Source organism: Micropterus salmoides, unplaced genomic scaffold, assembly GCF_014851395.1.
Source record: "Micropterus salmoides isolate LMB-PRFRI ecotype aquatic unplaced genomic scaffold, ASM1485139v1 Ms_hic_scaffold_14, whole genome shotgun sequence".
Lineage (NCBI taxonomy): Eukaryota > Metazoa > Chordata > Actinopteri > Centrarchiformes > Centrarchidae > Micropterus > Micropterus salmoides.
Genome location: NW_024040485.1, coordinates 15,806,467 through 16,037,595, shown reverse-complemented (window position 1 = coordinate 16,037,595; position 231,129 = coordinate 15,806,467). Strand labels below are relative to the sequence as shown.

The 231,129-nt window shown below is 41.3% G+C and overlaps 8 protein-coding genes across 18 annotated transcripts in view; 3 read left to right on the top strand and 5 right to left on the bottom strand.

Moving 5' to 3' along the window:
• Positions 1-3,649: 3,649 nt before the first annotated feature.
• Positions 3,650-26,780, bottom strand: bcl2b (BCL2 apoptosis regulator b). Its single transcript, XM_038717982.1, has 2 exons — positions 25,677-26,780; positions 3,650-4,649 (listed from the first exon to the last, which is right to left on the bottom strand). Exons 1-2 carry the CDS (start codon positions 26,223-26,225, stop codon positions 4,512-4,514), a joined length of 687 nt encoding a protein of 228 aa, XP_038573910.1. The 5' UTR covers positions 26,226-26,780; the 3' UTR covers positions 3,650-4,511.
• Positions 26,781-27,437: 657 nt separating this feature from the next.
• On the bottom strand, positions 27,438-33,135 carry kdsr (3-ketodihydrosphingosine reductase). Its single transcript, XM_038717981.1, has 10 exons — positions 32,712-33,135; positions 32,107-32,196; positions 31,748-31,804; positions 31,549-31,614; positions 31,378-31,473; positions 30,705-30,896; positions 30,311-30,394; positions 30,132-30,215; positions 29,894-29,995; positions 27,438-29,810 (listed from the first exon to the last, which is right to left on the bottom strand). Exons 1-10 carry the CDS (start codon positions 32,898-32,900, stop codon positions 29,691-29,693), a joined length of 1,080 nt encoding a protein of 359 aa, XP_038573909.1. The 5' UTR covers positions 32,901-33,135; the 3' UTR covers positions 27,438-29,690.
• Positions 33,136-33,467: 332 nt separating this feature from the next.
• vps4b (vacuolar protein sorting 4 homolog B) lies at positions 33,468-42,586 on the bottom strand. Of its 2 annotated transcripts, XM_038717979.1 has the most exons (13): positions 42,431-42,586; positions 41,250-41,361; positions 40,887-40,987; positions 39,388-39,499; positions 38,947-39,097; positions 38,733-38,791; positions 38,465-38,584; positions 38,181-38,337; positions 37,920-38,068; positions 35,643-35,724; positions 35,341-35,560; positions 35,111-35,251; positions 33,468-35,018 (listed from the first exon to the last, which is right to left on the bottom strand). In XM_038717979.1, exons 1-13 carry the CDS (start codon positions 42,449-42,451, stop codon positions 34,917-34,919), a joined length of 1,527 nt encoding a protein of 508 aa, XP_038573907.1. In that variant the 5' UTR covers positions 42,452-42,586; the 3' UTR covers positions 33,468-34,916. The 2 variants fall into 2 exon arrangements, with proteins under 2 accessions (XP_038573907.1, XP_038573908.1); XM_038717980.1 differs by lacking the exons at positions 40,887-40,987; positions 41,250-41,361; positions 42,431-42,586 and adding an exon at positions 40,323-40,551.
• A 2-nt stretch (positions 42,587-42,588) lies between these two features.
• LOC119902074 (laminin subunit alpha-3-like) lies at positions 42,589-104,310 on the top strand. Its single transcript, XM_038717978.1, is given in 80 exon segments — positions 42,589-42,715; positions 44,011-44,108; positions 44,684-44,836; positions 53,997-54,114; positions 56,313-56,431; positions 56,538-56,708; positions 57,372-57,472; positions 58,463-58,578; positions 59,316-59,434; positions 59,901-59,991; positions 61,005-61,136; positions 64,953-65,003; positions 65,153-65,200; positions 66,350-66,484; positions 67,178-67,312; positions 67,716-67,850; positions 68,117-68,169; positions 68,644-68,743; positions 69,606-69,658; positions 69,804-69,909; positions 70,181-70,280; positions 70,422-70,578; positions 71,844-71,982; positions 72,179-72,321; positions 72,503-72,606; positions 73,130-73,286; positions 74,273-74,436; positions 74,595-74,703; positions 74,794-74,891; positions 76,063-76,261; positions 76,426-76,552; positions 76,843-76,991; positions 77,445-77,560; positions 77,777-77,988; positions 78,124-78,328; positions 81,219-81,363; positions 81,474-81,614; positions 82,304-82,465; positions 83,043-83,144; positions 83,229-83,312; positions 84,326-84,556; positions 87,385-87,498; positions 88,522-88,583; positions 88,585-88,638; positions 88,735-88,815; positions 88,958-89,058; positions 89,185-89,238; positions 89,338-89,489; positions 90,231-90,341; positions 90,444-90,555; positions 90,755-90,922; positions 91,090-91,286; positions 91,582-91,698; positions 92,016-92,170; positions 92,319-92,460; positions 92,579-92,678; positions 92,759-92,851; positions 92,854-92,874; positions 92,994-93,164; positions 93,302-93,453; positions 93,564-93,758; positions 93,847-93,995; positions 94,184-94,346; positions 94,450-94,577; positions 94,935-95,079; positions 95,189-95,284; positions 95,403-95,560; positions 95,658-95,775; positions 95,861-96,001; positions 96,101-96,231; positions 96,378-96,512; positions 96,703-96,823; positions 99,648-99,781; positions 99,971-100,151; positions 100,278-100,436; positions 100,562-100,727; positions 101,640-101,794; positions 102,100-102,193; positions 102,316-102,435; positions 102,928-104,310. Coding segments are annotated over 80 exon segments (10,158 nt in total). The 5' UTR covers positions 42,589-42,624; the 3' UTR covers positions 103,071-104,310.
• Positions 104,311-105,545: 1,235 nt separating this feature from the next.
• Positions 105,546-121,925, top strand: LOC119902073 (tetratricopeptide repeat protein 39C-like). 3 transcript variants are annotated; one of them, XM_038717975.1, is made up of 15 exons: positions 105,546-105,666; positions 105,826-105,999; positions 112,860-112,908; positions 114,631-114,759; positions 114,930-115,044; positions 115,210-115,615; positions 116,530-116,698; positions 116,822-116,915; positions 116,997-117,104; positions 117,200-117,309; positions 117,403-117,526; positions 118,757-118,854; positions 118,998-119,102; positions 119,194-119,232; positions 121,152-121,925. In XM_038717975.1, exons 2-15 carry the CDS (start codon positions 105,854-105,856, stop codon positions 121,239-121,241), a joined length of 1,782 nt encoding a protein of 593 aa, XP_038573903.1. In that variant the 5' UTR covers positions 105,546-105,666; positions 105,826-105,853; the 3' UTR covers positions 121,242-121,925. The 3 variants fall into 3 exon arrangements, 2 of the variants coding, with proteins under 2 accessions (XP_038573903.1, XP_038573904.1); XR_005444285.1 differs by lacking the exon at positions 121,152-121,925 and adding exons at positions 119,503-119,717; positions 119,817-120,108 and having other exon boundaries at positions 105,578-105,999; XM_038717976.1 differs by lacking the exon at positions 121,152-121,925 and adding an exon at positions 119,503-120,110 and having other exon boundaries at positions 105,578-105,999.
• Positions 121,926-122,635: 710 nt separating this feature from the next.
• Positions 122,636-143,498, bottom strand: LOC119902071 (oxysterol-binding protein-related protein 1-like). Of its 4 annotated transcripts, none has more exons than XR_005444283.1 (29): positions 143,377-143,498; positions 142,928-143,065; positions 142,754-142,839; positions 142,585-142,659; positions 142,288-142,399; positions 142,096-142,181; positions 141,488-141,632; positions 141,207-141,274; positions 140,331-140,375; positions 139,896-139,969; positions 139,459-139,522; positions 139,204-139,305; positions 138,980-139,105; positions 138,784-138,862; positions 137,919-138,025; positions 132,167-132,329; positions 130,715-130,907; positions 128,615-128,690; positions 127,644-127,778; positions 127,238-127,335; positions 126,920-127,102; positions 126,723-126,830; positions 126,361-126,450; positions 125,100-125,214; positions 124,877-124,993; positions 124,594-124,717; positions 124,410-124,500; positions 123,688-123,918; positions 122,636-123,399 (listed from the first exon to the last, which is right to left on the bottom strand). XR_005444283.1 is itself a non-coding variant. In XM_038717973.1 (28 exons), exons 2-28 carry the CDS (start codon positions 143,049-143,051, stop codon positions 123,816-123,818), a joined length of 2,889 nt encoding a protein of 962 aa, XP_038573901.1. In that variant the 5' UTR covers positions 143,052-143,065; positions 143,377-143,498; the 3' UTR covers positions 122,636-123,815. The 4 variants fall into 4 exon arrangements, 2 of the variants coding, with proteins under 2 accessions (XP_038573901.1, XP_038573902.1); XR_005444284.1 differs by having other exon boundaries at positions 122,636-123,144; XM_038717973.1 differs by having other exon boundaries at positions 122,636-123,918.
• Positions 143,499-152,698: 9,200 nt separating this feature from the next.
• On the top strand, positions 152,699-157,802 carry LOC119902070 (histamine H3 receptor-like). The gene is made up of 3 exons (XM_038717972.1): positions 152,699-153,266; positions 153,719-153,885; positions 155,824-157,802. The coding sequence occupies exons 1-3, from the start codon at positions 153,020-153,022 to the stop codon at positions 156,574-156,576; spliced, it is 1,167 nt and encodes a 388-aa protein (XP_038573900.1). The 5' UTR covers positions 152,699-153,019; the 3' UTR covers positions 156,577-157,802.
• A 7,329-nt stretch (positions 157,803-165,131) lies between these two features.
• The window catches only part of znf521 (zinc finger protein 521), an 88,920-nt gene continuing 22,922 nt past the window's right edge, over positions 165,132-231,129 (bottom strand). For 4 of the 5 annotated variants that reach the window (XM_038717970.1, XM_038717971.1, XM_038717967.1 and 1 more), the window contains exons 4-9: positions 211,589-215,100; positions 211,324-211,408; positions 210,927-210,959; positions 183,653-183,784; positions 177,243-177,358; positions 165,132-166,587 (exon numbers count right to left, since the gene is read on the bottom strand). In XM_038717970.1, coding sequence (XP_038573898.1) covers positions 166,558-166,587; positions 177,243-177,358; positions 183,653-183,784; positions 210,927-210,959; positions 211,324-211,408; positions 211,589-214,744 — 3,552 coding nt within the window. In that variant the 5' untranslated portion in view covers positions 214,745-215,100 and the 3' untranslated portion in view covers positions 165,132-166,557. The remainder of the gene's footprint in view (positions 166,588-177,242; positions 177,359-183,652; positions 183,785-210,926; positions 210,960-211,323; positions 211,409-211,588; positions 215,101-231,129) is intronic. The other variant, XM_038717969.1, reaches the window with a different exon arrangement.

Sequence of the window (231,129 nt, the reverse complement as noted above, 5' to 3'; positions counted from 1 at the left end):
ATATTTATACGGACACGTTCCCTGCTGCTGATGTACGCACACACTCGTTTGACCAAACAAATGTGTGTTCCAACAAAAGAATACTCCGAATTCTTACATTAATCTTTGGCTCTCTGTTTGTAAACCTCTCAAAGGCCCAGCCTCTTTAACAAATAGCCTAACTATTTTTATGATGGAATACTGTAAATAACAGTGTTGCAATAGTTTTCTAATTTTGCATTTAATTTCATACAATCAGCCCAAAATATAAAAGTAACTCCACATTAGAAAACAACGTTGTGGTATGTTTGCTAACCTTCAGGGCGATCACTTTCTATTAGACATTAAAGAGTTTTATCTTACTTTTTACAGCTTTTAACAACTAGCCTGTATGGGTTTGCTACTGATCACTTGATCACAGACATGATTTGTAGTTGGTAGTTACACCACATGCTTTCCATCTCTTCTTTTCTTGCTGATTACCATATTGGGGGAGAGTTAAGATGCTTGACGTGCACATTTCTTTCATCAGACATTTCTAAGACTATCACTAACCACACACGGCTGAACAGTCTTCACCAAAGCTGTAGGCTTTTGAGCTTTCAGGCCTGGAGCCGCTTTTCTTCATGGCATGCTGCCCCGAGGATATTTTAGTGCAGGGATAGGCAGCCATGTGCCAGAGAGTGCTGAGAAAAGGCTGGTTTTTATTTCAGCTGAACACCACAGCAGCTGATGGTTCATCCTCTCTATGTGAAGATCTGCTCAGAGAAATCAGCTGTCGCTTCCTGTAGATGAGGGGTGTGTGTGTGTGTGTGTGTGTGTGTGTGTGTGTGTTTTTCCTGGTATTTTAACCCCTTGCTGGAGTATCTGTGGAGCAGCCACAAGGTGACACTGTAGTACACAAATTAGGCAGTACAAGGCTTCATCCAAAATCTGTTTCTACAGTTGATCCCATCCTGGTGTAATAAGTAACGACCTCTTCTCTCATTGAATATTTACAGTCAAATAAGAGATGAATGAGTTCTGAGCGGCACGTTTTTAAAAAATCTCTTTCAAGGAAATTGCTAGATTACACCAGGAAGTTTTTAATGCGTCTGAGGTTGCCTCCTGAATGAGGCAAAGGTACTGTGAGTGGATCTGATGGACTTCCAAATGAGGGGCGAAACTGGACCAGACTTAATCCAGACAATCTGCTTTGATCTCCCAATCTCCCCTGTGATATCAAGCACTGGAAAAGCCTCCTCTACACCTTGTAGCCCTAAAGCAGAAGAGGCAGGAGGGCTTCACTACCCCTCTCTCTCTTTCACACTGCCCATCTTTCTCTCTTTTATTACACACACACACACACACACACACATTCACCATCCACACCCACACTGGACTCTCTTTTGAAAATCTAGGGCTTGATTTAAAATTCCTCTTCAGAGCGTGTCATGCATTTTATATGCATGGTGAGTGGGAGAGAGAGGAGGGGATTGCATGGGGCTCCAGCCCAAATGAACTTCCCTCTGCTGTTGATCTCCTGAGGGATGTATTCTACACACCACCACCACCACCACTTTCTTTCACCCTTCTCCCCTCATTTTCTTACACTCGCTCATCTCTTTCAATATTAGTTTTACTGCATCATGCTTTTCACAAATTCCACCGAGCAGCAAGAGTGCCATAGCCTTTGAAGACAAGTGTGATCAGAATAGAGGCAGGGGGGCGTGTAACTGGCTGCAGGGCATCTGGGCTTTTGCACGCGTGTTTAGCAGCGTATGGAGCAGAAGAGGGAGGCTGACAAGTGCAGTGTTTGGGGGCAGCTTTGATGTCTGATGGGGTGCGGCTGCTGCTCATGCACAGTCCTTCACAAGGATACTGTCACGTTGACACAGCCAGGCTTATATATACAACTCATAGCTGTAGATAGATAACAGATAATCAGAAGTGCACTGTTGATACACTGCTCTCCACCTAAACATCTCTTATTCCCTTTCTGTCTCGCTGACAAGCTCAGAGATGAAGCTGAGAATCAATTTTCTTTTTTAAAGCAGACGCAACATGAACTTGGACTGCAGCTGCTTGAGAAATCTGGTTTATTAGGAACAATATGATCCCGCTAGCTTATCATGGATATAGCAGTAAACAACAAAACAATTCACTTTTTTTAAGTGCTACAGGTTTGTGATTATAGACATAAAACAGTAGCCTACCGCAACCATAGTGCCTACATTCATATATGCACAGAGAATATAAAAATCACATATTGCTGTTAACCTATTCTTATTCCTGCTCATAAATCACCTCCTGTTTGTCTCTGACACATCACTAGGAGTATCACACACTGTGAGCTGTTGTTATGGGAATTGGGGGTTTATGGTGATAACTGAGACAAGTCTGGCAGGTCAACATTTTACAGATAAGCACTGAGTCTTTACCGGAGCACAAAGTTGACAAAAGTTAAGCTGATATAGTACAGTATAGTACAGAGGCGACATGTATTCTCCTTAAGCTACTTTTTTTTTCAAATTAAAAGATCAATACAAGTTAACTTTGGTTTCCAGCTCTCTAGAACTATACTGTTAATCTGTGGCAGTTTAAGCTGTAAGTGAAAGTTAAAATGACATTATAGCAGCCTTAAGCCAACATTAATACGACACAGAAATTCACTTTTTATACATTTTTTCTTGTTATAATAGCAGCTAAGGGAAAAAATGTAGTTACAGTGTGATTCCATAGATAGAAAAAAGTGAAAAAACATTTTTTCATCAAAGTACTGTTAAAAAATCTGTGATCTGGTACCTCTCAATAAATAGAAAATGCAACTCCTTTGCTGTTATTTGTTATCTTCTACCCTATTCTGTTATAAATATGGTTACACACGGTGAATATTTATGTGTGGAGACAGTATCTTTCGTCCATGCAACAACAAAGTTGATGACAGGAAAGTAAAATAAATCACTTTTTCATAACCAACTTGCTAAGTACTGTGTACAGCAAAATATTTTGGAGCATGTGGAGCTTTTCCATATTTTTATCAGACTGTAACACAAGACAAACATCAATAAAACAGGCTGGAAGGAACAAATCAATGACTGAATGCATTTGCAGACCGGAGAGAAGGGACATCTCAGGTTCCAGCTCACGGGACACGCTGGCCTTAGCCCTAAACTGAAACCCTGCTGCCGTGGTGTTCCACTCAGTCATCTGTGGCGAGGCGAAGTTTTTCCTCAGTCCACGTCAACAGGCGTCTTTGTAAGAGTGGATTCTTGCGTTACAGAATCTCAGTGGGGCCTCGTCAGCTGGAGGACACGTGTTGACAGGGTCAGCTCAGAAACCTGGGTGAGCCCAAACAGTCTGACCACAAATGGACTGAGTTAAGAGTAAGAAAGCTGCAACAGAGGTAGAAAATAGAAAAGAACTGATAGCTCTTGGAGTTGCTTGGTGCTAATCTGTGATGATGCTTTTAAAGGGGAGTTATTTTAGCCTTGGAGCGGTCTGTTCATGTCGCTTTGCTTGAGGAATGCACACTTAAAATCTGGTCCCTTTATGTTGCAGGGGCCTTCTCTCTTCTTAAGACGCAAAATGCAATGTTTCTTTTACTTCTACCTCGGTCTTGTGTGCTGTGCTCAACATTCTTCTCAGTATATTCACCAACGTATGACTTTTTTCTGCAACAACAGGCTTCCTGGCATGTCTTTCACTCCTTGAAAAAAAGAATTCCATTCTCCTCTTTTTCTGCGGTAAAATTTCACAATTTGGGGTTTGGCGTGCTGCAAAAATTAAATCGCTTTCAAAAATCTCTGCAAAAGAAAGATCGGCACAACTCAGTCTTCCACTGGCCCTTCCTCTACATACTAAAGGCCAGGGAGGGTATAATGGTGCACTGTGTTCAGAGTTCACTGGAGCTGTCTGAGGAGTGAAAGCAGTAGACACACAACTCGCTGGTTGTAGCAAGCTGTTTCCATTATACATTCTGAGCAGCTGTTCTGTGGAGGAAGTCCTTTGAAGGACGGCTTCAGGGGGGTAACTGGAGTCCACAGTTCAAACGGGGTTGTTCACCCTAACAAGCAGGGGCGGGGCTGCGGCCTCTCCAGTGTGGGGCATCATTGTCCCTGCACCCCTATCATCAAGGCCTCCAAATAGAGGTCCCGCATGAGCTCTGACACATGCAACGTCTACACTAACACTCAACATTCATGCTATAACTAGTACAGAAGCAGGCAGAACAAAATAAAATCCTCTTTTCTCCTCAGCTGCACTCAGCTTAGTGTGATTACATCTAAGCTGCCTCTTTTCAAGACGTCCTTTGCTCCGTATGGGCTGTGCATCGGGGTTGCTTTAGTTGTTTTGATGTGTGTCTGTTTTGACGTGGAGGGGTGAAGAAGAGGGAGTTTTCTGAGAGAGGGCTTTGAAGAGAGCCAGATTCGGAAGAGTCTGCAGGTTGTCTCTGAGGGGTCAGGGGCGCCTTTAAAAGGAAAAAGGAGAGGCACGAGGAAGAGGAGGAGGAGGATGAGAAAGAAAGTCACGCTGGTAGAAAGAGGGCTTGTTCACTTCTGTGTTAGGTATGCTCCGATGGTGAGGCTAGCTGCCCCGAGTGCAGCCAGACCGAAAACCGTCTTAATGGAGGGCCAGGAGCAACTGAAGATGGAGTCCCTCTGTCTGTCATACAGCTCCACAAAGGCATCCTGGGAGAGAGACAGGAAGAGAAAGACAGACTGTTAATTAGGCTGTCAAAGAATATGTTTACCTATGGGTGCGCTCTTGCATCAGTTGGTTATCTGATGGATGGAGTCTACAAGAAAACATCACACAGGATGAGGCTGTTTGTTCCTACTGAAATGTAAAGTCTTAAAAAAAAGGTCACAAATATATAACTTTATTTATTAAAAAAGGCTTAAGTAATTTGTAACAGTTGGGTACTGTATTATTTAACAAACATTAGTCAAACAGAAATAAATACTGCAGTTGTTGGGGACCATTTTCAGTGGTGGACTAATACACATTTGCTCTAGTGAGTAGGCCTCTGTTATTTAAAGAATTGGTTCACCAAAAAAACATTTTTTCTACCAGTGGAATTAGTAGCCATACAGAAAGTTGGAGATTTGACATGAAGGTGAACAGGATTTGTGGTGATCAGATCATTGAAAATGTGTGTTAAAAAATTCAATTATTATGATTGCTTATACATGATCCACAGATCACTGTGGGGCTACTTTTTGGCAAAAGTTGCTTCTGAATTATTTAAAAGTGATATTCAAATGCTGTGAGCACTACACACATAGATCTGTCACTATATCGTATTGGGGTGGCAGTCGAAATCTCAGGGGCAGATATTTCAAAATCTGATCCAATAAAACTAAAATGACATACACCCAGACACACACAAACTAGGCAAACACGAGAATCACCCATTCACAACTGCACATCAACAGATTTTGGTGAGCTTTTTAGCATGTGGACGAGCTCAGCAGCGTAAAGCATAAATATATTAATGTTACTCAGGGGGCCGTGCTTTCTGCTGCTAACAGGAGTTTTAAGAGATGTTTGTTACAAATTCATAATGTGCGTGTGTATGTAAAGTCTGTGGAGCAAATGCCATGGCTGTGTGTCGCAGACGAGGAAATACAGACATCTGCTCATAAGCAGCGACAGCAGGAACAGCTGGACAGGAAGTCATGGTGCTAAGCTCCTCGCTCTCCCAAACACACACACACACATAGATTATCTTGAACGAATAGAGTGCATTTTAGAGAGGTTAACAAGAGGATATATCAACAGTTTTCAACTGAATATAAACTCTTTTGTTCTGAAGCTAACCACATAAGTAGCAGTGTTGGAAGCTGTACATTTGAGCTCCTTTGATGCCTCTGTTTTTAGCTGTACCTTGACCTTGATCTGTGAACAATAGTGAATTGTTAAGTTTAATTCACTACAACATTACTATGTCAGTTCCCATGTGAATCTATTATAATTCTATTTGAATCTGTCTTGGTTTAACTCAATTTACCTACAGTAATTATGTTTTGTGTAATTCTAACTGGAATACATGCATTTTATTCAACCTTGATCTAGCAGAAGAAAAAACAGGTCATTGTACTCTTCTTTTTTTCCACAAGTGTCACATTAAAATATACAGTTTCCTTTTATCAAACAAAAGCCCACACAGGACTAAAAAAAGGAGACATCCATTCCGAAGTGCTGTGGGGAGACAAAAGTATTTCCTGTTTCCTTCTCCTCCCTTTCCGCCCTGTCGCATTCCTGAGGCTGGGGGCCAGTCGCTGTCACAGAGGAGGAAGGATCAGCAGTTTCTTCCCAGTTTAGACCCTCTGGTGTCAAAACACATTGCACTCTTAAATCAGCCGGCAAAATCTCTCAACTCCTTTCTCTCAACTCTTTAACTACATGGCATTTCCTTTGTTGCAGCTGAGCGTTTTTGATCATCTGGGGCTAAAACAAGACTAAGTTTCTACAGCCATGCTAGCAGCTCTGTGAGACTGAACTCTGACACAGCTGTGCTTGGGGCTAAATGCTAACATGGGCATACTAAGATGTTTGCAATGGCAACACAGGCATGCTAATTCTAGGCAAATGTTTACCATATTCACAACCCTAGTTTAGCATGTTAGCACGCTAACGTGCAAATTAACACTACGCACATGTATATATTTCACTCAAAACCACAAATGTCAACCTCACGGTGATTCATCCTCTGGAACCATGAATGTCTGTACCAAAGTTTGTGCTCATCCATCTGGTGCATGTTGAGATATTTTACAGCACAAGTGGACACCAGTCCTTAGGATTTATCCTGTGGGGACATGAATGTGTGGAACAAAACTTCATGGCTATGCATATCAATCAATGTTTGAGATATTTCCATCTGGAACAAAGTGGTGGGCCAACCGACATTGCCATCTCTACAGGCATGCTGCTAGAATGGCTAACAATGGAAAACAAAATGTCAGATAGCTTTGTTCTAGAGAACTCTGAACAAGTCCTGTCTTTCAGTGATGATACCACCCCTTCCTTCCTTCCTCCTCCTCTCCAGGATTCAGGTATTAATTAGAGAACAAGCTCTTCAGTCAGACATCCAGCTGAGGGGAATGTGACAGTTGGCAAAAACACTGCCTCCATGTTTTTTCCCCACCTAGTCCAGGAAAATAACAGTTTGCTGAGGTTACAACACAAACCAGCCACCGGGTCCAGCAGCAAGTGCATGTGACTGACCGCTTGCAAGGCTCGACAAAATGGCAAACTCATGATGCGTGTCCTCAATATGTCCCAGACAGTCGGCATAGATTATCATCTATTTAAGTCTGAAACAAAAGCGGGCCAATTACAGTAAGAGATTCATAAGTGCGGTGATGGATGTTTAAAAGAATCCCACAAGGACATGGACGGTAATAACTCCAGACTGACCCAAGGGAGAGCTGGGAAGCAGAGATAGAGAGGGGAGGGAGGGAGGGTGTCAGGTGGATATCATGAGACTGAGGCATGCTGCACTTCACTCTAGGAACTTTATCACCCACTTGTTAGCAAGCAGTGCAGCCACAACCATGTGAGTATTGTGAAAAACAAACCTTTCTATTTTTTCTATTCTTCTTACCTCTCTCTCCCTCTTTCTCCGCCTGTATTAACTATCATTATGAAAACCTGAGCCTTTGAAGACAGTAATAGTAAGCAGCTGGCAAAGGACACAGAAGGTTGACAGGAACAGGAAAGGACAAAACATCTGCATTCATCACATCAACAAAAGACTTTATAATCCCCCAAAACTCATCTTATTGCCCTGCAGCAAACCATCTGCCATCGACAGCAGGTGTGCATCTGGGAAATAAAGTCCGGGCTGCAGTTCTCTACAGTATTCTTTTTTTATTTGGATCAATGGCTTTTTAAAGGTCAAAGCCGCCCTACAGAAGCCAAGAATCCAATGGGACAATGCCTAGCCAGGTTTACACACTCCCTTTCCTTCATTTTTACTGCACACAATGAATCCCTCCGAGAGACACATACAGAGTAAACGAGTCAGACTGAACAGTGAGGACTTGAGAGGATCCCATACTCAGCCATGGGGTGGCAACTTGCTGCCTTCACTGTCATGGTTACCCAGGTTGGAAGCTTCACACATGATTTGTTTTTCCCACCAGCGGGAGAGAGACTGTCCTCAACCTCTGGCTTGTTTTTCACATGATTTAGACCTCTGGGTGTCTTTCTTGTGGACTCAAAAAGATTTTACATTCTCGTCTTCCTCGGATGGCCTTACGCTATCTTAAAGGCAACAGGAAATACCAAATATTTGCCAGTTCCTTTGGGTATCCCCCTGCTATTGGTAATGATCCCTCGACTTGTGTGGAGGATAATGAGTCATCTTGTGCGCTTGGCTAGCTCCGTTAAAACCCCAAGCAGCGCTTTGCCAAAACAGAAAAATGATTAGGCAGTCATCTCTGTTTTGGGACGGTTTTGTGGGTAATTGCGGGCAGACTCAGACTGAGAGAAAGGGATGTGGGTTAAAGTTCAGCTTGTAATTAAAGTGCCTGTTGTGGCTTTGATGCTATATTCACCTCTGAACTGAGCTTCTCCCCACGCTCTGTTTATTTCCTAGGCATTCACTTGGTAACATGCTTATAATATTGCATACGCTGCCGCTGCTGCCCCTCTTTGATTTTCTAATGAGCTTCTTGCAGACTTCCCCCGCAGCTAATTAAAGTCAAACAAAACTCTCATTTCAGGAGTCGAGCGGGAGTAATGGGAGATAAAAAAAATGCACGGAAGGCATGAATGTCCTTTGTAATTGATCTGTTTTGAATCCATACCCAGATGCAAAAAAACACCCCTCTCCAAGCACAATAGGTGACAGGACAGCAACCTCTTGTCTGGCAGCAGGTCAGGTTCAATCAAGTCTCCAGAGTGCCATCCATCGACTGGCTCTGCAAAAATGAGATGACGGAGGAGTTTGTTGCAATACTCATTATCCAGTGAAATCTCCCTGTGTCAGCACTGCCAGACAGCTTGGAGCTGAGGACACTGAGCCCTTCACCACACTGTGACAATACTGCAATACTTGGAAACAACAATCTCACAGCCAAGTGATGGCAAACTGGGTGGAAAGCTGTACAAATCTGGAAAATATGGCCAATCAATAGGCTACACAAACTTTTAGTGGATCAGACTAACAAAACAAAAATGCTTTTTGAAAAAACCTGTCTAGCATCCTTGATTTAAAACTGTATATGATTTAAATGAAGGATGCTGCTCAGATTTTTAACAAACAACTAGTCTATTTAAGGTGGGGTATGCAATTCTGTAACTAACGTTAGCTAGGTTGCGGGTCAGCAAACTTTCGTCACAGTTGCTGCTGCAAAGCTAACAGAGAGAGCGATACTGTGACAATACTGCAATACTAACAGAGAGCTAACAGAGGGGACGAGACTACAGACAGTGATACTGACAACCCTCCTGCTAGTATAGCTCACATCCCAACAACAGCATCTCCTGGCAAACTAGACAGTAAGCTGAATGTCCGTGGCAAGTCATTTAACATTACCTGACACACACATCATGGCTGGAATAGTGTTATGTGGCTTGGTCTGAGCCACTTTGTTTGCTTGCCATTTATATAGACAGGGCTGTGTACACACACCAGATTAGTTTTCGACACACACACAGAACGGACAGCTAGCAGACCGTGAGGGGATATTTGCTGAATTTGACAAAAAGACTGCATTGTATTAAAATCACATAACCCACCTTAAATTGATTAGTTGATCAACAGAAAATTATTTGGCTACAATTTTGCAAAAGCAATGGTTTGACATTTTGGAAAATCCGCTCATTCACTTTCTGGCAAAGGGTAAGATGTGAAATTTATTACCATTCTCATGTCTCATTCTCTGCCTGAAAACAGCACGTTTGTAGTCCAGCCACTGGACTACAGGCGCTAAATGCGCCTCATATAACGCTCGCCTGAAAGCCTCACAGGAGAGATGAATAATTGTTCAAACTAAACCATGAATTTCATCTTTACATCAGGTCTTTTTATATATATCCACCCAAGGAATTAACAGCCTTTTAAATGGCCAGACAATATGATAACTGTGGAGTACTATCAGTCAGTCTGATAACGAGAAAATAAAAAGTGAGTCTGGACTTGAATCTAAAGAAATGAGAAACCTTTTTAATTTGCTTTCGCTCTGGGTGCCATTGACGACTCTGGTTTCATACTTGGCAATGTACTTTCATTGGACTCAACAGTAAAGGGAGAAACAGATTCGACGTTCGATGCTACCCTAAAGGCTCATAAATATTCAAATCTGCGTCAGTGGCAGGAGCATTTGTGTGTTTACAAAACAGCCCGCTCTCCCGTGGGAGTGAGCCTGCTCTACTGGAACATGAAACGTGATCGCCAGTAAATCACCCACACTCCTCATGACACTCGTTTTTTTATTGTCTCCATTTTTCATTGTCTAAACCGTCAGATAAATGAGGACTGTGACTTTACACATGAGACTTTGGTTTCTTTGGAGACAAATAACGCTTCACTTGGTTTTGATCCCATCAAGGAAGCAGGAGGAGGAGGAGAACCACTAGAGTTAAATTGTCCAATTTGTGCAGCAGCATCTAGCTTTGTTGGAGTACAAACAGATTTTGAACTGACAAACATTGCTATTTGCTTAACCTTGAATGAGCAGTTATATGATCCTCACGGGCCCTTTATTCTTGTTGAGCCCATCGATTTTTATTGAACCGCTTTGATCCAACATGAAATGAAGGACTGGGTGACCTTGCAGGCTCAAGAGAGGTAAGAGCGAGTGGATGGATGCGGACTGTGTTTGCTCTCCTCCTGCGCTCCTGGTTTATCGGCATCTCTGCACACCTTACTGAAGCTGAGTATATCATTTACAATCAGTCGCCTCAGCATGAAGAGCAAGGAGACTTCAAAGCAAAGGGAGAGAGACGATCCTTTTCTCTCACAATAAATCAGACAACCTCTGCAGCCCATTTGATATGTTTCTTTCATTCTTTGAAATAAGCCAGTCCTGTGATTTTGACCTTGAAACCTATTTCAGCCTCAACAACTGATCCAAAATCCTTCACAGTTGCCAAAACTCGGCACAATGGCTTTCTCAAATTGATAGAATGTAGCTGAAAGGGGCTGTCTGCAGTGAGCCCGTCCGGCCCGCAGCGAAGGAGGAAGTGACAATAGTTGAACCGGACAGAGGCGGCAAGACTAGTGCTGCTATAAATATCATGAGGCTTCATGTGAGCTCCTGGTTCAGGGCTGCCTGATCTAATAAAACAACCCTCATCTCTGCTGCTCGCCCCATTTAAAAGGCCACCAATGACGCGCAAGAGCAGAGGAGAGAATGGAAAAGGGCTGCTGACTCATCATCCACACTTGTGCAGGCTGGTGTGTTTGGAGTGCATTAAACCTGGCTAGAGTGGCTTTCCAGTAAAGACAGGATGTCTGCCACTTGGGAGTCTAATAGCTCTGTGTCCTCTCCAAGGAAGCCTTGCATAGCACATCGACTGTTCCAGTGACGCGCTTGTGGCTTCAAAAAATCCATGTAAGCCCGTGAAAGCCAAATAACCGTGGTGCTTTTTTTAAGACCGCTTCTGGGTTGTTATGTCCAGATTTCGCAGTGAGGAATGCGTGGGCACTTGTACAAAAGGCCACTTGGTAAATTAGAGTACTACCTGTGACATTTAAAACACAGAAAACATGCATAAAGCACTCATGTGGACAAAAAGGCAATGCCGTGTTTCACATTCACTCCGCAGTTTGGGTTAATGATTAAACACAGAGGTAAAACTTTCACATTTCAAACTCTTCTATCAGCTTTAAATCAGCTTTGGATTGCTGTGTACAGGAACCAGAGCACCTCTTACTTTGGCAAAATAAACAAGTGTGGGAGCCCCCCCACCCCCCATTGCTGAACCGCTCTGCCTGATTGGTTTAGATAGAAACCTCAGATAGAGGCCGTGGGAACCAGAAGATTCCCAGGTGGCCAGTTGCTTCTCCTGTGACAAACAGAGCCCATGGGAGAGGCTCATTTCCTGTGACAGGGGCGGCACACTGCTTCAAGCCTTAAAAGTCATGTCCACTGACCCCTTAAGACCTTGAGACCACACAACCAACTTCTCAAATGCAGCCGAGCTGAAAATAGACTGAATGATCTGAACAACTAACTCAATAGAACAACTACTGTATACTGTCCTTTTATGGCGTATTTATTTATTTATAGAAGCTGCTAAGTTCAGTGGTTTGCTCTAAACTGCATCTCGTTGTATTTTATGTGCAATGTCTCTATCTATCTATGGTGTTATGAATGGGATGTGTGGGAATGTAATCTACAGCATATTTGATGTGCAGCGCCTGTGGTGGCTGATTGTTCTGAACATTACCCAAGATATGAAATCATTTGGTTTGGGATTTTTTTTGAAATGGCGCAATCAGCTTTTCCATTGTTGTGTTTCTTTTTCAAGCCCTGACGTAACAGAATTACACAATCCTGATGTTTTCAGGCAGCAGTGATTGTGTAAGTCTTTGTAAAAGAGCTTGACAGTTCAGTTAGTGTTAGGTCACATCCTGTGCCAGACGCTGCTGGGATGACATCACTGTCTGGTTTGAGACTATGGCGTCTCTGTGGCAGAGCCAAGTATGGTTAAATCACAGACTCTGTGCGGGTAACTAGGGAAAGACTAGAGGCAAGCCAAACATGTAGTCATACTAATACCGTGGAGAAAATGGTGGGGGTGGGGGTGCAGCAGTGGAGAGCTCCAGTTGGTTAGACACTGTAACTAAGAGATTTGTATTTGTTTTGAACCATTAACTGACTCCTAAATCTTAGCTCCAGGTCTAAGAAAAAGAAAACTGTAACACAAGGGCGAGTTTTATGTTCACAAAAAGTGGGAATGTTGTGATTTTTCCTTTGATGAAGCCCAAAGTTACCCCTGTAATTCAGGAAGCCATGCCAAACAAATCGGGTGTAATATCACCTAATAGAGAATTAAACATGCCAGGGAAGGAGAAAGCATTAGAACATCAAAGCTAGACACACAGTGCCTCTCATAGTCTCCTCTTTCATCCAGGAGACGTCTTGTAAAGTCGCTAAATGAAAGCTTGTCGGTTTTTGGCAACAAGATATTGGAGCAGTTTACGTGATTGGAGTAGATGCAGGCCAGGTTTCAGGTTCAGCAGTGTTCTCCGTGTACCCATGTAAATGAGAGAGGCCACAGTCTGGGACAGGGCACGAGCATAGATCTCAGATGTCCGATAATGTCACAGGAAACAATCATCTGTTTGAGGTGCAACTCCCTCTGGAACACCTTTGAAGTGGGGAGAAGGGGAGCCGAACCACAATGAAGATTTTCCACAAAGTCAAACTGAAGGCATCTACTGCCAGTAACAGAAAGTAACTATGTACATTCACTCAAGTACTGTGCTTAAGTACATTTAAATGGATTTGTACATTAAGTCATTTCTATTTTTTCCACTACATTTATCTGACACCTGTAGTAAGATTTTGCCTTAAAACAGATCATAAGCTTATAAAATACAATTAATTTTCACCAATTAAACAAATGGTTCTCAATCATTCTGGTTTGCGACCCCTTAGATAAAAGCAGTGTGTAGCTCGGGGCTATGAGTTGACACCAAAGAGACATTTCCCGCCCTAAACCTCTCATACGGTTACTGTTTAAGGCCTAAAGACATCAAATAATCCAATATTTCATAAAAAAAAACACCAAATATAAGAGGAAAATCCAAACAAGTTATACATATTTGTGTAGAAGAACTTTATTTTTATTTTTTTCTCTCCAATGAATCATCCGATTACTCCCACAATTTATCAGAAGGGCCCAATCCCTAGTTTGGGAACTGCTGGACTGAACTAGGAAACTGTCTATAAAGTAGCTCCACCCCGACCAGCTGCAAACAGTATAATGCTACGTATGCATTGATGGATCAGTATAACACAATCTAAATATACCAATATATCAGTCACACAATTTTTCTGCATAATGAGTACTTTTACTTTTCATACTTTAAGTACATATACCCGATATTCATTACATACTACTACTTAAAGCCCCTGAAAACGTACTGTGAATTCTTCAGTGTTTGTCTACTCTTTAGCAACAAAAACATTCATAATTAAATGAGCAAAATTCTAAGTTAAAGTTCACAAAAAAACATCTAAGGATTGATCAGAACTGATTGGCAGTTTCCTGGCACATAAACAAACAAACATAACTGTTCTAGCTTTGGGAGAAAATTGTGTGTTCATGTAGGATCACTTATAGTAAGAAGCTGATAAAAAACATGTTCTCATGGCCTTTAATTAAGGTTGTGAATGAAAGACCTTTATTTGTAATGGCATATTCCTGGTGTTATGCTGGTAATGTTAATGTCAGTCTATCCTGTGTGGAGCATGAGGGCATTTTGAAACGGTGAGAATGAAGATAAAGAACTCAGACATTCTCTTCCTGGCTGAGAAAACTTTTTTCCTCCCTCCCCTTTCTCTTCTCAGGCTGGGAATACTGGGAAAAAGTTCAATGACCTCTCTCAGGCAACCAGCTGATTTTCATCCAGGGGGAGAGGAATGAGAGGAATGCATTGATGTGTGGAAACAAACAACTGCACTGTGTGTGCCAGAGAGGCCTGATTTGAGAAAGAATGAACCTTGAGATAACCAAGTCCACTGCAAGGAACACAGCTACACCACACCCTTGCATTATGTAATTTAAAAACTACATTTAAATCCTTTTCAGAAATAGATGTATGTAATAAAAGTCCTAATCAAGTAGCTAAAAGCCGGGGTGGACACCACTTTAATTCCTGTTTCTTTATCCTGTTTCTTCAGTCTGAGCTCAATGTGACTCACAGAGACCTTGGAGAGAGCTGTTTTGTGCTGCACGCTTTTAAAAAACGTCCAATTGTTTGAACTATCTGTAGCAGGTTGGCTCACTCGGAGCTGTGTGACCTTCCCTGTCTGTATATAGAGACCAAAGGGAAACAAGCACAGCCTACCTGATGAATGATAATAAGTTGCCTATTGTGATACTGAAGGTCTTTGGTGAAAATGTGTAGAAAGCTAATAAGGCACATGTCAGTGTCATAATGGAGGAGTTTTTATTTTATTTTTGGCATTTTCCCCCTGGAATAATCCATGGAAAATGTCATTAGTGGTATTCAGTGACTGCTGTGATGCTGCAGTGCAGTGAATATTAGAATAAACGGCCTCAAACTGAACATTGCATCATACATGAACAAAAATGGATGCATATTGAACCCTGGCTGTTAAAAATGTTATTTTTTTTCTTTTTCTTTTGTGCTATGTAATGCCCATGTGGATGTTTCACGAGTAGATTTCTCTGCTTTCCCGGTCAGCAGATGGATCAGCTGAGAATCAGATGATTGTTGAGTCAGATGACTTTAACAGGCAACTTTATCCAAGATTGCTCTATAAATTTCTATGGCGTGAGCTAATCCTACTTCTCCGACTCTCTGCTAACTGCATAGACTCCAATGAAATCAAACCCTACTCTTTGCTCTACTAGCTTTGGTCTTTCAACCCTGGTGGTCTCATCATACTTTGCTAACCATCAATACTTTTTTCCCTGGCAATTACCGTGGCAGCCGTGACCTGGCTACAGCCCATGTGGCTAAGAAAGACTGGACTGCCTGTTTATAGCTTTATAAGCCTCCTCTACTTGCTTGCCCTTCCTCCTCCTCCTCCTCAACCCTGTTAGCCTCACCTCTTGATCAAAGACACCTTATGAAGTCCAGACATTTCATCCAGTACCTTACCCACTGTCCTACCTGGAGTGCAGGAATGTGGACTCACATTAATTCAAATCAGGAAACATTGAAGGTCGAGGGGTGTGAGTGCCTGTCATGATAGATTGGGTGGTATCAGAAAATGAGTTTGCAAAGCTAGCTGATAGTTAAAGATTTATTTTTACAATGGTATCTTTGGTATTCTGTTGACTAAATGAGAGAAAAAACATACTTTTTGGGCTCTTTCTTCTTCTTCTTTTTTTTATTACATTTTTTACCACCAAGTGCCACAAAATGTAAAAGATAAATGAAGCACTTTATATGTCAATTTGCAGAGTTAATTAAACTTCTGGTTAAATTTGCCGACATGAGACCGGTCTAGACCTGTTATAGTTAACGCTCCTCTATAAAGCAAAATGGTGCCTGACATAACTGCAGCCAGGCATCATAAAACATTTGCTCTCATAGGTCACAAGATGATCGCATCCTTAGAACATACACAGGCATAAAGCATTACTGTATTGTCAAAAAAGACCAGAAATCCTGAACAAAATAGCTAAGAAGAAAAGGAATCACTGTCAGTTCTGCTGCTTTCAATTCTCCCTGTTTTCTTTGAAGTATCTGTCATTATTTGAAGTTGTAATGACAGCCCAACAACCAATTAAAGGCAGCACACCTTCAGAGTAGACCCAGTGAAATTGATGTAATATAATGCCGTGGCAGTACTCGGTTTGCCCCTGCCGGCAAGATATCCCTGTCAGAAGTAGCATGCAGTAGTAGTCCTCTGAAAACAGCAGGGGTCATCTGTGACAGCGACAAAATGTCTGTTCACTGCAGCATGCGGAAAGAATCTGGTTGCATGTTTGGGTGGACATCAAGAGTTCAGGATGGCGAAGGAGTTTCATGAACACTGATCACCGCCGTGAAACACCACGTGGCAGCAGCCACGTTCCCTTGGCAAAGCTTTTATCTTCCAAACATCAGAATCGTTTTCTCTGCACTTCAAACCTAATCAGTCGCCATCAAAGGTGACTGCCAACAGGGTGGTGCCGTGTGAGCTTTACCTGGAGTGGGAGCACGCACGCACGCACGCACACACACACACACACACACACACACACACACACACACACACACACACACACACACACACACTCCAGTTGAAAGCCGTCAACATGACAGCAAGTGCTAAAACATCTCACCTTCATATGCAACATGGTATACTGGTATACTGCATTAATTGGGTCTTTGCTCTGAGATACCAACACAAACCATCGGAAATGCTCAATCAATACAACATAGTCAAAGTGATATCCGAGCAATGGCTGACCTCACTCAGTGTCCACTGAAACAGATCAGATTTCCGGAGGCTCTGCTGGCAAAAATCACATTGGGGAGAGGGTCTAGAGAATTATTTACCCCAGACCTCCATGGATGAGGCAGAGAAATCTATTTACCATTATCTGGCTGTTGTCATTTTTTGGGGAGGGCATGTACTCAGCATTTCAGAGAAGAGCCAATAATGGCTTGCTGTTTGTTAATGGCCAATGCTGTGGCTAGTTGCACCGGGAAATCCCGGCGGAGACGGTAGTGGTGTGTTTGTATGTGTGTGTGTGTGTTGAGGCTGAATGGCACAGCTAACAGGAAGCTAAGCACCCCGGGGCCATCTGCTCTCTGCCATGGCTCACATGTCACCCTGTGACAACACAGCATTATTGATTCACACTACCACATCCGCTTCTGTGTGTACACGACGATGTGCCACAGAATATGTGTGTATATAGATGCGAGTGAGTGTATACCCAGCTATTTTGTGGACAGCTAATAACTGATTTGCACCAGTACATCCGCTTCTGTGTTTGCCTGTCTGCGAGTGCATACAAACTATATAAACCTTAAAGGGTCAGTTCACTTATAAAAAAAAAAACACAGTTTCATTTCAGTTTCAGTTTAAAAGCTACAACAGCCCATTTTTTTTAATCAAATGATGATTTGGGATGCCGCTGATGAGAACTGACCAGGGAATTATTGCCTGCAGTTTTCCTCAGCTCTATGGGCATTTTAGCATCTTTCAGTTTGTTGTTTTTGTTTCTACAACTTTATTGTTTTGGTGCCCTCTCACCACTTGTGACGCTCTGGCATCATTTTCAGCTGCAGCAGACAGACATTATTTGTTTAACAAAAAAGCTCTAGCAACCCACTGGATGCTACCTGCTCAGTACCAAACAGCCGGCACAGTTAGCAACTTGAAGGTGACATAGTGTAGCAGCATGTGCAGCTAAAGAGATAGATATATCCTTTAGGTGTTAGTGGAGACCAAAGCGGAACCAAAAGCAGAGTGAATATTGAACTTAAAATTAATCAGGTTGCCAGATGGATGAGCCCAAATGAATGCTAGTGTTACTCTGTGTGTGCTAAATGTGTAAATAGTCAATGGGCAATAGGTGATAATATGTCAATTTCGCATTTACTGCTTGTTTTGTTGGCACCAAGAGCCAAAACATGGGTAATTACTGCTTCACAATCTTGCTGGTATTGAGTCTTCTGCCACAACCACAGGACAGTAGAAAGTTAACGGAAATATTTGAATCATCAGCATAAAAAACAATGAACTTGAAACAAGTTACCAGAAACAATGTCACAGGTACCCAGGCAACAGGCTCTCTCTTTGTGAACCAGAAAGTCATTTAGGAGACAATTTCAGCTGCATTTCAGAGCAGTGGCCATTGTTGCTCTAATTGAGAATATCAAATCTCTTTTAAAACCCTTTTGGGGGTTTGTCCCAAAAATATCTACAGTACCCAGACAATGGGAGGAACTGTTTAACCTTGCCCTATATTGATATGCTGCGCAGCTAGCAAGGGTGTGCCCACTGGCAAAGTCAATTTGCGTCTCAGAAGGCTCCTCATTATCCAGCTCCCACCATGACAGGAAAGGTGGAAAACTCTTTTATCTACTATCTGAAATGGTTCATTAGGACATTTCTTTCATGAAGATTGGTGGCGGTGCCTGTGATGGTGAACGCGATGATAGCACAGAAGCAAACAGGGCAGGGATTTATGTGCAACATGACAATTAAAGGACCACACGGGAGCAGTGATGGTAACACTTCTATATTTAGAGGCCTCTCACATGTCCCTGCATTTTTTAAGAATCTGGAACGTTACCTGACACTAAAAGCCAGAGCTCAGGGTATTAGTGTGTCATTTGTGATGGGCTTGGCACGTGTACATATGTAAATGAGTTTATGGTGGTGGAATAGGAGACAGGGGGAGAAAGAAGTGAGAAAAAAAGACGGGAATAAGAAGAGGTAATCTCTCAAACGGAGTTCAGACAGCATTTGGGGTTGTACTTGAGGGACATCCATTTAGTGTCCGAGTTTATCTACACCATATAAATTATTCATCAGTGTGTGTTCTGACTGGGATAGTGGTGCTTTTAAACAGCTCAGGCACGTGTCCCTCATGAAACAGGAAAACAGCAGGTTGAGGTGATTACTGATTTGAACTAAATAAGAAAAGGAAACACCAATCTGTAGGCCCACGTGGCCCCAGAGGCCTACATATAGAATTTGTGAGCGACATAATAAACTAACAGAAACCACACACACACGTCAGCACACAAACCGCCTAAAGTGGTTCCTGAATGAGCTCAGCTGACATGACCGTCCAACAACAAAATCAGCCGCACCCTTCATCGGCCACTCAGGAAAGAAACACCCAGGTCGTCCCCCATTATTTATTTACATTCGCTGTTACCCAGCAGACATTCCTCCAGCTCTCCTGAGGAGGCCCAGAAATAAGCACACTTCGACTGGGTGGAGGATCCTCTGGAGACAAGTGATGTCGTGGAAATTGGAACAGCACTCACAAAGCACCAGAATTATGTTGAAGAAACTGTAATAGAACCGTATTTCTGTGCTAATCGTGTTGTTAAAGTGACTTCCACTCAAGGTGCACATTTCTGCTGTGTTCATGAAATGCTTGGCATGCGTGAAATGGTAAAGAATGACATAAACATGACATAAGTGTCATGTCAGGTTGAAAAGAGAATAACAAAATGTGTGACCTTACGTTCAAGTTTTCAGTATAATAAAAATCCTTTTGTTTGGGTGAATTTAGCTTTAGAGAGACAGTGTGTTACTCTGTCTTCATGATAACAATATAATTAAGACTGACAGCATTGTCAGCAGTTTGAGGATCGACTTGATTTTATTGTTAAAAGAACTGCAGATCAAACTTTAAATAAATTATTCAAAGAACCGTATCTAGCTGCAACAAAACCTTACGTTATTCTATGTAGTGAAAGGCTGTCGGCTGATAAGGCAAAGTAGGCGTTGCTCTTTCTGTAACAAGATGCACTTGGTTTTTAGTGTAAATGGCCACAAAAGGTTGTTTGTGAATACTGTTGTGGCAGGCATTTGTGCAGGAAAGGACATGGATAGACAAATTATATCTCTTTTTGTAGCTAAGATGAAAAGTAATTTAGGTCATAATGTTAGATTATAAGTGATCTAAAAAACTGACCAAAGTAGTTTATTGACACTCAAACTGCTCTACATGAACTCTGCTTTTCTCACACAGGGCAATTCTGGAACAAAGGTCTTTGTGCTTTGAGCATCTCCGAGACCCAGATAGCAGAGAGGTTAGAGATCTCTCCAGGCCTGTTCCTGAAAGAAAGCATTCATGTCAGACTGATTCAAAGAGTTTGGGCCCAGAACTGCCTGCGTCTGTAGGAAATGTTTCTGAGATTACAGTTGCTCGGCTGATGGGTGTAAACACAGTGGCAGATGGCGAGCGACTGAGGCCTGCGCAGCAAAAGGGGTACAGTACAGGGGAAAATCTTGGCTGCTCCTTGCCACACTGAGCTCTTTTGTGGTGTACAGTCTCCATTACAGAGCCCAGAGCTCCACATCAAGAGATAACATTGTTGTCAAAATCTCCAAAACTCAGCCTTAGTTACAGACATTTTTTCACTTCTCCAGCAGTGAAATTTTGTAGTTATTTCTCTGTTTTGAAATGACTGGTGGGAGGGGAAAACCCCTAAATGCTATTTGCATGAGTAATTGTTTATTCCTCTGATTGTAGAAAAAAAAAACACACTCTAATTTTGTGCGGCCAGACTGATAAACAACTACTAATTAGCAAATGAAAAGGAAACAACTGACTGTGACAGCATGTGTTGTGAACAGAGAACATTTCTGGCTCAGAACGGATGGATCAATCACAACTTTTAGAGCTCATTACACTGTAAAAGCCTGTCTCCTCAAACGTAGCTTTCCTTTCACTGTCAATACAGCCTGTTTTTTGTTAGGAGAACAGTTGAAAGCCATGTGAAAAATACCCAAGAACACTTCCAGAACATTGCCCCAGTATTGACTTGACTTGAAATTGGATGTAAGTGAGATCTCACCGGATTTTTCTTTTGTTTGTTTTTTGCTTTCCCATGAGTGGCTGCATGTGCCTCCTTTGTGAGTGAGTTTGTTAGGGATTTTTTTCCTCCTCTGCTCTGCCGACATGTCACCTATATGGAGATTAATGACTTCCTTGCTGTCCCAGATCCATTCAGCCTCAACAACGGAAGAGAGGGACGCAGCCAGATGCCCGCCACACCGTAGCAACATGCAGATCCCACCCGTTGGCGAGCAGATTGTGCTCAGGGAATCCCCCACAGGACAGACCCAACCCAAGCCAATTTACATTGTCTTCTCCTCAAAGACACGCACCTGTAACACACAGAAACAGGCCACCTGGCTAGCAGCATTCCTCAGACACTCAATCCTGTTGTTTGAGACTGCAGAAAGGTCAGGTGTTTTAACTCCTTCTTCTTGTCCACCACATCAAAATAAGACAGTGGCTCTGTAAAGCTGTACAGAACTAAATGCCAACGTTAGCATGCTAACATGATCACAATGGCAATGCTAACATGCTGCTGTTTAGCAGGTAAGTTAATCACGTTTGTCGTCTTAGTGTAACATGTAATCATGCCAACATTTGCAGTAGCTGAGACTAATGGGAATATCATTAGTTTTAGTTATTTGATCATAAACCAAAATATTGGAAAATTTTAAATGTTGACCTAATAATGGTGCCAAATGAAAGACTTGAGACCAGACCAATCTCATGGTGGTACTACAGGTTAAGGGGATTACCAAATTCAGTAGGATTAATCCTCTGGGGACAATGAATGTCTGTACAAAATTTCATAGCAATTCATTCAATAGGTGTTGACAGTTTTCAGTTTGGACCAAAGAAATTCATTTCTCAACATTATATCTTTAGCTGTTCTCACTTAGCCTTCCAAAATTGTGAAACCACTGTGCTCCATGATGCCTCCGCAGCCAGTCAAACGTCTGAGGTCAAGCATGTAATTTCAGAAGTCGGACGCCGTCTGCCACTTTGTTCAATCACTAGGTATTTACTGTGAGTGCCTGTAAATAAACACAGGTGCACCGTGTGTGAGGTTGCAGCCTAAATACAATCGTCCCCTGATGAGAGCAATTTCTGCCACCACAAAAGGATGAATTTATACAGGTGGAAAAAACTGAGCGTTAAGGACAATGAAAGGACAGTGTTTTACATCTCGGAGTGTGGGAAGTAATCAGTGCAGAAGGGAGCTATTTTGAATCCAGCTGGGTTTTGAAAAATACAGTAACTGCTTTGTTATTTCTGAAGGGCAGATAGTTTTGTTGAACTAAAAGAATATTTGACTCACCGGTGATGCCTAGACTCAACAACGATTAGTGGGCACTCCTATTTTGGGCTCAAATGGTCTCAAAAACAACAGGAAACAGGGTGGCCGATAGAAAACTGTTTCCACACCACTCTCACATGTCAAAATGTCAGTAATAGGTTGATTAGCCCCCACCTTTGTTTGTAATGGTGGTGGAAAACACAAGACTCACCTCTTGCTCACAATAACACAATGGAGAGTGTAAGTGACCATAAACAAAAGCTGTCTAACCACATTATAACTATTTTTATTCAATGTCTTCATAGTAAGGTCAAAGCTGTGTAAACTCAATTAAGAAAAATAATGTATCATTATAGTCCTTGCCTTCACAGAGCCATTGTGATAGAAACATAAAATGTGTTTTATCCAGATTCCTCTAAGATCCACCTGGCAGATGGTGGATGAAATGAACAAAATATATATGACCCATATGTAACCTTGAAAATGTGTGGCCCCAAAATGGATCAAAACCCTCCAGAAAGTCCAAGATGAGTAGATTCGAGATCAAAATATAGCACATTTGGACCACAATCTAATCAAATCTTTCACACTAAAACAGATTGGTTGCCAGATTATATCCAAACAGTGGCAACCATTTTTGGTGCCGTCACTACCAAGACACTGTGGTCGAGGCCTTAGGTTTTCTGGGAATATGTTTTAGCAACAGGGGGTGTTCTCTATGAATGATGCTATTTCCAGAGGAGAATTTGATTCCTGGCAATATAGAGAAGGCTTTGAAACTGCATTTAGTGAATCAAATGTAGATAATTTAAGAGAATAATAAATAAAATGAAAAACATCTGAATGATTAAAGCATGTATATCATATCCACCTTCAACATGTACATAATGAGAATAGTTTACTCTTGCATCCTTTGCACTCTGATCACTGCACTATTTGTCAATATGTCTAAATTGTTTTGTTCATAGTGTGTATATTAGTGTTGTCTACTCTGTAGTTTGTGTCTGATTTTATTTTATTATTATTTTATTATTGTGTTATGGTATTATTGTATAAGTAAGCACATCGTGAGCAATGTACAATCCTGAGTCAAATTCCCTCATATGTGTACACATACCTGGCAATAAAACTGATTCTGATGTTTGTTTTTTGATGCATCTGCTCAGATTTGTTTGGGAGTGAGGGGACTCACAACCTCAGAATCTCTAAAATCCTGGCAACAGCCGTGAGACCCACTCAGGGGGAGATGTCTGATAAGAAATCTCAGCAACTTGCGGCCTGGATGGATATTTCAGGCAGAAATCAGAACAAAATCAACAACCTTCAGTTGCTATATACACCAAAGAAACCTTTAGATGCGAGAGCAACTGCAAACAACCTTTTTGGCACATGCTGAATGATACAGTGACATTTCTATATTTCACTAGCCAACAAGTCAATAAAAAGGAGAAGCTGAATTTTGCAAACCCCATCTAGAGCACAGACAAAGCTCTGTATCTGCAGTGTCAGTTATTAAATGTCAGGTAATAACTGAAACACACACACACACACACACACACACACACACACACACACACACACACACACACACCCCTCAGGAAATTCCCCACCTGAACAGCATTCAAATCATTATATAAATCACCAGTGTCTGTTATACTCCTATCTGTCTATGCTGAAGCTCAAAACATTCAACGTATTATCCCACATGAGCCAACACGAATATATTTTGCGTCAAATTGTTTAAGCGCCTAGTTTGAGCCTACATAAATTTGGATATGGTTTCAGTACTGCGAGCAGAAATCCTCCAAAACGACCCAAAGTGGAAACATACGCTTTCAAATAATCTCGAATAATCCTCTGGATTAAAAGACTGTACTCTCTCTCTAAAGTGGACGCAGAGTAGCAGAGATACAGTCATCTCCGCCCAGCTGGAAAACACAGACTATGATGACCTACATTATTGTGTGGTGGGCACAGGCTCCAGAGACCTCGAGCAAGCATCTCGGCAGCCCAAAAAGCAGACAAAAGAGTTCCAACCTAGATGCACAGAGAACTGTATGTTAAACACAGTGGCTGCAGATTAGCGTTCTGTGTTCCTGCAGGGCCCTCCCTCTGTTGCCTGCCTTTGATATGTGGCACAACCTGCCACCTCCGGGGGCAAGGCAAACTCAAGGGGAATGTTAAATGGTCCCTCCCTTTGAGATGAAATGTTCAATATGAATCATTGATGAACCCCCAACCCACCCACCCACAATTTCTGATACCTTCTGGCTAAAATAACCCAGCAGCACAAATGTTATGTTCTTATTAAGAGCACCCCTGCTAATTAGAGGCTAATTCAAGGCAGATTGGTTTAATAGTTGTTGAGGAGCACAAAAGAGGCGACTACTATGCTCTTCATTGGATAAGGAGAATAGTTGCAAAAATGGATATAATATTGCACTTTTTTTCAAATTCAACTCTCTTTTTCTGTGAATGAATATATGTGTATACACAGGTAAAGGCAGATTGTAGATGTCTCTCCACATTAGTACCTGAAGTTTATGTGTCATGTAGATGTGCAGAAAAAGGGCCCCATAGCACAGACCTGTTGTGCCATGCCCAGAGGCCCAAACACATTAATTCAATAGTTTTCTGTTTGCTGACATGTGTCTGACCTCCTCCCTCCTGCTACAACCAAGACCAAATGCATCACATCGCCGCAGTACTCCAGCAATTTACATAAAGCTTGAGGTACAGGTAAATGTTGAAATTTGACATTCAATTCTTCTTAGTGTGGTGCTTAAGATTTAATGAAGCTTTAATTCTCCCCGGATTATAGGCCTACTGGCCTGCCCCCTCCTCGCCATGACAGCAGCATGGCGGCCACTGGCTCTCCAGTTGACAAGGCGGGCTAGAGCGTAGGGAGGTGTGACAGAGCACGCTGTCTTATTGGTCAAGTAAGCTTGACAGCCACCATGAACAGCCAATAAGAGCTGCTCATAAGTGAGGCCGCCCATCAGGAACGTTCTTGCTGCCGTGCGTAATGGGCAGTGAGAAATTGAATTCTTATTAATGATCAGCCACAGCTGTGGTTTCGATATTAAGTCACATCGGAATGCACTTTTTGATCTCAGTTAAACATTTGAACTCTGACTGAATTTATTGATTAAAACCTCTTCAATCAGAGCAAAGGAGGACTTGTGCGCCCCCGTGGCACACAACTGCAAAGCGCTCAACTACACGGAATCAGACCTACCCATCCCCCGTTATCTTGTATCCAGCTGTTCAGAGGTCCGTTTAAGTACTCTGTCATCCACTCCGCGATGTTGTCCACCTGTGGGGTCATCCCCTCCTTCGCCACGCACTCCACGCACACCGTGCCCCCGAACTCGAAGAAAGCGATAATCCGGCCCCAGTTCACTCCGTCCCGGAACAGTTCGTCTATCACCTCAGCAAACCTTCTCTGCGCCGTGGTGGAGGTGAGATACAGCTGCCGCGACATCTCCGTGAAGTCCGGCTGGTATAGTCTTTCAAGTTCATCTCCAGCCTCGCGCAGGACTCTGTGGATGGCGGCGTGCGGGTCGGACTGGGGGAGCCGTTTGCAGAGGTGGGCGATGCTCTCGCTGTCAGGCCCGGTACTGTCTTCACGGCACCGGCGGACCAAAGTCGGTGGAGGGGCAGCTATTGACCCATTATTAGCAGCATCTTCATCCCGGACATCGTCAAATCCCCACACGTAGCCCTGTTTGGAGAGTTTATGGCAGATGTACTTTTCCACAATGTTGCGATTACACTCGTTGGCCATTTCGGCTGAATTTGGCACTTTATATAGACAGATTCTGTCCTAAATAACATGCATTATGATCGAATGTGCGCACTGCAAAACGCACAGCACAGGGTTCATCCAAAACTCGATTATATTCAAATATAAGCAATTCAACGAGCAGTCCCGCGCAGGGAGAAAATGCTTCGTGAGTTGAAGAAAAGCCCTTGATTAAAACTGCGCAGACAAACGTTTCAAAAGTCGAAAAATACCGAATCCGTGTCAGCAGCAGTCCTCATTTCCAGAATCCTTGGAGGGACATTGGCGACCTTCTCTTTGCACAGTAATCCAATATGCGGAAGAGGTTTGGAGTAGTGTTGATCTATTCCTGTGCACATCACCCAGACGTGGATGTGTTGCAAATAAAAACATGAATCAAGTCCAAAGTTGTACGCGCCTGAAGGGGCTTTGAACGCCGCCAACTATTTTAGCGGCGTTTACGCACAACAAGGCGCGGGACCGTGAGCCAGACAAGGTCGGACTGAGTACTCTTCCACGATTGCTCCTCATATCCTCCTTAGCAGCTCCCTGCCCACCGCTAGTGGGCCGCACTCGACTAGTGAGGTATTCCTGACGTCAACTACGCAAAGTCATTCCTTTGGCTGCGCTCGGTGCACACGAAGAACTGCACTAAAATCATTCATAGCTCATATTCTCATGATTGCATGTTTAAACCATCAATTTTAGGAGTGAAATCCTTACAATTTCACCCATGTTTACCCAGACATGTGCAAGGAACGCTCTTAGTCCTGGTTAATAAGCTCAGGACCATCCCATTCTGCTGAGGGGCTGCTTTGATGTGGTTCAGCCACCCCCTTGTGGATAGAGATCCAACCTTGCAGTACAAAATTGATGTACCTGAATACAGTTTCCCTGTGCTCTTTGATTCCTTGTCTTGTTTCCTCTATCTATCCTGCATGTTTTCTTATTCTCTGATGGGACAACCAACGGGTTTAAAATCCTGTATTGTGCTTATCCGGGAGAGTTGCTGCTCTGGAAAGTTCCCTCATGGAAAATTAAAATCTCATCTCCTCAAACAGATTTCCAACACCCCTGCTCAACCGCAATTCCACCAAAGAGGTCTGCAGCCACATAAAGACACATATGTGAGAAAGAAAGACATCAAAAGCAATTTAGAAATAGACAAGAGGACATTTTAAGACACTGAAACTAAAGGATTAAGACTAGGAATTATATTTAGTTTTTCTTCACAGGCATTTATTTAGTTTATCATGTAAGAAAATAAGACAAAGAAACGTTCCACTTCTCACATTTTCTTTCAATGGCACACAAGGTGAAGGTGTTAAAAGTTTTTTGGCAGAAAAAAAAAAGTAAGAAAGCAAGAAAGAAGAATTAAACGAAAAGAGTGCAACATGACTGTCATATTCAATGCTTATAAACTCTTAAGTATCTGACGGTGACACCACTGAAGAGGGGAAACTAGTGTTACAGAACTTAAATCGTGACCTCATGTTCAAACATACTGTAAGCATAGGCTTCATTTGCATAGCTTAAACGGTTAAAACAAAATGTTACAACAAAACTGCTTTTATATGGGCTACATATTCTATCAACTATGTGTTGCTACCTTAAGGTAAAAGAGAACTTGCCAATAAAATAAATGTACAATTATGAAAAGCTCGTGTGCAGAACAGTATGCGTTTAACCAATATCGAATGAGAACATCATCAAACACGTGTCATCCATTCTCACTTTCATATCTTGGATTTCAGTAAGACTTATTTTTTGTCATACAAAGACTAGAAACTGACAAAATACACTGAAACACCTGGCATTCACACTGGAAAGTTTTAAAGATTAAGTATTAAATGAACTGGTAAACAACGTGTGGGTTAAGCCACATTGTTTTGTGGACAGGTCCATTCCTATTAGCATCAGCTTCATCGGTAGTCACGTCTTAAGGCTTCGAATGGGTCCCCACAGCGTCAACAACCTAACTCTAAGATCAACAGAGTTGCAACATCGAAATCAATCTCAAATAAATGCAATGCATCTACAAAAAAAAATTACTACAATAAATTTTGGCATTCAAATATTGGTGTATTTAAAAAAAAAAAAAACAATGCTCCTATGTTCTGATTTGTACGCTTTGTAATAAAAGTACATTCTCCCCATTTGTGATAGACTAAAGGAAGACTTGCAAGAGTCACTGTACTTTTCCCTCCCTCTATATGCAAAACATACAGAAAAACATATGGCGAATACGAGATTTTCAAGGCATGGTGGAAATCAGGAGGGAATCGATATTGTCTCCTTCAGGGAGCGACAAAGTCCCAACTGTGCATGATAGCAGATCAAAATCAGAGGGACTAGGATCACACTTCCACGCTAGTCCCTCTATTTTGGCCCGTGTAAAACAAATCTCTAGCGCCCTCACTAGACCTGCAGGGGTATAACTCGAACCAGCAAGTCTCGCCCTGCCCTGACTTGCACCAACCCCTACAGATTATGGACTGCACTTGGACCTTGACTGGGGTGGCTGAATATGTGCACCGACACATAGAACTGCATGTAAAAATGATACGCTTCCTTTCCCACATTTAATTAACAAAAAAAATTAATGAACTTAATGAATTCACAGGTGAAAAGGGACATTACCTGTGCTGCACTCCCCCATCTTTTGACTTAATGGCTTTGACCGATAGAATTAGTACCTGCTTCCCCCCCCAATGAAATAAGATGGGATGATGTGTGTTTATTCCCGAGACAATAAAATCTAATGGCTTTTCTCTTCCCAGGCCAGGGGTTGGCTCAGTCACAGCAAACACATGTACATCCATACACATAGTTGACCCATAAATCTTTGCCCCAACGCAGCATCTGAAATGTCTGAATATTAATATTTTCTTGGAATTTTTTGCATTAGTAAAACTGAAAAATCAAAAACATCACACATACTCTCTTTCTCTCGCTTGCTCACTCTCTGATATCACTGAAAAGCGGTTTATCACATCTCGGCTTGGTTCACACACAGAGCACAAAAACAAAACATTCCACAGCATAAACAACGCTGAGGGTCACAACCTGTTTCAAACACAGAGGTTATTCAGTCAAACAGGAAGGTGCTTTGCCTGCAAAGGCTTGTGTTATGAAAAGGTAGAGAGGAGGGGCCTTATTACATGAAACCTAAAATTCTTAAAAGGTGGACCTAGTTTTAACATACATGAAAGAATATGACAAGTGAGAGTTACCATTCTGGTTTTCACTATAGCCCCTGGTGGGAAGGAACTTCAAGCCATATTTGGCACAACCGGTCAGACAGGCTATCTGTTGCCTTTTCTTTCTTTGAGAAAAAAAGAACAGCACTGTGCGAGTGGAGGCAAGGAGGCCTGATATTTGTAATATCAGTGGTTTACAAAGCCTACATACTTTAAAAACCAGAAGGTGGAGGAAGGGCACTGGGCTGTGATCAAGGGAAGGCTGCTGTTACTCCCTCTTGTCAGCTGCTTTCGACTGCTCCCTCTGAATCATGCAGCGGCGCACAATGCTGTCAAAACTGCCCAGGTAGAAGAGGGCGATGGTCCGAAATAATCCCATGGTAACAATCTGAGAAAGAGAAACTGACGTTAGAATTTGTAAATTGCACAATACATCCGGTCAATGTGACAACAACATGTACGCGGCTTTACCTGCTGGAGACCTTCAGTGATGGAGGTGACAGGTGACATTCCACAGGTGAGGGCTGACAGCATGTAACCATCGGGTCCCACAGAGCTGTTGAAATTCCCCTGCTGCAAGAGCAAAAAAAAAAAGAAGGCAGGTAGATCACAACAGATTATCAATCCTCCTCCAGAAGAAATTTACTTAAATGTTTAAAACTGGACAAGAAGCGTGGTGGGTAAGTGGATGGTGAAGCGGATTTCTTACAACTGCATCCCGAACAATGATTTTGGCCACTTGGTCTGGTTGGCAAACTCCAGAGGTTTCAGAGATTAATTTGGTCTCTAGAGGCTAGTAGAGGAAAGAACAAAGAAGGAAAATGCTTTCAATAAGGAAGTTAACTGGAAGTGAAATTGCAGGAGGTTATTATTTAAAGAGATGTTTACCTTTGTCTTATTTTCCTCAGCCAGTCCTGGAGTGTCAGTGTCAGGGGGGTAGGCCACCGTCACATAGATATTGTATGGCTTTATCTTGAGAAGAACAGCAACACTCATTGAGCATTATGTCCTACCCTTTGACCTCAATGACAACATTTGATACAAAAAGGTCTTAAAGCAATGCAATTAAGAATGAATGAATGAATGCACCCTATCAGGCCTATTGATAGATTGCCAATCCTGGTAACAATATTTACACCAGCACCTCAACAACCCTCAATAGCAAAGTGGTGTTTTTACTTGACGCATTGCAAAGTTGACTCGCAAATGCGGTGTGTTTCTTGGTGTGCAGTGCAAATCTGTGAAAAAGGGTATTCAAGAGAGAGGGCAAAAAAAACCTCACCTCCATCTGCAGCGACTCTGCTAAGCCACGCAGGGCAAACTTGGATGGGGAGTAGGCAGTGTATCCAAACAGGCCGATCTGCCCTGCTTGGGAGGACACAAACATGATGCGGCCCATTCTTCGCTCCTTCATTGTGGTTATGACGGCCCGTGTCGGGTAGACGCTGCCCAGGTAGTTCACTTCCATCAGTTTCTGTTGGAGTCCAGAGTTCACACATATTATCCCATGGTTATCCACAGGGTAGCGCTGCACAAATATAGCTACACATTCGACAACCTAAGTTTTAGTTTGTAATTTGACCCCTTTAATCTTTTCTGACAGTAACAAAATCTCACACAGAGTCAGCAATCAAACCTCCTTCTGGTTAATAATGAATGATTAAATATTTTAAATATAAAAAAAAACACTATTTTCCAGAATCTCCAGAAAATCTTGTGTGTCTTAGGTATTATTCAAATTATAACTTGGGAACATATGAACTCAAATTAACATGTTAAAAACAGAGTGTGAGAAATTCATAAGACATTATCCTTTTTTATTTTGACACTTTAATCACTCATATGAACAGGGAATATTTTTATCAACTGTTCTGAGTACAGTTCGCAGTAGCTTATTGACTTCTGAACATAAACAAGACAATGGCCGTGTCTTGGCTACACTCCCAGGTACCTACTTTAAAACGATCCACTTCCATATCCTCAAACTTTCCAGAAATGGATGATCCAGCACAGTTCACTAACATATCAACAGGCCCCAGCTTCTCCTGAGCCTGCATGAAAGGAAAAAGCCACTTCAATACTTCAGCACTGAGATGTTCCACTGTTGCTAAGGAGGGTAAGATTACCTGTTTTATCACACTTTCCACCTGGCTATAATCACTGGAAACATCCACTGATATGCAGAGCACCACCTGAGAAAGTAAATTGTACATGATCTTCAGCATCAGCCGTTATGGCCAATATGAACACCTATACAGTTATAACAGGTGCTTTAAAACAATACCTGAAAGTCATCTTTTATTGAAATAATTAATAAAAACATACCTGCTTGTCATTGATGGCACATTTCTCCACCTCTTTCTTTGCTTGAAGCAACTTAATCTGTGGGAAAAAGTGCATGTTTAATCTGTTTAAAACTTGTGTAGACTCCTTTTTCCCCTTAAAAACTAAATGAAAACGTGTTGAACCTTCAGAACATGGATGCTCACATGCAAGTGAACTGTTTAACACTAAAAGTAGATTTTGCATGTGAGAGGAGCACATTCTTCACCTGACATGGAGCCAATTCACATTTGCAAAATGTTTCCCTGTGTTTGACATCAAATGAGTTGGCTTTAACAACAAACAGGCTGGGACTAGGCTAGACACAAAGGAGTGATTGGTTGAATGTGGTTTGTGCTGACCTCATCCCGTGCCACCAAAGTGATGAATGCTCCTTGCCTGTAGCACTCAATTGCAATGCATTTCCCAATCCCACTTGAACCTCCGGTCACCTGAAAAAAAAGGTAAGAAGGGCATTAATTAAAGGTCAAATATTGGCGTATTGGGCTACATAAATAAAACTGACTTGACCTATAATTCACAAGCAAGATGTAATTATATTTCCAAAATGTTATGCAACTTAATAAAAGTTAGAGATGTATGTTACAAGTCAGGTTTGTCATGGTGTTACATCTGCATAATAAAAAGAGTCAAACTACATTGGTAGTTTACAACGTAAACCTAGCAAAAATTTACTTACAAAACTCATTATGTGGGCGTTTCCTCATAACGGACACCTGACTGCCATTATAAATTCAAAGTTTTCACTGGTTGTACTTGTAACGTCAGTAATAGGCATAACGTTACGTGTCGTAACTTTCAAATATAAACTCAGTGAACTGCTGCTAGCTTTGGACCTAACTTGAAGCTAGCCATAAAGCTAAACTTACAGTAATGATTGGACGTTGTCAAACTGTCAACGGTAACTTGGCTTAGTAAACGTTAGTTAGCACTCTGGTGCACTTACCACGACGTGGGCCCCGTTCAGTTTCAGAGGTTTGGGGCTAATAAGAGGCGATATCATGTACAACAGCAAAACAAAGGCAACAATGAAGGCAGCAACTACAAGAAGCATGATGAATGGCAGAAGGAGCCACCAGGAGTTGATGAAAAGCCAGTCCGTGATCGTTGAGCTCAACCCTTCTTCAGATGACATGGGTGAAATCTGGCAATCGTTAGCTTGTTTGCTAACAAGCAGGCCAGCTTCTGAGTCCGATAACGGAGCTACAAGGCAAGAGACGGCCCTGAAAGGGGGTGGTGAAACACAGAACTCGGAGGACGGGCTGTTCCGGGGTTATGCAATAAGTCACAAATGTGTACCGGTCAGTTGAAAGTACTACGGTGGACCTTGGCTCCCCGTGACAAAGCGCAGTCTACATAAACCAAAACAAATCTAACTGTGCTCTGTAAACGTACGCTTCACGGTCGTACTTGGTACTTGTAGTTCTCAAGGGAAAGCGTTTCTTTAACTCTCAACGCTGCTTAAATGCCTACCAACAACAACTCCCACAATGCAATGTGCTGCTTCCTCATTCGTCGTATCCGTTTCAATCTGCCTTTCAGTTAGCTTCGACTCACACCCACCCGAACAGCCACCAGGTATTGTTCACTGACAAGAGACGGTCAAACCTACCTAGTTTAAATTCTTTATCTATGAACCTACATCTCTATTGCAAATTCTTGTCAACGAGCAGTGATTTTGATACAAAAAAGGTAAACAGCGTTTCTTGATGAAGCTATAACTTTTATTTACATTATGGAAATGAAAAACAGAAAGCCTTATGCATGGGTGACCTCTTCAAAGCGAAAAGGCTCAAAAGTTGGCTATATGTATAGACATTTACAGTAAAATAAGAAGTGTTCACCATCATAACTCACACAAGAGTTTTCACACCTTAGGAGAAAAAGAATACAGTTGTATACAATCTCTAAAAGAGCTTACATGAAATGTGCAAGTATTATACATGTCTTAGTTGTAGTGACAAAGCACTGTATATATAAGCAATTTGACCAATTTAGAAATAAACCAATAAAAAAAAAAAAGAATCTTGCAGCTTTTCTGGAAGGCACATGGTGCACACTGCCACTTATGGCTACATATAGCTCATGCTTGGAGATGCATTCCTATGTTGTAAAGTATACAAGAAGATGATCTCTCCACCTGAGCCATCAGTGTCCAACTTCAACACCATCAAAATTAGCAATGTGACTTTATCTTAATATAAGGCCTAGTTTTGCAGTTTGTATTTAGGATACTCAGCAAAGCCTGTGGATAGTAGTGAAAAATATGAACAGTAGATGGCGAAAAAAAAAAGAAAAAGAAACCATGAGCTGAGTGACAAAGCAATTCAAAGCTATTGAGTCCTTGAAAACTTGTAAAATAATGCTGGTCTGGCACCATTGGTGATTCAATAGCCGTGTTTAATTCAAATGACAAATGAGTAAAGAAATGCAATTGTCATTTGTTAGGAAACTGGATAAACAATCCATCATTTCCACAGGGCCTAATGAAGCTCTCATCCTGAGTATCTCGGTCTCAAAACTCAAAACGCCCACCACCTTGAGACAACAATGACTTTTCATCACAACAAATCCTATGAACTCATGCCGCGCTTCACTCCCCCAGCCCAAGATTTGTACACTTCACAAAGTACAGTACACACTATAAAATGCATCTCTTTTCTTAATATAAAATAGACAATATATATACGGGGCATTTATTAGTCTATGAGATGTATTCTGACTGGAAAATAAGGACACAAGTCTGAAAATAAATTATCTTGATTACAATAGCGTTGTTTGCAATAATTCTTGTGTATGTCTGTCGTTAGCTTCCTTACGTTGCTTGGGCATTCTGCTCACTACAACATAAAGTCTTTAGTTCAAGTCAAACAATCTTCTAAATTCCCTATGTCATATTGACTCTTATCAGGTCAGCCGTGGATGGGAAGTCTTAAATCGTCTTTGGACAATAGTGAAAATTGGATCAAACGTGGTCTTCTACCCTTTGTGTGGTACTCAGATTGGCAATACAGAGCAGTATTCTTGCCCACTTGTCATAAACCACGAGGCAGGGTTAAGAATTATGAGATAGAGAGAGACAAAACGAGACAAGGACAGTAAAGAGAGACGATCAAAATTCCTTTGGTTTGGCTTGGCTCAATCATCCCACCTAGCCTTCCTGCCCAAAGTCCTCTGTGAATTTTTTAAGTTTGTCCAGATCTTGTTCATTGACTGTTGGCTTTGTGTTAGCCAGAGACCTCATCATGTCTGACTGAAAAGACAAAAAATAAATATATTATGTGATTTTAGAGTTAAGCCTCCAATATGCATTTATAATACCATCTAGTTTTTTTATATCCTTACCATGGATACTATAGGTTCCAATAGCTTCTCCCCAGGGACCTCCATCCATGTCATTTCAATCGCGTTGGGATCGCCAGGTGAGCAAGGAGTCAAGAGGTCATCTACAACATGGTTGGGGTCAGTTCTTGATGGACCTCGTACCTTATTTTTTTTTTAAAACCCAGAAGTGACAATTACAAAACTATAACACGTTACACTGAAGCATAAAACAGAGATTTTAAAATACATACCCGTTTGAAGTGGGTTGCTGACTGGACCTTTCGAACAGGCTGCATTAGAGCGTCCCTGACAATGACACTGATATCTGCGCCCGAGTACCCATCTGTCTTCTTGCCCAGAGTGACAAAGTCAGACTCGCTGAGGCTGTTGGGGGTCGAGCCCAGGTTGAGCTTGAACATGAAGCCGCGAGCGTGCTCTTCGGGCAGCGGGATGTAGATCCTCTTCTCAAATCTGCAAGTATTATTTGTGTACAGTGAGCACAGGTGAATGACAACATAGTTTCTGACATCTTTCATCAGGTAATAACAGTTACCTTCTCCTGATGGCTGAATCTAGGGTCCATGGGATATTTGTTGCCCCAAGTACCAGCACTCCCTCGTTGTCATTTCCCACACCTGCAATACAAAAAAAGTCAAGGCACTGTGTATTTACCGTAACATCTAAATGACAACACTTTGGTGCTTTCACTGACACATTACATTACAGAGCAGCAACCATAAAATATGGAAATGGGATGAGCAGATTTCTTGTGTTTGGCACTTTTGAACCATATTGTAACTCACACAGACAAGACAGTATTCAAAATTATACATTTTTGATTATTGCAAATGTGCATATTAGTCAAGTCAAGTTTATTTATAAAGTACATTTAAAAACAACCAGAGTTGATCAAAGTTCTGGTCAAGTTATACAGTAGAAGACATAAAAATTAAATACAGATAAATTAAAACAGGCCAAACAATTAATGACATACAGCAATAAGAGAGAAACAATATAGCTAAATACAAAATAGATAAATAACAACATGAGCCTCTAAACCGACTCAAACACCAACGAATAGAGATATGTTGATGTGTTGACAATGGTGGGGGATGATCTAATAATCAAGGATAAATTATTCCACAGTCTCTGGGCCACCACTGAAAAGGCACGGTCACCCTTTGTTTTCATATGAGACTGTGGGATGTCCAAGAGGGATATGGTTTGATGATCTGAGGGGTCTGGACGAGTGATGAAACATTAGGAGTTATGAAAAATAAGATGGAGCCAGTCCATGTAACGCCTTAAAAACAATTAACAGCACCTTAAAATCGACTATATTTGACTGGTAACCAGTGAAGAACAGCCAATATTGGGGAAATATGGTCCCTCTTCCTTGTACCAGTTAATCTAGCAGCTGCATTTGCTACAAGCTGCAAGCGTGATAAAGATGAATGACAGGTGCCAGAGCACAAGGAATTGCAGTAATGAATCCAAGAGGATATAAGAGCGTGCAAGACAGTTTCTAGGTCCTTTACAGAGAGAACAGGTTTAAGTTTAGCTATGGTCCTTAAATGAAAAATGCTACCTTTAACAACAGAGTTTATATGTTTGTCAAATTTTAATGCTGAATCAAAGAAAACCCCTAAATTCCTAGCAAAGGGTTTTACATTAATGGACAGGGGGCCCAGATTTTTTGATAATTCCTCAATTAAGTTAGGGGAACCAAATAATATTACTTCTGTCTTGTTTTCATTTAGTTGGAGAAAGTTTATTATTAGTGGTTTCCCACAGTGTTTTATTGCGGACGCTAAATCGATCACAAGATGAGATGTGTCAGATGCCCATACAAGGAGTAAGTCTTTAAAAGTTACTGAACATGTAATACATCAATAAAAATTGACAAATAAAAAAAAAAAAACAATATATACTGTTTGTTGATAAGCATCCTTCACCAATGTTATCATTTATTGCATGACTACTGGAAAGGACTGCATCATATATGACAATGTTTATGTTTCGTATCATGAATCCCATTATGATGGATAACATATGAAGTGTAGCTACTGAACTACAGGTGTGCAGTTAAATTCTTTATTTAAACTTTACTTATAAGGTCAATGTTCATCTAAAAACCATGTTGTACTTCCAGCCGCACCTTAATCAGTGATGTCACAACAGGTGTTTTTCCCTGACCTGTCAAAGAGCATATCTGCTCTGACATCTATTTATGGGTGTGACCAGCATCCGTGCGCTGTAAAGTTTGATTCTGTTTAGAGCGTCACAGCATCTATTTGCTTCCCCATGTGATTCAGTGCTCATTTAAAATTTAAGTGGTTCGTGCTTCAGTCAGTAATAACTGAAAAGGGAGAAATAAAGAGAGGATGAGTCTCTCCACTGCCCTACTCTGGAACAAATCCTTTGAAAACCAGAAAACATGAATCTGAGAGGGTCTGAGGGACCCAACCACACAAATATTTGAAAGGTTGCCCAGAAAGCACCTTTTAGACACCCACCCACTGCAGGTATGATTTTCTCCTGAGCACAGCTCTAGTTTCAATGGCGATACATTTGTCTATCCCATGCAATGCTATACGTAATAATATATAATAATTCCAATGAAAATTTATAATGCACAAAGAAACTAAATTGAAAGGGCTGCTTCACTTGGTGCGTAAACATCCATTTTCTTCTTTAACCGCCATTTTAGATCCCACAGGCTGTTTATGCATACTACAGAATAATTCTGAAAAAAATTCACTTACATCTCAGATTAAATCTGGGAAAAATCCTATAATTACAAACATTTGTTTTAGCTCATCAGGCTTACCCTGCATCTGAACCAGGAACTCTGTCTTAATACGGCGAGCAGCTTCACTCTCATTCTCACTTCTTGAGCCACACAGAGAGTCGATTTCGTCAATGAAGATGATGGAAGGCTTGTGCTCCCTTGCAAGGCTAAAAAGATTCTTCACCAACCTGGGAAGTAAAAGGGATGTGTTTTAAGAAATTAAATAGCAACATGCTGCTGGTTGCAGTACGTGTTTATGCTTAAACCATGCTTTTGTGGATTTCTGTTAATATGACTTACTTTTCACTCTCTCCCAGCCATTTGGAGACAAGGTCAGACGAGGAGATCGAGAAGAAGGTTGAGTTGTTTGCCTCTGTGGCAACAGCTTTAGCCAGATATGACTTTCCTGTACCTGGAGGTCCAAAGAGCAAGATCCCTCGCCATGGAGTTCTCTTTCCTGCCAGTCAAGCCAAAAGGTAATTTAGTCTATATACATGTCACCAAAAACTGCACTCTGACACAACTGTCCATGCAAATAGATGTTTGCTTCTATCAGCAATTTGAGTCCTTTTAAGATTTAATACCGGTGAAAAGGTGGGGGAATTTGATGGGAAGAATAACAGCTTCTTTCAGTGCCTCCTTGGCTCCCTCTAAACCGGCAACATCATTCCATTTGATGTTAGGTTTCTCCATAACAATTGCACCTGGAATAAATAACATAGTATATTACTGAGTCTAAATAATGCCTTAATTATTACAGAAACAAAGAAATCAACACATATTACGACAACTCAATTCAGATTAAAAAAACCTGCAGATGGCCTAATAGTCCCCAAAAGGAGTATTACAAACCTGAGAGTTGATTTTGGAACTTCTTTTTCTCTGGATCATCACCTTCATCGCTTTCATTCCTGGAAACACAAACATTTAATTATAAGATTTTTCTACACATCAAATAATAAGTAATTTACTATATTTTCCTGTATATCAAAAGGAACACTTCCATCCAGGTCTGAATGGCATCCCAAGAGCAGATACCACCCCACTGCCCCACCCATAAACACACCCCTTGTCATCAGACTGTGACTCTTTGACAGGCTTGGCGGGAGGAGCTTTGTCTTTCTTCTTTAGATACTCCTTCAGCTTCTCTGCTCTGTCCAAGTACTCTGCACATTTCGCCCGGATGCTCTGTCTAGCTTTGTCACCCTGGGTTTCATCTGTCAGGAATAAGCACAAAAAAAAAACAAAAGTACACAAAAATGAATGCAGGCTTAAGTATTTGTTCCCAAAAGATACATCATCCTTCTGTTAGCATGTTGCGAAAAAAACACATCTAACAATTAATTTATCTACTATCAAACACTTCTTTTCAATATTCTTGCATGGCGTTTTGAGAGATATGAAGCCATCATCAATCAGGCCTACAAACTACAACCATGTCAAGTGTTATTATCAGATTGTTATTATCAGACTATGGACACTGTGCACCTAATGTGTTTTGCCTTACATTTCACCACATGGAGGAAGTACTGAACAGCAGCTTGGTACAGACGCAGAGCCTCCTCGTAGTTCTGAGCTTTATCCTCCTGAGCCGCCTTGCTGGCAAGATCAATGGCTTTCTAAAATAACAGACACACATAACAATGTTGGTTATGATGACTTTAGGTACTATGATAAAGAAAACAGACAGGCTATGAAAGCACCATCAGCCAATCAAAATAAACAACACAAAGGGACAAATGTGACCACAAAAATATATGAAATTAACAGAATAAAAGGGATAAATACTGAAAAATTAATATACACTTACTGAAATCTACTATATGTAAAGATCAGATATAATGCGACACCTGTCCTGTGTGATGACACTAACGTTACGCACACAGAAGTAGGAGGGACTGAAGCCGAATTTGAAAACACTTTTTTCACTTCCCTTTGTTTAAAGTAGCTATAAAGTTGAACTAAAACACAACTTGTAACGGTAACGTTAACTTGTTCATTGAACTGGATGTCTTTTTTAAAAACCCAAATTACCAGTTCGCTAGCTAGCAATGTTAATCCCACTAGCTACCTTGTTTATCAACACAAGCTCACGCTATTTTATACGTTATATAGTTGCCACAGCTGCTGTACTGTGACAACAGATAAGACCAACCTTTATATTATATGTAGACAGCAATATCATATTTTGGTGGCCTTCTTGAAGACCAGAAGTGTACTGTCGAATGCATGCCTAAGTTAGCTAACCATGCTAATTAGCAGCTAACATCACGCTATTTTACAGCGTTGGGGCTTTTATACCGAACACCACTCAACAAAACTTGGCCAGACTCTTCTATTCTCAACAGCTAGTACACTTTTGCCGTTTAGCTCTACATGTGAACCACTTCAATCAGCTTATTTACCAGTTTTGTCCAGCTCTGGTGCTGGTCCCCAACTTACCTGTAAATTACTGTTGGTAGCCATAAGGGCTGGTCACTTGTCCAGTAATCGAAATTAATGGAACACCTTCGTGAGTAAACAACTTTCAAACACGCTGCTTTAGAATGTAACCTTACGAGTTGACTCTTAATTCGATAATCGAGGTTTTTATGAGGCTTGTTTTCGTTTCTTAGATCGCTCCCAAGTAAGATCGAGGAGGGAACTTCCGCATTGAGCAGTCGATACTCGCGTGCACGGAATGTGATGACGTCAAGACGTAGCACGCAGTTCAGTGCTGCGTTTTTACAATGAAAAACATATTGGTTGTATTTTTAAACTGTAAAGTAAAGGGTGGGGACCATTTTGGACCTGATTGTTACTTTCCCCCCGCTAGTCTTATTTTACTATTTTCTTTCTTTGTTTGCTGTTCACGTGGTTTCTTATGTCATGTCTTAGGTTAGTTACCTCTATGGGTTTACCAAAATGAAACACCACACTATGAATGAACTATTATCCCTGTCGTTGAAATATTATTCATATTTGTAAAAACAAATATTATATAGTGTATGTAATTTCTGTAGCAACCTCTTTATTCACTAGGTAGTCCTGTAGTTCTTCCACTCTGTCCAGGTACTGTTTACATTTTTCTCTGATCTTCTGGTTGCCATCTTTACCCTGGGGTTCACCTGATAGGGAGGAGACCATTCATTTAATACCATTCTGAACAGACATTTGATAGACTGTCTATACAAGGAAGAGCGGCATCACTTAATATTGAGATATAGACACACAAACAAAAACATTAAAATTTAAGTAATTTCACTTGTAGATGCTATTTTTCCATCAGGCAATGACAGGGATGGACACCCTTGACCTTAAAATGTCTCAGTTATTGTAGGTGTGGTGTCTTTGTGTGAGATTATTTTGTTTCCAGCCATGTTGACCCACGTTTTACAATGTGCAGAAAGTATTTGACAGCATGTTGGTAGGAGCGGATGGCCTCCTCATAGTTCTCAGCCTGGTCTTCCTCTGAGGCCTTCTGTGCTATGGCAATAGCTTTCTGAAAGAGCAGGAAATGTAGCCTATAAATATTTCAGATACTGTCATTCCTTATCTTTGTACTGAAATCACTATGTGAGTCTGTAGAAACCCTCAAACTCAGTGAGTGCATAAATCTACTTAAGCCAATCAAAAGTAATATACCATAGTGTTGTCGTTAATGTCGGTTTGTAGAAAAGATCATATTTTAAAAAATCAGAATGATTCCTTATAATGCTCTGAAATGATAAATCAACTGATATAGTAGCCGATCAACATACAATTTATTAACCCCACTTTTGATAATCCAGTCATTATAATAATTTATAGTGTACCTTGTTTACAATTTATAGTGTACATGCTTCCAGATGTCAAAATATCTACTGTGAAGAAGGTTTATCCCAAATATTCGCTCATGGGGATTATCAGTATTCACTTTTTATAGAGTATAATGGTCAGTCTACTAAGTAATAAGCAATTAATTATACTGTCAGTTCATATCTGTAAGTGACAAGCTTGATGTGATTTTAGTGTCTCATTTGCTGCTGAAATGTTGTCTGTGTCCAACTATCTTAGTCTATATGGTGATTTTGTGTAACAAAGTAAGAGTAAACTCTGACCCCCCACCCCCACTGCTATTTTCACCAATAAAAGAGAATTGCACTGCATATCTAGGATGTAAAAAAACATCAGACCTTATAACTGGCCACATTCCCTGGTTAAAACATTTAATTAACAGTCAACGAAACATTTAACAAACTGCCATTGAATGTGTGGACCTGATGTGATTCACTATTTTGGGTCAGTGATGGAGTTTAGTCAGCTCATAATATAAATATTGACACAAAATGTCCTGCATTGAAAGATAAGACCAAAGACCTGCCTATTCTCTTATAGTTTAATAAAACACGGGAAGTAGTTTGGATTAAGATAGTCTACCTTTAGAAAAACTAAAAATTAAGCTGTCAAAGTGAAACCCGTCAGATTGCATGCAACACTCGGTGAGTTTGTTCCTATCTTATTACTACACTTTATTCACTCCATAGCCTCCGCGTAGCTTCCAGTCTAATACAAAGTTAAGTTAATCCTACCTGTAGATTTGTTGGCTCCATGCGGAGTCCTGTGAGAATAAACAACACAACAGAGCCAGCCCGTGATCCTTGCTTGTCTTGTTTCGTTTAGGCTACTTAGTCGTGTGTCACTGCACAACAAGTTCCTGTTTGCTTATCACTCCCTTAGCACTGACACATGCGTTCAAGAAAACGCAGACTGCCCAGTCACAGGAATGGCAACGATGCCGGGGCGCGGAAACCCTACAGCCGTGAGTCACAACGTTGTTGTCGTGCCCACAAACAAATACAGCGCACTCCGCAAAGGTATTGTTTTCATAGCCTCACCCACATATAATTCATTCTTAATTACAAGCTTTGAGAATCATTTTTTTTTTGGTCTGTGTATGTGTGGGTGGGTGGTGGGGGGGCAATAGACATAGGCCTACATAATTGACAACACGACGCGTAAAATAAGACAGAAAAGAGTTGTTTTACTTGTAAACACAGTACGTAGCCCTGCGACTTCAGTTGTGTGCATGTACTCTCCCGTGTGAGGACTATCGGCGCCACTAGAGGTCGCCACAACATAATTTTAAAGGGTCAATAGTGTTAAGAACCCGTAAGCCCACAGGTGGGGTACTTAATGTGTGGGGCTCCAATATCAAAGCGTATGAAATTATATAAATAGGATATCATGTAGGCCTGTTCATTAAAAATCAAATTATACAGCATGTATAGAAGTTTTGGTTTTAGTTTTGCATTCATCTTATGAATCTTATGGGTAAGTGGCAACCAGTTCAAATAGCCTTAGACACTGCAGATTTTTTCTCACAGTGACTAACAACACTGTGGTTATTTTAAATGACACGCAGCAACATTATCAAAGCAGTTCTTTTAAATGATTAAATGATGATGATGATGATTTGTTGAATTATGTAGGCTAATGGGCCTACAAAAAAAGGTTTTCTGCAAATGATAACTGTGCGCATAAAAGACTCTTGGGGCCTATAGCATATCTTTTTAAAATTTGTAGGTAAGAAAGTTTTGTAGTGTTAAAAAAAAAAAGGAAACGGACGAAATGCGTGCTTCTGAGAAACGCAGTGTAGGCTAAACTGTGATAGGGGACCTTTGGCCCCACTGAGTGGATTAGAGTCGAGCTCAGACCATCGACAGCCTGACACCCGATCGCTCCACTGTGGCGCACAGTTTGGTCAGGAAGACGGAAAGCTGGCGTTGTTTAGTTTGGAAACATGCGGCGGAAAGGGAGCACACTGTCAGTAGTAGAATATCAACTTAAAGCGGTGTCGCTGACATTATCTGACGCGACTGAAAGAGCCTCGCGCGTAACTCGCGCGTAATGCAGTTTAGGCGCATTTTATGGAGATCTATAGCTGACAGGACCTGTACGCTGCGGGTTGCTCTCAGCATCTACTTGGGATCTCTAATGTGGAACATGGCGAGAGGGATGAGAGGAGCTCATCTCCTCGCTGTATTTTTCACATTTGCAGTAACACTTTTCAGGGACGCAGATGGACAAGAAACGTTTAATGACTTAACAGGTTTTAGTTTGAGTCCTCCGTATTTCAACCTCGCTGAGGGGGCTACTATCTCTGCTACAGCAACCTGCGGACAGGATGCGGCTGGGGCACCGAAATATGATTTATACTGTAAACTTGTCGGAGGACCTACCACCGGAGTTCTTACTCAAAACATACAGGTAAGAACAAGCTGGGTGCGATGTCCGTGTTTAACACATGAATAACAACAATATGTATGCACTGCAATATGAAATAACATTGTAATCGTATACATGTACTGAACAGTAAGTTTATTAAATACATAGGTCATACTATTGACAGAAAGTATAATTAGCTGTTTTTATGAACATGGCCCCTTAAAAACGTCTGCATCTTTGTAAAAACTCATACAATTAAAACCGCCCAGACCAATTTGTACAACTGCCAGTATAGTTTTACACCATTGTTGAGTTTTCTAAAGGAAATGCCCTTTCAAATGGTCTTGTCCCCTCAGGAGTTCTTCTGAAAGTCCCTACATTACTGTTAGAGCAGCAGTTTGGCATGGACATGCAAAAGCCTTTCCCTAAACTTATAAGATTTGCTTGTGGCAGCAATATTTTTCATATTTGCATTAGGTTAAATAAATAAAGCTGCTTTAGGTTACATATTTGGTTAGTCATATGCCAGTGCCTGTCTCCATTATAAAACTTGTACAGTTTGCTGCAATTATCTGGGTGTGTATGTTTCTGACTAACAACAATTTGACACCATTTAGGGTCAGTTTTGTGACTACTGCAATGCCATGGACCCAAAGAAAGCCCACCCGGCGACCTACGCCGTTGATGGGACAGAGCGGTGGTGGCAGAGCCCTCCTCTCTCCAGGGGACTGGGCTACAACGAGGTGAATGTTACCCTGGACCTTGGGCAGGTGAGATTATCATACCTTACTCCTCTATGAACATCTGTTTACTTGCTGCTACCTGCAGTGTGAATAATGATTGCTGTGTGGGAAAAATATAGCACCTGGATGTTACAGAGGGAAGAGAAGGAAAGTGTTTTCTGCTTTGGTCATTGCTCTGCTGCTGTGAAATGAATTAGGTCATTTGTGCAAGGTGGCAGAGCACCTTCGCTGGTGTGAAATTTGAAATTGCAGGATTTTTGGCACCACATTCCTCTTCAGTGCTGCGGTTTGCTGCTGGTTTGTTTTGGATATGCTCGGCAGAAAGTTGTTTGACTCATGCTGGTTCATTCACAAATATTCCAAAGGTGTCATACGATTATATTTTCAGTTTGAGCTCCATTACCTCAACCAGCAGTGATCATGTGAATAATGTGCTGCAATTGGAAGCTTGCCACAAATCAGATTCACGCCCCTTTGGCCAGCGAATATGCTTCCATCATGACCCGTGTCTCTGGCAGGAGTTTGGCTCACGGCCCATAAAATTGCACCTCACGCTCAGTTATCCACTGTGAGGAAAGAGAGGAATTCTTCCTTAGGATTAAGGATCAGTGAGTGCAGGTGGAGGCCTGGACCACTTGTGTGAGTTGGGTTCTGACTAGTTTTGGAGTAGACTTCAAAAAGAGAGCAACAAAAGAGCTCCTCTCCACACGTGTTCTATGTTTGGCTCCCAGTAGGCACCGTGTCAGACAATGGGTGTGGGCTTTTCTATCTCTGTTTTTAGACAGACTGAGCTGAGCAAAGACCCTACACGGCTAAATATAGTTCACACTTACAAGCGGATGGACACATGCAGGCCCTTTAGGGATGTCTGACTTTAATACGTGGTAATGCTCAGTTTATTTGGGAGCCGGGAAAGCAGCATTATTGCATTACGGCGTGCTAAAAAGAGCATGGCTAGATCTCTGATGGTGACTACCAACCACACAACACCGTGCCCTCAACCACACCCACACCCACCCACCCACAACCACACCCACACCCACCCACAACCGCACCCACACCCACCCACAACCACACACGCACACACACACACACACACACACACACACACACCCCACCCACACACACACATACACACCTGTCACACACACACATTTTTCTTTTCATGGCATCTGATGCAACCACCAAGGCTGTAAACTATGCTCACCTGCCACCATCCATTGCATTGTAAGCAGTATACATACAGTATATAGTTGTTTTAGCACTCAAATATTCTAATGTGTTAAATGAAGAAATATTGTGTGTGTGTGTGTGAGGAACAGAGAAACTGAGGTTTTCTTTAGGGGTCTTCCTGAGTTTAAATAACTGTTTTATTTGCCTTCTGGAGTGCTTTATTGCTCTGCCCCACCCTACAAATGCATTATGAGACACCACTAAAGCTGTCACATTGTTGACTGTTCCATGTGAAACTTTGATAGCTTTGTAGATATTTTTCAAATTTTTCATATACACAAGATAAATTATCCTGCTCAATGAAATGTGTGGGCTAGACCATGTCTTTGTGGTTTCTTTCAAGACCAACGCAGGTGGCTGTTCTGCTGTTATCTACATAGCTCTCTCTCTCTCTCAGTAGATACACCTAGATAATAGCACAGTTGATGTTTATGTTAAAATGATGAGGTTCAAAGAGAGAGACTCTTTTTGACGTAGCTGTTTCCATTTTTTCTGTGAAGAGGATTGTTTAAGCATGGTCTGCCAAGTTTAAAGCCAGACGAATATGATTTAAAGTGAACTCAATAGCTTGTCTGACAAATTACTCCAAAGCTGGGCATAAAATACAATTTTGAGCTTTATTACAAAGAAACCCTAAATGCACGCTCCAGGGATGGCAATGTTGGTCTGTCTGTCTGTCGGCCTACCACTTTGGTAAAAAATTTCATACCATTTGATATCAATAATTATCACGAGAAATCAGTCAGATCATTATTTCTTTCAAGTTTAAAGGCAGATTTTTGCTCCTGAGTGAAAGTTGAAGAAACCAGATGGTTAATTGTGGTTTTAGACTGTTCTTTATGGCCAGAACATGACAGACACTTTCCAAACAGTGGATCACTTAACATATCTGATCTAGAACATTCAAAACAGTTATGAAATTTGTTCGTAATTCAAATGAATTAAATCAAACATTTTTTGAACATTTTTATATTGCTATTGAGGAAAATTATATTGTGATAATTATCATTATTGTTTTATTGCCCAGCCCTCGGATGAATTGTTAAACTTTGCTGATCATCAGGTAAAGAGTTGAATTTGTCCATTACTTTGGTTTTTGACTAAAAACTGACATTCCCATCAGCCACTAGGCTGCTTTGTGTTTTGTGAACATGTTAGCCTGTATGGCGGCTTAACACCAGCATTTTTTTATTGTCATTGTGAGCACGTTAGCATGCTGATGATGTATGCTTATTCTTGTTTTAATTCAGGCGATCTATCTTCATATCTTGGTACTACTTAAATTAACAAGCCCAAAGGCTAAGTGCTTTTAGTGACAAGATTACTCTCTAAATTGCCTTCAGGTTAGAAATCTCCTCTGACTCAGTCGGGCCAATGCCCGACTTTTGACCCGTGACCCATTACAAATCATACTTTGAGTCAGCAAACCTCAGTAATCTTCAGTTGGCTCCTTTATAGATAAAGATGGTGTTTGGCATTAATGGCTTGTTTACTTAATTGGCTCAAAATGAGTGAAACTGGCATGTCAAGTAGATATTTATGTCCCCACCAAAAAATACTGGCTACTTTCTGGGAACTTTTTACCTTGTTAAACTATTTACAGGGCACAGTAGGTAAGGCAGTGTTCTGGTAAACATTTACACCACATATCATACTGCCAGTCACTCCTTTTTTCTGGGGAATGTATTTTAGGAGCCCTGACCACATGTGCTTATCTGCCTGAGTGAGCCCAGAGTAGACCATGTGAAGCAAACATACCAGGGCTTACTGCCTGTCTCCCATCTGATGAGACTGAGCTGCCTTTCATTGGTTGGTCAGGCAGTGTTTGAACATTGGATGTTTTTTTATTTAAATTAAGTTCTGATTAGTTGCTGGATTAAACTGTTATTTTAAAATTAAGGCTGTGGATTAATTTTGTGGTTTTGTGTGGTGTTTTTGTGGATTTAAATGGGCACATTGCAGAACATCTTGTTTGTTATCTATGAGTTATTTCCTCAGCCGGCCTTTGTGTTGGAATTTTCACTTTTTAGGGGATGTGAATAAGGACAAGATTTTGAAAGCTAAAGTTGGATGACTGGAATGATTTGGTTCAGGTTAGTGCAATGGCTGTGGGACTGCTCACAGTTCTGCAGTCGTCAAGAGACAAAGCTTCCAAGAACTCAATTTTAGAGATATTCTCCTGGAACCGAATCCCCTCTCTCAGGGATCTCCCTCCCACCGTAGTTGTCAGGTTTGAATGTTTTATTTGCAGCCATGGCATCCTTTTGTGTTAGAATTCTTCTAGACTGTATTGTATGACATCCTTTCTGCACGCTCAGACTCTAATAAAGGTTTGGTTCGTTTTCCTCTCTGAAAGTGACCTGGCTCTCTTTTTTCACTAGAGAAATGGATAGAAATGGAGTGGTGGTGTAATTTGGTGGTGAGAAAGTACTTGAACAGAAAACAAACACACACACAAACAAACAAATCTCAGACTGAAAACATTCAGTTTTCCCTTGACATCAGTCCTCCTGAGTAGATGTTCAGATACAACCAAGCATGATCTTATGTCTGAGTCTGTAGGACAAACTGTTTTAAAATGAAAGGGTGGCTGTGGCGGTTCCCCACTAATCAGAAGATCGGCGGCTCCTCTGGTCTGCATGCTGAAATGTCCTTGGGCAAGAAACTGAACCCCAAGTTGCTGTGTCATTGGTGTTTAAGTGTGTGTAAATAATGTGGAGTGTGTTAATACAGTATGTATAATCCTAATGGAGATGTCATGCGTTTTGAATTTGATACAAAAAATATAAATTAAATTGCTGTTAAAAATTTTATCTTGCTGTATATACTTGATAAAAAAATATTTGTTCATACAGTGCAGCTGGCACAGTCCGACCCTAGTGACAAGATTGGCTGTTGGCATGTCCCTATTGCTGTGGTGACGATGGAGATGATGTAAGTAGCTGACTTTAGCCAGGCTGCCTGAGGCGCCACGCCAACCCAGCAGATATTTACTACTCCACTAACAGCCACCTCGTGCTAGTTAGCAGTATAGGAGTCTGGCTTGAGGAGTGCATCATGTGTGACTGCTGGACAGCAGTTCCTCCTAAATCTGGAGCTTTGATGTGGAAAAGCTTGTGGAGGTTGACGTGGGATCTACTCACCTTTTCATCAGTTCAGACATGGAAATGCTAATCATTGGTCACAGGTTTACTGACGCAGTCACTGATGCAATGGGATGTGTTAGAGAGCAAGAGTTTTCCTAGACCCATTTGAGAGGGCTGTTCCATGAACAGTAGTGCACCCATATGCATGCCTTCAATTAAGGTCATCGATAGAGGTGGACATATTGCATTAGGATAATCTTGCGATATTACAATAGTCTGTATTGAAATATTGCACTCTAGAATCATTATATTTTGTGCTGAAATTTCAAGGTTTTTGAGTAAAGAAGATCTTTTTTGGGTCTCAAACCAAATGTAGTAAATATTCATAATTTATCTTATGATTATCTTATGTTAGAAATTACAGTATATTATTTAATAATTTGAAACAGAATTATTACTACCTAACTTGCTTGTCAAATCCTGACCACATTGATGCTATAAACTTTATGTTAAAGCCCATTTTGAACTCTGCCTGGCTTCTTAAGATTCTGTAAAGCTTTTAATAATGACATTTCTTTAATAAGCTAACGTGTAGCGTTCAATGCAGCAAAGCCAACAGACAATTCTTTAGCAGCTGTGCCTCAGAATTTTGTGAAGAATGGGAAGATTGCTAACAAGTAGAAACCTGAATATACTGAATTTTTTCTTTTACACCTACAGTTCTCTTGGGACTTTTGGACAGCTTTTTATTGTTACCATATAACTAATTCTGTCATGGAGACAGAGAAAATTACACCAGACTACCCCTCTCCCCTTCCCCCGCCCACCTGTTGCACACAGACAAACAGTTGTACATTGCATTGTTACAAACAGGACGGCAACTGCTCCGCTGGGCTGCAGTATGCTCGGTTTGGCAAGGCTGATCCACTCCAACAGACTGTGATGCCTCCTCTCCTTTGAATTGCATTCCTCTGCTCTCACATCAGACACTCAGGAGCTCGCTCAGATGGCTTCTATCTGTCAGGATTCTGATCTCAGTGTACATGTTTATTCTTGGCTATGCGGTGCCCTGTGGTTGGATTTTGGGATTAGGGTATTCAATATCTGCTTCTTGAATGCACTTGCTGAAAATGTATTTATTGATGTTACTTTGCTAGCTTACATCTCCTGCCAGTTTAACATTAGATAAGATTAGATACAAGATTTTAGACAAAAGTACTAGAACATTATACTCTCATAAAAGCACTGTTACTTTAAAGAAATAGGACTCAAGTAAAAGTACTTGTGTAAAATTGTGTTACATTTTAGTCTACAAAACAGCATTAAATGTCAACATACAAAGCCCTAATGTCCAAACCATCAATAAATTACATTTCAATAGACGGCATTATTGTGTTACAGAATAGAATCTACCCGTCAATTTTCATTCGTAACCTCACCTATGGTCGTGAAGGCTGGGTCATGACTGAAAGAACTTGATCGCGGAAACAAGCGGCCAAAATGGGTTCTGGCTGGCGTCTCCCTTAGAGATAGGGTTGGAAGCTCTGTCATCCATAATGAACTTGGAGTAGAGCCACTGCTCAAGAAGCCAGAGGTAGTTCAGGCGACTAGAAATGCATCGAAAAAAATAATAAATAGCTGAGTACAAGTACACAAAAAACACCACTGTTAATGTAACAAGAGTAAATGTACTTTGTTACTTCCACCACAATACACTTTATTTGATCAACAAAAACAGATTATAATTGAAGAGATCCGTGTGGCAGGCACAGCAACGAGAGTAACTGGCAAAGGGTTGCACAATCAGGGCTTTTTGTAAGTAGGAAAACACAGACATGTGTGAAGTTAGAGGGCAGGACTTCTGTGTGGAGGCAGCAGTGCTGTTGCAATTCACACTTAAGGGTGCACATTTATCACTCCTGAGCTGTCAGACACGCACACACACAACTGTCAGGGGTCAATAATCCAGAAATAATAACACACTCAAAAACACACAGTGGTGGAAGAATGTGACTCTGTTTTGTCAAAATGCATTTACACGTTGCTACAAGTATATTGAAAGAGTGTTGTTAAAATGGTGTTTGGTCATGAGGGACTTGGTTGACTGTTTTGTGCTGCCGTGTTAATTAGTAGGTTAGAGGAGTTCTGGATACTTTATACCTTGTATATGTGACAATATTATAGGGGGTCAAGGTCAGGAATTTGAGTTGGAGTAAGAAGGCAGAGAGGGATAGGTGTCAAACAGTCCATACCTGTCACCGCTCAACCCCTGACCTATTTGACACCCACCCACAGCCTCTTACACTAAACCCCCTGGTATGACACTCTTGTCTAAAGCCTGAGGCTGCAGATGCAGGGAGGGGCAGGGAGGATGGCTCTGCTCAAGTGTTATTCCAAGTGTTTTTGCCACAACCATGTCAGTCTGTTTCATGTCTTTGTACGACACTGGAATCTTGTTCTGATGTGCTTAGCATGCCATCACAATATTTCATGCTCCATGCAAACAATACGTAGGTGCTGGACATATTTCAAGAGTTTGTGTTTAGACTGGCAGGGCACAGTTGGAGAGACAGGGCTGAAGTTAAGGAAAGCCGTGCCAGGACAGGCCCTGTCTTCCAAGATCAAGCTGTGTGTGTACACACTTATTTTTGAATCTGTACAATGGACAAAATACTGAACAATATCATTTTTGGTTCCTTGAGTACCAAAAGGTTGGCATCAAATACTTTTGTCAGATTCGTAGTTATCATATTGGCACAGCTATTTTTAATGATACCAAGCTCTATTCACTAGACCACAAAGGAAAGCTTGAATTATCTTTCACATTGACGATACACTGATGCAAATCCTCAGAGAACCCACATGTTGACAGAACCATAACTGAATTTTTTTATCATTAAAAAAGTACATTGTTATTTTTGGGACATGGCAGAATCACTTGTATTTACCATCTTTATCTGTACCCATCGCAAACGGTGGAGAAGATTTTCACTGCTGTGCGTTGCTGCCAGTGACAGGTTCCTGAATGCAGTGGCATGCTCTGCTTTGGGGGCATTAGGAGAGAAGGGGAATGTGGCACTATGTTTGGAATCTGAGATGGGTCTGCATGCCAGCCAGCACGTCTCTAGCCATCCCTCTACCCTTTTTACCCCCCTCCTTCCCCTCCATCTCACTGTGCTGCCTCCGTTTCCCCAGTCTTCCCTTTACGTCATCCCAGCCCATGTGAACTAAACTTCCTGCTGGTCCTCAGCAGAACCAGCATATTGATAGAAGGCAGCTCCTCTGGAAAAGCTTTGCTTCTGTTTATAGCTGGGTGACGGCCCACATCTTGTTTGCATGTGCCCTTCATCTTTTTTTGCACATCCTGTTGCATGTAGGTGGAATTCTTCTCTGATTAATTTCAAGACACACCCCATTCAAAGTTTAGGTCAGAAAGAGGCGTTCAAAGCTATTTTATTTTTTCTTTCTGTTTTGCGCAATGGCAAGGGTGATTGAAGGACAGTCAAAAATGCTATTCTAGGTTATTAGCAACTTCATGATTTTGTTGTTTGTTATTAGGAATTTTTGATAGTTTCAGAGAAGTTAGCTTAGCTAACCTCCGAACTCTCTCACAATTCATCAACTCAAGAGCTACTTGAGGCCATTACTTTCAGGGTTCGGGCGAGAAGTCCATCAAGATACCTGTGCATCCTTTTTGACACAGTCCATGACTCCACAGCAGAGCCTTTGCCGCACTTTACTTGGCTTTGATATGATTGTTAACTTAGAATTGCCTGCCTCACGCAAGGAGAGCTAGCAATCTGACTTTTTCAAATGCCCACGGGGGTTTTAATCAAGTCACTGAGGGATGCTAGACGAGTGTAAGCCTGCCTTCATCCTTCTCAAATAGAAGTCTATAGAAATTTCTTGTATTGGCACACACAATATTTTGAGTACAGTTTTCATTCATCACTTCAGTCCTGAGGGCAGCTGTCATAAGTTTAGTTAATATGCCTGCGGTACCCTGTTTTTTGAAACAGGTTAAATGTTGCTTTAGGATCCACGCCAGCACTGAAATTGAGATAAACTGTGCCTCACAAAAACAAGATGGGTGTGGTGGTCAGGTGTAGGTGAGGCTTTTTGTTGACACTGCAGGTGTCACATGCATGTTGGTGTCACAGGGTTTAAATTCCAAGCCACACCAAGTCCATGACAGATTATAACAAAGACAGCTTTGACTACCGCAGATAAATTTCCATTGTACGATGTTCAGCCAAGCTGAAGTCACCCGCTTTTAGGGCTTGATGAGGATGTTGATGAACTGCAAAGGAAACATACAGCTCTGATCGTCATGAGCCTGACAGAAAGCTCAGTGTTGGCAGAAACAATCATTGACATAATTTTTCTGCCCTTGTATGGACGGTATATTCTGATGGGAGGTGGAGATGGAGAGTTCAGAGAACAGATGTGAATTAAGTGGGCTTAGCTGATTTCTTTTCACTAACCTGGCTGCACCTGCACCAATTTTATTGAGTCTGTGCTGACAAATGTTGGTGCATTGTTTGTACTTTGCTGTATGGCCACACAGAAGGCAAGCTGCACGAATAAAAACTCAGAGCAGGAAGCCTTGAGCTTGATACTGTGCAATGGCTAAATCCTCAATAAAGTCATTAGTTCTATAGCGATCATTTGCAGAAATACAACCAAGCTGCTGTTGTGCCCTAGCTTTCACAAGAAAGGAAATAAGAGTATTGTCAAGACTGGCTAAGACTGGAGGCTGACTTGATAGAACTCAAAGTACAGCACAGGAAACTACAACATTATGCCAAATTCCGTTCAGAGCAGTGACTGCTTTTTGTTTAGCCTGTTCATTGTGTTCTGGTTTTTAGCTCTTCCATGTGGCGTACGTCCTCATCAAGTTCGCTAATTCACCTCGTCCTGACCTCTGGGTGCTGGAGCGCTCGGTAGACAACGGAAGAACCTTCACCCCCTGGCAGTATTTTGCACGTAAGTTCCCATGTAATTGTGTTTTGTAATGTTTTAGTTTTTATTGGGTTCTTAAAAAAAGAAACAAAACACTTCCTGCACACTGCCTAATTACTTGTGCTATGACTCAAATGACTAAACAATATGATTGTATTTTCCTCTGGAGTTGTTGGTCAAATTATGGGCTGGACATCAGCCCATAATGCTTACACATATAACCTACCAGTTCCCAATCTTGAATGCATGTTTGTGTTTTTTAAGTAAATCATTCTCATAAATAAATGTCTGCTATTCTCTACTGTCGACTAAATAACACAATAGTGATTTAGCTCATCCCCAGTTGAGGGACACTTTTACACCTTTTGTTCATTGCACCTGGTGGCAGGTTTTCTGTTTGGAAAAAACAGAAAGAGAAGTGCGGTACAAACAGTAGCAACCACTCATTAACAAAATCCTGTCAAAAACACAGATATGGAGGATTATTGTGCCTTTGTAATAAACAGTTGTTAAATCATAATTAGCAGATTTTTTTTGAAAATAGGCCTTTTTTATAGCAGACATTTTGACTCATTATGTAAGGAAATGCACAGGTGGAACTAATCACGTTAACAATGGCCCGCTAAGCCATGCCAGAAATCTAGCATGTACAGTAACAGTTCCCCGGAACTGGCTGTTGTGAACAGAATGCAGCCTTTATTTGTAGTTATTAATTACACCTGCGTCTTGCCTGCTATGACAAGTCAAAATGTCTGCTCTGAAAAAGACCCATTGTAAAGATGGATTAAAATTTGTTTACTGTCACACATTTAATCCTGGCACACTGATCAGCTTGCTTAAGGATTTAAGACAGGAAGTGTGTGTGGAAAAAAAAAATCTAAACTATCAACAAAGTATTCTACGGAGCCGCTGAAGTCCCAAAAGGTGATTTTTCTTATTGTATAAGATTACCATTTCCTTCCATTACCTGAACAACATACTGGACTACATATTCATAATTGGCTGAGTTGGCAAATCTAAGTAATGATGTCTAATATCTGAGAGGCACCTGTGAACACAGATTGCCAGGAGACACGGCTGTGACTCATCAGATTTACAATCTCAGAGGTACTCTTTGACATTATGTTTGCTTGATCCAAGTTCATGTTCATTCAGGATCTTTTGAGACTCAACTTCTTTAACTCTTCACTCCGTTCTCTGCTTTAATGCTTTGTTTCCTTTTTTATTTAGTTATTTTTTTTTTTTTTTACAAACACTGTAACTGAATATTACTCTTCCAATGGTTCAAAAACAGGTATTAATGCAATAAAATATTATTTATATTCTCATATAAAAAATTCAGATGAATCATTTTCACATGATAAGTGCTGTTTGCCTTCTGTGTGCGATTGTCCAACAACAACAATTCTTTTGGCAGCTTACTCTAGAATTAGAATGACGACAAGAGCTTCATTATCCCAACTGATTCTACAATGTTCAAACCGTTCAATCAATCCAATCCATGATTTCATTCAAGTTAGCGGTTTCATTTGGAGGCCTGTTAGTGGCATCATATCACCCCTTTTCCCTCTAGTTGCTACAGAATACATCAAAGAGTGAGGAAGGAAGTTAGCAAACTTGACTAAACGCAATGTGAATAAAACTTTGATACACTACCTTGTCCGTGAACATTTCTGCCTGAATCATATCAGATTGATTTTCATTTGCAATAGTGGTTGTTAAACAATGAAGAGAGTAACTCAGTTAATCAGTGCAGTACTTCTCAAATGTTTTCTGTCACGCCCCCTTCAGAAGCCAAGAACACCACCCCACCCCAGCAAAAGTGGATTTTATTTTTATCAATCATTAACAATACAGGCAACTGAAATAAACAAGATTCAGGTCAGAAAAATAGCCTTTCTTGTATCAGAGCACTACATGAATCATAATCATGCACCTTTAGGTCTGCTCAAATGCACCATCCTGGCGCAACATCCCCCCAGGGGGCCCAGCCCCCCAGTTTGAGAACCACTGCCCTAGTGGCAGAAATTACTGCTGCATTTAAATATAGGATGTCTGCGCTTCACGAGAGCACCTGACTGGTGTTGTATTAATTGGTGATAGAGAGTAGCTTCACAGAAGTCATCTATGTGATAATATTATTGTCATTGCTTGAATATGGAAAATTAATGGAATACACTGTGAGAGATAAAAAGACTTTTAAATTATTATTATTTTGGCAGATTCAAAGCACGAGTGTATTGAAAAGTTCGGAAAGCAGCCCAATGCTCGTATATTTAAGGATGATGACCAGCTCTGCACCACAGAATACTCACGGATTGTCCCTTTGGAGAATGGAGAGGTAAAATATCATATGAAGTTTTGAAAATCCAAACCGAAATTGCCTCATAAACCGAGTTTATGAGTTATCAGAAACAATCTATGTGAAATAAAGTCGTGTTTTCCAGATTGTGGTGTCTTTGGTCAACGGTCGACCAGGGTCCAAAAACTTCACCTACTCACCAGTGCTGCGAGACTTCACAAAGGCCACCAACATTCGCCTGCACTTCCTCCGCACCAACACCCTGCTGGGCCACCTGATCTCCAAGGCCCAGAAAGATCCTACCGTCACACGCAGGGTGAGGCACATACTGTACAATCTCACACAAAGGTGTAATGCTGGCAGTTTCCCATTTGGGCAAGCCAAATTTACTAGTCTGCACTCCGCACCCTCTAGCCTCCTTTTTTGCGAACACAAGCACACTGACCTGCTCCCTCCTGCTCACACATTCATCCTTGTCAAGGCAAAATGCCAAACCTGTCTGTTCAATCATCGTGGTAATTCCTTTGGTAGAGACACAGGCTGCAGGTGCATAAGATGGCACTTCTCCTTCTCCGTTGAATAGTGAATGTTTGTTGAATGTTGAATGTTGAATGTTGAATAGTGGCTTAAGATACAACAAGATATAACATAGCTTTAATGCAACTATTAAAATTGTATAAAGTAAATTTCTTGTAGCTGTAATTCAAGAAATGTATGCTCACGATTCATGTCCGAAAAGCTCATTAATGCCAAGAATAAATCTGTGATGTCGGCTGTTGATTCTTATCTTTTTGAACTGCTTCACCTCATAAAACTAGCCTTACCACATGCATCATGGTTTTAGTTTGTACTTCTACACTTCTGCTGCCAAGCAAAGCCAGACATTTATTCTGGTGTGGGTGATGTTGCGTAGTTGCTGATAACACCGCTATTATTTTGAAATAGTGCTGGTGATAACATTTTCCTTATTTGATGACAGTATTACTATAGTATCAAAGACATCAGCATCGGTGGACGCTGCGTTTGTCACGGGCATGCACAGGTGTGTGGTGGGGGGCGGAACCAAGACAACCCAAACAGGTTTGTAACGCTCTTCATCTTAAGCAATGCTATACATGTTTGACACAGTACATTTGTGGGGTTGATGCATTTTTCATCACTCATTAATTAAACAAGACTAAACTGGAAAGGTTCACTTTGTAGGTAACTTTAATCAGGAAATCCATTTTTCATGTGTTTATTCAATAACATAGCTTAATAGCCATTTTGTACAATGGCCTCATGTCTATAACCAATGTACTGAGATGACATGATGCTAAAAATGAAGAGGACCACAGATATGCTGCCACATCTAGTGATCTGACAGTGAACTGTTTCTGAGGGAGGACAATTACCTCATATTTTTATACTCTGACATCACCATTGTAAAGGGCAGCAGATTATTCTAGTTTTTATACTAATAATCAAGCTACTATGTATAACGTGAAAAGTATGTCTTGGAGTGGCCGAGAATTATATCCGGACTCTACAGTTCCCCTGAGAGTTGGAGCAATTTAGCCTCTTTCAGCTTATTGTTTTGGTTTTTACAGCTCCCCGCCAGCTTTACTGTTCTGGTTCTGTCTCGCTATTCATCAGTGTTGTTTTCAAGTGCTGCAAGAATCAGGAAAAAAAAATCAGGAAAAAGCTCTGATACACTACTTACCCAGAACCAAACGACAGGCAGACAAAGTTAGCACTAGCTAGCTAGCAGCTAAAGAGCTAGAGATATTTCCCTCAGGAGTTGGTTGAGACCAAACAGAGCTAAAAGTGGACTGAATATTTGACTATTGGGTTGGCTTGCCTGAAACATGATTCCAAATGAATGCAGATGTCGATCTGTGTCTGCTGTATAAATAGGCAGTTGTTTGCTGACATGTTTACCATAACAACTAAATAAGGTAATAATGTGTTCAGAGCTTGTCTTGCTGCCCGAGTGGTATATAGTCTGTTAATGCAGGTTTAAAGAAAGTTCTGGGCTGCAAATGAAATTCTGAGCATCACTAAATCCATGTCCTCATCTCCTGTCTGTAGACTCCAGTGTGAGTGCCAGCACAACACCTGCGGTGAGTCATGTGACCACTGCTGCCCAGGCTTTAACCAAAAGCCATGGCGTGCTGCAACTGTTGACAGCCCCAATGAGTGTCATCGTAAGTGTTCATGTATAATGATTCATTCAATGTGTAAACAAAACCTCACTCTGAGCCTGCCCATGATGTTGGCTCCTTGAATTACGACCCCCAGAGTGGACTGAAGTGTCCTCTTGCCTCTGATAGTTAAGCTCTGTTGTGGATGCCCTGATATGGTATTGTAGAGAGCCTCAGTGAAGAGTTGAGAGGACATTCCTCTTATGGTATGTGTGATGAACAGCACAGTGCACAACTATCACCAGGATAACTGCTCTTTGTCAGCTAAGCTAGCTAGTCAGCTGGCTAGCCAGGCCTGCACCAGCCCATCGGATAGTCCCCCATGCCATCTTATTGGTGAGCCATCCAGTCTGCCAGCAGAGCCTATGTCAACTGGAATCTAATTGCTTTGGACTGTTGACAAATTTTTCCTTCATGAAACATGACCTTGTAGCAGCCACAAAAGCAGAGAGAGAAAGATGAAGGCTGGTAATCCAATCAGTGTTCTCATGCAACTGAGATGTACCCTAACCATTCATAAACATTAATAAGGCACAGGGGTGGTATACAGGAAGAAGATGCGCCATCTTGTTTAGTTTGGATTTTATAGTTTCTCTTTATTCTTAACAACCAGACTTTACTCGTAGGAAAATGAGTAGCTTAAAGGTGCTTAAATACAGAGAGCGGAGTCAGAGGTAATTTGCTGAGGCATACAAAATAATTCTGTGTGTGTGTGTGTGTCTTGGGGGTTTCCTCTTCAGCCTGCCAGTGTTTCTCCCATGCCTTTGACTGTTATTACGACCCAGAGGTAGAAAAGAGGGGAGCAAGTTTGGACACCTTCGGCAGGTACGATGGAGGAGGAGTGTGTATCAACTGCCAGGTAAGAAATGCAATGTCAAGTCTAAACTGATTCCTGTGTGTGAATGTGTAAAGTCACAGGGGAGGAGGAGGGTATAAAAAAAATGAAAAAAAAAATGAATTCCAAGTTATCTGTGCATATCTTTATGGAGTCGTCTATTAGCATTTGGGAACGGGTTTGTGAGGCCAACACAAACCTTTCACATTAACACACTTTTCTCTTACCACTCAGAATTTCATCGTCTTTTTGTCCAAAAAAAAATTGTATTAAGTTTTTTTGGTTTATATATCATCCCTCTGTAATATGATACTGATGCAGAGAGTACATGTAAGCGTTGTGTCCACTCACGTGCATCAGTATGCATTTGAAGATATTCAACTTTACAGAGAAAGAAAGAGGACACATATACGGACATCTTCTGTTGTATTCTTCCTGTTCAATTATGTAGCAGTTATGGCTCACACATTATTTCTGTGTTCTTCTGTAGCACAACACTGCTGGAGTGAACTGTGAGCGATGCCTTGAAGGTTTCTATAGACCATATGGAGTACCTCCTGAGTCTCCCACTGGATGCATACGTGAGTTGCCTTTTCTTTGTTTGTCCCTTGATTTACCGCAACACTGTCACATTGTCATTTGTCCCTTTTTAAACGACTTTGCTTAGTAAGGTATGCAGGAGTGTTTGTATCTCAGACTTGATAGCCGTGGCTGGCTTGAGTATGTTTTATTTTTTGTTTTGGTATTTTTCCGTGTTCTGTTTTATTTGGAGGTTGGCAGTCAATGGTTGTTCTGATTTGTGTGTCAATGGTTGTTCTGATTTGTGTGCAAGTGCTGCAGTCTGATTTCATGCTGTATCTCTAGACGTGAGGTAGTAGAAATTATATTAGACATATTACACAGTTGAAATGCCTATTAAGTAAAGTCGAGTGATGTGTGTAAGACATTATTGCAAACATTTAGATGTTGAATAGATCCAAGTGAGTTTCAGCAGCCACTTTAATTAATGCAATAAAAACATATTACAAAACTGTTACTTGTTTGGTTTGAACCATCTGTCAAATTACCAGGATGCACCACTAGATAAATAATAAAAACTGAATTTGACCTTCATTATGTATGACGGGACAAGTGAAGCCAAAACAGTGTTATATTCAAAGAGAGGCATCAGTGTCTTGTTTGAAACGGACACAAATGGCACCACCGCATGTATTATTGCTAAACTGGGCTCCGCTCTTGTTTACGTTACTTTAATGGTCCATGGCTGTCCCTCGCTGTATAAATAGCTGCCAGTTGTGTTTGGACATAAGAAAGTAGTGGAATTAAACTGGTTGCCCTCAGCGCTTTGAAAAGTAAATCATAAAATCCACAAACTAAATTATGTGAGCTTAGCAGAGGAGTCAGTAAAGGTTCAGTAATCATTATTTGCTTCTTAGATCTGTCATTTTGAGAGGATGGATGGCTGGAAGCTTTCTTTACTTGTTACTGATATCTTTTGTTATGTACAGTAAATGTCTTTTTCCTCACAATCAAAAATTCTGTGCTGTGTATGTGTATGCATGCCCATGTTAAAAAAACATGTGACCCCCACCAGCCTGCAGATGTGATGAAAGGACTACAGTTGGCTGTGAAATGGGCTCTGGAAGGTGTATCTGCAACCCACAATTTGCCGGAGAAAACTGTGATCGCTGTGCTGACGGATACTATTACTACCCTCAGTGCATTCGTAAGTTTAGTTTTTTCTTGTCACACACTGGATACCCAGTTTACCTAACGGGGGGGTGGATAAACATAAAGGTGAATGTGCTAAAGATGCAATTCTGGTGTGCAAATCCTATAAGTCATATGACATGAATCACATCTGTGATAGCTGCAAGTAAAGGCACAGTCAAAAAGGAAGGTGCAGTTAACCATACCCGTGCCTTTTTGAAACTTGGATAAGAGAGAAACCTTTATTATTTCATAAAGTTGTGTGTATGTTTTAGGAAGCTCACTGTGTCAATGTACAGTGGGTACGGAAAGTATTCAGACCCCTTTAAATTTTTCACTCTTTGTTTCATTGCAGCCATTTTCCAAAAATCAAAAAAGTTCATTTTATTTCTCAGTAATGTACACTCAGCACCCCATCTTGACAGAAAAAAACAGAAATGTAGAAATTTTTGCAAATTTATTAAAAAACTGAAATATCACATGGTCATAAGTATTCAGACCCTTTCCCGTGACACTCATATTTAACTCAGGTGCTGTCTATTTCTTCTGATCATCCTTGAGATGGTTCTGCACCTTCATTTGAGTCCAGCTGTGTTTGATTATACTGATTGGACTTGATTAGGAAAGCCACACACCTGTCTATATAAGACCTTACAGCTCACAGTGCATGTCAGAGCAAATGAGAATCATGAGGTCAAAGGAACTGCCTGAAGAGCTCAGAGACAGAATTGTGGCAAGGCACAGATCTGGCCAAGGTTACAAAAAAATTTCTGCTGCACTTAAGGTTCCTAAGAGCACAGTGGCCTCCATAATCCTCAAATGGAAGACGTTTGGGACGACCAGAACCCTTCCTAGAGCTGGCCGTCCGGCCAAACTGAGCTATCGGGGGAGAAGAGCCTTGGTGAGAGAGGTAAAGAAGAACCCAAAGGTCACTGTGGCTGAGCTCCAGAGATGCAGTCGGGAGATGGGAGAAAGTTGTAGTAAGTCAACCATCACTGCAGCAATCCACCAGTCGGGGCTTTATGGCAGAGTGGCCGACGAAGCCTCTCCTCAGTGCAAGACACATGAAAGCCCGCAGTTTGCTAAAAAACACCTGAAGGACTCCAAGATGGTGATAAATAAGATCCTCTGGTCTGATGAGACCAAGATGGAACTTTTTGGCCTTAATTCTAAGCGGTATGTGTGGAGAAAACCAGGCACTGCTCATCACCTGTCCAATACAGTCTCAACAGTGAAGCATGGTGGTGGCAGCATCATGCTGTGGGGGTGTTTTTCAGCTGCAGGGACAGGACGACTGGTTGCAATCGAGGGAAAGATGAATGCGGCCAAGTACAGGGATATCCTGGACGAAAACCTTTTCCAGAGTGCTCTGGACCTCAGACTGGGCCGAAGGTTTACCTTCCAACAAGACAATGACCCTAAGCACACCGCTAAAATAACGAAGGAGTGGCTTCACAACAACTCCGTGGCTGTTCTTGAATGGCCCAGCCAGAGCCCTGACTTAAACCCAATTGAGCATCTCTGGAGAGACCTGAAAATGGCTGTCCACCAACGTTTACCATCCAACCTGACAGAACTGGAGAGGATCTGCAAGGAGGAATGGCAGAGGATACCCAAATCCAGATGTGAAAAACTTGTTGCATCTTTCCCAAAACGACTCATGGCTGTATTAGATCAAAAGGGTGCTTCTACTAAATGCTGAGCAAAGGGTCTGAATACTTATGACCATGTGATATTTCAGTTTTTCTTTTAATAAATTTGCAAAAATTTCTACATTTCTGTTTTTTTCTGTCAAGATGGGGTGCTGAGTGTACATTACTGAGAAATAAAATGAACTTTTTTGATTTTTGGAAAATGGCTGCAATGAAACAAAGAGTGAAAAATTTAAAGGGGTCTGAATACTTTCCGTACCCACTGTATACACAGTCAGGTGAACCTGAACCCACCCTTTGATGGCTGGAATCTGTTTCATGTTCACCCTTTTCTTTTTAGCCTTTTGTGTTTATGTCTGTCAGTTTTCCCCTTGAGGAAAGAATCCTTCCTTTTTGGACGAGGCTTATCATTATTATATACTCAAAGAAGTATGCCTTTAATGCGGCAGGGCTACATGCATGAAGGTGTATGCATATAATATAGTATTGACTAAGGCACATTCCACATGTCATACCACCATCTTAACAAATAGATGCAGATATTAGACACACAAAGAGTTCTCCCCATGTTATCTCATACTGATCTGCCTTCAGACTCAGGAGTCTTCCAGGGCATGGAGATAAGCCACCCAGACTTTCATCTTTTTAAATATTTTTTTCTGTCTCTAACTATAGTCTTTTTTAAGGTCTCTGCATGAACTTGCTAGAGCATTCAGCTTATAATTTCCTGAATTTAAAAAATTGTCACTTTTTTAAATTATATTCGTGTTAATTTAACTGGAATTATTTCCATATAATGGGTCATAGAGAGGCACCTTGTCATGGTGGAATGGTCATGGTAAAATCATTGATTGACCTGTTAGTTTTAAACAGAATAAAAAAAAAACAAAAACAAATCTGTAATCTGCCCGAGGTGCTTTATTTCTTATGTCATATAAATGTGAATTGAATTGTAACTTGGAATTTTATGAGCAGTAGAGTGATTTATCACTAGACATTATCCCTAAAACTGGGTCTCTCACCTCCTGGCTGCTGGCGCTGACAAACTAGTCTGAACAGGTTGATACAGTCATTAGGAGGCTGTATGGGTTTCAAGAGATTCTTCTCTGCTGTTTTATGTAACTGTAGGGAATTTCTACAACCTGTGTTTGTGATACAGCAGATCAAAGTCGATCTAGTTTATTGCTAGTAGAAGGCTATGATTAATTACATAGAGGGATCACTGTCAAGGGGGTAGCTGAGTAAAGTGGCAGGGAACTGAGGGTTGTGGACCCAATTGCAGACAACAGCAAGGCGAGAGGAGGATGCAGTTCAAAATAAGGTTTATTAAAATAACTAAACAGGCTTATGTGGAAGCTTGGTACAAAAGTCCAAACAAAGGTAATCCAGAAGAGGGTAAATCCAACACAAAGACAGAGTAATCCAAACAGGGGAACAAACCAGAATCCAGGGAACAGAGCACTAGGCAGAACACACATAGACGCAAGGACATGACAAAGACTGAAGACAACTGAAGACAATATATACACTGGTAAATGAGCAGGGAGGGAGATATATCAGGTAATCAAACAAATCTAGACAAGGACACCAGGTACAGAATATTACCAAAATAAAACAGGAAGTAAAGTTCACAGGAACACACAAGGACAGATCTACCAAAGTAAAACACAAAACATGGAAAGACAGCAAAATCAGGACACGCACAGAGACGGGACCAAACAGGAGACAAGACTACACTATAACATGGAGATATAAGACTAAGACAGACCATAACAATAAATCACAGAAGTACACAGATCAGGAAAACACTAAACATGAACAAAAGCACAGGACTAAGGAAATTATGGCAAAAAACAGAAAACCACAGGGAAAAAGTACAGCTAATAACAACCACAATGTTAAAAGGATTCTTTGACAAGCCTGGTTCAGGCTGAAGGTACCAAAATCCACCAACCGGCCCCTCGAAAGCTCATTAACATGTTATATCTTGTTTGTTTAGTTTGTACAAAACAACAAGTTATGGTTTCACGGGGTGGGGGGGGGGCCTCGAACTGCATTGTAGTCTGTTGTTGCAAAAGCAATTCCCCACTGCGATAAACAAAGGTGACACTTGAGGTTTTACTTGGTCACAGTTTCCCTTCAGTGGAGATCTTAATTTCGTACCTTTCCTTCGCAATCAGGATATCCCGTATACGACACGACCACCAAATCCCCTGCAGGACCTATTGTGGGTAAGTCCATGAAAGAAGATTTTGCAGTGTCTCAAACCACTATTTAGCTTGACAGATGTTCTTAAACAATCATTTGAAATACTATTACCTTTGAACATCTTTCTTTGTGTATTTCTTAGCCATCACCTTTTTTCTGTTTCATTGCATAGTGCCCACTGCCTGCCCTCCGGGTTATTTTGGCTCCCCAAGCTGTCAACGTGAGTGTGATAAGACCTGATATGTTGCGCTACTATAGAGACGTTTCCACGGCTATGCTACGTTGACTGCTTTTATTGCTGCTCCACATTTGCATTTACTGTATCTAAAAACATACTACTGGTAGTGAATCCTCTCAAAGAGCTTTTTTACTGGGCAGCCCTTGACTTTTGCCCTTGACACTTGAGTAACATTTACTTAAAGGCAGACTGAGTTGTTAAAAAAGGGCTTTAGAGGACCATGTAAGGCACTACTCAGCCTGACTTGGTTTTCTGCAGAGTTAAATGTTAAGAACATGTGGCAGGGGTCAGTCAAGAAAAGAATTTTGTATATAGTCATGACTGAAGGTCAGGTCATGTTTGTAGGCTTCATGGAGAACTGGCAGTATATTATGGTTGGGTTAAATGGGATGGTGAAAATACTTGTTTAATATACAATCAGAGTGAGTAAATCTGCTTCTCAGTGACAGAAGATCTCATGCATTTGTTGAGCACTAGTCATAGATTCATCATGTGTGTCAGTGGGGATTTAAGCTCAAGGGGTCTCTGTCCTCTCTTGATAGCAATGGTCAGTTGGGACTGTTTAGTGAGAACTAACCAGTCTATTATTAGTCATGGCCCTTGTTCTAAATTTCCTTTTCTGGTTTCCTCTAAGCTGGGAAACCCATTATTAATAATATGGCATTTCTATTAAAACAAAGACCTTTAATCCTTGGCTTTTTCTGTCTTATCATTTGTCAGAGATTGTAGGCAAACAATAATTTTCCTTAACATGTTTTTTTATCTTGTGAGCTGACTGAGAAGGAATTTCATCAGCAGCCTTTGACAAGCTGATTTTAATGTTTGGGAGCTGCTTAGGGGAAAATAAAATTCCTGGCGACTGTCCTGTCTTAGTGCCAGGTCTATTCACATACCAGTGCCAGGTGAGGCTTGGCAAGACATGGGCACCAGTGTAACCTTACCGTACGTAATAGTTCAACTGATGGATGTATTTGACATTCCGTATTGTTTAGCCCGACCAAAGAAGGAGCTCAGGGTAATTTTTAAGTACACTTCAGGATTCTACAGGGCAACTCATTTGACTTTATATTAGTTAGGATTTAATTAGTTTACTGTTATTGATAAACCCATTTCTAATATGTTTGTGCACAGAGTGTATATGTGACTATAGAGGGACAGCGTACGGGGTGTGCGATGCGACAGGACGCTGCCAGTGCCGTCAGGGTGTGGAGGGGGAGCGATGCGATCGCTGTCAACCAGGATACCACTCCTTCCCAAACTGCCAGGGTGAGAAACAATCACCAGGCCAATCAGCATTCACCCCGCATGCACTGTAAAAACACAACCTCATCAGTGTAACGTGACTGAATTATTATGAAACATGACCTTTATTTTGGAAGAGATGGCCACGAGATGTTATAATGTAGATGTAAATAAATATAGCATACCAGCAAAGGAAATGGGGATATGTTTCCAAATGGCAGCCAGTAGTGATACTTTGGACTAATTACACAGTAAGGGTTGCTGTTCAAAGAATTTGAACAGTTTCTCCAGCAAGCTTGTGCTTTATTGTTACACAATAATTTTGTCTGCATGTACCTGGGTGCACTAGTTTCTGGAGCAGGAACACTTCGAGCAGGGCCATTTTTGGAGGGAGCTATTTTTAAGTCTATGACTTTTGACACTTGAACCTTGAACCTCTAAAGTGACCTTCCTGAGAAACACACACCATTATAATCAATTTAATCCTATCATCTAGCTTATTCCTTTTGAGTTGTTAAAGCTCCTTGCTAGTTCACAGTTTATATAATTAATGTTTTTATGTATTTTATGTTTTGTTTTGTTTTTTACCAATGTTATGTAGATTTAAAGGAATCCTACAGTGCTATACACCTACAATTAATTATGATTGATTATTTGGATTCTAATGCAGAATATGGAGTATAAAACTGTAACATCACCCTCTTTCTCTTCCTACAGAGTGTCTCTGTGATGGGGCTGGCGTGGCTGACAATGTGTGCAGTCCAAGTGGCCAGTGTGTTTGCTTTCCCAGCTATGGGGGACAGGAGTGTGACGCATGTGCACCGGGCTACTATGGATACCCGGACTGTGCTGGTAAGTGGGTTGGATCCCTTTATGTCCACCAGTGAAACTACGAGAGATAAACCAATTGGGTGCATGTGATCTGAGTGCTGGTGGAAAAAATGTTGCTGCTGGTTTTACTGGGCATACTGTGGTCTCTTCTCATGACTCTGTGGAGCAAACATCATCATTCTCCCACAGTATCCCCTGAAAACTCTTATGTTGTCATCCGCATTGATTCATGTCATGTATTCTGCATGACACAGCATTTCACAGAGGGCTGGAACATGAGATACAGTATGTATATATGGACTGAATCATATTTCCAAGAATGGACAACTGGGAATCACTGAAGAAAATAAGATTCTAGACCAAATGATGATACACCACAGGCTTACATTTTTAGTTCTTACTTCAGCTTGTTTCCTGTCCCCAGCTTGCCAATGTTCACATGAAGGCTCATATGGCAACATATGTAACCCACTGTCGGGTCAGTGCCTGTGTCTCCCAGGGGTGGTGGGCCAGCAGTGTGACCGCTGTGCATCAGGACTCAGATTCCCCCACTGCTCAGGTAACCACATCAAGAACCATCATATTTACTAGCAACCGTTAGAATATTTAATATGGCTGGGTCTTTTTGATGGGGTTCAGTAATGTCCTATTGTTAAAGGATGTAATTTGTTTAATACGTTGATAGTTCCCTCTTGTTCCCCTTAATAGAAGAGTTTTGACACCCTTTGGGCCAAATTTGATAGTGTCCTACAGAAAGTAACTACACAATTTACTGATTTTCTAATGTTTCTTTTATTTTGTTGTGTATTCATTTTGTGCTTCTAGCCTCCATCAGTGTGTGTAACATGGCAGGAACTGAGGTCACTGATCCTCAAACGGTATGACACTCTCAATAACCTTTAGTTTTTTACTGTGATCATGTCTTTATTAGCTTTGATAACAGAAGTGTTCACAGTCTAAATCCAGCATTGGCCCTTTAGGTGTGGACTCACGTTACCTCAAAGTTATATAACTGATAACACAGATGTGTTGCTAAAACATCGTCCAGTTGATTTTTCAAGGAAGTGTTTTCCCCTGAAATGTAAATGCAATTAAAGTAAAGGAAAAGAGACTTCCTTCCATCTTGAGGAGGAAGAAAAACAACAACGAGTTTCTTGAAGGTCATTTTCGCCTCTATTTTGGAACGTATCCTATGTTGGAAAAACTGCAAATTTCCAGTAATTCAGAAAACTGGCATTTTAGTACAATATGCAACCGTTACAACTGATTTTAGTTGGATTGTAAACAAATATAAACTTTCAACAGTAGCTACTAGTCTCAACAATCCTAAGATTCCATATCTATTGTTTCAGGGCTCCTGCCGCTGCCTACAAAACGTAGAGGGAACCCTGTGTGACAGGTGTAAACCTCTCTACTGGAATCTGGCTACAGACAACCCTCGTGGTTGTATGGGTAAGTGACTGGAAATATAAATAGTACAGAAAACTATCACTTTTTGTAAAAGTTGTAAGAAATAAGAATAAACAAATACTTCCTGTCAGCCAAAGGTTCCCAGTCTCTTTTTTTCCTCCAGAATTATTAGTTCTAATCACTCAACCCATTATTTTCCACTACATTAAATTACAGTAGCAATCTGACAAGGTACTGATATGGGTCTTGGCCCCTCTTACCCAGAGGATATGTCAACATACCCCTGTCAACAAGGCCAGATCTGCCTTCCTGTCCCTCTGAGGGGAGCTGAAAAATAACACGTAAATACAGGCAAATTCCTGTTAACCGCTTTGAGTGTGGAGCTGCAAGTGAACCTGCGAGATTTCATGCTGTGGCTTTGCAGTAATGAGTAACCTAGGGCCACATTAAAAACAATACATCCCACAAAAAATACTCCTAAAAAAGTCCTAATCCAATTAAAATACTTGACTCACATTATCTAGCCAGTGAGGGAACAGCTTCAGGCTTTGTCCGGAAGCCTGTTTAATGTTACAGTTCTGCTCCCTAGCAAGAATGTTGCCACTACCATGTTGCCTGAAGACACAAGTAGGGGGAAAAAGAGCTTTTAATATCCTAAGAATGCCTGACTGGTGGTGGCTGGACATTAAGGGGAAGTTTTTTTCACTGGGTTGAAAGCAAGATGCCACAATAAATCTCCTCTGGACCTTTGATGTGCAGATCTCTGAAGATAGTGTGGTTTTGTGCTCTTGTGTTTCACCCATGAAAGTGACAGAATCCGGTAATCAGAGTCTGTTCACCATAGATCCCCCTTAATATTTTCTTAACTTTTCCTCCCTCTCTCTCTGTCTACCTCTCATTACAGAGTGTCAGTGTGATGTGAAAGGGACCCTGAGTGGTGTTGGAGAGTGTGAACAGGTGAGTATTTTATAACTACCTCCAGTGACCAATACACATCTATTAATCAAACTGTGATTTAGATTAGACCGTTATCGTAAAGAGTTTTGACTTAGAATTTTGTCACATTTTTGTCTTCTTGTCTGCTGATGATCTTTTTGTCTAGAAAAGTGGACAGTGCCACTGTAAGCCTAACGTATGTGGACATGCATGTGACACCTGTAAGGATGGATACTTCCTGCTGCAGAAAAAGATGTATTTTGGTTGTCAAGGTAAGACTTCCTTCTTAATGAAAAATTTATTTTGCTGGCCTTCAGGGGTTTTAACCTCTCATCTTACTGCAGTGATATACAGACTAAGTGTTCTCAGGTTTGGCAAATACGCCGTGACATCACCATTGAGTGTGGTTCCAGATGCAACACCCATCAGTGATGCTGGGGGGGTTAGAGTTGCAACACACTTCAAACCTTTAACCAGAGAGGTCAGGGAAACACTGCTTTTCAGTATGACTCTATAATAAATAACTTTTACTCTCCCTGATAGGTTGTCAGTGTGATGTAGGTGGTGCCATTGACATGGCATGTGATGAGATGTCCGGACAATGTCGGTGTCGGAATAATGTAGTTGGCCGCAAATGCAATGAGTAAGAAATGTCTGTCTTAAATATCATCATGCATTAAGATCCAGACGAAACATTTACATGAAATATTTTTGTTTTTTTGCAAATTGAGACTCTTATGAGACATAGTTTTGATTTAAATTTTATTAATTAATTTCTTGTTAGACCAGAACCAAGCTACTATTTCCCGACTCTCCACCAACTGAAGTTTGAGGTTGAGGATGGCACCACACCAAATGCCAGACCAGTGCGCTTTGGTTATAACCCCCAAGAGTTCCCAGATTTCAGCTGGAGAGGTTATGCTGTAATGTCTCCTGCACAGGTCTGTACATATTCACATCACAGTACCTTGGTATATTGTATACACTGATGTGACTATTCTAATAAATTACAGTATGTCTGGGAGAATTACAATTTCAATAACCTTATAGCTTCCTTTTTACAGTCTATTATGGTACAACCATGATTGTTTGGCTTTTTTCCTCTGCACTGATATTCCTGCTTAAAGGACACAACCTTTTATTACATCAGGGCTGATGAGGGAATGTTGACAATCAGCTCTCTTAGAACTAATGCTATCTCTCTTTAGCCGGAGGTGATCCTAAATCTTACCCTTGGCTTTCCTGGCCCTTTCCATATTGTAATGCGCTACTCCACCCTCCTACAAAAGGGGAGAGCACAAGTGAGAGCAAAGATCTTGGTGGTAGATGAAGCTGGCTTTCAGTCTTGCTGTGACTGTAAGTGAAGGGCACGCCTTCTTTTGACTGTACTTTCCTGTCTTCGCCTTTGATTGCTATACGTTGATTAACCCGCACTGTTTGCTTAAAGTTTCAGTGTGTACGTTGTAGTGGCATCTAGTGGTGAGGGCTGCGAATTGCAACCAATGGCTGACTCACCACTCCCCTCTCTCTTTGCACGCACGGATGAGAAGCTACTCAGCTCCTCTATCGGCTCTTTTGCTAAATAATACGTGTGATCCTCCATTTGTCCAAGGTCTCTTCTTACTCTTATGAACCAGACAACGACTACTACTACTACTTCTTCTTCTTCTTCTTCTCTTTTTCTTTGTACATATTCAACGTAGTGACGAAAAATGCTCTGTAAAGCGGTTTGTTCATTTGGGATACTGTAGAAACATGGCGGTGCAACATGGTGACTTCCATGTAAGGGGACCCGTGGTGGATGTAGACAGAAATGTCTCATTCTAAGGCCCCATCCAGTCTATTGCGTTTTCGTTTTAAAACGGAGACCTTTTGCTACGTTTGCACCTTCCGTCAGACCACAATGGCGAAAACGAAGACCTAAAAGAGAAGTTTAAAAACGCTGCCGACCCCGTTTTTTGTTTTAAAACTGTTTTCCGCCTCAGCCGCTTTTAACTCCCGTGTTACATTCAGTAACAGTCCCAGCAGTGCGTTTTCAGTCGTTTTAATATAGACGGAGATAAATCCTCCTAAATATTACACACTGAACTTTTAAATTCTCTGCCCACCTGACATGATTTTTAACCTCTCTCTTAACATTATACTACCATCGTCTACTCAAACCTGTGCCATTGCAGTCAGCTGTGTGTCACTCTCATCCCTGCAGAGTGAGGTCAGAGTAACAGTGCATGTTGACCCAAAAGATCGGAGGCAGCACTTTTTCCGTGTGGTTCTGCGGTTCACTAACCCGAGCAGCGCCAGTGTGACAGGTAGCATCAAGGCTACCAATAACAGAGGCGCTGCAGGTAAGACTGCCTCTGACACTGAATTAGCTACATAATACATACATATCATATAATCAAATCTAACTCATCATTAAAGAAATAAAAATAAACAACCAATTTCCTTTGTGACATTTATATGCAAGCTGGTACATGTGTTTCTGTGCTCTTAACTATGAATATGTGACATTATAGACATTTCTGCTTTGCTGTTTGGTAGGGTCAGATCAGAGTAAGGACATCATATTCCCTGAGAGTCCCTCCCCATCCTTCCTCACTGTCCCAGGAGAGGGGTTCGCTGAGCCCTTTGCATTGACACCTGGGAAATGGGTCATTCACATAAGGGTAGAGGGGGTTCTGCTGGTGAGTTTGTAGGGACGAGAACGATGTAGAAATCGTCATGTAAAAAGTTAAAAGAAAACAAATCTTCCTGTGTATTATTGCTCTATGTTAATTCTGTTGTTCATTTGTTCATCAGAGAAAAAAAAACCTTATGTGTAATAGGCTGAATGGTGAAGTACACATTGTCACTCTCACTCTCCAGGACTATTTAGTGCTGCTGCCCCGGTATTACTATGAGGCACCTTTGCTGCAGGAAAGGATCACCCAGCCCTGCACATACTTACCCAGTGCAAACAGGGATACAAAGTAATTCTTTCAAATTTCTGTCTCTATTTCATACTCACCACTCATGCATGACAATGGTAGGTTTTGTTTTCATAGCCATCCATCCTTTTCTTTATACTGCACTCACAGCTTATCATCTCCATATGCAGTTCCATACAGTTATTGGCTTGGTTCAGCTAAACCTAACATGATCATTCATCTCTCATAATAAATATGAGGGTTTATTTTTGTGTTTAAAACTGTACAGGTGTTTTTATAGCTATAATAAATCATAATATACAGATATACAGAGATGTGATATGTGCCAAAGGCTAAGGAGAGAAATCACCTAATTTTTCAGTAGATTTGTAATAAGCAGTACATTTGGAGAAAGGATAGCCATCAAAATGGCAAATATTCCTTGCATTAAACAGTATGCTAAGCAATGTTTTATAAATATTTTAGACTTGTTGTTTCCAGGTGAACTAAAACAGGATGATCATAACTTCCATCGTAACTATCTCTCACCATTCTTCCTGATTATTGCTATGCCTGTGTGTCTCAGCTGCCTGTTGTATAAGCATGTGGCCATGGATGGCTTTAGCTCTGCACTGGGCTCACAAGGAACACTCTCCAGCCGCAGCGGGCGCAAGAGGAGGCAGGCTCGTGTTCGGCGTCCCACCCCAGATCACCCTGAGATGGCCGCCCTCAATGGTAGACAGGTAGAAAGCCTGTATTTACACACAGACCAACATACAGTATAGATTTTTGACCAATTACTTTTGGGTTCAGTGTTTTGTTTCAATATTGTTTTGATCACCTTTAAAGCATGAATAGGCTGAAGACAAAGCTAACTAACAGACTGAGGTCCTAGGTAGTGTTGTAGTACTCGAGACTGGTCTTGGTCTTGAGACCGGTCTTAAGACCACTTTCTGATGGTCTTGGTCTTGTCTCAGTCTCGGACATTGAGGACTCAGGATTTTATTTCAAGACCAGTCAAGACCATAACTTTGGGAATATCAATAAATTGCTTTTGCATTGTCTGATTTGGTTAACATCCTAACTTTGATTGGATGTAAAACGTAGCTTGCTTGAAATGCAACCAATAACCCTAAATAAAAATGTTTTGTAACCATTAACGACTGTTACCCCTCCCCGCGATGGTAAGCATGGAAAAGGAGTGAATAAAGATTACGTTGATTTCAGCTCTTAGTGTTTGTATCTGGGTGTTTTAATGGGAATGTGGATCTTTCAGATCAGTTTGAGAAGTATCTACAATATGATCTCGTTCCACATTTTATTGTGTGTCATGTAATGTGGGGAACTAGTCTCGATCTCGCCCTCCTTTGGTCTTGGTCTCAACTGCTCTCAGCCCCTAAAAGTCTTGGTCTTGTCTCTGTCTCGATAAACTCTGGTCTTGGTGTTGACTTGGTCTCGGTCTGGGCGGTCTTGACTACAACACTAGTCCTAGGTATTTTCTTATCAGCTGTTCAAAGTCCAGAATAAAAGCAGGTTAATGGGCTTTTGGCAACTGGGGACTTTGGGACTTACTGCCCAATTAACTAAGGCTAAATCTTTCAATTCAATACTTGGACATGCTTTTATAATCTTCTACTGATTGCATTTTACCTACCATAATTTGTTTTGTCCTTTCATTGGAGTTCATTAAAATCAAATCAAATGACTTTGTGTGATCTGTGTCCTGTAGTCACAGCTCCAACTCAGTTTACGCGTGCCTCGTCCTGGCCCATACACCCTTGTCCTGGAGTATGCCAGCGAGGTGGACACTGTCCAGAATGCCAACATACTCATCAAAGTCCAGTCAGGTAGCCAGATCCTGGCCAGGGCTAACATATACAGTTGTGCCTACAGGTCAGTCTTGTATTTGTTTTCGTCAGCTTTTCAAACATTTCTTGTACTAGTATTTTGTTGATGTTATGTCTCTACAGTTTGTACAAATAATAACATCCTAGATCTAGAAAGTTGTAGGATATGTCTTATATTTCAGCTGCGTGTATTAATACTTGCAGCTTTTTGTGCCGGAGTGTCGCAGTGACCAGCAGCAATCAGGTGACAGTGTTGGAGCTTACTCACAAGACGGAGGTCCTTCTGCAAACTTCCACTGCATCATTCCTGTTGGTGGGAGAAAATGTTTCCACAAAATATTTATAATAGCTCAATATCTAGACATCGGCACAAAGTTTAAAATACATTTGTTTCTCCCTGTAGTATAAAGTGTATGCAGTCCCTGCAGAAGAGTTCTCCATTGAGTATGTAGATCCCAAGGTGCTGTGTGTCTCCACTAATGGCCGCTTCACTGAAGACAGGTGAGTCACCTTAAATAAACTTGCATGCTTTTGACATATAGTCACACAGAGAATTGTTCAGCACCCATGGATGTAAGCTGCAATTTAGGAGATGATGATACAAGACTAGACCTCTGTGTTGTGTTGTTGTTGTTGGAGTATGGAGACACACTGTTTTCCAGGTTCCACATTCCTCCAGCTGGGCAAGGTCATTTACCTGAGGCTGAACTGAGGGGCCAAACTCTTTCTTTCTTTCTCTGTCACACTAAAATTTCCTCTCATTCTCTGAAACTAATGACCGGGTTAGATGTTACAGTTACACATGTGTGTACAGCTGTCAGTGTGCAGTCCTGTCCTTGTACTGTGTAATTCACCCTGGACAGTTTAGAAAAAGCCTCCCCAAAAGGGGAAAAATGTGTCAACTCAGAAATAGTTGGAAAGGTACATTTTAACTAAGCTTAACATAACACACAAATACACATGCTTAAAAAAACTGAATTCAATGATTAATATAAAATCATGTTACTCTTTGTGTTTGCTGATTGCATTGATTGATTGTTCACATTCCCTATTTTACACACACTGCTGCCATAGTTACAGAATATTAAAGCTATTGTAAGTAATGTATTCCAGAAGCATTTTTGTTCTATTTGATGAAATTCTCTTTACATCCCAACATCAACCAATAAATCAAATGCTCTGAAACAAAATGAAAAAAATCGGTATCTGTGGTTATCGCAGGACTGTTATAAGCATTACCAAACATTTCATTCAGTCTGAATTTTGAAACATTTTGACAATTTGTACCAATTCAGTTTCTAAAGGCCAATTTGTAACAAGAGGGATATTCAGGGAAGTAAGTTTGACCAAATATTGGAGTGGAATGGGGAGGTAGATGTAGGAAGGAGGACACACAACATGAAGGCAGAATGTTAGCCTGTAATGCTAAAGCTTTCCTTAGTGTGTATATTTAGTGTGTGATGTCAGGCTTGTCTGCACATTGATGATTGTGAGTGTGATAAACAGAGGCTTTAAAGATTTAAAAAAGGATTGTTGGAGATTAATGTTGTTTCATCAGTCACAACCTCTGATTGGCCACTGACCCCTCTACTAACAGGTCACGTTGTTCTGCCCGCAAACACTATCAACAGGCCTTAAGTAACAACATCTTGTTGCTGTTTAATGTTTCCAGTCGGCACTGCTCTCTGAGGCAATTCGACAAGCCAACCTCAGCCTGGATTTTGTATGCTGCCCGTGATGGACAGCTATCTTCAACACCAGCTGTTTCTCCCCAAGGACGAGAGAATGAGGATTGGAGACAGAGACGACAGACCGGGGTGTTCCCTGTCCGTGAGCCTCAGAGTGATGGGATACTGCTTAAATTCCCTCAGGTAAAAACCATGTATTGCCTTTCCTAACCTTGTTGAATAATTTGAGCTTTTCTGGACTTCACCCTGCTGCTGGGAGTTGGAGACATTCAATGAGTGCCGTCTGCCCTGACTTTAATTGATCACGACTGTTTGACGCTTAACATTCCTCCTCATTTTTTTTCCAGACAGAGATCAATTTCACTCCCAGGGTGCCCCTCCCGGGCAGGTACGTGGTTGTTGTCCATTATCACCAGCCTGAGCATACCTCCTTCCCGGTGGAGGTCCGTGTGGATGCTGGGCGTGAGTGGAAGGGTGAGTGATTTGAAGGAAGTGGTTGGCTTTCTCCTGTCTAATGAAATGAAATTAAGGGATCTATTGGCTCCCATTGGATATTAGCTCTATATATGTTGGTTACTCGGGCAGTGACTGGGAAAGTTATTCCTCCTTAAGAGCAGATTAAGTCCCTGGGCTCATGACAGGATGATCAAAGGCCTTGGACACACTTCCTTAAATGGCTTTAAAGGAGAGATGGATTATTGTGCAGCATGCTAGGGTTTCTTCCTCTTTCTCTACTTAACTTTGGCTCTCCTCTTCTCTTGCAGATTCAATAAATGCATCCTTCTGCCCTGCGGTCTCAGGCTGCCGGGAAGTTGTGATCGCTGATGGCCGCATTGCCCTTGACTTTGACCAGAATTCTTGGCAGCTGCCCACCATCTCTGTGGTCGTGCCACCTAGGAAGACACTTATTCTGGTCAGTGGTTTATGTGATAAGTTCACCCACTAGATTAAAAGAAAAGTAAATGATAGAAATATGGTTGGGAAAATCCAAGAAATTAATAAGATATACCTGTGCAAAGTCTTCAGGTTTGAGGAGTCTGCTTTTTTGCACTTGAGTTGTTCATGTTGAGTACTTGGCATGCTGAGTTCCTCTCTCCTTGTGTTAGCCCTATCCCCAACAACAACAATGAGGGGACTGTATTCTACCTGGCAGCCCCACACAGCTTTATAAAAGCTGAGCTTCCAACCAATGTAAGGCAGGGGCTTTTCTTGCCTGTTGTTCACCTGCTTCACTGTTCCTTCTTTAGATATAACTACACAGAAAAATGGCTAAAACACTTCAAATCCTCAGCTTATCTGTTTATCACGATATGCATCACACTGACAAATCTGTTTAATCGTGTTATACTTTGTATCCTTTGTATAGGATTATATTTTGCTGGTTCCAGATAGCAGTTATACCCCAGATCTCCTGAAAGAGAAGCTGCTGGATAAATCTGCAGATTTCATTCACCAATGTAGAGGAGAAGGTTTCTTTATTGAGTAGGTATCCACCATGTCTGTGAAATGCGCTGGACTCAAATCTATTTGAAATGGTACTTTAAACATTTAATCAGTTGTTTCAGCTCTTCTCTCTTGTAATCTGTGATATTATGTTTGAGTTTTGTTTTTATTTGGAAATGGTGCCCTCTAGCTGTGTTAATGGAGTACTGTACCACATCCATATTAAAAAAAACATAAATGTTTCTGCCCCCTCAGCCCGAGAACTTCTTCCCAGTTCTGCCGAGACTCTGCACGCTCACTTGTAGCAGCCTATAATGATGGAGCTCTGCCTTGCAACTGTGACAAGTCCGGCTCTACAGGGACCACTTGCGATCCGACTGGAGGACAGTGTCCCTGTAGGCAGCATGTCATCGGTCGACAATGCACAAAGTGTGCCACTGGATACTACGGTTTCCCCTACTGCAGGCGTGAGTAAATGGTTACTTCTGACTTCAACAGCCGGTTAAAGGTGTGAGAGCTTTCTGCTCTCTAACCTCTAGTTCATTTGAAATGCATTTGAAATCAATAGTCAACAAATGAAATCCCCTCTCTCCTCTGTGCAGCGTGTGAGTGTGGCCGACGACTCTGTGACGAGGTGACAGGACGATGTATCTGCCCTCCTCAGACCGTCAAACCAACCTGTGATGTGTGTCAGAGTCAGACTTTCAGCTATCACCCTTTGCTGGGCTGCGAGGGCTGTGAATGCTCTCCAAATGGCATCAGAGCAAACGCAGGGCTGGACTGTGACCGCACTACCGGACAGTGCAGGTAGGTGGAAACCTACTCCTTACAAGGCTGTGCGTGTATTAAGGCTGGAGGTATCTAAATGTTTGTAATTTTTTGTTTCCTGTGTATTATACAAACAGGAATGTAAAAACATGTATTGCCAGACTGAAAGCTAAATGTTATTAAAATGAAAATAAAAGTAACTCATTCAAACATAAAATACAGATTAAACAAGAGAGGACATTATTAAAAAAAAAATTCTAAAGGGTATAAAGATCAGCTAGTAAGAATATTTTGCACCTTGGAAGAACAATACTTAAAAAAAGAAAATCTGGTTGCTTAATCCATATCCATATCTATAAAACTCAGTAATACAGTTATTTACAGTTATTTAATAATATTTGTTAATTAACTATAAATGTACAGTTGTGTGTCACTTTATGATTAAAGTCACTCAGATCAGATGTATTATTGTATATTATTCTTAATTCTTATATGATTGTATGATGGTGTATGAGATTAAACAGTAGCCCATATAATGGTTGTCCCTCTCCAATACATCTTCTTTTTCATGCACACATTTTTGAGTGATGAAAAAGGGGTGGAATGTGAGGCCTACGGCCCCTAACAGTGAAAGTGAAACATGACACCAAACCACTTAAAGTGATTAATGAAGGGACTAGTTCGCAGTCCAGTCATGTTGATATATACAGTGGGTACGGAAAGTATTCAGACCCCTTTAAATTTTTCACTCTTTGTTTCATTGCAGCCATTTTCCAAAAATCAAAAAAGTTCATTTTATTTCTCAGTAATGTACACTCAGCACCCCATCTTGACAGAAAAAAACTGAAATGTAGAAATTTTTGCAAATTTATTAAAAAAGAAAACTGAAATATCACATGGTCATAAGTATTCAGACCCTTTGCTCAGTATTTAGTAGAAGCACCCTTTTGATCTAATACAGCCATGAGTCGTTTTTGGAAAGATGCAACAAGTTTTTCACATCTGGATTTGGGTATCCTCTGCCATTCCTCCTTGCAGATCCTCTCCAGTTCTGTCAGGTTGGATGGTAAACGTTGGTGGACAGCCATTTTCAGGTCTCTCCAGAGATGCTCAATTGGGTTTAAGTCAGGGCTCTGGCTGGGCCATTCAAGAACAGCCACGGAGTTGTTGTGAAGCCACTCCTTCGTTATTTTAGCGGTGTGCTTAGGGTCATTGTCTTGTTGGAAGGTAAACCTTCGGCCCAGTCTGAGGTCCAGAGCACTCTGGAAAAGGTTTTCGTCCAGGATATCCCTGTACTTGGCCGCATTCATCTTTCCCTCGATTGCAACCAGTCGTCCTGTCCCTGCAGCTGAAAAACACCCCCACAGCATGATGCTGCCACCACCATGCTTCACTGTAGAGACTGTATTGGACAGGTGATGAGCAGTGCCTGGTTTTCTCCACACATACCGCTTAGAATTAAGGCCAAAAAGTTCTATCTTGGTCTCATCAGACCAGAGGATCTTATTTATCACCATCTTGGAGTCCTTCAGGTGTTTTTTAGCAAACTCCATGCGGGCTTTCATGTGTCTTGCACTGAGGAGAGTCTTCCGTCGGGCCACTCTGCCATAAAGCCCGACTGGTGGATTGCTGCAGTGATGGTTGACTTACTACAACTTTCTCCCATCTCCCGACTGCATCTCTGGAGCTCAGCCACAGTGACCTTTGGGTTCTTCTTTAGCTCTCTCACCAAGGCTCTTCTCCCCCGATAGCTCAGTTTGGCCGGACGGCCAGCTCTAGGAAGGGTTCTGGTCGTCCCAAACGTCTTCCATATGAGGATTATGGAGGCCACTGTGCTCTTAGGAACCTTAAGTGCAGCAGAAATTTTTTTGTAATCTTGGCCAGATCTGTGCCTTGCCACAATTCTGTCTCTGAGCTCTTCAGGCAGTTCCTTTGACCTCATGATTCTCATTTGCTCTGACATGCACTGTGAGCTGTAAGGTCTTATATAGACAGGTGTGTGGCTTTCCTAATCAAGTCCAATCAGTATAATCAAACACAGCTGGACTCAAATGAAGGCGTAGAACCATCTCAAGGATGATCAGAAGAAATAGACAGCACCTGAGTTAAATATGAGTGTCACGGCAAAGGGTCTGAATACTTATGACCATGTGATATTTCAGTTTTCTTTTTAATAAATTTGCAAAAATTTCTACATTTCTGTTTTTTTCTGTCAAGATGGGGTGCTGAGTGTACATTACTGAGAAATAAAATGAACTTTTTTGATTTTTGGAAAATGGCTGCAATGAAACAAAGAGTGAAAAATTTAAAGGGGTCTGAATACTTTCCGTACCCACTGTAGGTTGTCTTTTCTGTCGTGCAATTTTACAGTCTCAAAATCAGCTTCCCCACTCAGTTGTTATCTCTGTTAAAACGATGCATGTACGAACAGCAGCATAAAGCTTCATACTGTACAGCAGTGGTTCTCAAAGTGGGGTCTGGGGATCCCCAGGGGTCCTTGAGAAGGTTCCAGAAGTCCCCAGCAAAAAGAGGAATAATTTATTTTCAATATCATTCCATCCATAACTAACGCAATGACCGGATGTATGACTGCTTTGGTCATTGGTTTCATAAACTTTCTTTAATAAAATAAATAAAAGCAAAAACCCTATCAGATGAAAAAATCTTATCATATAGGTGTCCGTGGTCTAATTTGTGTCAGTTTAGGGGTTCTTGATGCGAAAAAGTTTGAGAACCACTGCTGTACAGTAATGCATAAAATATGATTATACTGTATTTCCTTATTTACAAAAATATATTAATTTCAGTTGTATGCATGAATGTAGTTTGTTCCTTCCTTTTTCTAATATCTGACTTTATAAATGTATGAACCACATATGACGCATCAATACTATTACTAAAGATAATGTGTCTGTTAATTTTTATGTAGTTGTAAGCCTAGGATTGGGGGCCGGCAGTGTGACCGCTGTGCTGCAGGTTATTATCGCTTCCCTGACTGTATACCTTGTGACTGTAACCAAGGTGGTGTCACACCTGGCGTGTGCCACCCAGACACAGGGAGGTGTCTCTGCAAGGTGAGATAATTTCATCAAATTGCAGATTTTAAAAACTTTCTCTTATTCATTTTTTTTTTTTGTATTTCCTTGCTCTGACTTTCTCTCTGTTGTTGCTTGCGTGTTTGTAGAGAAATGTTGCTGGCATCAAGTGTGATACCTGTCGGGAAGGTTCCTTCTATTTTGACCCATCCAGCCCTCACGGCTGTACCAGCTGCTTCTGCTTCGGAGCGACTGACCAGTGTCAGAGCTCCAGCAAACGCAGGGGGAAGGTGTGTTTGTTTTTTGTGCCCCTGCATGTCTATGAATGCCTTTTGAAAAAGTTATGCCTGCAAAGCTTTCTGGCTGATAGCAGTTATGTGGTCTAGTCAAGTCAAGTCAAGTTTATTTATAAAGCACATTTAAAAACAGCCAGAGTTGACCAAAGTGCTGGACAAGTTATGCAGAAAAAGACGTAATAATTAAAAAAAAACAGAGAAAATAAAACAGGCCAGACAATTAATGGCATACAGCAAAACAACGCAGTTAGATACAAAATAGATAAATAAAGACACAAGCACAGGTGCCCCTAAACAGACTCAAACGCCAAAGAATAAAAATGTGTTTTAAGTCGAGACTTAAAAGTGTGGATGGTGGGGGATGATCTAATAATCAGGGGTAGATTATTCTCGGGGCCACCACTGAAAAGGCACGGTCACTCTTTGTTTTCATATGAGACTGTGGGATGGCTGAACAACGTCCTCTGTTTGATTAAAGCTGAACATGATGTTCAGGAAAACAAAGGATCTGGGTATATCCTTTGATTCAGTAACCTCTGTTTTCAAGTAAAACTAATTTGTTTGTAATATTATGTGTGTATATATGTACATTATAAGCCCATAGAGTCAGTCACTTCAAATGTGAATACAGTACAGTTTTAGGATGGATTTTTTCTTTAACCTCCAAATACTTCTGTTATTAGTTTGTTGAGATGCGGGTCTGGCGTTTGGAAAGCCCCGACCAGGAGCATGTTCCCTCTGTGCTGAACACTGCCAGTAACACGGTGGTGGCAGACATCCAGGAGCTTCCTCCTACAGTTCAAACTCTACACTGGGTGGCACCATGGTCGTACCTGGGAGACAGGGTGAGTCTTGGACATAAAAACAGATACAATATTTCAATTTTATAGTTATTTTATTGAATCAAGCCAAAATAAAAGGCAATATTGAAAGAATATTCTAATTTTAATAGCTTTAATAGCTCACTCATCTGGAAACGTAAAAATAATATTAAAGTTAAAATTCTAGCAACTTTCTCTCAGTTTTGACTTCCTACTTCACTTACCATTGTGGCATGTGGGCCCAGTTTTTCAGTGCAGTTGTAGATTGTAATGGACATTTCACTTCAACTTCCTGTCACACCTTTCAGGTGTGTTTTCACTTTCAAATTCCGATAATTCAGTTGAACTGTTTTATACTTTTTTTGCTCTATCTTCTTTCACTTTCACTTAACTTATAACTCAATTTTAGAAATGTCACAGTATCCCTAAAATCTCAGTAATTAGATTGCTAGCTGAATTGCTATCATAACTGATAGAAATCATGACCTCATCTATTACTTCCTAGACCCACATTCTTCTTTAAGATAATTTCTGTATTCCAGTGGTCTCTGCAGTCCTTTAAGAGAAGCTGACAGATATTTGGGATATCTCTTTCTCTTAGGTTTCATCTTATGGTGGTTTCCTCACCTACCAGTCCAAATCCTTTGGTATTCCCAGTGAGGGGATGACTCTCATGGACAGAACACCTGATGTTGTGCTGAATGTGCGTAGTACAACTTCTTTCTTCGCTCTTAGACCTTTCACTTTTTTAAACAGCTTATTTATCCATCTCATTATTTCCTCCTAGGGTCGGAATATGACCCTGATCCACATGGCTTCACAAGTCCCATTTCCAGACAGGCTGTATCAGGGCAGAGTCCAGCTCTTGGAGGTAAAGTACACACCAGTTCTTCTAACTGACCAGATTCGATAGCACCACCAGGTTGTGATTTCAAAGTAAACCCATGATGTGAAAGTGTTGGAAGTTATGATGTCATCCAAAATTCTTTGAATTTCTAAAAGCAGTTAATCTTCTGGGGTGTGTAAATGTGTTTTTAAAGGTGCCATAGAATACTAATTTTCAGGTTCATACTTGCACACTGCTTCAGCACCTGTTTTCACCCTCTGTCGGAACACTGCGTTTTAGCTTCTGTCTCTGAAGCCCCTCCCTGAAAGCACACTTCCTTCTGATTGGCCAACTTCCCAGAGCACAGCAGAGGGGTGGGGTCTAGCTGCACAGTGCATAATCAAGGCCTGCTATGAGAGACTAGGCCTCACTGATTACTGCTACACAACTTTACAACTTTATTCAGTGGTTTTGATGAAAAGGGTGTGAAACACTGGATCAGATTTGATTGAGAAAATAATGTCTGGTTTTGCCTCTGATGTACTCCGGCTGCTAAGCCCCCACTTTGGTGATTTACCACTTAATTTAGCTGCTAACTGCTGCTATCAGCAGCTGCTGCTAGATACTCAGTTAGTCGTGCAGCTAGCCATCCTATTGCTGATTCTGCCCCAAGCACTTTGAATTACCTTGTTGTTGAAATGTGCTATACAAATAAACTTGCCTTGCCCAATGAATGTTGGTGCTCCGGCAGTGTGTTGGTGTTTACACCTCTAATATTCGTACTGAAGCTCTGAGCTGCTGGTTCAGAACCAGCTGATAACAGCAGCTATAAGTGAATTGTTATCCTGATTATGATGCTAGAGGAGAGGTCAGGTCACCATGACCATTAGGATTCAGCCTCAGAGAACCATAAATATTCCTACCAAGTCTTGTCCTGCATCTAAGTGTTATGTACATCTCTTGTTTTAGATCATATCAAATCTAATGAAATATGACTTTTGAATATGGCCTGTAAAGATTTCTTATTAGTCACAAAATAACCGATATGTTGTCTGCAGGGAAACTGGCGCCATGCTGTCACAAACAGGCCTGTCTCCAGAGAGGAACTAATGATGGTCCTAGCCAGTTTGGTTGGCTTGAGGATCCGAGCCTTGTATTTTACTCAGACCCAGCGACTCAGCTTAGGGGAGGTGGGCCTGGAGGGGACGACTAGCACAGGGACTGGTGGTCCTGGAAACACTGTGGAAGATTGTTCCTGCCCCCCTCAGTACACCGGAGAATCCTGTGAGGTGAGTTTAAAGGCCATCAGATATCTCTCAATACTGCTAGTCTTTATTTTTACTTGAATGAAAAGAAGGTGTAAAGGCGTGTTGATAAATGTTACAAGATTCTATGATTATTCACTATAACCAGTGTGCATTTTTATCATCAAATAATAGTCTGTATCAAACTTGGTTAAGAACACAACACACATGAAAAAATAAGCTCATATTTAAAACAAATAAGTGTAGCTTCATTAAAAGCTTTGCATGTAAATTTATCCTGTCTTGGGTGTGGACAAAAACTTGGAAGGAATCCGGCCTCATTGACATACTGAAAAAAGTACATCCACATAGGTGTATAGACAAACTAGAAAAATATGGCGACAGGTTGGACTAATCAGGATCATTTTGTCAGATCTGAGAAGCAGTGGAGATAACAAGTAACAGGGCATCTTGTCATTTTTGAGGACCCGGACCTCGGACTCATATTTTTAGCGTGTCCTGACATGCCACGACCAAGTACCTCACCCTTGTTCCTAGAGGAAAAAATCGTCATCTGAGGAGCCTTGGGTGGAATGTACTGGAAAATACCAGTCGGAGAGCTGCGCAGACAAATTGTGTAGCCCCAGGCTGGGATATGATGCACAATCACGCAGACATAATATTAGTGATTGTACAGCTATAATCACTGGCATGGCTACAGCTTACAGAAACATAGTACAAACAACCATGATGTGGTTGCTAAGGGTTTTTCAAAGCTTGAATTCCTTTTATCTTGGGAATGGTGCTGACTTGACTGAGTGTGTTTGTGCTTCTCAAATCTGATTTGTATACACGTAGTTGCAACAGTTAAAGTTAAATTTAAATTAAAAATGAGAATAGAGCAACCACTAACTAAAAAGGAGTTTTTTACGTAACCAGGAGCATTTATTAGTGGAGAGAAACAGTAAGAAAACTTCCGTCTTTGTGGGAGTGCCACAGACGTGGTTCCCTACCTGTGTGTGCGTGAGCCATCGTCTGATTATACGTGCCCAGAGGCGGTATGACAAGGTGCCTCGCCTTGACACGTGGGGTGTGGTACTTGGCAACACACTGTTACTCATAAACCTGAGTATGTTCTCCTGAGTGCACCTACAGTTTGTGTATGTGTCTCTAAATACACCCGGCACACCTAGTTTTGTCTGCTTGTGTGTTTGAGGAGTGTGATTCAGGTGTGAGTTTGTTGTCTGAGGATGTCTCACTTTCCTCTCAGTCACATACCCTTGCACAAACGTTATAAACACACACACACACACACACACACACACAATATTACAGAATATTAAGACACTGTTGAGTGTTTTATTTGCTTTATCACCACAACCCTGCAGCTTAAATTAAACACAGCTGCATTTACAATAGTGTGTGTGCATGCTCGTGCACGCACCCACATTTTACTGTCTGAATATGTCTCAAGCAATTCTGTGTATGTGTGTGTGTGTGTGTGTGTGTGTGTGTGTGTGTGTGTGTGCGAGAGAGGCAGAAAAGGTGAGAGAGAATGCATGTACACACTTGCAATGTGTGTGCTTGTTCGCCTGCACATACTCATGCTCATCTGCAAGACTGACTCAGGTAGGAGATGGGGCGTGTCCTCTTTGTATTTGTGTTTAAGAGGCTGAGGCAGGGGAGAGTGGAGTGTTATTTCACACAGACTAAACGCTAGGAATGTCCGATACGCGTATGGATAGACGGCGGTGTACGGGGGGTTTGTTTCAGACCCTGCTATGCTGGACTTTGATTGGACTTTGCTGCGCTGGCCACAGGCCCTACGAAAGAGGGGAGCGACCCCGCTACACCAGGCATCATGACAGATGGACTCAGGGAACTCAGCGGATAGAGTATCCATCAGTGAATGACGAAGGTACCCAGGTGGTACGCTACCCCTCGGTATATGACAGAGGACAGGCAGTTCACTATCCCTCTGTTAATGACAGTGCCAGTTCTCAGATTCAGGTAAAAATCTGTGAAGACGTGATGTATCTTGTTGTTGAAGGGATGTTGTTTTACCCTAGCTGTAGGTTACACTTCTCAACGTCTCAGGTGTGGATTGCTGGAGACTGTTATCTCTGAAAGCAAAGGGCATGTTTTGGCTCATTGCTGTTAATTGTTAATGGCGCTTAATCCAGGTCAAGTTCACTGTTGTGTGCTCTGCAAATTCTCTTGCTCTATGACACAACAAGCAGTGCTATCTGGGAGAGTAGCTCTGTCTGAATCTCTGCTATGTAAAACAGATTAAACATAAAATAAAAGGAATGTCATGTTTACAGTTTTAGTGTCTGCTAAACTGCAGCAATATTGTGATTTTTCTTTTTACATGATATCATTCAAGGTTGGGCAATATTATGATGTATTATAGATATAATGTGTCAGCAGTTAGAGACTTACGATATTAACATTCTTATTAATTGTAGTTACAGTTAATGTTGCAAATCATTGAACAGGACTGCTTTTTACCAATTGTTTACTGAGTTTTTACATCATTGTGATGAGCGACCTTTGTTCATTTTGGTATTTAACCCACTGGATTTTCCAACAGACACTCCTGTCTGGTTATTTAATCTATGAAATGTTTTTCAATAAAATTTCCAGATAATATACTAATTTCATACTGATAATTTCATTTCATATCATGATATATATTAATATTGTGATATAAAAATAACATGATAGCAGATTTTAGTAGATTGCCTACTCCTAGTGTCATAATTGTTCTAATAACATAAAGTTTCTTTTGAAACAGTGGTATGCCTGGTTATATGAGTTATACTTGTAAGCAGTAATTTCATGTCTTTATTTATTTTTTATTTTTTTTACAGAAATGTGCTCCTGGTTACTACAGAGATGGCAGTGGGCCTTACCTGGGCCGCTGTGTGCCCTGTGAGTGCAACGGTCTGTCTGATGAGTGTGAAGAAAGGACAGGGAGGTGCCTGGTAAGGAACACACTCAACCCTTAACCTTTATAATGGCTTCATGACTACAGGTACACAGTAGACATCCACCCACACATAAAAACAAAAAGTGGTTACTTCAGCCCAGCTGACTCCAGTGTGAGCCACAGTTTAGTCAGTCTAGACCTCTGACCATCATCTGAGGACCAATAGCTTTGTGTTCATCACCACTCCAGAATCATTATTTGATATGGCTTCCTGATTTCCTGTTACGGAGCCCCTCTAGTTCATTACTCTCCGTGATGGGAGGATGAGCCTTTACGCAAGACTGGGCCTGTGTGTGCAACGTAAACATGGATCCACACCCTAGCGGCTCAAAGCCAAATGGACACAAATTTCAGCGTAAATTGTAACTCAGCGCTGAGTGCATCAAACAAACTTTTTGACTGATTGGCAGGGAAATGTCTTTTCTCTTGGCCCCCAGATGTCCTGCTTCAGTGTAATAAAAGAGACATGATGTCTGGTTGAGTTGGTACGGCATGTCCGTAGAAGGCTTGCTGCAGGCCACACTAGTACTTGAGTGTTGATTTTTTCACATTGTCTGGTTTTATGCTTCTTCACAACTTTCATTCCTCACATTTAGTTTGCAAGTGGTTTAAAGCAGCGGTTTTCCAAGTCTGAGACAGTGGGCTTCCCTTAAGACAAAGCTTGGAAATAGGTGCCTCCTCACACCCCGTTAGTTTACTTGCTTAGTTTTGCTCAGTTTGTGGATGCCTATGGGATCATGATTGAGTGATTTGATAACATAGACACTGAACAATTGAGCCAAAAGAGCCTAAAATTGGTGTTTAACGCAACTTCAGACTACACCAAATAGATAACAAAGGTCTGTCCTAAGTAGGGACAGGAAAGTAGGAAAAGCAGTAAAATTCTACACACTGAGGCTGTTCTATATGATGTCCTTTTGATTAATGTAATAACTAATGTTATACCCCCCCCCCCACACACACACACACACACACTTTCAAAACCTCCGGTTTAATGAATAGATTATGTCATTTTCAGAACTGTCAGTACAACACAGCTGGGGACAGATGTGAACGCTGCAAAGAAGGTTACTATGGGAACGGCTCAGAGGACATGCAAAGTTTGCCCGTGCCCATTCAGCGTGCTCACAAACAGGTGGGTGAAGAAAAAAAAACTAAACAGCTGTACTATAATTAAATTGAAATGTGTATTGAGTGAGAATGAAATCATGATCTCTCTGTCGATCTGCAGTTTTGCAATAGGTTGCCGAGAGGTGTTTGGAGACTTCCAGTGTATATGCAGAGCAGGCTACACTGGAGACAGGTGTGAGAGGTGAGTGACTGTATGGACAAATAAGATTAACAGGCCAATTAATGATGTTGAAATACTGTGCAGAAACTGTGCAATTTGTAATACCGTAGGCTTATTTCTATTTTGCCACTTATTCTGTCTTACTTATTTCTCTTTCCATTAGGTGTGCTCCTGGTTACTATGGTCATCCACTAATATCAGGAGGAAGTTGTCGGCCCTGTAATTGCAATGGCAATGGTAACAACTGTGATCCCACGACTGGAGGTTAGATTGCATTTTGAGATAGTGCATGAATTCTGCTAAATTGTAGTTCAATTTACATACTGTTTATAAATTCCTATACCTCGTGAACTATTTTATTTTAATGTTCTTTTTTTACTCTTCCTCCAGTTTGCAAGAACACACTGGAGCCGGGCGACACAAACACAGATGAGCACTGCCAAGGTGAATTAACAAAACCAACTGAGGTCTGATGCTGTGACATGCAGTTTAGACTAAATTGAGTGTGCTCCTTTGCTAATCCAGTCCTCTTGTGTATTCCAGAGTGCGACAGTTGTGCCCAGACTTTGCTAAACGATCTGGAGAAGCTGGATAATGAGCTGGCAAGGATCAAAGCTCAGCTAGACAACGCCAGTGCCAGTGCATCCTCCCGGGACAGGCTGAAGAAGCTGGAGAAGGCCGTGTCAGACACCAAGGTAACATGCCAGTGTACTGTAAAGCTGATGATACACGGGGCAAATTTTTGAGCAATGTTGCTGGGCAATCTTGCTAGCGGCAAGTCCGACTATGTTTTGAACGGATAGCGGCGGTGAAGAGCGGGTGGTGGAGTGGTGGGGGAAGGGGATTACGGTAGTAATCTTTACTCATTACCAATGACGACAATGTTGCCCTGCACGATTGCTCTAAAAGTTGCTCTGTGTATCATCAGCTTTACTCTGAAGGCTACAGATAGGGTTGAAGACAAGGTGAAGGGCACAGATATTTGAAAAAATAATAGATTCATTGTAGACACAAAAGTCAAGAAATGATGCCAAGTCCGGATGAATGCTGACCGCTTCCTGTGCATACACACTCACACATACACACAAACAGCATGGTCCAGGATGGGTGTGCTTGTTCAAACATTTGAGATTCCTGCTGATAAGCAATCTCAGTGAATTTTATCCCATAGCCGGTGTGTCGACTCGAGTTAGGGACCACACCACTGGATGCCAATGTTTGTCCGACTGACTTGTCATTTCTCATTCTCTCATAATCTCAGTGTTACATCCACTTTGTATGAGTGTGCATCCTTTGTGCATTCATGAGACACACGTGAATAATTCCCACAGTACAATCTTAACAGGCCCCATCAGCCTCAAGCTTCAGTTCACCCTTTACAACATCTGCCTTTATGCATCTTAATTTACATTTCTGCTGCTGTGCTTTTTTTGCAGATTCTTGTCAACAAATTCAACTCCGCCATCAACACCCAAAGGTCCAGAGTCACCCAGCTGGAAGAGGACACAATCACTCTCTCAGATGACATCAGCTCCCTCAAAGACAAGGTAGTATGCTGGAGACCTTGCATTTCTTAAAATATCAGCATGCAATAATAATTGTGCAAATTGTGTGTAAATGTCATTTGTTGGTATGCGTTTTTTATTTAGGCAGATAAGAGGGCTGCTGATGCTTACAAAGCAGTGGCAGATGTTGGGAAAACCCACAAGAGGGCTAAAGATCTGCACTCAGAGATTCAAAACCTTCTCAAGAAAATCCAAGGTAAAGCCAAAATTTTGTCAGCTCTGTCTTTTCTGTCTTAATGTCTTGTTTTTAAATTTCTTTTAAACTCCTTTTTTCTTTCTGAATTTATATTTGGTTCATCTGCATATATAGATTATATATAGGTAATTTAATAGTCTCCAATAAAATATATTTAATGGCACTGAGTGTGTGTGTTTTTGTTTGTGTGTGTGTAAAGCTCTGCTGGAACAACTGAAGGAGTCAGGCACCAGAGGTGATACGGTGCCCAATAAAAACCTGGCTAAAATGCTAGAAGATGCTCAGCGCATGGTGAAGGAGATGGAGAATAGGAACTTCACCCCTCAGAAGACAGCTGCTGAGAAAGAAAGAGACAATGCAGAGAAACGTACGATACCTAGTCTACACTTCAGTCAGTCATTAGAATCTTGCGTGTGGGGAGCAAACCCCTCCAGAATTGCTTGATTAAAGAATTGGTCTGGTTGTATAATGTTGATTGGAGACTGCAGATTGGTCAATAACATTTCCATTCACTTATTCTATTCAATTTTCTAGTGCTAGACTACATCAAGGCTAATGTAAGTATGCAGTGTGACCAGAATGAGGCTGCAGCAGAGAAGATTCGGGGCCTTCTGAAGGATTACGAGGCCAAGCTGAAGGAACTGGACGAGGCTTTGAAGGAGGCGGTGGACTTTGTGAAAAAAGCCAACGCCCAGAACGGACTGAATGCACAGGCACTGGCAGATCTGCAGGTATTAACTCACACACAGGCTTGTTGGTTAATGGTTAGTAAGGAAAAGAAATTCTAGTGAGGATCATATGTATACAAAAGGTTATGCATTTATTTTATTAAAAAAACAGCACATAAATGATGATTGGGGATGTAGAATACAATGCTTTACAAGATAAAAGTGTTAATTACATTTTTGTATGAAAGTTATAGTAAGGTATTATGTAAATGAAAGTAAAGAATGCCATGCATGTTAGTATTGCTATTCATAGTTGTTAGACAGTTGTACTCTAAATTGACACATGTGCTCCCTACAGAAACGTATTGAAGACTTAAAAAATGAGCGGGAAACTGTTGAGGACCAAATGGCCATGGCAGAAGATGAGCTGCAGAAAACAGAGGATTTAGTGAAAATGCTATCCGACAGTAAAACGGTATGCTTGACAAAATGTAGCCTGCATGTTCCTCAAATGTTCCCTGCGCTCCTCAAATGTTCCCTGCACTCAAAACTACACGCTTACATATCTTATATTTTGCCACTTCTTAGTATAAGCAAACACATTTAGACAGACTTTAGCTGAAAAAACTGCCTCATCTCTGATACCACCCAAGCAAGCTGCCAGGTCCTAACATGCCGTCTGCTCAGATAATGATCTGTGTTTTTTGCTCGCTGTGCTCTGAGGTGAGGTAAATGGCATTTCCTGCTGTTATGAATAGCTTGTACCCAATCGCCTGTCATTCACCTCTGTAGGATTATGAACAGCTGGCAGCACAACTGGATGGTGCCAAGACTGACTTGACCACGAAGGTGAATGAGATTACCAAGGCAGCAGCCAAGAAGGACATTGTGGAGGCTGCAGAGGAACATGCTAAGAACCTTGACAAGCTGGCAAGGGAACTTGAGGAGTAGGTCTTTTGTACATAAAATATTGACACACAATCTCATTGTACCTGAAGTCTAACAAGTGGAACATTGTCTGTTGTTTCCAATAAAGGATAGTCCGCTTTGTTTTCAAGATGTGTGTTTTGTGTCCCTTGTTATCCTGAATTGCAGTGCTGTAAAGAATGCAAGTGGACTGTCTGAGGTGCGTGGTGCCAAAGACGCTATTGATGCCTACAAGAACATCACAGATGCAATTAATGCTGCCGAGGCTGCAGCTAATGAGGCCAAAGATGCAGCGGACAACGCCTTGAACGTAAGCCACAGGCTTGATGCCTTAAGCGTGAAGTAACTGCACACTGTTCTTGGAATGATGTCAAAACTTTTGGAATAATGTTTCACTTTAACCAAATGTTGTTTTTTTCTTCCTGTAGAATGTAAAAAAACAGAAGCTGACACAAAGAGCAAAAGACCTGAAAGAGACTGGAGATGACCTAATGCAGAATGCAATGCAGGCACAGAAAGACCTCCAAGGTATTCAGCCCTACTATTAAACTGTTGTTTTAAAAAATGACCCAAAAGCTCAGTCACTAATCCATGCTTTTCTTTAACAGGCGCCACAGACAGCATTACTGATGTGAAGAAGCGCTTGGAGGACGCTGAAAAGAAGAAGAAAGCTCTTCAGAAAGACTTGCTTGATGCAAGAACAAATTAAATGGCATCAAGAGAGGTAGAACAAGTCATGACATTATATGATCAGCATGACTCTTTAACTGATTGTGCCTTAGTCTGTTGCCAGGGTTCATACTTCCTCTTCATCTCTCCTTATTGTTAATTTCTCCAAATTAGATGATATAAGTAATATGATTGATGAGGCCAAGAGGAAGGCAGCTGCAGCCAATGGCTCAGCAAGCGACACTATGGACAAACTGAATGCCATGAGAAAGGAAATTGACCAGATCAGTGTCACTCCTGGGAACTCCAACCTGAGCGGCGTGTTGGATGATTTGGACCAGTCAGGTGAGATTTTGAAAATTCTACTTTTGTACCTTATGGTACAGAATAACCAGTTCTTATATATTAAACATTTAGGATTAAAGATGCTGCATTTTTTACGACTTACAGTTAGTTTTCTCCCTCTTACCTTATGCTTCCAGTGAAGAACTTGTTGAAAACCATCCCATCTCTGAATGATAAGATCTCAGAGGTAGAGAACCTGACCTCGGAGTTGTCCCCCATTAGCAACATATCTGAGAACATTAAGAAGATCAAAGAGCTCATTGAACAAGCCCGGGACGCAGCTAACAGGGTGAGGTCCCACTCTGTAAATCCATCCATAACCAAGCCCAAATCAGACCGACTTGTCTCCTATTTTTCCTCGATGGGTCTAATTTCCCTTTTTGTATGTCTTTTCTCCAGATTGTGATCCCGATGAAGTTCACAGGTAATGGCCATGTGGCGCTGCGTCCACCAAAGAATCTGGAGGATCTGAAGGCCTACACATCCCTGTCTCTTTCGCTGCAGAGACCTGCAGGTAGGGGAGATGGAAGACGCAGACGCAGACAGACCATAGATGATGGAGACATGTTTGTGTTGTACCTTGGCAGCAGAGATGTAAGTTGCTCCAAATGCATATGAATATTTTGATATAAAGATTTAGCTTGTGACTGTACACAAGGCATTAACAAACGGTGTCTTGTAGTCTTCTAAGAACTACATAGGTATGTTTCTGAGGGAGAATGTGCTGTACGGCGTGTACAAGCTCAATGGAGTCGAATACCAGATGAAAACGGGTTACATCACCACGTCTGCGTCTGAGCCGGCCAAGTTCGATAGAGTGGACCTGCGCAGGTAAACTGACAGCTTAATTATGTTGTCATTAACTTGTTTTCTGTTTTGTACAGAAAGTATAAATGCACATTTATGGCATTTTACTATACATGTCTGTATTTTAAAGTGAAAAGAGCAAGATGTGTAAAGAATGTGAATGATGTAAATGTGATGAAAAGATGGATATTTTTTTTCCTCTCACAAATTAGAATTTACCAAGATGCAACGATGATTCTCACCAAAGATATCACCTCAACCACACCCGAGGACCCAATTGAGAGCAGCAAGCAAGGAGAGGAGAGCAAGAACCTATTGGAACTCAATCCCAGTGATGTAGTCTTCTATGTTGGAGGTTACCCTGCCAACTTCACTGTAAGCGGCAAGGAAATAAGAATAGCAATACAGTTATTTTTTACAATAATTTTGAACTAGAATGAGTTTTAGTAATACTTTTCTCTGTTTTGCTTCTCCTCAGCCACCAGCTTCTCTCAAATACCCCATGTACAAGGGCTGCATTGAGTTCTCCTCTTTTAACGACAAAGTCGTCAGTCTATATAATTTCCAAAAGGCAGAGAAGATCAATTTGGAGACACCATGCAAGAGGTAGGTCCAAGTATGATTAGTGTTGAAAGTAACCAAACTCCTATTATTTTTTTAAACTATCAACATGCTTCTATGATTTTCTGTAATGACATTATTTCGGCAGCAAAAATCCCCAAAACAAAACAGGTAGTGTGTTGTATTGTATTACCATCTAGTATGACATTTTCTGACTCTACTGCTACTCCACCCCACCCCAGTTTTTCATGTTATCCCCATGAATGGCCAAAAATTTCCATCCCATCGCTCTTTGGGAGCTGCACAAAGATGTGACATAAAGATGAGCAAGATGAGATTCTGTAACCAGAATCTGAATTTTTATTTAATATTTTTTTCTGACTTTTCCTCTCCTCAATCCAGATATGTACCTCCAATGGATTCTGACTACTATGAAGGCACTGGATATGGCAAAGTGGTTATAGATAAACCATCTTCAAACCTCATCGTCACTATTACCGTCTTTACTCGTTCAGAAAACGGTTTGCTCTTTTACATCGGAAGCGAGGTAAATGTTTGTTCATATGGTTACTTTATAAATCTTACATTTGAATGCCATTTAGCAGAATTATATGTACAATTTACAATCATTTTATTTATCTATTTCCTCTTCATAGAACGATTACTTTACTGTGACGATGGAGAAGGGTGTAATTTTTCTACGTAGTAATTTGCTCGAAGCACCAGCTACAAATAACGGCAAAATATTCCCGGTGAGAGTCTTTTTTTTTTCTACAATCACTCTGGTTCTTCCTTGACAAGTACCATTACTCAACCAGATAACATTTGTAAATAAGTCATTCAACCACATCTTGCTACTCCTTTCTTTAGAAGGACGACTGGGCGGAAATCCTTATCATTAGTACGAGCAAGGGAGATATAAAAGTCCGGATGTCCCAAGTAGACGTGGCCTCAGCAAAAGCTACATACAGCAACAGTGACTTTAAAGAATTCTATATTGGTGGTGCCCCACAAGACTTGAGGGAAAGGTACATTTAATCAATTATCAATTTTGTGTTGTGAGTTTGGTGGTCAACCTTTTCCCACTTTATCGAGAATAACTTGATTTTCTGTTCTTCCTCGTAGAGATAACATCACTATACAACCATTCAAAGGATGTTTGAAGAATGTGAAGCTGAATCAAGCCTTTAAACCTGTTACTGAGCAAGTGGGCATCAGCAAAGGTTGTCCAAAGGAATCCTTGGTAGGACGTTAACCTCTCTGCATCCCAAAGCCACGTTTATGTGTTAGCTAATTAACTCATGTATAATATCAATGTTGTTGTCCAGGTTACTCGTAAAGCAGAGTTCAGCTTGGGGAGCTCCCTGTCCGCTGACCTCAAAGGCTTTAGTCTGGCTGCTGACGTTACTGTCTCCGTCGGATTCAAGAGCACAGAGAATGAGGGTCTCATTCTGCAGGACAAACAGCTGGTCAGTCCTTGCATTCGCTTTGAAATCTGATGCTTTAATTGTGACTTTTGAGATTGGATTTGTGTGAGGTAGAATTAAAATTTTTATTTTGTTTTCCAGGCTAATGGGATTGATGTTCAATTAGAAAATGGCTATGTGATTCTCAATTTCAACAACAAGATCTGGAAATCAAACAAACAATATCATGATGGCCAGTGGCATTATTTGACTGTAACCAAAAGAGCTGGAAGGTAAGAAACTAGTCTGTGGTTTGGTGCGATTATTATCATAATTTTTTTTAAATAATTCAAATATTAACTAACTCTGGCAAATACTTAATTACTGCTTGAATCTAAAGCTATTGTGAAAAAAATAACATGATGATTTTTCTGAACAGTGTTAAGCTGCTTATTGATGACGAAGACGTGGGTCAGGAGCAGAGTGGCAGCTCTTCCACACCTGACACGGGTGGCTCCCTTTACCTGGGAAGAGAGAAGTTCAAAGGCTGTGTTTCCAACCTCTACACAAGACGGTAATATTTCCTCACTCTCTCCTCCCTCCCTCTTTGCATGTCATAGCTACATACTTTTAAAATACCTCAGGATTTATGCAACTTACAGCTTTTATTATTATATTATTAATGTCACACAGTAATTGTTTGTGCACCAAATATCTATTTATTTTAATTTATAGTGCTAATATTGTATTTCTTCTGTTTGCAGGCCAGACAATCTGTATAAAGCTGAGGACTTCAGCAACTTCCAGGCTTCTGGAGATGTCTTGCTGGATATGTGTACTGCTAACAGTCCTCCTGAACTGATGTTGGACCGCTTCTCTAGGAAGGTGAGTGTTTGTCTTACATGCTGCCAGATGCTATAATTCACTTAAGTTACTTATTTTAGCAATCCTCCTAATATCGTTTTTGTAAAGAAGTGTAAAAGCCTGACATTTGGATTAAATAATTGAATTTTTTCCCCCAAAGCAAATCAACTTGGTTCTCTTTTCCTTGAATTAAGTGGCATTATTGTTTAACCAGTAGAGCAATCCATTTTATTTGAAGGTATAACTGTCAAAACTAGCATGTAAATCATGGTGAGTTAATGATTCATTTCACTCACTAGCAATAATTCATACCCACCTTTCTCTTTGGTAACTTTATTAAATTTGGACTGTGAACCTACTGTTTAATACTACTGGTGAATTAATAATCACACAGTGTTTATCCTCTGTTGACATTGTTTACATTATATTTTGCTGCCTTATTTCCAGAGATGAAGAAGGAGGAGCCCTAAGACCTGCTGATGCTGACAAGAATATAATGACATGAAAAACTGGCAGTGTTCACCACAATGTTCTGCTGCTCATGCACACGCCCATTTATCTGCAGTGTACTTAAATAAAAAAGTTGCATGAACATTCCAAATAATCAAAATAAGTATTAAATGTATTGTATCTCTGTCTATTCTATTTTTTGAAAAAGTCCAGTAATTACAAACAAAAACTTGTGAATAACAAGCTTGAAATCAAGTCATGTCTCTTTTCTTTCTTTCATGTAACTCAGTCATTTCTAAGAGTCATTCACAAGCACGTGCCCTCTAACTCACTTTTGTCACACTAAATGGAAGCACTCAAACACAAACATGCCTGATTATAAAATGATAGTAACTTCACTATAAGTTGATATCCAACATACACAGCAGGATCTGCATCTGAGTTTCTCAACATTATTTGGCCCATGACCCTGTTTTACCTGACAGAATTCAGGTGAATGTAATTATGGCATATTATTTTACTTACATACTTACTTGTATTCTACTTTTAATAACATTGGGAGATACAAATTATACATTTCAAATATATAATTATTTGAAATTAAAATGCATGTCAAATGGAAACTCTTTCTGTTGTGGGCCAGTAAAGCTCTTTGAGAGTGTGTATATTATACAGGGCTACACAAATAAACTTGACTTAACAACCAAATTTAAATTGATCAGTCTTCCATCTCTTGAAACTCCGAAAGGGATTCCAGCATTAAGGCTGAGAAACACTGATCTACATAACTATACATTAAGTAGCTAATGAGAAGTGTGGAAGCATGAAATGTTGGTATTGCACAGCTAAAATAGGCCTCACAATGAAATTACGTTGAGGCCTAGTATGTTCAGACACACTATCTTTTTACATTCTCAAAAGCATGATTATATAATTTCTTCAGCTCACTATACCTTGCATGCTCATTATAATTTACTAAGCTCTATGTTTTTTGATTTGGAGTTACCACTACCACAATCTATTCTCCAACAACCTCTGACCCACAATAAATTGCCTGAATAATGAACTCTCAGCTACTGCATGAGTTCATACAAGTGCAACAATCAGAAAGGAAAAATATAACCAAAGGAGTAACAAAAAGCCAAAATATAGTAGGTGCTGTGAAATTGATTAATGGGGTTCTCATACTGCATTATGCAATATCTTGTGTAAGCCGGCCCTCATCCATTATTTCTATAATATCAGGATTACAGGAGCCATTTTAATAAGGTCTTTAAATCCATTTACAGTTTTATAATCTCTGTGACTCTACTACAAGTTCATCCCTCTTAATGTCAGTCTGAGTGTATGCCAAACTGAAATCATTCTAAATAAAATTAAGTAATTTCCTGCATGCTTTACTGAACAGCACAACAAGCACAGTTCAAAATTCCCAAAATTCCTGTGTCAAAACACACCTCTGAGTCAATACAAAGTTTTTGGGGGTTGTTCTACTATGACACTCTCAATGTAACCAAAACCATCTAACGCATTTATTATTTAGTACCTGTAATTACAAGATCCATACCGAGCTTCCAGTTATCATCAATACTAACTACATGAGTGATGAAATCATAACTACCAAATTAAACATGGCTATCAAAACGGTTACATGCTGATAGTTAACTCTCTTTGGGAGACATCTACTGTATTTCTGCTCTGCATAAGAACATTATTTGAACAACTGAGTGGTTGAGCAGCAGAAAATGTATCTTAATTTTTTTTTATTGTTTAAGGCATTTTAAAAGCTAAACTTCAAAAAAAAATATTCACAGTTTCCAGCTTTGCAATTGAGAATGTTTACTGGTTTTCTATGTCCTCTATGATAGTAAACTGAATATATTTGGGGTTTGGACTGTTGGACGGACAAAACAAGCACTTTAAATTAATAACTTAGATGGGCATTTGTCTCTGTTTTTCAATGTTTTATTGACTAAACGATTACTCGATTAATATTAATCAATTAATTAATTAATAAATTAAATTAAATAATCGGCAGATGAATGGAACAATTATTGTTAGTTGAAGCCTTGCATTCATTTATTTAATGTAACAACACATATCAGTGTTCTCACCTGTGGGTGGAAAAACCTAGACACTTCGCTTAGCTAAAACTTAGCTTAGGTCTTTTGTTTCACTGTCAGTTTGTGAAACATTTATGTAAGTAGTATTTTACATACATTAACTATGATTGTTGTCTTACCACGATACCTTGTTTTACCCTTCCTACTTTATTTATTGACAGAGTGGAACCGCTTTGGAGACTTTTCAAAGATGTGTGAGCAAGCAATGATTTGAGGGCCAACGTGATACCTCATGCTGAGTGTCTCTTTTGTTCTTGTTTGTGCTGTTTTAGAATGGTGTGATGCAGGCTATAAATGAGAGTCTATCAGCATGTACATTACCAGCCCTGGTTCAACATGCTTATCGCGTGGGCAGCCCTACTAGCAGTCTGAGCTACAGCCTTCCACTACAGGTCTTACAGCCCAGGTAAGTAACCTGTTTTCCCTCGCTGAACCATTTCACAATGCAAATGCACAAACATGAAACTTTCAGTGGATTATTTCTAAATGAAAAGTGTGCTTGGCTGAGTCTATCAATTAAAGAACAAGGCAACACTTACTTCAGAGCCAACACACCCAAACACTAAAAATGATGTCTTTCCTTATCCCCCTTAAGGCCCCACTTTTCTCTAGATGTCAGGACTCGAGCTCCTGAGGGCCTGTTGTTCTTTGCTGCTACAAGAGGAGGGCGCTCTCATCTAGCTTTATACATATCCAAAGGCAGGATCAGACTGTCTGTAGGCAAACAGAAGGAGATCTTCAACAGGGAAAAGTACAATGATGGAAAATGGCACTCGGTCAGTGGACTGATATCCTAATCGCATGCATTTTGAGACGATAGCATGAATCGCTTAATTCACATGAGAGAGCAAATCTAAATACATTTTTATTCCTAACGTGTTTAGTGAATATGTTGGCTGCAGGTCATATTCAGTTTGGAGAAGAAGAAATTTCGACTGGTCGTTGATGGTATCAGAGCCCAGGATGGTCAGCTGACAAATGCTGAGTTGACATCTATGCAGCAGTTTGTGTCACCTGTGTACCTGGGCAGTGCCCCAGAGTCACTCCACAAAGAGCTGAAGGTAATGTGAAACGTACTCAGGGGTCGGTCCACAAATCCATGTAAGCACACACAAACAATTCATTAACAAATTGTAATGTAAATATATATGCATATTTTACATTTTGTTTTGTTTTTAACTTTTAGACAAAGGCCCTTCCAAAACAAAGTGTGTCTGGGTGTATCCGCAATTTTAAAATGAACGGAGCGTCAATGTCAAATCCAACAATGAACCATGGCGCTGGCCCCTGCTTCGAGGGACAGACACAAAGAGGGGCTTATTTCTCAGGGAATGGAGCACATGTCCTTATCAGTGAGTATATCTCTCTGATAGCAATCTGGTAATACAACAGAAGCATTTCTAATGACCATAATGATCTCTATAAGCTTCTGCCGGTAGGAATTGCAGCCGCAACCACAGAATTCTCCTCCTCATAAACATGTCAATGGCACAAAATGCTTAGAAATAAAAAGATGTAGCTGTATAGACATATCAGAAAAGGTGCTAGTTATCAAAGAAGAGGGATGTAGGTGATTGAATGTGAATTTTAAATTGATTTCTCACAGGAATATTGTTGTGATTTCAGTAATGGCTTATTTTACAGGTTTAGCGCTTTCTTAATATTTTCCCCTCAATCCTGAAAAGGACTATCTCTTTATGTACAATTAAAATGTGATACTAATTATAATGATTTGAGAGAGTGAGAAAAAAAGGAGAGCACAATTGGGGATGTTATGAGCAGTTATGAATATCCCCAACATGTTCTTGAAAACTCCATTTAGGAGATTCATTTGACTCAGGTAAATATGAATGTAATTTTGAAATATTTATTGTGCATTTTTGTTGAATGTTCCGTGTGCTGGTAAGGTACAACCACACAGGAAGTCCTATTCTATATTTTTGCATGTTCAACTTACCTGCCCTGAATAAACAGTGCCTAAGTTACACACTACATATTAATTGGAATTGATTAATTAAGGAACAATGTCTCGCATTTTCTCTATATTTAGTACCAAATTAGACAGTCCTTTCAAAGACGCTTCCTAGAAATCAGTTGCACGTCAGTTTCTTTAAAGAAACTATGAGATCCGTAAGAAAGAGTCTTATTGATATATTCATTTCATGGCTGTCTCCTCATTTTTTCATACTTCACAGTCTAAATTATGATATCCAAGATAAAGCCAGTGATGACAACCATGATAGTATCTGCTGTCTGTATTTCAGACAACTCCTTTGTTGTGGGCTCCAGCTTTGAGCTGCTGTTTAATATTCGTCCACGGAGTCTGACCGGACTCCTGCTACATGTCAGTGATTCCAGTAGGAGCCAATATAGGCCTGCGACCGGCCACCATCTCAGTGTCTACTTGCTCAGAGGAGAGGTGAGATCTGATCACACATTAGTTATTTTTAGTCTGGCTAGATACCCCTAAAACTAAAATGTTTAGTTTGGGGAAAAACAAAGCCTTAGCTGAACTGAGTCTGGATTAAAAAAACCTCATCTCTTACTTACTATACATAAAATGCTGTGTGCTACTGTTGGACTCCATTTGATTGTTCTGGGGACTTAAACATAACAGGACATATCCCAAATTTAATCTAGACAGAAAAAGTTCTGTACATAAAGTGTGTTCCCCGTACACGTGATGATTAAAAGCATTGTGTTTGGACATGCTCCCATTTACAGGTAGTGGCGCACGTGAAAAATGGAAAAGGGGAATTCATGGTGTCGGTGAAGCCAAAAGCTTCTTTATGTGATGGAATGTTTCATAAAATTTCAGGTACAATGCACACAATCACTTCATTAAAGACGACATCATTCAAGACAAACTAAAACTGCTTTTAGAACCCATTAGAACACTAATTGTCTTTTGCATTAAGTCACTGTCCATGTGTCTCTTAGTAATCAAGAGGAAAAATGTTGTGCAACTGCACGTGGACACAATAGACAATTACAAGATTGGACCATCGTCTGCCACTACAACTTTGACCAAAGACTCCTTGTACGTGGGTGGCATTCCTGGTGAGTATTAATTTGTTATTCTGAAAGTTAATCTACTAAATTTGGTTTAAATTAATTTTATTCACACATATCAATATAAATATGAAAATATCAGAGCAATATAACATATTAATAAGGTATGATAATGCAAAGAAAAGGTCATAACGCAGGTTTATTGTGTGGGTCCCCTTGATAAGTACCAAACAACTATCATGTAGTCTTTAGGCAAGCCCCAAACTATTAAGTATAACTACAAATAAATATAAATGACTCTTAAAACATAAAATACTGTAAAGTGCAAAATGAAATGATTTTATAAATGAGCAAATCAGGATTTCTTTACATTTTTTCATGATCACTTTGCAAGAGTTTACAAAATGAGAAGGATTTGAATCCCCATCCGCCTGTGTTGGTTAAGATACAGTTAGCTAATAATATCAAATACATTTGTAAAAACTAACCTGGAACAATGTAATCTCTTACCAGTTCACCACATTTACCTTTCTGCTGCAGAGATATCAACGCAAAAGCTGCTCCCTGTCACATCGTCCTTCGTGGGATGCATCCAGGACATGAGGATCAACAGCGACGCGGTCTCTTTTGACAGGCTGCCTGGTGTGTTTGGTCCAGTCAACCTCAGAGAGTGTCCAGACTGAGCGGCCGCGTCTCCCTGCATCATCTTTCAACAAATCCTTGGGACCATGTCCACCATCAACCATGTGCAATCTGTTACCAAGACAGAGAATGTGTCTGTGTGTAGGAATGTATATAGATTATGAGGAGTGTGTTTCAGTGTGTGTGCGCCTGTGAGTCTATGTATTTGAGTGTGTGTGTGTGTATGTGTGTGTAAAAATAGATTAAGAGATGGGCAGCAGCTTACCGTTTCATAATATTTGCTGCTCGGTTAAACATTTCTGTATTTATTTTGTGATAAAATCATGTATCATGGCACCAATTCACAAATGCATATTCTAACAGTTGTTTTACAGTCTGATGTGTTGGTCCATTCATTTTCTGTCGACAATCAAATGCTTCTGAATATGCTTGTGATTGGTCAGGGCTGCAGTATGAGCAACCCAGCACTTTAAGAAACCAAATGATGCCTTTTGTGATGGTGCTGTAATGGAGATCAACATTATTGGTTGATTGTTTTTCCTTGTGTGTTTGTTGGACTCTAAAGTGTATACTACAATAATTACGTTTACACCCATGGTGCTCAATTCAGTGACAGTTCAGGGGCTGCCTAGCTATTTTATAATCATATCCACATACCAGCTTGTAGATTTCTGCATTTTAACTGGTTCAAGAGACATGGAGTATCACACAGCCCACGAAATCGCATGTATTTTTCCCATATTGTATTACTGTTCTGAATTTATTTTTCATTTTGCATTCCTTTGTCATGCATGAGGACGTTCTGTGTGTCTGTTAATGTCAGTCACACCAGAATACAGCATGTACTGAAGTTTGTTGAGCATTGTCTATGAGTTGAAAAACCAATATAGATACCATAAGCATAAGGTCACGTTTGGGACCATTTAACCCATATTACTATAAAGTTGAGTAGTAGTAACATAACAAAAAACAAAATGGATTTTATGTATTCAACTTCCCAGCAAGAGTTTACTGACCTGCTTTGTAAATTTGTGGAAAAAAATATGCATGATGATTGGACAATATTTTACATGCATTCCTGTCTAGTGACCACTAATTTTTAAACCCTTTTGTAATCTGTATTGAAAAACAACTTCTGACTTGTGATCATGGTTAAACACATAATTATATGTATTGAGACATGCATTTTTTCATCTGGGATTAATTGTTGAATTATACTCAGCAAAATGTGTATACTTTTGATTGTTAGATTAGACAAATATAATTAGATTTCTTTTTGAATAGATCTCATGTTTAATATTGGCAAGAGGAAATTGTGATTAACATCTACTGTGTTGGAATACACTACATAATGTAGAGATCTCCATATGCCTATATTTTGGGAGTAGGGTGATTCACTTTGAACTAGATAAGATAAGATAAAGTGTAGTTCAGTAATTACACATCTAAGAAGGTTTTTCATCTTTGCTATCACACCTTTTATGGCCCTTAGGGAATTATGATATTCTTAGAATTTGACTAAGAGCAAAGCAGCTATCAATAACGTCACTGAAGTCATAGTATTGTTTCTGGAAATATGGGGATTTTTAATGGTCTGAGGAGAAATGTAGCTGAATATTGTATTTTTTAAGCATAATCTTTAAATTTGACAATTTTAGATTTAATATCTAAAATAATTTTTAAATAAAAGTTAAGATAAAACATAAGAATTTAGCATTTCTCCACCAGAATTGTACACTTGTGTGGAGAAGGCTTTGACCCAGCATTTAGACATGCTGCATCCATGTGTCATTTGGAAGCTAGTATTTTCCAAAAATATAATTGAACCAGTTTATTATATGTGACAAATTTACTATTTTTAAACTATTAAAAATTTATTTTTAAACTACTATTTCTACTTTTTTAATTTAATGAAGGGAATAGATTTAGACTCGTGACCTCATTATTAATAAAATTACACCTGTGGAGTAACATTACACACCTGCTGGATCCTGCTGGACCATAGCTAGAGCCTCCTTGATCAGATATATCTTTCCAACTTGGTCTTGAGGCGCTTTAGCGGTGGAGCAGAAAATACCACGCCCACTTTAATGCTGCCTTTACGGGCTTTGTGAAGTAATGAGTGAAGGTTGCACAGTCGTTTAAACAGGTGCTGCACCAAATCCTGTAACCCCTTAAGTTACACTCTGCAACCTAATTAGGTACTTTGTCACATTTTCAAAAACAGTGACGCCTCTATAGTATAAGACAGTGTCAAACATTTTTGATATAAAGTTATAGACCACAAAATTTAGTGTAAATCCGATATGCCACTTTATCCTATGAAATATCTTTTTATTTAGTAGGACAGAATATGACAAAATATAAACCATAACAAAATATACTCCTTAAAGACAATATCAAACTACATCATAAAACATATTAACAGCTCTGCCACTGATTGATTCCCGCTTTTCTAATTTTAAAAGCCTCAACTCGATGATTATTGCTTTGTTTGGACTGTCGTATTAATATATCCGATAGCACGGAAAGGCAGCACATTTCCTGTCTGCACGGGGACACAAACCACCGGTCAGGCGGCAGAATACGGAACAGAGATACGACTGCTGGGTAGCATACACACTAATGTGTTTTGTGGTTAGTTGTTTGACCTTATTCGCTTATTTCTCTCCTCGTGTGACAATATAAATATGACTGCGTTTGCCCAAAACTGCGCCACTGGCTGAGACTGTTCTGCTTGGAAGTAAACTAACGAGACGTGCCTACGTCCCCTCCCTCCTTCTCGTCCGCGTTCAGCTCCTCACCTCCGGTATCGGGTATCTCAATGGCGGACCCGCCAGAACCAGCACCGGGAAGCGTGGAGGAGGAAAAGACAGCCCGTATTAACGACGCAGAACTGGCACTGAAAGGAATCAATATGCTTCTCAACAATGGATTCAGGGAGAGCGACGAGCTCTTCAGAGCATACAGGTCTGTCTATCTCAGAGACAATAAGCAATATTTCTGTTTCTATTCTGACGCCTGGGGAATATTTCATTTGGTAAATGTTATGACAGGTGTGGCAGATGTTTTTTAAACTACTGAGGTCAACCAGCATGATAAGACGCCACTATGGCATTCATTTCCCTCAGGACTTGTGCTCTGTGCTTAGCTTGTAAAACAAAACCCAACATCCTTGTGTAGTGTCACCCAAGATGTGACTTGTGACCTGACACTGAAACAGTTTAATGCCTTTGTTAATAATACAATAATATTGCTCTTAATGTGTGGTTATGTCTGTTAAACATAACGTTGCAAAACGTTACAATTCACAGAAGACATGTTTAACAGGTTAGCATTCCTGTCTTCGCAGTAACTGGCTCTCAGTTACTGCGAACAGGTTTGAGTTTGATCTGTCATCTTGGCCAACTAGTTTTATTCACATCACAACCACATAGGCGTGTTTTGCAAAGCCAAGTGGCATTTATTGGATGTAATTCAGTGTCCAATTGTAAAAGTTAGAATAAATTTAGAAATGATCCTCTAACCCATTGGTTCGCATCCTGACTGGATACAGACAATTAACAGGATAGGAAATAGCTACACATTCTATGCTATGCTAAATATTTATTTTTCACACATAACCCTGATTTCCCCACTTTTTGTGTCAATTACTAGGTAAGTAAAAAAAAAACCCCCACACTTATTAAGTCCTATTCAAATAACGTGAGGTTTGGTTGGCCTTGTTATAAGCAAGCTGTGATGGGTCACAACAACTAGACATTGCTTTGTTTAAAGGGGTCACAAGCTAAAAAGGCTGATGTAAGAGCAACAACAATTTTAGACTAACAAACTAACACTATGAACGTTGTCCACTCGCTGCTCGGTTGCAGGATTTGGTAATATCCTTCAGTTGTGCTGTGCTGTTATTGTAAAGGACAGATAATTTCAAGGATCGGTTTCTCTTTCAACTTGAGTGTTGATGCCACAGAAGGGCACCCCCTATGTGTCCTGACCCCTGGTGAAAGCTTAAATGTCACCTTCCACTAATTGCGTTTAGCACTAGGTGTCATCCTGTTTTGATTGCATTACGGCCTGCAGGGCATTTGCCTTGGTTTTAAACTGACAAAATTAAAAAAATTAGACAGGCTGTCAGTGCCTCCATACCAGATACAGGGTATGTGGTATCTTTGTGTCTGCTTAAATTAAATTCAAATAGCACAACACAATTTGACCCTATCAACCATAAACACCTAGAGGACATTATGCAACATCTGAAATCCTCTTCCTGCTGCCTTGATATTACATGGCCTCAGATGTTCTACAAACTGTCAACATATTTCTTCTGTAAGGTTTCTTTCTACTGGCCCTGAAAACTGTAGTCATCAAGTCAGTCTAAAAAAAGAACAATCTTGACGCATCATGAGCAATAATAGGCCCATAGAAAACCTCCCGTTTTTAAGTAAAATCATTGAAACACCTATTTTTCAACAGATTAACAACTTCTTGGCACTAAACAACTCTGATGTCAGGATTTCAACCACACCACAGCACTGAGACGGCTCTTGTTAAGGTCTTCAATGACATCCGTTTAAACACCGACAGTGGCAACAAAGAGTCCACGGCGTAGTCGTAAGCACTAGTGTGTTTGTTCCAAACTGCCAAAAGCCAGTTGGCAGTGGGCTTTCTGTGTTCCACTTTGTTGAGTTTCATCACCACTGTTTTGAGTTTAGCCACTGCTGTTGGTGTAGGCTACTATAAACAACGGTGACTGAAACTGAATGGATCATGTTTGAGTTGGAGCTGATTACTGACTTTTATTGAAATTACTAAAATGCGGAAATGAGAGAAGCCGGAAATGCGTAGGAAGAAATGCAGTGGTGCAATCCGACCAATACAGTTCTTGCGGTCTGCGTCGCTGCAATGTATATATCACATTTTGGGGAGGTGCGCGTGAGGCTATGCATAGGCTGCAGCACAGACTTCTGCGTACCTACGGCGTAGATTTGAGGCAGAAATATATATTGGCCATTATTATTATTTCACATGGTTGACTACAACATAATAGACCAACTGTAAAACTGGGTTGGACTTTCTGGCCAAGTATCACACAGGTTTGAATCCTACTTAAAGGGCAGGGACCACATTGTTTCTATAGGTAATCACACATCAGAGCTGACATAAATGACCTGTGGAGTTCCCCAAGGCTTCATTCTGGGGCCTCTTGTGTTTTAACATCTACATGCTCCCACTGGCTCAAATTAAGAAAAACAAAATAATATGTTACCATATTATTATTGTAACATTATGCAGATGACACACACATTTACATAACCATTTTACCATGGGACTATAATCCCATACAAGTGCTGAAGTACATTAAATAAATCGACAATTTGATGTGCTAGAATTTTCTTCAATTAAGCAAAGATAAAACTGAAGTAATTGTTTTTGGAGCCAAGGAAGAAAGATTAAAAGTCATTTCTCAGATTCAAATGGCAATGTTCAAAACCACAAACCAAGCAAGAAATCTTTGTGTAGTCATGGACACAGACCTGACTTTCTACCGCCACCTGGAGATGATTACAAAGTCATGCTACTATCACACTGTAATGTTGTCTTTACAGGACTCCCAGACTTTCTGGAGTCCTCACTAAGACCAAAAAGGTGGATCACATAACTCAGTTTCTGAGGTCTTTCGAATGGCTTTCTGTTTGTCAGATTTTAAAATATTGCTGTTGGTTTATAAAGCACTGAATGGTTTAGGGCTAATATAAATTTGGAATCTTCTGCTACACTATGAACCATCCAGACCTCTCAGGTCATCTGGGTCAAGTCTAGGGCTGCAGCTAACGATGATTTTAGTATTTGAAGCTTCTGTAGATTATTTCAATGATTCATCGATGCGCCGTTTAAGAAGTACTTTTGCTTGTGCACATTTTAGCTGAGAACTGCAGCTTACTTTGGCTAGCCTTCAACTCAACAATCAGTCATGATTTCAGTTAAATGCTATAGTTGCTGTTACTGTTACCTTGTCTGTGGTCCGCTGGCAGAACACCGGGGCTTTTTGTTCAGCTGCCGTTGGGCTGTTGCTGAGGCGACATAAGTTTCGTTTTACGTTGGAGGGACGGTAACATTACAGAGTTGATTTCTTTAGCTTGAAATAATCCCATACTTTGGACACTTTCTTTTTTGTCCCTCGCTGTTTTCGCTCTCTTCCCCCACTTTGCAAACAGCTCCATCATATTCATGTCGTGTTTACGCTGTGAACACGATGTGTGAAACACTGTGCTGTACAGTTACAGGTGCTGGTCATATAATTAGAATATCATCAAAAAGTTGATTTATTTCAGTAATTCCATTCAAAAAGTGAAACTTGTATAATGTATACAGTCATTCCACACAGACTGATATATTTCAAGTGTTCATTCCTTTTAATTTTGATGATTATAACTGACAACTAATGAAAACCCCAAAATCAATATCTCAGAAAATTTGAATATTGTGAAAAGGTTCAATATTTAAGACACTTGGTGCCACACTCTAATCACCTAATTAACTCAAAACGCCTGCAAAAGGACTTTAAATTGTCTCTCAGTCTAGTTCTGTAGGCTACACAATCATGGGGAACACTGCTGACTTGACAGCTTTCCAAAAGACGACCACTGACACCTTGCACAAGGAGGGCAAGACACAAAAGGTCATTGCTAAAGAGGTTGGCTGTTCACAGAGCTCTGTGTCAAAGCACATTAATAGAGAGGCGAAGGGAAGGATGTGGTAGAAAAAAGTGTACAAGCAATAGGGAGAACCGCACCCTGGAGAGGATTGTGAAACAAAACCCATTCAAAAATGTCAGGGAGATTGACAAAGAGTGGACTGCAGCTGGAGTCAGTGCTTCAAGAACCACCACGCACAGACGTATGCAAGATATGGGTTTCAGCTGTTGCATTCCTTGTGTCAAGCCACTCTTGAACAAGACACAGCTTCACAAGCGTCTCGTCTGGGCTAAAGACAAAAAGGACTGGACTGCTGCTGAGTGGTCCAAAGTTATGTTCTCTGATGAAAGTAAATTTTGCATTTCCTTTGGAAATCAAGGTCCCAGAGTCTGGAGGAAAAGAGGAGAGGCACAGAATCCATGTTGCTTGAAGTCCAGTGTAAAGTTTCCACAGTCAGTGATGGTTTGGGGTGCCATGTCATCTGCTGGTGTCCACTCAGGGTCCGAAATTAACTTTTTGGCTCACCTGCCACGGGGACTGGTAGATAAAAAATCCACCAGCCAAGCATATTTTTTACCGGCCAAATCACATATACATTAATTTCAGTACATTTAATTGATATGGTATTTTTAATGAATAAGTGTACATAGAAGTCAAAACAGAGCAACAAATAGTAAGACATGGAAGAGGTGGAACTAGCGCTCATAACAGTACATTTGAAGGTTTTGTGAAACTATCAGAACTTAAACCTCATAGTCATCCGACAACTCACAAACTTACAAAAACGAACTAACAAAATATATTTATATCTTTAGTTTTCTTCCTCTTTATCCTGTTTTTCTTCCTCATCCTCCATTTTGCCCATATATTTTTCTGTAGAGCTGATCTTTCCCAGCAGTTTTTTGAAAATTTATTCATTTATAAAAATAAAAAAAAACACCAGCCAGGGCGGCCAGGACAGGACGTGAAAACAGGACATGTCCTGGGAAAACAGGACTGATGGTCACCCTACCATAGCTTCATATAAAATGTTAGTCTAGCAAACATTACAGGAGGAAAAACGGTTTCACTTACTCGCACATCCACTCGAAGTCAGAAAGTGGCCTGGCCTTCTTGCCAATGGCATGTACAGTTCTAAACAGTAGCTTCATCTTCTTGCTGGTCTGCTCTGACATTGCCATTAGCGCTGTCACAGAAGTTTTCGAGAGTAGAGGCTCAGATTGAGCCAGAGACACGCAGGCAATGTGACAATTACTGTGTTCATGGTCACGAATGTTCTCAAGCTTCGTTTTATTTCCGATGACAAATGAGTTGTTTCTGTTTTTATCTTTAGCATACTGGCGACACACAGAACAACTCATCACGACCGCGTCAGAATCATATTGTAGCCAGCCTCTTGAAACTCCGTTCTCTCCAAACCTCCATTTCTCACAAAACTTTCTTTTTTTATGTAATTCGTCCCCCTTTTCGTCTGTGGGTTTTCGTTTTAAAGGTTGGCTCACTCCTGGTAAATGTCGCCACATAATAGCTAATAAGCGGCAGCTAGCTGCAGATCGGTGACTTTGCAGTTCGTACCGCGCTTTCTCCTTTCCACACTCGCGTGGCCGACGTTGCTATGCAACCATGAACAGAGGCGCGCTTGGAAAAACGGGCGGCCGGGCGCGTCTCAGTGTAAGAGTGTAAGTGAATGTCGCGATATTACTGATCATGGAAAGATTTTGCAGCGGTGCTGATGAATACATTGTAGGGAAAACACTGATTATTACATTACTATTTTGGCATGAACATTCACCCGCCAGTGTGGCGGATAGCCTTTTGAAATTTACTCGCCAAACGGAAAATCTACCCGCATTTGGCGCTTGGCGGGTGTTAATTTCGGACCCTGTGTCCACTCCTTGTGAAGCTCCCCCACACATTTGAATGGCCTTTTCCTGACAATCCTCTCCAGGCTACGGTCATCCCTGCTGCTTGTGCACCTTTTTCTTCCACACTTTTCCCTTCCATTTAACTTTCTATTAATGTGCCTTGATACAGCACTTTGAGAACATCCAACTTCTTTTGCAATTGCCTTTTGAGGCTTTCCCTCCTTGTGGAGGGTGTCAATGATGGTTTTCTGCACAACTGTCAGATCAGCAGTCTTCCCCATGATTGTGAATTCCACTGAACCAGACTGAGAGACCAATTAAAGGCTCAGGAACCCTTTGCAGGTGTTTTGGATTAATTAGCTGATTAGAGTGTGACACTTTGAGCCTACAATACTGAACCTTTTCACAATATTCTAATTTTCTGAGATTTTGAATTTGGGGTTTTCATAAGCTGTAAGCCATAATCATCAAAATTATATCAAATATCTCTTGAAATATCTCACTTTGCATGTAATGAGAATATATTAGTTTCACCTTTTAAGTTGAATTACTGAAATAAATGAACTTTTGCACAATATGCTAATTTTTCAAGTTTCACCTGTAAGTATTGAGTGTTGTACATGCTCATACTTTTCATGTTCATACTTTTCAGTTGGCCAACATTTCTAAAAATTTATTTTTTTTGTATTGGTCTTAAGTAATATTCTAATTTTCGGAGATACTGAATTTGGAATTTTCATTAGTTGTCAGTTTTAATCATCACAATTAAATTAAATAAACATTTGAAATGTATCAATCTGTGTAATGAATGAATATAATATCCAAGTTTCACTTTTTGAATGGAATTACTGAAATAAATAAACTTTTTGATGATATTCTAATTATATGACCAGCACCTGTACATAGATTAAACGAAGCATCGATACAAATAATTTGTGTCGAAGCATTTTATGAATCGATTTTATCGATGAATCGTTTCAGCCCTAGTCAAGTCTCCCTTCTATCCCCAGAGTCAAAACTAAACATGGAGAAGCAGCCTTGAGCTTTTATACACCTATATCTGGAACAAACTCCATAAACTGCAGGTCTGCTGCAACTCTTATGTAAAGCACTTTAAACTGCTTTGTTATTGAAATGTGCTATAGAAATAAACTTGTCTTGACTTGCCTAGCCAAAAAGATGGAGAGAAGTGAAAGACACATACACAGCAATCTATTCACACAGCACGTCTCTCACTGACATGCCACCTGTTCTTTATCTTCTGTTTCAGGAACCACAGTCCTTTAATGAGTTTTGGGGCCAGTTTTGTGAGTTTTCTGGTGAGTCAAGAAGCTACATCCTTTTGCTGACAAAGATTATTGTAAAGTTCCCTTTTAATAAGCACTTCTGTTTCCTAATGAGGTTAAAAGAATTTCCTTTGTGTTCCGGTCTTTCACAAAAACAGAGGGGTGACTGACTAATTATGGTTTTCATTGAATGATATATTTATAATCAAATCATAAGAGTACGGTGCAAGTTCAAAATAAAATGTATACGGGAGTCTTGAGAGTACATTGTTTACCTTGGAAACAGTAGGTAACAAAATGTTTTTTACTCCTATCCACATATTCGTTTCTCTTGGAGCTTTTTACCAGTAGATGAAATATACTTATTATTTTGGACAAATATACCTTTTTTAAATTAAAAATAATTAGACCTAATAACAAGTCAATCATCTCCTCTTGACTGATATGTGGTGCCAGTTGATCTACTGTACTCCCTGCAGCAGGTGGTGAGATCTAATAGTTATTTAACAAACCTTTACTTACTTTACTTTATGACTCAGAATTCTTGCTGCTACCTTCAGTGTCGTTCTGTTAATCTGAAGACTAGGGAGGACTGGTGAGATTGAACTGTCAGGGATAAAGGGAGCAAATAAAGAATGATGTACACACATAAGGGTCACAACATAACCAGATTGTATTGTGATATTTCATCATTTATCTTTGGATAGTCCCTTTAAACTTGACAAGACTTGTTTGGGGGACTTGCTTGGCTCAAAACACAAAACAAGACTACATAACCTGTTTAAGTTGGCCATGCAAAGAGAAACTCTCAAGAAATTAAATAAAAGATAAAACAAATGTTAGTGAAGGCAGTAACTGGGGTTCTTCACCGATGAATGCTTCATCACATTGGAGGTACTTCCTCCCTTGCACGAAATACACTGCAGGTGTTACATTTTGCTGTGTCGTTAACGTTTTTAGTGAACCTTTGACAAACTGAGATTTGAGCTTTTGCTGCAGTCCACAGTCCATCATGGCCCAGGAATGGAAACAGAGTTACTCTTTTCTCACAGGTTGACGTACTACGTAACAAATGATGTAACATTAGGTCCACGGAGCAGGTCCTCATGCTCACTGCAGTTCAAACAGGATTGCGACTGAAGTATGCAAAACGAACCAATAAGCAGAATAATGCATCCAAGGTTCTTGGAAAATTTGGTTCAAACCCTGATAATTATAGACTATCAAAGAGTTTAATTATAATGAACAAACTGATCAATTTAGAGCTATTATAACTTTTATAATTCAATTTGCCAGTTAACAATTTTATGTTCTTATTCTGTCTGTAAATGAATTGAATTTTAAAGTTGTTTTTTTAGTATTGGCAAAATTAATTTGAACTTTGTTATTCATTTACAAATGTGTCCGCCCATCACGTTCCACCTCACAATACATTTGCTTCCTGCTTTAACATTTACAGTCTCCATTTTGTGATCACTTCAGTTTGAAGACTGCTCTTTAATTAGAAATGTTTGATCAGTGTGCCACCTAGAAATTAAATGAAGCTTTTTTTTTTGTGGCAGAGCCAAACTGTGTTTGGTTTTCTGCAGGTGGCTTCATGTCGAAATGTGTTTTGTTTTCCTGCTTTCTGGACTCCAGGGTTCAGTCCAGGATTTTTTTTTTTTATAGATGTTTAAGACCTGTGTATCACAAACATTCATTTAGGAATAGCTGTACTTAAATAACAGGGTTACTTATGTGGCTGCCTTTTTGTAGAATGCCATTATGACGTTTGAAGAGGAGAAAATGCAGATGGCCTTTGAGGACCTGAAAGCTACAGAGAGACTGTGTGAGAGTGAAAACACTGGAGTCATTGAAACCATTAAAAACAAGATCAAGAGGAGTGTGAGTAACTTCACTTAATTTAAACACTGAATGTAATTGAGCCAGGTGAACAAATGCAATTTGACTGAAAAGGAGCATTTTATATTGGACCATATTGTCCAGGTTTTCTGTTTGTTAGCTTGCCTACTTGTCACATCAGTTTATAAGTGTGGGGGTGTTTGTGTGGGCAGATGGACTCTCAGAGGTCAGGAGTGGCTGCAGTAGACCGACTCCAAAGGCAGATTATCATTGCAGACTGCCAGGTTTACCTGGCAGTGCTGTCTTTCATCAAACAAGAGCTGTCAGGTAAGGGAACTTTTAGTACTTGTTGGATAACTATGGAGACTGCACGTTCATTGTTGTGAAATGAAAATAATGAACTTTGAAGTTATTTAGTCTGAGTTTTGCTTTTTGAAATGCCACTAAACTTGAAAGCATGTCTTACTGACCTCATCTTCTATCCACTGACAGGATACATCAAAGGAGGCTGGATCCTCCGTAAAGCCTGGAAGATGTACAACAAATGTTACGGCGACATCACACACCTGCAGGAGGGCAGCAGAAGGAGAGCCTCTGAACAACAATCAGTGCCACCTTCATCTCTGTCTTCCTCCTCTGACCCGTCCGACCACAGCCGCTCCTCTTCACCCGGGGCGAGCCGATCCTGGAGACTGGACGGCATCAGCCCAGAGGCTCTGGATCGGCTAAAAGGTTCAGTCAGCTTTGGTTATGGCCTCTTCCACCTTTGCATCTCGATGGTGCCACCGCACCTACTGAAGATTGTCAACCTGCTGGGCTTCCCCGGTGACCGTCTTCAAGGCCTGTCTGCCCTCAAGTATGCCAGTGAAAGTAAGGACATGAAGGCCCCCTTAGCTACGTGAGTACGTGAGTGAGTAAGTTTGTGTATCTGTATTGTGGCTATCACTGAAATGTGACATAACTAAAAATTCAATAGTAAACAAAAGCATTATATCTAGAGGAAAGAAAGGAGATCATCTTTGTGAGATGAAGTACTATCTTGTGTTGGTTTGGCTACCATGAATCATGTCATAAGAGGAGCCAGACCCATTTGGGATTTTTAAGACTCATACCGATTTTGATATGAGGATTGTAAAATCCGATATATCCGCCTATATTCTCTTTTTTTTTTTTCCTTTTCAGAAACACATAACATAAACAAAGATTATCCCTAACATTTGCTGTGTAGTTATGAGACTTCACCAACTGTCTTCCCTTTCTTTCTTTTCTGAATTGTTATTTATTGGCTGTTAGAAATAATTTTACTGATTTATCTGCAACTTATTCATATTGGTCGATAATATTGGCACACCGATTTATCAGTCGGGCTCTAGCCATAAGTGAAAATTAATTATCCTAAATTACCAGGATATTCATCACTAACTCATTGTATAATGGTTAATCAGTTTTCAGCTATATGGGATATTTAACAAATACAAAATCAACAAAACACAGAACATGAAAATCCTGTAAACAGCTTTAATAACAGACTGATGTCAGGCCCTGCTGCATAAATATCATGCCATCTTATGAATTCCTTCTATTTCCTAAAATAGGTTGGCTTCAGTGTCTGTAATTATTGCATTTTTGACATTTGGTCATGTCTAACAAGATACTTATTCTGTATTTGTTAAATATGGTTAAACTCACTTCATCAACCAATGAATTGAAAAAAACGGTGTGCCAGATGTTGTCATCTTTATAATTGGAAAATGACATTTTTTTTGCTGTACAGTATATCCTCACTCATTACAGTCTCTGCTTCCCTTACAGCTTAGCCCTCTTGTGGTACCACACAGTAGTGCAGCCCTTCTTTGCTCTGGACGGCACAGACACACAGGCAGGCCTGATAGAAGCTAAATCCATTCTCCAACAAAGGGAGGCTATCTACCCAAACTCCTCCCTCTTCATGTTTTTCAAAGGCAGAGTTCAACGCCTTGAGGTAAATACATATTAAGAATAAACCTTATTATCTACTACTATGTGCGTGGCCTAGTCTCCTGACTTGAGGAAAGCTCAATAATTTCTCAGACTGTAACTCACACCACAAAGTTCCCCTTTCTAGTGCCAGATCAGTAGTGCCTTGACGTCCTTCCGTGATGCATTAGACCTGGCCTCTGACCAGAGGGAGATTCAGCATGTGTGTTTATATGAAATAGGTACTATTTTCCCTCTCAGATTTCAAACCACCTTGCTCAGCACTGGTCTGCGTCATAATTTCTGATTGTCGAACATTTTAGGTTGGTGCAGCATGATCGAACTCAACTACAGCGAAGCCTACAGGGCCTTTGAGCGACTGAAGACTGAGTCTCGCTGGTCCCAGTGCTACTACGCCTATTTAACTGGAGGTTGTAACAGTACAAATAAATAAGGCTTTAAGGGCATTTTTTGTTAGTTTGGTATTTGGCTCCTAATCCATGTTCTATTATATTGTGTTGTGCAGTGTGCCAAGGAGCCACGGGTGATCTGGAGGGAGCGGTCACTGTGTTCAAGGATGTTCAAAGACTTTTCAAACGCAAGAATAATCAGATAGAGTTGTTCTCCATGAAGAGGGTGAGTATATATATTCAGCTGATTTTCTATTACAACATTTTAGTGCAAAACACACTGAAAATGAGTGATGTATGTGTGCACGCATTTTATTAGGCTGAGAAGCTAAGGAGCCCCAGTCTTTCGAAAGAACTCTGCATCCTGTCTGTGATTGAGATTCTTTATCTGTGGAAAGCTCTGCCCAACAGCTCCACTGCCACGCTGCAGACAATGACACAAGGTACCAGATTGTAAAATGTTTAAATCGCCAAACTACAGTTTTTGTTTTATTTACCTGGCTCATTTGTTGTTGTCGGTGTTGGAATCTGAGTATGGTTCGTCCTATGATTTCTCCATTACAAAACCAGTTGGAAAATCTGCATTTTTTTTTTGTTTGTTTGTTTGTAATTTAAATCCCAAAGTTAAAAAACCCGAAACATAGTTCTTCTGTTTTTAAACCAAAATGAAAAATCTATTTTTTTGTTTTGAATGTGTGATATTTGCCATAGCTAACAGCAATCTCCACACTGCATTTGAGCTGGGTGTAAACCTATAACTCAGACTGTATTTTTTTACTTGTAGGCTGTATGCAAGTTCAAAACGATCGACCGACAACGTGAACATTTTGACGATTTATTGACACAGGCATCGACACAGTCACCTACATTGAGATTCTTTAGTCCTTGTTTTAAACTAATTGGCAGGTTGAAGACCCTGAGGGAAAATGATGTAGAAACTAGATTCAAAAGAATATATATTACAGTAATTTCTGAGGAATTTTTTACTTCCTCATCATAAAACTCCTGAGGTCACCGTCATAACCACAGCCTTGTGCAGGGGATATTCCAAACTCCAGTTAATCCAATAATGTTTTTTACACCAAAGCCGGCATGTTGCTGTTAAGGATTTTATTTTGTGGGTCTAAATGATGCAAGGTAGAAGTAGCCTGTAGTACATCTAGAATATTGGTGTGTGTGTGTGTGTGTGTGTGTGTGTGTGTGTGTGTAATACTGTATTGATTTGTTGACACCAAAATTAACTCAGCAAACTGTACCTAAAAAGACAGACAGATTTAATGTGATAGAAGTGAACCTTGCCACAAAGCATCTGCCTCACATGCGGGAATGCTGGAAACTGGAACACCGTAAATGGGGTGATGATGGCGCAATGGATAAGAAGCCTTTGGTGTGAGAGACCAGGGTTCAATCCCCCACTGTGACCCATCCACCATTGTGTCCTTGAGCAAGATACTTAACCCCTAGTTGCTCCAGAGGCGTGCGACCTCTGACATATATAGCAATTGTAAGTTGCTTTGGATAAAAGCGTCAGCCAAATGAGTAAATGTAAATGATCACACAAACAAAACAAAAACAATGCATTTTTTTTTCCTTCATTTTTGAAATAGAAAAATGTAAGCACAAACCTTACACAGATTACTGGTCGTCACTTAACTATAATTTTGTTTTTTCAGTCCTGCAGGGGATTGATGATGCCTCGTGTACAGGCCTGAAAAATCTGCTTCTTGGTGCCATAAGTAAATGTCTCCATAATACCAAAGATGCCATTCAGGTACATGTCTAATTAATAATGTATATAGTGCTTGAAATGTGAGAGAGTGAAAAATACACTGCACTCAACTGTAGTTACAGGATTGTTGTAGTAAACAGTATGCCCCCCCCCCCCACCCCAAACACCAACCACCTTTTTTGCAGTATTTCCATCTGGCTGCAAGGGATGAGGTGGGTCGCCTGAGCAACTCTTATGTGCAGCCATACTCCTGCTATGAACTGGGCTGTGTGCTGCTTAACAACCCAGAGGCAAGTTTTATGGGTGTGTGTGTGTGTGTGTCTTACAGAGAGAGAGTGGAGAAGTCATGAAGTCTAAATATAATTGCTTTTTTTTTTCCAGTCTGCAGGAAAGGGCAGAATGCTCATGCTTCAAGCCAAGGTACAGTAGGTTTCTTTATTGCATGGCATTTGAGCTTCATGGTTCCTAAAGATTTGTACTCTATTGGTTTTCATTTGCTTATGGGCTGTTCATAAACTTTAAATAGTTGGTAGCAAGTTATAGGACTAGTTCTCATCTAATAAGCTTATTAGTTTACCCCTGACAAAACATGGTGACAATGTCAAATATTACCAATGGTATTTAGCAATAAGTAGATTGTTTGAATTTTGTCTTAGTTTTTGATAAAGGTCTAATAATTTTTTTTTTTAGGATGTGCATGCTCTGACAGATCAATACACTCACTGCCTGATCAGGTGATAGTATATCCAATAAAGGAGCGGCCATCCCCTTGAGAGGGTACAGGAGTTACGGGGGTTGATGGTGTCACACTAGCTGGATGTAGATTGGGTTTGTGTGGTCTGAAAAACTGCCTCCATGCCTGTAGAGGCTCGTCGTCCCCTGCTCAGCCACGAGATCATGAGGAGGTGAGCAAGAAAAGAGCAGCAGCGGAGCGTGCAGCCTACCCCACCTTATTATCTTGTTATTAATTTGTCATTTTCGTGCTTCTACTACCTTCTTCACAGCTCTATGTGACCCCGTTTCGTTCCGTCAACTTCAAGCTGCATTTCCCACAAGGAGACCTGCTACCTATTCACTTATTCTCTGCGGAGCGGAACGGAGAGCCGCTTCTGAGACGCGCTGCGGCCGCAACTGGTGGACTCACGAGCATTGACTTTAATGGCCGCGATTAGCTCCGGTGTCGCGCCGAAAAGTGATGTTTGGTAGGCCTATGTGTAATATCTTTGTTTATATTTGGAAAACGGGCTGTAGCCTAATTAACATGACTTCCTGCCAACTTGGATATAAAATGAAGACAATTTTGCAATTATCCTTATGACTCTGCATTATTTTACTTAATGTGTAGGCCTACCAACCAATCCACTCTTTTTTTACCTGTTAAAATACCTTTTAAATGGCCAATACAACTCATGAAATTTCAGCATTTCACCTGCCAGAAAATGATTGAAGCCTTTTGTTATTGACTGAAAGGTTATTTCTGCCCTGAAATTAGTTGATTTCAGTTGACCTAGTACTTTTTACCTCTTAAAATAAGTCTACCTTTAAAAGGCCAATACAACCCATAAAATGCAGTAGGCTATTTCACTTGCCAGAAAGTGATTGAAGAGACTGGGCAATACAGCTCCAGCAGACGGCAATCAGTCTTCGGCACCCGGCAACCGCGGCGCAGCCGTAACGCGCCGTAGACGGAGTCAGTGGATTTTAGGGGTAACAGGTGGCGGCGCTAGTTGGCAGGGACAAGCACAGGCGACATTCATGTTCTCCAGTGAGTGCTTGGCTGAAGTTATGCCAGGTTCCTGTCACCATGTCTTTGTGGAGCGATCAGTAAGCTGGGCTTCCTTTGTTATGCTGCCCTCATGCATGGAGAATGTTTTCCTGTTGGTTTACATACTGTGTATTTGCATTGTCTGTGTCATGAAGTAGTGGTAGTAGAAGTGTCTGAACACCTTTTTGTAGAACACAAATTGCGATTTGCATTGCCTGTGGGTGCAGCCTCACCCACCTGAATGGCGTTGGAGATGTCTGATGCAGCGGCATTGGCTTTGTATAGTGGATGGACAGCTGACATTGACGGAGCACCTATCTCTCTCTGCTGTTGCTGAAACGGCCAACTCTGCATGCCTGGGCAGATGCAGTGATGTCTGACAGGAGCACAGGGCTGTCTGCTACTTTAATGGGTATGCTGCTACATGATTGGGCAGCGAGTGCATTGATCGGTCCGAGTGGGATGACTGCAAAGCTTGTTAGTGGGCAGAGCACAAACAAAATAAAATGTCTATATTAAATTAATATGTATATATTTAAAGTTTGCATATTGTCTTTTTTCATGGACTATGCAGGAGGACTATGCTGGCTATGACTTTGAGAACAGGCTCCATGTTCGTATCCATTCAGCTCTTGCCTCTATAAGGGCTGAAGGCCAGCCTTGACACTTTATCTCCTCAGAAAGAACTGGAAATGTTTTTAAAAAAGCCACAATACCACTCTGGGCACTAATGTTACATTGTTTGGTTTGTTTCAATTAATTTATTTTTATATTCTGAGCCAATGCATCATTTTAATGTGTGCAATATATAAGTAATTGTTTTATGGGAGAACAGTTAAGATGCATTTCTTATCTGCTACCTTATTTCACAAAGTTATGAAGTGGAGTTTTATTGTTTAATTCCAAAACTAGATGCCAGTTAAATCAGATACATTTTTAAATCAGTCATTACTTCCACAGAGGGACAATTTTTCTACTGACTTGCAGATAAATCAGGTCAAGTAGAGTAATGGAAAGTCAAGAATTAACTGACAAAGCAATTCAAATGAGTGACTCAGCCTCTGACTTTAAGAAGCCGATATTTTTACCATCTCAGTGTTAGTTGTTTACTTTGACATTTGTGCTGTAAAAGGCTTTGCTAATCCAAAGGCATGAGTACTCAAATCCCCCCCCCCTTTTTAAGCAGATTGTTTTTATTAGTGTAAATATGTGTTGCACACAAGTTTTAATAGACGTGCCAACATCATGTTGTGCCACTTTTGAGTGGCCTGTTCTACTCTTGGCTGTAAACTGGTTCTCCTTTATATTGTTTGTTTTAAGATAATAAAATGAATATTGTAAAATGGAATGTTGTTTCATCCATTACACTAGCCCAGGTGAGTAGGACACCAAGGTGTACACGACAGATGCATAGGATTCATATAATATGAATATATAACACGATCTTTAACAGCTAAGAAATAAGCATTCCAACAGTTTAAAAGAAATACACAGGTACTCACAGATGAGCAGCAGGGAATATTGACTGCATTAATCTACCCTCAATGACAAATGCAATGGACAAAATATTAGAAAACACCTCAGTATAACTGCACCACAAAGTACTTACTCCAAAATGATCAAATGAAGTAACAAAATGAACATTATAACCTTCATAAAGATATGATTTATTTACCTAATAAATGGGCAACTTTACAACTGCAAAAACACTAAAGGACATTGTTCTCGATGGGCAAGTCAAACAACCGCAAGGAATTTCAACCAGGATCTTACCGATTCCCCTTGGGATCAATGGATGAAATGTAAAATCAAAAAGTCTGCATAATTTCGCTGTAAATCAAGAATAAGAAAGCAAAGACATTTTATGATAGATGACTAGAGGCACAATAAGTACGTCATGTGCCATGGTAGAGGCAGTGGGGTAGACGGCATATAGTAAAATCTATTAAGTTTTAATTCCACTCAATTTTAAAAATGCAATAACATAACCCAACAGACACCCACCTAATGCAGACATGCTTTCTTAAAAGCAAAGCAAATCATGCAAAACCAAGACAGTTTAATTAACAAAGCTTTTATTTAGCAACAGAAATTCTGTTGATACCCAAAAGAGTGTTAACAGGGAAAAACATACCTAAAAATTACAGCAGCTATCCACAACATGGAAAAAAAAAGTAGTATTCAGTATTTGATTGTGAATGAGGTAAGGCTTGCATAGTTTGTGATGCACATGCAATTATTGTGATAGATTTCAGTTAGACCAATAGGAATATAGGTAATTATATTTAACTATGCCAAGACCTTTATACATACATACATACACATACACACACACACACACCTATAAGTGCAGAGCCAGTGTCCTTGCTTTAGTATAGTTAGAAAAAAGAGCTACTTTATCTACAGAGTCAGGGAGACTTAAGTGCAATGCTGTCAGTCTCTATACGTACATAGTTTAGGACTAAATGATATTTCAAACACTTATTTTGTTGTAAAAACCAAAGTCTTATTGTTGCAGCACTGGCCATGATCCTTGTCAGCTGCGGTAACATTTTACTGGCCATAAACTGCAGGGAAACAGACAGTTAAAATCAATTGCATGGAAGCAGATATCGAACACATACCGTTAAACACCAATTACCTGCACTAGTCATTGCACCAGTGACTGAAAACAAAGGCAAATGTTCCCAAAAGCTCTATTTTAATCCTTTGCACTACACTTTAGTATGCATGCACAAGTAGAATCGGCGTCTGTAAATAGATGTCTAGTCGATCAGGATGCTCATCATGCACTCCATTGTAGCTGTTTGCAGTAGTGTTGCCTGAGTAGTAAAATGTATCATTGACCAGCAGGAATTATGGATAAACTACCAACAACAAAACCAAGGTTGTCGTTTAAACACTCCATCTATCTAACATATAAATACTTCTAAAATACATTCTAGTTTTTCCAATACATGCCTATGCCATAAACGGTGGTCAAGGGCCACAATAAATAAGTGAGTTTTTGTGCTTTCTAGTTCACATACATCTGTATAGGAATATGCCTCTGGGTTCATTCAGTGTTTTAATGCCTTTGAGTCAAATTAAGCATATTTTCTTAGCCTTACCTGCTGTTCTGTACCATCTCCATTATTGTTGCACATGCTAGGGAGTCCTAGCAAAAACCCCAGTACAGCAGGTAAAGTCCAAAGGTGGTAAAAGTAGATATCCATGTGTATGGTATTTGGGTGTATTATTAATAGATGTCAGGCATGTGAGTGTAGTTCCTGTCCCAGTAGCCTTTCAAGTAGAGCCAGTCCTGAGCTTTGTTGTGAGGATTCGACCCTTGCTGAAACCACCTGCAGAGTTTTAACAAAGAGAAGATTTATTTAATATGAAAACAGTACGTGGGGATGGAAAAGAGAGTTAGAAGAATCACAGACAAAATCAAAACACAGACACACACACACACACACACACACACACACACACCACACTAGTTTGTGGCATAATTTTGTACAACACAATAGCATAAAAGGTGCTAGCCTTCCTTGTTCAAACCAGATCAAACACCAGTATTTTCATGAGTGCAGGTGTATCGAGAAATGTTATAACACACAGTTGCAGCTGTGCATTTTGTCCTGAGGAGGGTGGTGTAGTGCAGCACTTCACAACAGAGAAAACCGCAACTGAGCAAGCTTTGAACCAAACCTTGGGCCAAGTGCAGCGTTCCTTCTCAAGTATAATAAAAGGGGATGGCAAAGTTGAAACATAAGACAATAGGGGGGCAATTAGTAAAACAAAGTAACAATGGGGCAATGACATCACATCATATTACTCAGGGACAAACCTTGTTTTCCATTCGTCTGTTGATTTGGTGCGATTTTTCCGGGCCATTCTCTGTTTTTCCTCAAGCCTCTTCTTCTCTGCGCTCGCCAAATCTATAAAAAGGCATGGTTACAGAAGTTTGAATACCAATAGAGATGCTATTTAAGTCAGTGTTGCATAACTCAAGTCAAGGTTGTACACTGTACCTATATCTCCATTCTCCATGGCGCGAATGTCAGGTCTGAGGCGACTATCTGTTGGGGGAATAACTCCCTCCATGTTCTTCTCCAGCTCATTTAGGTGCATAGCGAATGTGGAGAAAGCGTAGAACTGCCAGAGAGAGAATTAAATTTACAATTTTTCTTATAGGAAGCAAAGACAAGAACGAACAAAATGACACAAATACATCAGCTTCCGTTATTATGAGTGGTATGTCTTTTTTAAAAATCTACAAATTGTTCTCCTTCTACCTCTCTGGTCTTCTCTTACCTTTGCTGAGTTCTCTGGTCGAGGCGTTATTTTCCAGATGAGCTCACTTCCTGGGATGACCATGACTGTCTCAGCATCAGGTGGAGGCATCTCTTCTGGCTCCTCATCCACACTGCTCTAGGGCCACAGAGATAAGCGCACGTACACACACACAAGCTGAAATTGAACTTGACCCACATGGAGACAGAACGCAGGTGACTCTGAAAGCAGTAAAATTGAATACCTTTTTTTCATCAGCATTCTTTTTGTCAGTCTTTTTGTGAGCTTCAAAGGTTGCTGGGTCTACTGTGTATAGACATTCAGTCCACTTGCCATATATTGCACACAGCTTCTTTTTGCTGCAAACATACAGAGCACAAATGTTACTGCTGCTGAGTAAAATGCGCATAAACATTCTTGTTACATATCCAAGGAAGGTTAAAATCAAGAGCGACTGGACATGGTTGAAGATACTAGAAGACGCTTCATCTCTCATGCAAGAGACTTCTTCAGTTCTGACTGACTGGTAAGAAAATTCAGCTCGTGTGTATACCCCAAATGTAAATTTGTAAAAACAGCCGCAAAATCCAGAAAGAACACCAACACTACAGGGGATGAGGAGAGGAAAAGAAAATCAAGCGCAACAACATTGTGATTCCATACGTGTCTGGAGTATCAGAGAAACTCGGGAGGATTTTCAAAAAACACCACATCCCTGTGTTTTTTAAACCCAAGAACACGCTAAGACAGATACTGGTCCACCCCAAAGACCGCACACCAAAACCCAAAGCAATCTAGTGTATGCTGTACAATGCAGTGAGGAATGCACAGACCTGTATATTTAGGAAACTAAACAACCACTACACAAACGCATGGCTCAACACAGAAGGACTTACTCCTCAGGTCAAGACTCAGCAGTTTACCTACATCTGAAGGATAAAAGACACACGTTTGAGGACCACCAACATTTTAGACAGAAAGGATGGATGGTTTAAAGAGGTGTCAAGGAAGCCATTACACCTGGGTTGAGAAGCCCTCGCTTAACAGGGCAAAGGGCCTGAGCCACCACTTATCCCCCACTTACAAAGCTGTCCTTTCATCACTTCCCAGGTAACTTAAACGTTCATTTTTGGCCTCAGTTGAAGACGCTAACGATGGTCATTTAGACTTAGCCTCCGGTTGCTCTAACAACCATAACGACTGAACACTGTTACAACAGCTAGGAGCAGCGGTGTGATGATCTTGGCAAACGACCCCACAGAGGTAAATAGCCGAGTTTCCCTACCGGTCAGCCAGAACTGAAGAAGTCTGTTGGATGAGGGACGACACGTCTAGTATCTTCAACCAAGTCCAGTTGCCCTTTATTTGAACCTTCCTTGGTAACTGTGACCTTGATGACTGAACCTTCACTGATAAAGTAATTTACAATGTAGTATTTGATTGCACCTTTACATTACTTTCAGACAATATTAAACATCAGATGAATAATGATACCTAGAAGATACCTTTTATCTAGGATGTATCCCTCCACTTTATGGAGCTCTTTTCCAAAGAGGCCACAGGGCTTGAACATCATGCTGCATCTCTCTCCAGTCCTACCACAGAATGACAAGACTGTTTAACAATTCCCTTTCACTATTCTCCTTCTGCGAGCTGAGGCTTTCAAACATTAATTATCCTGCTCTTCTATTCTAACGGCAACTGTCCCAGTTCTGTTCCCTTCATCAATAAGCTGAATCTGAAAGTAGATCACCACTCCACTGCAGAGCGCGGGAAAAAGGTCTCTGTGAATGCAATGCACCAGGCGAACATGCATTTGTAGACAAGCAGACACACAGAACAGCACACAGAGAACTTCTTTAGTTACTTGTGGTTGATCACTTCCATGCTGCCGTACTGCTCAATCCAAAGCTGACCGACAATGATATTGTGGACACAACAGGTGGGGTTTGTCCAGGTGTAGGCCTCGTTATACCTGCAGAGACAAAGAAGCAAAATGTACCAAAGTAATAAGATGATGCTAGGAAACATAACAGACAAAGCAGTCTTAGCCTGTGCACTCACTTGGGCAGCTCTAGTGTGATGATTCCCTTGGGCTCAGCTTCTATGCTCTTTCCCCAAAACTTGACTTTAGGGTAGATGGAGCCATGGAAGATGAAATCCTCCTTGAGGCCCTCAGCTTGAAAGGCACTGACCGGAGGGTGATGGCTTACTTGCTCTGACACCCACCTAAAGCCCAAATCATCTCTGATGGAGAACAGGGACATGTTTGGTTTTACAGTCCACTTAAAAAACCAAATCTTCATTAGATGCAAAATGTTTTGTGTATAGGCGTGCTCATGAAAAGGTGCATTTCAGGCACTGACGAGTCCACTGTATTACCTGATGAGCTCATAGGTCTCCCCCAGCAGTGGGTTGAAGGGTTTCCCAGTCCTCTCCCACTGCGATGCTACAGCTGACACTGCAAATGCTGCAACACACTACAGAGCACTGACTTTACAGGTAAATTAAATTACAGGTAACTAATGCAATATTTGATAATGATCGAAAATATAATAAACTAATAATATAAACTCTTCAGTCTCATAATAGCATCATGCTTTTTTATTCACTGATGGCACAACATTAAGGTATTCATGAATGGCTGGAATTTAACTCCACAGTAATAACGGATTTAATTAAAAAAACAAATGTAGTCTTACACGAGAAGCAACAAGCGAGATATCACTTTGGAGATTGGATTTATATCTGTTTTTATTTGAGAAAGTAAACCTGGGCATTGTGGTACCTTCATCCTCTCGACAGAGTCTGTTGTGGCATTGGCCTGGTGGATGAGGTAGGTGTGCTCCATGTATTCTGTCAACCGCTGGAGGAAACTCAGAGGCTCATTAAAAATCACAGGCATGGCAATCTTTGACAACTCCTGAAAAAGATGTTGGAGAAGATAAAAAAATAAAAATAAACTGAGGACACATGGACAATGGATTGTGTTTATTACTACTACCAGTATAGGTACAGCTCTAAAACAGGGCTGAATCCCATCTTTGTAAAGCATACTGTATATGGTGTATAAATCAGTTTGACACATGTATATACAGTTAAATACAGTAATATCAGACGTGACAAATTAAAATATTTCTTTGGTGTTTGAGATATGGATTTATGTATACTTGAGGCGTAGTCAACATTGACAGTGTTTCTGGGGTGTTGCAAACTGACATTATTCTATCTATTCTAACAATCAACTGTAATATCTGAGGTTTGGTTAAGGCTGTAGGTGGAAAACCGTGATGTTTTGCCTGACTTGAACACACAAACCTAATGCAGTGGTTTACGATACATGTGGTAAAAAAAGATTTGGTGAAAAAAGATAGGAGGCATTATCACTCAACACACCCCATACCCCATGTGTGTGTCTGTATATTCATCTGTCTTCCCACTGAATTGCGTATACATGAATCATTAGCCATATATAATTGGGGAATGAAACATTAATAGATGTTACTAAATGTAATTAAGTCCAGAGTGAGGACTGAGATCCCTTAGGACTCCAAGACACTGATAGTAATGAGTATACTCCTAAATCTACCAGAAGTTCAGGAGGAAGAACAAAAACTAATTTATCACAATTACCTAACATTTAGTCTTTGTTCAACAGGCCTGCCCAAAAACTATCAAGTCAGCAATCATTTTCTCCAAACAGCGAATTGAAGCACAGCAAATAAAAAGTTAAATCTGCTTGAGAAGAATTGTTCTCACCATGCCGATGCATTTTTTCAGGATACTCCAGATGCTGACGTCATTCCTGGAGAACATGGGAGTCGGTAGAGATGTTCTGTAGGACGGTGGTATAAAAAGACAGAATTACATTGAGGCAGAAGATTTCTATCAGTGCCCATATCAAGTACCATAGAATCCATCTACTTGTCAATACAATTTGAACTCTATCAATGGGAAATCATTAGATTGTTTATTTTGTTTATTTTAAGGTGTGCAATTTATAGCAGGCAAACACTGATGGGCATGTGTTCTGGTCTCCTTCATAATCAAAATTATTTACTGTTCTAATAGGCACTGTTCACAAATCCAGTACTAGTAAGTATTGGGTAAACCACGAATTTTAACTTTTATTTTGTCTACTGCATGCAAAGATCTTATACTATTTAAAAAGCTACAGAGCAGATAACATAGCTTGAACCACCATTTGGGAACAAAGTCACCTGACACCTGTAAGGTAATGAGCTTTCAGCTGGTCTGGTCAAGACTCAGGCAATACCCATGAACAAATGTACAACTGCGCATGCATGCATTCCTTCAATCAGCAATTTTGCGTATGAAGCTTGGCTTTATAGCACTACTTACTTTTACAAGACAATTACATTTGCATGCCGTTTACATTAAGTAAGTAAGTTCTCCTCTAACTTACACACACGCTGCTGCTTTCCGGCTCCCTCTCAAACTTCGCCTTTGCTACTTGACTAAATCTGGTCTGTGCAGTGACTGAGTTTATCTTCCAGCTTTGCTAACAGCTATAGTGTGGCTGTTTTACAGGTATACTGACTGGAGGCAGATGGTGTCCTTGTTTAAAAGTGAGTGCTGAGGCAACTACACAAATAAAAGCCATTAGTTCAGCTAAATAAACAGAGAGGTGGGGTGGGGGGGGGGGGGGGTTGCTCCATCTGTAGGATGAGCAGAGCAGTGATGCATGGCACACTAACTCTGGCCTAGTTTGTGTTCCATCAGCCATGGCCCAAAAATGTTTTTTTGCATAAAAAGATTTCCTTCATTGGACTTTTTTTTAAAAACTAGAAAATGATTGAGGTTTTCTATTTCTAGTAATTCTATTTCAAGTAAATGCTATCTACTACTGTACTTTTTTTAGATGAGATGCTCCAATTCTACCAACAAATTTCCCCCAGGTAGCTTAGAATATGGTCAGAAATCCTCATTTTCATCCCCCCCCCCTACAAAGTACAGATAAAAAAAACTTTTAGTAGATTGTTGTTTAGCAGAGGCTAATGAAACACAAGCCAAGGTGGAAGTAAGACAGGATTTTCTATAATGTGGACTAAATCAATACTTGGTATGCACTTCTTACAGAGAAGTGTCACAGTGAAATGACTTAGGCCCATCTACAGGCAACCAGGGACAGACATATCTTTGAATGACAGGAGTAATTCACAATAAACAGACACCTCATAAATTTTTAATGCACCCCACACACACACACACACACACACACACACACACACACACACACAGAGAGAGAGGGAGAGAGAGACAGACACGCACAACCAGTCTCCAACTCCTACTCTGAGCCAGCACATGCTAAATTATTCATGGATCACTTGTTGGATTAAGGAAGAGAGGCCAAGCCAGAATCAGCATCCTCAAAATGAAATAGATCTTCAAATCTTCACGAACCCACCCCACCACCGCACACCAAGCACTAGGCATTTGCTTAGAGAGTTGGATGTCAGGGACAACAAAACAGGCTTTTCTCTGTGGATTGGGTGCTCAAACAAAAACACCTGACTGCATAAACAGACCAGAGTGGAAAGGTGGTATCTCATTACACCAACTCTGCTGCATTTACTGGCCTATCCTCTTGCTGATTGAGGTCTGCAACCTGTCAGACTCGCATGCTAAAAAACTCAAATGTACAATATTTAAGATGCTCAACAATGTAAAGTTATATTCTCCTGCTAGTATCTCAAACGAAGCCTTGCACATAATAAAACAGTGAATCAGTTGTCTGCAGAGTACTCAGCATGGCCGACGTTACATTTCCACTCGTCTCTTTGCCATCATTTGAGCCAGTAAACAAGCATGACATCGTATAACTGGTGCATGTCCCACCTGTGCTTCTTGACTCCATTGCACTGGGCTGGTTGGTTGCCATGGTTACCTTCCCCTGACATTCCGGTAGGCCCCCTGAGTGCTCTGGGATGGCGGAGGCTGCTGCGAAGGGGGGTGTCTCTCCCCTCGTCCTCTTCACAGGAGTGACTGGCCACAGACAGGAAGCCGCTCACAGAGAGCTCCGACTCCGACTCTGTGGGATGATGACAGGGGGCAGGTGCCAGGTCATGCCAAGTACACCAGGTCAACACTCACACACACATACATCCAGGTTCAAGCGGCCGCCTCAGAAAGCTGCAGCCTGAACAGTACACTATCCGCAAATAAGCACTTGCGAGTTCCTCTCCAACCTACCCCTCCCTGCTGCCAGCCAAACCCCACCTGAGGATTGTCTTCCAATGAGAGGCCACACAGAGGTTTCATTTCCTCCAACATTGTTTACTCTATGCTTGTTGGATGCTACTCCTCCCCTAGCCAGCGTGATAAGTGACATTACAGGTACAGTCACATACACAGAGGGGAGAATAGTGTGGGATTTGTACACTATCTGATGTATATGCTAATCTGAGTTATGAGTGCTTATTTTAAGTGCATGCACTTGTATACTGAAAAATGTGTTGACAGATATTTAAAATTCGGGACACAGCAGCTGCATGGCTGTACTGTATGTACTGTGTTCAAGTTGGCAGCAGGTACAACACAGCTTCATAAACATCATCTAAAGAAAAACGCATGACTCAACTCAGCATGTCAAAATTCTCATACATGCTGAGCACAATTTTGAGTCTATGGGCAGAGAGTCTCCGGCTAGTAGATAACTCAGGGCTACGTATGAATAATGCAATGAGAAAGATTGGTCCATAGTGCACAAACATGTTGTAGAAGAAGTCTACGGTGCATAATCACCACAGTGAGGCTTATGGGTATACAACCACACACACTAAAGCTGTATTTCTTAACCATGCTTATTATTCTGTAAGTGAAGTGAGAATCGGAAACTGTGAAGCAGTTTGATACTACAAACAACATGCTCTGCTAGAGGGGATTGTTCTGACACAAGTATGTAAATATGGGTCACAATTAAAAACGAGCTTTGAAGAGTTTACATTCAGTGTTACACAAAAAAATGCATTGTGTTTATCCTTGAGGCCTGACAAACGTGTTTCAGTGTCTTGATCCCAAAACATTTGCAAATTAGATTTTTTTAACATTTAAAATTGTGCATTGTTTATATCCATGTTTGCAAGCTTGCACTCTTCTTCCCTGATGGCACATTGCTACGCATCTTGGCGCTTTATTGGCATCAACTATCAAACAACAGAAGCTCAGGAGTGTTGCGTTGTCTGCACGCTTGCGCCCATTCATGATACTGGTCAATACACTGTATGAAAAACTATATGTACTGTAGTGATGTACTGATCTCATGCAACTGTCCACCTAGAGGCTGCTGACCTGACAAAGCGTCATAGAAGTCATCTTCGTTGAGGGTACTGTGGGTAGATGACCTCCTGCTCTTACATGGGGACTGTTCGTGGCGCTCAGTGGCCAGTGTCTGCAGAGCCTTTGTCAGAGCTTTGTTCTTCTCCACCTCCTGCTCTAACTTCAGGCTCCACACCTGCAAATACAGCACCACCAGCCAAATGAAACACACAGACACATTCTAAAAACAAGATAAAGTAAATGAAGAGAACTATGCTCATATATACAGTATTTTGATCTAACGTGTACAGTATAGAGTGATGCGGGCAAATTTGTGATTGACTGATTGATTGATATGAAGGTATTGATCTGCTTCTGTGTCTGCAACAATGTGTGCGTTTCTGTGGTTCTGTGTGCAGTCTGAGTGATTGTTCTAACCCTGCCCACAGATCTGGTTTCCTCTAGTCGGAACCAAACACCCCGGTAGCCCAGGATTGAGTGTCCCTTCAGAGCAACCTGAGCCAGGCCACTGTGGGACAGACCAGATCAGTGTTTCTTATTCTCTAATGCTGCTTTTGTGCTTCTTAGCTAAACAGAAGACAGGCAACTAAGCAAAAATCCACAGATGCTTCCAAAAATGATATCGAATGAGATAATGGCTATAATAAACACATTTTTCTTAAAAAGACAAAACTTTAAAAAGGGAATGTTTTAACTCAATGCATTTGTAAGTATACACGGTCAAAAAAAGCATTCACAAAGCAAAGAAGAGTCACCTTGAGGCAGGCAGTGGGGTTTGAGAGAAACACAAGCTTGTAAATCACACTGTAAATCTAGGCTGCAAAGCAGGGCCAACATCTTCTATTAAAGTTCATCCTCATCACTTATACTGCCTGAAGTATTATCAGTTGTGTGCACAACCTTGCACCAAGAAATGCCTCTACCGTCAATGCATCTGCTGATGTGCTCAAGGTGGGTTATGAGACATGCATGTCCCCAAGCGTATGTGGCTCACCAATTTCCCTTTCAGATATGGGGCTATAACCATTATGGGGACAGTGTTTCAGTGATTACCATGGAGATTTTAGGTTATCCACAAGGTCAAAAAAAAAATTTGGTGGAATTTAAAGACTTCTTTAAATCACAAGATAATATATAAAACACAGTATATGGATAATTGTCCTGAGGGACAGTCCCACTGCAGCTCCATCTATATTCTGGGAACATAAACTACTTCTGATTCCTGTGTGCTAGAGATCAGCCACACATAATGGATGAGGCAGTGAAAACACTGAGTGACATATTTACCTATTAGCTGATTTGTTTCCTTTGATCAGCAAACTTCAAGGCTGCTGATCCAGCCATTTGTAATGAATATTGATTGATTCCAAACCATGCATAATCAATTGGAGTACCCTTAATACCAGCTAAGTGCTTATTATGTAAATAAAATGACTGAAATACATAATGTAAACCTGATTTCTTTTTGTGCCCAATACTTGACTCTGCAAAGCCTTATTATACATATAGTACAGAGGGTAGAATGACTCATCTGCAACAAAATGCAGATCCTACTTCTGCAACACAGAGCAATATTAACACTTCAGATCAGAATATTTCAAGCTACATTAAGTTTATCCCAACCAAATACACACATCTGATGTAACCAAAAACCCACAATCACACTAAAGTAAGCCCTGATCATTTTATCTACCTGAATCCTCCATTTGTCTATGAAAAAGACAACTACTGACTTGTTTTCTATGTTTTTGTGCCAAAAGCTCACAGCATGCTGTCTGGCACCTACAGCCAAGGACACACTTCACACTTTCACTCTTGCTGTCATCACACTGGCTTTACTCCATGTTCACCTCCTTTAGGTCATGTTCTGAGTGGAAATAGAAATACAGTATCAGTGTAGATGTGCAGATTCTGTTCAGTGATGTTCAATTCTTATTTGGAAAACCCACAAATGGTTTGTAAGATCTGTCCTTTCATATCAATACAGAAAACGTCACAGGCATTTCTTTTATATTTCTATAAAATTCAGTGGCAAGTTGATGCTAATTAAAACACATTTTAAACTAAATCTAGTGGTTACAAACTCAGCATTATCTTATTGCTCTAAAATGTCTGTGCTGTTACCATCTGCCAGTGCACCAAAATGTGACCTCTAATGTGCTTCCAACACTCTGACGCTGGCTACTAAGACCCATTTGACAAATCAAATGTGTCTCCAATTAAAGATGGCACCAAGCATCTTTTTAAATGTATAGGGTAAAGTAAAATGAGCTCGCTGTGTAGAAGCCCGTGTAAACACTTCCTTTCCCCAGCACTTGGCTTAGGAACCCATCCAGGGAAAGAACACTTTGTTGTGCAAGTATCCCAGCCAGCTCTTTTGCTCTCACTGCATCCTCTCGCCTGAGCACAAACAGCGCTATTTTAAGCCCTGCTGAGACTGTGTGCAGTAGCTGTCGCTGAAGCCTGCGAGGGAAGCTTCTCCCTGGCAAACACCCCAAAGGGTACAGCTTTTATTTTGTACTAAAATTTGCTTTCTCTGCTGAAGGGGAAGCAAATCTCAAAGAAATGTATTATAGCTCTATATAGTACTCTGTAAAAGCTATACTAAACAGTAACTGCATATCAAACTGTAGATGACTCTATGATGGCTGGGAGCAAAGAAAGTAAAATCAAATTATTTGAGCATGAAGTAAGCATCGTTGAAGCAAAGAAATGCAGTAACCAATTACACAGAAATACTCCCTACCACTATGTATAATACATATATACACACACACACACACACACACACTTGGCTAATAGGTCATAATTCAAAAAGATAAGGCTGAATATACCCTCTCTCTCTTCATAGACGGATTTATCTATGTATGACCTGACAAAGAAGAAAGTCAGTGCAGCGACCAACAAGAACATTTAGCTGTGCCCAGTGAAGTCTCTCCTGGGTGAGAGATGACAGTCAGCGGGTCAGTTACCCATGTGGCAATGGTTAAAGTAAAGGTCAACCGATGGTTCGTGTTCCCTCCAATCCCTCAAGGGTTTGAAGGGCAGTGTGCTTTCTTATAGTCTGTATAGTCTGACAAAAAAAAATAAAAATAAAATAAAATAATGAATCACTGCAGAGAAAAAAATAAAAAAAAACGTGTTGCCATTCTCCTGCCTTCAGAGCAATACAAACTGACACATCAGCTTATCTGTATGTCACCACTAAGTGGTTTCATGCTGTAAGCCCCCATTTGTTTTCTTGACAGGTGTGGAAGCCTGCTGCTTGACAAAACACCAGGAAAGGTTTTATAGAGCTACTGTGTGTGTGTGTGTGTGTCAGTTACTGTCACAACCCCCATGAGGGTTTCTGCCCAGGACCGTCTAGTTGCAGCTCAATCTTCATAACATTTTTGTGAAGAAGCAAAGTTAGCAGCACAAATCACTCCTCTTTAGATGCCATGTAGTCACCAACTACTCATACTGTGCCCTACATGTACTGTATAAATGTGGCACTTACTAGCACAACTCAGTTGTGCAGCAGATGCTGAAATGGGCCAGACCACATATACTGCTGAAGGGTAACACTGTAATTGTTGCAAAACCCTATGAATCCTGCTTCTCAATTCCACGTCTGCCCGAATGTCAAAGCACAATTACAATAGCACATGCCTACTGTATGTTATGTACTGTAGTAAAACAAATGTGTGGCAGCAACAGAGACATCTGTCATGGGACAATGGAAATGTAGGTTAATACTGCCTAATGCAGCCAATCTCAGCAGTGTAGGAAATATAATCCAGTTAGTGCATGCAGTAGCACCATCTTAGCATGAGACCAGTGAATGTAACATGCTTGTTAAGACATTTCCTACTTATTATACTATCTGGTTGTCAGAAATTAATTCAGCGCCCACTGTTATGACACTTTCAATGCTTCTTGGGTGATGAGACTGCAATGAATGTTCTCAGCCTCCCTGTGATAACAATGGCAGGTTATTCCTTTTGACAGGACAGCAGCTGTTGCCAATTCATACTAAGATAATGTGGTTTGGCAATGCACACATCACTGTGTAAACATGCTGCATTTGGGCATTGTTGTGCAGTATTATATCCGTCAGACTTTCAAAGCAGCATTTTACTACATCTGATGCAAAATGTATTCAGTTATCTTCACCTTATTATACAAAACCACATGCATGTAGACCTTCATTGCTTCAATATTAATACAATCTTAATTATATGGTTTCAAAATAAGACAGTTGTTGTACATATCATACTATAACAAGAATTCAGAAGACAATATCAGCATTTTAGTGTGGTACTTTGAGTGCCAATATAAAATGAATTGGTAATGAGAAAAAATGTGAGACCAATTTAAGATGTCTCATTTCTTATTTTGATTGCTATTGTACAGGGAAACAAAAGGAACAACTGTTGTGTTGAAGTGGTTAATCCCACAATCTTAAAAGCTTAACTTTAAGTATCACCATATTAAATAAGTCCTCGATGCAATTTAATCTATCCCTCCCCATGCTCTTACTTTGACACAATTCATTACATTATAGATTGATCTCATTAAAAAGATGCAATGAGCGGTGTAGCGTTCAGTAACACTTCAAACATTTTCGATTTACCACTGATTTAAAGTCTGATCATTAAATCCATAGGAATGACCTCCGCATATTGATGAATAGCTTTCGCCTACGCAAATGCTTCAGACCAACCTATCTACATCATATGTACAACACTAAAGAAACATCGGACTAAATCTAGTCTGTGCCAAACTTCAAACACCTTACACCAAGTCATCAGGGAACAGTCCACAAACACAGCCAGACATTTAACTGAAAAAAAAACACGACGAGATACAAGATGATACAACTGTTTGTACCTGTGCAGACACTGGATGAGAGGTCGTCACGGTCTCTTCTTTCTCCTGTGCTCAGATGCTCCGGCATGCGGAAGTGTGCCTGCGAGCGAGTGTTTTCACTGTGTGAGGGTGAACGCATGTATCTCCAGCTGAGCCTGTGAATATGCACGCACTTCAGTTCCCTCGCTCAATGCACAGCCTTTCCCTAGAGCGGGAGTGTGTGGATCCAAATCCACTCTGTCTGTGTGTGTGTGTGGACACACTGATCTGCAAGCTGAATGCAGACCTAAGCATAAAAGCGGATCTTGCCTGTGTCCTTCCTACAGACATGCCAGTGATTGCCACACTGTTCTACTGCTCCCCCCCAAGGGCACAGTACAGCCACTGGGACAGGGACACACACACACACACACACACACACACCCCCAACCTGATTGGTATGAGGGAGGTAATGTAAGGGGGAGGAGCTTGTAATCATTCAATATAATTTATTCAGCCAATAGGAGCACAACACATGAATGAAGGTATGGGAGTGAATGAGATGAAGATTCATACATGGTCAGTGGGCTGGAGCCAAACTAAAAAGAAAACTATGTTTCAAAACAATTACATCAAGTGCAAGATCGCAGAAGATTCTATACTACTAGATTAGATGTCACTTAAAATGTGTAATGTCTCTAAAGTGTGTCCTGCAATACTGGACAGTTTCACACTCATAACAAACATTACAATAATACAGTATATGTGATAAACTATTGCAAAGTTTTTATGGTTCTGGCTGCATTTAATTTGTGAATTTAATGTGTGAGGCATGGTATGAAGGTGGAATCTAGCCCAAACCCCAAAGGCAACTGTTGCCAACCCTGTACATGCTGATACAGGCTTGATTCAAATGATGAATTTGTTTCGCTACCTCCTCTTGTTTTGACAGCAGTTCAAGGCACAGGTGGAGAGCGGCACAGGTTTCACCGGAGAGCTCAATCGTCTCTTTGGCTTTCAGTAAAAGAGGGGCAGCCAATGCTTTCGGGGAAAAAAAGAAAAACATTTTCAGTATAGATGTATACATTGCAACTAATGGTTATTTTAAAGACTAATTAATATGTTGACTATATTAAATGATCCAATAATGAACCATTTAGCCTACAAAATGTCAAAACAGTCAAGGAATGCCTATCCCATAGTTTCCCAGAACCCACAGCGAGGCCTTCAAATTGGTGGGGTTTTTTTGATGGACAATCAAAAAGGGCACTAATTTTGGCTCGTAACACTTCATATCCACACAATGCCTACTTGTGACCTCTCATTACAGGTTATGTCTGTCTATAAACTGTAAGCAGTTAAGCCAAACAGTGATGTTCCCTTCTAAGATGATTATAGTTGAATTGTTTGTAGATGCCTTGAGATGTACAACTCTAAATCAAAAAAAAAAAAATGGCAATGATTTAAGTCTGAAAAATTTTGCAAAGCTGAAATGTTTTTACCCTTCTTGTCTCAGTCACTATTTTCCTTAGATTTATCTTGAGGGGTCCAACCAGGTTGGAAACCACTGGTTATGAAAATAGTTTGCAACAAATTTTCTGTCCATTTCCTAAACAAACAAACAAACAAAAAATCATCAATTACCTGCCCCCTACTCTGATAGGATAACACTAACCCTAGCCCCACTCCAACCAACGGAGGCAACAAGCGCCAGCCCACAGAGGCAGACTTGTTGAAAATCTGTTAAAAAATAAAAAACGGCCACTGGATTAACTACTTCTAATTTCCAGGACACCTACCACAATTCTCGTCATTCTTCACCATCGATAGAAATATCGACACTTCACTCTCCAATTTCTGCTGGAAAGTGTTGGCTGCCTGCAAGAGGACAGGAGAGAGACACTTACATATTGGAAACCTCCTCCCTGAATAGCACTTATTCTGTATGGCCACCTAATCATACACTTCATTTAAAAGTTCTGAATTTAATTTTACCTGAAGGGCTTGCGACAGACTCCTCACTGTCACTTCGCAATCACCAACTGCATCCTTGATAACCTGTTCTCGGGTGCTGTGGCGAGTGCTATAGGATGAATGTGCCTCAAAAGCATCCAGCCACCTCTAAGTGGACAAATATCAGTAAAATGTATAATGTTGCAGATACACTGAGACACGGTCAGATTCTTTAGGGAGGTGGAGGTATAGCAATCTCATCTCACTTTTCTTATTGCTATTGAATCCGTCTTTGAGGGGACCTTAAAGGAAAGCTCAGTGTCATCAAAGCACCGGAGCATGAAGAAGCAATGATCCCATGGTTTGACCTAGAATGACACAAGATTGAGCTTACTTGTGTTTGCTGCTCTTGATGTCAAACATCATCAGGTTACAAGTACGTGATCACAACTGAAGCATCAAAGGACGGAGCGTGCTTGTGCGATTATAATGAGCCCTCTAACCTCTACTACAGTACCTACCATGCAGTAGGCCTGTGTTAGAGATTTGAAGCCCTGTTTTCTCACACCAGCCAGCACATCAGCCCTAGAAAAAACAGACAAGAGAGCACCTAGACAAAGGGATATTGACGTAGCATCTAACCACAGACACTCACAGTATAAAATAAAACTCCAGCAGTAATCTACCTACAGTACATATGTAGTCATTGTTTAAAGTTTTTACTACATGCTTTGTGAACTACTACGTATGCCTCCATCTCCAATAATTTGGAGGAAATTAAATTTTCTTTTTACTGAAAGGTACTGCCTGGCTAAATGTCACCTTTTACACAATCAAGGATGGAATAGCAAGAGAGAAATTTCTACCATGGCGACAACAGCACGGGTACAGAATATACTATATGTACATACTATACTTTTTAACTTAAGAAAACTGCACACATATAAAGTTGTCTCACTGTCTGGGGTACCAGGAGAGAGTTCCATCCTCAATTACCACCCAGTGGGATCGCCACCCAAGAAAGCGTGAACTCTGTCAGAGACACACAAAGCCAACAAGAGATAAAGTACGTAGCAAAAGTAAATCACATAAACGTATGAATACATCATATGTAGATGGGGAAAACAAAATACTATTTCTTTATTTTAAACGCTTGTACAACTGATCTTTTTTCATAATATAAAAAACCCCAAAAACTAATGAATTCACAGATAACACTTGAAGACATGACATACAAAACACTGAATACTTTTTGTATATAATAATGGTGATATTGTGTGTTGAGTAACAGGGAAAAAAGTAAAGCCTATACCATCAAATGTAAAATGGTCGGACCAACAACATTGCCTGACATATTAAGTGTAGAAAAGAATACACTTCAACATCTGGGTACCTTCCAAAGAGTGCCTTCAATCTTCTGCACCCCACTGCTCACATCCTTTGTGGGAAAAAAACAATAATTGACTCAGACTTGTGTACAAGTCAGTCAGCCTGACTGACAGCGCTAAATTGTTTTGGCAATAAAACACTCAACTCTGTTTGTAATACAGTTAAACTTGTACAGTTTCAGAGGTAAATCATATATTTTTTAATTTACTTAACAGCTTAGTGCTTTTTTTAATTTTTCCACCATGACTATTCAGTGCTCTGAATTGATGCTGTGTCAGGCTCATCAGCCATCCAAGCAACAGCACGGGCTGCTTGGCTTTTTCTCCACAGTCACCAGACCTACAGTGAGCATGTATAGAGATGTGTGCAAAAAGATTGTTGTGTGCACCTATATTTAAGCAGGGAAGCCCACTTTTTCCTAAAAGAGAAAATGCAAACATCTAATTTGTGATTAAGGTGCCTGGCACACCAAGTGTTGACTTCTAGTAAAAAATAATGTGCTATTTACTCACGGAGTGCCGACAATTAGAACGTTTGATCTTCTGGGATGAGCTCAGTAAATTTCACAGAAATTCGCTCATTAGATTTAGATTTTTTCTAGCTAGATTCTGGCCTGACGGTGGTGCTATGTGAGGCCACAGGATCACTAAAATAATTAGGGATTATCCTTTGTGGACCATGACTCAAATACCAAATTTTAAAAGCAATGTGGTGTGGAGCTGATAGCTCAAGTTGGACAGTGTGACTGACCGAATGACTGACTCACAGTACATACATGCACTCAATTCTTACACATTACTACATTATATGCAACGGGGGAAAGAGAAATGTGCTAGTGCACATTCCTGTACATTATGTCTTTCTAAGACCCTGCCCTTACCTTATCTTGATAGGCTGCTAGAATGAGTCTCAGTTCATCACTGCGGACCAGGTCTAATGCCGTTTGGTCTGCAACACAATCGGCCATATAATAAATTATCACGCAATTCACAGGAACAAGACAAGCAGAATATATTGTAGTATTTACAAAAATGTGTATTCTTTGAAAACAAATTGTGATGGACTCTAAAATCACCAACCATTGTAAACATTAATGCAATAATATTAGAATGGAATAGCCAGAATAATTAGAGATAATGTTCAAAGTTAACCGATACAGACCACTGTTGTTTTTAATGCTGGGGCTGGCTCCAGACTTGAGGAGCCTTATCATGCACTGCTTCTGCCCTCTGTAGGCGGCACAGTGCAAGGGCGTATTCCCCACTGAGTCCCTGCAGTGAATATCTGGAGCTTCTTTTCCACTGAGCTGGAGAAAAGAAGGCAGTTTAACAACAGAAAACAACAAACCGAAGCACATGCCATTTACCTCTTTAATACATACAACTTTGTGTTGTCTAATGATAAATAAGCTACCTTGACAACTGCAATGGGAACTTATCCATATCTAAATATCCACCTTAAAACAGTCACACAATGCACAATTATAAAGAGATTCTGGAGAATCTGCTCTGGTCTGCTAAAACAGGGCAGATCACTAGGACATTTATCTTTTCTGTCTAGGAACTTGGTCGCCTAGTAAGATCGTTCACAAATATATCAGACATATTGTATTTTTGTGACAAGAATCAGGAGGAATATTAAATGTAATTCTGTTTGTGTGTCTTAATGCCAGAGACAGCAAAACCTGTGAAAGGCACTTGTTGAGTGAGAAATGTGCTGTCAAAGTGTGATATATTCTGCCAAAGATCTTAGAAAGGTCAGAAGCTAACCAGCTTAGACAGTGTGGAGATGTCCCCCTCCCTGGCTGCTTCCAGAAGCTTCTCCTCCCGCCGCCTTGTCTCTCGCCTCTCTGCAGCTGCACAAACACTACTTGAGAACAAGGGCAGCTGATCTACAGTAATGAGAAGCCATAAGCAATTTAAAAAAAAAAATAAAATAAAAATAGTCCCATCATTTCATACCCTCCAGCATTGTAATGATTTCATCATCTTCTGTGACATCTTTAGGGATTTGAGCTGTTCCATTGATTATGTTGGAACAGGCATCATAGCGCAGCAGCAACAGAACAATCTCCTTAAGGGTCCAGAGGAAAGAAAAAAATTAAAATCTGACCATCACCTGTCATCACTCAAAGGCTTCAAGGGGGGAAAGGAAACAGTCTAGGACAGTGATTCCAGCTGACTTTAGGTTGGCTGAGAAGTAGTAACAATGCAAACATCTTATTATGAAGGAATGAATTCTATTCAATAATGTTTTACCTTCCTTCCAGTGTAAGCTGCTTTGTGTAGAGGAGTGTCACCCATGTTATCCTGCAAATTTGCATCAGCACCTGCCTGCAAATATGTTCCATATAATACATTTCATTGGCTGCACATATGGACTAGACATGATATACAGAGTAAAAGGTACATCAGCCACAGTTCTCACCTTGAGTAACTCCTCCACAACACCCCTGTGTCCAAAGTAACAGGCCAGATGGAGGGGTGTCCATCCTGAATTGACTGTAGCCTTTGCTAAAGTGACAGAAAAGAGCATTAACACTCTCCTAGCTACCTGGGGTCACGGTAACCGGGTAATAATATCATTTTCTTTTTCACTTACATTTGCAGTTGATGTTGAGAGAGATGCTGTTGTCGATCCTCGACTGAAGGAGCCTATGAATATGAGAACAACTACCCTCTTTAGCATAGAGGAGAAGCTGGTCTTCAAGTGTGTCTGCCTCCATCAGCACTTGACTTCCTTTGGCCCAATAATAAAAAAGGTATTTAGCTATCGCTGTCCAAGATATGAATGACGAAAGCGAATAGATCGCCTTGGCTGCAAAGTAAGTCTTTAGTTAATGTTAAGTAACTTGTCTGCATGGTTTATCCGTCAGTTTATTATGTGACTTAGCTAGCCTATTTACTATACTTTAGCTTCAGTCTGGAGGGTTTAAAGTGTAACTTACAGAAAGACCAACAACACAATGTTCCAAAAACATACAATGGGCAAATTTTCCTATACACTAACTAATTAGCTTGGTCGCCAGAATGAGATAACGTCAAACTTACAGGTGAGGGGTTTTCAACTCTTAATTCACCCAACTTTCGCAGATTTTGGTCTGGTGAAGTCCCAGTTGTGAGACACCACACTTCACAGCTGAAATTTGATCATGTCAATCAGCTGATGCCGTCGGTAGCCATCATGTGACCAGACAGCTGATGAACGGCTGTGGGCCATAGACTTTATGTGTGGCTAACTTATGCAGGGGCGGAGCTGTTGGCAGCCCCTCACATATTTATGTGCCCTCAAACAAACAAGAAAGCAGGAGTGCAGTGCAGGCAATAGATGTATGCAAAGTGTTTAATAAAGTTTTGTATAGTATAGTCTCAGTTTTCTTTAAGATACATAGAATTAATGGTATTGTAACTGAGAGACCTGGGCCTAACTGTATACCTAATAAGGAAACAATAAAACAGGGTGATATAAGTCCAAACTATGATTTTAAACATTGTCATTTTGTAAGAACATTTGGTTTTTTATTTGACCATTTTGTTGTAACACACCACACAAAATAAACCCCCAAACTAATTTTCGTGTGAGGCAAGTTGATGCAGGAAACGCTGGTGGAAACAAGAGAGAGGGAGTTGTTGTGTACATAGTCTACAGGAGCTGCAGCAAAACTTTATTTCCTAACGTTACTCAAAAACTCCTCTCCCTATCTCTGACTCAAGTTTGCACCGTATTCCTCATGCAAAAACTTGCCTCTCACTAGATTTCAGAATGACAATGGTTCTTTAGTGAGACTTCTGTTTCTGGTTAATAACAAAGGGTGTCACCGAGAGCCACTGGTAGGGATCCTTTCCATGATGTCGTAAGACAATTGTCTGAGCCTGTCAGTGGCAAAAACTGTGGATGTAATTTTGTGTAGCCAGTTCGGGCCTACCGCCCAACCGAGCTTTACTGAGGATTGGTTGATCCTGTTAAATCATTTGACCGCTTGTGTTGCTTGCGCTATGCTACCGTAAATTAATTCTAGCAATGTCACTGTGTTTCAAGATGTCAATATTTAGGCTACACTTGTGAGAATGTTATCATGTATCAGAACCATAACAAATGCTTCCCATCTATCCCTTGAAAATATAATACGAATTCTGTGCTACAGTAAAGCTACATTAGAAATAATAATCTCTTGAGTCATTACATATGGTATAGGCTACAGTATTTCCAAATGGGGGTTCCTTTGAATTTTGTTGGTCTTGACTTTATAGTGTTAACGAACCGATGACCAAATTACTCACCAGAGCCCAGTTCTTCTTTTGTACACTAGATGGAAATATTTGGTGCACCAGGTGATGTCCACACAGGTTAGAGCTATGTCTACCTTTCTAAGCTTCTGTCAGACAACAATCACACAGAAATCTGCACATCACTGCCCAATTTTAACCTTCTACCAATTATTGTACCTTACTTCTGTTTTAAAGGTCATTCATCCTAGACATTTTGGGTTCAACTATTCTGTGTAGAAAGAAAAAATGCAGTCAGAGGCAGTTTTGAGGTATTGAAGGTCAGTTCTCTGTGTGAGGCTTTACTTAAAGCAATTAGGTCCCCTGAGGTATGTGCACATCTGGTAAAGAGGGTGATGGGAGGTCATGCTGTAATGAAGGTACATGTCAGGGAGGACTTCACAGATGAGTTACTTAGTCACCTGTGAGAAGAGAGATGTGTTTTTGAGTGTCTGTGTTGTTCAAGAACCTCGATCATAGGCTTATACACAGCAGAGCTGCAGGGGGTATGGGCAATACAAGATAAACACATGCAAATGGAACTGGACTTGAATGAAGCAACTAAATCACATTCACAAACAATGCCACAGAGGTGGGTCACTTGAGTTTGAATAGCAACAGCAGCATTTGTCAGCTGCAAAATAAGTCTGGTAATCAGTGCAGTGTTTATGTGAGTTTTCAAAGCAATATGAGACAACCAACGGAGCTCCTAAGAGGCCAACTCAGCTGTGCCTGTATTTTAGACGCATCCATCAGAATAACTGCAGAATTCATCGTCAAAGGGAATTAAGGGTAACAAGTCTTGGAAATCATGACAATTATGCCAAACAAAGACAAATTGCTCTACTAAAAATGTAGATATGATGGCTTTGCAGTAAGCATTTATTGACAAAAACAGCAACGTTTCTCATGTGTTTTTCGATACTAAGTAGTATTATCTTTTTATAATAATATGACTGTTGAGCCAAAATGATGTTACAGACTATTAGGGAGAAAATGTGCAGAATCTTAGCTCTCCGACCTGTTTATGCAGACATGGTCATGTGGACATGGCCCTATATATATAAAAAAACACTTCACTGCTTCCTTTTAATTTTCAGCTAGAGTATATATCTGATTGGGTTTAATTATTGCTCCACATACAGCACTCATTCTTTTAAACGAAAGTACCAACGGCTATCATCAATTAAGAAATGCATTATGGATTAAAGGTGGCCTTTTCAAGTTGTTATGATTGAGTTGATCATAATTTGCTTTATACTCCAGTTTTTATTGATCTTACTCAACACCTAAATAAAACCTCTTCTCTTTGTCCTTCAAAAATGATAATCTCTACATTTTATTCGTTTACATGTATCAGTCAGTCATTATCATCAGTGACATGTTTAATTACAATGGTTTGGAAGTTATGATGGTAACACAGACATTAATCAAAGCATATTCATCAAATCAGGTCTGGTGAGGAAAAGAAGCGCACTGGGCTAGTTCCTGCTAATTACCATGGCAATTATTATAAGCTGTCACAGTTCTTAAGCAACGGGGTGGACTGTGTGTGCTCCAGAGCGTAATCCCTCGCAAATTACAAGATAATGGAGGCAAAGAGAGGCCACTGCTTCAAAAGGAACCAGTAGATAGAATCCCCAGCAGGGACATTTTAGGGACAGGCAGGGAGAGAGACAGTGAGCGAGGGAAAGGTAGTGGAAAGAAGTACAGCATGTATTCCCTTCACACAGAGCAGTCTGACTAGGAGAGGCTTATTTGAGTGCTTAGTAAAGTGATTGGCTACAAAGGAAAGAGATATGATAAGTTGTTCTTCACATTACGCCTTACTTTTTTATTTTTACTGTAGTTGTAAAATGTATTTTAAAGATGATTGTCAACAATGAATCCCTTTTGATTCAACTATAGGCAATGATACAGAATTAGTTCAGTGGATAGTACAGATCTTTTCACTCCTTGACTCCAACCTGTGGTGCAAAACACACTACTAAAAGCTTATTTTAACCATGATTCACCAGTTGTACAGTGAACACCAGTTCAGTGTAATAGAAGTTATTGTAAGATGAATTGTTGTCAAGAATAAAACAAAAATTGCTAAAAAGGCAGCACTTTGAAGGAGAACAGTCCGCAGCATTTCTGATACCGTATATAATTGTGCTGCCATTATACGTTTACCATTATAGGAAGTACTGACCCAATTTACATCTTACATTATTCCTATGTGGATAAGAAGAAATGCATGTTAATGCATGATGTAAATGATCAGACCACATCAGATATCAGCCAGGTGTAAATGCAATCCGTACAGCATGATCACCTCACTCCGCTTTCCCTGCTAACTTAAGCAAACCTGGCAAAAGCTGAAAGTAGTTGCACAAGCTAAAAAGTTTTTCCTCGCAAAAACTGATGCCCATTCATGGCATTGCTTCCCTTGACAGTCCAGCCCTGTTTGATCAATATATGGGTAAAATCCTAAAAATGAAAACACCAAAAGAAGCTGCAAATGCAAAGGCCCGTGGATCAGAGGCCATCATCCAGAGAATGTATCCACTGTTCAACACTAATGGTTATTGTTGAATCCCATCCTTAAACAGCCTGCACAGACATCTTCGCAGGTGGACTTTGGGTGGAGCTATGCTGGAAATTGTGTGATGTCATCAAAGTCTTTGTACTAATAAGAATGATACATGCAACAAAACTAACAGGAGAGGGAGGAAGGTGTCAGTGTAGTTTGTACACACCCACACAGTCCTGAGAAGAACTCTAATCAGGTGGATTAAGTGAAGACACGTGTTGGTGGACCATGACTGTAGGGGTTTTAATGAATCTGTAAGAATGACAAAGGAGTAACTTCTCCCACCAAAACAACCACAACACAACAATACTAACCGGAGAGTCATACAGATCAATCAAGCACAGTTGGTAAACCCCTACTTGGTTCTTAGACAATGTCCAATCGGGCAAAACAAGTGTAAGTGTGGATGGACCATGGCCACACAAGGCCTTTGAGATTTCCTTTATGGTAGTTTTCATGATTGACAGTAAAGTTGTTTTAGTGCAAGAAATTATTTTCTTTCTTGTATTTTTCTATATTATAGCTTTTTATATGGAAATGAGCCCAGATGCCACATTAATCACAAAGTTTACAATGCTTGATAAAGTAATTTTCACTTCAAATATGACTTATCACCAGACACATGCATTGTTTCTCTAAAATGCTCTCAAACGCATTGTCTGTTCTTCTAATGAACCGCAGTGGGTCGTTAGATTTAGCTATTATCTTTACATTGCATTGCATGCATTGTTAACAGCACTGGTGAAAAGACACTAAAGCATTTATATTCATATGAGCAATATTCTATAATAATTGCTTTAATACTGCAGGATAGATGTGACACTATTTTAACCTCTGGTTATTTTTTCGCCTTTAGCAAGGAAATTGAAACAACATAATTTTAAAGCATTCTTAATGCATATTTACATCACAATAACATTTATTCAAAATGCCAGTGGAAGCAGCAAGTCTTGCCAAAGCATCTCAGGAGAAATCAAAATTAACCTGTAGGACTACTGTATCCATCATAATGGAAGTGAACATTTAAAAGAGTTATGTGTTGACTGCAATGCATTTTCCTGAACCTTAAAGGTACAGTCTGATTATTTAACATTTAGTTTCCTTTTAATTCTTACATAATTCTTGCAATGCATCATAGTGGCAGTGAACATTTAAAAATGTGATAATTATATTACATAATAGTTGCATATTCTTTACATAAAACATTTGGAAAATATAGTACATCATAGGCCTATTTGTCATTCTGTCCCTTTGCAACAAGGACTGATTATATAATACAATTGCTTTTAATTTTTTAGAACAGCTCAAAACGTGTCGACTGCAATTAATTTTCCTCTTAGCTTAATGGTCTTTTCTGATCATATAGAATTTAGGGTTTCCTTTCAATGCTTACATAATTCTTACAATAATTCATTAGAATTCTGATATGAGGGTGAGGTACAGTGAGACGTGGATTAACCAGCTTGGAGCTTTTGAAAATGAGATGAAAAATTTAACAAGTGAAAATACTGTCACGATGAGGCACACCCACAGCATTTCAATGAGCTTCTGTGGATCTGGAGCATAAGGTAAATGCCAGCACCCTTCATCTCGCAAGCAGCTCTGCCAAACAAACTGTGAGGCTGTGAAGCCATCCAACTATGAGTTCAGCTCTCTCATCAATGATTAGCATTTATTATGTAAACTGTGACAGCTCTCATGTGATGTGGAGACCGAGACTATCAAGAGATATTTCTGTTATGTTCACATGACAATTAGCCCATATTCAGCATATTGATGCAGCCTTGCATGTTCAACAGTTGGAGTATTTTCTCTACAAAATGTTATCCTATTCTTCTAACATAATAAGTGCATTGCTATTTTAGTGTGAATTTCCTTTTATAGCATTATAATATTTTTTGTTGTTCAGAAAATGACAATTGTTGAAGGCACTGTAGAATCTGTGTCAGTGTTAAGTGTCTTCTGAAAGACTCAAACAGGTAGCTGTAATACTCCGCATCAATACATTTTCCAACCAATTATTTTTTTTGTGTGTGTGACTTTGGCATCACAAGACAGCTGGCTGTTTGTCAGCAACTCCTGCATTGCACAGATCTGGATAGAGCCAAGTCAGAGCAAACCTGCACAATGAGATTAGGATGCATTACTACAGTAATCCAAACTAATGATTTAGTTCATGCTTTTGTTTGCTGAGCGTGAGAATATCATTCATTTAGGTGAACTGCAAAATGGCCAGAGATGGGAATTAGGAAAATGTAAAAAAAAATTAATAATGTGCTATTTTTCCATAGCTACAGATTCCATCAGTGAGGGATGAGAGTGAGAGTTTAAGAGGCTTGATGGCACAAATACTGCAAGTGTTTGATTTGAGTTTTCAACACAAATCCAGACACAGTGGAAACAGTGTAAAGAAGAATTATTTGAATCAAGTACAGTCCACTAGTAAAGCATAGTCAGCTCGTATATAGTATGTGAATCAAACTGTCAAACTTAACCTGCAATTGCCAACGGTAGATTTTACATTAACTCATTTAGCTGACGCTTTTATCCAAAGTGACTTACAAATGCTATATATCTCAGCGGTCGCACACCTCTGGAGCAATGATGGATTAAGTGTCTTGCTCTGGGACACAATGGTGGGTGGGTGGCAGTAGGAATCGAACCCCGGTGTCCTCACACTAAAAGCATGTGTCTTATCCATTGCCCTATTGCCACCTTGTTTTGTGGGCATTTCCCATGAGCCAAGTTCTCATCAGGTCTCACTTGGTTACTTAAGTATGCAACTGTTGTTAAATCAAGTCTGTTTTGTAGGTTTGTTTGCTTGTATTGGTATGTTTTTAACCTGTCTTTCCTCACTTGAATATCTGTCATTTTACTCTCTCTCTGACAAGGATGAAAATTGAAAAAGGCTTTTAGTGTTAGTGTTTTTATCCATGACAATTTTATTTGTATGTCAGGACTGGGTGTTTGTGTTGCGTTTAGTTTTAGTATTTTCAAGTAAATTTATTTCTAAATCTTAAAGTCTGCATTATAATACATAGACATAAAATACTATGCAGCAATTGTTTATGTTTAAGATTTAGTACAATATCTATGTCAGAAATGCAGAATATGGTTCAGAAGAACTCCTACAAAGTCTCCATTAGGATTTAAAGATAGAATGAGGATATGCACTGTACTAGTTGTCGTTTAATTTTAGCTGTGATTACTGTAGATAGGCACACAGTTACAGTATGATAGCATCGGTTCTCCAGCCCAGCATCCAAACACAAACACTTGTGTACTAGAGTAATGGAGAGCCACAGCAGGGCACAGTATAATTGGCAACTGTGGAGCATCTGTATACCCTCTGTGGCCCTGCTTTGTTTCTGAGTGCCCTTCATTTTCAGATCAGTCATTGCACTTGTATTTCCAAATCCAGCTACAATGCACCTGCCAAATTGATTGCTTCCCTGACACACTTTCCTTGCATTCTGTTTAATATGTATGCAGGAGTTTAACATATTTTATACAGGCAAAGTATAATTCTATTTAAATAAATACACCTTGGACTGTGGAGATGCTGTTCCTACGATCTCAGTGTCCCACTCAGCATGTTATCAAGAACACCTTAAGCATGACCTTTAATGTTGGGTTGAGACACCAGCGTGGTCTTTACATTATGTATAACTCTTATTTAAGTCTTGGGAATATTGGCTATTTTTAGCCATCTAAAGGCAAATAAAAATGAAGAGCAATATTGATGGCAATGTTTTCTCTATTGTGTAACGTGTTCAGTTACAATTTGTGATTTGCACCTCATTATGGCATACAAGAAAACAACATTTTCTATGAAAACTGCCTCTGGAGCACAGCAAAAGTGTAGCACTGGTGTAAATCTTTATGTGCATTAGTTTCCATGACAGCACAATGCCAGTTTCCTCAACATCCATTACCAAATGTAGGTGTTTCTCCTTTTTTCTACTCAATCATTTCTATTCCCAAATTACAGCAAATGATGACACCACCTAATTAAGAATAGGTGCAAAAGTAGTCAAAGATCTCAAATGCCTTGAGCTGACTTGGATAGACATTTCACTTATTGAGCTTATTCTGAACAACACTTTTAAGGAGTCTGAATGAAGCTGCATTAAAACTCCTACACTTTGCCGTGTGCCTTTGTCTGCACTGGTTCCTGTGTTGCAACTGTGACGTGACTAAGTCTGAGAGATGGTGGTGTTTCCATTTGTGAGAAAATAACAGTAATTCAAGCTGAGCTCCTTCAGTCACTTCTTCTGTTCTGTAGTGTTTCACATTTCTCTTGGACCCCAGCTGGGGGACTGAGGGGTTTGTATCAGAATGCAAATAAGGCATACAGTTGATTCCGCTGTGTACCAAAGGGAGGTTATACACACACAAGTAGCTAAACGGGTACATTAAATATACAAATTCCCACATTCTGGACTTTGAGGTCCTATAGGTGAGAATGCTAAATATTTTATTATGACTGACAAAACTGGTGTGTAATGAGAGTTTCGGTGAAATTCCTGCCGTATGTGTGCCTCCCACTCGCTTCTGTTTTGTCCATCCTGCTGTTGCTGGCTTGCACAGCTTTTCATGTCAGTCAGATTGAAGGTACTGGCTGTTGGTAGGGTGTGAAGAAAAAGCAGAGATTGTTCAATCAAAAATAGGATATTTATTTTAGGGAAAGCATATAAATCATAAACCTATTGTTGGGTGGAAACCTTGAATGTCCAAAATGTTAACTTTGTTCAAACAATAGAAATTATCCCTCACCAATTTCCACAAACAATGGAAGATGCATAGATGAGCCAATAAAGCCAAGATAGAATCAGATTAAAGCACAGAGTAATCTGCACTACTTGTTTTACTATTTGTTTACAGCTGGAAAATAATGTTCTAAACAGTGTGGGATGAGGTAAGGGTCATCACAGTTTGATTGTACCATGCCTTCAGCATGACATGTCCACATTCATGTCCTGGATCCTCTACACACCCACAGCATGCTCATTTGAGGCAGCAACCCAAATTGGTAGGCTGCTTGTGTTGCTGTGTGCATCATGCAAAACTAATCAATCAGTGTGTGCAGCTGAAGGTCTGTGTGCCTGTGTATCAAATATAAGGTTTCTATGAATGGATTTCAGCAGGGAAAAAATGGAGACTATTAAACATACAGATCACACCCTGTTGATTCACAGCATGAAAATGAAATAATAGTAAACAAAAATAAATAGACTCTTTGACGTCAGCCAAATGATTTAAAAGTGCCAGTCTCAGTTTACAGTATAGTAAGGACAATAATCAGGTTTGCTTCCAAATTCCTTTTACATTGAACAAGGTGTGGGATGCTATTTCTTGGTATGCTTTAAAACTGAAGATGCAGTAGTTACAGTAACTGTCGTTAATATCGCATTGAGAGAAGCAAACTTGTCTATGGTGTTTCTACTATAGCCTATATGGCTTACTGTGCCAGTAGCCTATTCACTTCGTCATATCATAAAGAAATGCTTTGAAATCTGGCGCTACACATAATGTGTGATAACAAAAACATTTCCTTTGATTGATTGGGGAAGTAATCCCATTACAACAAAGCTTTTTGTCTCTTACGTGATTGCTCGTAAATGCCTAATTCATCAAGTGTCCAGCAAGAGTTTTGTGAAGAGCTTTGTGCGCTCTCTCGTGGATTTTCTTTGACATTGTGCTCACTTTCAACAGAAAAGCAAAGCTTTCACAGCGTATATGGGGGGTGTTGGATGCAGTGTCTATTCGCCTGGCACCTGTTGGTGGCTTATTATTTTCAGCGCTGGTCTATTGAGGATTTAATGACAGCATCGCTCGCCTCGTATCAGGACCATGTCGGAGGAGCAAACTGATTTTAACACCAGTCGCAACAGTGTTGACAATACCTCAACTAGAGTCCAGAGCAGTTTCGTGTTTTCAGGACCAATATTTGTCATTTTGATGGTGATGATGGTGACTTTGGTTGTTATGATAGTTTTGGGCAACGCACTGGTCATTTTGGCTTTTAAAGTCGACAAGAGTTTGAGAAGACAATGCAATTACTACTTCCTGAATTTGGCAATATCAGATTTTCTTGTTGGTAAGTTTTCTTTATTTTATAAACCATGTAATAACAGAATATAGAGTAAACGTTAATACAAACGATGAATATCTTATTTCTGCATCCCTGTTGCTATAGGATAGGTAAAGTTTTGAAATCATTCAAATATCTTTGATGCTCCTTTGGATGCCTGTCAATCTCCCTGCACTGTAGGTGTGTACTACTAAACAATAGTTGAGTAGGTCTACATACCCAAATTAAGCAGCTACAAATTAGTTTAAGTAACTAGGTCTGACCAACTATAAATAATTAGAGTGTTTGAAACATTTTCTTTCCTTTTTTTTCTTCGGTAATGGCATTGCTTAATTTCTGTGAACACACATTTATATAATCTGCTCATTCACATGCACTCATTACTTTTTGTCACCTCCCTGGGACAGGTACAGTATTTGCATTAGTTTCTGATCCCTTTCCAACGACTGTATCTGTAGGGGCTTTCTGCATCCCAGTTTACATCCCTTACATCCTCACTGGCAAGTGGATGCTGGGCCGAGGACTGTGTAAGCTGTGGCTGGTCATGGACTACCTGCTTTGTTCTGCGTCTGTCTTCAACATTGTCCTCATCAGCTATGACCGCTTCCTGTCAGTCACCAGAGCAGTGAGTGGAACATCCTGTGCCTCACATCTGTAATGCACATAACGATAAAAGTGAATTTAGTATTGTAACTCGGAGTACACTAGTCTGCAAAAAAAAATAAAATACATCATCTTCTTCTGGATAATTTTCCTGTCTCAGTTTCCACTTAGACTGTTTTTTTCCTTTATATTTGAGTGAAGAATTTAAAGTAGAATGTTGAAAGTTGGAGATTCCTTTCTCTTGTAACCATACTAATCTTTACTACTTGTGGTCTATGGCTTAATTTCTGACTGGTGAGTCTCCCAGGTCATTGGTAGGGGCAGTGCCACCCCGTTCTCCCAAATGTGCCCATCTGCAGAGGTTAATCATTCCTGACCCATTCAGGCCCAGTGCCACTCCTAATTATAGCCCTGCCCCATGACGAAGATAAAAAAAAAAGAATCACTTTTAGACTTTGGGACAGACTGGGCTTCAGAAAATTTGCAGAAAGCAGCACAAGGCTCGAACATCAGATGACTAAACCTGAATTACTTAAACACTTTTATGTCCATGCAACTATGTTCCACTGCTATATGTTTTTGTACAGCATCAGTCATTTTTATATTTTCTGCCTGTCTTGGCACATATCTAGTCTGGCATATTTCCCCAAACCTCTTCAGCTGTTAGGGCCCATTGAACCTTTTGTTGAGGCTTATCTTTGCATTACCCGGCTGACTGTATCCTATACACAAGTGTGTTAACTCAAAGGTGGGATGAGGCTTGGCATGGTAGACAAAGAGAGTGTTCTGTTTCCTTTCACAAGGAAACACTTAACATCAGAGCAATGGATACAAATAACACCAGAGAGCAAGAGAGAGAGAGAGAGAGAGAGAGAGAGAGAGAGAGACTCTTCTTTAATTAGCTTGCTTTGATCATTGAGGTCCTCCCCCGTACCATGGTCCTTCCAACCAGGAGAGATCAATCATAGCACAAACAGGCCACCGGCAGCCAAGCAGCTTTTTCCTAAAAGCATTTCTCTCTGAACATTGAAAGACAAAAGATCGTCCACAGGACAAAGTCTGTCTTTTTTTTTAAATGAGATGGAGTCATATGAGATGCATATATTTGGCTGTTAGGTGGAATGTCAGCACATAAGCAAAATGCTAAGTACAAAGTGTTAGCAAGAAGATGCTGTTTATGTGTTACTTTTGATTATAAGAGTAAGCTAAGATGAATCTGAGAATCTCTCAGGAGGAATCTAACAATTTAAAAAGATAATGCAAAATTTCAGATGGGATTTATGAGCACACTTGATTCTTCTCCGTTGATTGCTGCATCACCACATTAAGCAGAGGCAAGAAGTACACCAATTAATTAATACAAATATAAGAGGAACCATTTTTCATCTTCCTTGAAGAAGAACTGCAGTTCAATTTTTGTCATTCAGAAGAGGGGCATAAATTCAGAGTAGATGGTAAAGATGTAAAGTCTGATGCCCGCTGAACAGGAACGTGGACAGGGACATAGGATGTAACACTAACTGAGACAAGTCAGTTGATATGTTCTTCCTCTATGAAATGTATTTGTCAAAAGATGCATCGGATATGTTCTGATGTTATTAGATTGATACTTGATTAAATTCTCAGTTGTGGGCTCATCAGTGTCCCCTGGGTGTAAATGGTTTCACTGTTTTACTGGATGATTTTTGTAGACATGGTGGTTTAAAGCTATGCTGCGATTACTTCAAGGAGACCAGTGATGTGTTAAAAAGTGCTGGAATTAGACATCTTCATCCCTGCTGTTAAATGAACATTGACAACCTTTTTATGGGCAAAGACAGTTTACTTTAACATAAATTGTTATCTCGCCCTCTAAATATTTCTACAATAATGATAGGATGCAGCAAGTGCGCATAAAATTGAGTGACTGCACACAGGCAATATTATTCAGTATATTTTCTTATGTTTATATTTACTGCAGGTAAGTTACCGTGCCAGACAAAGCATGACTCATCAAGCCATTATGAAGATGATTGCTGTCTGGGTGTTAGCCTTTGTCCTGTACGGTCCAGCCATCATATTCTGGGAACTGGTGGTGGGCAGAAGCCGCGTGCCAAAGGATGAGTGCTTTGCGGAGTTCTATTACTCTTGGTACTTCCTGCTGAGTGCCTCTATGCTGGAGTTTTTTTCTCCTTTCATCTCGGTGGCTTTCTTCAACCTCAGCATTTACCTAAGCATACGCAGGAGGAGGCTCCACAGCAGGGAGGCCCAGCTCCACCTTCAACTGAGCGAACCTGCCTCTGCGCAGGGGGAAAGTGTCCCCTTGTCCCACAACTGGGGGTTTGGGAAGAAACTGGCTGTAAGAGGTTCCATTCACTCCCAGACCTCCTCTCCCAGTCTGAACAAACTAGATCCCTCAACCAGCAGGGCTGCCCAGCCTAGCCGTCTGTCCAGGGATAAGAAAATTGCTAAGTCCCTGGCCATCATAGTGTGTGTTTTTGCCATCTGCTGGGCACCGTACACGCTACTGATGATCATCCGTGCCGCCTGCAGAGGGCGGTGCATCCAGCATCACTGGTACGAGGTCACCTTCTGGCTCCTGTGGCTCAACTCTGCTATTAACCCATTCCTGTACCCGCTTTGCCACAGTAGCTTCCGCAGGGCCTTTAGCAAGATACTTTGCCCAAGGTGGCATACTACTCCCTCGTCATCTGTCCTCCGTGCTGGCCAGTGACAAGCAGATACCCATGCATGGATGGGGATGTGCAATGTGCCAAAATTATGGATGGAAGCATTCATAATATAACCCATACTTTCCACAGTTTCAGCAGATGGAGCTAAACTTTGCTCCACAGTTTGTCATATAGACTATAATTCATTGTTTTAATTTGTTTTTAGTGTTTGAATGTATAAAGTTGGTATCATCAGATGCATATAAAGTATTTTCCTGTCTGTTGATTGTTGGGTGAGAGAAAACCTAGAAAAGAGGGAAACAGACCTGTTGATTAATACCATGCAGACAATAAAATAGCCAGATCTGCCAGCTGCGGGTTTTGTGCTGTATGTATCTGTAAAAATAAGGTCAATAAGAAATTAATTTTACTTGATTAACTGCCCCATTCTTTGGCACATTCATTATCAAATTATGTGGATTATGTGATAGATATGCTCTAGAAAATGAAACATAACAAGATTTTATATTTGTCTTAAATGTGTGTCATCCAGACTAGATAGTAAATCATCAATTATGTTGTCTTGTTGAATGTATATACATTATATTGAGGATTTATGTTGATTAAGGTAAGTGTTGCCCTTGCTGTGACATCCTTGCTTCAGCTGAAGTAAAACAGATCTTTATCACCCTCTGCTGTTAGAAAGTTTACTACTGGTGTTGCAAAAGCACAGTGACAACAACACAAAGTGCCATCAAGTGTAAATGTATGTAAAATGAATTGTTTTATCAAAGCCTGACATTTGATAGCCTTTCCTTTTGGGCCACGTTGTTATACAGATCAATAATGGATTACATTTCTCCAGAAACATTTCTCAGTAGAAAAACAACACAAAGAAATTAGTTTATAAATTGTTAATTCTTATTAAGTTATTAGTGATTAGTACTAAACTAAACCACTCCACAGCAGTACCACCACCACTGGTTTATTGAATTTAATTTTTTAGTGTGTTTTACAGAAAGTACTTGGCTTTATGTAAAAGAGAGTACCAGCCCCAGCCTGTTCAACCTGCTGCTGTCTGGCAAGAATGTACACTTTTCTACCATAAGACTTCAGAGCAACTTTTTTCTCCGGGCTGTGAGACTCTTTAATTCATCCGCAACACTCCACCATGCAAAATAGTTTTATTTCTTTGACTTGTTATTTATACATCCATCTATTGTGTATAATTTTTGTATATGATGTTGTTTTTGTGAGTAGCATAAAGGGAACTACAACTAAATCTCATTATCTTTTGTTGTAAAATGATAAATAAATCTACCTTGTACCTTCTGTTTACAGACAATGCCAAAATACCATTTTACTGTGATCAGCTGGTGTATATACTTATGTGCCACTAGATGTCACCATGAACCTTTACAGCTTCCTGTCTGTGCAGCGCTTGAGCATTTAGCTTCACTGCATCACTGAAAGAAGTCAGTCTTTGAGATTGGCTATGGTTTCCATGAACTGTTGTTCTTTATTGTTTTTGTTTGAGTCATCATTTAAATACATGCTATGTTTTTCCATCAAGACCATGACTGATTCCAATTATAATAGAACATGTAACCTAATAATTAGGTATATAAAATTGTATGGTGCTTTTGTTACATTTACTCACAGTGAGTCCTTTATTACAAGTGACATGTAATTGCAAAACCTGAACAGTTACAGCACATCCAATTCTTTATCAAATGTTTTATAGTCCTTAGGTGAGTGCTGTTATGCTATACATTCTTTAGTTACTGTGTAATAACTTCAGTATTAGAGTAGTAGCCTACATGTTCTCCTCTTAGCTTTGAAGGAAGTTGTGGTACAATAATAAAAAATTAAATAATCCAATTTTGTGTTTAATTTATGTGAATGAAATTTAGGATTAACCAAAAATAAACACATCTCTGTTACTGGCTGTTACCATTATGCAGAATATAAAATAAATAAATTAAGCTCTGATGCATTTTAAATGGAACATTGTGCACTGCAGTTGGTGTTTACCTGATGGCTAATTGGGTCAGTGCCAAGTGCTGAGTGGCTTTTGTTTGATGTACAGATGAAATGCTGAGAGTGCAATACCATTTTTGTATTGTTCCCCAGTCTAGGTATGTTTGATTTGATAGCTTAAATAAGTTATTTCCAGAAGCAGACTTATTAGACCTGTAATTACGCCATCATATTAGAAAGTGGGGTTACATTTTGCAGGTGCCTGGGTCCCACAGGGGACTTACATTGCTCAAATTGTTGCTGCTGCCCGTGTGCACATCTGGGCCCCTGGTCAGGTGCTGGGAATAAGGGCACAGCTGCAGGGAACAAGCCTCTGCTCCCCCCTCACTCCCTCTCTGCCCGTGGTGTGGTGGGGAGACAGAAGCATACTTCTGACCAGAGGGATGCAGGCACATTTCCCTTGGGATGACAGTACTGCATTTATCAGCAGAATGGCAAGCCTGGGTTTACTCCCTGTGTATCTAAATGCGTATCACTGTGAGGAGCGCTTGCACTGTGTGCAGTTATATTAGGAGGACTACTGCTATTGATTTTGTTGATAGATTGAAATGTCATGGCATGAGTGCCAAACCGATTGGCTACAGACTGAGGCTGTGTTGGGGATCATGCCAGCTAAAATGGTCTAGGAGGAGTAGCACCATGAAAAATACAGATGAGATATTTTAATAATGTGCACACGCAAATGTGTGTGTGACTTTCTAATCCTTTTCAGTGTGTATACCTGAATGTGTTTATGGGGGATTTGTATGTCTCTGACCCCAAGCAATGTATCTAAAAGCAATGACCCCAAATGGAGCGCACCTGTGCCCCTTCAGTTTATAGAGCCCCATTAGCAGAGACTCTGTCAGTGATCAGAGGGGGGAATGGGCCTATATAACTTCCCCATGAGAATCTCTGAGTAATTAAACTCTTAGAGGTTCCTCTATAGCACTTTGTTAGGATGACTTAATGCTGAAATCTCTTGTTTTCAAACTGGATCAGACCTCTCGTCTACACAAAAGGTAAATAAAAGGTGACAGATGTGGAATGAAGCCACTGTCATGTTTAGCATTATGGAAAACACAGAGGACATTGTCACATACTCCTTACAACAAGACTATGGCCAATGTGCTACACTAGTATTTTAAAGTTAAACTTGAATGTAAGAGTGAACTGGCATTAGAAGAACAAATCAGTTTGGTCTGCTGGTCAAAACTTTGACCTCTTTTGAAGTTGTAGCATCACTATGTGTACATTTTCCCTTGTGCAGGCTAACTAAATGTAAACCACAGTTAATATTTCATGAGGGACATCCTCAAAAAGAAAAACGGTCTATTTCTGCTTGATTTTTGCCTTTTCCGTTCTTCCGTTTTTCCCTCTGCTTTTTTCCTGCAGTGTACTTCCTGACTAGAGATTAAATAATTCCATTGGAATCCTCTTAGGATGGGTTCCCAGCACTTGGCAATTAAACAATTACATTTAATCAGCATGGGGCGACGCTTCAAGTCACCCTCATTTCAGACGTTGATTAAAAGCAATTCTGCAGTGGTTATTGCTGTCGACTTTCGAAACTGCGGTTCACTTAGGTTTACTGCGTCTGTGGGGTCAGGTTGGATAGCAATATGGCAGGTTCAGCGGTGGTCGAAAGCTGTATCTGTCAGTAGTGGGTAAGACAGTAATAACAGAGCTCATGGCAGACCTTATATTGTCCCTTTAGTCAGAGCTAGTTAGATTACTTTGAGACATTTTGACCCTACAGCAAAGAAGACTCAAAGAACAATAGAAGGGAGAGGGACTTTAAGTTATGCATGTGGGAGTCCACTCCTGTGTGAGTGTGTGCCCATTGTTACATTACATATGTGAATTTGACTGTATCCACACACAGCTTTTTGCATCTATGCTTATGTGTATTTGGCTTGAATGAAGTGCACCTTGACAATGTCATCATGCCATCCAATTACATCTCCCTCTGTGATGGCAAGCAAGCTGAGAGAGGGTACATGGGGAGGAAGGCTTTTGTGTGAACTTGTATTTGACATTGCACTGGAGTGTAAGAGTGCTACGTGGCATAGCGCTGGAGCGGACTTTAGTCTTTGCCGTGCAACCCAGATGAGTTTCGATAGATACCCGGCCCCCTCTTGTGAAACCCAGGTGTCCCTGTTTCATAAGGCACCCTACTGGCTCCCCAGCCCTCTTAATTGGCGATTTCCGTCAGCTGGCATCCAGGCCTTCGAGCAGCGGTCTCTGGCCTTACAGTCACTGCTGTTGAAGGAATCCAGTTCATTCCAGAACTTCAGCATTTCTAACAGATGGATACATGGGCGGGCTGAGTAAGGCATCAAGGTTTTTGCAAACCTGTAAATCATCTGTGAATTTCCTGGTATCTAGATAAGACGCATGCTTGAAGGTCGAGAAAATGCTGCTGAATGCTTTAGTCAGTGTGTTTCTTGGTTTTAATAAAGATGGGCAACTGCAGAGAATGGGCCACGAGTTTTAGTCTCAGGTGCAGAAACGCTGTAACAAGACATAGATGATTTTTATATGATGAAGTCAAATATAGATAAAAGGTTTCACCAGGACGGGAATGTAGCCCTTTTCCTGGTGCAGTAGCATAGCAGCGCGGTAACAATAGTCTCTTCTAATGACATTCCTCTAGTAACTTCTTGCCTCTGTGAATCTCAGGGGGAATGCGCTACAAAAAGTGATAATTACATGAAATACTGTATACATAGAGAATAAAGGGAGCATGTTTACATAACCATGCCCATAAATATCTGACGGAGAAGACATTGTTCTCCGACTCCTTTTAAGCTGATCTCCCAGGGATGCCATTTTAATGACATGATGGTTTAAAGAGATGCTGCTCCATCTCGTTCCATATTTAATTAACTTTTGCTTTTCTGACGCAGAGGAAAAACAGAATAAAGAACGCGTGATAGAGACAAACACACACGATAGCGAGGAGACAATAACAAATAGCTGGGAGAACAGAGAAGGAGGCAGGGGGAACATGAGCAGAGACCTTGTCATGCTTTTGTGAGCTGTTTACAATACAAGAGATGCAAAGGGAGAGGAGGGGTGTTGGAAGAGCGAGAGCTCTTAAAATTTAAAAAAAGAGAGGGATAGAATTAAGAAAAAGGAAAAGAGGAAGAGATGGGAGAGAGCAGGGGAACACTGGGAGAATGAGGCCCTTGTTCTCCCAAGGGGCTCCATTATGGAGCATTTTTTAGTTCATCACCAATAAGAGGAAAATAACAGTGAAACTGACAGTATGGGTTTAACTGATGTTCCAGATTTCCAAAAATAAATATATGTGCGAATAAACATTAATATGTACAGATACAGAGACTTCGGCTCATAATAATGTGTGGCTAAAGAGAGTGAATGCATTACATCGTGCCGACCTGTGTTGTCTTGTCTGCATATATGGTCATGCACACCCATAGCACTGAAACACTGGAACTTTTTTCAGCAGCCACAATGAACTCAAATCATTTAAACAATTAATTCATGTTCTGGGACAAGGGAGTCAGCCCAGAATCCAGTGTGCCCTCCTCTCTCTCAGGCAGTGTGTTTTCCATTTTTACTTTCAGCTGTATACGGTGTACTCTGCATTATTGATACTTTCTTTCCCTCTTCTCTCCTCTTGTTAGACTCTTCCCTTGTCCTCATATCATCACATCGGCCACACTGGCTGCAGAGCCTGGAGAGTTGCAGTAACTTTGACCCCTCCTGGTCTATATTTTATTGCTTGGTGTTTAATACATTTTTGAAAATCCCTCCCCCATCCCGTCCACAAAAAAAAGACAAAAAAGAATGTAGTGCCCTGTCTATTTCAAGTGTTTTTCTTGGTGAGGCAGAAGGAGATGACAGGAGGGGGATACTCTGCTCTCCCAGTTCAGGAGGCAGGGGGGATCATTAGAAGTGGCTACGAAGGAGGGAAGAGGGTTAAAGTATTTGTCCATATGTCTGTTAGCTCGGTGATAGACTGGTGACTTGTCCAGGGTGTACCCTGCTCCTTCCCCCAATATGTGCTGGGATAGGCTCAAGTCCCCTGTGACCCTGAACAGGAATGAAATGAAATGGATGGAGGCATGAAAGATGCATCTTCCCTACATAGAGTAAATCAACTTTAAATGAATATTTTTTTCTAAAATGCATTTATTTGTATTTTCTAGTTTTGTACTTGTGTAGTTTGAAGTGTAGGATGAGGGTAACAATCCTCTGATGGTGATATTCACAGCTCCAGGCGCCATTTTCTAATTAGTACCTGAGCACTGTCTTTGCCATTCTTATGTCTGCGAAATAAATGTCTTTATAGTAACTTTACTTGTGAGGAGGACAATTTGAAATAAAGCTTTTTTTTTACTGTTATTCTCATTCCTACAATTACATTTTAAAGATACAGAAACATGGTGTATACAAAATTACACAGGATACACACAAAAGACAATAGCAAAAGCACTCGATCCATAAACACTGTGGCAGGGCTACATACTGAGGCTAAGACGTCCATTTTGCTGACACAGTTCTGAAGTGAAAAGATGGCTCTCTGGATGTGGAGTGCCGGTGTGAGAGATTGGGTTACCCCAGACACTCCCAGTGGATCTCCCGGCCAAATGGATCTGGATCTCACGCTTGGGCGCACATATTGAATGCCATAAGAGGTCTCTTAGGTCTCCTTCAGTGGGAGGAATGCACAGCCTAACAATGTGGAGTTTTCACCAAACTAAATTTTGCACCAAAGAAGAGTTATAGCAAGGACACTGGGTCACAAGGGACAAGCGCTAAATGCATACTTACATTTGTGCAGGTTGTTCATACCGCTTAAAGTGGCACATTCTCAGCTGCCTGGATTGCAACATACTGCACAGGTTCAGTAGGATCTCATAATTCTTTAATAAAGTCTTAACACAGGCTGCCACTTTTCCTCTAGAGGACTGACTGAGTATTAGGATGTCAAATGAAAAAACAAAATGCTATTTCACACACATCCTGGACAAGAACAATGGCATTTCAGCTACTCCCAAACATCTGGCCCCACTGCCCAGTTTCACTAAGGACTTGCCAGGCAATGCCAGCAGCAGTGAGTGCCACTTGCATTGAGGTTATGTTCAGGCGATGACACCATAGAGGATCAGCCAGGCTAAGTTATCTCTGCACAAGCCATCCATTCTGCTGCTTTCTGATGGAAGAATACTTGGGGGCTGTGTAATTATATTGCTTTAAATGAACCCCAGAGAACGCCCCTGCCAAAGCGCCCACAAAGTCTCACACTTGGGTGAGTGTCAGAAACAGCGCTTGTGCATGCACTCGTGTGTAGCTGCATGTGTGTTTTGCTGCTTAGGCTGGCGTTAAAAGGGAGGCCGCAGTGCTTCTGATACGCCTCACAAGTGAATTTAATTAAATCATAAATATGAGCTGGAGGCCGCCACCCAATTTAATGTAATGGATGATGTGGGCCAGTCCATCTCTGGCAAAGCAAAGTTCTGGACCCGTTTAAATGCCCTTGAAGCTTATTAAAAGTGCCTGGCACAGGGAGATGCTAGCAAAGTTGTTTAATGGATGCCCAGCTTGCATTCAGTATGACAGTTAATGTTGGGCCGTACCATCTCTGATTTTGACGAGGGGTTCTGTCTCCTTTGTCGAATTCTTGTCATTGTAAGAGGCCCTGCCCATTCCTCATCTGAGCCTCATTATAGTACCGTAATAAAAGCTAATAAATGACAGACAACATGCACATTTGATGATATTGTTGAAAGAAGAATATTCAATCAGACAAGCTTCAGAAACCTCGATTACACATGTATGATACAATACTGTATGTGATCAATTTCTGTGACAAATTAGCTTCATTATTATCATCCAGAGGTGTCACATGTATATGATTTTATATATGTTCTGCACAAAATGGATCAAAAGAGTATATATAGGAATATTATTAAGCTTCTCTTGGCATTCTTTTTTATGTTTAAACATGCATACAATACATGGATAATATATTTTATAAACATAAAATATCTGTAGTGTATTTCAAATTAAGCATTAGTTTACAGTCATTTGTTATTTACAGTATAACCTAGTTATAATTCTATGAGCTGCAGCACTGAGCCTTTTCCAAAAAAACTGAAAGCTTAAATAAATGTTATGTTGCTTGCGCATCACCATTGATGAATCATTTGCTGGGACAGACAGATGTTGTTGCATGGGTTTTGTCCCATTTGGCGAAGGCAGAAGAATCTTTTCCTCCGTCTCCTGGAGTGCTGGAGGCTCCCTAAATAGACCTAGCGCAAGGGTGTGTAGAATGGGACCGCACAGGGTGATGGGTAATGGAGTCATTAATAACAAAGACCTCCCTTAAGATGCTCAGATGTTTGTTAGGGAGAGCCACGAGGGAGTGAGGAAATAGGATGCAATTTGATACAATAAAAAAGCAGTGTAAGCTTTTGATATGATGAGCATGTTTATGCTGTCATAGGTTTTATCTAATGGGTTAATTGTGTTCACACGTGCGAGTGCACGCACACACACACACACACACACACACACACACTGATATTGTATTTTTAGATAGGCTAGATAATGAAGGGACAAGCCATTTCCTCATACAGTTTTTAATATTTCCATCACATGTGCAACACAAAAAAAACGAGGTCTGCCAAATACAGAACTCCATATTTGTACAATACATTTTAATAACATCAGAGACAACTGTCCTTTTGCTGCAGGAGATGGTGATTTCCTGTAAACTGTGTACGAACAATTCTCAATCAAAATGTCAAAACATTAAAGTTTTATACAAAAGTGCATCTCAGGTTCAATGAATGCAAAACATTTACATAACAGAATCGTTTAAAGTTTTGTATGATGCCACAGTGGCGTCCAGCTTGAGCAGAGAGCAAAGGAACAATGCAAAGAAACAAGAGGAGTACTTGGGCACTCTCCAGGAGAGCCAGGGACAGAGTTTTTTAACTACGGTATATCCCCGAGACAGACTGAAATTGTGTTCAGTCTTCATGACCCCAAATCCAAATGGATTCACTCCCCGACTGCAAAAAAATATGTAGAGATAACAAAACATAATGGAAAAAAATATTCCAGTAATCTCCAGGCTTCAACGAGCAGTAAACATTAACAACAGAAATGTACAGGTTGAGTCAGTGGGCTGGAGATTTCCCCATGCTCTGAGAGCCACATGGGAGCTTCACGCCTCTGTTCACGAGCCAACCAGAGGAACTAGCCTTTTTCAAATCTGTGTCACTGCGTTTGCATATATCAGCATCCTGTCCTGTTTTTCTGTTCTCTGTGTTGTTTTTTCATTTTTCCCCCTCACTTCTCGTCTGAACTCCGGAGCAGGCAGCGCAGATTAGTCGCACCGCCGTTCTCAGCTGGTCCTCTGGCAGCCATGTTACGACGGACACACAGACAAGATCTCAGCCTATGCTGGTGAATCAAGCTTTTCTATCCCATAATGATTGACCACATCAGTATACAGAGTCACACACTGCGCAGTAGGAGTGGCGCTGATGAAACCAGTCCTCCTGACAACACTTGCCTGTTCCTACAGCTTCCTACGCTCTCAGTGGCACCCTGTTTCTCCTTTGCACAAACTGGTTGAGTCCCATCTGGTCTCGACATTGTCATGTCATTGATCTTTTTTTCCCCCTTCTCTTTTTTGGACAAACATTTTGAACTGTACATTGGCAAATACTGTATAAGATTGCAATATAGCTGTAGGTAAGCAACACATGAAGAATTCTATGTACAAACAAGTTGGCCTTTTCTTTATTTTTGAAATAATGGTTAGTAAAGAATTGAGAGGGTTATTTTATGTTCTTTCCCCCTCTTTCTTTTTTTCTCTTTTCTTTTTACTTGCTGTGGCATGGTTCCTTGTGGTGTAACTGAATCGAAAGTTCAGTGCAAGACAGTCAGTGGGAAACTGCACTGACTGTAATTGGCGGTCAGACATTATTCTCTGCGTTACGTGATCCTTGTTCTTGGCCACGTTGCTGATCTTTTCCATGTTAGCTGCTGTGCTGAGTCAACGTGTGGTTCTGCAAGGACACAAAAAAGAAACAGGGGAAACATTATGATCACATGCACAAATGTAGCTTTCATTTTCCTGACTTTTCAAAAAAGGACATTGGAACATCTTCATCTTCCATACCAAGGTTGTTACCAAGGTAATGTTCTACACCTTGATATTTATTTTAAATGTTATGATTGAAGCACTGTCTTTTGATTATCTTGACATTTGAACATCATCCTTATTAGGCTTTCATTCTCCACATCCAATTAAGTTGCACTGGATTCAAATCTGTGTGTGGATCAATACCAGTTGGCTTTGGGATTAAGCATAGTTAAGTCTTGGTCTAACACAAAAGCACAAGACTACTGACAGATAACATCACATTCCTCAGAAATCTGGCCTCCCGATCAAAGGCTGTGTCCATGGATACAAATCTATAACAAGGCACTGACACACCTGATGGAATATCATCCTGAGAGTCTTGTTTATCCAGTGCCTGGATGTATTGAATGAGCTGCAGATGTACACAGTACAGAAAAAAAGTTTTGAATTCTTCAGCTGCAGGTGAGGCTGTTGATGATTTGATCCTCCACACGGCTGTGAATATGTAACGGTGCAAAATTCACTATGACAGGATAACAAGCTGACAATATCACTCTGTTTTGCTGTATTTCCAAAATGTATGCAGGCACACACACAGACCGTTGAGAGTGGTTGTAGTGGGGCAGCTGTGCCAGGTTCTTTAAAGGGAGTGTGGACCAGGGGGTGTGTAACTGGTGTCCCTGGTGGGCTGAATCCAGGTCATCTTTTGAAGTGACTGCTAATCCCTTTAATGCAAACTACATGCCCCACTTGCTGCGCTCTGTTTAAAACACGGCCTTGGACTCTCTAAACTGGCATGGACTAGACACACCTGTCACAGAGTCATCAGCACGCATGCATGCATAAATACACATACACACCATTGCACACATTCACTTTGTTGTGCACATCGGCACAGAATTAAGTGCACAAGTATGTGAAATGATGTTTTTACCGCATAACTAGTTTTGAAATGTAAAAGAAAGAGATCTAAAATGATGAGTGGTCCCACAGTAAGAAGGTTTACCAAAGCAGTCACCTTCAGTCCTGTTGGTGTAGAATCCCTCGGGCAGTGCTAGGAGACGACTATTAGCCCCCCCCGTCTATTCATTCCTTCCCTCTTTACCCTTTCAGCTGCCTCCATATAAAGCATTTAAACACCTCGACAGCTTTCCTTTCAGCTAGGGCGATTACTTCCCGACAGGTGGGGTAATAAGCTGTTTGACGGGGAACAGGAGTGTGACCCCTGTAAGGGTTAGCGTGACTCGCCTGGGCCCTGCTCTCCCTTTTTTAAAGACGCGGCCCCGGACAGCTCCTCTGCTTCCCTCTCTCCTCTCTTGCTGAAATAAAGCTCCTTTAAGTGAGTCTGGGAGGAGACTCCCCACGGGACGCCCCCCCTCCCTCCCCGCCCTCCTCACACTCCACCAACCCCCTACCCCCCGGTGAAGACATCCTTGGCGTTGCTGAGGAGGGACAGGAGCACGGCAACCTTATTAATGAATGCGGCCCATTACCCGTCAGCCTGGCTCCTCGGCGACTCCCAGAAGCCCCTGCAGTACGTGACTTCAAATGGCAGGATATTGACACGAGGAGAGCAAAGCGGCTAGGACTGAGTGTGTGTGCCTGTGTGTGCCCGTGTGTGTGTGTGTGTGTGTGTGTGAAAGAGAGAGAAACAGAGAGAAAAAATTTGTGCTCAACTGAGTGTGCATACCTTTGTGTAAGTGTGCCAGGGCGTCTAGGTGTGTGTGTGTGTGTGTGTGTGTCTGTGGACCCCAAAGGAACGTAGCTCCTTGGATATAATGTAGGGCTCGTAACAGCTATTAGAGGGGAAAATAACCCCTCTGGGGAATGGCTCCCCCCACTGCATGTCCCAACTCTGTCTGACACACACTGCATTCTACCTTTTCCTTAAACATGCCAGGAGTTTTCTCACTAAGGGCTTTCTCAAGGACGGTGTTAAACGACTTCAGTGGCTGTGGCAGCCATGCAGACTAAAGGGAAATAGAGGAAAAGAGGGGGAAAAAACATTAAAAGAAAATGAAACTGATACCTTTATCTCTGTGGATACTGAACTCCACAGAGTAGCTATAAACTGTTGTGTGTATGAGTATGGAAGATGGAAGGGAAGGAGGGAGGGAAGGAGGGAGGGGAGGGAGGGAGGGAGGGAGGGTGGAAATTCACTTTCCAATCTTCATCTTTGTCAAGTTCTTCAAGTACCTCTGCACCAGCGCTGTATAAGTATAACAGTACCCGACCACAAATGTCAAATTAGATGTGAAAAACATAATTCACGTTTTACGCAAGAAAATGACCAAAATGTCCACTGCTCCGCCAAGGAGGATGTCACTAATGGTGTCACACCAGAATCACTGCAATTTAGGATTAGATGCCCTCCATTAAGCCTTTTAGCTCTCATCCTAACTCCCTCATTCAATGCCATCCTATTCCCCCTGAAACTCTGCCATTCCCCTTATCATCCATTTCCTTCCCTTCTATCCAACCCTTAATCTCCTCCTCGATCCTTTCAACCACCTGCTGGCCACACATGCCTGCTGCAGGGCCTAGTTACCAGCAGTGTTCAGGTAAACCATAGCAGTCAATTCTCCACTAAATTAAATTTTGCCCTGATCAATAATGCGCACCCGCTTCTCCCTTATGAAGACTAGCTGCATTGGCTTGGAGCGAGCCTCTTCCTCCTCTCCTATTCTCCTCTCACCAGCTCTGTGCCACCGCTAAACCACCACTTTCATCTGATTACATCACCCTACTGCAACGCCCTCAGGGGTAGTGGAAGAGGAGGGGGAACATCCGGCAGGGGTCTTGTGTACCCATGCAAACAGGTGCAACATGTCTTAGGAATTTAACGCTGCTGCAGAGGGAGAGGGTGGGAAAAAATGGTGAGCGATTGGAGAAGAGCAGAGAGCAGAGAAAGTGCAAGTAGGCTGGGGAGTTGATTTATTAACTAATCATTCTTTATGTCGTTCCCCATTGCTCTGGTCTCCATCGATAGCGCCCGGTCTCCAGTGAGGCAACAGAGGTGCATCTCTTACATCAGCTCTGCAAAGGAAAGGCCAGTCGACCAGCAGACACATTTTCTCTTTCATCTGATCTCGCTGTATTAAAGACAATCCTCACATTGTCCAACATCACAGAGAGAAGATGTAAAGCTTAACGCTACGCTAACAATGTTTGATTAGCATAATGTTAATACCTGCAGAGAACATGTTAAGTACATTGTCTCTGCTCCTCTACCTGGTGTTATCCAGCATGTAACATTAAACCCAGGCTTTATCAAGTGGTTAGAGAGCTGAGTGAGCAATAATGACTTTTTAAACGTGGGCCCAAGTGTAGAGCTGACCAGTGATTTGAACAGAATCTGTCACATTATGCAGCCTTAAAATTGTGCTTTATCTTTAAATTCAAACAATTTAGGGATGGTTATTTATTAAATATATGGCATAATAAAATATTACCAAAAGTAATATTAGTGCATGAACTAACTCTTAATAAAAGCATAAATAAAGGCATGATTTTTTTTTACAAAGCTGTTATCTAATACAGTTGAAAATGTAATTGCATTGTATTAATGGCAATGTTCTTGGTACAGTATGTGTAATGTAAAGTAACAAAAAACAATCAAACCCAAAATGCTATTGATCTACAATTACTTAATATGTTTATGATGTAAAAAGTTATAAAAAGCCAACAGTAAAGCAGGAAGAACTGCAACTATTATTAACATTACACGATTATTTATGATGCATCATTTTGTGGCCTTAAACATGTACATAACTTAAAGTAAAACATTCTTTAGGTATGAAAAAAAAATCATAATGGTACATAAAATATCAGTAACACTGTAAATTTCCTGGTTAATAATTGTAAATTTCTGATTAAAAATAAACTTATAACAACATATTTTGCATTATTTAATGATCATTTAAAGAATAAAGACATTTATTTATGTCTGTTGATGTACTAGTCCAACAGGAAAGCATAAATGTGCTATTATGAGTCAAGTAAGTGTTACTTACAGTAAAGATGACTCATTAAAAAAAAAATAATTAGAAGCACCTTCATTTCAAACCCTGCGGCTAAAGTGTCTTATTTAGTTTATCTATAATCAAAAATTGGAAGGAACCGTCAAAACTGTAAACATCCCAGCTCTGATTAAACGTCTTATCAGTCTGTGCCGAGTTTCTCTCTTACCCTGCATGGCTGACATACAGTAAGACTGCATAGCTGCATCTGGAGCACGGGGAGTGTGCACAAAACCACTGAGACCTGAGCGTACCCGTAGTCATCACTCAGGAATTTAATTAACGCATCATCAAATGATACTAAAACAAAGAACCTGTGGTCTTTCTTCATGGCTCCAAACTGCAGGGTGACTTTAGGCAATGAAATCACTTGGATATTGAAGCAAATTTATGTTGTGTGTAATGACAGAAAGATGAACATGTTGGACAAGAACAAGATGAACAATTAGTAATTACCTCGTTGCGTCTTAAGTAATTTTAAGAAAGCTTCTGCCACCATGTCAGATGTTTTCTTATTGTTCAAAACTGTTGTGGAGGAAGACAAGAGTGCTGCATTCTTCCTTGATGTTTAATGGTGTGTTGAACTCGGTCCAGTATTGACTCAGTCCCCCCTTTGTGCATTCCCTACTGTTGACCAGTCCACTGAGGGAGTAATCCTTTCCTGCTTTGACCTCAGGCCAGGCTTACTGCCGGCTAGTTTAGCCAATGAAGAACACAATCAAATAAATAAAGAAATAAATAATACAGCAGTTGGCATTCTCCACAGTCATCACTTATCAGGCCGTAGGGAGGGTTGACCCCAAACACTGTTGTGCCACAACCGGTCTGGTCTCCTTGGTAACAGATTGTCTTGTTTGAAGTGAGGTGCCCAGGGAGTTATGGTCATACAGTAACAGCACTAGGCTAAGGTGGAGTTGACGACAATGAATTTCAATGTCTTCCATGTGTGTCATTTTTGTGTCCGGTCATTTTCACAATGAACGCTTGTAAAAATGTATAATAAATCCATAATGCTTGAAATGCTTTGATTAGATGTCTAACTACCCCAACCAAATGCTTCTGAGGTATAACCGGAGATGACGGACCACCATTTTTGTGGGCTGGTGCTTTGTAGCTCCAAATGATACTCATTACCCTGTCTAAGTAGACAAGTGAATGGTACTAGAAACACACTATGCAGTGATCCTGCTGTTTGACTGAGGTAGCAAAACAACTGCACAACTGCTGTGTTATTATGGGGCCTCATTAAGTGAGGAGAGAGTGGGAGACGGGGAGAGGGAGCGAGGGAAAGCAATAGAGAGAGGGCCAGTGAGAGGGAGAAAAAAGAGAGGAAGAAAAAAAAACACAAGAGAGCGATACAAACTGTATTCTGAGGTGATAGCAACACACAGATGCCTTTCCAGCCAAAATGAAGACTATGACTAAAGAACCCAATTAAGGGCTTTCTTAGGGGAGCCATCTTGGGAGGGGGATGGGTCTTCCTGGGACATGAGCCCTGGGCTACATCCTCTAATTAGACAGAGCGAGGGGGGAGGATCTCTGCCTGTCACTGGGAGGGAGATGGGGTCCATGGGGTTCCACATGTCAGTCCCAGAAACAAAACACAATTACTCTCACATTTAACCACTTCAGTCAGGGACAGACTTTGACTAGGGATGCTACAGAGCCACCCACCCCACCCCCTCTCCTGTGCTGCTAGATATGCCACTTCACAAATGCGGAGATTTTTGAGGACTAAATTTTCTCCTGCATTTCCACGTTTCTATGAGGAGGCGAGAGTCGATCTGCACTCTCGTGATTCCCACCGAAATGGAGGAGTGAATCAGAAAATTAGCTTTTAATTGACCGGTGTCGTTCAACATACTTTTCTAAAGAGTTAAATTACTTTGGTGTTATGATGTGTGGATATGAAATTCAAGAGGGAGTAATTGTTCTAATGCTGTTTATTCTGGCCTCTGCTGCATTTTGTTAACATCAACAGCATAATAGACACTTGAAAATCAAATCACTACAGACAGTAAATTAAACCTGTAGTGAATTTCCTGAGAACCGTTTAAAATCGTATTTATCAAAGTTGTGAAAAAGTCAACTAAGAAAAGTAAAGGAGACATGTTTGAGGGAGAGATCCGGTGATGGATTCTAGCACAGTACACCAAGCGTCTCCTCTTTGTTTGGATTTAACTTTCCCCAGTGGTGCAACACAGGAAAAAGAAAAAAAGAACAGCTCAAAGGCTTCTGGGAGTTTTTGTCATGTCTCCCTCCAGACAATGTGTTTGCATGCACATATCAGACCCTGGGAGAGACAGACACAAAGACAAATACATACAGCACGCACACAGATGTATACACATAAGAACTGTGAAAGAGAATATCCTCCCAGGATCATTAGGTCTGTCATGCTGTCTAATTCTGATCCACCTACAAAACTAGAACACCACTATTGTGATACATCACTAGTCATCTAAGGGTGTTTTGTCCCCATTTACAGTGTGTGTACAGTGCTGTACATAATTATAAATAAGCTTAAATATTAATGATGGTGCCTCACAAGCAGCTGTTTTTTTTTAATTCATTGTTCTTTTATTTTGCAGTGCAACTTTTTTGAAATGGTGACAGAATTCTGAGCACCTGGGGTGATGAAGAAGAAAACAAGTTGTCATATAAAAGGAAAAAAATATATATACAACTTTCAAAAGCGTGAAGAGCTGTCATACTTGGCAGATCAAGATATTCACAGAAAATGGGGTGTTTGAGAGCTGCATAGGGACAAACACATGAAGCTTTGCTTTTGTGCGACACTTTTGGGACGCAGGGCAGTTGGGGCGTTTTTGGGGGCATATTTTTAAATTCATATTTAAAAAAAAGAAAGAAAAACTTCTGGGGAATTAGGTCTCTGTGCTTCATGCTGACGAGTGCCATTCTTATGATTTCATGAAAAGGAAGGGAGACAAAGAACGGCCTAAAATGTTTTTTAAGAGCCTTCACTCATAGGATCAACTTTAGTAATATCATGCAATATCATATTCATAATACATTCAACACATTTCATGCACTTGTTTCCTCTGTTTTGTCTTTCATCTTCTCCCTACTTTCTCTCCGACTGTCCATCCCTCACTTTCTCTCCCTATTTTCTGTCGAAGACGGACGTTATGACATGCATAGCTGTTTACACCTGGTGACCGTGAAGCCTATAAATATGCTTAATTAAAACAGTGGAATTGGTCACAGCTTGGCAATAATGGCTATCACACGGGGAGAGCAGAATCTCATTTGTGTGGGGAAGTAGAACATGATGCAGATGTGCTCTTGTCACTTTCAGCACTCATTAAGGCCAGGGAGCTTCGGATTGTCTTTGAAGGAATCCTTTTAAAAGACACTCCAATTAAGGTACGTGTCCTGCGGGCGTCTGAGGAGAGGAAGAAGTCATACAGTACCCCAGTCTTTCCACTCCACTGTCGATCGCGGCACGACTTAACACATGACTTACAATCTCGTGTCACTTCGAAGGAATGATAATGAAATTGATAATGAAATTGGAGGACGAAGGGGGGAAAAAAAAGACAGCCTAGCTTAAAAGGAACAAGGGAATCTCACGCAGAAAATGTCATCTCCACTGTTGTGTAACTTCAATCTCATTGTCTTGTCTTTGGAGGAATTGGGATCACTGGGAGAGAAGCCCCCGATTGCAGCCCTCCAGTACACTGCATCGCTGGAGGAGCTGAACTTGTGTGTTTCTTCACAAATGAGCTGCACTCAGAGAAATGTCAGATTTAAGCTGTGGCTAATACTGTGCATCCATCAGTTAATGAATCTGGCTAATTAATCCAGCCTAGCAGCATTGTCAGTGGCTCAGTTCCTTTCGCAAATGTGAAAAGCTACTATATCTGACGCCAATGCAAAGGGAAAAGGAAGTTTATTATCAAGTTTCAAATTGCAATGTGGCCTTTCCTAAACCCCCTTGACATTTTTTTCTCATAAGGGGGAAGCTGCTTTTAAAATAACAAGACAGTAGATCTTATTTGGGAGAGAGGATGTAGTCATGTCTCCTAGTTGCACAAGGGGTGGGCAGTAGTTGATGGTCAGAGAGAGTGCTGCACAGCCAACCCACTTGCCCTCCCCATCAGCACCTCATGAAATATCTAGACTTTGCTCCATATTTTAATGGGGTGAGGGAGAGGGATGCACAGGGTGGAGGCAGTGTGAGCGTGTGTGATGGTGGAGTCCTCTGGAGAGTTTCGAGGGGAATGGTGGTCTATGCATCTCAGTGCTTATTTTTTGTGAAAGAAAGAGGAAAGAGAGAAATGGAATGAGAGTGAGGGAGAGCAAGAGAGATTATTCTCCTTTGGAATCTGGATTCTGGGGCACACAGGCCCAGGAGTCAGTCAATCTGGCTGGTCTGAGGGGGGGCGGCTGGGCGGGGGGTCCTGGGAGGGCTGATTAGACGGATGCTCTCCCATCATCCATCTCGACAGGCTGGCGAAAATTGGCTAGCCCCTCGCAGGGTAGAGTTCACGGGGGGGAGGCGGTGGGGGAGGATGTGGAGCGGTGCACTGGATACCTGTCACAGCCTTTGGTCTGTTTCAGGATCTCAGCAGCAAATTAATAAAATATCGTTCCTGCTTCCCTTTACCTGCCGTGGCAGCTCTCCCTCTCGCCGCTCCTTCTCCCAGCTTGCACTGGCCCTTTGACCCCTCCGACTACTGTGAGAGATGAGGAGCCCAGGCAGCCTGTGAGTGGGCCAGAGTGTCAGGGAGAAATAGGGAGTAACTCCAAACTCAAGACCTGGCAAAGAGAGAGCGCTTCTACTTCTCTCGCTGCTGGAAGACAGCTCCACTTCAGACAGACTGCCAAACGACTGCCCCATGTCAGTGAGACATTTTGAAGTGTGATGCATGGGAAATGGCAACCGCAAACAAACAACAACTAAAAACAAGACTGCCTGCACTGTTTGTTGAAGGCTTTAACTATAGATAGTGAAAAGGCAAATCTAGCATTCAACATTACTAAGTTCAGGAGTTGCATCTTAAGATAAAGTGAAAAAATGTTATGAAGGCTTTGACTTGATCACATTATAAAAAAACTCTGTGTGAGTGCGAAAAACATTGTTTGTGCACACATCTATATGAACTACATATGTGTTTGAGAGAGTGTGAGCTTGCACTCACATGGGACTGCCTTTACAGCATAGCACAGGTTGAGCATAATGATTGTCTTATCCCCCAAGCTCATTCCTGCTCTCCTTTTATAACCCCGTTTCACAACAAAGTGCCATAGGTCTTTCATGTTCTACTCTTGTCTCTTCACACAGAGTGTAAAACAATATAATCATGCATGAAACAACACCTCCGGGAGGTGGAGATCACTTCATTCCAAAAAATGTCAGACAAAAAAAAGCAGGAAAACATCCCCAGGTTATTTGAGATTGTTTACAGGTACCTGCTACACCCCTTGCTATATAGAAAACACTCGTACCAATGAGAGATGAAAATGTGATAAGTAGGAGGCCTTGGCATGAATGAAAAGACTCCATGTTGGCAGTTTGGTGGAGCACGAGACTTGTTAAACAACCTTCTCCGGGGTGGAGTTGCATGTTGGTGGATCAGGACTTGTTTTATTCATGGTTGCGGTGCTCAAATGACCAGCAGATAATGATCACATTCACCTTCCTCCTGGCAGACATCCGCCTCTGTGTTTACAACCTGAATCTCAATATGAAAATTGTTGCCGATCAATCGGCAGCCAAGCCCTGGATACTTCCTCTGGCTACTCGCTAATGCATAGTGCTGCTAATCCAAGTATCAGATGGATGTACTTGAAGGATTGGGTTTGGAGCTATTGCTTTCTTTCTTTGCTTTAAGGCAAATTAAGAACAATTGCAGTGATTGGGTTGAACACAGTGGTTACACACTACTCATATTTTAATGATTCAGTTTCAAAAGGTAATAGAAAAAGATCTGGATATGAGAAGTGTGCCACGTGTATGGTAGAGAATCCCCCAAACAAAACAGAGCTGCTTGAAAACATCACCACAGTGAAATAATATAATAAGGTCTGTTTCAATTTTTTCAGGTTCTCCAAGGACCAGAGAAAAAGATTGCTAGAAAATGGATTATCTCTCTAACATTGCAAGTTCATAAGTCCAACTACTAACTTTGTTGAAGGGCAGATACGGTCTCCCAGAGGACAAAGCTCATATTTAGCCATGAGGCCTCCTCTGTGATTAGGAGGGGAGATGCAGGCATATTGACTCAAATGTGTTTTTGCCTCTGCACTGTATGTAATTACCTCTTCAAAAACGAACATTCCACTAATCCTCTAATTCCAGATATTTTAGTGCTCTGCTGGTCTAATAACCAAATCAAATCATATCTGCACATCACAAATGAGTTTTGGAAACGGACTGAAATAATTCCTTCTGAGTCGCTCATCCCAGCCGGGGACATGGAGGGGACAGCCGGAGCACAGTGAATGGTGTTTGGTGTTTGTTAAGCTGTCATGTGTGATTAGCTGTTGCAGTTTCTTCTGGTGGAACCTTTTGCTCTGCCAGCCCAAGGCTCACCTGTAACTCTGTCTGGAAGAAGAACTTCTGTGGGCACTGCGAGCAGTCGTAGATCTTGTCCTCCTGGCCGTGTGCAGAGAAGATGTGCTGCTGGAGCTTATTGGCGTGGACAAACACTGCTCACATACACAGAAAGGAGACACACGGACAGAGGAGGAGACATTTATTAAAGGTGGGATCCTGAAAAGAAAACAATACCATGACAAATACCATGATTTAGAGTGAACGACACAGCTGGTAATGTAAGTAATTTATGCTAGGTTGTGGGTGAGCAAACTGTCACTGCTGCTAAGAAGCAAACATGCAGAGAGGACGGGACTGTTTCGCAGAGACAGCACACCAGCTCCAGACAGTGATACTCACAACTCTCCTCTCCTATAGCTAACATCACAACAACAGCATATCTTGGCATACTGGAATGTGAGCAGGTAATATAACCTGTTACCTGACACACAAATCAAGGCTAGAATGACTGGTATAGTGTTATGTGGCTTGATCTGAGCCACTTTGTTTGTTTCCCATTTCCACAGCATGAGCTGTGTACAATCACGCAAAACACACAGAACGGACAGCTAGCGGACAGTAAGGAGATTTTGATTGGATTTCACTAAAGACCTGTACTGGATTAGAATTGCATACACAACCTTAAATGTTAGTGCATATCGCGTTTAAAAAATGTCACTGTAAGTTGCCTCTACTCTTTGCTTCTTATTGTTGACTGCTGTGAATTAGAGTAGGGCCTTGGTGCCTGCATTAAGGGAACAAAGACAACATCATAATTGCATCTGCCTGAATAAAAATTGAAGACAGACTATGTCAAATGGCAAGGAAAATGACTTAATCACAAACAAATGAATGCACTATCAGCAATAGAACAAAACATTGTTATGAGATATATAATTGAAAAAAAAAAACAAGAACAATTTAGATGTTAACAGTGAAACTAGAGTGGTCATATTCATGGCACTAGAGCTAGTGAATGCATAATGTTTTGGGAATAATGATGCTCTTTATTTAGCAGTACTGTGGGGACAACAAGCCAGAAAATAAACAACCACAAAAAATTGGCATGGCTTCAAGTGCAAAACATGGCCTCCATTAGTCTACATAGCTAATTATATTGACAATATAAATATTCATGGTGTTGTACTACTTATTCATGCAGACTCAGACTACATTCACCATCACATAAACACACAACTCGCTGGCACTTAAAACGTATACCATGCATTTGTGCTTTAATGAAGTCATAGTCCACGCTGGAAAGCTAAGGGGGATGCAATTGTGCATGGGTCTTGAGTGTATGTGTCTTGCATATGTGTGTGTGTCTCTGCATTCTCCAAGGAGCACTTCAAACATGCCGTTTGTTATCCCAGACCCTTGTGCTTTAAGGACGGCTGTCTAATCTCAAAGGTCTGGATGCTCTGGAAAAGTTAGCATGTGGTGGCTTCATTTGAATTTCTTACAGCTCAAAATAACTTTTTTCTTCTAATGCATGCACCGTGGGGCCACAAGGAGAGAGGGATAGAGAGAGGAAAAAAGCACAGCCACAAAAGGTGAGGTGTCTGTCTGAGATGGCTTTGGGGTCGCTGCAGCCCCGTGGCGGGGCTCTGCAACATTAACGTGTCCCAATTTGAGCTCACCTGGGAGAGCGGTTATTAATTATTGAGCTGCGTACACTTGAGACGCACTCTGCTTCATTGAATGTCACACTCCTGACCTGGGAAATAAAAGTTTAGATTCAAAGCAGACACACTGTGGAGATGCTTTCAGACTGCTAATGCCTGGGTGACAGCTGTCTCTGGAACATGGCAGCATGTTAACCAGAAATGAACAAACCTCCTCTAATGAACAAACAACAACTCCATGGTCCATTTCTGAAACTAATGACCACAACAATATGAAGACAAACATGATTGCAGATAGATGGCTGGGTTTTACAGTCTGTTGCAAAACATTTGCGCGCAGGGTTAAGGCCTCGGCTATCGTTCACATTTGTGCTCCAAGAAAGATGACAATTTTCTTTGTGGGGAATACATGCTCTTGAAGACAAAATGGACTGATAAACAATAGCTTTTTCTTTTAGCTGTGTTTTGTCTGCATATACTGTACAGAAGCAGGTCACAGCAGCTGCAGGAAGCCTTCATTATGTCTTTGGCTAGAGGAGGAAAAAGTCAATACAGCAAAAATAAAAATGGATTTGAGACTTGGGGGGCCTTCAAATACTGTACAATAGGGCCAAACACAACTGAGATGTCGAGTTAGCTGCTTCTCGCTGTTTACATGCATATCTGTTGCGGTTCCAGTAAGACACACATTTAATCAGCTATGAATTAACAATTTTTAGCTCTACAGTCATCCATAGGCGAGTGCACAATGACAGCTGAATTAAAGTACCAGAGCGTAAAAAGCATTAACGGCACCTACAAGCCACCTGTTAGAACAGACTTATGACATATAAGGCTAAGATGTAAAAGCTCAACAACTTTTTAGTTAATTTATATAGTTCAGTTTTGACATTTTTAAAGGCTTGGGTTATATTTATGATCACTAAATATGATTGGATGATTAATTTGCTAGTATAAACTGTGATAAACATTTAATTAGTGGACATGTGTTAAAATTCATTATTGTTCATCAAATTAGCATGCAATATACTAATAAAGGGATCAGCTGAAACAGGCAGTGAGGGGACTTTGCATTGGTATTTGGCAGCAAGAGACACATATGAAATATGCCTTTGCAATGCCCATTTAGAGGAGGGACAGAGGCATGTCTTCCTAGAGGGTTAAAATGAGGACACAGAGAAACGGGGAAGAAATAATCCAAAACCACATCCAAACAGGATCAGTGGCTGGCCATTGTGTCTCTCCCTGCTGAGAATGAGAGAGAATAAGGGAGGGGGGGAGAGAGTGAGAGAGAGAACTTTGCGGAGTTTGTTGGCCGTGGAGCCAGAGCAGAGCGGAGCTGAACAGAGCACTGAGCCGGGTTGGTCGTCAGGGGTGTCAGGGCTGAGGGGGCTGAGGGGCCAAGGTCTCCTCGCTGTGGGGGATATTAAGCCCTCTGATTAGATCTCAGGGGCCGCCCATGGCAGACGTCTCCTTTACTACAGGCCCCAGCTCATCTTTATTTTGGCAGGGTGGTGCTCTCTGCAGGCTGCACTGCACCAATACTAAGCTGTTTGTGCAGGGAGGGAAAAAAAGTTTATCCTTTTTTCCCCTTTTCTCCTTTTCATTTATTTATTCGTCTAGCCTACATGTGTTCGTTTCTGCTTAATCCAAGAGTTCACAAAGCAGAGGCCGATCCAAGTGTTCTGAGGCAACACAAACAAATCGGCTGTATGAGTTGGTTTGGAGCTAAAAGCAGATAGCCACTAATTTTGAGTTAAAGCTAAGCCTATGTGTGTTTTAAGGATGTAGGATCTTATAATTCTAACATCACGCACCAGCCGATTGTGGCCAGCAACTCAACAAAAATCCAATTAAACTACTGTACTTGTCAGACTCTTGTGGATTTGAAAGCAGAGCATCCTGTAGTTTTTCCAAGTTTGTACTTCATGCTGTGACATAAGTAAAAGAAAAGCGTATACACACACATGCACACACATATACACACGTACAACTTTCATCAGGCACACTTTCTTCTGTTTTGTTTGTCTTAAGCACATATTCCCAATCACAATTTCCACACCAGCCCTCCCTACTGCTCCTAAGGGTGCAGACAGACACTTCTAGCTGCAGGCTCCCCCACTTCTGAAACCTGTCAAATCTGTCCTGGGAGAGTCAGGCTCTCTCTCATCATCCAGGGGCTTATGGACCTCTCTCCATTTACCCTCCCTCCCCTACACAGTTCTCTTTTCCTCCTTCTCTTTCCCCCCTTTCATCTCACATCCAAACTTGCCAGTTGCAACCTTCTCAGCTTCCTCCAAGTTTTGTCTCCTTTTCTCCTCTATTTTGTCTCCCCTCATCTACCGTCTATGACTTACTTTCCCCCATACTTTCCTCTGGTCTGTTTTGTGGTGTGATGGTATGATTTGTCCTCTCTCTGTTCCCGTTGGACTGAAGATAATCAGGTATGTCGGAGAATGACAATCACTCCCTGCCTCCCACTGAGTTTTGGGTCACTGGAGGGGTAGATCAAACTAAAACATGGGCATCTCATAGGGATGATCTTTTAAACAAAGTGTAACCTTGTTAATCGAGTGAACTCAGTGACCCAGCCACTATTTCTGCCACCACCTAGTTTGATCAAAGTTTTACTTTCGTGTTCAGATTCATTATGTCTGTAATAGGGATTCTTTTAATCTCTAAATAAAGGTTTTGGAATAGTGGACCCAGTGACTCATCAACAGTATCTCAGTAGGCGATTAAAAAGCCTGTTTAATATCCAGTAATGGAAAGTAACAAAGAGAAATTATTCAAGTACAGTAATTTCAAAGTAGTTGTACTTTACATTACTTTATGCTTTACAGAAATATTGTACTTTTTACTACCTTATGAAGATTAAACATACAAAATGTAACATGATGCATTGTATATAAAGTAATTAAACTAAGCTTCACTTTGAACAATCTACAACATAAAAACACTGCTTATGTGTATACATAACATATACTTATAAAGAGATTATTTGGCATAATGAGCAGTTTTGTTTGTATATTTTTATACTTTTACTCCAATCATCGTTCCCTAACCTTAATTATGTGCTGTGAGTGCCTAAACATGACCAGAAAGTGAATCATGCTTTAATCACAGATATTGCAGGAAAACAAAGGAATTACTACTGTTCCTCTGATGCGTCTTGTCTTACAAAAAAGTTGTATATTAATGTCATTTATAGGAGACAGGTGGTTGTAAAATTTTGAATGAAGGACTTGTTACAAAGTATTTTCTTTTTTCTCTTTTCGTTTTATTGTTACTTTTACTTACAGTGAGTAAAAGACCTGAATACTTTTACTGTATGACGCTGTCAAATTGAACACATGATGCAAATGAAGCCTGGTAACACTACATACGTTCATCTAACAATAAACCGTAATTTAGTTTTTTCTTTTCAGGGTAAAAGTAGTGCCTTTTCTCTACTTTATGCCAGGCTCAACTTGAAGAAATATATTCAAGGACAGCTGTCAGCCAAACTCCTCCTTCTCCTGCGACTGCTTCGACTTCAGTGTGCCTGTCCCCTGCATCCCCAATAGAGGGAGGACTTTCAGTCCATCCATACTCTCCACAGCCTGCCTTCCCCACCACCACAGGCCTTCGCCCATCTGTCTGTCTGCTCTGCGACCACAGTCCTGAGGGCGTACTCTGTCTCTCCCTCCTCCCCTCTCCCTCCCAGCATCCCTCTCTCTCATGCGCCGTGATCGATATGGACGCGGAGGGAGAGGGGGGACCTGTCTGTCAAAGCTGGCGGTGGAAAATGAAGGCTCAGATGAAGGAGGCATGCTCTGTATATTAAATGGCCAGACCCCTGTAAGGGGTGGAGGGGGATTCGGGATGGGGATATATCAATAGGCTTCTGCTAAAAGAGAGATAAGGCCAAAACAGCAATGAGGGAAGTAGAGGGGAGTAGAGGGAGGAGATTGGAGAGAAAGAGAGATGAGGAAAATGAATATAGAGCTGAGTAGTGAGGTGGATGAAGAGGTAAAACATGTGAAAAAAATATCTTTGCACAAAATGGAAAATATGAGCTAATTATGTTAATTGATGTAATAGTAGAGGAGAGACAAATTAGTTTTTTTGGGCGATGGCTGGATAAAAGGGGGGGTTCAGGAAGCGCAAAAGAGGGAAATGAGCTGAGGACCCAAAAAGTGTGAGGAAGAGTAAAGAGCTGAGAAGGGAGAAAGAGTGAAGAGCTGAAGTTAACGACTTTGCAGATTTCATTATAGAGATAGTTAACCCTGTTGACACTGAAGGAGGGCGCTATCCTCTCAGGAGGAGTCCGGTCCTTCCACCTCCACGCACAGAGACAGATGAGATCATTACAGCTATCAGCACCACTGCCATCCACAATTAGCACATCTCCTTTTCTTTCCCTACTCCTCCATCCCCCATTTCCCCTCAGCTCACACTGTCTTCCCCCATGCTCTCTTTCTTTTCCCCCCTCTCACCTCATGACACTTCTTTGGCCTTGATTTGGAGGCAATTTGACTAAATAAAAAGCCACATGCAGCAAACTGCTCTCAGCTTTAGCCGAACTGCTTGCTTGACCTCTCCCAAGTCATTTAGAGCCAATTCGCCTTTTCACACTAAAAGAGCATGGACATGTAAAGTTTTGCATATTGAGAATGTAAATGTCTCTGAAAAGTTAACATGCACATACAAACTTACTATATTTTTCTAATCTATCTGCCCATTGGTTGTAAAGCCATGATACACAAACACTCTCATGCACACAAACACATGCATACGCACCTGTAAAGCAGACTGGACACTTGAAGGTTCCTCCCATGCCCTCAAAGCTGTGCTCAATCAGGTGGCATTGAAGCTTCGCTGGTGAGTCGAATGACTGACTACAGAGCTTGCATTCATGGTTCAATCCTTCCTCTGCAGAGAAGAAACAACAAAAACACACAGAAAATCATAAGAAGGAAAATAAGCAGAGCATGAACATCTGAGGTCTCACTAGCACGTTCTTTTTTCTTTTTTAATTTATTTATTTATGTTCAACACATTTGTGGCTAAGATTCCTGCCTGCGATGTTCATGACACTCAGACAGGAAATAATACAATGTGTGATCTGCTCCTATCAGGCATATATTTTGCTCAGACGAGGCCTTGCACTTTGAACATGGTGAGCGTCATCTTTTTGAGTAACTTACATGCAAATCAATTATTTTCAGTGTCTGCAAATTAAAACCCATTTAATGAAAGCATAAATTAAGGAAACACTCATTTGTGCTTTGCAGAAACTGCAAGGACAAAATTTTATTGAACCTTCATTTTCAATCATTGTATCATTTCTTCAGTGTGCACTGACAACATGCTTACATGTCAACATTTTTAATACAGAACAGATTCCCAGTTTATCTGCTTGGAATTAGAATTCCCTACATGCCTATTTAAACATTAGAATACCTCAGCCGCGGCCTCTGATAGCTTAAATAAATGTCGTTCAGACTGTGATCCTGCACACTCATTTGCAGCACAACAATCTGCTGACTCAGACTTCCCCAGCACTGCCCATCTCCAGTGCGTCAATAAAAGGCTTATACACTCTTCCATGGGGCCAGACTAGTGCTCTATCAAACTCCTGCCAAACCTGACATTAGGCCAGCTACAGCAAGGGGGTGGGGTGGATACACTCGGGACTCATCTAGAGTTTATCCCCAGGTCTCTACAGCCCAGTGCCCACCACATAGGCCCTGGGTACCAGAAGCACGTATACACAATCCACCTAACCAGCTGTGCCCGGCTCAAGTCCTGGAGGATCCAAGTACAGGGTTAATCGAAGGTGCTTTAAGCAAATCTGGCAAAACATGTCTACTGAAAAAGAGTGCTGTAAAAGGTAATCAGCAATCCCTCCCTTTTGCAAATTTGTGTTTTGTCTTTGAAAACACTTTATTGGGGGTATATAAAAAGAGGTAGTATCTTTAGTTTGTGCACCTATAGATTGATTGTGACTAATTCTGACAACAGCAACTCAATGACCCCTGCTATTTCCAGGAAGAGAGGGGAAAGGAAACATCTCCTGCTGTGCCAAAAGAAGCAGTGGGAGTGTATACATATTGAACTTCTTACTGTAACATATTACCACATGTTCTTTTACAATCTTTTTTTTTAATAACCAAAACATATGGCATGGTATATCACACGTATGTCTAAATCATGAAAACACTCTCAAGTTGTACATTAACACAAACTCACAGTCTATGTTCCCTCATGTCTGTTTGGTAAAAGGTGAAGGCCGATCAAAGCAGCTCATAGTAGTTTGAAAGGGAACGAGGTGATGGTGTGTTCTGCAGTCATGCATTTGACAGATGAGATATTCTGTAGCCTACATGTGTGTCTGAGTATAACAGCACGCATCAGCAAAGGAGGGGAGGAGGGTGGCATCCACGCAGCCATGCAAGAGGATCACTGCCCTCTTTGATCACCATTCAGTTTGCTTATCTGTGTGAGGGTGTACACTAAGGTCAAGCTTGCTACAGGGTTCACAGATCTGTTCTTCTGCCATATGCGCAGCCCTCATTTGACCCCAGTACACAACGCTGTCCCTTTGGAGACCTGGCCTGCTTCATTATGCAGATAACTCTGCACCTGCCTGACTGACCTTGTGTATGTGCATGTGTGTATTTATGTCTGTGAGCAGGTGCATCAGGGGGGAAATAGCAAGAGATATTAATGCAGTATGCTTTAAATTTGAAGAACAAGGTTGGTGTTATTCTACATATTTATTATTACCATATATATTTCTAAATACCATAAATAGACTAAAACCAACAATGTGTTAGTCCATCTCAATACTTTCCAACTTCCCTACCCTGACCGTGGTTCTTAGACTCAAGACCCATTGGTGCGCGAGCAGGATGTTGTATTTGGAATCGACTCAAAATAAACTAAAGTGCCCATGTTCTTCATAATGAAGGAATATATATCACCTATTGCAACGGCGTGGTTGAGTGACATGTTTTAATAGTTTCTGGACAACAATGGCACAGAGGTATAAGCTACAGAATATCAGGCTTTGCTTACACAGAAACTCCTGTTAAAAGGCTCAATTCACTGTTGGTTTTGGCATTTTTATGTGTTTCATTGACAATAAAAAGGTTGCCATATAATTATTTTATTAATATATAATATAACATGACTGTATAGTGATATGTGTTAGTTTATTCACTACATTCTTCATATGTTTACATACAACTCTGAAAGAGTGCTACATAATAGGTATATAAAGACATGGAAAGAGAAAAGTGGTTGAGAGAGAAATAGAGGTTCTGAGTCTGTCATGAGTAAATTGTGCTCTGTTAGCCCCCATAATGCAGCCTGTAGGGCTGGGTTTGTATTCAGCTGTGTAACATGGGCTGAATCAGGCTGGCAGCCTGTTTCTTAGTGAGTGCCAAGGGAGGAAGTCAGCTCGCTCGCCCCTATAGCTGCCTCATTGGGCTGAGGTCACTTCCTGTCGCTCCCCTAGCCCTTCTCCAGGGCTGCCCAATCAGCATGGCCCTGTGTGAGCCCCCACCCCTCTCTATGCACTGAGCAGACTCTGGATATAGTTACAGGGCCACTGGGGACTGTCAGCTTTCTCTCTCTATCCTCATCTCTCTCTCTCTCTCTCTCTCTCTCCCTCCTCAGACTATCTGTTTCCAAGTCTCCCGAGTCTTCTCTGCTGCCACCACCCTGTCCCCCTGCACTCCTAAGAAAATCCTTTAGATGAGAACTGCTCCTGTGCCTGCTCCCTCTAAGCATCCCTGACACCAGCAAAGTAAGCCCATCTGCATATCCACGGGGCCTTGCGTTCCTGTGGCTCATGGTTTATGTATTTCACAGCTCCTTAAAACACAAACGCCTAATATCTCTCCCATGTGGAGGACAGGAGAGGGAGCGGGAGAGAGGAAAAACTACTCTGGAAAAGAACGGTCTTTATTTCTCTGCGCTGTTTACTTTTTTTTCTGGGCTGAAGTTCATGTGCTGTTGAAGGTTGTTTGGGACATTGGGGCTTGCAGGTCTGGTTTTGCGTAGTTTAGTGAACTCTTTATGTAACAACAACACAGCTGCAGCATATTGAATTCTGTAAGTTTAAGGCAGTGGTAAAGGTGTCTGTGAATTTGATAGAGACGTCTTAGTTTGCTAAGAGAGTAAATCCACAGCCATCAACTGACAGTGAGTAAAAGACTGAAACCAAAGTAACTAAAGACTTAGTTTTCTGATAATAGTGTGTAGTTAAGTATAACGCAGGGCATTGCTTAATTAAAAACTCTCTCTCAGCTTCCGTTCCAACACCATCACTCCCCCCACCACCACTACCCCTTATTTAAATAATTCTGCTGAGGAGCAGTTTGAATTGGAGGGGAACTCAGGATCACTTTTAGCATTTGGCTATGGAAGAGACAAATCAGATACTTAGATTTACACTCTTCTCTGGGGCATAGTGAATGGTTCTCTGAAGCTCATTCTTGGAGGGACCCATGCTGCTCGTGTCGCCAAAGCTGCACACTCTAACAAATGATATTAAGGACATCAATCAAGGCACTTCTTTGCTGAAAGTAATGAGTAAACAAGTGGGAGAACAAATTGACAATATTTAGTGGGCAGGAATAGTTGTTTTGGAAAACCCACAGACAGAACTGACATAGTAATCACAGCTGGTCCAATCAAACTAATAGGTTAATATAATACTAAGTTTCTAAACTGCCATACCTTGCCATACAGGCAGAAATATCTGCTTGGAGCCATGTTGTTTATGAAGACTTTCACCTTTAGTGAAAGTTCGCATTCTACTCTGCCATCTGTTTCATAATATTCAGCCTGATGTTGGAGTTGTATGTTAATAAACCAAGAAGATTTGGTTTTCAGCGGCCTCACTGCTGCATATACAACCCACTACGGGATTGTGGATGGTAGCAGAGCAGACAGCTTCAGGCCTGTAAACAGTAGGTGGGTTTACTTCTCTCTTCTCTCCGCGGGAACTATCCATTAACAGATAATGGGGGGAAAATCAGAGTGATTAAGGCCCAGGGAATTATGGGTGAATACAAATTGACTCCACCTCCGTGTGGTGTGCTCTCTTGAGGTAGATGCACTGCTCATAAGGAACAAACTCATTTCAGAAGTACTACAAGGCCCATTAAGGCCTGGAGAATGCTGCAGATGGGGGTAGGAAGGTGGTAGGTAGGAGCGCAAAGGGATGGACTCCCCCTGGACCAAAGCTGATTGGAGAACTGCCGCCTGGGGGGAACATTACTAATATCTATTTCCTGCCTCCACAGTTTGAGAAGGACAGAGTGAATCAAGTGCAAAATGTAAAAATTAAAATACAAGATTTAATCATAGCACCTTGAAATTTCACCCCATTCTATCAAAGAGTTAATGTATTACACGAACAGTGATGGAAATGTGGTCGAGTGCTAGCTAATAAAATCAAAGAGATTGGAAAACTACCACAGCATGAAAGGAGAAGCTTTACTCCAGTTTGCCTGTGGGGAAGTGGGCATGTAAAAGACATATTCTGTGTCTGCAAGAGAAAAGTGAAAGATAAGCTAAGTGAGGTACCAAAGCTCTCATGTCAGGGTCCCAAGTTCGGCGCACAACTGATGCTGTTTTCTAACCTCCAGAGGGAGAAGGAGGGTTGAGGCTAGATTGTTGGCTGTGACATGTCAGTAGCGGTGACGCCCTCGCACAGCAAGAGCAAAGGATTCTGGGGGAACATTTCTCTGGGAGAATATCAGCGCTGATGCATGGCAGCTTGTTGGAGGTGCTAATCAGAGCAGGGCTAGGCTCATGCTAGGATCAGCCACTCAGCGCCTACATTAACCGCCTCACAGCTCCCCTGGCTACCGGGCCAGAGGTAGAAACACTAAACTGACAGGTTTTTCTGTCGAGATAAACATGCGTAACGCTTGAAAGGATGTTACAAAAGGTTTAGCCGACTAGAACCCCTTTTGGAGTGTACAAAACATAGGGGACAAAAACATAAGGACACTCCCTAACATAAACACACTGAGCAGACATTTCCACTTGAGTTATTTGCCAAGAGTCCTGTGCATGTGTTTAGCAATACTCTTTTATTTTGTCTGCACCAGCAAATAAAGAAACTCAAGTCAATAGTCATTGCTGAAGCATTAACATTACTATTAAAACGTAAAAGAAAAAAGACACAGCTTTATGCTGCATTAGTATTTTTATGTTAAACCATTTTATATCAGAAGACCTGAGGCAAGGTATATAAATGACATACACAAAATTAATGCACATGCCATTTCCTACATACCGCCCTGGTATTTATGAAGAACTTGCTATGTATTGTGTTTCTCTACGCATGGCATACATGTAGGCAGGTATTTACAAGCTTTTATGACTCAGCTGTGTTATGGCAACATGACAAATAGTGGCATTATATTAAAGAGAAAATTAGAGGGACATTTTATTTGTCTTTCATATCACAGTAGCCTTTCACATCTCATTCAATAAAATGTAAAGATTATATTTTACATTCTACAAGCACATTTTTTATTCTAGAACAAGTACATTTATACAGCGTCACTCAAATACCGTAGTAAAAGAGTAAGAAACACACACAAGTTAGCCCTACACAAGAAATTTCAAGATATTTACTATATTAAATTTTGGAGGGCCTTGTAAAATGGCCAAAGTAGTACATGTAAGCACAAAAAATATTCTGTGCTTACATGAACTTTTAGATTTTAAACTGCACTGAATTTAATATCACCGTGCAGCGTGCCATAGGGAATCTAGGTGGTAAAACCAGATGAAGCTGGTGTTTAAACAGGATTTGGCGCTATATGCTTTGAAGGATAGTCTGCCATTTTGTGTTTCGCCTGGACCACATTAGTTGCTATTCTTACAGCTGAAACCCACAATGGCTAAAACTCGGTCAAATGAACAGTGTGTAGGTCACAGAAGCAGAGGAAAAGAAAAAAAAATAGAAGGGAGAAATCCACAACAACAAAGGCAAAAGCCGAATACTTGTTAACGAATGATGTGTAGGCGCTGCAGCTGCAGGCAGGTATAGAGGTCCATTGGGGACAAACAGTGCAGTGCTGCTGAGATGGATTGCATGGGAGCGCCGGACCCCCTGCAGCCACACAAACACCATTCTGCACTGAAATGCTCTAATTTACTCTATACATGCCTATTCTAAACTGTTGGGTCTTTTCTTGTTAGAAGGAAATAAAGGTCAAGTGACTAGACCCTGACTTTCCAAGACTCTTGTGCTCAATGAAAGTTGCTGTGCAAAGTAAGAAAAAATTACAAACAAGCAAAGAAACACTAAAATGGGCAAAGAATAACTTTCTGGCAAGTAAAAAGGAGAGAAGATATGAGGTGTGAATCTAACCGGAATCTCTTTGGGCTCTCAAAAGAGTGAGTGGCCTGAAAGTAAAAAGTTAATTACGGGCACATGCCCGGCTTTTTTCACTAGCCTCACTGTGGCATTGTCAGGCTGAGGTATGTGGCTCTATGGGGTCTGTGGTCCACACAAAGGAGTAGGGAAAGAGAGCGTTGCGGAGAGGCCCCTTGGCTGAGCTCACGGCATGGAACACTGTACAATTAGCCAGCCCCTGCGTTCTGCCGGCTTATAATTATCAGTGCTTGCCTTAATTGACTCCCTTAGCCTGCTGCAGAGGGACCCCCCCTCATACAGCCTTCCCCCCTGCTCGACGCAGGCCGCCGAGTGCCACGCCGGGCTCTCCAAAGTCATTTAGAAAAGCGCTCATATTTTCGACACAAAAAAGGGGGAACATTTGGTGAGAGAGAATTCATCATCAGGTGTCTAGAGGTTTTCCTTAATAGAAAAGCTGAGTCCCACTGAGTGCGCTCCGTGTATCGGCCAGCCACGCATGCTCAGGACCAGCAAGCCGCCATTCGCAGCGGGCCACAAGACATTAGCATAATTTTATATAACACAGGCACCCGCACTGGAAATTTAATACATCTCAGCAAATACGAGACAGGCGTTTTGCATAATTTTTTTCTCATTCTCCACCTAGCTTCCTTTCTCCCTTCTATCTTTCTGTCCTCGCTCCGCATCTCGCTCCGTGTCTCTCTCCTGTCTCGTCTTCGTCTTGCCTCACTCCCTCTCTCTCTCGCTGCCACTCTCCTTTGCCCCCGCCCCCCAACACAACCACCCCTCTCTCCTCGCCCCATGGTGCTGCTCTCACTAGGAGAGGGGAAGTTCATTACCTCAGCTAAATCAGAATTAGTCCCTTCATTTTGACGGGGCGAACTTCATTAGAAAGGCCCTTCCTTAATCCAGCAGGGAGAACTGATGAATCTACATGGGGGCAATAATTTGCTTCACACAGCACATTCAGCCACTTCCTCCACACTGTTTCCCCCTTCCTTTCCTCCGTCTATCTGGCTTTATGTACTTAAGGTTATATTTTTATTAGATCTACAGAAAAAAACTTAGAAAGGAAAACACCTGCATATAATTAACTAATGGCAGCAGAGAGGGTGTAAAGAATGAGTTATGCTGTTTGGAATGTCCCGTCTCCCCAACAGGCTTCAGGGCCTCTGGAGCAGCCATAGCTGACTTGGCCGACACTCAAACACAGGAGGAGTGAGCACAGCCAACAGCAGACCGGGTCTGAGGTAACTATTCAAGATGATTTTACAATGGCATGATAATGTTCTAGTCTTTTAAGATACACAAATGTTTCCTGTGCACAGGATGAATAAAAAAAACAGACATGAGGATAAATCAGGAAAGTAAGAATCCTTTGGGTTTTTTTATTTTCTTTTTCTAAAACCTACACAACACGCCGTTTTGTGAGGATCTCTAAAGAGACGGAGCTTCAGCAGAGATCCTCAGAACAAACCAGAGAGCGAAGAGATGTGAATCAGGACAGACAGCCCCTGACTGCCATACCACAGCGCCTGGTGTCAAACAGATGTGCAGCTTGGCAGCTACGCTCCCCAGAAAACAGAGAGCCCACAGATTCCAGGGTGGCGTTGAGTCGCGCTGCCCTCCCCCTTCTCACCACTCCCCCGTCCCCCAACAGTCCCAACTCCCCCACACTGTGCCCCTGCAGTCTCCCTCCCTCATCACCTCCACACAGGGGTCCCCTGACTGGTAATCTCGTCCCTCGAATGTGAAATCTCCGACAGTGATGCCCTGCGCTTTTACCCCCTACCTCTGTGGCTGATGGGTAAATTGGAATGGCGCACCCTGCTGGCGCTGAGAGCTCTGAACAGACAGCAGTACACACATGCTGAGGCACCCCTCACACGCTCTGTCTAATATAGTGGACATGCACACTCTCTCCAAGCTGCAATATCCATGCACAGACACACGTCCACACTCAGATGTACACATTGGGAACAAACACACATACACATGGTCACACATTCAAAAAAGCTTCAGGTAAATTGCATACACAGCCTCATTAACATACACACGTACAGATGCAAGGTAAGTGTTCGATGCATGCTCTGTTCACCCTAATCTACATAAAGATGAATATATGATAAATAAACAGATACCAACAACAATATTCAATATAGGTTCAAATTTGAATGTGCGTCATCTGGAAAGACTCGGCTTGGGTTATTTTGCAGAAACTGCCCCTGATTTCTGTTGCCGCAGTTTACATTGTGTGTACAATACAGGACAGAACCCACATAGCAGAAAAACTTTGTAAACCACAGAATAAAAGAGCACATAGTTAGGTCTACATGATACATAATAAGCTCTGCCAACTTAGTGTTTTTCAATAAGCATACTGTAAAACATTAATAAAAGGCTGTCTGTGTTTTTTATGTGGCAAGGCATCAGGGCAGGGTTCCCAGAGGGCTGGTTTAGTTGCACGAGGCTTCCACTCCATCTATCTGTCTATTTTGCTCCTTAGTCGATTGCTCTGAAGCATGCGTGAACGGTTGAGTCCACCCTCAAATCGCAGGAACGTCCTGAAATAGTCAATGGGACCTGAAGGGGCTAAAGATCACTGCAGAAGAAGCCACAGAGGCCTTCCTGTCAAAGGCGGTGCTTTCAGGGGGCCAGGGGTGAGGAGAAGCCAGAGGGAGAGAGCCAGAGACATGACATACATTTCATTACACTTAAACCAACTGTGGGTTCAACTCAGAGCCCCGGATTTCCAATGCCGTCTCAAAGGATGGAGTAAGTGGAGGTATAAGAGAATGGTTTTTACAAAGAACACAATGGGTAGGTGGACAAAGGCAGGCAGCTGGACTAATTGCTTGGGGGCTTGTAGGAATATTTTTCTAAGTACTTCTGTTTAAAGCTCAATTTAGTGGCGTACGTCACTCTGGTGGCCATTAAATGCTCAAAATGTAAATCTCCTCACTCCAGCTGCAATTAGAAAGGATATTATGATTAAGAGTTAGATTTCACAACTTTAACATATATTTGTAATTTATCTTTAATTTCATTTTTATTTATTTATTAATTATGTTAAGGCCAGTATAGCATCAAAAGCATCTCCTCTCCTCTCCTCACCTCACCTTTCGTCGGTGCTCACTACTGTCTGACGGCTCTTTTAATTTGTGCACATAAACACAACCATAGATGGGCGTGAGGCGAGAGACAGTACTTATCCCAGACATGCCCAGAGTGGTCTTTTCAGCGAGAGCACTCCTGGCCTTGTAGAGAGACTACTTGTCCATTAAGACTATCAGAGGATGCTCTCAGAAATGAGAGGCCATATCTCTGGAGATGTCTGTAGGGAGCATGCACAGACGGGGGCTGGGGTTAAAGGAGAGCTGGATGGGTGTAGGTTAGTGGCCACTTCTGCACAGGGTTAAGGGAATCTGCAGCCTGAGTCTTCCGCACAGTTTCCTGGCTTTTGGGGTGCACATTCTCTGTTAGCGACATACTGTGAAGACACACTTCCCATCATAACTCCTACATTATGGAAAATATAATTTGCAGTCTAACCTACTTTTACAAAGAAATGTCTATTTAAAATTCCTTGGAGTATTATTACAGTAAAAGGGCTATAGAATTACAAAATACTATTATTATTGCTCGCTTGGGGGGGAGCCCTTGCTCATTAAGCTTCTAAGATGTCGTGGGTTTTGATTATTCTATCAGCTTCATTCTCTTATTATAGTGACAAACTCCTGCTATTTTGTTGCCAATCTCCTTCTAACTGTCATATCTTTTGAAAGATCACAAAAACCTTCAAACACACTGATGTGTCTTCAAATTCACCAGACATCGCATGAGTCCCCCATTGAATTTGTAGGATTAACTCGAGGAAGAAATGTCTCATATTTCTAAACTGGTTCCTACGTCTGACATCAGAGTGTATGTGATTCTGGCATACTGGTATTGTCCAGGGGAGGGAACCCTCACTCTAACCGTCAACGCATCTCCAAGTGGGACAGAGATGATTAAAACACACCATGGCTGTGACTGACAGACTCCCCACCGCTTCTAGAAGATGACATGTCTCCAAGTCACACAGAAAAGCAACTCCTCTAATTTTAACTCTGACTACAACACCGACCCCCTCTGTCAAAACCCACAAAAAAACCCGTCTTAACCACAATAAAAGTGATAACAACTAAACAGAGAAATAAGTTTAAAAACAACAATGGGGAGGGAGGAGACAAAAGGGGTGAGAAGGCACCATTTCCCTCTGGTGCACACAAACAGCAGGAACCTGTGAGCTTGTGACAACACCTTCAAACATTTCTGTTACTTTCACAGAAATATCTGATGCTGATGCTCCAATGTGATGCTTCCGCAGCAGTCTTGTCCCAGCGCACATTCGACTTGGCAAGCTCTTGGTTACCAAAAAGAAAAAAACACTCTCCTAATGGACTGTGTTTGACATTTGTCATGACAGGAATACAGTGAGAGGAGAAAAGAAAAGAGGAGTGAGAGGTGGGAGGGGAAGAGGAAAATGGAGGAGTGGCAGAGGGTGATCGATGTGTGAAATTGTACGTGTGAAAAAAATAATTCAGCATTCTCTGGGTTTGTAGCAATTTTCTTTTTTTTCCCGATAAGGAGGACGGGGGGGGGGGGGTGTTCCTGTTATTGTCACGTTGTGTAGAGAGCTCAGGGTCGCGTACTAAATGATTCACAGAAAACGGAATCTTTTACATTGGCGTCAGCAATTCAGCCAGGCGCCCTTGTGGGGGAATTCTTTTTGTGTGTTTTTATTGAAGTCTGCACTGAGCGCGCCCAAAAGCTCTGACAGGGGGCCCCCGAGGGCGCTTGTCTTCACCTCCAAATCATAAGATGGAGAGACGAAGCTCCCTCTGTGCTCTCAATTATACCCCTCAACACCCCCTCTCACACACAGACTTGCAACCCTGCCCTCCCCACCCAAAAAATAAAACAGAGGCAGAGAAGAAAAGCCTTCAGTAATACAGTCCCAGTGGAGGGCTCCACAATCGCTCTGCGCTGCTGGAACAGCTGACAGGCTCATTGCGGCGGGTCCATTCCCTGCGGTCTGTCAGAGTTGGTGCTACAGCATGACGGTTAGTACTTCTCTGGGGATGTGCCTCCTTTGCTTGCCCCTACGTGCCCCTCACATCACAGGCCCCTCCTCTGACCCATGTTTTGCCCCAATTACTCCTGCGGGTAGGTGGAACTCTGGGTTACGTGCCCCTCATGTCTCTTTACCTCTCCCATTCTCCCCAGTGAATGGGAGACCCATCTGAGGCTCCTGGCACATTCAAAGCAGGTTTGGGGAACCGGCATAAAGGGAAGAAGGAGGTGTGGGTGTTGCAAAAGGGTTGGTGTAATTTGATCAGAGGGCACAGCTGCATAAACAGGGGTATCGAGGAATTTCTGTCTGCTTGATGGAATTGACTTTGCATGAATGGCCCCTCTTTTCCCTCAAAATGGGCCATTTTCCACATGTCTCAATGAATATGACAACCTCTCCAGCAACATGAGTGTAATACTGGAACGGCAACACCAGCTAGGGGTGGCTTGAGTCTTTTCTCGAGCTGTGAAATTCTCTCGCTCTGGCTGTCTTTGCTAAAGACCTCATCCAAGTCCTGCTGCCTGACCTGTCAAAAGCAGCCCCATCCTCTCTAAAATGCCCAAACAAAATAAACCAACAACCGCTGGCAGGGTCAGAGGGCAGCTGCTCTGGGTGCCTGGACTCTGGCGGGCCCTCTGATTGGTGGAAAGGGCAGTGAGTAAAAGGGAATCTTTTGAAAGTGAAATCTCCAGCTGATGGCTTAGAGCTCCACACCCCACAGTTTGTTTCTCTTGCTGCTGTCAGGAGTTTTGCCCGAGCCATTTGGAAGGATTAGAAAAAGTGGGGGAAGAAAAAACTCAACTGGGCAGATCGTGTGTACTGTAGGGTCTGAGTGATGGCTCCAGGACCCCTTGGAGAGTGATAAACCTTTGACCTTGACAGCCCCCTGTGGTGACCCCCGACCTCTGGCTTTGTGCCACAGACTCAGTGAGACAGGTGCTAGCAGGAGAGTGACCACACCCCCACTGTCCAGGCAAAGTCTCCCTCATCTGACCTACCTGTCCTGATGGTCTGGACTCTCAAACTATGCAAGGAAAAAAAAAATCAAATCAGAAGTACAACAGCTGATGTTACTGAGTAAATTAATATTTCCATGGGAAACATGCAAATGTTAGATTGTGACAAAAATCCTGTAAAACAGAATACTGTCATACTGCATTTACTAAACTAATACTGCAAAATATATCAATATATCCCTATATGAAACAGCTGAATGAAAGGGAAAAGGGACAGACAGTGAGAAACTCAGACACAGAGCCTCTAAATGGAAGCGGAGAAAGGCATTCAGTTTACAAATGGATTAAGTTCCATTTTAAAAAAGCACTTTGTCAAATGATACACAATGTAAGAAATGTATTATTAAAGTGGACGTGTGTGGTGAGTGAAGGCACAATGACACGTCACGCGGCCTCGTTTTCTGCTCTGCAGCAGGCACTAGCTCCAAGGTCGCGCCAGTCCGCGCCAGTCTTTCTGCAGATCCATTTCCTCTCCCTAGGCACTTCCCTCATGTTGTTGGCCCAGTGATTCAGTGCCTTGCATTAAGAGCAATTCACCTGCCTCCGGCGTCCCAGCGGCACAGGTCCCCTGGGGAAACCAGGTGGAGCATAAAAAAGTTCCACATATGGTAAAGTCAAGCTGCTCGGAGGCTGCCGGGTGTCTGCTGTGGGGATAGAGGCTCCTAAAAGGCCCAGCTGGTACTTGGAAAAGGGCTTCTGCATTACTACACCTCAGTGTCTGTTTGGGCTCCCCTTTGGAAAGTGTTGGCCGGCGCACATGACCAGCCATTTTAGATTTCTTCCTCTACCCTGCCTCATCCCTCGTTCCCTCCCTCCTTCCAACTGGTTCTGTATCCAATTGAACATTTGGTCCTCCACTGCTGGTTAATCAAATTCCTCCATCTGGCCCCCCTATCCCTGTGGAACACAAAAGGTGCAGCCTGAGCCTGGGTCCAAGTGCATATTGGGAGGGAGGAGGGGGATGGAGACAGGGACTGCCTACCTAACTTACACAGCCCAGTCAACTAGATCAGGTAGAGAGCATGAGGCCAGGCCTGATCGTTTTGGGCAAACAGGAACAGCTTGGGACTAAGTATCAGAGCCCTGCTGTTCATATAGAGCTCAGGGACGGCAGTGGGTTCATATGACAGTAGGAGGGTTTTATGAGCTAATACCTCCACATACACTGTAGAATACAGAATGGAGTGGCGCCTAAGAACTACTGGCTACAACAGAAGGGAAGCACTGCCCTGACAATGATATTATTTAGTCTCCTTGGCAGTAGAGGTCACTGCTCTTGGAAAACACTACTCAGGAGCAAAGAAAAAGGAAGAAAACGTGAATAAAGACATTTATGTTTAGACTGCAAGTTTGCTAGTTGTCTTCTTGCACTGCTTCCTTGAGTTCAAAGTAACAGTGCTTCAATAACTAAGCAGTGTCTAAGCCTGTACTCTGATCAGAAAGAGCTATCTTAAGATATCATACAAAGCCAGCAGTGATCTTTTAATACCTTAGAGAGATGGTGTAGCCTTCACAAAATATCTCCTTAACTACATATTTATTAGAAGAGACCTTTCAAAAAGCAGTCCTGCCGCACAAAGTTAAACAGGTTTCAAAGTGCAGTCACTTTTACAAAATGCTTCCCTTACAACAGTGACATATCCAGCTGATCATGTTTGCTCTTTGCTCTGATTCAGCAGGAGAACCTGAGGCGAGGTGAAGACGGGGACATAAACTGAGTCACAGATACGGAAACACATGGCATCTCAAGTGCTAGCTCTACCCGTCCATAATATCTATTGTATGATTTCTATTCATGTCCAACCACCCTTTCCCCTGCCAGGTGGCAAAACATGTGTCAATAATTAAACTGCTTTTACATAACAGGATACAGGAACACAATGCAATTTGCTCCCCATATTTCATTGGGCCTTTATGAAAGCACATGAGAGAGTGTAATTAATCAAACCACTGGAATATGTGAACGGCAATTTCCACTTAATGGCACTTACAGGGATTGGGTCCCTTAAGCACCACGTTCTGTCTACCAAACGAGCGGGATTCATTTTCATCTTCATAGTTCAGACAATAAAACCTGGTGTGGATGTTAAACAACATCCATTTGACATTAGGAAATCACATTGGATCGGGCCTGGTCAACCATGTGGCCTGGTCTCATGCTTTTGGATGCACCACAACTGTGATATGCTTAGCTCAACTTAGGATGAATTGATACAGTAATTTGTGTAGGATTGTCATGTTTGGACTTCAGAAATTAATTATTTTTAATGATCTTGCTTTGACCTCAAACCTGAGTGTATGTTCTGTATTCACCTAACCACAGGAGGCTAACCAGCTCCCAGCCAGGGACAGGAAGAGGATCATTCACTGCTTTTAGTGGCTTTCTGAGAGAAGATGGTCCTAGTCTAAATGGCACCCATGTCCCTAAAAGTGTTTCTCTCTCCCCCACCTCTCTTTCTCTATCCCTCTGCTTCTCCAAAGACTCCTCTAAGTGCAGCATCTTGTTTCAGTAATTCAGCCAGGGCAGAGACAGTGGAGAGAGGAAAGTAATCGATTTCTCTCTCATTTGGTTCCTCCTAGACTTGCTGTAAAGCCTCTAGGGGAGTTCTGGACTATTGGACAGGACAATGTTATGGGAAAGAGTGTCATTGCATTTAAGGTCATCGTTACACCAAGGTTTCATTTTGAGTGTATTTTTATTGGTGTATGGAACAAAGTAGACAAACAAACAATGCTGCCACCATTTCCGGGGATGGCAGACATCAAGATGTGCCCTCACCTTTCATAACGGCATCACTATTCTGAATGATAGGGAGAAATCTCACTCACTACAGCAATATGATCCACTGCAGATACACTCTGAAAACGCTGCTATGTAAAATGCTTTTAGTAAGGTCCATAGGTAAACCTTGTGTCTATAAAAAGACACCATTACTAAATAATTTAGAGGAAATGTCTTTGCTTTATGATTACTATTTTGGGTTCATACTTCAAATCATCTTTCCAAAAGAAGGAATAAAGAAAAAGTAGAGTGGAAAGAGAAACAGCCAAATGATATGGAAGATTGGGGGTGGAATAATATTTAGCTTTCATACTGTGAGTTTCTGAGTTTGACTGCAAAATTAGATACCTATTTTTTCCCATATTGAATACTGACATTACGGTTGAGCACATCATGCATTACTATTGAGTTTGTTTGTATTACTTTAATACATCTGCTTTATACATCTGCCATAAACTAATATGTGTACACATAAAGTGAGTAATCTACATTACAGGTACAGTGTGATTAGTCATTCTGTTGTCTCTCACCATGTGGCATGTACTATGTACTAACGTAAAAAAAAATCTAGCTAGAAAGAGCAAGGAAAATAGCCCTGTCCCCTTAAGACTTAGCATTACTGGTCAGTAAAGATGAAGTCTTTTCTCAGTTTTTCAGCCTCCCAAACTGGCCTCTTCATCAGGCTTGTGGTTGGTTTAGCCCCTGTCTCCAGTTTACATCTCATATTTGGGCCCTTTATGGTTTATAATCATTCATTCTGTGTTTCAAATCCATGCCAGCCTGATAAATTCTTAATAATGGTCAGTAACTCTTGGGTTGAGCTCCCAGCCATTTACATCTGATTTAGATATTCTTGCACAAATCAATTAAAAATGCAATAAAACTACCTGCAGGTCTTGCATTATTTTCAAAATAGACAAATCTATCTATTGTTTATTACCTCCTCTGGCTTTTTACCCAGAGGGCAGAATAAGAGAGGGAGGGGCAGAGGTCAGCTCAATTACCATTCACTCCCTCCTTGGAGTCAGACAGTGCTAAGACATGCATTGGCAAATTCCATGGCAGCATTGTATATCACATTACCATAAAGCCCCATAGAGCTAACCTTTGTTCAATTCCATTTGATTCTAAGAGAGGAAAATAGTCTCACTGACAGCCTCATCCACCCTCAGTGTTTCATGAGTTCAGTTGTTTGTCTTTCAGTCTTGTGACTGCTCTTGCTAAAGATGTGCTATTCCAAAAATAAAGCGTCAAGGGACGTGGGGGATCATTGAATCATCCTGGGTAGAATATCACATCATCTGGAGAGCTTCGAGGTACAGTCTCAAACTATGCCTGAGAAAAACGACAGTTTGTCTTGAAAATAATACACACTGTTTAGCTCCAAGCCACTCTGTATACACAATCTAATTCAATAACAATGCATTTAAATGGTTGCTCACATTCTGATTAATAATCACATTTATTTATATATTTTCTGTGATCCTTAATAGTGGCGCCCCTGGTATTACAGAATTCACCTGAAAGCACTCACATTTTGGCTTCTGTTGACAAACAACAGCGCTAGCATTTGCAGCATCAGTACACTCTAATATGCCTGTTGACTGAAAATGAGAGCACCAGTGCTGATAGAATGTGAAATACTGTTGCTGAGCAGAGGAGGCTTAGTGGCGATGTCTTCAGTCATGCTTAAAACCAATGGCTTTGGCTCTCTGTGGCAATCCTTAGGCGACGCGGAAGGACAAATGTTGCTACAGAGGATGAAAGAAATGTAAAGATGAGAAGGGGCAAGTGGTAAGCAGATACAGAGAGACTAACACATATAAGAGAGAAATGTAGACAACATAAAGCAAAGAAATAAAAACACAGGAGTGGGCAGACAGAGGGAAAGTGGAACGATAGAAAAAGAAAGAAGGAAAGAAAAAGAAAAAGAAAAAGAGATCTGTGAATTTCCCCTTCCTCCCCTGAGACCTCCCTTGATGCCAAGCATTCATCATCCAGCCTCTAATATCAGTTATTCTGTGGCTCCTCTGCTTACAGCAGAATTAATTTCTGCTTTAATTACTCTCATCGGCGGAATGCTGATGAAGGAGAGGGACGAGGCATTCTGGGACTCGGGCCTCATTCCACCGCTTTAATTTGAATGAATTCCACCCGGAGACGCTGGCAAACAACTGGCAGCCGAGCCCCGGGAGCCACTCTGGGACTGCGCAGAAGAGCTGCAGCCATGGCCCCCACCAACCTAGCTACCTTGTGTGTGCATGCTTGTGTGTGTTTCCTTGCTATTGTGTATTATATGGAGCACATTGATTGTGGTGCGAGGCTGAGCGCTGAAGTGAAAAGGTAGGGAGAAAGAACACACAAGACTGGGAAAAGAGACAAAAAAGATTGTGGGATTGAGTGATGAGAGTGTGTACAGTATGTTTACAGTGTTTGTGTGTGAGCATGCATGTGCCTTAGTGTGCAGTGTGTGCATGTTTGCATTCACATAAAATGTGCTCAGGGATGTGAGGTGAGAAAGTAGTCTACAGAAACAAACTGTAAACGATTTCATACAGAGAGAGACAGTGAGAACAGATCCATATGGACACAAAACATATGAAATATGAACAACATCACTGACTGCAGCCCACTGTGTAACACAAGTGTTAGTTTGAGAGCAAAAATCATTAATAGTTAATTTGATTATTCCAGATATGGCACATCATACTCCCCAACAAACCCCCAGTCCATGTGTCAAGAACAAGCAGTATAAAAAGGAAAAATAAGAAATGACTGTATGAATTGGAAAAAGTCTGTATGTGTGAAACACAGTCCATGTTTGCATAATGAAAACAACTGGAGAAACAGTATAATATCACAGCAACCCCAGCAGAGGAGCAGCGAGCGGGACCATAATTAACATTTCTCCAAGCCAGCTTGGTAGTTACAGAATGTAGCATATTGGGTAAGGATTGTGATTGATTATGTGGGTCTGCCATACCGATTCGTTTGATTAAATGTAACCATGGGTTTCTTTTCCAAGCCCTAATGAAGCAGCAATTTGAAACTGAGAGACTGGAGGAGGCTGAGCCAGGCTGCCTTCTTCCCCACACATGTCTCTCTGAGTGAATATGAGCCTTCAAAACAGGAGTCATCGCTGTACCTCTTTTTATAATATAGAAAAGGTGAAGATTTTGTAGAAGTGATTGTAATTAAATCAATTAAGAAAATAAAAACTTATTTACAAAAGAAAGTTAGCCTAAGAATAGCCTGAGAGATTGAAATTCAATGAATAATTATGTGGCATGAATCTCTGCAGGGAAAACATACATTTCCCTTCACGGCAGAGTAACATAAGTATAATTAATATGTATGCTGAAATTGTATATGCTTACAATTGGGACCGAAATCACGGTAGCGCTTTTTAACTTTCCACATAACACAATTCATCTCCTCCAATTTTGTGTTCTGAGCCATCCCTCCTCCAGTTTAGCAGAGGGCAGGGAGGTAGGTAGGTGTGACCTCCACCGACCCTGAAACCTCTGGACAGGTGGGCGGTGGCCTACGTGCACTGTCCGTTTTGGCAGCAGCTCTCTTCCCCTCCCCGGCAGGGAGCTCAGGCCATGATGAGCAGCTGGGTCGCAAACACTAAGCACATTAATATCTTCTTAATGATAATAATCATTATGGCATAAGCACCTTCCCCAAAGTGGGAAGGCTTGCGGAATGTGCCAGAGTAGCATCGTCGTTAAGGTAAAAAAAAACGAAAAAAACACTGAGATGAAATGACTCTTTTAATGGGCAGCAACTTACAGCCACCAGGATAATGCAGACGCTAATGTAATAATGTGATAATGAGATACACTGAAGGCATTAGGGAGACCAAAAACTCAATGAAACCAGTGTGAATGAATAAATAAAATCTGTACTTGAAACTGGGGTTGACACAATTACCACTGCAGATATACATACATATATATATATATATATATATATATATATATATATATATAGACTTGACTGCATTACAGATATATGTTTTAATTATTACAAACTCTGTCTAAGTTTTCCTCATGCTTTAAGGCTTTGTTGGAGTACTCCACCACCTTTTCTCCCTATGCCTTTGAATCTATGAAGTGCTCACAGCATTCCCATATACTCGCCTCATTTAATATAACTGTCAGTACTCACCTATCATAGGCCATTATCTGTCTCATCCACGTTCATTATTGAAGCTAATGATCTGTTGTCCTCTCTGCTCCCCATTGCAGGAGGACTACATTAAAAGTCTCTTACTAACTTAATTAGTAATTATAAATGTTAAAGATTAATCAGAGAGTGAGTGGCTTAAGGTTTACGTCTCTAGGCAGTGGTAGGACAAATGGAGAGACAAAGAGGCCATGTCTCTTCAGTGTTCACACTCCACTGTCATGCTGGAAATGAAACGGGACATATGAACAAAACCATTTTATCTCAAATGAACGTCATGTGTGTTATCTCTGTGTTTGCCCATGAAAAGTTGCACACACACAAACTAATGTACAACAAAAATTATGTTTCAAAATGTTCAGTGAAAGCTTATGTGCTTGAAGCTGTCTTTAAGCTTACAGAATGTTTCGTCTATAATATACAAGCACAACTGTAGTGGATATAATGCTGTTACAAATAGCGGCATTTAATATGGTAACCTATGATGCATGCAGTACTCACATTATCTCTTTCTAACAAGATGAAAATAGATCCCCATAATTAAATCCTGGGTGTACACTAATTCCTTACTAAATCTGTACCTCTCTGACAATTACACATCAGCAACACTGTGCACTCCAGTAAACATATAAGCACTGATATCAATATTAAACCTTAATAACTAATAAAGCTTTCATCCAGGGAGTTCCTGTGTGATTTCCATTAATGTGGGGGGAATTGCCCAGGACCATCTCCCTGTTTTCCGGAGCATGTTGACGCTCAAGCCAGGGGGTCGGTACTCTCTGTGCAGGAGGAAAACAAGGAGGAACTTAAGCTGTGCTGAGTTGTGGGATGGTAGAGAGGCAAATTCCATTTCTGCCTGAACTCTAACCATATGTGTAAGAGAAACTGCTACACTTTTATACTTTTATTTGTTAAGTATTTGAATGTTAAAAATTTCAGTTAGCAGAGATGCACAAGGTTCAAAGTGAACCGAATGAAGTACAGAGTAAATAACAAGTGACTTTTGTAAAGACAAGCAAAAATTTCACAGTAAACAATGTCCTCTTCTTTTTAGAGGAGAAATGGTGGTGCTTTGACTGTTGAGCAGGGAGTCCTATCACACAAGACACACAGAGTGGGGTGATGGTGGGGGGGCTGGCCGGTGGCCCGCAGCACCTGAAACCTATTAGAGAGCTTTGGAACATTCCACAGGGTTCTTCCACTTTGGCCAGAGGGCATCGTAAAGGTCCTCACAGAAAGGGTTGGTGCGACTCAGGCGCCGACAAACAGCCAGCAAGGTGAAACACTAAAACTAATGTCTTGCGACATCTGAGTATATATAAAGAGAGAGAAAAAATATATATATAAATGACGGTGTTGTTTGTATTGTCATTAGGTATAAAACATGCTTCCACCAGATCCCTAACTCGCCTGTGGCTTGCCTTGCCTTTGGTGTAAAGACAATGATAACATTTACTGCACCTAAACTCACAAGGAGTTAGTCTTCATGAAGAAATACTATGATGAAAACATTTACCATTGGCAAGCCAAGCAAAACTTTTATCAACTTTTTATCAAATGGTTTGCCATCTGGACTTAAAACAGTAGGGGCCCAATAGTGCGCTGACACTAAAAACAAACACGCATAAACACACACAACCTGCTGCCAAATTTCTTGGAGATAGCCTTATCTTCTCCGCAATGTGTGTGTGTATATATGTGTTTTAGTGGTACCAAGGCCCATCTCTTTGGCTAGATCTGTGTCCATGCCTCAGTGTTATGCTCACTGGGTTTAGCTCTATGGGTGTCTGTGGCCTCTCCTCTGGCCGCCCGTGTCCATTTGCTCTGCGGGTATGGCAGGCCTGAGCTGACAGATGGCCGCCCCTCTCCATTCCGCTCCAGAGTAACACAGTAACTGGTTTTTCCTCCGCCGTTGACCTTGCCACAGCCAGCCAGCAATCCGGGCTGGCACTCGGCCTGTCGAACAGGAGGGTAATGAAGTCCAGCGCTGCTCACATGATTATTAAGGCTTTGACGCTGGGGGGCCTTTCAGAACCCTATCCCCCTCCCCTCTCCTCCCCTGTCTGCCATTCACACAGCCAAAGTTCGATGAGGATAGTAATTCGTTACATGGTACTTTGGAAAACCACCATTGGGCTCCATAAAGAGAGCTAAAACTTTTTGGTGTACTCTTTTGGAGTTTGTTTGTATTCTTAAACAAACCTCTCTACACCTATGAAGTGTACAATAATTTGGAGATTAACATTGAAACTCTTTCCTCTCCAGTATCATACGATAGCTACTGGTGTCCAGGCGTGCATGTCATTCCACAAACACACCAAGTAAGAGCCACTACACAAAGTTAGATCAGATCTGTCACACTACTATTGGTGCTGACAACCTCTAAAAGCAATGCAGTTCAGCACTATCACACCACTCCACTCTCACTGAATTCTCCCTTACCACAAGCATCTCTAGGCGTGCTTGGAACCCTGGTCCCATCAGGGCCAGGCTGGGATTTGAGAGGTGTAGGTTGCAGCTCTGACCTTTACTAAGGCAGGACTGTCTGTTTGCACTTCTCCCATAGGCCCCCCTCCAGTCAGACTGCTAAGCAACCCCATCAGACTAGGGGTGCGCATGCACCTACGGCCTTGGTGACATCTCAGGAACCGTGGGGAGGTGGGGTATTGCAGAGGTTAATTCTGATCATCCAGTATTTATAGGCTTCACTTCAGAACAAGGGTTGGCATTAACACTCTAAAGGAGACATCCCTCCTGTATATCAATAAAATATAGCCAGAAGCACAGGAAGAGCCTACCTTTATTCAGGTCGTCCAAGTCCCCAACTAGACTTGCATAGGAGGATTCTAAAATTATCTTCATTAGATGATGTCTTTAAATTCAAAGAAAATTAGTAGGATTCACACACATCTTTATAATAATCTTTATGAATCTTGTATTTAGTTTGTAATTTACGCTTTAGAATGATTAACTCAACAAATAAGCACAGTTCAACCAATCACTGAATGGAATTTGCCCCAAATCACCATGGTGACATCAACCTACCAATTGCAATGCAGTAAGGGGCAGCAAGTGTTCGCTCCGAGTTTGTACAAACAGCCTGTATGAACTGAGAGCATCAGATATTTTCTCACATGTTGGCCTAGTCTGTGAAGTGTGGGGAAATGTCAGGAAAATCAATAGATAAGGACCACATCAGACTGAGCTTGTCTGGCCTAGCAACAGAGCATCCCCATGGTGATGTCAATTACCTCTGCTTTACAACAAAAACACCAGGAAGAGCAAAACAGTCTCTGCAATGCTGTAAAACTTTTAATGCAGTCTCCTGGTTACATTGAGGAATTTGTAAGAAACTTCTTTTTTTTGTTTTCCATCCAGACAGGTTGGTAACACACTGAATGTGAGGTAGGTAACACACTGAATGTGATAATCGTATTGATAGCATCTTTTTTTTGCGGCTCACTCTGTTTTCTATTCTCCTCATGGATGCCACATTAGTCAGGGAGAGGTATAATGTAACGAGCAGTAAGGTGCGCATAATTGCATATTAGCAGCAACACACTTGGCTGCACGGGAGGTGACTGCGCTAACGAACAGAGAGGCGTTATTAATCACCAATTAATAAAAGCAGGCAGACATCACACTCAGTATAGGGTACGCATGGTTTCCTTTGTTTCCACTGGCTGTTCCAGGCCTGTTCTCTTATTTATTTCATAAGATTGATCCTGTTCCTGTGCTGTGTTGTCTATTGAGTTCTGACTCTCATCCAGCCCCCTAGGAGTCAAATGAGGAGTGTTTGGCCATGTTTGTTAGCAGATTACATGTGTATGTGATCTATGAATGAGTCCCAGAAACTGAGGGAGCACCATCAGACACACCTAATCAAAGAGGATTACAGGAAAAGAAACAAAGAATGAAAGTACCATATTTTGTTTATGTACCCAGAGAAAAAAACACTTAATGCAGTAGTAAATATGTTGCCACCAGGCCAAAGACAGTGATGGAGACCATGTAATCAGCATACACTGGCCAAGTTGCTCTTGGGGCCCAAGACAAGAGGATATGTGTCAAGTATAATTTGCGGCCCTTAGCGAGAAACAAAACAAGGCTTTCAGCTTCAAATACTGTTACAGTGTGCCTCCTGTCTGTTCCCCCACTAACAGCCAATGCAGTATGTTTTGCCAGGTTGGAGCACAGTTAAATGCGAGAGCTAGATAGTGAGACAGAGGAAAATGGAGAGATGGTGGGACAGAGAGAGGGGGAAGGGAGAAAGAGAGAACAGAGAGGAGGAGGAGAAACTAGAGGAGAGCTAAAGGCCTCTCACTCCCTCTCCTCTCCAGCTCTGTAACGGCCCACAGTGCCTGCTTCACACAGAGCGGCCAGCTGTACAGCAAATGTGCCTTTCCCTCTCCGCCCCCGAACCTTTCCACCCCTCCAGTGCCCCCCTCTGCCTGGGCCGACCAGGCCGCCGGCTCCTCTCTGTGAGAGAAGGCTCCTCCCTGACTTGGCTTCAAGCTCAGTGCTGTCACCAACCCAAAAAATCCGTAGAGGTGACCCCAAAAACACTTTTCTGGGATGTGGTATGGTTTGTTTGTTTACAGTTGTCCTTCTGAGCACTGCCACCTTGGCAGTAGCTGCTTGGAATGGACAGGAGTGAGATGAGAATTGGATTGAAAGCAGATATAACAGCAAAGCAAAAATCCTTTTCACCTTTAAAACCCTTTAAGACAGAGCCCATGCTTCAAAACATGTCAGGGCTCTGAAAATCCACACAGGGACATTTGAAACAGTGCGATAAATGGGCCAAACGTGCCCCCCGTGAGGCTCCAAATGTCATAGTTTACAGTGGGGTCAAAGTGAAGCAATGGGGTGGCATGATGGCATGCTGATAAAACCAAACAGGCTTTTGTGTCAGTGAAAGACCTTCAAAGGTCCTCTTGACGACGAAAGCACTGTGATTTTTAATTTATTTTCCAATGCAATTGCTACAGATCAAGATGGCAAATTGAACTGATGGACAGATTTGTTTTCTAATCTCAAAGAAAAATAGAAATAAAAGGTTTGATAGTGACTGCAGCAGCTGATAGCTGTATAAATCTGTGTGTCTCTAGAGAAAAATCGGACACCCTCAAATCTGTAAGTGAGCCATGCCAAAAAAACTCTAAACTAAAGAGTGGCCAGCTGTCTTCTGGCCTGCTATTAAATTGCTCCTTGGATGGTGGCGATATCATTTTTTTCTCCATAGGAGTATCACACCAGGTCCCCAAACAGAGCGACCAGCTGTACAGCAAATGTGTACTGATCCATCTGGGCCCTAGCAGGCTGCAGCCTCCATCTTAAAACACGTGGGGCCGTTCACAGGCTTGGCTGGTGCTGGTCTGCAACACACCCTCCTGCACCCATGTCTACCTCCTTCCCTTTCATTTACCTCTATTATCGTAGCGAATGTTGAGTAGCTGGGCACCAGAGTTGCGTTTTATGTCTGAACTAAGACCGTCATCATCTGTGTGTAATATCCATGCATCAAAATGTGCTGGCAGTCGTACAGAAGAGGCAGCCATGAGCACTTCGGGCGAATGGGAGGAGGTGAGTGTGGAGGCTGAGTGCACTTGGTTTAGGGAGACTATTGTATTACAAAGGCAGCTAATATGGACTCGTCTGAGTGAGACAGGCTCAGGTTTTGTTGTTCTATACACTTAGCTCTATGGTTATGTCACGGCACATCACTATATATAGAGTTATCAGTGTGAACTGACACCATGGAGCAGGGCATGGATGAAAACAACACCCCTATGAATCCAGCGTCTGCTCCATTACCTACGCTAATAACGCTGACAGCTGAGCGGAGATGACCCCAGCCCCCTGTTTCCCCTCTCCTGTGCAGATGGCCATTAAAAGGAGAAAGTGTCCCTTTTTTCAGTAGAGAAGGTATTTAGAGCTTCTCCAAATTAGTATTTTTTCTGTGTTTTTGGCCCAAATTGGCTTTGGAGTTATTACAGGCTGAATTTAACCCCCTTCTACATTAAAAGGGAACAATTCTTCAGGAGCTATATAAAACCACAACATCAACATTGGTCTTTTAACACAACTAACCTGATGCATCTGTTTTTACCTATTTTTACCTCTTCAGACAAATGCATTTCTGTTGTTTGTCTTTATTCGATTCAGTTTCCTTTTTGTTTGCTTGTTTTAAACAATGCAGTCACTTCTAGACAATTTCATCGTTCTACCAAATTTTCATTATGATGAGTTTTGTTGTCTCCATATTTTAGAGATCACAAAACAAATATATCTAACAGAAACCCTTTTGAGGAGTCTGATGAAACCCGTGATCATGTTGAATACAAAGCAATGGCATATCAGAGAAGTAAGACATCAGACAATAACCCAATCACCTATCCTCCTGTTATCTTAAGCTGTCTGAATTCCACTATTATGGGGGAACTGTGTGCTTGTGCGGCTGACAGACATAAAATAACCAGTAGGGGGGTTTGTTTTCTACCCTCCCAGTGTGCTCCGTGCCTGCCTTTGCGAGAGAAAGGACTAATGCTGGCATGGTACTGTATTAGGCACCCCCAGTAGAATAGTGGGTGAGCAGATCGCAAAGATGAATACAAAATACACACCTACACACTCTCAACTCGTCTCTCTCCTTTGCAAATACACCGAAGCATCAAAATCACAAATCACATGCTTCTGATTGTTTATGCACAAACAGTGGGTCCCTGATAGAATTGCCTACCGGTCCTGATAGAATTGCCCACCGTGTTTAAATTCACCTGCGCCTAGAAGCGTGTCCCAAACAGAGAGGCGGTTTGGTTCCAGATCAATGAGTCTCTCTCCCACTGAAGACAACAGATAATGCAGTGTAATGAAAGAGCCGCCAAACGAGCTGAATAAATGAATGAATAAAGGAACGTGAGACCGGAATTCAGACGCCTACTTACTGCAGGCAAGAAAACCTGTTTTCCAATTGTCTGTTTTGTACAAATTATTATGCCTGCATACAAATGACAACCAAAAGTAAAGACATTTTGTGGAGGTTAGTCTTACACCTGCAGATGTTTAGAAATCTTATGAAAGAAAACGAGAAATTTGGAATCATTTTGTGATACACAAATGATAAAAGTCAAATATCCATTTTTTCAGTTGATTTGACGTCATTAAATGCAGAGAGCATGAAAGTATTTTACTGAATGTATTCAGATCTCAGTCATCTGAACAGACTACTTGTGAAGAGGCACAATAAACAAACAAACAAAATAATGTACAGTAGCAATGTGGAGATTTTTCAAAAAATGTGGAATAATATTTAGAATTTTAAACAGTTTGAATAAAATCTGTTTTGGCATTTTAATATTTCACTAATCTGAATGTTTCAACTACTTCAAACTACCTTCATACAGAGTGGTTTGAAGTGGAGAGATTCTGCTCCACAGGCATGCACACGTACTATATTATACCATTCACATGCATGGGAAAATGAAGATGATGAGGTTTATAAATGCACAACACTGGAGATGCAGTTGATGGTCAAAATAGTAAAATAATTCCACCTATTTGGTGATGTGATCCAGATACTTGTGAGCCTGAATGAGACAGGGTCAAATATTTTATTACATATATCACACCAGTCTTTAGTATGTGATTTACCTTTAAAAAATATGAAAAGACTATGTCTGAAATGTATTTATTCATTGATTTATTATCAAATACTTGTGAAATTTGGTGAATGATTTGTATATTGTATCGATGATGGTCACACAAAATCATTCCCTCTAACATTGAAACCACACACCTTACAGCCACATTGATTAAATATATGCTATATTGTAGAAATACTTTGGGAAAAACATATTTACATAGATATTACACAAGCACTGTTTTTTATGACTTTGTTCCAGGAGTGCAACAGAGACCATAATGAATGAAACAAAAAGAGTTATCTCCTACCCAGCATGTGGTTGGCCACATGGACTTGGATGTCCCATTCACTGTAGAACACCATCTGACATTTGATGCACTGGTATGTCTTCTTCTGTAAATAAGACCAAGAGGAAAAAGATTATTATCCTCAATTCTGAATAAAATTAATATTACAAGCTAGATATCTCTTTTGTTTTGCCAGTTTAACATAACACAAAACCTCAAGATGTGAACCTCAAGATGTTTTCATGAACTATTCAACATCATTCAATACAACACTAATGAACAATACCTCTTCAATTTGTGAGGGACTGGCTCTGGGCATGGGGGACACCTGGGGGGTCTTGAGCTGCCCGCTGTTGCTGTCCCCAGCCTGTTCCCGATGCACTGTCTGTACATGGTTTTGCAACTCTGCTTCAGACTCAAACTTCACATTACAGCTGGAGCATCGTGTCTTGGCAGCAGAGGAGGAGGATGTGGAAGAGGATGAAGAGGATGAAGAGACAGCCTTGCCTTTCCCATCTCCAGGGCTGAGACTCTCTCTCTGGACCCATGCGACTGTAGTTGTTGCTGGAGTGGTTGCTCCACCATGCTGCTGCTGTTGCCTTCCTCCATTGACTGTTGGGCTGGAACTCTTGGAGCCAGCTGCTGTCACACAGGATGCACAGAGTCCGTAAGGCAGTCCGTTGATGTCCAGCTTCACCAGGTCTTGTTTGGACCGAAAATCTTTCAGGCAAGAGGCGCACTTGAAAGGTTTTTGGGCATGGTGTTGCTGCTGGTTCTGAGAGATGGCATTGCTGCGGCCCATGGGTTGGTTTGTGGACATAGTGCCTGTCTTTTGCATGTGGAAGGTACCATGGATCTTGAGCTCCAATGTGGAGGTGACTGTCTGCATGCACACCACACAGCGGAAACCTGTCAGGGAGTTCCTTAGGTCAGGGTGCATCTGGCAATGCTCCAAGAAGTCTTCTTCACTATGCAGTGGCATCTTACAAATGCGGCAGCTGCCAGTGTCCAGACTCTTGCTATGGGTAACCTTGTGCTCAGTCAGAGTTAGCAAGGAAGGGAAGCGCTCCCCACAGATGGGACACATATAGTGTTTGACAGGCCCAAGGTGGGTCTGCATATGTTCCCTCAGCCCAGCCTCAGAGAAGAAGGTGCGGGAGCAGACATTGCACTTGTGGTTGCCCTTGATCATCTCAGCTTTCCTTTTTACCATGGCACTCTCACCAGGGCGTATATTGTGGTCCCTTAACTGGTGGTTAGTGAGGAGTGACTCCATAGTGTAAGATGCCCCACAGATGTCACACCCATACATGGGCTCTGCAGTGTCCACCTCTTCCTCACTTCCATCATGGCTGTTCTGGGACTCCACCACAGATCCTCCTACTGCCCCTGGGCCATGGCTGTTAGTTAGGAGACCATGTAGCTCAGCATCTTCTTTAGGGTGGCCATCCCCACCACTTACAGTTGAGCCATTAGCACCACAGTTCTGTGACTTTCCATCAAACACACAGTGTTTCTCCCTCAAATGCTTCTCCAAAAGGACGATGGCATGGAAGGCCTTACTGCAGAAGCGGCAGTTATATTTCTTGCTGTGGGTGGTAATGTGGCACTGCAGTTCCACCTCTGTGCCAAAGGACTCCCCGCAAAAAATGCAGCGGTGTGCACGGCCCTGGTTTTCCAGATGGCTGTGTTTGACATGTAGCTGTAGGTCAGTCTCATGCCTGAAGTCCCAGTTGCAGGAGGTGCAGCGATACACCTTTTTCTCGTTGCTGTGCTTCACAGCCAGGTGGAGTTGAGTAGACACCTTTGAGTCAAAAACCTCCTGACACAGAGTGCAACGAAAGAACACAAAGGTATGCATGTCGAGGAGGTGCTTCTGCAGGTCATCCACTGAAGTGAACTGCTTGTCACAGCTCTCACAGATGTAATAAGTGGAGGTAATGGTGAAGTGAATTGTCACATGCTTCAGCAGGGACTCTTGGTTGGGGAACTCTTTGTTGCACTGTGGGCAGGTGAGTTGAGGCTGCAGGCCATCCAGATGAGTTTTTAGGTGAGTCTGGAAAAGGTCTAAGCTGGTATATTTGGCTCCACACTGGTTACATATGAACTCACTGGTAGTGCGTGAGGCTGAGCTGCCTTGTTTCAGCATGGCAGTTTGTTCCACAGATATTGGAGAAGAGGGGCTGAGAGTGCGCAGGGATTTCTTTCCATTGTTGATATAGTTCAGTGCCAGTGGAATGTTCTTGTGATTTTCCTTGATGTGCTTGTTGAGCTTCAGAACACTGTTGAATATGGGAGAATTGGTGCAGTACGAACAGGAGTACACTTCTACTATAGACTCCTTGGGAGTTACAGCCAGGGGGGAGTCAAAACGCAGGCTTCCCCCATCACAGTGAGTCTGACGGACATGTTCCTCCAGGGTAGTCTCTGTCAAGAACCCCATGAAGCATTGGGGGCAGAAGAAGGCATTGCTCTCCTTGGCCACAGGACTGGGAAAGCCATGGGAGCAGCGGATGTGTTCCTGGAGGGCGTTGAGGTCACTCAATACCTCAGGGCAGAAATTACACTGAAGGAGGGCATCAGGCAAGCTGGCTAACAGGGCAGCATGGTCTTCTGCATTGTGGACCTGCTTAAGGTGTTCATTTAGATTTAGTAAAGAGGGCAGAACCTCCAAACAAAACTGGCAAGTATGAGCCTGCTCTGGCTTGTCCAGATGCATGGTTCGCAGGTGAATTTGAAGCACAGCCAAACTGGAGAATACTTGCTTGTTACAATAGATGCAACTGTAGGAGACTTTAGGCTGTTTGGAGGAACGTCCTCCCATGTCTGATGTGTTCTGAGCAGCCCTCTTTCTCCTCCCCCTTGTCTTGGGCACAGGTGGTGCTGTCTCCACCATTGTGGAGCTGTCAACAGAGAGGTTGGAGTCAGGAGTGGTGCTAGAGACAGAGGTGTAGCCCACAGTCAGCAAGGAAGGGCTGTTACTATGGTTACTGGATTCGGGGAGCTGGTGGATGTCCATGTGAGCATAGAGGTCTTCAACAGACAGAAAGTGCTCAGAGCAGATAGCACAGGTGTGGCCCTTCCTGTCTCGGCTGTGGGCCTGGTCAATGTGAGTCAGCAGGGTGCCCTCATCACTGAAGGGCTCATGGCAGTAGATGCACTGCAGGGTGGCACCCAGGCCTCCATCCTCTGATGGTGAGCACTCAGGGTGGCACTCTGCAATGTGCCTCTGGAGGTCTTCTGGGACATCAAAGCCCTCCTCACAACGGCTGCATTTGCGTGTTTCTTTCAGTTTCCATTCATCAGCTCTAGACAGGCTTGAGCTGCTGCCATCTTTGCCCCTTTCATGTACTTGCATGTGGCCATGGAGAGAACTGGAGGAAAGGAAGCCTCGGCGGCACACAGGGCACTTGTGGGGTTTGTTGGAGGCGTGAGTTTTCATGTGGATTTTGAGGTGATCACTGCGGGAGAAGGCAGAGTCACACTCTCCACAGTGGTACTTCTTATCTCCTGTGTGTAGCTTCACGTGCCGATCTCGGCTGCGCTTGTGCTTAAACAGGCGGCTACAAAAAGTACAGCTGAAAGGGAGTTTATCGCCGTGGCTTTGTTCGTGACGCTTAAGGAAGCTTAAGCGGCTGAAGGACTTGTCACAGAACTGGCATGGGTATGGCAGGCCAGGGCCCCCTTCGTCCTCGCCAAAATCATAGTCCTCGCAGTGTCCTGGAGAAGTCTGATCCTTACTGGAGGGAGATGATGCTGGCCAAGAACATGATGGGTCATCCTCAAGATCACCACCATCTGGAGAAGACAGAAAGAGGGAATAAGAGAGCAAAGATGGTATCAAGGGCAAGTCAGAGGGAAAAAGATGGAAACAGAAGGACAGTGAGTAAGAGAGGTGCTTTGTAAGACTGTATTAACAACTAATTTGTCTCACTCTTTTGAATTGAAAAGTTGGGGCACGATGGTGTTGTCATAGTAATTATAAGGTTGTGGTGTATGAATTTTTAATTCTTCACAACTTAGACAATTTTTCCTTCAACAGAAACAATACCTCTCCTTAGGTGTTATCTAAAAAGTTACATTTAAATATGCAATTTAAAGTATAATAAGGGAAGAGAATAAGTGGAAATACTTTTACTACAATTAACCTTGTATGTGGCCACGTAATGGCATAGCCCACTGTGACTCAAAACACAATCTCTCTGACATTTAAAGCCAACACAAGACAATAGGTGTACTTTAGGATGTAAGCCCGGCATGAGGTAAATTAGCACATTTCTATTATTCCTGAACAATTACTAGAATATTTTTGAAAAACAAGAGCCCTTGAAATGACCTTAAGACAAGAGAAAAAAAACATGGAAAAGGAGTTCTCAAGAGTGAAAGAGAAGATTAAATGTGTAATTTAAACCCCAGCTACTCATAGCCTTTAGGAACCCGCCACTGCAAAATAAATGTTTTTCATGAAACATGGGCCTTTCAGAACATCACTCAATAGATATCAGATTATAGAATATGCATTATTATCATATTTGTCTGTGTGGTCTGTGCTAAGCCGTGAGGCAACTGATACTGGATGGATGAATATGCCATGTGCTGATGTGTGAGTGTGTGTGTGTGTGTGTGTGTGTGTGTTGTGGGGAGGGGGTGGGGGGATTGGATTGGGTAAGACAACCGAGTCGCTAACTATCTCACTCAAGGACAATCGGGTGCAAAAAATGACCAGGGAACACCTGTCAACTGACAATTCAGGCCCCATTTCTTTTACAATAACTTTAATGTGTTCCTATTCAAATTGCTTCGCTGCAGACATTCAGTTCCACTGGTTAACTGTACTGCGTTATGAATGGAAAACAAAGAACACTTTCCACGAGTTCAAAAGGTTACAGACCACTTGTTCCTGCTGCCGAATTCTAAGTGCTGCGAACTTCCTTACCTAAATAAAACAACGTAATCCCAACCCCTTCAGAAAAAAAACTGTGTCAAAAGGCCAAAACTTGGAATGGGAAAAACAAGAGGAAACTGCAAAGATTTATGAGAGGGATGAAGGAAAAGCATAAGCTCTTTCCAGGATCCAACCTCTGTGCACCCCTTCAGCTGACAAATCTAAGTCTCTCTCTCTCCTTTTTCTGTTGTTTTTGCTGGGAGATCTGCCCTTTGTCAGGATATCATGCCCTCTCTGAGCACTTACCCCCATCAGGGCCTATCTTCAGGAAACAGATGGGGTCGGAGGCCATTCCCTTGCCCCTTCCAAACTGCTGAAAGCGGCACATTGAGAGCCCACCTCCACACCGTGGCCCTCCCGGAAACCTCCCACCCCTGGCAAGGTGCCCACTCTGCACACACATTTCACTCAAGGAGCAAACCTTGCTTGATTTACTTGCTTTATCTCAGTGTTTCTCTCTCTCTCTCTCTCTCTCTCTCTCTCTGGTTTGAGGGAGGATGGGTGACTCAGTGCTATGCCCTCCTCCACAGAGGGGGCGGATCTGCCCTCTCTCATACTGCCTCCCAGGGTATAGGAGAAAAAGAAGAATGACCCCAGCCAATGCCTTACAGTCAAACATATTGGCTTCGAGACAATAGCATAAAACAAACAAATAAATGGGCCTGTATACAAGGCTAAATTAAATTCTACTGTCTTAAATGAGGATGTCTTTGCCTTGAGACATTACTAAGCTGCCAGGACAACCTCGATCCATTTTTTTGGTTTGTTTACTTGATGTATATTATTTATTTAGTGCATTTATTCCAATAATATGCATATATAAAGTTATATCTGTGGGGGACATGTGGGATTCGCAAACATTTCTTGAGTTCAACCAGCAGAATGAATGTGTTTAGATGGCCAAATATTTATGTTAATATTAGGTTTGTGAAATATTAACAGGTATAATAAGTATAACAGTGTGATGTACTGTGTCATCACACCAGTCTGACTTAAATATGTTGCATGTATGGTGGACCAAAAACCCAGAGTTTCTGCTTCTGTTAAAACACAGTCGTTATGTGATGGTCATGCCTGATTAAAAAACAAAAAAAGATCTGTTTTAGGACATTCAGACTGTTCATTTCAGGTACATTTGTCCCATATAGTGAAACTTACTACAGTTTTACCAACACACACATGCGCGCACACACACATGCGCACACACTCTCTCTGTAATATACACACAAGAGAGCATGGGTGCACTCACACACAGTAACAAACATATAGATGTGCAGGCATACATGTACACATTGAATGCTCAGATACAAGCGCAATGGCTGAAACAAGTGTGTGAACAACTGTACATGAAAAAGCAATCTTCCTCAGGAGACCTCAAGAGGAAAGAGAGAGAGAGACTTGTTTTTTTCCTTCTTCACCCAGACAAGAAATGCCCAGGCCTCAGCAGCAGCCTGAGTAAATAAAAGAGCGGGCCTTACTTCCCTGTCTCTCGGGCCGGGGGCCTGTGCACGCCAGCACTCTCTGTGCTGCTGCCAAAGGGGATGCTGGGGCCTGAAAAACTACACCCTGCAGCTGAAGGGCTGTCTTTGTTGGTCTGCCAAGGCCTTCCTGAGCATCCTCCAGCCAACAGCCTGTCACGTCCTGGGAGGAAGACCTCCATCTTAAGGCCTGTCCCTCTCTGGGAGTTCTGTCCCTACCCCTTCCCCCTTTCTCTTTTAAATGTCTCCTATATGGAACAAAACAACCTCATTTGGAGTGATCCTATAAGGGATGGCAGAAAATGTGCCATAGCTGTATTTACTGGTAAGATAGAAATTCAGCCCCTAAGCTACAGTACATGAAAACTTTTGTAAGAATTAAAAACAAGCTCAGCCTGTCAATTAATCCCTATATATAAGGTTAATAAAGACATTTGAAACAGTGCTATACAAATTAGTGTTTCTTTTTTTGTACTGCAAAAGTAACCACTAAAAATTCCCCCTTCACATGCAGGTTTCAGTTTCCTCCAAGCGAGTCTGAACTACTCTTTGTGCACCGCTTCCTCTATGTTCATTTATAGCACCCTTTCCCAGAGTAAATACTCCTGTTTAAATAAGATCCTTAATGCTGGGAACAGGTAAGTTTGTCATTTCTGTACACAGCGGCATAGCTTTCAAACCCCCTGCAGAATGTTTTGATTTATACAATTAATGTGTTTGAGAGAGAGAAATAAGCTATATAAATATATCTGATGACATTATACTGACATTATTTCCCTTTCGACTATAATACATATGGTGTCAGATATTGTCTCTACATTTTAAATGGTAAAAGATATGCATAATTTGAAAACAGTTATTTCAACAGAATTTTTTGTAGACAGATACCACATGTGTGAGCAGAGTGCAAAATCAGAATAAAGGAAACATGAATGTTGGATTGCTAATTCTTCACCTTTATTAAAAGCTGGTTTGCTCAGCAATGACACAATAAATAAAAAATTCATAGAATGTTTTACATATTCTAATCCAGTAAAATACCTTTTTCTGGTGACAAAAAAATATGAGAGTTTGGTTGGTAGAACAGTTTTATTTTACAAGAATTAGAGAAAAGCATTATGTTTATTATATGTGCCAAAAATTAAAGACACTGAAAAAGTAAAGTTAATTCTTATGTTAAATGTACTGGGGCTAAAGCTAGGATGTTTGATTTTACATTTGGTGGTGTAAATACTGTAAGATATCCAGATATCCACATATCCACAGAGCTACTTGAAGGCTACTCACTAAAAAATACCACAAACAACTTTTTACATTTAATTTATATGTTTAATTTTTATTGTAGTTGATTTAGTGTAAATCTATGAATGCTTCATATGTTCTGTCATTTGCTTTAGTTGGGTGATAATTACTGACCTGGTCTTTTTTGGTATTGTGAAGCACTTTGTAACCCAATGTTCTGAAGTGCACTAAATACATAAATGAATAAAGTTTTATTAAAAAATTATTAACCTACTAGCATTTTTCATCGGAGAATTTGACTGCATTTGTAGTTGGTTTTGCCCAAAAGCTCACTCTTAAACATAGTGCTTGCTAAACAAGCATTTGTGATTGTATTGTTTTTATCCAGTAATACACTCTCCTGAAACCTTTTAGGGACCATGGCTTGGGAATAACTCACTGCTGGCGCCCAGACCTTTTTGTCTGAGGTCCTGGAAGCAGTTCAAGATGGCTTATCACTACCTGACAGCAAGAGAGTACATATCTTCTATTCAGGAAGCCAAACTCTTATCCAGGTCCAGGACCTTATCTTATCAGAAAAGTGTTTTTGCTATCACTCATCTGCCACTTCTATAGCAAGCTAGACTTTGTTCAAAAGCCATTCTAGTGAAGCAAAGCATGGCCATGCTTTCAGCCGCCAAACCTTATCTTCCTGTGTGTTGTACCAGAGATCTGTACGTAGTGGTTGTCATAAGAGATGTGTTTGTGTGAGTGTATTTGTGGCACATTGGGGATTGGGGATTCAATGAATAAACAAAAAGATGACAACTTGTCTGATGTAACACCATGACCCCACTTCATATTCAGAGAGGGGGATCTTTTTACAGTTACTGGGAAAAGTAGTGAGCCTCTCCCATGAGAAAATGCATGTGTCATCTCAACACTTTTCCTGTTCTGATGCCCAAACAGCAATGTGTGTCTGAACAACACACTATCATGTACGGCTCTGTTTGTGACACAACCACTTAAGATCTAATAGAGGAGGTGGTGAGAGAAATTTTTACATTCGCTTAGACTCCAATCTCCCTGACTGTGAGAGAGAGGGGTGGTCGATTTTTTGGGACTAATTCCAGTCAGATGAACAAATCACTCAGTTAATTCAGGCCCGAGAGCTCAGAGGACACAGAGCTATTGGAAGAGGCCCAGTGCTGGGCTTTACTCACAGTAGTCCTGCTACATCCCTGTTTTAAGACATCAAATCCAGTCAAAATGAAACACTGATAATTCCCAGTAGCTGTCAACAAAAGTGCCAGGTGGCTAGACGTGGCATTTTGCACCATGCAGCTGATTAATACACACAAATAAGCACAAGTAGAGGCATTTAAAGGGGATGCTATTTACCATGTGACTCATCCTCACACATAGTATAGTGGTATGTGTGTTGTGTGTGTACTCTCTCTCTTTTCCTCTTTTTTTCTTAGCAAACACAATATGTTTTTTACACATCTCTGAGAAATGTCAGGTCCCTGCCCCCCCCCCCCCCCCCCTTTGCTACAGATCAATCAAATCCACTACGGTACAGAGAAGGAGGGGTTGTGTGGGATGACTGGAGCAGCAGCGAACAAGGATGCTATCTTTTACTGAACTAGGCAGAAAAACAGTAGATGAAATAAGGATTCACTTCCCGGGGCTTCATCACTGCCGTAGCAGCGAGTTACTCTGGCCTAACATCGTGTACACAACACATTTCCACACACACTTGGAGAAGAAATGCACCCCCCACCCCAAATGGCAGTCAATGGGGATTTTTTTCACACAGGGCCTGACACAAAGAGCTGGAACATCAAGCGCTGTCCTGACTCTGTGGTCTGGGTGTCCATTATTCTGGCCCTCATGGCTCTGTCTCTCAACCATGGGGAAGCAGCAAACTGTCAACTACTTTGTCCACATTACCCACGTCCCCCAGCTCAGACAGGAGCACTTGGTCACTGTCCCAGAAATCACAGTGTCCCAGTGGTGTCCCAGGAAAGTTAGACAAATGGAAGGCCAGAGAAGGAAAAGTAGGACGGCCAGTCATCCTTTACTCTGCTTTTTCTTTCCTTGATAGTGAGATAAAATGAAAAGAAGAATTCCATCACTTATTGTAGAGATGTGTCTCTGCTAAGCTGATGTCTTTCCATCAACATGGACTGACTGAAATGTATGCTAATGATGACAATCAATATTAATGTTTCTTTAGATAATACCAGACCTCTAAAATGAAGGAGGATGTTTGTGCTTTGTGCAGGATCTTTTTCTCTGTGGAAATCTGCATCAAGTAACAACCCATAACTGCAGTGTTTAGACTCTGAAAGCAAGAGATGACTTACTGCCAGCTAACCCATTTCCTATCCTCCATAACAACTGCATACTATTACATTGAGGTCACTGAGGTTATTAACACACTTAAACATCATATGAATGCCAGATACGGGTGGCTTTTTCTTCTTATTTTTTCAAATTTAGAAAATTTGTAGGGAGGTCGTCTATCATTATGTTTGGCCCTGCCTGCTGTCTGTTGTGTTGCTGTCAAAATTAACACTTGTTTTTCAAAAGAGAACAAAAAATAATAATAAGAGAACAAAAGAAAAGGGAGGCATTTAATTACACTATTATTCATGAAAGGTGAATTTGGGGTTTCATAATAGTTTACTGCAGTGGGTGGGCTCGAGGGCTAATGTTGGTGTTTTATTGTTCAAGTTGAAATTTACTTGATTTGAAGTGTTTGAATTATTAAAAGTGAATCACACTGGAAACAAAATACCCTTCACAGCATTCGTGGCATTACCTCTGTGACACTATATGTATACTACTATACTACAATGTTCTTTTTACATGATCAATAAATATATAAACTGAATAGATACAATCACAACTACATTTTAGTAAAGTAGAATATGTTTAACAGTTAAGATGTTCTACAATTTTTATTCATAGGTTTAACACAGGCAGTCATACTAAGCTTTGGTAGTGATAAGATCTAAGGTGCTGCAATGCAACATGGTCAAAGCTGTGGTTAGGATGTAGGTGGAGCAGTTTGTGTGTGGGAGAGCGGTGGTTGTTATTGTGTCATCTCCTGTAGCGGCTGGTGGTGTGGGGAGGAAGGACAGTTGACCACTTCAGGTAGACTACATCACAAACAGGAAGGAGGCTGTTCCCCAGGCCTTGGCTGGACCAGCAGCCACAGTGAGCCTCCCAGGGGGAGAAAGGAGGATGACAATCTGTCCCCCAGCATGCCCCTTCACCGCCTGCCTCACTGCACTGGCTCTAAGGGAGTGCTGGGCCAGGCGGGACCAGGCTGGGCTGGGCTTCAACAGGCAGGGGAGCCTGTGTGTGTGTGTGTGTGTGTGTGTGTGTGTGCTGTTCCCTCAACACTGCGGCAGACCAGGCGCAGGTCCTAGTGGACAGTCGGCTAGCCAGTCAGTCAATCAGTCAGCCACTGTAAGAGATGCTGTAGCGTTGTGCCTTACTATGCTGAGACATAGTCTGGGACATTGCCTCACTGCACGAGAGTTTACTTGGATGATTTTTTATTTTTCCCCACTCTTAGTTACTCGTGGAAATTTGATTTATGTGATCAGCTCGGAGAAGAAAAAATTGTTGTGCGTACAGAAATATGCTGAGTTACTGTATGGTTGCTTCATTAAAATAGGGTTTGCTCTGCAAGTTTCAAGAGGCGCTATCCATTACTTAAAGCCAAGCACAGCACACACTGAATTTGGAAAAAAGGATCTAATTATTTTTAATCAAACTACCTCATAGTGACCCATATAACTTGGGCTCGACTTCAAGTAAAGTTTATTTGACTTTTTAAGGATAACTTCAGACATTTGGAACTACATTTCAGTACACTGGGAATATTTTGAAAAAGGGCAGTTAGTCTGCCAAATGCCCATAAAAAGTCTTAAATCAACACCTCTTTTTTCTTTCTGCAGAGGACTACAAAAATAACAATCGTATGGACAAACAACCCTAGACTTGTGTGCTAGCTTTAGCATTAGCATTTATCAGACCCTGCCTCTTGACCCATGACCTTCAGTTCCCCTGATTAATACACTGTGGCTCTATTTGATATCTCCTCAATGCCAACCCAGCTTGTCAGTGGTAAAACAACTGGAGACAGCCCAGGAGGGAGAAGAAAACATGCATCTTTGAGGGGAGAGCGGGAGGGGAAGAAAAACAAGCATCAACTCAAGCAAGACGATGTATTTTCATGCATCCCTGTCTTAAATGTCAAGATTTCTTAACCCTCAGTGACTGCAGCACTGACACCTCTCCAAGGTTCAACAGAAACCGCATTCATTAATAATTAGCTTAGCTGTGAGGACAGGGAGGGAGACTGAGAATGAGAAAGCGAGCAAGACGGATAAAATTTAAACTTCTGTCCTTTCCTGAGAGAATCGAATTTCACCAGAAGTTTTTTCATTCTTCTTCATTTCTTGTTTTCCTGGCGTGTTGGCCAGAGTCCCGCAGGCGGCCCATGAACGAGCGATGCAGACGTCGCATCAGACTTACTTCTCCCTCCTCTCCTTAATCATGGCTCTAATACCCTCCAGATGAATAAACATCTTCATCCCCTCTCTGTTAAAGCCAGAAGGCTCCTCCACTCTCGAATCCAAGAAAGGGAGAAAGAAATGGAGAGTTGAATAAGGAGCACAGGAAAAGGATGACAGATGGAAGGGTGGATCAATGTTGAAATGAACCAACAGCAAAGTAACAAAGCCACGGCAAGATTTTCTGGTTCTTCCCACAATCCGTGTGATCTATTTCCCCCTTGACACAATTATCACAGTCCTCCTAATTATTTTTTTCTTATTAAACAGATTTCTAATGACAGGCTGTGTTTTTTATGATCATGTTTGTAAAGTGGAGTTTTTTTGTGAGCTGTTGTGCAACCTTGTCGCCTCAGAATGTGTCCACAGACTGCACAGGAAGGGGGAAGGGGGCGGAGAGGGAGGAGGCGTGGGGGGGTTGTCTCTGGAGAATGGGCCAGGCCCCAGACCAGCACTTCCCTGGCCCAGTAACTGTGCCAGAATACTCATGACATGTGTGTACAGTATGTGAGCGCAAATGGCAGACAGATTTAGGGGTTTGCTTTGTTTCCCTTCTATTGTTTTCTGCTGGTATCCAGGCAGCTCATCATCATATCTTAATACTACTAAGTATTGTGAAAACACACACACGCACACATTGATACACACATGAAAATACACACGCCTCACCGAATGGTGCTGTTCCTTTGGTGCCCTCACCCTCATCTTCATTTGCAGAACAGGGCTGTAATATGAGGCCTGAATACAATCAGACAAATGACTACAGGGCATTTTATTTATTCATTCATCAGTTCACATTGATTTATTCCTGTTTATCTATTTATCAGCGGGGAAAAAAGTTGGATTGTTTTTCTAAAAGTGTGCATGCTCATGTACTAAGTGTATAACTTCCAGGGTCAGAAAAATCCCTAAAAGAGATTATTGAGGTTCATCTTACCCTTGAATACCCTCCTCTCAATCGAGCACCTCAATTGATACTTCTCATCTCCCTATTTACGTAGGCCCAGCACTCCTTGTTTTAGTAACCATTTACTTAGTTACACACCACCACCTGGGAGGCTATTTATGTCTCTCTCAGGAGAGGAACTCAGTATGACTGCCAACCAACACCCCCACTTGAACTATCATTAAACACAAGTAAACTTGAGGAAAGACCTCAGGTGCTGAGTATGACTTTACTTTACATTTGAAATCTGATTAACCATATTAAAGGAATAAATCAAATATTACATAATTATAATACACAATATTAAGTAAGTCATGTGTTAATAAAAAGAAACGACTGCAATACATTAAATATTTTAGTTTAGTCACCATTTTGTAAAGGTTTCTCCCTATCTGGGGATATGCAACTCTCCTGCTGTCATAAGGAGTTTTTCTTCTTATATGTGGTAATCTCACATCTATGTGAATGTGCTGCAGCTTACTGTGATGAACTCATTTCAAGGATCATCATTTGTGAGAGTGAATGTAATAGTCCCCCAATATCAGTTATCACTGACAGCACCATCCATATCAGCTAATTACTTTTCATTGGCCTGTTGTAGGAGAGAGGACATCAGCCTTTATCTTTATATGAAAGGAGAAGACATTATGATTATGCTATTACTGTGAAAGAGCTAATGTTACTGTACCACTAATATAGAAATGGTATACATTTGTTCATTTAGCTGATGCTTTTATCTAAAGCGACTTACAATTGCTATACATGTCAGAGGTTGCACACCTCTGGAGCAACTAGGGGTTAAGTGTCTTGCTCTGGGACACAATGGCGGATGGGTCACAGTGGGAGATTGAACCCGGGTCTCTCACACCAAAGGTATAGTCTTATCCATTGCGCCACTGCCACTGCATAAAAACCCATGTCCCTTCTCCAGTGACTCTCTTACTTGGCTACTTTAAATATCAGGAGAAAATAACCAATAAGGTGACCTTTTATTACATTTGGCGTGCAAATAAGTTGACGAGTCAGAAAGAGAGTGAGAGAAAGATATGCTCTAAGATTACCATTGGAGTCCTGATGACACACACATAACACATAGAGCCCTAACAGTCTGGTAACAGGATCCATGCTGTTTTTTTCTGTTTTTTTCTTCAACCAGCATACATCCAGCACAAACAGAGGAAGCCAACAGGTCAGAGCAATGCTTTCTCCCTTACTTAATTTGTGTTTTCCTTAGTGTTCTTGGGTTAGTGAGGAGAGTGTCATCTCTGCGGCTGTTCATTGTCTGAGGGAGGAGTTGGAGTTGGGGAATATAATCCCACGCACTATGCATACAGCAGGGAGGAAATATGGCCACAGAGTTGGTACACAACCCCCTGGGTAATTTGTAAAACATGAGCCATGGCACCCGAGCGCTATGCTGAGGCTCGGGTCAGGTGACTCAGTCACAGGTGCACCATAGGAGGATCTCTGGTGAGGAGGCACTACTCCCACCACAGAGCATGTTGGGCAACACAATGTTTTCTAAACATGGAAATCTCTAGAAAGCTGCCTCGGTCGTTATTTTTAGGAGTGTGTAGAACACTGAAAATGTAGCAGAGCTGGTAGCTATATTGCTCTATTTTCTTTTCTTTTTTTCCCTACTTCAGCTTGCATCTGTAACTAAAGGTGGAAGGTCAAAGATGTCAGCACTTTTCTTCTACTGGATGAAATGTTGTCACTCCTTTACATCAATATATCCCTGAGACACACAGAGTTTGGAACAATAATAGTACAAACATAACACACATATTATACATGCCTAAGCCCACACATGTCGCTTTAATAAGAAGTCTTGATTAGGATTCAGGAGACGTAACATCCCACGTGCACGGCCTCTGCTTTGCTAGGCCTCAGATAACCTTTATCCTATAGGGTTTAATTAATGTCAGCCAGTCTACTCTGCCTTTCAGAAGGAAACGACTTATTCCTCTGCCCTCATGAAGCACAAATCCCTCTGTTTCACTGGTGAGGCCGGCTGCCTTGTTTATCCCAACTACAGGTACCGCACCCTATTAAGGCCAGCACTTGTTACAGGGAAAAGGTTGAATTATTTACCAACAGTAGAGGGAGAGGAAGAGAGAGAAAGGCATTTCATACATGGGATGGATTTTTATGTTGCTTTTTTAAGGTTATGAACAAGGTACGATTAATGATCCATGGACATTAGATACAGGTACTGACTACCAAGGAAAAGGGCATCCTGGCATACAGTAGGTAGAAAATAAGGCCATTCAGAGGGATGAGTCAATTGCCACCAAAACATTATGCATTAAATATCTTTGATGAAAAACACCGTTTTCCCTGTGCTTAAAAGTAGGTAAAATTTTATACATTTAGTCATGTGTAAATAGATGAATGTGATTTGTTAAAAAGATACCAAGGGTGCTTGCGCACTCTTCACCCAGGGCAAACTGTCTGCATTCTATCTGCATCTCAGCCTCTCTGCACAATACAACAAAACATACAGAAAACAAAAGGGAGCACAGAGGGGGAGAACGAAGAGACAGACCAAACAATAAACTCAACCACAAGAGACAGAGTTTGACTTTGTGTGTGTGTGTGTGTGTGTGTCTGTGTGTGTGCGTTTGCGTGTGTGTGTTTGCATGTGTGTAGTGTGTATCGATGAGGGAGACAGAAAGCGAGAGGAGGACGAGGGAGATGAAGACAAATGCAGAAAGGGAGAGAGACAGAGGGCGGCAGCAAAAACGAAAGACAGAGGGAGAAATCAAATTTGCAAGAACATAACAAAAAGCTGTATCTCCGACAAAAGAGAACACACAAGGGTATTTGTCTAGCTGTCTGCACCAGCAGGATCCTCTGAAAGTTTATTAAACTAGAACCCTTCAAGAGAAGGCAGAGAGTAGTAAACTATACTACTGGGGAGGAAAAGAGAGAGGGAGAGGGAACGGGAGTGGGGGGGTTGAAAAAGAAAAAAGCTAGCTTTTCAGCCTCTGTCTCTCAGAAATTCTTTTATTTCAGCCATGCATTAAGTAACCTCCCCACTGAGTTCTGCTCCCCTTCCTGGTGTGGATAAAGCCGTCCCTCGGGGGAGCCGCTGGTAATTTCCAGCTTCGCCAGAAACTCAGGTATTAGAAAAGACCGCTTGGGGACCTGCCACAATATACCTTCACAATTTCATACGCTCTGAAAAAGAGGGAGCCCCTCCCTCCCAACCTACCCCCACCCTCCCAGTAAACCCCCTCGAGGGTCCCCAGTTCAAATTTCTGAAGTGCAGACAACGGGTGTATGTGTGGGGGAGGGGAGGGTGGTGTTGGGGGGCCCATGGGACTGAGCACCAGCAATAGAAAATCCACTGCATAGAGGAGAAAAAAGCATTTCCTCTCTGGTCTGGCAGGAGTGCCTTTTTTCCCCTGGCTCCCACCAGAGGCTTTTTACAAAACATGTGTTGCTGACATGTTGACAGATTGCTCAGTGAAGTGTTAGGCGCATGCACACGGCTGGCCATTTAGGGGGACATGGCTTCCTACCCAACATCCTCTACCTGAGGCACCATGTTTTATACATCATCCCCCAAAGAAAAAAAGGAAACAATAAAAGGTAAGGGAGTTGCTTCCTTTGTGAGGAACGCTGAATATCAGAGAGCAGAGAGAGACTGCCTATAATGCTGCCTTAGCTGAACTGCGGTGATGGGGAGGAGCAACGGAAGTGAGAATAAGGGAGGGAAATGGTTTTAGGCAGGAACGACGGAGATAAAGCAGAGAGGTGGGAAAAAGAGCTTGAGGATGCATAGTATGCTTATGTACAGCAGGTGAGCTTGTCAAACCAATAAAACGCCCAAGAGATCTCTTTGTTTTCCTGTACTAAAGCCACCAATAGCAGGCAGGAGGATGGAATCTGATCAAAGGCCAGCTTCCAGATCCAACTTTTGCTCCTATCAGGGTATCGACAGCACATGTCTTAATCGCCCTGCGGCTCCAAAAGTGCTGCCGTGGCAACAGGATGGAAATGGGGATCATAATGTATTCATGGTGCCGGCGACCTGGGGGCTGCGGAGCGCGCTCTCTGGGGACCGCACTTTACCCAGAGCCAGACGTGTCTGGGCAAAATCACTCCACACAAGACAGCAGCAGAATACTGAGGAGCCATGACAGGATGGAGGGAGGGAGGGAGAGAGAAAGAAAGAGAAAGAGGGGAGACAGCAGAGAGAGCTACAGATAGAAATGTAAAAACAGAATAGAATAGAATACAAAGATGGACAAAGGGGTTAGTACATTAGAGGTGAACAATCGCTGCAGAGCGGTATCAGACTTTACCGTAAAGAAAGGAGGAAAGGCTGCATTACTCCAGTACTGAATTGAACCTTCAAAACACAAAAGACAAAAGATCTAAGGCTTGAAGAGGGGAAAAAAGGATGTGATTGGTGGGAAGGGGCTTTCTGGGATGAGTGGCTCTACCTTGAGAAGCCTGATGCTGCTTGACCAGGTGGGTGGTTGGTTGGGAAATAAATTGCAGAGGAAATTGGTCCAGATTATCAGGGCCACAAAGAGACATGGCCCCTTGGCCACGGGAAAGGATGGATAAATGGCTGGATGAGTAAATGAACAGAGGGATAGAGAAGGAGAAGATTGATGGCTGAGCAGATGGATGCTTCAGTTGGATTGAGAGTCCAGAGTATACCCACCACCAAGCACCATACCCACCAATCCCATCCACTCTTTAAAAAATAAATGCTTACATTGGAAATACATCTTTTTTTCTGGCTCAATGTAATGTGCTTCCCCTCTTAACACACAGATACTATACACCAACACAAACACATACACACCCACAAAAAAATGCTCACATGCACAAACAGATAAACACAAAGCTATAGCCTGACCTGCTTTTCCTCAACAGGAGGGCAGCTACAACAGGCACCATGCCAGGTAAACATCCTCAAGCCTTGTGCACTCACTGCAGAGGGTAAAGCTCAATGCTGGAAACACACTCTAAAATACAAGGAATAGTCAATTATGTTTAGGACTGGGAAGACATTCCTAGAATATATATTCAACTTACATGTCCCTCCTGCTGTATTTAGAAATTTAAAAAATCACAAAAACACACAACTTTTGCTGCATTTTATGTCAAGGTTCCTTCTGTAACAGAAAGTCATAACACCACCCCCTAGAGGTGATGATTCAAATGCATTAAGTCTCTCAAAATGAGAGGATTCACCTGCAGACTGCGGTGTGGCCTTCTGCACTAACTATCCTCCACACGTAGTGCACCCTCAGGCATTCAACCTAGGGCCACAGACAACTCCCCTGTCTGTCTTTCCTCCTTCCCTTTAGCTGACAGGTTCTTCGACTGCTAAGCTCCAACACGGACCTCTGTGTTTGAGATGACTGTGCAGAACAATCAAGGGAGAGAAAGAAAGCAAGCAAGAGACAGAATCATGAAGAAGAGCGAGAGAAGGAGTGCAGGCGAAGAAGAGGTAGAGAGAAACAAGGACATCAACAACATGTTCTCACAGAGAGATGACCCCTGGCCATCCCGAGGCATCTGGTTTATCTAGCTGTCTGGGTAAGCCACGCACACACCTAATGACTCCAGCCTGGTCCATGTCCCATAGGTTTTTTTATCCCGGATTACGGATGGGGAATGACAATGGGCTGGTAAACTACTGTGCCTCACGTCTAAGAGCTCATATCAGACAAGGAGTTCTCCATGATGAAAAGACTGGGGTGAGTTCAGAGCAAGGTTCAAAGTTACTGAGAAGTTAGGGAATGAGTTTCTGAATTGTATTGACAGTATGATATGAGATTAATGTATCTTTTCAAAACATATTTTTAATGGTGTTGTATTGCTGATTTGAATGCATCATAAATAGTATATTCCATCTCAAACTGAAGGTCAAATTTACCCATAACTCTGGGTTGCACATAATGTTGGGGGGCCAATATGGAGATAGTTTGGACTCTAACCTCCCTCCCCCCCCCCCCTCATGTTGCAGACCTCAATCTACTTCTGTGGTGGAGATTAGTAATCATCTAGGGTCTTCATATTGATGGCCAGGCTCAGCTTGTTTGCATATTTACTGGCCTCAGAGCCCAGTCGCCTGAGGTGAGAAGCAAATTACATTTCTGCTTACCCCCACGCGCACAACTCTCTCACACTCTTTCGATTTCTATCCCTCGTTTTCTCCTCCTTTTTTTCCCCAACCTCGTTTCTCTTAACATGCTGATCAGTCATCTTGCGGTAAGCATCCTTGCCTGCCCTGGTTGCATCCGAATAGCAGTCTCATTTGGCTAACATCATCACAGCGTAATCTTGTTGGAGAGAGCAATCAGTTTACTTTAGAATTAGGTATTCCGTTGGTGGGCCCAGAGAGAGGGAAGGCTCACAGGGTTTAAAGGATGCAAACGAAAGCATGCTCTCCAGAATACAGTCTTGAGCCTGATTGGGTGATAACAACCCACACAGGCTCCATGTGAGAGTAATGAATGGCCAATGGGAGGCCTGAATGATAATGCAATTGGATTAAAATCCAATCACACGATGGTTTTGTCTGTTGACTTTGTTTGTGGGGTATGTTCTACAAACCAAGTTCATGATGAGAAAGATGCATCATGCTTTGACTGGGGGCACATGATGTCCTAATAT

What these genes read in the sequence shown, in the direction of transcription:
- bcl2b (XM_038717982.1), bottom strand. Translation starts at nt 26,225, where the DNA reads ATGGCCAACGAGTGTAATCGCAACATTGTGGAAAAGTACATCTGCCAT. An exon ending in TACAAGATAACGGGGGATGG is followed by an intron (nt 4,650 to 25,676) that starts GTAGGTCTGATT and finishes TCTCTCTCCCAG; the next exon opens with GATGCCTTTGTGGAGCTGTA.
- kdsr (XM_038717981.1), bottom strand. Translation starts at nt 32,900, where the DNA reads ATGTCATCTGAAGAAGGGTTGAGCTCAACGATCACGGACTGGCTTTTC. An exon ending in GTGCCATCAATGACAAGCAG is followed by an intron (nt 31,615 to 31,747) that starts GTATGTTTTTAT and finishes TTACTTTCTCAG; the next exon opens with GTGGTGCTCTGCATATCAGT. An exon ending in CTGAGGAAAATAAGACAAAG is followed by an intron (nt 30,216 to 30,310) that starts GTAAACATCTCT and finishes TTCCTCTACTAG; the next exon opens with CCTCTAGAGACCAAATTAAT.
- vps4b (XM_038717979.1), bottom strand. Translation starts at nt 42,451, where the DNA reads ATGGAGCCAACAAATCTACAG. An exon ending in CTTCCTCCATGTGGTGAAAT is followed by an intron (nt 39,098 to 39,387) that starts GTAAGGCAAAAC and finishes TATTCCTGACAG; the next exon opens with ATGAAACCCAGGGTGACAAA. An exon ending in GTTCCAAAATCAACTCTCAG is followed by an intron (nt 38,585 to 38,732) that starts GTTTGTAATACT and finishes TATTTATTCCAG; the next exon opens with GTGCAATTGTTATGGAGAAA.
- LOC119902073 (XM_038717975.1), top strand. Translation starts at nt 105,854, where the DNA reads ATGGCGGACCCGCCAGAACCAGCACCGGGAAGCGTGGAGGAGGAAAAG. An exon ending in CATCAAACAAGAGCTGTCAG is followed by an intron (nt 115,045 to 115,209) that starts GTAAGGGAACTT and finishes ATCCACTGACAG; the next exon opens with GATACATCAAAGGAGGCTGG. An exon ending in TGCTGCTTAACAACCCAGAG is followed by an intron (nt 119,103 to 119,193) that starts GCAAGTTTTATG and finishes TTTTTTTTCCAG; the next exon opens with TCTGCAGGAAAGGGCAGAAT.
- LOC119902071 (XM_038717973.1), bottom strand. Translation starts at nt 143,051, where the DNA reads ATGGAGGCAGACACACTTGAAGACCAGCTTCTCCTCTATGCTAAAGAG. An exon ending in CAGCATTAAAAACAACAGTG is followed by an intron (nt 141,275 to 141,487) that starts GTCTGTATCGGT and finishes ATTGTGTTGCAG; the next exon opens with ACCAAACGGCATTAGACCTG. An exon ending in ATCACACTAGAGCTGCCCAA is followed by an intron (nt 126,831 to 126,919) that starts GTGAGTGCACAG and finishes TTGTCTCTGCAG; the next exon opens with GTATAACGAGGCCTACACCT.
- LOC119902070 (XM_038717972.1), top strand. Translation starts at nt 153,020, where the DNA reads ATGTCGGAGGAGCAAACTGATTTTAACACCAGTCGCAACAGTGTTGAC. An exon ending in AATATCAGATTTTCTTGTTG is followed by an intron (nt 153,267 to 153,718) that starts GTAAGTTTTCTT and finishes CTGTATCTGTAG; the next exon opens with GGGCTTTCTGCATCCCAGTT. An exon ending in TCCTGTCAGTCACCAGAGCA is followed by an intron (nt 153,886 to 155,823) that starts GTGAGTGGAACA and finishes TATTTACTGCAG; the next exon opens with GTAAGTTACCGTGCCAGACA.